The sequence below is a fragment of the Triplophysa dalaica genome, chromosome 1 (assembly GCF_015846415.1).
Source record: "Triplophysa dalaica isolate WHDGS20190420 chromosome 1, ASM1584641v1, whole genome shotgun sequence".
NCBI lineage: Eukaryota > Metazoa > Chordata > Actinopteri > Cypriniformes > Nemacheilidae > Triplophysa > Triplophysa dalaica.
In genome coordinates, this window is record NC_079542.1 from 29,451,871 (window position 1) to 29,697,743 (window position 245,873).

A 245,873-nucleotide genomic window follows, 5' to 3' on the forward strand; every position below is an offset into this window, starting at 1 on the left:
TTTAACAGTTAGCCTTGCATACTTTTACAATATAAGAGAAATGTGCACCTTTCAGAAAACGTACAAATGAAAACCATTTTAGATGTTTAATTACTATTTGGAGCATTGGGATTGCCAGACGAGAGCTTGATGTAGGCCTACTTATTTTTAGGAAAATCTCAAATCCGATCAAAAAAACCCTTTTTCACTTCGTTTGCCTTGAGCCTATCTCAAAATAACACCGTGCACAATCCCGATCATTATGCACAGGTCACAAATTATTTAATGGGCCCCCAAGATGGACTGCGGACCCCACTTTGAGAACCTCTGGTCTATGCATACAGTGTTAGAAGTTTCCTGTATAATTTATAGATATATCTAATTTGCTGCAAATACATTCCACAACCACAAAAAAGCTCGAAAGCATGACGAGTCTGAATTTATTAGTAAGTTCCTTATTAAGTAACATTGATGCTAGAAATGATTTAGAAACATTAAAGTATTTAAACATGAAAACAGCGCCGTTCCAGAAAAGATTGAGGTGAGAAATATCCTAAATCCGAGGCTTTTTTTATTTAATTCCGTAACACTTTCCCGACCACAATCTGCCTAACATTTTTTTCTTTCTATTAGTCAACATCAATGTTGCGTAATATTAACCGTAATGCTAATTATATCGTAATTATCAAGCGCCTCGCTTATTCGTTTTGCACCTGCTAAGCTATTCAAACCTCATGGTACAGGATGGACTTCAAAGTGATGTCACTAAAAAAGACGCAAATTCCGCCGAGGAAAAAGATGATAAAGAGGGGGAACTTGCCATAGAACAAATTACATCCGAGCTCGCATTTATCAAGCATGTGTCTTTCGAACAATAGCAACATACAGTTTCTTCATTTCGACATTTAAATCAAGTAGAAAAGTTTACAAAGGCTGAACAGCGGAGGAGCTCAACAAGGGCTCTATTTACAGACGGAGACACAGGGGGTGAGAAGGAGGAGCGGAGGGGCAACTGAATTAATGAATTAAATAGTGCTGAGACGCGCAAAGTACGTATTTTCATCAACTATGAAAGGGATGTTTGACACCAGAGGAGAAACATTTCAGTAGAACTACTCACACAAGTTATTGTGAAGTTCCACTTAAAACAAGATAAAGTATAGAAAGGCGAGAGAGACAGAGAGAGAGAGAGAGAGAGAGAGAGAGAGAGAGATGCATTACATAATAAATTGCTAATGTTCGACTGGGACCGGCACCGACTGACACTACAGACGCACGATCTAAACATTTTTTAATTTTGGAAACTTTGTCGAATTTAGAGACGTATATAAATGTACACATTTTCAAATCGCCTTATTTTTTTATTAATGTGATAAACATGTGGAACTCGCCGGAGTTCTTGTCACTCTTCTGATTTGGATTATGTTGACAAAGTTGAAACTAACGCGGTTCTATGCGCTCTGAACACTTTCTCAGAATTTCACCCTAAATTCTTTCACATGTTTCCTAAAATTAGGAAATCGGTGTGAACTTTAATTACACAAAGTGAGAGCGGCATTCGAGAACAACGTAAAGGTAAGTGCTGGGGTAAACCTTTCAAATCTATAGTTCTTGCTTTTGTTAGGCCTGAACGTTATTTGCCGAGATTGTGTTCATCTGAGGCAAAATAATACATTTGTGTATTTGAATTTTGCCTATTTTAATAGGCCTACATACATTTATCATCAACAACATTTGCCAAAACTTAATGATGTAGCCTACATCCTAACCACTGTTTATGTGATAACAAGGACATCATTGTATAAACAGGTGCACCTTAACACTTGAAAGATGTATCAAATGTACTGTGATTACCTTACATTATATGTACTTGTAAGATATTACTGTGGAAATAAGCAAAATTATGTGAGTAATAGACAGGATGGAAAATTGAGTTGCTGAATATTTGAGGCACTGATTTTTATACATTTCCTAATAGGTATAATGTATCTTTTGATTATTACATTATTTTTATTCTTAAACATAAAACAACAGAACAACGACCGCAGATCACAAGTATATTCCAATATAAAACATAAACATACATTCATGAAAAAAAACCTCACAACCAGACAATTTAGGTTTATGTTGACCTGCTAATATTTTGCAAGATGATACACAAATTCATTCAGTGTTTGTGAAGATATAAAAACTAAAAACATACTGCTTCAATTTTGTATGTGTTTTATAGGTAGGCTAGTGGTAATCGTTTAACACTGTTGAATGTATTTGTCAGTTCTTTAACAACAGTGACAACTAATTTAACTACTGTAATAACATACAGCATACAGAATTACAAACATTGAAAATGTCTTTTATTCCCATTTATTTTCATACAGTTCATACAATTAAATAATAATTTCTATTCATTTACAACCTGTAGGAAAATAATATTTACTGATGATGAGATATGACAAAGAAGACAGCACAATCACCACTATCAAATAACCACTTTGACTGATAAAAATGATAAGCTCCCTACCACACTATTTTTCAGTGGGTTAAGGGGTTTATTAAATAAGAAATGTGGAAATGTTCAGTTACATATTTGATTGTGGATTGATTATATTGCGGTGAACTACGTCAAAAAGTCAAGTGCACATTGAGTGGTCAGTGTGAAACGTAAAGTGTTAAGACTGTTAGAATTCCGTTGGATCTAGTGAATAGTGAAGTGTAAAAGTTTGCACAATAGTAGAATACTGATGAGTGAGTTTTTATTTTGTCTGTATTTGTCTGTGTCCATCTTTCAAAAGTCCTTCCCTGCTTTCTCACTCTCTCCCAATTTTTCTCACTCTTTTTCTCTATCTCTCTCTTTCTCACTCACGCAGTGTTGTATTTTTCAATGGTGTCTTTTGTCTCTTTCATCTCATTTCCAAACAAAAGGATTTTTGTGTATACAGGATAGAGAGCGAGGAACAAAGGAAGAGATTGAGGGAGGAAAGTTACAGGAAGAGTGCAAAAAAAACAGAATGCAATTTGTAAACTCTGCCTAGACACTCAATGGAAGTTTTACCATGGAACGCTTCGTTGCTTCTTGAGTACCATCGCAAAATTCAGACTTCGTGAAATAAGACATTCTGGTACTATACGTCAACACATGGTTAAATATTCAATAAAATTCAGTCAAGTACAGTATATAAAAAGGGGTATTACTATATACAGTAAGCAATTTTGTGATTATGTGACTCTTTTGTACAAAAGATTGTATGATTTGTTTATTAGAAAATAATCAACATAAAGCAAAGCAATAATATTTTCACTAATGAGGATTAAGGACCATAGATAATTGTGAAGATGTTTCAGCATGCATCAGCATACAGTATGCAAAGGCACGCATGTGGGCGCATACTCGCCGGAGTTCAAAGGTCAGTTGTGTGTACACTCGGCTAATAACACGTGCCTTGGCAAGGAACCGCCCCCCTCCCTCTCAGTCAGCGTTAGTATTCAGAGCACACAGATCCAGACAGATACCTATTCATTCTCTCAGTGTGAGTCCAGCACAAGGGACAGAGAGAGAGAGGTCAAAGTGGGGAGAGAGTATCAGATCTCCCTGGTACTAATTCATTTAATTTCTTTATTTCAGTTGCTTCCGAATGCTTACGCTGAGAGAGATAAAAACATAATTTAGATACTCACACAAAACATAGCACGATAGAAATGTCCTGAATGAATGTGATGTGATTTCTCATATAACATCCCTGAGGCCGTAAATAGTCTTGCTTTCCTGTAGCTCAGAGGTAAGAGCATTGCGTTAACAACACAAGGTTATGGGTTCGATCCCAGGGGCTTGCAAATACCTATGTATAAATGTTTAGGATAATGCAATGTAAGTCGCTTTGGATAAAAGCGTCTGCCAAATGCATAAATATAAATATATAAATATAGTCAATAGTTTGTACTGTAAAGTCTTGTTTGATTTAAAAATGAATGGATTCATTGATTTATTTTATTCTACTGGAAATATTTTATATGTTATATTGGGGGGGATGTGCATACGTGTCTTTTGCATTCGCATTGCGTGCATTTACTTTAAAAATACGTCCATCTGAGCGGCCAAACCATCCGTTCCAGCCCCAAACGTTAGCGGCTTACCAGGAGAACGCCCGGTATGCCAGATGTCCAGTCCGCCCCTCATGTCTGTCACTGAAGTCAGTTGGGCACATGATGAATACAAAATCAATTTTCATGTCCAAATTTACTATAGGAACTATCTGTCACAATTCCAAAAATCACTATTACATAAACTATAGAATAGTTGTTCTTGAAAAAATATAAATAAGGTACAAATACAACCAAATATTATTTACATCAGTATGAATAGAGTCAAACCCAACAACAACAGCTACGTCCAATCCACCATAATATATAATAATATGAGCCAAAAAATGGACCCATAACTGTGAAGGCTGAAAAAGCACACACTAAAAAAAGCAACAACATATAAATCTGACGCTTTGATCCTTTCCAGGCCTCCCCAAAAAACATCCCTTTTTTTGTGTTTTTGGCTGGTGAATAAGTAACTTTAGTCACACTCACCAACTGAGCGTGGCATGTTAGTTGGTCACCATAGACGACTAGACTTCAAATAAGGGCAGCTGCTTCCACTGTGTGAATGAGAGGCATTTAATGTGCTGGGGCAGCTGGAGGGTCTGCATGTCGAAAAGGCTAACGGACACTGGGATTGCCTCCCAAACCCAGCCCTGTACCCCTTGCTGGCTCACATAAACCTCAAGAGGAAAAGATGCACTCACGTGTCCACGATAAGGCTCATTGTGAAAGCCACATACCCTTTTCAGCTCTTAGAGAAGTCGTTTTTGTTTAGATACTGCTGAGAATTGCTAATGCGTCCCTAATGCACCTCCATCAAGAGATGTCTTTTAGACAGAACTAGAAAAGATCGCTTTCGCTTCCCCTATGACATTTCCGATGTTCTGCTACGAAACGACCTAATTTTTACAGGATACGACAAGAAGACGCCTTTTTCACAAAAAAGTAAAGTTACTGGATCAGGTATAAGTCCTTTTTGTCAGAGCAACAAGATACAAATACTTTTGTAACTTAAACTGCACCATATTATAGCCCATCTGATACTGAGTGCTGTTATCTGAAAACCATTAATGGTGTTGTAAATTTATACCATTGAGTATGTCCATCTTGATTATTGTAAGATTTTGTTTTGTAAATTCATTGTTTTCTCTTTGCTCCAAGCTATGACCTCGTCCACGCCGCCGTCCTCCCGTAGCTCCTCCCCACAGAAGGTCTGCCACTCCCAGACGCAGACAGATGTTTTAAAGCCCCTTTTGGGGGGAGGAGGTGGATCTTCTACAGGAAACGGACCAGCAGCGTTAAGGCGTCGTCGGCGGGTGTTGTCTAAAGATGGGCGGAGCAACGTACGCATCGAACACATCAGCGGCCGAGGGACGCTTTACCTCCGCGACCTTTGGACGACCTTTCTGGACATGCAATGGCGATACAAGCTCTTCTTGTTTTCAGCCACGTTTGCTGGCACTTGGTTCATCTTTGGAGTGTTTTGGTACTTGGTGGCACTCGTGCATGGAGATTTGTTAGGTGAGCAGGAATACTGATGCAGGCTGCTTCAGAAACTTATACAGTCAATAACAAAATGTTACATATAAATATATCACGACTGTAAACCACATCTGTTTTTTTCCCTTGCCCACAAGAGTTTGATCCCCCATCCAACCATACGCCATGTGTGATGCAGGTCCAAACTCTGACAGGAGCATTCCTTTTCTCACTGGAATCACAAACTACGATTGGCTATGGCTTTCGCTGTATCACTGAAGAATGTCCATTCGCCATCATATTGCTTATTGTCCAACTCGTCATCACTATGGTGATGGAAATCTTCATCACTGGAACTTTTCTTGCCAAGGTACGCAACTTTCAACCTGATGTGATGTAGTGTGTCATTGATACAGCTGTACTTTAGGCCTTTTGCGCTCGGAGGTCACCACATTGGACAGTTATCAAAAAAGCAATATCTTACTTTTACATTGGGTTTTTGATGGCATAATTCCATCTCAACCACTACTGGGGGCATCACCCTGTACACTGTCAACTCTTCAGATGTCTGCTCAAGTGGAAAATAAAATGTGGAGTTTGTGGAGTTTGGTTTTTGGTCAAAAGCTATATGTTTTTTTTTGTGTAACGTGCAGGTAGCTCGGCCGAAGAAACGTGGTGAAACTGTGAAGTTCAGTCAGCATGCTGTGGTTGCCAATCATGAGGGGCGACCTTGTCTAATGATCCGTGTAGCTAACATGCGAAAGAGTCTGCTTCTGGGGTGCCAGGTAAATACATTCTTGTATAAATATATTTCTTTTGGGTGAATGCTATCTGAAGCCCCCTTACTGTTGAATTTATATAGCATTGTAATTGATATAATTGATTGTCTCAAAAGGTCTTTGTTTTCAAATTAGTTCCCATCATCACATGTAAGTCATCACATCTCCAATTCCTTCTCTCAGGTATCAGGTAAGCTGCTGCAGACGTCCCTGACTAAGGAGGGTGAGACTGTGCGTCTGGACCAGAGGAATGTATCATTTCAAGTTGACACGTCAAGTGACAGCCCCTTCCTTATCTTGCCCCTCACCTTCTACCATTTGATAGATGACAACAGTCCATTGCGGGCCTGGGCTGCTAAAGGTACAGGAGTTGGGACTACTAGATTTTATAGAGAAAAAATGAGTTTTGTAATTTTATATTACTGATTGAATTCCAACAACTGTCTGAAACAATAAACTAACTCTAAGGGTTCCAAGATTTTGCTATACATACATAAGAATTAATTACCCAGATAAACTGCACATGTGCAAATCTGTGCAAGTACAACATTTGGTGGAAAAAACAGGCATTTAATGCAAACGTGACACAAATAAATCACAGTACACAGCATTAAACATTAGATAGCAAATAAGTAGCGATACATTGTCCACGTGATCATACTACTGTACGTTCAATGAAGAATTAGCATCAGTGTTGGTGTAAAAATATGCAAATAGGGCAGTTATTGGTGCAAATGTGGAAACAGGGTGTTACAATGTATATATTTTATTCCTGAGTCTTTTTATTCAGGAGTCAAATGCTCTGGTACCTTTTTGGAAAGGCTGAAAAGTGTGTGAGATGGGTGACTGGGGTCAGCTATGATGCTGGTGGCATTACGGATGGAGCGTGTGGTCTTTATGTCCATGACAGAGGGCAGAGAGACCCTGATGATATTCTCAGCTGTCCTCACTGTCCGTTGTAGTGTCTTGTGGTCTGATGCGCCAAAGTTCCCAAACCAGACAGTGATGCAGCTGCTCAGGATGCTCTCGATTGTCCCTCTGTAGAACGTGGTCAGGATTGGGGGATGGAGATGGGCTTTTCTCAACCTTCGTAGGAAGAAGAGATGCTTTCTTAGTGATGATGCTGGCTTACAGAGGGAGGTGTTCAGGGCAAACAGGTTCAGCTTCCCTATCAGGAGGTGAGGGATGATGGTGTTGAAGGCTGTAAGTGCTTTTTATTGTCCAGATGAGTAAGGGTCAGGCGGAGTGGGGTGGAGATGGCATGGTCGGTGGAGCATTTTGGGCGATACCCAAACTGCAGCGGGTCCAGTGAGGGGGCAACATGATATTGATGTGCCTCATGCAGCTGCTCAAAGCATTTCATGATGATAGGTGTGAATGCAATGGGGCAGTAATCATTTATGGCAGGACACAGCAGACATCTTCGGCACTGGGACAATGGTGGTGGCCTTTAAGCATGTGGCAACGATGGGATTGCTCAAAGAACATCTGTCAGTTGGTCAGAACATCCTCTGAACACCCTTCCAGTAATGTTGTCTGGTCCAGCAGCTTTCCATGGGATAACTTTGAGTAGAGCTATCCTTACATCAGCTGTGGTGAGTCACAGCACCTGGTCGCTTGGAGGGGGGTTGTTTTCCTTGGTTTCCTAGGTGATGATGTCCTATTCTTGGTGATGGCTTGGATGCCCTGTCACATGCGTTATGTGTCACCGCTCTCCATGACATGATTATGGATTTTCTGGGTGTGTGCGCAATGTGCCTCTTTGATGGATCTTGACAGTTTGGCCCTTGCTGTTCTAAGGGCCACCTTGTCCCCTGCTCTGAAGGATAGATGGAGAGCCGGCCGACTAGGGTCCAGGCTATTTGCCACACTTCCGCTTTAAGCAATAAGCTTAAGCAAAAAGCAATAAGCAAATCAGCGTACTACCATCTGGAAACATAGCCAGAATCAGAAGTTTTGTCTCAAGCCAAGATTTAGAGAAACTAGTCCATGCTTTCATCACCAGCAGGGTGGATTACTGTGTGGACTCCTTACAGGTCTTTACAGGTCTTCCCAAAAAGACCACCAGACAGCTGCAGCTCATTCAGAACGCTGCTGCCAGGATTCTGACCAGAACCAAAAAATCTGAGCTTATTCTGCTTACAGAATACATCATACGTTCACCAACAGTAGCTACTTTTAAATCCAGATTAAAAACACACTTGTTTAGCTGTGCATTCACAACCTGAGCACTGTGCTGGTTTACATCAACTGCACTCCTATTTCTAATTTATTTTATTTTTGCTCTTATTCTTTTTATATATAAATGCTCACATTTTTATCAATTTTATTGCTGTTTTATTGTTTTTTAAAATCAAAGTATTTGTGATCTTAAATCATTTGCATTTTAAAGATACGTTTTATTTCTTTCTGTCAATCATTTTATGTAAAGCACTTTGAATTGCCCTTGTGTATGAAATGTGCTATATAAATAAACTTGCCTTGCCTTGCCTTCTCACGCACCGCTTCTAATGTCGCCTTCCGGTGGCCACCGGCATCAGGCAACGTTGAGATCTGGAGATCTCCCGCAGATCAACTTGTATGTTGTTTCTTGAGTTGTTTTTATATTTTAGTAGGGTCTGGCGATGGTCCACAGTTGCTCCGATTTCCATTTGTTCTATAAAACAGGCTACAATACAATAACAACAACAACAAAAATAGCACTCTTTTGGATCCGGAGTGCATGGCCGCTTCATGCTACTGCCGCGGTGCCATCTGTACGTAAATATCTTCATTGCTGCAAACTAAAATATTGAAGCCTAACTCACAGAGCATGGCTCCAGAAACATAAACGTAATGGGTTTAATTCAGTGTTAGATTCTTGTTATTGTGGTGGTGTAGACTATGTTGGCAGATGAAAACTGTCAATAGAGAACACCTGAGAACAGGGATAGCATGGTTGGGCCCTGTGGCTCCAGCAGAGATGCTCTGAGGATAGAGATGCTTCAAGGGAGAAATGTGAAACAGCAGTGTGGGGAGAGTTGTCAAAGACACCAGAGAAGCTCTGTTTCAGTGTTAAGGTCACACCGGAGGCAAAAAGTTCAGGGAGTTCTGGCACTCTGATCACAGACTGGTGCCCTGTTTCCAGTGACATTTCACACCTGAATCAAGTCTAACTGGCTGACCAAAGGTGGCTCAATTCATGTTTCTATTTTGCTTTTTTAATCATGAGGGTAAATTGAACAATTTTTTTTGCAGTAGGCACAGTAAAACAATCCTTAAAAACCTTAACTTCTTTTGTATGGAAACACAGACAATGCAGATCAATGGGTATCGCCGTTGTTCGGTTACCAACATTCTTCAAAATATCTTCTTTTGTGTTCTGCAGAAGAGAGACAAAGGTGATTAAGGTGATTAAATGATGGCACAATTTAAAATCTCTCTAAAGTGATTTCCTTATATCACTGTCCTCAATGATAAATACGCTACTCAAAAGAACCACAACTACAGGCAAGGTAGAAAACTTAATTATGCTTTAAAATATATGAACGAAATAGTATAATTACAGGCCAAATATTTATATAGTTATGTTATAAAAATATACTGTAATTAAATGTAATTTCGAGTATATTTCTTAGAAGTACATAAAGTATACTGCAAGTATACTGTTCTGTTTGTTTAAAAGAAGTATACTAATATCACAGTTGCGGTAACCAGGGTACTGTTATTTGGTTGCTATGGGTGGCTCATATAGCATTCCTAACTGATTGCTTTCACCCTTGTTTAACCATAAAATCACAATTCAGACGTCTCAATAATATAACAGGATACATCACATAAAAAAGGCCTCATTCATGTCCAAAGTACATATGATGCCAGATAGCATGTGTGCCAGATGTATGAGGGTTGGAGATTTATTCGAAAACACAAAATATGAGCAGTAATTTTACAGTACTTTAATTTATATCAGAAAATGTTAACTAAGTATTGTCTGTTGTAGCTCATACCGGTTATCTGTTTAACTGTTGTAGGTAGAGTATGTGTTGGATAGTAATGTAGTTGTCACATTCTTGTGATAAACAGATCCATTCAAAACTAGAGTGTGAAATAGTGGACAATACATGAGTGCTAGCTCTGTTTTTTGCAGATTTAAGGGTGAAGGTCGTAGCTTTAGTGCCACATTCATAAATAACAGATATTAAAGATATCCTTAGTGGGAAAGACTTCTGAAGTTTAATTTAATTTTGGAGGTTAAAGAACAGAAGCAGATTTCACAATTTTTATGCAGTCAACAGAAAGCTTTTGTGTGACTTGTAGTAAATTTAATAAAAAATCGAATAAGAGGGTATGAGAAGCTGTGTTTACAGGAACTTGAGGATTCTATTATTGGCAGAAAAGCTTGTATTTTGTCATTCTCTTCCACTTTCCATCTCTCTGTATCTGTGCAAAGAGCTTTACCCATGCCTCAGCCCCCCCCCCTTATACATTCTCTCTTTTTGGCTACAATGCTTGTATAAAAGCATGCCAGAGCGTCTCATTAGAAGCACAAAGCAGCCCAGTTCCTGGTGCTGACACGCAGGTTTGGGATCCAGTTACGGTCCCAGTCGCTTCCCCATCCAGGGCCCAATCTATCAGCCCCTCAGATCCCCACGTTCATCTTTTGCCCTTCACTGAACATTCTCATGTCACACAGTTTTTTTTTCTTGTCAGTGCATTTCCTCCTGTATCTGTTTATTGTTTCTCTCCATCTTTGTTTCTTTTTCATCATCTTATACCAGAATGACCCAGAGTAATTGACCGTATTCAGATTATACGGTTTAGGGTTATATTTAATAGAGCCCACTTACCTTCTAATACTACCTAATCCAAATGAAACTCTCGATGACTCTCTGCATCCTTATTCTGTTTTTAACATTGACCATAAGTTATTTGGGGGTAGAAATAGCCATTCAGAATTCTTCCATGCAAGTAACCATTTCTTTTTCTTTATCCGAGCCCCATTTGCACATGAATGGGGCGTAACGAAGAAACTGGCACCGGTTTAAAAAGTGTGTATGAGAGCGTGTCCCCTGTTACAGTGTGTGTCAATACAATATGTGTGTGTGCGCAAGCTTGTGCATGAGTGCTGTGTGTACATGTGTGTACATGTGTGTAGCCCCCAGTGGACCAATGAGTATGAATCTATAGGGGGAATAAAATAGAGAAACACGGTGTGCCAGGCTGCCGAAAGTGGCATTGTGTTTGTGTAGAGGTTTGGAAGGACATATGTGGGCCTCTACGGGGCGATCACATAGAACGCGCTTTTCATGTTTGAAAAACGGGGGCGCGCCTCTCTGTTCTTTAGGTTGACTCATTCAAAAGAGCAGCGTGCAGCGTTTTTTTATGTTGCTAGGCGACAACCGAAACAGCTGTCCTGTCTGTCAAGGATTATAGCGTGAGCGCTCTAGTTGCTGTTAACGTCATATTATCAGAAAAAGGTACATGCAGAGGGGTCTTCACAGCTAATACAGTTTCGCTGTGTAGACGTACCTGGACCAGACCATATTCGTTGCCACGACTTACCATAACAATGTTCCAGCGACGTAACTTTGTGATTCCCATCTTCGTCTTGATGACGTTACATTGGGCATTGTTGGGACATGGTGATAACCTCCTGAAGACAAACCTGGAACATACTATATTCGTCGCAGCGACGTACCGAATAACGTTTCTGGGACGTAATGAGCGTGTTGTTAAAATCTTTTTTTTTCATGTGACCAGGATTTAATGCAGATATTTATTGACAGAGATAAACATTATGTTTAAGCTTAACATTATATTCTTATGTTAACACATTAGTTTAGCAGGTTGTTTGTTTTTAGAAACAACAATCAAAAACTTCTTTAGTAATAACTCAAAAACATCAGGGTGCGTTCATTTAAACTCGCCAAATTGATCAAAAATCACTCAAATATGTGTTTACTCTCACATCTCTAAGGTAAAAAGTAAAGAAAAATATTAATAAACCGCTAAAGTAATATCTGGCAGTGAGGTAAAGATAAATGACTGTGAATGTTTAAATGATGTGAGCTCACAGCTCTTTGCAGAACATACACATATCAGCGCGCACGAAATAAAAAGAAACACAGCTTCAATTGTGGCATCAAATTAAGTTCCCCCTCATGTCAACCAAAAAACAATGGGCCCTCATTGACTTGTATTAACACAAAACCATTGACACATTGTTCAAAATGTCTTCTTTTTGTGTCCCACAGAAGAAAGAGTCATTTATTTTAAATGACATGAGGGTAAACAAATTATGATGATATTTCTGGTAGAACATTCCCTATTAACATACTGCCAATCAAAACTATGGTGAAAGTAACAAACTGTTTTCCTGTGGAGTTATGAGCAATAAATACTGTAATTTATTTTTACCACACCAGTTTATAAAATGATAGTGAGCAGACTGGTAGCCCATTACAAGTCATGAGAGTATTAGTCATGTTTTATTCTTTTTTATATGACACACATATTGGTATCACAAATATAAAAGAATAATAACTTTGTAAAACCACAAACCACTTTGACTCTAAATGTATTTGGATGTTTTTATCATTGCATTACATTACAAAACATTAGATGTCATGTGTACACAAACAACATAGAACTATTTGTCAATATACAATTTTTGTTGATGACAACTTTAAAATAACTCAAGGGGGTTTTACGAAGATAAAGTCAGATCTCCTTATGTTCACAATGGTATTGTGTGTAACTGCAGCAGTTTATCACATGCAGACATGTTCCATGGGTCGCAATACTTTTTGCCACAGTTATCTATTTTTTTTATTATTTGCGATTTTTTGGCTTATGCTATATTTTATTTCTTCTTTTCCTTTTAAATAAATGACAGTTGTTTCTTATTCTACTACTAGAAGTGTCCACATATTTTTGTGGTCCATGGATCCTTGTACTTGGTGTGAATAAGAAGCAAGAAAAAACACCTAATTTTTCATTATATACACATGATTCTGAACGATAAGAGATTAATGTGTGTGTATGTTTGTGAGTTATGAAACCCCATGTTTTTTACTCCCAGAATGCACAACTGGGTCTGGGTTGGAGGAAGGACTGTTTTCACAGATGAGTCTCTCTCTCTGAATGTGGGATGTTGATGCAGGTGTGTGTGCGAGTGTGTGTGTGTCAATGGGTGAATGGCATGTTTACAAGTGATGATATTCATATTTCTTTGCATTTTGTGGACATGATCATTAAGTATACATGTTCTTTCACATATAGCTGTTTAACACACTTACATTTGTTTACATGGGTTGTTGTGTCTTGATGTCGAAATCTTTCAAGAATTTTGAGAAGCCTATATCCAAGGCAAGCAACACTGCTATCACAGGTCATATTTAGGGTACAAACCTAAAACATTAATGGTGGACTTCTACAGAGATTAAAAATGTCTTACATTTTTGAGAAATATTGGTAAAACATTCAGTCTTAAGTGATAAAGATTCCCAATAAATCTTAGTTCTGAGCTTTATAATGGTCAAGACGATTTACAAATCATAAACATAAAACTAAATTGAAACAACCATACCAAACAATACAATGTTATGAATCTTTGACTGCACAACGCAGCATACTAGCTGGCCAGGTCGATAAAAAAAAAAAAAAAAATCTTTTTAGCTCAACTTAAATCCTGCTGACTGACAAAAGTGCCACCTCATGGTGAAAACAGACACTGATCAAAAGCGTAAACATAAAGGGGTTCAGTGTTCCTTGGTGCAATCGAAACAGAATTAATGCAATGAGTTTTTGTACCTCTGCTAATGGAGTCTTTGGTAGCTTTTGTGGAAGGTTGTAAAAGCTGGCCCTGCTCATTAGAGTAGTCCTAGTAGTTTGGGGGCTGTAAGTCAAACACCACCATTAGCTCAATATTGGACTCTTCTGTGCTTAAACTGCTTTACCAGTGCAATTCCATTTCTGACATAGTCTGTTATACATTACAAACTCTGTTCTTATGTTCCTAAATATGTCATCTTTATATCTTACAGAAAAAGCTTCACATTAGTCTTTTTGTAGCACTACAAAGTTACATTTTACAAAGAAAACAAGACTCAGAGTGGCAATGAAATCCAAATACGTGGTTGCATATATACACTCAAAAAGAAGTCCGTAAAAAAGGGGACAATATGAAGGAAATTTCCGTATTCATTTTTACAGTTGTTTTACTGTATTTTTAATTTTGCACAGCATTTTATTACATTTTAGCATTAACAGAAATGTCTTTAAAATAAAGGAAACATACTGGTAACTTTTATATACATTAACCCTTATATACATTAACCCATGTTAGCTATGCAACAACTACATTTTATTAGTAACACTTCTTGTTATGGCATTGCTGTAGGCAATATGTCATAAAGCTATGGGTTTATAACCCAAAGGTTAGTTTCCAGAACTCAATTCCGATGGTTTAAATGTGTTGACCTTCAAGTCTTTGGAATGATGCTTGTAGAGCTTGCAAACATTTTGTTTATTAAAGGCCCAGTGTATAAAATTTTGTGGCATCTACCAGTGAGGTTGCAAATTGCCACCAACGGCTCACTCCTTTTCAAAGCACTACGGTGTCTCTTAATGTTTTAGCTTTCTTGGCTAAGGAGATAACATAGAAAAATATTGAGCTCTTTTAGGACTACTGTACACACAATATGTTGAATTCCTTGTAAAGTGTATGTACTGTATATAGAAATTGCTGATTCTAAGGTAATAAAAACATGATGCTTTATTATGTACGGTCTTTACACACCTCTGAGGACATAGATATGTATTGTATTTCTGTCAATAGATCCTCAAAAAATCACACATCAGACCTTTAACTGTGACTCCAAAATTGACTAAATAAAGTCTGCTGTACTCAATAATTGTCTCTCACTGTTCTCTGTTTCTGTTTGTTTTTTGTTCTAAGGTGGTGGGTGGACGGACCCAGAGCTGGCTGACTTTGAGCTGTTAGTAATTTTGAGTGCTACAGTGGAGCCCACCTCGGCCACCTGCCAGGTTCGCACCTCTTACCTGCCCGACGAGATCCTTTGGGGCTATGAGTTTCCGCCTGTCGTCTCCCTCTCCTCCTCTGGAAAGTATGTAGCTGATTTTGCATTCTTTGACAAGGTTGCCAAGACCAAGACACCGCCCCTCTTCAAACAACCCCCACCTCATAACACGCAGTCGCCCCATCACCAAGGCAGTGGAGGTGGAGACCAAGGGACAGATACAGAGAAGATGAGATTGGAGGAGAGTTACCGGGAGGAACGGGGACGGGACAGGGGCCGGGTGCGAGAACAGCTTAGCGTCCGCATTAGTAATGTGTAGAAAGAATAAAACACAGAGATGAGTGAGAGGGACTTGGGTGTGCGTGAGGTGTATGTATGGTGAAGAAAGGGTCTGATGGAGATAAACTGCCTGTGTACTTGTTTGATTCAGCGTTAGCCAACTTTCTTTTTTTTAAATACCACTGAGTTTACCTGTTTTGCCAGGCAGCGTGCCAGCAGAGTTGGCTAGGGCTGAAAGACACTGATATCCAAGAATGATAAAATGTGGGGGCCAGAAAAGAGAAAGAGGCAATGTTCTGTATAGCAAACAGCTATCACTGGGTCTAAAACTGTATCCTGTTTGAAGCACACCGCAGACAACACTGGCAATAGTAAAATTTTAGCATACAATGGGTAACATGGAGAGATGCTCGACCATTTTTAACTGTTCAAGCCATTATTTTTCTTAAATTTAAGAAGCTTTCAAAAAATAGGCTGCAGAAATTTCCTCTTGATGTTGTGGTCATGTGACCACATTGTAGTAAACTACTGCTTGAAAAATCATGCAAACGGTTTGACATATTATATTGACAATAGTAGGCAGAACACGAAATCTAATAAATTGGGTAAATTGGTTAGTATTTCATTCCAAACATATAACCAGAGGGATTACTGTATTGATCTAAACTACTAAACTATTAGACCACGTGTAATCAAATGATGATTCACTATATTTTGGCTGCTTTACACATGACATTACTGATTTGACACACACAATACAAACAACCATTCATAAGATGGTCTATTGGAAATGTTTGTTTCACCGCCTTGTGGCCAAGAAAAGCAGTGCCACAGACACCAGAGAAGAACATAACATTCTGATGGAGAAGAGCTGACTTTATAAACACATGGACAATAGTGTATTTTTACAGAAGGATTCAGGATTACAGGGGACCCAGGGGTCACATGAACGACTGAAAATCATAATGTTTAAACCACTGTACTGCAGTCAACAATAGAGCAGAAGTACAAAAACTGAAGTAAATAACTTGTTCATGTCTTATGAAGAGACTCCATTGAAATCCATCTTCGTGGTTTTTATCTATATTCTAACAGTGCCAGTATAGAACTATTTTGGGTGAAAGTCTAGTTCTTCCCATAGTTTATCTTTCGTCACTGGCATAAACATAAATTTTTGTTAACAATACTAAAAGCACTTTACCAACAACGATGGTTTATTTTTATATTTTGTTTGGGTCCAGATTAACTGTGTATGCTCTGTTTTTTATAAAGACATTTCAAATGAAGAGTTAAAGAATGTATTTTGAATTATTGTTATTAATATATTCGATGTGCCTGCCATGTCACTTATAATAATATAATAATAATAATAATCATGTATTACTGTTGTTCAAATTGTACACTGGGTTTTTAAACAAAAAAATTCTGGTTGTGCCACATTTTTGTGGTATGAACAGGAATGACACCTCAGATTGCTTAACTTCATGAGCAGAAGTACATTATACTTATGTTATACTTTTTATAGAATCAAATGTATAATATTTGACAGATGTATGATTAAAGTGTTGAAATAGTCCTATAGACATCAAACGAATGGAGCAAATGGCATAGCAATGTCCTGACAACAACCCACAACACTAGCATCCTAACTATTATTATTAATATTATTATTATTATTATTACAGAGGAGACACATGATTTTCTCATGTGCAATGATTCATGAAGCATGTGGTTCTGAAACATTTTCACGTGAAACCCAAGTGAAAAAAAATTACAATTCATGTGGGTATTTTTAAGGGAAAATCCGATGGTAAGTCTTTGAAATCTTTCCTGCTCTGAATGTGTCACATGGTAATAAAGAGCTCCTCCTAGCCGATTTCAAAAATGTACTTATAATAATCTGATTATACACTATTCAGTGGTGTTCCTTCAGTTGATGAATAATTTTTCATAATTTTTGTACAAAAAAGCAACATGATTTCCACATTTGCAGAAACAGCGATCGTATGAGTAACGTGGTGATATTAACATATAGTGATGTGTTCTCCACAGGTGAAATTGTGTTTTTTTATGGACAGTTATAGGCTGCTTTTGTCTGTTGTTCAAAAATTGACTTTGTTACATTTTGTTTGTCTGAAACTGTGGCTGTAAGGAAACATCTGTGTTTAGTCAGGGTTCACTTTCGACAACTGGACTTTTGTCACTTTAACTGCTAATGATCTACAATGACTGTTTTTAATAAATTAGTTTTGAAGAAGTTACATGAATACTTTATCAATGTGTTCAATAACGAGTTAAATTAAACAAATTATAATAGTGAGGTAAGTCTACAAACCATCATTAAAGTAAAAGCACTTCATGCAAATTTGATGCGAATTGATGGTTCTTCTGAAGTCACTTGATTTACAGTATATACTGTAAGACATAAATATAACTAAATATTTTTGGCATATTTGAACATTCAAACTCTCTCAAACACAATGTCTTTGGAGAAGTGAAACATTCAAGCATGACTATTCAGGAGTTCACCCCTATTCAGTGTATACCTTTCAATGTCCTCTTAATATACTGTATGTTTAATATAATTTGTATTATTATTTATGGGATGTAAGCTGAAGGGCTTTATGATACGTGACAATATTACGTATATGTTATGGTATGTATTTAAAGCTAATGAGTTTATAAAATGGATGAAGGGGTGTGATTAAAATGAGGGTGACAACCCGCACTCATTCATTTAATAATGAGCTTATGTGTTTAAACTTGATTAGAAAGATATCCACAAAGACAAAAATTATGTAATATTTATGAATATTGTTTTCTAATATGACTATTTATATTTGTCATTTCATTATTTTTATCTCACATTATCTCACATCAAGACAGTATTACTGATATAAATCACGAACATGAGATCCAAGAAAATAGACCCTTTTTTGACACTGGCACATCAGTTCTTGCATAATAAAAGTTTCCATGTAAAATAACTTGATACTAAAGTGCCATTGACACCAAACGGAAACCTCATTTCATTCGCTTCATTTAAGCCTAACGTGCATATGTACAGGAAACCTAACATTCATATGTAGATTTCAGATCTCAGTCTGTGAACGGAAACAGCCTCATACTCTCATACTGTGAAATACAATTATTACAGGACGTCTTACAGGTAACAATTCTTGCATTTATAAGTTTTATAGACATGTCAGAGTATGGATAACTTTAATCAGTGGAATGATACAAGTGTGATTTCGCGGTTAGTGGTCAAGAGGCCTATAAGGGGTGCACTTCCTGTACAAAAACTCACAGCTCAATGACAAGTGTTTGTGTGTAGCTAACTACAAGTAGAAATTAACTGGCAGCTACTTTTAAAACAGTGCAGGCATTTCCTCTTGTTAAGGCAAACCACTAATGAAATATTACAAATTATTTAACAAAACTAAACTGTTCATTCTGGCTGGTAGATTGCCTAGTTCTTTTTCATCAGAATTATCCATTTATGTCCACTAATACTAACTTGAAATTATGCTTTTAAGCCTATAGCTAGGTTATAATCATATTTCACACTGCAAAAACATATCTTGGTTATGCGGTAACCCTTGAAATTCATAATCACTGTGAATTAGAAACCCTGTGTTAACATTGTTTTTCGCATATTACTTGTTCTTGACTTTCACATTGACGAGAAAAATGCTGCCATGCACAACCTCCTTGGCAGTTTTAGAGCTTCTTAAATGTCTTTTCTCCTTTTATATTTTTACAGCTTTTGAATTTTTTCAAAGTTTGCCTTCTTTTTGTTCAATTACTGAGACAACTGATTACTCAATGTGCAGGGTTTCTGTATAAAGCTTATTATCTAAAGTGTGCTGTTTAGTTTGTTATAGTACTTGTCTGTTTCTAAACATAAAATCATAACACGCTGTACATGTTTGGTACCACAATACGGGGGTTAACCCCTGCAAATGATGCTTCTACTCTCATAAAAATAAATGTGTTTAAAAGGTTCTTCACTATGGAATAAATTTCCTGCCAAAAGTATTGTAGTCATATATGAGCATAAATAAAAAAATAAAAACCACGAACCAGAACTTTAAACACATGTAAAATTATATTGCACAAAATGAACACATTCAGACAAAGTTGTACAAATCGCATGCTAAATGTTTTCCTTGGTCGTTTTACTAATTTTTTGTGTTCTCTGTTAATTTTCAGTTTGTTTTTTCTTTCTTCTTCTATGCATACACTGTAAAAATTGCCTGTGAAATTAACGGTAAAATCCTGTTGTTTTCACACAAAAAACCTGTTATCAGAAAGTGTCCGTAAAAAATACAGAAAAACACTGTAAAATTGTCTGTAAAATTAACAGCAAAAATTCCATTGTTTTTACGGAAAAACCCTGTAAAAAATGCTGTGAAATTAACAGTGAAATTCTGTAGTTTTCACAGAGAAAACTGTTGTCAAAAAACGTCCATAAAAATATGGCTAACACTGTCAAATTCTCTGGGAAATGAACGTCTCAGGTTACGACTGTAACCATTGTTCCCTGAGATAGGGAACGAGACACTGCGTCATGGAATGACTCTTTGGGGAACGCCATTAGCGTGACTTGTCTGAATCGGGTGTGAAACTAACTTTCGCTTTATAGTCGCATGATGATGACGTCACTGATGACGTCATGACCACCGTGACTATCGGAAGGCATAAAAAGGAAACGGAAGCAGTGCAAACCAGCTTCTGTAAAAAATGAAGCAAATGCTCCAGTCATAAGGAGTATGGCAAAGAGACGCAGTGTCTCGTTCCCTATCTCAGGGAACAATGGTTAAAGTCGTAACCTGAGACGTTCCCTTTCGAGGGAACTCAACACTGCGTCATGGAATGACTCTTTGGGGAACGAAATACCCTCTACGCCATACGAGTTGTGGCTGTCTAAGTGTGAAGGTGTTATGCACATCCTAAGACATAAGTACCTGAGAACCAGGTAAGGAAGAAAGATCAAGATTGTAATATCTTATGAATGTGTGCGGGGAAGACCAGCCCGCTGCATCACAAACATCCTGCATAGACGCACCTGACAGAAGGGCCTGCGAAGAGGCCATACTCCTTGTTGAATGTGCCTTGATTCTCAGAGGTGAAGGTAGTCCACGCACCTCATAAGCCAAGGAAATGGCCTCCACAATCCATCTACTAATGGTGTGCTTACAGGCCGGCTGACCTCTACTATGAGGTCCAAAACAAACCAACAGTTGGTCCGATTTCCTCCATATGGAAGATCTTCTAACATACTCTCCCAGTGCCCTGACTGGGCATAACAAGTGTAGTCTCTGATCCTCTGCTGACTCATGAGGTGAAGCATGAAAGGCTTGTAAAACTAATGTTCTGGCCACATTGCTTGGCACCTTAGGTACATACCCTGGTCTAGGGTGCAGAATTGCTTTTATATTACCTGGAGAGAACTCCAGACATGGTGGAGAGACTGATAGAGCCTGAAGGTCGCCTACCCTCCTCAGAGAGGTAATAGCGAGTAAAAAGGCTAATTTGAGGGACAAATACTTGTCTGAGCTACACTCAATAGGTTCATAAGGAGCTTGGGAAGCCCCTTCCAAAACCACAGCGAGGTCCCATGCTGGAACTCTAGCCTGAGGAGGCGGTCTGATCCTCAAGGTACCACGCAAAAACCGGGAAACCAAGGGGTGTCTCCCCAAGGTGCTCCCAGGCAGAGGGGAGTGAAAGGCTGCAATAGCTGCCACATAAACTTTCACCGTAGAAGGTGCAAGACCTGCCGAAAACCGCTCTTGCAGAAACTCCAGTACTGAAGCCACTGGGCAGTTAACTGGATCTAAATGTCTGTTATTACACCACAAGGTGAATAACCTCCACTTTAGAGCATAAAGTTTTCTGGTGGATGGAGCTCTAGAATTAAGAATGGTTTCAACAACCTCAGTTGACAGACCTTGATTCAACAAGCCACTCCCTTCAGCGGCCAGGCCCACAACTTCCATAGTTCTGGGCTGGGATGGCATATCGTGCCCCTGGCTTGGGTCAGGAGGTCCTGCCTGAGGGGAATCTCCCATGGCTGGCCTTCTAAGAGCATTAGAAGGTCCGAGAACCAGACTCGTGTAGGCCAATAAGGGGCTATTAACAAGAGTCTGATCCCTTCCTGTCGAACTCTCTCTAGGACCTGCGGGAGCAAAGCGATTGGGGGAAAAGCATACAGACGCCGCCTCGGCCATGTCTGTACCAGGGCGTCCAGTCCCAATGGGGCTGGAAGAAATATTGAAAACCACAGGGGGCAATGAGATGTCTCCTGAGATGCAAAGAGGTCGATTTCGGCCTGACCAAATCTTTCCCAAATCTGTTTCACCACTTCGGGGTGAAGTCTCCATGCTCCTGGCCTCAGTCCTTGTCTCGACAACATGTCTGCTCCCACATTTTGAACTCCAGGAATGTAAGTCGCCCTGATAGATAGAAACTTCTCCTGGGACCATATGAGAACCTGGTGCGCCAGCTTGCAGAGAGGGCGCGACCTCAGGCCCCCTTGATGATTGATATAAGAGACCACGGCTGTATTGTCTGTTCTTATTAGAACATGATGGTCCCTCAGGACTGGGAGGAAGTACTTTAAAGCTCTTATGACAGCTAACATCTCCAGGCAATTTATGTGCCAATGGAGATGCTGCTCTGTCCATAGCCCACTGGCTGAGCGACCTTCTACTATTGCCCCCCAGCCTGTGAGGGATGCATCCGTCGTCACTGTCATCCTGTGACATTGAGCTCCCAATTTTCGACCTTGATTTAGAAACTGTGTCTTTTTCCATATAGCCAGGGAACGAAGGCATCTGCGCGTAACCCTGATTATACGAAACGGGTTGCCCCTCGGGGAAAACCCTTTGTTCTTTAGCCACCATTGTAAAGGTCTCATATGCAGAAGGCCAAAAGGAATCACGTTGGACGCTGCTGCCATTAGACCTAATATTTTCTGAAAATGCTTGACAGTGTATGCCTGACCCATCTTGATTCTGGATATTGTTGTCAGGATGGACTCGACACGTGCAGGAGACAACTGTGCCTGCATCATGACTGAGTTCCACACTACCCCAAGAAATGTAATGCTCTGCTGAGGAGTTAGATTGCTCTTCTTGGCATTGAGCCTCAGTCCCAAAAGCTTCATATGGTCGAGGACGACATCTCGATGTCGAACCGCCATTTCTTGAGACTGAGCTAGCACTAACCAGTCGTCTATGTAGTTTAATATGCGAATCCCCTGTGATCACAATTTCGTGAAAGTGCGAGGGGAAAGAGCAAGGCCGAATGGAAGAACTCGATATTGGTAGGCTCTGCCTCCGAAAGCAAATCTGAGAAACTTCCGGTGTTGAGGAAGGATGGATATGTGGAAATATGCATCCTTCAGGTCTATTGTGGTGAACCAGTCGCCTTTTCTGATTCCAGCCACAATAACAGGAATCGTAAGCATCTTGAACTTGTACCTCCTCAGAGATTTGTTGAGATATCTCAGATCCAGAATAGGCCTGAGCCCTCCATCCTTTTTCGGAACTATAAAGTACCGACTGTAAAAACCTGTCTGACTCTCGTGAGGGGAAACATATTCTATGGCCCCCTTCATCAAGAGAGATTGTACTTCCTGTTCTAACACCCGAGCCCGATCGGAACTCACTTCGGTGCAAAACACCCCTTTGAACTTTGGAGGGCTGACAGCAAACTGAATTCTGTACGCCTTCTCTATGGTGCGGAGAAGCCATGGAGTCAGATTCGGCAACTTTCTCCACTCGTGGAGGAAGTGCACTAAGGGAGTCAGCGTGATGACATCGGCTTCGGGTGAATGCGGATCGATGCCTTGAAGTAATTGACCTGCAGGGGATAGTGGAACTATTAGCATGTTTACAGGGTCTACCATGGGTAGATTCTGTTGACCCCGTCCTAGGGAAACTGACGTGCCCCGAAGCGCACTGGGCGGCGGGGTTAACGTAGTGGCCTCCTGAGGCACTCTTGGGGGAACCGGACGTGTCCACCCCCCCAGAATGGGTGCTATTTGAAGCGCTGAGGTACCGTCAGGACCTCTTGGCAGCAGCCTTCCGATTGGAGATAACAACTGTCCTCAAATCTGGCTTGATTTGCCTTGAGAACTTCTGGGATTGCGGTCTCGACCCCCAAGCTCTCTGAGGGGGAGTACGAGTAGCAACACTCTGTTTTTGCTGCTGCCTATGTAGAGCACTAGTAGTAGATGGCTGGGGCTGCCTTTGAGCTGCAGGACCCTGAGGGAAAGAACGGCGAGGTAAAAAATTTTGGAAAGCTGTTGCTTGACGCTTTGCCTCCTGAAAACGATCGACCGCAGTGTCGACCGCATTCCCAAAGAGACCTTGGTCAGACAATGGTGCATCAAGCAGCACAGACTTGTCCTTCTCCTTAATACCAGACAAATTTAACCATAAATGCCTCTCTGTAGCTACCAGGGCCCCCATGGAGCGCCCAATAGCTTGGGCTGTCTCCTTGGTAGCTCGGAGAGTAAGATCTGCTGCTGTCTTCAGTTCATTAAGCAGGTCTATATCAATAACCTCGCTCTCTTTTATGTCCCCCAGCAGGTCGGCCTGGTATGCCTGTAAAAGACCCATAGTGTGCAGACATGAGCCAGCCCGACCTGCCGCCATATATGCCTTACCCACCAAATTTGACGTAATCCGGCATGGCTTGGTGGGCAATGTCGGAGGTTTCAATGATGATGCCGCTTCAGGTGAAAGGTAGGTGGCCAAAGACTCTTCCACCTTGGGCATCATGCCATAGCCTTTCTCTCTAGCTCCTATAACTGAGGAGAAACTAGTGGCAGTGGTGGAAATTCTGGAAGAAAATGGCTTTTTCCATGATTTAGAAACCTCAGTATGAAAATCTGGAAAGAATGGCAACCCCCGACGTTGAGGTTGTACCCGTTTTTTTAAGTATCTTTCATCTAATTTACTTATAGGTGTAAGTTGTTGTTGATCTTGGGGCCAATCAACACTAAGCTTGACTACTGCCCGTGTAACAACCTCTAATAGCTCCTCATATCCCTGGGAAAGTGGAGTTTCATGATCTTCAGTTTCTACTGCTTGCACACTAACACTCTCTAACTCCTCAGAGCTAGAGCAGTGCATAGAGCTTCCAGATGGGGCGGGAGAAGCCGCCATGCGGGCTCCCAAACCCTTTCCGGAAGCAATGGGATTTGAGGGATGAGAAAGGACCGAAGTCGTCTCACCCTCCAAAATATCCATCTGCGAACCCCATGACTGCAGACCCATCATCATGCGACTATAAAGCGAAAGTTAGTTTCACACGCGATTCAGACAAGTCACGCTAATGGCGTTCCCCAAAGAGTCATTCCATGACGCAGTGTTGAGTTCCCTCGAAAGGGAACAGTGAAATTCCAAAGTTTTCACAAGGAGTTTTTTTTCAACTCACAAAAACTTTTATCACCTTCACTTACAGACACCACTGTCACTTTATTTCTGTTGCACGTTGTGAGGGACCGAGAGGCCAAAAACAAGGAACACAAGCTTTGCGCAAAAGAAAACGGGTCTTTATTTGAACCCAAGAATAACACTCATAAATTTCTTACAACAAAAATAAAATAATCAAACAGTAACGGAGATCAAAACAGTTAGACAAAAACCAACCAAACAAACTAAAAAACTGACCTCCCCCAAATGAACAAAGCAACAGCTTTTAAAGGAAAGGAGGGGCCCATTACAAATTAGGAGGGGAACAATTTAACTTTACACATCACATATAAGCTTACATACATCAAAATCAAAATGAAACAAAGACATATTATAAATAAAGATAAGGAAAGCCAAATATAATCAAAATATCATTAATATACAACTAACTAAATCAACTAATAAATACATTGACATTCCTTCCTCCCCCGGCCAATTCCAGCAAAAGTATGTCCGGACCCAATAATACGGAATCAATGAGGCTTAGGTTCGGTTCCCGCCCGGACTCTAATCCTCATTGCACCAAGATGCGGCTGCAGCGGACCATGTCTGAAGTTCATCACGGTAAACTTAACTCAAAAATAGAAACAAATATAAGTGACATATACACAGTAACTAATTTGTGTGCACTCCAAATCAGTAACTATGCATATAAATTTGTGTTGTAAATGTAATCAAACCCGACAATAAAGAATGAATGAATATGATACGTTTCCTGTGGTTACTGTGAGCTATCATAATGAAACAAATGAAAATGAATAAACGTTTAAATAAAGCTTACTCTTAAATGTATGTCCTTCATGTAAATGCATGTGTGTGTGTGTTATTGATACATCCACATTACCGCTCTTGTGAGGCCACGATTCGGGCCGTCACATTTCCCCCCACTTCAGGAATCTCGCCAGTAGAGCGGGATAGATAGTCAGCAGTAACGTTGACTTTACCAGAAACGTGTTGTATCTTGAATCTGAAGGGCTGCATGGCGAGATACCATCTTGTAATCCTTCCATTAGAATCCTTCATTTTCTCCAACCACTGCAATGCTTTGTGATCAGTCTCTAGAGTAAACTCACGGCCTAGTAGATAGTATCGTAGGGAATCCAACGCCCACTTTATGGCCAAACACTCTTTTTCCACCGTTGAATAACGTACTTCTCTCGGAAACAGTTTACGACTAATGTAGGCCACTGGCTGTCGACTTTCTGGTGGTCCTTGCAATAGAACGGCTCCTACTCCCCTCTCAGAGGCATCAGTCTGTACAACGAAAGGACGACTAAAATCAGGATTGTGTAGCACAGCACTAGTTGTCAAAGCTCCCTGGATGTCCCCGAAAGCTTTCAATCTCTCCTCAGTCCACTGCAATTGGTTCGGGCAACGTGCCCCCACCATGTCCGTTAACGGAGCAGCCCTGCTGGAAAAGTTAGGGACAAAGCGATGGTAAAATCCAGCAACCCCCAAAAATGATCGCAGGTCCTTACGTGTCTGGGGTAATGCACTCTTCTCTAAAGCTTGAACTTTCTTCACCTGCGGTCGCACAACACCCTGGCCAATGACGTAACCCAGGTATTCAGTCTCTTGTTTAGCTACAGCACACTTGGTGGGGTTGACAGTTAGGCCGGCATTCTGAAGACGCCGCACGACTTCTGTGAGATGTGACACATGTTCCTCCCAGGTGTTACTGTAAATGATAATATCGTCAAGGTATGCAGCAGCAAAAGGTAAGCCACGTAATACTTGGTCAATTAACCTCTGAAACGTCGCCACGGCCCCATGAAGGCCAAAAGGTAACACCTTAAAATGGAAAAGGCCCCTTGGGGTTCTGAATGCAGTCAAAGGCTGCGAGGATGGAGTCAGTGGAATTTGCCAATAGCCTTTAGAATGGTCCATTGTTGTGAGATATTTGGATTGGCCCAAACGATCAATTAGGTCACTTATGCGAGGGGTAGGGTAGGAATCAAACTGTGATACCGAGTTGAGATATCGGAAATCTATACAGAACCTTATACTCCCATCTTTTTTTGGCACAAGGACTATGGGGTGACACCACTCACTATTCGAAGGCTCAATAATACCCAAGCGGAGCATAAGGTCTACTTCTTCCTGCAAGGTCACCTGCAATCTTTCAGGTATCCTATAGCTCTGGCGTTTTACGACAGCATCAGGTTTCAGTATTACACCATGCTCAATCAAGTTGGTAAACCCGGGATATTCAGAAAATACCTTCGAAGTGAAGAGAACTTGTACTTGAGACCGCTGAGAAGCTGTCAGATGATCTAGCCCGATGTCCCCAGGAACTGGCTGTGGCAGATACTGCTCATCAGATTCTTCCTCTCCAACACAGCGAATCATCAGTGACTTTGACTTCTCAGGACGAGGAACCCACTCTTTCAACAGGTTGACGTGCAAAACCCGACTAGATCGATCTTGACCCGGCATACTGATTTCATAAGTCGTAGGACCCAGGCGTTTCTTGATTTCGTAAGGACCCTGCCACTTTGCAAGTAGTTTACTCTCTCGACTGGGCAACATGACAAGTACCTTTGTACCAACCTCCAGATCCCTTTCTCGAGCCAGAGGGTCATACCAAGTCTTCTGCTTTTCCCTGGCTTCTGCCAAATGATTCTGAGCCAAACTGGTCATCTTCTGCAAACGTTCCCTCATCTGTGAAACATAGGAAACCACACCGGTGAGCTCTTTTTCAGGACTCCCTTCCCACAGCTCCCGGAGCAGAGCCAATGGGCCTCTGACATCACGGCCATACAACAGCTCGAAAGGAGAAAACCCTGTGGAAGCCTGAGGGACTTCCCGATAAGCGAATAGAAGATAGGGCAACCATTGATCCCAGTCTTGACCAGTCTCACTGACAAACTTCCTTAACATCTGCTTCAAAGTCTGGTTAAATCGCTCAGTCAACCCATCCGTTTGGGGATGATAAGGAGTAGTACGCAGACTCTTAATTCCTAAGAGCTGGTAAACCTGCTTCAACAAGGTAGACATGAAATTAGTGCCCTGATCGGTTAGAATTTCTGCAGGAAATCCGACCCTGGAAAATAACTGGACCAAAGAAGTAGCTACAGGTTTCGCCTTCACAGATCTTAATGGGAATACCTCTGGGTATCTGGTGGAGTAGTCCGTTATCACCAGCATGAAACGGTTCCCTGAGCGACTCCTCTCCACAGGTCCAACGACATCCATCCCAAGCCTCTCGAATGGAGTGCCAATAATAGGGAGTGGTTGTAGTGGTGCTTTTGACGGACGTCTGAGGGAAACCTTCTGACAAACAGGACAGCTTTTACAGAATTGGGCCACATCTACTTTCAAACCGGGCCAGAAAAACCACTTCTTGATTCTTGCAGCAGTCTTGTTTTTCCCCAGGTGGCCAGCCCAAGGAATCGAGTGACTCAGATGTAACACCATATCTCGAACACACTGTGGAACCACAAGTTGTTTCTGGACTCCAATCTCCCGATAGAGTATCCCCTTCATTACTACATATCTGGCCGTAGTGTCATCTAGAGGCTTCTCTCTTACCTCTGCAGTTCTAGCAAAGCACTCTGTGAGACTATCATCTTCCTGCTGCATCTGAATGATATTGGTGGGCATCTGGAAGTTCACAGGTAAGTCACATGCTAAATCTTCACTCTCCGAATGAGCGGCATATTTTACCTTTTCTTGTCTTTTTTCTCTTCTAGTCTTTCTCGTCTTCGACACCCCGGATTCAATATCTGCATTGAAGAAAGGTAAAGTACTTAGTGGGTGTTCAATCCCCTCCAACTGGTTCGCCTTTGCTCTGGTCACCACCACGTTACACTGTGAAGCCGGTTGCAACAACTCCAGCAGCACTGGTATATCTCGACCCAGAATCACAGGAAAAGACAAGTTATCAGCAACCCCCACTTTCATCAGGTAAGTCTGTTCCTCTATCTTGACATACACATTGGCGGTTGGTAACAATCTCTCATCTCCATGTACACAGAAAATAGGCAATTTGTTGACTGTACTGATCAAAGAGGGTGATATGAACTTTCTTCTTACCAGAGTCTGATCACTACCGGTGTCAATCAAAGCAGTCAATTTCTCACCATTTATCTCCACATTTGTAGTTCTCAAAGAGCTTGGGGATTTGATTACATTCCTCCTTGGCACAAAACATAGCTGTGTAAGCTGAGCTGAGATCTTCGGACAATTTGGTTTAGTGTGCCCTTCTTGTCCACACAGATAACATATGGGAGGTCGTTTAGGAGCAAAATTCAATTTGGATGAAGTAGGATTCCTCATATAGGGCTTACCAGACCCCTCCACCTTCCTTTGCTGAAAGTGAGGCATGTCGAGAGAACGACGGTCATTGACTGGTTTCCAAGCCCACGGCTTACTCTTTCCTCTGGCCGCAACAAACACATCCGCCAAAGACGCTGCTTCAGCTGCGGTTCTAGGGTCTCTCTCGCGAATCCACACCTGGAGTTCAGGGGACAACATTCTAAGATATTGCTCCAAAATGATGATTTCACTCACCTCTTCCACTTGTTTACTCTTAGGCTGGATCCACTTTCCAAAGAGTTCTTTGAGCCGGTTATAAAGCTCTATGGGACTCTCTGATGGATCTACTGATAAGGAACGGAACTTTTGTCGATAAGTTTCAGCATTGACATCATATTTCCTTAATATAGCGTCTTTCACTTTATCATAGTCAGTAGACTCGTTCACATCCATATGGACATAAGCTGCTCTTGCTTTACCAGTCAGCAAAGGGATTAAATGCCAAACCCAGTCACTTTTAGACCTACAAGCAACTGCAATCCTTTCAAAAGTAACAAGGAAGTGTTCTACTTCATCAGTATCACTCAGTTTCTCCAATCGAGGTATCTGAGATAATGGTGGGCCCATATTGTTCCCAGCCTGATTAAAACTCTGCTGATGAACTGAAACCCCTAAGTTTCCATCAGAATCTATATGATCCACATCAGGCCTTTCCAAAGACTCCTGGTCAACATCAGGCAAGGGAAGGTTGGAAGAGGTACGTGCTTGGACCTCTATTTGCAAAAGGCCAAACTGGTGCTGGAGAGCCTTAAACCGTCGCTCCTGATCCATCTGCTCCTGCTGCCTTGCAGTCTCCCGGCCCTCTATCCGGGCCATATGGGCTCGAAGCAGATTTGCCAACCCAGTCACCGAAACGTCTCGGTCTCCCATTACCTCGCCTCCTTCAGCTCCTTCTACCATGTCCTGGTCCTCCTCACCTCTCTCTTCTTCGTGCTGCAAGGGAGGAGCCTTAGGCCCACCTTTCTTTAAGGTACGACTCATATCCTCTAGGGGAAAAAAAACAGCCTCGAGGGCCAGAAAAGAACAAAACACAGCTTTGTGTCCTTGTCTGCCTGAAAGATCCCACCGCTGCCACCATATGTGAGGGACCGAGAGGCCAAAAACAAGGAACACAAGCTTTGCGCAAAAGAAAACGGGTCTTTATTTGAACCCAAGAAAAACACTCATAAATTTCTTACAACAAAAATAAAATAATCAAACAGTAACGGAGATCAAAACAGTTAGACAAAAACCAACCAAACAAACTAAAAAACTGACCTCCCCCAAATGAACAAAGCAACAGCTTTTAAAGGAAAGGAGGGGCCCATTACAAATTAGGAGGGGAACAATTTAACTTTACACATCACATATAAGCTTACATACATCAAAATCAAAATGAAACAAAGACATATTATAAATAAAGATAAGGAAAGCCAAATATAATCAAAATATCATTAATATACAACTAACTAAATCAACTAATAAATACATTGACATTCCTTCCTCCCCCGGCCAATTCCAGCAAAAGTATGTCCGGACCCAATAATACGGAATCAATGAGGCTTAGGTTCGGTTCCCGCCCGGACTCTAATCCTCATTGCACCAAGATGCGGCTGCAGCGGACCATGTCTGAAGTTCATCACGGTAAACTTAACTCAAAAATAGAAACAAATATAAGTGACATATACACAGTAACTAATTTGTGTGCACTCCAAATCAGTAACTATGCATATAAATTTGTGTTGTAAATGTAATCAAACCCGACAATAAAGAATGAATGAATATGATACGTTTCCTGTGGTTACTGTGAGCTATCATAATGAAACAAATGAAAATGAATAAACGTTTAAATAAAGCTTACTCTTAAATGTATGTCCTTCATGTAAATGCATGTGTGTGTGTGTTATTGATACATCCACATTACCGCTCTTGTGAGGCCACGATTCGGGCCGTCACACACGTCTACAAAAGTTCTAATTGAAAATGAACACAAGTTTACATGTTGATGGTTTGTTGAGTCACCATTATGGTGATGAGGGTTTGCTTTAGTTGTGGTCTTGAACATTTGCTTTCCATGTGAAGAAGTCTTTCCCAGTATTGACCTCTATGAGTTGAAACACACTGACTCAGGTGGGTGGAAAGCTCAGATAAAGCCAACGCATTCAATTATTTGTGTTGGTGAGTAAGTACATGTTCAAGAGTTTAGGTAATGCTTTAAAGTTACTTGTTGTCCTCATTTATGATATTGAATGAAATTAATTAATATACTGAATGTCTTTAACAGCACATCTAACACATGATAAATGTTCTAGCAGATATATAGAATATAACAGTTTGTCTCAACAATGGTAACAACAGAAAAAACCTCTAAAGATAAACGCAATGCATTCTGGGTATCATCAAAGCACAAAACTCATCAATGACTCCCAGCATGCATTGCGGCTGTAAGCTTTTCATTTGTTAGTCACCACTGTTGAGATTCATACTCTGATTCTTGATGTGTGAGTCAAAGACAAAATGCACGTTTTTTAACTGTTCAAATACTTTTAAAATTGACAATTGCAGGAAATGTGAATTTTAAAGTAGATTCATTGAGGCGTTTGTAACAATAAGTAATTAAAGAACATCCCAGATAAAGAGTAAATACCTAATCACACTTTCATTTGATGTGATTTGCTACAAAACTATGTTTTATATAAAACACTGTTATAGCAGCACAAAGAAAACTGTAAACCTATTTATGACGACTGAAAGAGGCCAACTAAAGCAAACCCTGATCACAAAAACGCTGACTTTAAATAAACCAATAAAGCATGAAGTCATGGCTGTTATGCTGCAGTCCCTGTGAAGCAGAAGTGATGATCGTCTTCAGTATTCTGACGTATTTACAAGATGAATAGTGGGTGTGGCTCATGTTTTCTACTGTGAATTGATTGGATGAATAAAAACAGGATGTTCCCGTAATTTTACGGTAGTTTGCTGGTAACCACAGCTGCCGGTATTTTTCCGTAAAAACTACGGAATTTGTATTTTCTCTTTTCTTTTCTAATATTAAATGTTTTGTGGGTCACCACTAAGCTGAAGAGTTGAGTCTGTGTTCAACTCACGGTCAGGCAAAGATATTCTGAAGTCATGCTGCATGTTGCTTTGTTTAAAAGTGACTTTAATAATGAATTACAAATAAAGTAAATGTAATGTTATCACTTTTATGCATTTGGACCAAGTTTTCATTTTCTATAAAGAAATGTTGTTAATATAAAAAGCTCAAATGTATTAAGTTCATTCACAGCTTGAAGTTTGTGCCCTGAAGTTTTAAACTGCAAGACTGTTTACGCTCTTTTCCTGTATTTTTTACGGAATTTTACTGGTAACCACAGCTGCCGGTATTTTTCCGTAAAAATTACGGAACATTTTTTACAGTGTAAGTAATTTTTTCCCTCACTTGTTTTTCCAAGTTCTGAGCTTGCTTTTCCAAACGCTGCAGTTCAAGTTTCATGGTAATTACTAATTAGTGTGGGCTTTAGCGTCACCGTTGGTCCACTAGTTTTAGATTGACAGCTCATCATCTAGCCAATCTGTTGAAGAGGGTGTTGAAGTCACACCAAACGTGACTCGCGGCATACTCTTGAAGATCAATAACCGTCTGCAGCCAATCCTGGACAATCACAGGTCATTTCATAATTATACCGTACCTGAGTGTCAGATACACTTCTTGTATCTGTTATGAGTATTCTCTGCCAGGTCTATTAAGTCATTTGTTGTCCTATTCGACCATATAGTCCTTTAAGTTAACATATGTGTTAGCTGGGTTTAGACAGCCGTGCTATAGTTAACAGTGAGTCTATTAAGTTTTTTTAAGATTATTTGCTTTGTATTTAGAACGATAGACTGAATTGGTGTGAATGTGTGATGTTGCTTGCTCATGAGAGTGATTATGCCATGCGTATCTTAAAGGGATAGTTCACCCAAAAATATTTTTTTGTTATCATTTACTAATCTTCGAGTTGATTCAAATCTGTGTACAGTTCTTTGTTCTGATGAACACGGAGAAAGTTATTCTGAAGAATGCTTATAATCAAACAGTAATTGGACCCCATTGACTACCATAGTAGGATAAATGACTTTGTAAACAGGTTCAGATAATGGAGGGGAAGAAAGGAGTTGGGGTCGGCGTGGCTGGGAAAACTTGCAAGATTCTTCTTTATTATCAACGTACTTCCGGGTATTCACTTCCGGGTTTCAATATACAAATTTCTACACAATCTTTCTGGATCGTAGATTCCTTCTGGTCAGGCTGTTGGACGCAACGTCTCTCGGCTTCGGCACTCGCACACAGGTTTTCCCAGCCGTTCTCTCTCTCCCGCCTCTGGATCTGTGGATCCCTTTTATAGCGTCTCCTCGCCAATTACTAGAACGAGAAGCAGGTGTTTTCACTAAACCGTTGATCTGCCTACTCACCGTCTTTCTCTCGACACTCTCTCTTCCCGCAGACCGTGCTGAACCACGCCCACCTCTCCACATACCCCCACCGCCCGACTCAGGGCGGGGCCCCATCCGGCCTGCAGCTTCCCCCCCCCCTCCTGGAGAGGAAGTCAGCCACAGCCATCTGCGTCCCCGGCCTGTGGATCACCTGAAATTTGAAAGGTTGTAATGCGAGATACCAACGAGTGATCCGCGCGTTGGTATCCTTCATGCGGTGGAGCCACTGGAGAGGCGCGTGGTCCGAACAGAGCGTACACTCCCGCCCCAGGAGATAATAGCGAAGGGTGAGGACCGCCCACCTGATCGCCAGGCATTCTTTCTCAATGATGCTGTACTTCATCTCCCTCTGTGAGAGCTTGCGACTGATGTACAGCACCTGGCGGTCCTCTCCCCCAATCTCCTGGGACAATACTGCCCCCACGCCCCTGTCCGATGCATCGGTCTGCAAGAGAAAAGGAAGAGTAAAGTCCGGAGAGTGCAATAACGGTCCGCCACACAGAGGAGCTTTCACTTGGATAAACCCCTGCTGGCACTGCTCCGTCCATTGGACGGTATCTGGTGCCCCCTTTTTAGTGAGGTCAGTCAGCGGGCTGGTGAGGTCCGAATAATTGGGTACAAACCGCCTGTAATATCCCGCCAGCCCCAGGAACTGCCTCACCTCCTTGTTGGTCTTGGGTCTCGGTGCGGTCGCAATCGCAGCCGTCTTATTAATTTGGGGACGCACCTCCCCGTGACCCAAGTGGAAACCCAGATACCTTACCTCTACCCGCCCAACTGCACACTTCTTCGGGTTGGCCGTTAGACCCGCACCTCTCAGCGAAGCGAGGACCGCTCTCAGGTGTTGCATATGCCGCTCCAAGTCGTTACTATATATAATGATATCGTCTAGATACGCGGCGGCATATGCTGCATGTGGTCGGAGTAGGCGGTCCATAAGGCGCTGAAAGGTCGCCGGGGCTCCGAACAACCCGAACGGAAGTGTGACAAATTGATGTAAACCGAACGGCGTGGTAAAAGCTGTCTTTTCTTTGGATAAGGGAGATAGAGGGATCTGCCAATATCCTTTAGTTAGATCCAATGTCGAATAAAAACAAGCCGTACCTAGTCGGTCAAGTAATTCGTCAATTCGTGGCATTGGATAAGCATCGAACTTCGATACAGCATTCACCTTTCTATAGTCCACACAGAACCGGACGGAGCCGTCGGTTTTAGGTACTAAGACTATCGGGCTCGCCCAATCACTGTTGGACTCTTCTATTACGCCCATGTCCAGCATCGCTTCTAATTCCCTCTGAACCACCATTTTTTTGTGTTCAGGTAGTCTATATGGGCGACTTCGCACTATCGCACCTGGTTTGGTCTCAATGTGGTGCTCTATGAGATTTGTGCGACCGGGTAGGGGCGAAAACACATCCGCAAATTCTGCTTGTAGTCTTACAACATCCGTGACCTGGGAGGACGAGAGATGATCTCCCCCTGGAGCGAGAGCGAGGGATTTCACTTTGGTGTTCACCTCCGGCCCGAGATCATCTTCTCTGCTCACTGTCGTCGCCAGCATCACGGTGTTCGCCTCACTCCATTTTTTTAGGAGGTTGAGGTGATAAATTTGATGTGCTCCGCTCCTATCCGATCGAACTACCTCATAATTGAGATCCCCTATTCGTCGTGTGACCTCAAAGGGTCCTTGCCACTTGGCAAGCAATTTGGAGCTGGACGTTGGCAGCAATACAAGTACCTTCTCTCCCGGTGCAAATTTACGCAGTCTGGCGCCCCTGTTATACTGTCGGCTTTGTCTGTCCTGGACCTGTAACAAATTCTCCATTGAGAGCCATCCCAGTGTATCGAGTTTTGTTCGCAGGTCCAGGACATACTGAATTTGATTTTTACTCGCGGAAGGCCCGTCCTCCCAAGCCTCTCTTAGGACGTCCAAAACCCCGCGGGGCTAACGACCGTAGAGAAGCTCAAATGGGGAAAACCCTGTTTTCAACAGGGGTTCCAGCCACTTATCCCAATTCTTGGCATCTTCGTGAACGAATTTCCGGATCATGGTTTTTAATGTGCGATTAAAGCGTTCGAACAGTCCGTCTGTTTGTGGGTGATAGACGCTGGTCCGAATCGTTTTAATCCCCAATAATCCGTACAGTTCGCGGAGTGTCCGTGACATAAACGCCGTGCCTTGATCGGTGAGAACCTCTTTTGGGATTCCCACCCGGGAGATTAATCGAAACAGCGCGTCCGCAACACTGGTTGCTGAGATATTGCGTAACGCCACTGCTTCAGGGTATTGTGTTGCATAATCGACAGTGACTAATGCAAAGCGATGCCCTCGTGCGGATCGTTCTAGCGGCCCGATCAGGTCCATGCCAATTCGTTCGAAGGGGACCTGTATAAGTGGAAGCGGGCATAACGGTGCCCGGGGGGTGGCCGGTGGGTTTACCAACTGGCATTCAGGACAAGACGCGCACCACCTGCGCACGTTCTCATGAATGCCCGGCCAGAAAAATCGGGTCGTTAGACGATTGACAGTTGCAGCCTGACCTAGGTGCCCTGCCATTGGATTACAGTGAGCCGCCTGGAAAAGCATTTCCCGACGGCTCTTTGGTACGACCAACTGGGTTGTATCCTGCTTTGAGTGAGTGTCCTGGGTCACTCGATACAACCGGTCTTTTAATATAGCAAAATAGGGGTAGGATATCGGTTGTCCAGGGTGGAGAGGTTGTCCGTCGATGGAACGGACCTGATCAAATGCATTTGTGAGCGACTCATCCTGAGACTGCTCCAGAGGAAAATCATCACCCTGGGAGAGATTTAATTTCTCCACAGCGCTATTTCCCTCTGAGCCAGTCCTCAGTGGTCCCGGCTCAACCTCTCCCAACTGAGCGACCGCCCCTCCCCCTTGCTTTTGGTTGCGCCCAGAAACATCCGCGCATAACTGCCCCAGTAATACTGAAAATAATGGCTGTAACACATCTCAATAAAATCGAAGGAAGGAGTTGGGAACCGGCAAACATTTAAACATTTAACAAAGTAATATAACAGCCGGCGGCCCCTCACGGACGACCGCCGGCGAACATAACATGAACATAAATATAAATACAAACATAACATAAGTTCGGGCCCGGTCCTCTCTCCTCGACGGTCCGGTCGCTCGTTCCTTTTATATGCTCCCATCTCCTACGTGATTCGAGGCCGGTGTGCGCACAGCTGGCGCTAATTCACAATTACTCACCGGACTCGAACCACGGTCTCGCCCCGCCTACTCTACCACATACCCCCATCACCCCTCACAGGCCGGGGGTACCCCCGCGACTGTGCAAGCTCCCTCCCCCTCCTTCGGGGGGGGTGGGGTGGGGGGTATGCAGCGACGAGATGAGACAACGGAGACGGGAGCCCTCGGAGCGACCGGAAAGAGAGAGGGGAGAGAGGAAAAAAAAAATTATAGTCCGGTTCCCTGACATGCTGCCGCTTGTTCCTCAACCAGCCGGAGTACTCTTTCGCGGTGCCTTGCGGTGGCCCTGGGGCTTCGGTGGACGGCTCGACCGTCCGCCCCCTGGCGGCCGGCGGTGGCTCCTCCTTAATCTGGGAGTCGGGGCGGGTTCCCCGTCCCCTGCTCCGCCCCCTTGGGCGGACGGACGCAGGCTCCGGCCTCTGGCGGGCGGTGGCCGCACTCGGCGCTTCCTCCCCCTGCTCCTCCCCCTCGGGTGACGGACGCAGGCTCCGGCCTCTGGCAGACGGCGGCAACTCCCCTGCTCCCGCTTGGACGAAAGCCACCCCACCTCGACCCAGGGGCGCGGCAGCAAAGGTCGCCGTTCCACCGAAGGTTTGACGGTGGCCGCACTGTGCACTTCCGTTTCCCAGAGCCACCGCTTCGGGCAGCCACTGGCGGACGCCCTTCGTCCGCGCTGCCCGAACTCTCCGGCATCGCGAGGCCACTCGGCGGCGAGGACTCTCCGACAGCATGTCTCTCCTTCCTCCCGGGTTTCGGCACCACTGTAACACATCTCAATAAAATCGAAGGAAGGAGTCGGGAACCGGCAAACATTTAAACATTTAATAAAGTAATATAACAGCCGGCGGCCCCTCACGGACGACCGCCGGCGAACATAACATGAACATAAATATAAATACAAACATAACATAAGTTCGGGCCCGGTCCTCTCTCCTCGACGGTCCGGTCGCTCGTTCCTTTTATATGCTCCCATCTCCTAGGTGATTCGAGGCCGGTGTGCGCACAGCTGGCGCAAATTCACAATTACTCACCGGACTCGAACCACGGTCTCGCCCCGCCTACTCTACTACAATGGCCAATTTGTTCCCAAAATTAGCGGATGTCGGAGGTGCTCGTTAACAGCCACCTCTACACTATGTTTTTGCCCCTTAAATTTGATGGTCAAGGGCACCAAAGGATAGTTCACCACATCCCCGTGGACACACCTGACCTTAACCATACGGCCCGTATCCCTTGCCACAAATTGAGTCAGGCTTCGATGTATTGAGGTTTGGTTACACCCTGAATCCACCAAAGCCTGATATGTACCCCCCCTAATACTCACAGGTATCTGGTACAGCCCGTCTTGACCGAGGGCAGCCTGTGGGTTGTCCGGTACCCGGATCATCATGCCGACCTCCATCATGGGACATCGGTCGACAAAATGTCCGGGGTCCCCACAACGCCAGCAGGCCGGCCCAGAGGTTCCCACCGCCCTAGCGGCAGGAGGCAGACCCCCGAATTGGCGAGGAGAGGCTGTCGGGGGGAAAGAGCTGTTGGGGCCCTGGCCCTGCAGGTTCCCGGCACCTTCGAAGGGCTTGGCAGCTCCGTGTGGCCCCATCTCTGGAGTCATCCGGGTACGCGGGGCTGGCCGGGGAAAGAAATTCCCCCTTGACCTGGGAAAGGGAACAGGTCTGGGAGAAGGGGAGGGGGTTATAGGAAGAGAGAGAGAGAAGAAGAGGATGGGGTTACGCCGACCCCGGGGCAAGCCACCAACTGATCCTCCGCCAGCTGGATGGCCTGTGCCAGCGACGACGGTCGGTGACACTGGACCCACTGGGTGGTCTTCCTAGGGAGCCGTCCCACGAATTGCTCCAGTGTCACCTTATCGACGATCTGGTCGTTGGTGCTGGCGTCGGCCATCAGCCATTTGCGGCAGGCATCCCGGAGCTGGTGGGCGAAGGCGAAAGGTTGACCGCGATCCCCGAGATCCACAGACCGGAACCGCTGCCGGTGTTGTTCAGGACTGAGCCCCACTCGCTCCAGGATCGCCTTCTTGAGGTCCGCATATTGAAGGAGAATTGGCCACTGGCAGCTGCTGGGCGGCCATCTGGGCCTCGCCTGTCAGGAGAGGAATCAAACGGGCTGCCCAAGCGTCCTGCTGCCACCCAGACAGCTCCGCGGACCTCTCAAAGAGCTCCAGGAAGGCTTCCGGGTCGTCCTGGGGGCCCATCTTGTGCAGCGGGATGGTGGGGGATGCGGTCGACGATTCACGTCCACTTGTCTCCTGGTCCACCCAGCTCCGGAATGACTTGCGGTCCTCCCGTTGGGTCTGCAGGAGAGCCTGGAACCGTCTCTCCTGATCTTCTCTTAGACCCAACAGGGCCTCGTGGTGTTGTTGGTGGAGACCAGCGAGTGATGTGATAACCTCCGCAAACGGCGATCCTGGCGGACTCTGCATGCTGGCGGCTGCTGCTCCTTTCTCCCGGGTTTCGGCACCAATGTAAACAGGTTCAGATAATGGAAGGGAAGAAAGGAGTCGGGGTCGGCGTGGCTGGGAAAACTTGCAAGATTCTTCTTTATTATCAACGCACTTCCGGGTATTCACTTCCGGGTTTCAATATACAAATTTCTACACAATCTTTCTGGATCGTAGATTCCTTCTGGTCAGCCTGTTGGACGCAACGTCTCTCGGCTTCAGCACTCGCACACAGGTTTTCCCAGCCGTTCTCTCTCTCCCGCCTCTGGATCTGTGGATCCCTTTTATAGCGTCTCCTCGCCAATTACTAGAACGAGAAGCAGGTGTTTTCACTAAACCGTTGATCTGCCTACTCACCGTCTTTCTCGCGACACTCTCTCTTCCTGCAGACCGTGCTGAACCACGCCCACCTCTCCACAGACTTTAAGTATTTTTTGTTCTGTTGAACACACAAAAAGATATTTTGAAGAATGAAGGACAGCCAAAACTTCTGGGGCACTTTTGACTTCCATTGTATTTTTTCCTACCATGTTAGTCAATAGGGTCCAAAAACGTTTTTGTTAAAAGCAAGAGTCTGGATGGGTCCGCAGTCACTCTAAGTTCCGTAGCACAACCCCAGCGGGAAAGTTGGTAACTCCGCTTGAAACAACCCCGGAGGGAGAATCTAATCGAACCGCTTCAACAACCCGGAGGGAGAATCTGATAGGTCCACTTGAACAACACCGGAGGGAGAATCTGATAGGAACGCTTGAGCACCCCCGGAGGGAGAATCCGATAAATCCACTTGAACAACCTCAGAGAGAGAACTTGATAAATCCACTTTAACAGCACCGGGGAAAGAATCTGATAAGTCCACTTGAAACGACCTCACCAGGAAGAGATGAATCAGATTCTTTTCCCGGGGTTGTTCAAGAGGATTTATCAAGTTCTCCCTCCGGGGTTGTTCAAGCGGATCTATCAGATTCTCCCTCTGGGGTTGTTCAAGCGGACCTATCAGATATCAGCAGGCTACCCAGCTCAGCACCACCGTCCAGGAAGTAGGGGCTATCAACGCTCAGATAACGGAGTTTGCGACCCGACTCGATGACCTGCAAATGGTCCCGACTACCGCTACAACCGACTGCCACGAACCTGAGCCTCGTGCTAATAACCCCCCCGGTATATGACGGGGATCCTAATTCTTGCCAGGGCTTTTTATCCCAGTGTGCCTTGGTCTTCACTCTCCAGCCCCTATATTGGACTATATGGTTGAATCGAACAATAAAGTACTCAGTGGACCTGGCAGAGAATACTCATAACAGACATAAGAAGTATATCTGACACTCTGTAATGATATACCGTAATTATGTTCAGTTACCTGTGATGCCGCAAGTCGCATTTGGAGTGACGTCAACTTCCTGTAGCTCAGTGGTAAGGGCATTTTGTTAACAACGCAAGGTTGTGGGTTTGATCCCAGGGGATTGCAAATACCTATGTAAAATGTATAGGATAAAGCAATGTAAGTCGCTTTGGATAAAAGCTTCTGCCAAATGCCTAAATGTAAATGTAAACTAATTATTTGACTGATTGGCATGAGGAGTAGCTGTCAATCTAGAACTAGTGGGCCAATGGTGATTTAGAATGTGTTTAAAGTTCTGACTTTTTGATTTACGTTTATTATTTTTATAAATATGCCCGCAATACTTTTGGTGGGAGATTTATCCCATACTGTACTTCACAGTGATTCCATAGAAGAACCATTTTGGTTGCACAAAAAATCATTCAGTCAAACGCTCTTTAAAGAACCTCTACATTTTCTTGATAGGTAAATTGACCTAAGAAAAGAAGTCTTGTTTTTAGTAAAAAAAAATATGAAATTTCAGTGAATTTGTGCTTAAAACAAGCAAAAAGATCTGCCAATGGGGTAAGAAAAATAATCTTGAATTGAGTGACTAAGAAAAAGATAAACCTTAATTCAAGATTATTTTTCTTACAGAGGTTTTTCATGTTTTAAGCAAACATTCACTGAAATTTCATATTTTTTAATAAAAACAAGAATTATTTTCTTCTTATTTTGCTCAGAAAATGCAACTTGATTCAAAAATTTGTAGACATTTTTACTGGAAAACAAGAAAACAAGACCTTTTGATACACCTTTATTTTTCAGAGTGTAAATTACAAGGGTGGAAGGTTCTGTGCTGGGTTAAAATGGATTTATGTAACCTAAAGGTATGAGGTGACATTTTCAAGTATTCAGGGTTAAGTCACTCTGAAAAAATAAATATATAATCTCCTTAATGTGAGCACAGAGTTCATACAGTAGTGCAAATGTTATTCCAATTGACTAAACTATCAAGTAAATTTTATTAAATTCTTGTAGAATCATCAGTGCTATACTTTCCTACTGTTTTCTGTCTAGCAATGTGAAAAAGAAAGTTTACTCTGTATTTTTCCTTTAACCCCCACATGCATATTTTGCCGGTGAACAACAGGAAATCTGGTGTCAGGTTGTTGATCTTCAAAGTGGAACTGAGAGTTATGGGGCTCATTGTAGTGTTCCTTTTCTGGTTCAGCTTTGCTGAAGGTGTGTTGTATTAATATATTATATATTTTCTTGCAAACGTCTCTAAATAAACAGATCTGTTCTTTTACAGGCTAATTTAAATGTTCTTCTTACAAGTAAAATTTATACTTAACTCTCCCGAATGTATTTCTACATGGCTTTTACTTGATTTTGTAAAAATAAATAATTTCTTGAAGTATAAAGTAAAACAACAGGTAGTTTCCTGGACAGTCATTCTTAAAACAAAAAACTTAAAAAAACACAATCACACTGATATATGTTAAGGATAATCCACAGCTATCCGTGCATTAAAGGATTTGAATGCACGATGTGGAGGCCAAGAACCATCCGATGCAAAGCCGAGTTAAAGCTGTTATTGATGTTTACAGTGTAATTTTTGGTCAGACAAGGGTATGTCAGTGCAAATTGTTTTCGATCAAGACACCTCTAACATTTAAATTATTCTGGGACTAGTCCCTGTCCAGGAAACCGCGCTAAATATCTTTTAATGGAAATAGACACAGGTGTTGGATGTTGACATTTGCTTATATTATGTGTCAAATGTGGCATCCTTTGAAAATGTACATTTAAATAATACTACATGCACCATTACTAAATTTAACAGATTAGGACATGTTCTGTGAAGAGACATCATTTTATTATTTTTATTTCTGCAGATATTAGTGTTGACTCACTGGAGGACAAATATGGATTGAAAGGAAGCTCTATAGATTTCAACATTATTGACACAAATCAGTCAATGGTTAAATGGCGACGAACTGACATTTCAACCAGCCAATTAATTGCCGATAGTACAAAGGGCGTTGCTCCATTTTATAAGAAGAAAGTGGAGATGAACTCAGATTCAAAGTCATTGAAAATTAAAAACCTTCAGAAAAATGACAGTGGGACGTATACGGCCTTAACAGAGTGGGAGGACAAAACTCTGGCTGAAGTTAGGTTAACAGTAGAAAGTAAGTTAATAACTTTTTTCCTATTATTTACTGATAACAGACGACTGTGGGGGAACCACAAAAACAAAACAAAAATATTTGATTTTTACAAAATACGTCTATGAAGCTTTGGCATTTCATTGCTGCTGTGGTTCTTAATCAGCAGTTACGAAAATATATTTAGAATTGTGGGTAAATCTTTGTAGTATATTTGTCTATTTATTTGATCAAACACCACGATAAATCAACTTTATTAAATGTGACATGTTTTAATGTTACTTCTACTGCCTGCAGAAAGTAAATATATGAACACTGAGCAGTGTTACTTTATCATCACTGATTTTGCCTTTACCAAAGATTTAGTCGCTAACTCACCCATTTTTGAACTCTTCCCAGATGCAGTCTCTAAACCTACAATCCTGAATCATGACTTTAATTCTTCCACTGGAGGGTGTCAGAGCTCAGTAAACTGTTCAGCTGATGGAAGTTGGGCCACTTACGACTGTGACCAAAGTATTTGTACACAAACACATGTCTCTCTAACCTCTATTAACATCACTGTTACTACACTAGACAGCAGAGATGTTCAATGTCTGGCCAACAATCATGTGAGCACCAACAAATCCACAATTACAATTATGTGTAAGCATCAATTTCATTTGAAAGTTGTTAGTCTTTTTAACAAAGTTTACTGTTTCCTTCCTAAATTCCGCTGAATAATTTTTTTTTTTTTTTTTTCACAGGCCAGGAGAAACAAACAGATTTTCACTCACCTCCAAGATATGTGTTTTGGATCGTCATCACCCTTTGTGTTTGTGTTGGGTTGAGCTTGTTTTTGGTTTTGATGATAGTGTTAATCAAAAAGCTAAAATCTTCTAAAGTTTTCCCACAGGTAGAATTGGCAAATCTATGAATAAAAAATTGATAAATACAATTCCATAGACTTGTTTTTATAGGTCATTTATGGCATAATTTTCATGGCAACGTTTTTAACCCCACTCTTTCTTTTGGTTCAGTCTTGTTTTACCGGGGTAGATGGTCCAGCAGATGAACAAGATCCTAAAACTATCTACAGCACAGTTCAGAAACCCAACTCCTTCCAGACTCCCCCAGGAAACAACGCTGACAACAGTATAGAAGCTACCATATATGACACCCCATCAAAACATGTATGACGCATCTAAGAAAGATTCAGGGAATATTAAAAAATATTTGCAGACTCATAACTTTACACAGTAATTAACATTATAATTTAAATAAGACCTTCGTTTACCTATTATTATAAGTTGAGATGAAGAAATATTGTTTCACTTTCTTGGTTTGTGTGTTTTTAGCCAAAGGCTCATCACGTTAACAGTGTGGAAGTAAATCAGGAGCAACAACGCCCTCAAGAGGACAGAACTGTAAAAGTAAGAGCTACAGTCCACCAAGCGGCAGGACCAGATTCAGAGCAAATCAACACAATTTACTGCAAATTGGGAGAAATATGATTTTTTTAATTATGTCTTCTTTTCCTGCTGTGTATTTTACTTTCTGGGTTTATTTTAATTTACATTTACAGCTGTTGGGCCTATATTGCTTAATAAACAATCTGGTTGACAAGGAAAAAGCAGTTATTCCAAGTGATGATAAAACATTTTTTTAATCGATTAAAATCAGATGAAATTAATTATAAAGATACATATGATTCATTTTCTAAGCTCTGTCTGGATTGAAGAAAAATTGTAATGCAACAGTGATAGTAGATGAGTATTGTGATCAAGGGCGTAGATTTGGTTTGAACATTGGGGGGGTTGAACATCCCAGATAGCACACGAACATCACGGAGACGTCTATTTGATGTGTGTGTTTACATCTGGAAGACGTATTTTTTAGAGTGTTTGCTCATCTGCAATATGTCTATAGGACGTTTCCTGTTAGAAGATGTCTTTAAGATGTAATGATTTAGAATCATCCCAGGTTCGATCCCATGCTCTCCCATTCAAACACCACTCGCGTTGTTTTGGTAAAAGTGCGACTGATTGGTTGGGCTTTACCAATCGGTTCAATGGAGGGGGGAGTATTTTTTGTCTGATTTGTTATGACACACTCATATTTGATTAGGAACAAAATTATTGTCACAAAATAAAGTAATTCTACATATTTTTCATTTGATCTACTGTGATTTTCATGTTGAAATATTGGAGGGGTTGTAACTGATGGATTTAAATATTGGGGGGGGTTACCTCCCCCCGATTCCCCCCATAAACTACGCCCCTGATTGTGATTAATTGTACAACTATTGTTCAGAATTTTTTCAGTTAAGTTAAATAAATGTTTATTTAATTTTAATTTCAGTTGAGGCCACAATACTGAATGAGAACACTCGAGTACCCAAGTTATTTTTCCGTCACGTCGACACGAAAAATCAAAACATGTTATGAAGCGCTGTCAAGAGCATCCCAAGCCAACAGATGGTGATATAACCCTAGCCATAAAGCCGTGTTGGCCAATCAGAATATAGTGGGGCATATTCCAGCATCATACACCAAAACTCTGGTTTGCCATCTACACGACAACACTGAACTGGAGTTTCTAAAAATCTTCATCCTGACAGGTGAAGTCCTTTTTTAAAAGGTTCGGTTCGATCATTTTTGCCTGACATCATCTTCTTCCAATCAGGTTTCATATGATATTATCTTTTTATAAGGCCGTCCCTCTGCATTCGCTACCGTTATATATTCGGCCTACCATATTAGGATTTAATCAGATCGAGCGCCTCTCAAAAACAGGCGCCTCTTTATCTTGACACTTTTCCGGGGCTTACGGACGATACCTGATTTAACCTTGCTTTTTTTTTTAAATGAGCTCATTAGATGAGCAACACAGAGTCATTGGCTGCATGAGATAGTTTAAACTTCTCTAGACAAATGTATGTGGTGTACATGCAGTTACAGTCTTAGTGAGATGTGTTCAAACTTATACTTGAGGCCCATAGCCAGTATTGGGTAAGTTACTCTGAAAAGGTAATTAATTACTAGTAACTCATTACATATTCAACACCCAGCAAGCAAAAATGTGTTCCTTAGACCACTCCAGTCCACATGCATTACCACAGGGAATGTTTTTGATGTCTCCCTAAACAATATATGAACAAGTTAATGAGTAAAATCAGGTTAAGTTAAGGAATCAATTATCACGTAATCATCTCAGTAATGATGAACAGCTGCTGTTAACAAACACAATCACTAAAGAAAACATGAGCAATAAGAAGTCACCATAATAGTGTGTAGGGTTTCCTTTAGTTGTGCTTTACCCTTGATTTACTACCGGAAGTTTTCTGAAGCACAAATATAGGTACCGAGAAAAGAAGTAATCTTGTTTCTTGTTGTTGGCAAAATTTGCACAACTTTGAGTGCTGGTGAGTTAATTATGTGTCCTTAGATTAAATATCTGGTTTAACAGCTTAGATGGAAGCAACAGAAATCTAAAAGTACTAAGTTTTTTCAAAGTTTAAACTTCCAGACATCAAGAATCAGCTTATGAATAATGCTCATCTCAATAATGGTGACAATGTTGAGTTGCATCTTTTCTTCATGCAGCAATGCATGCTGGGAGTCATGGAGGAGTTCTGTTCTAGGCTGTTACCCACAATGCATAGACGCATAAGGGTTATTCTATAATTAGGGGTACATTTCAGGTCAACAAAAAAGTGAAGAAATCAGTGTGCTTTTCTACAAAATAATCTAGTTGTTTCCATAATATACCCCCATATTGTTCTAAATTCATTAGTTGCCAAGCTTAGCTCAAATTACTTTTTAAATATTTAAATGAAAATAAATATTTGATTAATTGTTTTGTCAACTGTGTTACAGACAAAAGTGGTGTCATAGAAGAAATAAATCAAGGACTACACATATGATAAAACATTTTTTTGAAAGTTATTGAGTCTATTCACCAGGGGGTTTGAGGTTGTGTGTCTAACTGATTTAAAAAATATGAATTTTAAACTGAATAACGAATATTCTTTTGTATACTATCATCAATGGATATTTTTTCAACATAATTCTCCATTACACTGAATTTAGAGTTATTCAACGTCTTTATGTAATACTGTTCACTCTAGAGATGTCCTTTTTATCATTTTTATAAAATTTTAGCCTTCAATTAAAGATTTATGACACAAAAATCACACGTAACACAATTGACAGATAAAGTAACACAGTTGACAGAAGTAACACGGTTGACAGGATGCATTAGGAGAAAAAGAGAAACCTTTCTTTAAAATAAAACCTTTTTCATATTTTACCATGTCATTCCTGTGTTATAACAATAGTTAATGTATGTTTTAATCAACAATACTCTTATAGGCATAATACTTATTATAGGCATAAACTATGACAAGAAACCCAGCCAACATTGTCAACCGTGTTAATCCCTGTCAACTGTGTTACACTTGATGGGTAACACAGTTGACAAGTAACACAGTTGACATTTCTTCCATTTTAGGGCCTTGTGCAAACTGCAGACCTTGAACATGTCCCCACATTACCTTAATCAACTAGTGTTTTTATACATTTTATCTACATTTTTGTAAATATAATACCTAAAGTAAGTACACAAGACCATGTTGATAACACAGTTGATGAGCAATTCATCTACTCTATGTGTAGACAATAATAATGATAAAAAATTGAAGAGGAGGAGTAGAAATTTACCACACTTTATTTAAAATTCCTGCCACTGAAGGTCGTGACATCACATGATGTTGGACATGTGACCTTGGAACAAACCATTGCTGATTTATAGGGGTTTTGTCAATGGGTAACACAGTTGACAAAGATTTCTCGGACACACACAAAGTTAATAATTTAATAGATATAAACAAGTGAATTAGTTTTTAAAATACATTTGCCTTGTTTTAATGATTATTTTTAACAAATAATGATGAAAATAATATACAAAAACATGTATTGTAGTGTCAATTTGAAAGGCAAAACTTGACTTTTAGCAAATTGGACAGCACAAAAACTGTTATTTCCAGTACAGCATATGCATTTTCTCCTAATTAACTCTCGGAACTGGTTGACTTTTATGCATGAAATAAAGAGGAATGTTCCCAAATATAAAAGTGATCATTGCTTGAAGTGAATATTCAGTAAAAATTACAAATACAACCAATGGACTTGAAATGTACCCCTAATTATAGAATGACCCATAAAGCTTTCTTTTGTTGAGGGACACCACTGTTGAGTTTCATGAGCTGATTCTAGATGTCTAAATTGTTCAGGTGATATTTCTACTATTGTAATCGTAAAAAATATTTTCCTTCACAAAATTGTTAACCTTCCTGAGTCATCCAAAACTAAACAAATCAGCATTTAACTATCAAGTCCTCTATTGGAATTACCACCTGAAAGAGAAACAATCCATTTCACCTTTTGTCAAGGTGTTTTGAGTGTGCTTCAGAAACACACTATCACAACTATCAACAAATTTTCCATAATGTATCAAGGGTGAGACCTCCACTAAAGGAAACACTAAACACTATTATGGTGAATTCTTATTATTTCTGGTTTATTTCACTGATTGTGGTTATTATTTCATCATTAATGAGATAATGAAGTGACAGTTGATGCATTAACTCAACCCGATTTAACTCATTAACTTGTCCATGCGTTATTTAGAGAGACATCCAAAACATTCAGGGTGGGAATGCACATGGACTGGAGTGGTCTATGGAACACACTTTTTGCTAGCTGGGTAGTGTAATTAGATTACTGTCCAAATTACTCTGTCCAAAAAGTATTTAGTTACTCATTACTAATTACTTTCTATATCCTACATTAACCTTGATTAGTTAAGTGATTCAAGGATAGACATTCCATTCCATTCTATTTTCTAGCGCTTATTTGAACTACCTCGGGTCACGGGGAGCCTGCGCCTATCTCAGGAGTCATCGGGCATCAAGGCAGGACAACACAGATTTTAAAGTAAGACTTTGAATTTTGATGTCAATTACACTATTGAACACGCATATATTTCATAAAGTATTTAGTTTAATTACATCAAAAGTAACTGTAAATAAATTACAGAAAACATATGAGTAATCCCTTACTTTACTTTTTCAAGGGAAAAGTAATTAAATTACAGTAACTAATTACTTAGTAACTAGTTACACCCAACACTGCCCATAGCCCATATTATTTCAGAAGAATTACATAAAACCTATAACTAACTAAATGTATGATATTATAACTAGAAATCTTAAATGTTTTCTTTTATATAAGAAAACTCAGTAATGTAATTAGAAAAAACACATGTCAAGCAGCTTGTATCAGTTTTTAACTGTGGCAAAACTTTTCTAAAACTTTAAAAAGAAAACATTTTTAAATGTAGATGTATGTCATCTTGTCTTTATCACAACAAGCTTAGTATACTTAAAAAGGTTAATAGTTCAAACAATATCAATTGACCACATACAGTGTTGTGTTTTCTTTCGTACCTTCGTACCTCGCACCAACTACGGTTAACAGAAGTGTGTGTGCTACAGAAATGTATATGAATGTGTGATGCTGAGCAGGTATGGTACTGCTTGGTGCCTACTGGTACTCACCGTCTTATACCACGCTCTTCCTCCACCGGCTCCATCCCAATCAGTCAGCCCCCTGGTGTCGCCAGCCCTTCCTCCACTATGGCTCCTTCCTATGGCGACTATACCATGGGCCGCCTTTCTGGCTGCTCTCTCGACCTCCCTCAAGGTTCCTCCGTCTGGACTGTTTTTACTGGTATTGTTTGTGTTTTGCGTTGTGGTTTTCCATTGTTTTGTAGTGATTTTCTCTTGTGAATTTATTAAAGTTCCTGATTTGACTCTACTCCTTCATCGTGCGCTTTCTTTACGCTATACGCGTGGTGAGCTATGATTTTTTAAATTCAAAATGGTTGTTGTTGTGTTTGCTATGGATGTAGTATCACCGCATAGGGGTTACCATTTTTAAAAGATATACATTGTACTGAAGAGTATAATATTTATTAAATTATTTATTATTTATTTAAAAAAGACTTATTATAACTAAACATAATTACCTGGAATGATACTTTCAGAAGACATTTCATTGATAATAATGTAATGTTGTATTTGATTGTTCTTTTTTTTTAAGGTTGAACATTGTTTATGATTTAAACAAAATAGTATGTTCATTATATTCTTTTGTGCAAGTTACATTAATTTGAATAAAAAATAAATTCAATTAAAGAGTGTATTAAAGATGCTGCTTAAAGAGATGCATCTTTAATGTAGATTTGAACTGACAAAAGTTTAGGCCATACTGGCACGTTAATGAATGCTCAGTGCCCCCGGTCCTGTATGTTATATCATACAACACAACACACATCACCATTTCATTAAATGGTCATTTGGCAGCCCATATTGTGTCCTTCCATTTCAACCACAGCCAGTGGCTGCTTCTCTCAGCAACAGAGGGGAGTTCTTTGACTACTGTCCATTGGACCTGTCCTCTGATCCCCATTTCCTTTAGCAGCCTTGTAGTGGAATTGCACACTTTAGTGATCGGAATTTAGATTGATTTGAGTCATTCGTTCTTTTTCAGTTTGCTCACCAAAATGAATCGTTCTGACTCGTTCACGGATTCATTCAGCGACCATTTTGTTATATATTACATACATACGCCAGGAGGTGGCGATAATTTGTGTCAATGTAGGACAAGTGATTGTTATAACGTGTTTGTGTAATTGTAATGTATATTATGCCACAGTATATCATATTCTGTTGTTGTTGCCAACGAGAGTATCTCACAGTAACTCACGTGCTGTATTGTGCGATTGACATGCTTTCTCTAATTCATTCGGACAGCAGCTTCCCAAAACCAACACCTTTTTGTGCTCCAGTTTGACAGAATTTGTATTTAGTTTCATTATTATTAAAGTGATGATTGAGCCATTAGTAATTAACATCTAGTGTTAATAAACACCATTACTGCAGAAAAGTTCAACAAAATATACAAAAATAAATTACCCAGAGAAACACAACAACTAAAACCTGAAATACAACCTGAAATACAACCCATCTAACAAAAAAATTTGTAACAGTATTTTTACTTTTTTTATAAAAAAAAGTAAAATTCCACAAAATGTCATATATTTGCACCAAATTTACACTTTTACATGTAACTGAAAAAAACGATGTTTTCTTTTAAAAGTAATTGTCATGAAATCTGAAAGTATACTTTTATCCTGTAGTGGCGATCTTTCTCTGATGAAGTGAGTTTGACGGATTGAGCAGAACATGTTTTATTCTTCATGCAACCATTTCACAGTAGAAAACATGAGCCACACCCAATATTCTTCCTCATTCAATATTTAGTTTCTGATGACAATCACCACTTCTGCTTCACAGGGATTTGCTGCACTTACAAATCAACTTACAAATTAACATGCTGCATAACATGAATGACTTGATGTTTCAAATCTCACCATAAATGTGATCAGTGTTTACTTACATGTTGATCATGAATCTGAGCATGTTCATTTGGCTGGAAAGAGAAGGTAACCCAAAATAAAGTGTGATAGGACGTCTATTACAGATGTTTGTCAATTACAGTTGTGTTCAAAATTATTCAACCCCCAATGCTGTAAATGGTTTTAGGGAATTTAGTGTACATTTGTAATTGTATTCAGAATGAAATCCTACAAGGACTTCTTAAAGAACCATATGCAACTAAAATGACATCAATTAGTTTTGTAATACAGTAGTAAATGTTTCTTTTGTGAATTCTTCATTGACATAATTATTCAACCCCTTAAAGACTACCACTCTGAAGAACAGAGGTTCAATGAAGTGTTTTCAATCAGGTATTGAAAACACCTGTGGATATCAGGGAGCAGCAATAAAGCCTAATAAGCACCAATTAGGCAGCTTTAAAATGACTTGTGATACTCAGCTCCTTCTAGACATTTACTGGTGTGGTTACAAACATGGTGAGGTCAAGAGAATGGTCCAGGAAGACAAGAGAACAGGTGATTACTCTTCACAGGGAGGGCAATGGCTATAAGAAGATTGCAAAGATGTTACACATACCAAGAGACACCATAGGAAGCATCATTCGCAAATTCAAGGCAAAGGGCACTGTTGAAACGCTACCTGGTCGTGGCAGAAAGAAGATGCTGACTTCGACTGCTGTGCGCTACCTGAAGCGCAGAGTGGAGAAAAGTCCCCGTGTGACTGCTGAGGAACTGAGAAAAGATTTGTCAGATGTGGGTACTGAAGTTTCTGCTCAGACAATATGGCGCACCCTGCGTAATGAAGGCCTCCATGCCAGAACTCCCAGGCGCACCCCCTTGCTGTCCCCAAAGAATAAGAAGAGTCGACTGCAGTATGCCAAAAGTCATGTGGACAAACCACAGAAGTTTTGGGATAGTGTTCTGTGGACTGATGAAACAAAATTAGAACTGTTTGGGCCCATGAATCAACGCTATGTTTGGAGGAGGAAGAACAAGGCCTATGAAGAAAAGAACACCTTGCTTACAGTGAAGCATGGCGGGGGTCAATCATGCTTTGGGGCTGTTTTGCTTCTGCAGGTACTGGGAAGCTTCAGCGTGTGCAAGGTACCATGAACTCGCTTCAGTACCAGGAGATATTGGATGACAATGTGATGCAGTCCGTCACAAACCTGAGGCTTGGAAGATGTTGGACCTTTCAACAGGACAATGATCCCAAGCATACCTCCAAGTCCACTAGAGCATGGTTGCAGATTAAAGGCTGGAACATTTTGAAGTGGGCATCCCAGTCACCAGACTTAAATCCGATTGAGAACCTCTGGTGGGACTTAAAGAAAGCAGTTGCAGTGCGCAAGCCTAAGAATGTGACTGAACTGGAGGCTTTTGTCCATGATGAATGGGCGAAGATACCCGTAGATCGCTGCAAGACACTTGTGTCTAGCTATGCTTCACGTTTAAAAGCTGTTATAACTGTAAAAGGATGTTGTACTAAGTACTAAGATTGAATGTCACTTGGGGGTTGAATAAAACCGATAATGATGTGAGCTCAGAAAAGACATTTGTGGTTATTTCATTATAAATGTTATGTTATATTTGTCTGACCTACACGTGCCTCTTTGATTTAATTGTAAGCAGGATGACTGAATGATCATAATCAATGTCAAACCGACCAAAATAATCAATTTCAGTGGGGGTTGAATAATTTTGAACACAACTGTAGTATAATGCTATAATATTATTTGTTTTTTGTTGTATCTTTGTCAATGAGCTTTGGTCGAAAGCAGTTTTCTCTAAATAACTTTACATTACATTATGTACAATGTACATTAAAATGCAAGACATGGTTATTGACACAGAAATTAATAATCAATGAATGAATCTCAACAGTGGTGACCATTAAATGAAAAGCTTCATGCTGCAATGCATGTTGGGAGTCATGGATGAGTTGTGGACTATGATGGTACCCAGAAGTCATTGCATTTATCTAAATAGTTTGTTAGATGTCCCCATTGCTGAGATAAACAGGCTGATTCTTGATGTCTGCGTCTCTCTGTCTTTTTTTAATGAGTATGATCTGTGCAAATGATCCTCACAATATCATTCAACATCTCAAGCCAGTTACCAAATTAATGAACACTTTCTCTCAGTTTTAAAAATGATGAAGAAAGCTTAAAGTGAACACTGATCACCATAATCTAAATTTGTGATTATTGTCAATAAAAGATTTTGTTAACGTACTACAGGAATAAAGTAAAAGTGGTGTTGTAATAAGTGAAGGTTGTGATGGTGTTAGTAAAGTTCTTTGATGGCAAGTTTTTACATAAACAACTGGTTGGCAGAAAACTTCAGAATTTCAATGTTAATCTCACAGACAGCTTGTACAGTGCACATTCCTTCAGTTCACAGTGTACAAACTGGAGGGCATGTGTGCGCTTGCATGCCCATCCACCATGACAACGCTGTTCTAATCATTGGTTAAAGATCAATGTGCAAGTAAGTGCAAAAAGGAGATGTCCAAGATTAATTTCAACACAAGGTTTAATGTGCTGCTGCTTGTAATTTGAATTAATGATCAAATGACTGCAATGTCACTGTGAGGGAAATGCAAGGAAAGAAAGAAATAAGGGCCATACAGATTTAGTTCTGATTTTGTTCCATATTGTTCTCTCAGAGGGAACTATCCTTTTTTAAAGTTAAAAATTGTAAAGCTGTGGTTTCTGAACTTGTATTTTGATAGTTTAGCAATTTGGCAACATGTTGTTCCAGATAAAACACTGAGTTTAAGAAAGATCATTTCTATGTAAGGACAAAATAAGAAACAAGTTTGCTTTAACTTTACTTTAAATACTTGAGTAGATTTAATATAAAAAGAACTTTTGATACTTAAGGAAAATATTTATGTGTTACTGTTATACTTTAACCGAAGTCATATTCTAAAAGGTTAATTTCACTTCTACCAAAGTAATTTTCCGGGAGGATATTTGTACTTTTACTCAACTGTTGCTTATGCTTTATACAGCACTGCATACTGGTAACTTTTGTTAGCCGGGAACATTCTTAAAACATAAACAATGGACACTTTTCAAATGCATGAAAAACCTCTAAGGAACCTTCTCATAACAAACTTTTGTTAGCTGGGTGGCTGCTTTTGCTTGTTTTCAGAATTAATCTACAGGGATTTCAGGAATGTTTACCGGAAGTTAAATTTGGGCCATCAAATTACCTATCATAGTTACAGTGCATCATTTAATACTTTTTCAATCATTCTAATTAAAAATGCTAACAATAAATTACTTTAAAACAGTGAACTAACAGTGAATAACATTAAAACAGTGAACTGTACTGTGGTGTTATCTCTTCATCACTTGGTTGAAGTAACAAACTCTGAGCATTTTCTCATGCACGTAGGCACGCACACACGCACATCCACAAACATTAATGTTACAGTAATTTAAAAGTAATTTATGTGTTTGTAATAATAAAACTGAAAGATAATTAATTGGAGATTACAACAATGTGTTTTCAGAGTTTTGTGAGGAACCCTGAGTGGGATTATGTAACAGAGCCTGTTCTTTAGAATCCTCTGACTAAAATATTTCCATCAGATCTAAAAGCTGTCTATGTCAGTTTCACTTCCTTACTGCGTTGCAATGTCATGACTCAAGCACAAACTAACATAGTTTATTTTATATTTTATATATTTTGATATACCATCACAGAAGATGATTCTTAATCCATTACATATGTGATGCATAAACTAGAAACGTCAAGTCATGACTTGAAAACTGTACATGTAAGGTTTCACAGTTTCTCTCTGTCACAAAACATGTGGTAAAATGCATGGGTGGTTAAAACAGAAACAGGCTTCATTACATGCAAACCAAATACATCGTCATTTCACAACAATTTTAGCACATGACCATGAAGACTTGAGCCTGAAAAATGAATTCTGATCTTGAAAAAAGTATTTCACTCTTGCAGGAACAAGGCTTTTGACAGACCTGCAGAGTGTCTTCCTTTTTCAAAAAGGAAGGGGTCTACATTAACTTCCTCAATTATGTTTTTTACTGGAATCACATCCCTGACAGGGTGACAGTAGGTGTTTACTCTTCCAGAAACTGCCTGTGATGTGGTTTTTATCATAAAAGTGATATTGAAAATTAATATAAATGATTCTTTAAATAGTAGTAAATTGCAACCTTAATAACAAGAAAACATTCAAATAATGTTAAGAATTGTTGATTTGAATTAATGTAGAAACACTTTGATATTTCAACAAATCAACATTATTGTGATCAGTGTTTGCTTTAGTAATGACTGATGGAGTTTAATGTTAAGTTGTCTTTGCCTGTTGTAACAGTGTGCTTATATGCATTTGTTGTGGCAATGCATTATTGGGAAAGATTATTGGGATCTGGCTAAGGGCTTCTGAGAATTTGCTCACTGTCAAAATCTTGGCCCCTTAAGACCAATTTATGGTTCTGCGTCAGACCTATGTAGCCTACGCCATAGCCTGATGGGCATTTCTCCAAAAATGTAACGACACGTCAACTCAGTGCGAGCACCGTGATTGGTCTGTTTAAACTCCTCCCTCAGGTCCAAAAACACTGCGATATAGTTATATTTACTCAAACACATTTCTGAATAAATTATCTAAGAAATTATTTGTGCTTCTGTATTTAACATATCAAATCTGCAACAAAAAAGACTGTTCACTTGCCGCTAATACGGCTTATGCTTCTCAAACGAGCTGCTTCTGCTCTTGTCTTGGTTACACAAGCAACACGCGTACGGACACTGACGCCTAGTGGTCATTGCTTGTCGACTCGGACACCAACGTAGAAGCATAAATGAAAACCGACACAATTTGGAAATTTCAACAAATCAACATTATTGGAATCATTGTTGACTTTAGTTTAGCCTCTTGACTCTTGAACTTTAATACTAAGTTTTTAAGATTTCATGCAATAAGAGATCACAACATGGATTACAGGTTATCTGAATTAATATGAAGACTTTCACCATTGTTGAGGTTTGGATGATGAGTGTTGATGTCTAAGTTTGTCAAACTCATTTTCTGTTCATTGTGTCACAGCATCTTTGAACTGTAACATCCAAATAATTTGTGAAAGTTAAATTTCAACATTACTTCACTTAACATCTATCAAAAAAAGTAACCTGCTCCAGCTAAACTTTAATATAACATTTCTTTATTATTGCAAATGTTTTTCTCATTGAAAGACTTTCGCAAGAATTTAAAGAGTTAATACAAGAGCCAAACAATAGCAAACACTGACCACGGGAATGGTGGTTTGTTAAAAGTTATAAAAGTGATATTGATTCAATGCCATTAACATTGACAAATCCAAAATTTTAACAACGATGACTTGGTTTCACCTGTTATCTTGCTGGGAATGTACTCAACTCAACTCAACTCAACTCAACTTTATTTATATAGCGCTTTTTACAATTTTCATTGTTACAAAGCAGCTGTACATGAGACACACTGAATACAAGTAAAACAACTAAAGGCATATACCTGTAAAAACAAGAAGAAGGTGAAAACAACAAAAGACAGACATACAAATGCTCCACACACACAATATGCATACATACTTACACACATTGACATAGACGCACACACGCAAACACACTCGCACACATGCACAGTGAAAGCACACATTTGGGATAAAGGAGAGAGAACCACAGGTCAAATATTAAACGGACTATAAATCTTATATGCAATATTATTTATGTTTAACTTCTAAATTCTAAAGCAGCCCCCCGGCCAGGCAAATAGGGAAGCGGTGTACATACTACTTGTACGCTGCAGTGATAAAACACAGACCCTGGTGGGAGGTGGAGACAGAATTAGTGCTGAGAAAGCACCTAAACCTCAAACAACCTTGATGGTGTGCATTTTAAAGGTCGCGTCAGCATAGATTTGGTTTTGTTTTATTTATGTTACAGACTGTTTTGTGTATCAAACAACTGAGAAAAAAAAGATATTTACAGACTGAGCCAACAGAGCAAGTGTGAGGAAGTCGTTTTTTCATCACATTGTTTCGCTGTATCTGCTGTCTCAGATGCCTCACTCATTTGTTTTTAGCTTTTGAACATGAACGCCGTTCAAAAGACCTACTACATTTTCGGAGTTCTTTTGTTTTTACTTCAGCAGGGTAAGTACTTTAACATATAACTTTGTCTTAAATAATAAAATGTAACTTTGTTCTGTTAAATAGTAGCACATGTACTTTAATGTTACAAAATAATCTAATGTCACTGAAAAGAAATATGTCTAAATGTTTTGTTGGATTTAAAATTGAAGTTAAGTAATAAGTAATTTATTTTATTTTTTCATTCATTTTCATCATGCATGGTATGTGTATCAACTTCGTCAATGCAAAAAGCAAGCTCAGCTCAGGAAACCTCAAACCTTATCTTCAGAGAACGCGGCCAGTTCTAATAGAATGTCATTCATTTTCTGTTGCATGACAAGTAACCAAAATTCTCTTATTTTAAAAAGAATGTTACCCTAACAGTTTAATTTCTCACTTGGGGATCATAATTTATTCACACATATTAATTGTGAATTTTACTACAAAAAAAAATAAGACAGTAAAACACGTTTCAAAAAGGAAATAGTGGAAGTGGTGCTATTAATATTTACATTAACTTAATTTACAAATTAAGGAAAACTTTTATGATTATTTGGAGGAGATAACCAAGTCATCCCTGCAAGCAAGCATGTACTGGCACTTTACGGGCTGACTTAGGGAGAGAGAATTTGCTCACTGGCAAAATGTTGGCACCTTAAGGCCAATTTATGGTTCTGCGTCAGACCTATGTAGCCTACGCAGAGCCGCATACCCTACGCCATAGCCTGATGCGCCTTTCTTCTTGTCGATGCAGACAACAACGTAGAAGCATAAATGAAAACCGACACGTAGCCTACGGCGTAGAGGCTAGCACTGGTCCTGCACAGGAGCCCTCACGAAGCCCCCACTGTTGATTTGTTGAAATGTTAATCACATTTGCACCCACTATTAATGTGGGGGAAAAAATCAACAAATCACCATTATTGGTATCGGTGTTGGCTTTAGTTCAGCCCTTAACTCTTGACTTTTAATATTACGTTTTTAATATTTTAATGCAATAAGAGCTTATTGCCACGCTAGTCAAATACTTTTGATTGTGTAGTGGCACTGCAGTGTGAGTTAAAAGCAGTGTCAGTGCTGTTGTATTCTTAAATATTAACTTAATGTATTTTAAAAGCTTCAATAATAAATCAATTATACATGAAGAATCAGTGTTTGAATCTCAATAATGCTAACAATCAATAAAAGAAAGCTTCATGCTGCAATCCATGCTGGGTAACATCATGGTACAAAACTCCCAGCATGCATTGCAGTTGATTGGTTTATCTAAATTAGTGTTATGATTGTCACCATTATTGAGGTTTGTGTGATGAGTGTTGATGTCTCAGTGTGTCAATATTAATTTCTATTAACTCAGTTGTAGTGATATTACTAACTTCAAAATATTTCACCCACTCAAAAAGTTTAATCTCCACTTTAAATAAAACTAATGTTTGGCTTTCTCAATATAAAGTGTTTTTATTTAAAATCATTAAGAAATTCAATTATGAGAATCAAGAGCTCATCTAAAGAAAACATTGATCAGACAGTAATGGTGGATTGTTGAAATTTAAACATTTTAAACATTAAAGGGCTCATATGGTGCGGATACGTGTTTTTCTGTGTCTTTGGTGTGTTATAAGTTGCCCATGCATGTATTAGACACGTACAATTAAAGTGTCAGAACAAAATAAAAAAAATCAATCTAAAAGTGAATGCTTCACCAGACCTGCCTGAAACGCCTCGCGTAACCACACCCCCACAAATCTACTTCAGTTCGTGGTATGAGTTGACTGAGACCGCCAAAATGTTTATGCAAGTAAGGTGGGTGTCAGTACAATTGCTTTGGAACCTGTTATATTCCTTGCGCTTTTATTTATACATTTTTTTTATCTGTGTCACTTGACACTTTTAATAGCAGGTGCAAAAGTGATCAACATTTCAACGAATCAACAGTGGGGGATGTGAGGGCTGCCCATGCAGGACCAGCGCTAAGGGGCCAATGTTTTACCAATGATCAAGTTCTCTGGGGCCGTGCGCTGACAGCCTGCTGTGGGCCTGTAAAGTCCCAGCTCAAGCTTGCTTGCAGGGATGTTTACAAGTAGAAGTAAAGTGAAGTTAAGCCAGGATGAACATGGACAACATTAAAGAAATAGAAACAGAATAGTTGTTTATAGTTGTATTTAGACCAAGATTATAGAAAATTTGACAGTTAGGGCTTTGGTCAGGTGAATGCGGAAAAGGTATATTTTCAGTTGTGAAGGTTGTAATAGATTCCGCAGCTCGAGTGGATGCTCATTTCACTACAGAGGAACAGAATACATAGATGTTTTTTGTGAATTCTATTGTGTCTTGTGGAAGCTATTAGTCCAGGTGCTATCTGAAATCCAATTATTTGACAGTATTGATGAATGGAGGTATATGGCAGATTTTCTTTTCTTTTCACATCATTTCTAGTGAAAAGGGGTTCTAATCTTGTAGTAGAAAAATTATTCTTAGAAGAACATTTGAGTCAATGGTTCTGTGGGGAACTAAAAAGTTTCTTCACTTTGCAGAATCGTTTAGCATCTTTTTCTTATAGATCGTGTATCTCATTTTAATCTTGAGTGCCTATACAGTAGTATTGCATACGCCGTATCTTCAAAGATTATTAAGTTTGATTAAATTTGTAAAAGAGAGATATAGCTGTATGATTATTTCTGATTATTGTATTTCAAATCCAAATGCATGTTATATCCACCGTTTATATGACAGTCTTGACTGAAATACCTTGAACAAACAAACACACCTAAACTTCAATATGGCAAGAGAAATGAGCTGCTGCATGGAATTTTTTTTATGGTAAGCTTGCCTGGCTCGTTGCTGGCTCGAGGCCGGGCTGTTTCACCTTTGCCTTGTTGTGCTTTTGACCAATAAAAAGAATAGCATCCCTGTGATGACACAGGGATCCAGAATTAGAAATCATTTTGGGAGTGGTTTCCAGAACAGGGTTTAAGACTAGTCCCAGACTAACTCAAACGTTAGAGATGTCTTGATTGAAAACAGCTTGCACTGACATTTCTTAAAAAAATATATTAGTGCGATTGTTTTGTCTCAAGATGCAGACCCGTAATGTGTTTGTGAAGTATGTTTTATCCCTGTACTGGAAACCGGCCCTTGAGCTTTAGCTGCATCAGCTCAACTTCCTGAGTTAGTTCAAATAAAATGTTGCTCAACTTATCAGATGGGTAGTTTTTTTTATTTACAAAAAAAGTGCCATTGGCAACTTTTTCTTGTCAAAAAAGAAGAAAAAAGTAAACATAGCTAAAGAGTTTTGATGAGATTTTGAAGCTTTCTGACTCCCACTCAAAAACAGCAACGTAACTGACATTTAAAGCGCAGAATGTCAGTTATGTTGCTATCTATAAGGGAGTCAGAAAGCTCCGGAGTCTCAAACAATCTTAATTTAATTTAATTTGAATGGATGTCCTATGATTGCCGAATAACTTGAGGGTAATTCATAACAGAAGTTTCCCTTTAAACTGTAATTAATTAAAATTAATAGAGTCCGTTTGATTTATTTAACTCCATGTTTTTGTAACAAACACCATTGAGTTGACTCAACACCCACATGTCCATGAGTGAGAGCAACAACCTGACTTAACTTAGTCTAGTTCGGTCACCACAAACAGTTTTCTCTAAAAGGGTTGTGCGGAAACGTGTTGCAGTTACATAACACTTTCTATGAAATTTATTTCCATTTTTGGGAAAATAAATAGGCAAAATAAGGTAAATATTGTGTCTAGTTTAAATGTTAACTTTAGGTAGGAACCTGGGCCCATATTTATCAAGCTTCTTAAACTTCCATTTTAGTTTTAAGACATTTACTTCAACTTCAAAACTTCAGTATAAAGGAACTTACAAAATTTCTTAAAGCTAAGAATCTCTCTTCCTCTCCCAATTATTTAAGACGGCTCGAGAGGTCTCTCAAGTGCTAATGAGTTGCCACTGGGGGCTTGAGATTGCGCTGAGGAGACAGAGCCATGTGGTGGACAGAGGGGTTGGCCAATGGAACTGTAGATTCCGCATACACACATACATTTGGTACTTCCCTGCATAGACATAGATGCGGGTGGGACAGGAAGTTGATTGTGTGATGATATTTAAGATGATGATATTTTAAAATATAGAAGACACTTACTCTGCAATCAGCTTCAAAACAGGTTTGGAACATCGCTTTTGGTTCTTGTTCTGCGATAGGTTCGCTACCATATACTTTCTTTGTAGTTAGTTCTTGTGTTGCAGAGAGCATTATCTACTGTACATGCAGCTCTTTTTAATGAAACTAAACAACAAAGATCCAGGTATATTCCAACACATTGGAGGGTGTCAAAACACAGCAAAAAAAGAAGAAAAAAATCAAAGAGAAGAAAAAAGTGAACTAAACAAACAGTGCTATATACTTATATACATAATAATAAATTGACTAAATGATGAACAGATTAACATAATAATCATGGGAACAGGGCATGTTTTTATTCTTCTCTTATGTGTAGAAACCTACTAACATTTTGTAGATTCGGCAAGGCATGTGTAAACTTAGGACAGCTGTATGGGTATGGAGTGTTCTCAAGGCATACCAGATTTACAAACAACTGCTAAAGCAGTATGAATCTCTGATTGATTTTTTTCAGAATGCAAATGCTCAATATACTGTATAGACAATCAATTCTATTAAGCTGTACCTACCACAGATTAATTTATTGTATTACTTTATATACAGTAACATGTCTTGATATCTCTATGCATGCTAGTGAATGTAGTGTTAATATATTTACTGCTAGGCTGTTTTCACACAAAAAACTGTTATTAGAAAACGTCCGTAAAAATACGGAAAAACACTGTCAAATTCTCTGGGAAATGAAGATTGAAATTCCATAGTTTACCCAAGGAGGTTTTTTTCAACTCCACAAACACTATTATCACCTTCACTTACAGACACCACTGTCACTTTATTTCTGTTGCGCGTCTACAAAAGTTCTAATTGAAAATGAACACAAGTTTACATGTTGATGGTTTTGTTGAGTCACCATTATGGTGATGAGTGTTTGCTTTAGTTGGGATCTTGACCCTTTGCTTATTCTGTTAGATCTTTCTGTAGTTTTAATATTTATGAGTGAAATAGACACCAAAACTGGTTACTGCAATAATTTTCTTAGTGTGGAGTGTTATTACATGTTTTAGAGTTTGTTTCCAAGATGAATAGTGGGTGTGGCTCATGTTTTCCACTATGAATTGATTGGATGAATAAAAACACGATGTTCCTATAATTTTACGGTAGTTTGCTGGCAACCACAGCTGCTGGTATTTTTCCGTAAAAATTACGGAACCTTTTTTACAGTGATAGTGCATACAATATGAAAGGGTTTAATTTTTCCAGAGATTTGGTTTATTTCAGTCACCCTCATGTTTTTACGAATATACTTATTGCAGTTTTCCATGCAATTATAATGATATAGGGGCTGTATTTTTAAAGCTCACAAAAGGATTAAAAAACATCAGTAAAGTTCCTACAACCAATACTGTAGTTATACATTTTCATCAATGTTTTGACTTAATGTAAGCTAGTGTTCTTAATTGTGTTCATGTGTTTACCTAAGATGTAATACAAAAGTATAATTATATCAAAATGTATAAAAGATATGTGACCCTGGATGACAAAACCAGTCTTAAGTAGCTCGGGAATTTTTTTGTATAACACAATAATACATCGTTAAAATGATCGATCTTCCTTTCATGGGGAAAATCATTAGGATATTAAGTAAAGATCATGTTCCATGAAGATATTTTGTAGATGTCCTACTTTAAATATATAAAAACTTTATTTTTGTGAGTGGGTAGCCTGCTGCAGCTTCCCTGATTAACATCTTCAAAGGCAATTTTCTCAATATTTAGATTTTTCTGCACTCTCAGATTCCCGAGTTTTAAACGGTTGTATCTCAGACAGATAATGTCCTATTCTAACAACTCATACATCAATAGAAAGCTCAATCCAGGGACACATATAGGAATCCATAAAAAATATTATGACATTTAGAAGGAAATTAAAAATGAACATGTAAAACCATTAGTAAAGAAAGCATTCCTTGTTTAGTTATGATATATTTATTTAATATAAACTATTTATTCTTTTTTGTAGAGACATGTGCTGAAAAAAAGCCAGAGATTTTACATAAAGCTGTTGGGAGTTCCCTGCATCTATTTACGGATTATCCAAAAGACAGTCTTACTCAAATTGAATGGAAATTCTGTCAGAAAACCTTTGCTGAGTATTATCAATCCAAGTTCACCCTATTTACAGATATAAACTACTCATTTTATGGAAGGTTACACACTAATGAGAGTGATATAAGTGTTACAGTTAAAAACCTTCAGTTAAATGATTCTGGAAAATTCTCAATTGTTCAAGAAGGAGATGGAATTCAATTTGAAACGAAAGAAATTCAGCTACATGTGCATGGTAAGAGTAATACTTTTAATGGCATTACAACAATAATCAGCAAATACTAACTCCATGCACATACATTCAGAAGTTAAAAAGAAATAAAACAAGGCTATATTATAAAAATAATGTTTACATGATATGTCAATACATAGCGGCTTCATTTGTTTTCTGTTGGATTTTCTTCTAACAGATCCTATCAGCGCTGTAAAGATTCAGAACAATGTAAATTGGCTGCAGTCAAAAAACATGTGTACGTTTCATCTTCATTGTGTGACGTTTGGGCATGTGAATGCCTCCTTTAACTGGAGTGGGTATCAGGTGGGAAATGGACCACACTTGTCTTTCAATCTCACGGCAGAAGCGAGAGCCACATTAAACTGCACAGCCAGCAACCGTATCAGTGTCAAATATACTACTACAACTGTGATGTGCAAAAAGGAAAATGGATCAAATGTGACATCAGGTGGGTTTGCTGCACAGGAACAGGATTCACAAAACATTTTTAGGAAAACATTCTTCTCAGTCTTTGGGAAAAATTAAGAGGTTTCCAAATTCTCGAACCAAAAGCTATTGTTAATATACTTTTAAGATTAAGCCTCACAGTTGTCATTAATCTAAAGGGTAAGATGTTTAATACATGAATTCATTTTTTTCCACATGTGACGTATAATTGACGTGTAAGCCAGAATCGTAATTTTTATATTGACATAATAGTGATGAGGTCTAGCCCTCTTACTTTAGTTTTTCATTATTAAAAACAGTGTGCCTTTTACATTTATTCTGGGACAAAGCGACTCGAAACAAAGAGGGTCACAAATATTATACTGTAGTAACACACAAAGAGTATTATGATAAATATAATACACATCACACGCTAATTTATAGACATGAATTTGAGGCACAGATAAATAGTTTAGAATGAATATAGTTACCACACACAAGCAGGTGAGTGTAATCATTAACAGCATATGTCATTTATACTTACAAATAATATTTGAAAATATCTGAGAACTTCTGAAGACATTTTTAAGAATCGCATTTAGGAACATTCTTAAGAATTTCCTATAATTTATCTTAAGAACAATCTTGTCTTGAGAACAGTTTTGTGAATCCCGCACCATGTTTGTTATTGCATATAGAGATCTTCTAATTTATACAATGTGTTAGCTTTAGTCAATCAGTATTATTAATTAGCCATAGTACTGGTAATTATTAGCTTTAATTAATTAAAACAAATGTTGTGACAGTGTTTAGAGGATGGGATATTGGTAATTATAATTAGCTGTAATTAAACATTGCAGGTATTCCTCAGGACTTGTTGCTCATTGCAGTAGGGGCTGGAATTGCTGGCATTGCTATGATTATTGCAATTATAGGAGCTTTCTACAAGTGGAGAAATCCGAAAGGTGTGTTGGGTAAAGTGTCAATGTTCTGTTGCCAAAAAATAATGTGCAACATTTTATTCTTTCTGACCTATATCATAAAAAAATATAATTTGGACTGATGTATTACACGGAATTACCATAAAATTTCACTCACCTTCATGTCATTCCATGATCTATTTTTGGTTAAAAGATGTCTTACTGATTGTTCTTTTCCATGTCATTATGAAACTTTAAATAGAATCCAAAAGCATTATTAAAGTTGTCCAAACATTCCAAGCCATCCTAAAGTGATAGTTCATCCAAAAATGAAGCAAAAAAAAAGATATTTTTAAATGTAGGTAACCAAATATTGACTTCTCAGTGGTTTTATGTACACACAAAAGAAGTCAATGGCCTCTATTGTTTGGTTACATTTAGTCATTTATAAGACGTTTTTATCCTAAACGACGTACAATTAAGGTAAACAATAGAGGCAATTAGACCAACAATAGGACAACAATGCAATAAAGTGCAATAAAACTGGTCTCAGTTAGCCTACCAAAGTATAGGATGCTAAATTTTTTTTTTTAAGGATAAATGAAGTAGAAAAAGAAAAAGTCTGTATTAATTGGTTCATTAGTTCGTTTTGACGGAAGAGATGTTTTTAAGCAGATTCTAAAAAAATGCTACAGAATTTGTCAGGTGTCAATAGGCAGATGTCACAGAACAGTAAGGCAAGGCAGAGATGGACAGATGAAGGAGGTCTGGGAGAAGGGAGTGGAGCAGACGAGGATTAGTAACTGGAGCAGTGCGAGAAGGGAGACACCAAACTGGACATGACTAAGGGAGGAGCCAAGGCAGAGAACTGACAAGACTTCTGGGTGGAGAACAAGGTTAAGGAGTAGGGACGAGCGAGCCCGGTGGAGCATCAGGGATGACGGACTATTGGCTCAGAGCCAAGGCGGTTCCAAAGGGCTGATGGGGCGAGATGGAGTCAAGGGCCTGGAGGACCGAGGCACAGCTAGGAGGTCCGCAAAGCATAGCCGAGCTGGTGTAGAAGAAGCCTGAGGTGGAGCCAAAGAGCTGGTGTGTCTGTGCAGATGGGGCGGAGCCGAGGAGCTGCAAGCCAACCTCAAAGGCGGTGGATCCCATGGAGACCCAGATAGCAAATTTTTGCGGCCCAAATCTGGCCCACACCTTACTCCCCATACTTTAATCATCTGGCCCACATATGACGTGGAATGATGGCACTTGTGCGGTCCGCTCCTGTTTGCCAGATTTGGGCCACAGGCATGCCAAAGCTATTCCACATGTCAAACATCAAAACAAATAAAGCAGAACTGAACCAAATATAAACAACAGTTTATTTCAATTCTGGCCCAGATTTATCCCAATACCATCACCTTTCTGTGCTCCAGTTTGACAGAATTTGTATTGAGTTTCAATATTATTATAGTGATGATTGAGTTATTAGTGATGAACATCTGCTGTTAACAAACAGCATCACTGCAGAAAAGTTCAACAATAACTAAAAAAAAAGTATTTACCCAGAGAAACACAACAACTACAACCTAAAATACAACCTGAAATACAACCCAGCTAACAAAAATTTGTTATAAGAACGTTCCTTAGAGGTTTTTCACATGTTTGAATACGTAAAAAAAATTCAAGTGTTTTAAGAATGTTACCATCATGGTGATCAATGTTTCCTTGGGTTGGGATCTTGACCCCTGAGCAAAGGTATGTTTGAACTGCTGAAACTGTGTCCTTATAAAGTTCACTTGTCATGGCAGAGCAAATATGAACATTACTAAATGGTATTGGTGAAACCTCTGTGATGGTATAGTTTGATTCAGTACTCATTTAGGTTGAGTGCAATGCTAAAGATCCTGATAGGACATTGTAAAATCAGGAAATTTGACTGTTTTTACATATCTAGAAAGATTTGTGAGAAATTGATGTATTTTTATCAAACAACATTTTAGGATCACACAGATATCAAGAATCAATGTATGAATCTCAGCAATGGTGAGAAACAACCACCTAACTCAGATAAGCGGATCAACCGCAATGCATGCTGGGAATTATTCATTCGTTTTGTGCTACGATGTTACCCAGCATGCATCACAGCCTGAAGTTTTCTTTTGTTTATTCTCACCATTGTTGAGATTCATAAACTGATTCTTCATGTCTGTGTGTCTAAATTCTGAGTAATTTTTTTCTTCAAAAAAGCTTTGGAGACTGAAAAATGTAATAAAACTCCCAGATATTTTAATGTAATTTCAAGATCATCAGGACAGTAATTTAATCAAATGTGAACATTGTAGATATCTCACTGACCACCAACACCATTGATCAGAGCATCATTTCAATTTCTTTGACAAATGTACTTTACAAGTACATCTATGTTCAAGAGAAAATGTCAAGGGTCACGAGCCCAGCTCAAGGAAACACTGATCACCATGATGGTGACTTTTGTCAGCTGGAAATGATCTTAAAACATTAAAAACTGACATTTTGAATATTTTAAAAGGAACGTTCTTATAACAAACTTTTGTTAGCTGGGTTGTATTTCAGGTTGTAGTTGTTGTATTCCTCTGAGCAAATATTTTTTTATTTTAAAAAGCAGATGTTCATCACTAATAACTCAATCATCCCTATAATAATATTGAAACTCAATACAAATTCCGTCAAACAGGAGCACAGAAAGGTGATGGTATTTGGATAAATCTGGACCAGAATTGAAATGAACTGTTGTTTATATTTGGTTCAGTTCTTCTTTATTTGTTTTGATGTTTGACATGTGGCATAGCTTTGGCATGCCTGTGGCCCAAATCTGGCAAACAGGAGCGGACCGCACAAGTGCCATCATTCCACGCCATATGTGGGCCAGATGAGTAAAGTATGGGGAGTAAGGTGTGGGCCAGATTTGGGCCGCAAAAAATTGCTATCTGGGGAAGGCTGATCAGGGATCCTGGCCACAGCCGGTAGGAGCACAAAAACATATTTTGGGTATATTGTGGGAGATAGGAGGAGAGCTGGTCAAATACTCAAGAGTTTTGGCAATGCAGGTGAGGAGAGATACCGGTGTTTAGCTTTTTATCAGTGCAGGATTAAGTGTTGGTTTTTAACATACCAATGTAACCAGGTGGTAAATAACCTTAAAGTTTTCTGTGAGACTGAACCTGTTGTTAGTGGGTCAGATGTGACAGAAGAGACCACGAAGAGGACTGTTTCTATTAGAGGCGCTTTTTCTGGTGACGTGTTGCTCCAAGGATTCCACGGTCAAATCCTGGGACTATAGGCTTTACAACACCGTGTCTGAGGTACTGAAGTGGATCGAGAGAGTTAGATAAACTTTCTCCCATTGACATTTATCCCGAAATGAGTTATTTTTGAGTCATTGTAACTTGATCTATTCGTGTTAAGATGTCAGATCCTGTTGAAGAACCTGTAGGGGGGGGGGATGTCCCTCTTGGAGCAGTGGGAAACGATGTTATTGAGCAAGTGAGGGATTAAATTCAAGAGTCAAGTGATTGGCGTGATCAGACCTTGGCCAACAGGGCTGTCAGTGCCGGCAACATAAATCGTTCCTACATTTAGGTTCTATGGTCCGTCCTCCCAAGCTTCACTTAGGACCCCACAGGGCTGACGTCCATAAAGTAGCTCGAAGGGCGAAAACCCTGTGGAGGCTTGGGGGACCACTCGTACCGCAAATAACAGAGGTTCCAGCCACCGGTCCCAATTTTGGGCGTCTTCGTGTGCAAACTTACGGATCATTGCTTTCAATGTGCGATTAAAGTGTTCGACCAGCCCGTCTGTCTGTGGTTGGTAGCCCTGGTACGAACCGATTTAATGCCCAATAATCCATACACACTGTAAAAAATGCCTGTGAAATTAACGGTAAAATCTTGTTGTTTTCACACAAAAAACCTGTTATCAGAAAGTGGCCGTAAAAAATACAGAAAAAAACACTGTAAAATTGTCTGTAAAATTAACAGCAAAAATTCCATTGTTTTTACGGAAAAACCCTGTAAATTAACAGTGAAATTCTGTAGTTTTCACAGAGAAAACAGTTGTCAAAAAACGTCATAAAATACAGATAACATTGTCAAATTCTCTGGGAAATTAACAGTGAAATTCCAAAGTTTTCACAAGGAGTTTTTTTCAACTCCACAAACACTTTTATCACCTTCACTTACAGACACCACTGTCACTTTATTTCTGTTGCACGTCTACAAAAGTTCTAATTGAAAATGAACACAAGTTTACATGTTGATGGTTTTGTTGAGTCACCATTATGGTAAAGAGTGTTTGCTTTAGTTGTGGTCTTGACCGTTTGCGTTCCATGTGAAGAAGTCTTTCCCCAGTATTGACATCTATGAGTTGGAACACACTGACTCAGATGGCTGGAAAGCTCAGATAAAGCTAACACATTATGTTATTTGTGTTAGTGAGTGAGTACATGTTCCATAGTTTAGTTAGTGCTTTATAGTTAATTTTAGTCCTCATTTATGATATTGAATGAAATTAATTAATATACTGAATATCCTTAACAGCACATCTAACGCATGATAAATGTCCTAGCAGATATCTAGAATATAACAGTTTGTCTCAACAATGGTGACAACAGAAAAAAACCTCTAAAGATAAACGCAATGCATTCTGGGTATCATCAAAGCACAAAACTCATCAATGACTCCCATCATGCATTGCGGCTGTAAGCTTTTCATTTGTTAGTCACCACTGTTGAGATTCATACTCTGGTTCTTGATGTCTGAGTCAAAGACAAATTGCAAGCTTTCAATGGTTCAAAAACTTTTTAGATTGATTGTTGCATGAAATGTGAATTTTAAAAGCAGATTCAATGAGGCATTTGTAACAAAAAATACAATAAGTAATTTAACAGTGTACCAGATAAAGAGTAAATACCTTAGTAAATACCTAATCACACTTAGATTTGCTACAAAACTATGTTTTATATAAAACAATGTCATAGCAGCCCAAAGATAACTGTAAACTTATTTATGACAGCTGAAAGACGCCAACTAAAGCAAACACTGATCACAAAAACGGTGACTTTAAATAAACCAATAAAGCATCAAGTCATGGCTGTTATGCTGCAGTCCCTGTGAAGCAGAAGTGATGATCGTCTTCAGTATTCTGGCTTGTTTCCCAAATGAATAGTGGCTGTGGCTTATGTTTTCTACTTTGAATTGATTTGATGAATAAAAACAGGATGTTCCCGTAATTTTACGGTAGTTTGCTTGCAACCACAGCTGCCGGTATTTTTCCGTAAAAACTACGGAATTTGTATTTTCTCTTTTCTTTTCTGATATTAAATGTTTTGTGGGTCACCACTAAGCTGAAGAGTGAGTCTGTGTTCAACTCACGGTCAGGCAAAGATATTCTGATGTCATGCTTGCATGTTGCTTTGTTTAAAAGTGACTTTAATAATGAATTACAAAGAAATAAATTAAGTAAATGTAATGTTATCACTTTTATGCATTTGGACCAAGTTTTCATTTTCTATAAAGAAATGTTGTTAATATAAAATACTCAAATGTATTAAGTTCATTCACAGTTTGAAGTTTGTGCCCTGAAGTTTTAAACTGCAAAGCTGTTTACGTTATTTTCCTGTATTTTTTACGGAATTTTACTGGCAACCACAACTGCCGGTATTTTTCCGTAAAAATTACGGAACATTTTTTACAGTGCAGTTCACGGAGGGTCTGTGACATGAACGCCGTGCCTTGATCTGTGAGAACCTCCTTCGGGATTCCCACGTGTGAGATGATTCGAAACAGGGCGTCTGCTACACTCTTGGCGGAAATGCGGAGGGCCATTGCTTCGGGGTATCATGTCATATAGTCTTCTACGAACAATGCGAAACGATGCCCTCGTGCCGACCTTTCTAATGGCCCGATCAGGTCCATACCAATTCTCTCGAAGGGGACCCGAACCAAAGGAAGAGGGCACAGTGGTGCTTTTGGAGTGGATGGTGGGTTTACCAACTGACATTCAGGACAAGACGTGCACCATCTGCGCACGTTCTCATGAATGCCCGGCCAAAAAAACGGGCCATTAGGCGGTTTGACATTGCCGTATGCCCTAAGAGACCGGCCATTGGATTACTGTGAGCCATCTGGAAAACCAATTCCAGACGGCTCTTTGGGACAACTAACTGGGTCGTATCTTTCTTTGTTTGAGTGTGTTGGGTCACTCGATACAACCGGTCTTTTAAAATGGTAAAATACGAATAGATAGGTAGGGTGGAGAAGCTGTCCGTTGATGGCACAAACCTGGTCAAACGCGTGTTTGAGCGAGTCATCGTGGGAGTGTTCCAGGGCAAAATCATCGCACCGAGAGAGACGTTGAGACTCTATGCTGCACTCCGATCCTCTGAGTCAGCCGCCTGTGGTCCCGGCTCAGCTTCTCCAGAATGCAAACTCCCCCTTTCCATCGCCATTGATTCCCCCAAGAAACATCAGCACACAATTTCCCTAATAACACAGAAAACATTGGCCAATTCACCCCAAGATTAGTGGATGTTTGAGATGCGGGTTAACCGCCAACTCCACTCTATGCTTTTGACCCCTTAATTGTATGAACAACGTCACCGTACCAACCTCCATCACTGGACAGCGGTCGATAGTGTGACCCAGCTCCCCACACTGCCAACAGGTCGGCCTAGGCTTTCCGCCGCCCTTGCGCTAGGAACAGGAGGGCCTGCAGTCGCCCCTGCATATGGGCTGAAGCGGCCGGATCCCTGGAAGAAAGGTCGTCCGGCTCTGGCTGTCTCCCTAGCCCTTGGGGCGGTTCTGGGCACGAAGGACGACTGGGACCTGGGAAGGGGAACAAGTCGAGAAATAGAAGAAAAAGAAGGGGTGAGAGCGAGAGATGGGCGGGGTAAGCCGACCCCGGGGCACGCCATCATCTGGTCTTCAGCCAACCGGATGGCTTCCGTCAACAACGCCGCCGGTGACACTGGACCCACTGGGCGGTCTTCAGCGGAAGTCGGGCCACTAGCTGCTCCAGTGTCACCCGGTCGATGATCTTCTGGGCATCGCCTCCGTCTGCTCGGGGAAGAAGGATAGCTTTCTTGAGGTCTGCGTACATCAGGAGGTTCGGGACTGGCAACTATATGGCTGCCGGGTGTGCCTCCCCCGTCAACAGGGGGATCAGCCGTGCCGAACAAACGTCCAGTGACCAGCCCGAAATCTCCGCAGACCTCTCAAACAGCTCCAAAAAATCCTTCCGGTCGTCCTGAGGACCCATCTTATGCAGCGGCACGCCTATCGCTGGGGAGCCGGCCGTTGTTCCGAAACGACTGGCGGTCTTCCTGCTGAGCCTGGACGAGGGTTTTGCGACCAATGTAGAAGGGTTCGTAAGTGGGAGGAAGAAAGGAGGTGGTCGGCTCAACTGGGAGACAAGAATCAAATATTTTCGTAAGAATCGTAAGACGTTGCGCCACAGCGCTTAAACATCTTTCAATACTCAAATTAAATGTCTCTCAACTTCTCCGGATCTCCGTCCGTAAGAATCCCCTTTTCCAGAACTCCGTCTGTTAAAATCCGTGCTCTGGCTTTTCAGTCAGGAAAGTACCGGTTCCAGCGTTGCGGAGACGTGAGAGAACAACTTCTGGTGAACACATAAATTATTTTCATGCACCCCGGTCTGCTTGCCATGCGGTGAGTGTCAGCACAAATTTGGTATCCCAGATGCTAGCCGCATTGTTTGAAAAGGCGTTACAGGGCACCATGAGTGCTGAAATCCATGATTGAATGAGTCATCGAGGACGCTGACTTATTGCAGGGGAGAATGTAACCGGTTGGTAAATAGCCTTTAAGTTTTCTTGCATGACCTGTAATTTACAAGAGTTGGCAACAGGGGGCAGTGTGTAGGTGAAATGCATATGCGTCACACGTGCGTGTGAGATGTCCAGAGTGCAGTGTGAGAGTTATGCGCACTCGTATGGGAATTTGCGAGAATTTTTAGAGCATCCTGCGACAGAATGTACAAGGATATATGTAGGCTGACTATGAACACTGCGACTGAGGTCTTTAAAAGGCAGAGGCGGACAATCCTGGGGCCAAAGAGTAAAAGTCCTGCCATATTTTTGTTTCACCCATGAACTCAGCAGCTGATTTCACCAGCGGAGGAACCAAAACATTCCTTTCAAGTCAAAAGCAAGTCTCAAGTCAAATCTCAAGTCCTCAAAGAGTTAATGTTAATGAGATAATTAAGTGAGTAATTTAATGATGATTGAGTGATGAACACCTGCTGTTAACAATCAACATCACTGAAGAAAAGAGAAACACAAGAACTACAACTGACTTCAGCCACAGCCTTGGATGACATCATCTGAAAAAAAAAAATCACCATAATTGTGATCAGTGTTTGCTTTAGTTGTGCTCTTGAGTCGTTCAGTAATAGGTTGTGGGTCTTTTTCTGTCTCTTCTCTCAACCAAATGCTGGTATGTCGTGAGCGCACTGGTGTTCTCATAGACTCCCCACTTATGGTTATAAAGCACTTTAGGTGTACAGGAATACACAACCGAGCGTTATATAAATGGCTTACTTATTCAAAGATACTTGCTTCTTAAATAATTACAATATTTTTTTCCATGGCAAACATTTGTTCAATATTGTATCAAATCTTGAAGGAACAGAATAGTTTGTATTTCTGGTTTAAATCTCTCTAGGTTTATGATCTGCATTTGGATATAAAAACCTCCTAAATCAATGGCACAATAAAGCTTCAATATTGAGATCAGTCTTTTACACATGAACATTTATCATATGAACCTCAACAGTGGTGACAATTATAAGTCATACTGCATTGCATGATGGGAGTTTTTCATGCATTGCAGCTTGAAGCATTTTGTTGAGCGTCACCATTGTTGAGCTTCATATGCTGGTTCTTGATGTCTGTCTAGAAGTTTTAATTTAGCATGTGTTTTTTTTGCTATTGAACTTTCTCAATGATACTTTTAGATAAACAGTTTGTTTAAACATTGAGTGTACTGGGTTCATTATGCTAAACATTAACATGATTATGATCTAAAAGAAATATCTCGCCTGTAAACATTTCAGTGTTAGCTCAACTTATCAAATAAAATAAGTGAAGAATTACACACTTCACAGAACTGATCTCTCTGCTTTATAACAGTACATGAACTGATACAGTGCAAAATCTAACTATAGGGTCAAGAGTCCAACAAAAACAAACACTGATCTCCATGATGGTGACATCATTTAACCAATAAAACGTCAACATCTCAATTACAGCAGGTGTTCATCACTAATGCTCAATCATCTTTTAATTACTCACTTAATCATCTCATTAACATTAACTCTTTCAGGACTTGAGACTTGCTTGTGACTTGAAAGGAATGTTTTGGTTTCATCCGCTGATGAAATCAGCTGCTGAGTTCATGGGTGAAACAAAAAGATGGCAGGACTTTTACTCTTTGGCCCAGGATTGTCCGCCTCTGTTAAAAGGTTGTAACTGCCCTGATGTGGTGATTGATTGAGGAGGTCATCATTATTATCCCCACTGCCGTATTTTTGACGTTTGATTTTTGACATTTAAAAAATTTACTATTGTACAGCCGGGCCTGTCGTATTTTTTAAATTGTATAAGACAGGTTGTGTTTTTCATTGATTGGTAAAACCACACTTTGTGGTTCAAGAAACTGTTTTTTGTATTGTTTTTTGTTCCAGAGCTGTGTGTTCTAAATACACGTTTCTGAACTATCCATTCACATACAACGATATAATTGACTAATCCACAAAAGCAAACTGAACCTGTTAAATGTGTTCCGAGTGGTAAATCTAAATCCCTGGTCACACCAACATGGTAACCGACGTTCTTCATAATATCCTCTTTTGTGTTCTGCGGAGGAAAGAAGGTTATACATGTTTGATATGGCATAAGGGTGAGGAAATGATGACATAATTTTCATTTTTGGGTGAGCTATCAAGCAATTAAAAAGCCATATAAGTATGGAACAATAGGAGGTTAATAGTGGCATACATTTGGGATGCTGTTCTTTTTGGATGGTTTAAGGTCTTTTGTCACATGTATTTGTTATTCTTTTGGGAATAGGGGAGAGTGAGGCTGGAATTACAGTGTATGAAGATATAAAGCCTGATTCTGTTATGAAGGTGAAACACTTGCATGTCATCCCATACATGAACATATCCAAACGTATCTTGAAATAAATACTCTACATATTTAACATAAAGATAAAATGATTTTTGCTAACTATATCTTGTTATATTACAGAAGCGGTCAGAGAGTATGAATAATGGAATGACTATTTATGAAACAGTGGATGACATGAAAGTCACTCCAAAGCTGGTGGGTATTCACACACATAACATTATAGCACTCTAATAATGTTGATATTGATATAATTAATCACATAATATGCAAATGAATTAATCAAATGAAATATTTGTATCAATATTACTGTAAGTGGTTTTAGAAATCTTATGAAAGATGTAAATGTCATGCAATGCAGGAGCCATTGAACATTAGGCCCTTACAGGCCGATTCCGCATGTTAGTGAAAAGTGAAGTGAAGAGTATACATAGGCCAAAGCCCTTTATAGCAACTTTTCAGTTTGACTCAAGGCAGCTGATGTCACATTTCTATTTAACACATCTTGGAAATATCTTAGAATATAGTACATTCTACTTTTGATTGACTGTTAAATAAGAGATTTACCTTTTACATGGTGTTGAGCTAGTTGGGTAATAAGCAAACCAGCATCACATTTCTGAAACAGTGTGTCAAGCAGTGTTGGGTAAGTTACTCTGAAAAAGTAATTCATTACTAGTTACTCATTACATATTCAATAGTGTAATTAGATTACTGTCCAAATTACTCTGTCCAAAAAGTATTTAGTTACTCATTACTAATTACTTTCTATATCCTACATCAACCTTGATTAGTTAAGTGATTCAAGGATAGACATGCAACAGCTTATTTAATTCATTCAAATACATAATATTATTAACTGACCAAAGTATTACAAATGTGAGAATTATACATTAAAGCACAGATTTTAAAGTAAGACTTTGAATTTCGATGTCAATTACACTATTGCACACGCATATATTTCACAAAGTATTTAGTTTAATTACATCAAAAGTTTAATTACAGAAAACATGTGAGCAATCCCTTACTTTACTTTTTCAAGGGAAATGTAATTAAATTACAGTAACTAATTACTTAGTAACTACTTACACCCAACACTGGTGTCAAGTTTACAGGATCCCCTTGTAGAATGCATTTACTAACAGTAAGTACCTTTGTATTATCATATGTTCTTTTTGTGCTGGCCACAGAGAGATTTATTTTACTTTGGATGTTTCATTGAACCTGCAGCTCATACAAAATACATAACATTTAATTCCTTAGGAAAGAACAAAGGATATCAAAAAACTGTAAATGATTTTTTGCTTTTAATTTGTGTTAAGAGAAAAATATAAGAAAGCACAAAGGTAAAGTTGCAATCGTAATTAAGCTGAAAGGTGTTTCTTGGAATTTTATCTGATGTCACCCACCTGCTTCCCTTTCAGCCTCCAGAATCTTCCTACAGCCTACAGACTCTTTATGACAAAATCAACTTTGAACGTCACCCGGCAGTCACACCCACCACTTCCTCTCCCTACCAAGTTGTGCTGTGAGTTACACAGTCACAGACTATTTATGCTTCATTTTAAATTCACATCTCTGGATCTGTTTCATTACTATATGTTCATACGTATTATTGCCTTAAGATGATTGCTTTAAAATTCTGACTGAACCCTTGCATTATACTATCTTAATATGTGCTCAAGCATATTATATGTGCTCGGTTGTGGCGCTGAACTTTGTAACAGTGAATATTGTAATGCACCAAAAAGATGCACAGGCCCAAGAGCACTTCAGCTATGACTGCCATGACTGAATATTCTAACTGTTTAATTCTGGAAGACATTTAATCCAATTAATTTGTATCCATATGTCAACAGTGAAGAAACTTTACAATATGACTTTTTGGCATTAAAACATGTTCAGTATTGAATCTTGGTGTAAAGAATGTTGAGTGACATACTCTTTGATCTCTCCTTTCTTCTTTAAAATTACGATTAGCATCATTTTACTCACCAATTATGGTAAATGGCAAGTAAAAAAACAACAAAAAAACATGATAAACAAATTGGTAACTGTAATACTTTAAAGTAACACCAGAAAGCAAAGTAATCAGATTACTGATACAATATTTTAAAACTAAATAAATCACATCTTTTGAAATAATGCAAAATCGTTTTGGCCAAAGATGGTACTGTAGGTGCCAAACCTCCTCCAATCGATAAAGCATAGGGTTTTTTTTAACACGGTTGTGCAGCATTGAGCATTAAAACCAGTATTAAGTGAATCAATGATATTCATTGATTATAACTGTACTTTTGTTAAGTCCCCTGCAAACAAAGGCAAGTCCAAAAGACGTCTTTCCATGTCGTTGATAACGTTGCATAGATGTCCCCTGGGGAGCCAGAACCCAGATAGCAAATTTTTGCCGCCCAAATCTGGCCCACACCTTACTCCCCATACTTTACTCATCTGGCCCACATATGGCGTGGAATGATGGCACTTGTGCGGTCCGCTCCTGTTTGCCAGATTTGGGCCACAGGCATGCCAAAGCTATGCCACATGTCAAACATCAAAACAAATAAAGCAGAACTGAACCAAATATAAACAACAGTTCATTTCAATTCTGGCCCAGATTTATCCCAAAACCAACACCTTTCTGTGCTCCTGTTCGACAGAATTTGTATTGAGTTTATTATTATTATAGTGATGATTGAGTTATTAGTGATGAACATCTGCTGTTAACAAACAGCATCACTGCAGAAAAGTTCAACAATAACTACAAAAAAAGTATTTACCCAGAGAAACACAACAACTACAACCTAAAATACAACCTGAAATACAACCCAGCTAACAAAAATTTGTTATAAGAACGTTCCTTAGAGGTTTTTCACATGTTTGAATACGTAAAAAAATTCAAGCGTTTTAAGAATGTTACCATCATGGTGATCAGTGTTTCCTTGGGTTGGGATCTTGACCCCTGAGCGAAGGTATGTTTGAATTGCTGAAACTGTGTCCTTAGAAAGAACACTTGTCATGGCAGAGCAAATATGAACATTACTAAATGGTAATGGCGAAACCTCTGTGATGTTATAGCTTGATTCAGTACTCATTTAGGTTGAGTGCAATGCTAAAGATCCTGATAGGACATTGTAAAATCAGGAAATTTGACTGTTTTTACATATCTAGAAAGATTTGTGAAAAATTGATGTTTTTTTATCAAACAACATTTTAGGATCACACAGATATCAAGAATCAATGTATGAATCTCAGCAATGGTGAGAAACAACCACCTAACTCAGATAAGCGGATCAACCGCAATGCATGCTGGGAATTATTCATTCGTTTTGTACTACGATGTTACCCAGCATACATCACAGCCTGAAGTTTTCTTTTGTTTATTCTCACCATTGTTGAGATTCATAAACTGATTCTTCATGTCTGTGTGTCTAAATTCTGAGTAATTTTATTTTTTCAAAAAAGCTTTTGAGACTGAAAATGTAGTAAAACTCCCAGATGTTTTAATGTAATTTCAAGATCAGCAGGACAATAATTTAATCAAATGTAAACATGGTAGATATCTCACTGACCACCAACCAACCAACACCATTAATCAGAGCATCATTTCAATGTCTTTGACAAATGTACTTTATAAGTACATCTATGTTCAAGAGTAAATGTCAAGGGTCACGAGCCCAGCTCAAGGAAACACTGATCACCATGATGGTGACTTTTGTCAGCTGGAAATGATCTTAAAACATTAAAAACTGACATTTTGAATATTTTAAAAGGAACGTTCTTATAATAAACTTTTGTTAGCTGGGTTGTATTTCAGGTTGTATTTTAGGTTGTAGTTGTTGTGTTTCTCTGGGTGAATACTTTTTTTGTAGTTATTGTTGAACTTTTCTGCAGTGATGCTGTTTGTTAACAGCAGATGTTCATCACTAATAACTCAATCATCACTATAATAATATTGAAACTCATTACAAATTCTGTCAAACAGGAGCACAGAAAGGTGATGGTATTGGGATAAATCTGGGCCAGAATTGAAATGAACTGTTGTTTATATTTGGTTCAGTTCTTCTTTATTTGTTTTGATGTTTGACATGTGGCATAGCTTTGGCATGCCTGTGGCCCAAATCTGGCAAACAGGAGCGGACCGCACAAGTGCCATCATTCCACGCCGTATGTGGGCCAGATAAGTAAAGTATGGGGAGTAAGGTGTGGGCCAGATTTGGGCGGCAAAAATTTGCTATCTGGGAAACCTGTATGGGAGAGTTTTATTTTTGGTCAACCCTCCCATTTTACCCATGTTAAGCTTTGTATAATGTCCCGCCTCTTTATAAGTTGGGAGTTTTAATGTGCTGTGAAGCCTATTTCTATGATGTAGGACTCATTCTTTTGGATGTACACTCATCAACAAATGCTCATATTTTGTAGTTTTTTGGTGTCCTAAAAGAACTGGTCAGGAATATCTAGCAGGTTCTAGAGTTTGCGAATTGCAACCAACGGACTCACTCCACACTTTTGAAACACTACAGCAGCTGACACACTAATTTCATGCAAGGGACCTGCTGTGTATGTAGATAAAAATAGCCCATTCTAAAGTAATAAAAACATGATGTTTCATTATGTAATGCCTTTTTTTGTACAATTTTAAAGGTTTTTAAATTCCTTGTTTTATTGTTGTTATTACTTTAGATGATTATTTTAATTATTTTTATGTAAAGCACTTTGAATTACTACTGTGTATGAAATGTTCTATATAAATAAACTTGCCGTGCCTTGCACACCTATGAAGACATATTAGTTATATTGCATTTCTCTCAATAGATCCTCCAAAAAATTACGCACTGCCCAGACAGCAACCAAACCAGAAAGTTGTTGTGGCTCAATTATGGCACACATCTTACTCCCCATACCACCTCATCTGGCCCACATACCGCGTGGAATGATGGCCCTTGGGCGGTCCTCTCCTATTTCCCAGATTTTGCCCTCAGGCATGCCAAAGCTATGCCACATGTCAAAAGACAGAATTTGTTTTGTTTCATTATTATTATAGTGATGCTTGAATCATTAGTGATGAAATTAATTTACCAAAAGAAACACAACAACTTCAACCTTAAATACAACTCAGCTAACAAAAGTTTGTTATATGAATGTTCCTTAGAGGTTTTTCATGCGCGTTTTAAGAATCTTACCATCATGGTGATCAGTGTTTCCTTGAGTTAACCCTAGTATATTTCTTTGTTTGATCTGCGACATTTAAAAGTGCACTTGACATGGCAGAGCAAATGTGACCCTATCCAAATAATATTGGTAGGGAACCATTGTATTATTATTTTTTTGTAATTTAACCCGATGCTATCAATTGTAGTGATTGCCATGCTATTGTTCCTGAAAAAACATTATAGGTTCAGGGAATTTGTTTGTTTTCTTTATCTCGAAAGATTAATGATTTATGGGTGTTTCTCTACACAGAATTGTGACTCACACAGACATGATGAATCGGCAAATAATGTTTCGGCATAAGAATATGTGTGTCATATCAGTGCATATCGTGTTTTGAACATGTAGCCTATATCTAGTTCTTTATTCCAAGGGTTGTTTATTTAATTAAGATTATGGTAGTAGCGTACCAGAATATGCTAATCTGATTGTCATGTTAAAGAAAAACAAGTTATAGAACAACAGAGTTTTGTAAAATGGCTATTAAAAGATGGGTTTACTAAAAGAGTTGCTTAACTTACATGCTTAATTGATTCAAATATGGTCCTGCCCCTTCAACAAAAGATATAAAAGTATATTTATGCCACTTTTCTTAATGGTTGCTATCACAGCAAAGTCCCTGGTTTAAAAATGTACACACTGGTGTATATATGAGACCATACCTACAGGTGTACACTGAAGCAAAGTCTTTCTGGTGTGAAATGTCAATTTATTCATGCAGTTAAATAATCAATTGAGCTCACATTACAAGTGATGATTGATCATTAATGATGAACACCTGCTGTTAACAAACACAATCACTGAAGAAAACATGAAAAAGAGAAGTAGATTTTGAGGTCACCATTATGGAGAACAATGACTCCTTTAGTCCTTGCCTTTGCTTGTAGATATTTGTTTATTTTAATTCTTTCAGTGTTGTCTTATTAATACTTATAGGTTAAAGTTATACATGGGTCAAAATATGTGTGTGGTTGAGTGTGCAATAAAAACAGAACTTATGTGTTAGTTTCAGTTTAACACTATTCCTGTAAAATGCTGTCTGTAACACTACAGCGGTAAAAATATCACTTAAATCACTCTGGAGAAAAAACCATTGATACATCTAGACACCAACACTCTTCATTCAAACCTCAATGATGGTGACAAGCTACAGAATTATTAAGATGAACAGATCAACTGCAACGCTTTCTGGGAGTCATAGAGGAGTTTCTAGCATCATGTTACCCAGAATACATTGCTACCTAAAGTTAATCTGTTGTTGATTGTCACCATCATCGAGATGCATTCATAGATTCTTGAAGTCTGTGTGTTTAAATTAATAAAACATATTGTCCCTTTAAAAATAATTGGGTACCGCTATGCAGGGTCAGAAAAACTTAAGATCATCAAAATCTTTAAAAGTATAATGTTTTGGTTCTGTATCATTCACCAAAATAATCGCTTGGCCTCTTTGAACTTTGCTTTCAGTGAAATAAAGACACAAATAAATGTTGTCCTTATGCTGTCCCAATTGCTTCCATTGCCTACCCCACCTGGAAGTCGCTTTGGATAAAAGTGTCTGCTAAATGACTAAATGTAAAATGTAAATGTGATGTTTTCTTCAGTGATTGTGTTTGTTAACAGCGGGTGTTTATCATTAATGATCAATCATCACTTGTAATGTGAACTCAATTGATTAATTAACGGCATTAATAAATTAACATTTGACACCAGAAAGACTCTGCTTCAGTGTAAATTTGTACACCCGTAGGTATTTAACACCAGGGAGTTTGCTGTGTATTTTACATTTTACATTCTTACATTTTTACATATTTGGCAGACGCTTTTATCCAAAGCGACCTACATTGCTTTATCCTATACATTTTACATAGGTATTTGCAATGCCCTGGGATCGAACCCACAACCTGCGTTGTTAACGCAATGCTCTTACCACTGAGCTACAGGAAAGCTGTGTATCAGTGTGAATGGGAGCAGTATGACAAAAAGAATTGCAGAAAGAATTGCAGATCCAGCTTTTAACATTTAAATAAACTTTGATAGACATGAAGAGGACCGTCAGCGCAGGTAGCTTTCAACTTTCCTAAGGAAGACAAATAGTTAATTTAAACAATATCAGATGTGGTAGCAAAAGTAACGTAACAGTTATTGTAAAATATTATTTTCTTACCTTTAGAAGCATATAGTAAACCAAAAACCACAGCTGTACATATGATCCCTAAGAAAACCATTGAAGCACAACTGCACGAACTGCAGGCTTTTAACTTGGTTTCTTCTAAAAAAAAGAAAACAATAAAAAGACTTGTAGTGGGTAAAATGTAACAGAAGGTAAAAATTGTGTATCTTCATTTAAGAAAGCATAATAAAGACTTCGGATTATAATTCGGAATTGTTAATTACTTATAAAACACACCTATACATCCCACTTTTATCTGTTGTGTCTCATTCTGTTGACCACTGGAGGCAGTGCATTTGAAGGTTGCATATTTGTTGACACTAAATGACGTCCAAAGAAAAGACTCTGTTAGGTTTGTGTTTCCTGAACTGTAGGATCCACTAAACCCATCCCAAAGTGTCCAAGACAACTGGACATTTTCATCAGATAGATCACACCTAAGAAAGATGTGACATTGGCCATCCTTGAAGAAATTAAACACTTGATGGATATTCGGCTTCTTGAGTCGTTCTGGAAACAAAACATGCACTATATCAATGATTAGATTTTTCAACTGGAACTAATCCTGTTGGTTTGCTTTAATTTAACAATCACAGGAACAACAGCTCAAAATATGTTTAATTTCAAAATACTCATATAAAAGCCAGGCTAAAGATAGTTTCTAGAGATTTACATTTAAAGGCCTTGTCACCCACAGCCCCTCCCAGTCAACATATCACCATGAGTTTACAGAATACTCACGATGAGGTCAAAATGTAACCTCACAGCAAACTCACTATGTGCTCAAACTGTGATCTTACTCTGGTACTGTGATCTTAGAGGTTTAGATGTGACTGGTTTGTCATTGGAAGTCACAATTATGATGATGAGTGTTTGCTTTAGTTGAGCTCTTGACTCTACAGTGCCAGACTTCTATTAGTCTGGCTGCTGTAGTGTGTACTGTGTTCACTCTGGTAGAGCACATTTGTTATATCGAGTTATCCCAAAGGAGTCTTGGGCAGGGGCGTCGCAACCGTGGGGGATGTGGGTGTTTACACCCACACTTTTCCCGGTGAAAGGGTTAAACACCCGCACTTTTTTTGCAGTTTTTCAGCAGTTTTGTAAAAACGCCTTACAGCAGTCGCTCCAGCGTTTCTCTTGCCGCTCTGTGTGTGCGCTCGATGCGGCTGCTTCCTCTCCTCTCCCGGCTTTGAGTGTGACCGGATGGTGATTGGCTGTTCTGCCTTAAGTCCCGCCTCTCTTGGTGTGTTAGATTTATCGGTTAGCTCGTGCTGAGGAGGCGGGAACGGTAATGGTTATTTACGTCTTCCTTTTCAGCGACTTTGAATGAGTGTTTATGCTTTCGAGGTTTTTAAATAACCTTGATAGGTGTTTGGGGAGATGTTCTGTTTATGTTTTGTTGATATGTCGAGTGTTTTCTGAATTATATTTAGTTTTTAGACTAATGCTAATTGCAAATTGGGATATTGTTCAGAAATAGCTAAATTCGGTTATTTATGTGGCATGCAATGTATAAAGTAACTGTGATGAAGAAGGCAGGGAATAGACGAGGAGGAGGGACAAATTGTCCTTGTTAAGCAGTGTATTTATGGGTTTATTGATTTTGATATTTTGAACATTGCTTTTTTTGTTTAGCTGAATACTTTTGTGGATACTTACCTATTATGTTTGATTGTACCTGTTGAAGAACTATGAAAAGTGTATATATCTCCCCTTTTCAAGGTGCAAGTAAGCAAACTTTAGCGGTCACAATCACAGTCCTGTCAGACCCATGTCACTATCAAGTTTACCTCTGTCTTTCCCCCCTGGGATTATTAAAGTATTTCTGATTCATTAGCCAGTCTACTGTTGTGTATTTTCACAACAGAGTTTTGACTTATTTTCTGTGTGTTCCGAATGTGTTTTTATACTTTACTAGTATCACACATTTAAATGGGAAGCTTTTTATATCTTGTATGTTATACCTTTTGTACCTTTCTGTCATTACGTTCAACGTTTTCATTGTTAACAAACAAAACGCATCTATCCCCCGCACTTTTGAAAAGCTTGCTACACCCCTGGTCTTGGGTGATATGCAAAAATTGGTCAATATTGATGAGAACCCTGTCAGTTTGTGTGATAGTTGAGAGTGAGATTCTGCTGGTTTGAGATGCCAAGATATTTCAAATGTCTTTAATATGAATCATGTACATAAATATTGCAACAAATGATTTACACACAAATACATCAAGAATCAGCATATTAAACTCAACAATGGTGACAATCAGCAGAATGAAAACTTCACGCTGTAATGCATGCTGGGTAACATCATAGTTCAAAACTCATTCATGACTCCCAGCATGCATTGCAGCGTGAAGCTTTTCATTTTATACGTACCATTGATGAGGTTCATACACCAAGTCTTAATTATAAAATGTTGTAATATGTGGAATTCATTTATAGATCTTTATAATATATGTTTGTCTCTAAACAGCTGAATCTAACTCTCACAAACTGACATCAATTTTCTCATCAATATTTACCAGTTTTTATGTTATCATCCAAGACTCCTTTGGTATAACTCAATGTAACAAATGTGCTCTATCATAGTGAACACACAGTTACAGCAGCCAAACAAAGAGAAGTCTAATATTGTAGAGTCAAGAGCTCAACTAAAGCAAATACTCATCAACATAATGGTGACTTCAAATGACAAACCAGTCACATCTAAACCTATAACATCACAGTTTGAGCACACAGTGAGTTTGCTGTGAGGTTACATTTTGATCTCATCGTGAGTATTCTGTAAACTTATGGTGACATCATCGTATTGCCTGGGCTAGACATACATATATTAAATCCTCACCTTGGACTTTTAGATGAATTTTGCTTTCTTTCCGAATTTCTGAGATTGTCACCTTCACGTTGTATGTCATACTGTCGTCCATGCTCAGATTTTTGATCGTCAAATCTCCTGTTTTGTTGTTGAGCTCAAGTCGTCCCTTGTATCTCCAAAACCTTTCTGTCCGTGTCGCCCCATTATTCAGACTGGCAATATAAGTTGTGTTTTGATAGATGAACCACTGAACTCTGGTAAGTATCGAAGACTGGTCTTCACCAGATTTTAAAACAACCGACTTGCCGACATAACCAGTTGTATGTTCATCCCCAGGCCACGCTACAAAAAATACAAATGTGTACAGTTACTAACCTTGTTTACTAACTGTGCGCAAGTAGCATGTAAAATGAAAATAACTGTCACTTCACAGAAAAGGGAAATAATATACTTCAAATGAAGTAGAATACTTATTCTCTTTTGAGAAATTAATGAAAGGTCTTTCATTCTGGGTTTTACATTTACAATCTTATAAATTACAATCATACTATTCAAGACATTTTATTTCCACAATACAAAGTGGCAACCAACTCAACCTGAAAATTCACATTGAGTAAAATGTGTAATATAAGAAACGCTGCCTATTTCAATTGAAAGTAAAACCAGCAAACCTACCTTGTTGAATGCAAATAGTATAGATTACCAGAGCTATTCCTCTTAGGGTCATTGCTTCCCGGGTTTTCAAAATAAATCAACAAGTAGATTGATTTTAAAGTCAGCCAAATTCTAAACACATCATTCTACAATACTTAAATAAAAGAAACAAGAAGTGTTGGCAAGCCACATGTTTCCACATAAATCTTGTGACAAACGTACTGTTCCGGGAGGAAATGACACAATATGCAACAACACTTTAGGAGATACTAAACAAAAATGCTGAATTTATGGGCAGTGTGGGTTTTAAACATACATGTAGAATAAACACGTTCAGTCATGCAAATGTTTAAATTAGCTATTTTTAAACTTCTGGCATATCTTTGCTTCTACAGTCATGATACATAATGGCGACTTGCAAAAAAAGGTGTTAAACCTTGACTTCCCCTGCATTTCACACACTTGAGCAGTCACAATGCAAGTGAAGGTAATTCCCGTCTCATATCTGAAACTTTAAAGTCCCTTTTGAAATTAAAATTGAAGTTTATTTTGCCTTTTTGAATAAATATGTTGGTCTTGAGGATATCAATAGTGTGATCCAAAACATTCACATTTAGAAGATATTAACATTCAAACGTACAGGCTCTGAATTCCACAAAAATCAAACAACGGTCTTATGATATTATTCTGTGCACTTCAGCTTTTGATCAAAGTTTTCTGACCAATGAAAAGCTCTCTAAAATCCAGTCTGCCCCTGCTACTGGCTATTATAAAAGGGCAGGAGCAGGTCAAAATGTCCGACAATGATCTCCAATACAGACAGACAGAACTATAAAACAATTACAATAATTACTACAATTTGTATTTCATATTATTGAAGGCACATAATCAGAATAGTCCATGGTCTGTTAAAAGTGTCTAGGATAGACAACCACTTGAAGAGCTCATTTGCAAAACCAGATAACTCCTTTACACAACCCAATTGTTTAAATTGTATTAATTGTAACGCACAACATATGAAAACGCAGGTATATTTTTTCAAATCAACTCTTCACATTAATTCCAAAGTGCTCTATTTACACAACAGCTTACATTCACATAATATGTGCACAGGGTGCATGTTACCATAGGGACAGGTTTTAATGTAAATGTGACCTGACGCCAATCGACCACAAAAAGGAGCGACTTGCCACCCTGGATACTTGCCAGGGATAAAAATAGAGATTCTTATAACTTAAAGCACACAAGTTCACTTCAGGAGGCGGCAAGAGACGTGAGCGTAGAAATATATATACTTTTATTTAAAAGAAAGAAAATACTAGGATGGGAGAGTACCACCGTAAGCAGCCTGAGACAACAAACCCCTCCAAATAGGCCAAACAAAACAGAACAGGAGCTTAGGCCCGACTGCGGGGTCTAGGGACACACATTAGGCCACGCCACACCTCACACTGGTTACACCGGGGTACGCGCGCTCACACGCGCACACACACCACAACATTCGTAGGGAACACCACCACACAAAACTCCGGCCGCCTTCGGCACTCAGCTCCTGTGAAGAAAATAGATAGGGACAGGTTTGGCACAACCTTCAAGGGCTCAGGCATTCTGCGGATACGGGGCACTACAGTGAAATATGGCAAATAGGCGCTCTACTTGCCCACAACAATGCAACATCACAAAATACAAAGACAGCAAGTATCAAGAAAACAATATAATAGAATCAAATTAAATATGCCGCTACAGCAACACCACCAGGACTACAGCAATTAACCAAACGAAAGCAAAAACATGAAAACAGTAATGCCAACCAGGCTAAGTAAAAATAAGAAAAAAAGAATAAAATAGAAACAGCAAACACAACAAGCAAAACAAATTAAACTAAAGAAAATTAACAATAATATAGGGTAAAGCAACAGCGCATGGATAACTCTCATGTAGCTCCAAACTGTGAAAACTACTCTTTGGTAGAGGCACGGCCAATCTGTCGGTAATGCAATAAATAGTTAGATCGATTAAACCAAATTACAATCCTGATAAAACGTTCCCACTACATACCATGAAGAATCTCCCCACCCCCGACAAGCAACAACAGATGAATGTCTGAGCGGTTGCGGCTCGTTTAACAATCTGTATGCGGAGTTCATTTAGGCGGTCAGAAAGGGCAAGATCATCACCATCATCAAATCTACATATAATGTGTTAGTGACTCATTCCAGTGGCTAACGGGGACGAGGTTTAACCCACGTACCGTTCACATCCGATCTCGCAACTCCGCGGATCAGGTAATCATGCAGATGTGCGAAGGACAACTCGTTCAGTGTGTACACACACAGCCAACCCCCAAAATATTCGTAACGGACACCCAAGCTCGACTCCAGCTCACTCAAGCTTTCGCCTGTATACATAAAGCCTGTCTTGTGTAACGCCTAGCACAATCTTACATCACACCACCACAGCCAGTACATTTACCAGCAGAGGGGCGGCGCCCACCAAATGTCAGTCACAAGGTTTCTCTTAAAGGCCTGTTTAGGGCTGGTTATACTCGACGCAGTCGCTAGTACGCCTGGGTGCGCGCGCCAAATATGACGTCATCGCGGTGTTCGCGGACTTCGCTTTTTTAATGAGCGCGAGCAAAATGACGTAATCGCGGTGTTCGCGGAGTTCGCTTTTAAAGGCCTGTTTATAGTCGAGCCTGGCTCCGCTTCGCGAGCCTCCGCTGTCCGCGCGCGCAACTCCCCAAACGGACGAGGCGTTTATACCTGACGCGTTCGCCGTTAAGATATTCTTTGAAACGACAGGGGGCGCACAAACGAAATCGTCCTGTAAATCCACAGGAAGTAGAAGAAAAGTAGGAATTTTACCGGAATTATGTCAGATAATCAAGGAAATTTAGGATGTTTAGGATAAATTTAGGACTATTAAAAAAAGGGCGAAAAAGGAGATGGAATGTTCGCCCACTGCATGCCACAAAACGTGGAGATGTTCACTCTTTCATTTCTGTGCATAATGCAGACACATTTATACATATTGTTGGTTAGGGACTGCTAAATGTACATTGCCATAGATTAACCTATTGGATGTCTTTATGTTTTATAAAATGAGAAGATATAAGAACAGTTCAAAAGAGCAATGTTTATAAATATTGTTTTATTCTGATTACAATATAAAACAGACACACTGATGATTAAAGATGTCTGTACAGGCATACAGGTTCAGCCAAAATCTCTTCAAAGCTTTCATGTTGACTGCGGCGCCGCGCGAACTGTTCGCTCGAGTCACAAAAAATATCTTGCACGCCGCCACGCGAAATGAGTTTGCGCGGACACAAAGCAAACTTCCGCTAACTCCGGAGGTTCGCGTTGGACGACCCAGGTGTTGTAACCGAAGCAAAAGAAAGGGCGGGACTAGTTGAATCAAAACCCCTTTAACATAGAATATATACAGTTGAAAGAAAAAGTATATGAACCCTTTGGGGATCTTCATGTAAGTCACAACAATAGAGAAACACAGTCTGCTTAAACTAATACTGCACAAACATTATACGTTTTCATGTTTTTATTGAACACAACATGTAAACATTCATAGGGCAGGGTGGAAAAAGTATGTGAACCTTTGGGTTTAATAACTGGTTGACCCTCCTTTGGCAGCAATAACCTCAACCAAACGTTTCCTATAGTTGCAGATCAGACCTGCACAATGGTCAGGAGAAATTTTGGACCATTACTCTTTACAAAAGTGTTTCAGTTCAGCAATATTCTTGGGATGTCTGGTGTGAATCGCTCTCTTGAGGTCATGCCACGGCATCTCAATCGGGTTGAGGTCAGGACTCTGACTGGGCCACTCCAGAAGGCGTATTTTCTTCTGTTGAAGCCATTCTGTTGTTGATTTACTTCTATGCTTTGGGTCGTTGTCCTGTTGCATCGTCCATCCTCTGTTAAGCTTCAGTTGGCGGACAGATGGTCTTAAGTTTTCCTGCAAAATGTCTTGATAAACTTTGGAATTCATTTTTCCATCGATGACAGTAATCCGTCCAGGGCCTGAGGCAGCAAAGCAGCCCCAAACCATGATGCCCCCTCCACCATATTTCACAGTTGGGATGAGGTTTTGATGTTGGTGTGCTGTGCCTTTTGTTCTCCACACATAGCGTTGTGTGTTCTTTCCAAACAACTCAATTTTGGTGTCATCTGTCCACAGAATGTTTTGCCAGTAGTTCTGTGGAACATCCAGGTGCTCTTTTGCAAACTTCAAACGTGCTACAATGTTTTTTTTGGACAGCAGTGGCTTCCTCCGTGGTGTCCTCCCGTGAAGTCCATTCTTGTTTAATGTTTTCCTTATTGTAGATTTGTCAACAAAAATGTTAGCATGTGGCAGAGATTTCTGTAAGTGTTTAGCTGACACTCTAGGATTCTTCTTCACCTCATTGAGCATTCTGCGCTGTACTCTTGCAGTCATCTTTACAGGACGACCACGCCTAGGGAGTGTAGCAACAGTGCTGAACTTTCTCCATTTGTAGACAATCTGTCTTACCGTGGACACATGGACATCAAGGCTTTTAGATATACTTTTGTAGCCCTTTCCAACTTTATGTAAGTCAACAATTCTTGATCGTAGGTCTTCTGAGAGCTCTTTTGTGCGAGGCATGGTTCACATCAGACAACGCTTCTTCAGAACAGCAAACTCAAAACTGGTGTGTGTTTTTTATTGGAAAGGCCAGCTTTAATCAACACATCCAATCTCATCACATTGATTGGACCCCAGGTTGGCGGACTCCTGGCTCCAATTAGCTCTTGGAGAAGTCATTAGCCTAGGGTTTCACATACTTTTTCCACCCTGCATTTTATGACCAATTTATGAAGAAATCCAAGTAAGCCCAAAGGGTTCACATACTGTTTCTTTCAACTGTATATACACCCCCATATCAACTGATAGGACACCTGATCCACCAATCGGCACCATGAAAGACGTATCACCCCTACCACATAAAGACTACACATTTATCAGCAAAGTTTTATTTATTTTTAAACACGCGGTTTCATGGTAACAACAACATTATGTGTTATATTATATGCAGTCCTGTACTAAAACCAAACGCAACACTCACACTTGTATAAATAGCTTAGAGCCCTTATACATTATGCGTCTTTTGCATGCAGAAGTTTGTTATTTTAAATTTAGACGCACTGCAAGCGCTCAAATAGAGAGCAAATACGACTGTCACGGTCACAGTGCGCATGTGTTGCGGCACCCTCTTTATTCCTAGCACATCATTGCTGAAAATCGATCTTTGCTGGAATCTTCACGACGAGCGCAACTCATGGTTGCTTAGAAACGGCAGACGCCACAACAGCGCAACGTCCCGACCGCTTAAAAAAAAAACAGAGAAAGCGGCAGGCTCGTTTTAACGTTTTAAGATGTTAAATGTGTATTCTGACATATTTATGGATGTCTTTGGGCTAAGCCACGGAACTACAGTCTACCTAGAACCGCCACTGGGTGACACCCCTCAGTTTTTAATCTTTAATTACTTTATATCTAACATTACATATTATTCTGAATAAATTTTTGGAAAAATTTGACATGAAATCTGACAGACTTTAACTCAGCTTATAGGGCCATGAATCATGAATGGTACAGTGGGTACAGAAAGTTTTCAGACCCCCTTAATTTTTCACTCTTTGTTATATTGCAGCCATTTGCTAAAATCATTTAAGTTCATTTTTTTCCTAATTAATGTACACACAGCACCCCATATTGACAGAAAAACACAGAATTGTTGACATTTTTGCAGATTTATTAAAAAAGAAAAACTGAAATATCACATTGTCCTAAGTATTCAGACCCTTTGCTGTGACACTCATTTCAGTCAGAACCTTTCAAGTCAAGAAAAACCCAAGTCAAAATTGAAGACAAGTAATCTTTTATTTGGCAGATTTGCTCAATTTACGTTTGGTGGTATGGCTCTGTTCTATATTCCCCATCCTTGTCATGAGCTCTATGAAAAGTAAGATGGGGAAGCAGCAGCAGCATCTGGGGTGACTCTCCCGGTTTAGCTGGGAGAGCAGCTCAACCCCCCCAAAACAAAACCAATCCTCTTTGGCCCTTCTTACTAAATCGGAGAGCCAGCAGAGGAACAAAATAAGCGGTCTCTGAAACTAGATTTACTGCATTTCTCATGTTACTGTCTTCCCAGACAATTGCTTGATCCTCGACTTTATTCATATGGATAATAGCATCTGCCGAATGAATAGATCTGAGGGGAGTTGACTGATTTGCAAGAGCATGAGAAGCGTAGCAATAATTATAAAATTGGTATAAAATACTTTAGTAAACAGGCCCGATGTAGCTGAAGCTGTATTTTTTTTTTGGCCACAAATTAAAGAGCTGCACTCATAGCTTTTTGAGCCTGGAGGTTGGCACGAGTATCAGGTCGAAGATACCGTGCGTAAGAGGCTGAGGACCATCGTCCCATGGCCTTCAAAGTGGAAACAGTGGTGGAAGAAGCCGCTGCTGTTGCGGCACCGATGCGCGGCGAATGTGCAGTATAGCGGTCTGGAGGAAGCTCGCAATATTGGCAAAGCAGACGAAGATGGGTGGCGAACCAGCGCCTGGAAGCAGCCTTTCCTTCCTCTGTGGCAAATAATAATGAAATAAGGTGAAGTGGTGAGCATAGATTGATAAATCTAGAACTGTTTGGTCATGTGATGGATTGAAAGAATCTCTTAGAGTAGTAAACTCGCCACCTCTAAGAAAACCATAGAATGCCGTGAGCAAAACGGTTTCTAGCATAATAAAAATAAGGCCCAAAGCACCCTCCTCTTAGCAGTGATTGTATACGACGGCGTTTTAGTGCCACGTTAAAAAAAAAGATTTCGAGAATAAAGTTGAAATGTGGCACAAAAGGAACTGAAGTGAAGCCAAGCAGAGTCGTACATTTTTAATGTGGATTTAGCTAGACCTTTACGCATATAGCGAGCTGCAGAGTGCAGATAGGATTGAAGGGTCATGTGTAATCTAGTACGGTTTGGCTGAAAGAGGGGCAGACCAGGCTGGATGGAGCTGCTTCCGGGCATAGAAGATGGAATTTCTGAAATTCAAATCGAGACAAAGAATCAGCAATTTGATTTTTTAAGCCTGGAATGTGAGCTACCCGAAATTTGAAGTTACCGATGACTGATGACTAAGTGAGGCGCCTGACGAACCTTTTTATGAATGGCACTGAGGATCGACCCTTGTTAATTATATGAACCGTTGACTCATTGTCACAAAAGAAAAGGATTTGTTTCCTAGCTCAGTGTTTTCCCCATAAAATACAGGCTATTATGATAGGACATAGTTCCCACAGAGCGGTTGACAATATTTAATCTGGTGCAAGTTGCAGCTCATTTGGCAACGTGCTAGCAAACCATTGACCATTAAAGACCCCCCGAAACCATCGGAAGGCGCAGCATCTGTGTACAATTTAAGGGCTGTGGAAGATTCAAGGTCGTCATTATAGAAAAAGGAGATGCCGTTCCAATTGTTGATGAGCAAAGACCAGAAACTGAGATTTGATCTGCAGCCTGCATCGACGGTAACTATGTCCTTAAGATCCTTGACAGACTTTGAGAGGTCAAGAATCCTTGCTATGAAGGACCTGCCCTGGGGAATAATTTGAATGTCAAAATTGAGGTGGCCTAACAACGAAAGCAAATCTCTTTTTGAAAGAGACATTGACATGCGAACATTTCTCATGACTTCTCTTATGCGATTTAATTTTTCGATGGGAAGAGCGGCTTGGATGAGATTGGAATCCAAAGTGATGCCAAGAAACTGGATGACTTTAAAGGGAACCTACAGTTTTTTCATCAGAGAGGGGAATCCCTAGGTCGTAGAATGTGTGTTTAAGTGCTGAGATACAGCGATCTGGCTTGGAGTGTGGTTGTGGATAATCTACTAGCAAGAAATCGTCTAAAACATGAAGTATGAATGTAAATTTGCAGTTGTTGAGAAGAATCCAACACAACGCTTCTGGCAGTAAATTAAATATTTTTGGACGGCTGTGACAGCCGAAGGTAAGCCTAACCAAAAAAAACAATTTATTTCTCCATTTAACACCAAATAAATGCCACTGTGATGGCTGTAAAGGCATGATTTTAAAGGCGTCTGAGATATCCGCCTTTAATGGATTTAATTGCGTCGTCAACAGAGGCATAACACAGCGGAAAAGGAGCGGAAGGAATAAGACTGTTAATACTTGGAGTATTGTCATTGTGAGGGATGGAGAGATCAATAATTAATTGCTTTTTTCCAGAATATTTCTTTCTAAGGGTTGTGAAGGTGGGTTGTATCAAACGGCCCGATCATAAAACCTTTCTTAACCTCCTTCTCTAACAATAAATCTACTACTTCGGGTTCTTTAGGAGCAGAAAGCAAGTTATTGCAGACAAAAGAGGACTTGGGTAACAGACATAATCCTGCAAAAAAAAAACATGGACAAGACCAGTTAATAAATAATTGACGAAACAGCGATTAGGATGATTTCTCAATGCTCTTCCCAGCTTGGGGACGTTGATTGGAGTTGAAGGTTTTCTTTCTTTTTCTCCTTTCCCCAGAAAGCGAGTTTGTCTGGGGCAAACTGATTTTGGATGACCATCCCCGCAATAACTACAAGCATGAATATATTTACAACTATAGAATTTGCAAACATTTTCATTAAAATTGTAGCACAATGTTGTTGCAAATGCATCACCTTAGAATCGCCAGGCTGGGAACTTTGGCCAGGTGGTTGCAGGGACACAGTTTTTGGGCACAGATTGGATGTGTGAGAGTGAGAGCTACAAATCGAGCAGGAAAGAGCTTGGTGACCAGTGAAATGTCTGCTGATAAGGGCCAAATCGACTATGGACCAGTCCAGTCTTTGATTGAATCGCTGAATGTACATGGCAGATTTAGCGGAGAAGGATTTATGATACTCATAGAAGAGAGTTCCACCATAGGTCAGAGCAAGGTCGGATATAATGGCAAAATATGTGTCCAACTCTGCCCTACGAGCAGGATAAACTTCGCATATGACATCTCTGTATGCTCCGATCACCACGTTAAATTCAGCTAGAGTTAGTGTCTTTGAAAGTCGGGTGTCGCTTTCTTTAAGCGTAACTGATACATCGCCGCAATCTACAACACGTCTGTCACATGATTCTGAGCCCAGTAATATTTTAATAAGGTTGACATCGTTATCTGCTAGGATTTGGCTTCTCAGCTGATGAGAGATTACAGCAGCTGGCGAAAACGGGACGGCCGTTGGAATGACGTCATCATCCTACTCAGGCAATCTAGCCGATGTGAATTGCGATGTTGACGGACCGTGGAAACGGGAATCTGCCAGATCGCGGGTTTTCAAACCTGATTCTAGAGCCTGAATTCTGGAGTTCATGTCGGAGAGCGAAGACTGGATACTGGACAATGCTGACAACACTGGGTCGTTGCTTTGGTTTGTCGAGGGGATTTTTCGGGCTAAACAGGCGGGACCAGCTGCCCGTTTAGGTGTAATGTAAGCCTCAGCTGGAGTGGGTGCGGGTTCGGAATTTTGTCGGAATGATTTGTGGCCAATCATTAATGCTGGGAAGACTGGAGGATTTTCTTGCCAAGCGAGAGCTCCGACGCACTGGAACAGTGCTCTCCTCCTGGGTGGTATCCTCTGCATGGATGGGATGCTGTTGCCGGGATTCTTCAATGGATTCAAAGTGCCACGGATCTTTGTCATTTGCGGCTAAAAACATTATGAAGAATCGGGTGAGTAAAATCCAAAATATGAATAATCTCTACTAATCGCTTGGTAAAGCAGCAAGCATTAGAAGCAGTGAGGCAGGCTTGACTGAACCGATATTTAAATAGGGCGCCCAATTGAGAGAACGTATCAGATCAGCTGATGGGCTGGGTTTGGGTTGTGATCAGCTGATGACAGCGGTTATGTTATGTTATGTTATGTTATGTTATGTTATGTGTCAAGTGTTAGTTGGTCCTAGTTCTTGTTCCATGTTTTTTTATGTTAAAAAAATATCTAACCAAGGAGTTATTGCAACTGAAATATTATTAACATAACAACACAGATAGATTTTTAAGTTAAAAGTATACCAACATTAAGTTAAACTAATTGTTGACACGAAGTCGGCACAACTCATCAAAATAGAGTTTGACACTTAAAATGAATTCATGACACTTTTAAATACAAATATTTGCCTTTTTTTACTTTCACCCAGGCCCGGTTCCTGCCAGGTGCAAAAGGGTGGGCTAGCAGATATCCTGGGTGGGCATTTACCACACACAGTATATAGCCCCCTAAAAAATGAAGAGAACATTTAACCTTAGAACTAGGGTGCACCACTTAACAAACCAAATGTGGGACAGGAAATCTGTTTGTGTACTATAAACTGCTTCCTGTAGCTCAGTGGTTAGAGCAAGGTTGTTGGTTCGATCCCAGGGGATTGCACATACCCAAGTATAAATGTAAAGGTCAATGCAATGTAAGTTGCTTTGGATAAAAGCATCTGCCAAAATGCATAAATATAAATGTAAACTGTAATATAACAACGGACTGAAAATATTTGAATATAAGTTCTTACGGAATTAAAACTTTTTTTATATATGCTGTGTGGTACAACGCAAAGCGGGATGGGTGGTCAGCCTATTCAGAACATTACTTTGACTAATTATGTTTGTTTCCCACACAAAGCTGTCGTATGAGTCACTCAGGGTACCATGGAAGCAGACAGAGAACAATGTAAGATTACAACAATTGTGACTTCTCCATTTTATTTCTGGAGAGCCTTTTATAGTTACTTTGTTCATGCAAAAATTTGTTTTCTGTAAGGCTTATTTGTAACACAGGACAAACGAGAAAAAATACATGGAAATAAAAACAAGCAAAAATGTGTATGTCTGCCCAGGACCTGACATGTCGCTCTTATCCACATCAAATACTTTCTTTTATAAATATGAACTTTGACATGGATTTTTACGTATGCACACTCTAAGATAAAGTCTGTGTGTACCCACATTTCATAAAAAAAGCCCAATGTGTTTTACTAATAGATCGTGCCTGGACTGCCATTAACTTCCGGTTGTTTGTTTATCGGTCTTGCTAGTGTCTTATACATTTTATAAAACATAAATAGTTATATTATGTTTATATTCATTTTATATCATATTTATAAATATTGTACAATAATTTTATTAAGTAAACGATTTGTTTCATTTTGTTGTGTTAACTAAACCCTTTGTTGAATAGGTCCTCTAGTTTTGTCGCATTTGGATATTTAATAACATTAAAGACTATTTTGGGGGGATTGGGGCTGGCCTAGGGTGCATGCAGTCTTCTTTCTTTTTTGTCCTGGGCTGATCACATGCCTGATGAAACACATGTTAATGCTCAGTAGTAAACACATATGGTTTTTTAATGTATTTACATTGTACTAAAATGCGTTCATTTTCAATGGGCATATATGCGGCTGAAACAGGTAGCCTAGTGCATCCCAAATATTTAAACATTTACTTTTTAATATAACATTATAGTCATTATGGCCTTTAGAAAAATGTGTTTTTGAGGAGGTGGGGTAGTGCACAATAGGCCCCTGTGGCGCAGCGTAAGCTTTTGTCCTTAAGGGCATTATTTTCCTTACATTACTTTTACACTTTTACTTGAGTCAAAAGCTTGAGTTGGTACTTCAACTTCTACAGAAGTATTTGTAAACCCGCGTATCTACACTTCTACTTGAGTAGTGAATGTGAATACTTTTGACACCTTTTTGGGACCTCTGTGGGTGCATTTCTCAGCAGAACAATGGTCCGGAAGTTAGGGGCAGTCCGCGAACGCGTGCATGCAAAGTAACGCTAGTACTGCTAAAAGGTTGACAGAAAGGTCCACTAGGTTGCAACATTTTGCAGATTTAACACATACAATTGAGTTTATGTCAATGGAGTGCTCCGAAAGGCTTGAGAACTCAACTGTTCACAAGAAAAAGTATACCTAATCCTTACTAAAGGTAAACTGTTTATCCATTGAAAAAAAGAGCTCTTGGTCTCCCTGTCAGTACATCACATCATGAACCAGAAGTTATTTAAAGTTGAATTGATTTATTTAAAAATTGCTGCAACATTTTAGTTTTAAAATGATCAATTGCCAAAAGGTTTTCCACGCAATAACCAAAAATCTACAAATCTGTTAACAAACCATTTTTAGGGAAAACCGTTAAAAGATTAGCTTAGCTGTCATACAAAAGGATAAAAAGAAACGTTACAAAAACTACAAGACTGCTTTGCCTACATGCATGCATCAGGCCTAATAATAAAAAAACAGTTTTGAAAACCTCAAAGCAACCTACACAATTCCAGGTTCCTTCGTATAAAATGAGAAGTATTTATGTACAAAATGTAAAGTGAAAAACTACAATGACCCAAAGCTGTCACAAGCAGAGGAACTAGTTAAGCACATGGGACTTTCCAGTTCAACTACCCTTAAATCTGAGGTTGACTTAAAACCGTCCAGCTACGCGTGTGCATAGTAACAGCTAGAATGAAGGCAGAAATATAACAGTTTGGCACACAGTTTTGCATTTTCTGTAAGGTTAGATTTGATTGGTCATGTGCGACAGACTTACACTACATAACAAACCAAACACAACTGGAATAAAAAGTCACTTTTCCCACCTTTTGAAAAGGGGACAGTTTGTTTGGTGGTATACACAACCACTCTTCAACAGAAAGGTAAGTGATTGATGTAAAGGCCTCTTGATTTATGAGAATAAAGACAAGTACTGCAAACAAGATACATACAAAGTCTTAAAATTACATTCCCAACAGATACAAAGCTCTATGCCGAGTAGATTTACAAACATACATGCCATTGTGACCTGGACCCCCAGTTGTACACAGTAATAAAACAGTAAAGCACTTGAGTGTTCTACATTAGCTACAACCTTTATCGCTACATTTACAGTGTTTGTATCACATTTGAGTGACAAATAAGGGGTTTGAAAGGTGTTTCTATTGTTTGTAGTGTTATAGGCAGCCATGTTATGGCACCTAGAATTTCTTATAAATCGCTGGTATTGTGCAGTAACCCCTCAGCACCAATGGGAACTGATATGTGACATCATATACGATAAACATAATTCACAGCAGAAATGCATATGTGTTAGTCAGTCCAGAGACAGTTTAAAGGCAGTTCAGAGTTTTAAAAAATACAAAGTAATTTAAAAGATGTAAAAGTGATATTTAAAAGTAAAAGTGGTTCTCTCCCTCAGTCCAGCAATCTTTTTTTGTGCTGCCCTTAGTATGGATCGGCCTCAGTCGCCCATTAGTGTTAGTCCTCTTGCTTTCATTTTCTTCTCAAACAGAGGTTTCAGACTGAAGCCGCATGACAAACTTGTGGCTCTTGGGATCAATGAACTCCTCTCCCAGGTTGAGGAAGGGGAGGGGTGTCACAGTGACAACCAGAGCAAAATCGAGACGACGAAGGGAGAACACCTGCCCCTGACGCAATGCGGATGTCACGGGCTCCTCGCTTACCAAAGTCCACTGGCGCCCTCTACCATTTTCTCTCTGATACTGCATTGTAGGGCCAGGGCTGAGGTAACGCTCAAGAAAAGCCTGATGAAAAGATGAAGAGAATCAAGTAATCAATTCAAATAAAGAAGAAAAAAAGTGTATTTTTTACAAAACAATGTTCAGAATGGAATGTTACTATTTTGCATAACGCAAAGTGTAAGTAATGTACTAATTGGTTTGTGAACAGGTATGCAGTATGCAATGAACATTTAAAACTGTAAGCCATCTGTATCTAGTTATTTTGCTAACCCAATTTTAGATATAAAAATGTCTTGATTAATTAGCCTGGCAGAAGATAGTTTCAATCTTGAACAGTATACATGAATAGCATTTTTTTTTTTCGATTGCAAACACATCCAAAGGGGGTTCTGATGCCCATTTATTTACCTTCGGTGTCATGTTGTGGGTTATGCAGAACTGCAGATGAGCAATGATGCTCTCCATGCTGTGGTAAGGCTGCTGTCGTGTGGTTCGCAGGTATTTTTGCATGGCTCGTGCCATGGGGGCAAAGATGGCTTGGGCTGCCTCCCGAGGGTCCATCACCTCACGGGGATGCTTGGGCGATGATGCGACCTCATCTTCCTGAAGCCTTTTGATATGCGTGAACGCCTCCTCTACTGCCACCACCAATCTGAAAGGACAAACGCCTTATGTTAGCAAATGTTCTTTGCAATGGCAAGCTCAAATAGTTATATCATAAGTTCTGGACCCTGACCTGGCCTTGCGCTTTCGGATCCTGCGCTCCATTTCCGCCTCCTCGTAATAGTATTCATTATGAGAGTTGTCTCTTCTGCGGGCGGCAGCTGCGATCATAGCACGAGACTGACCAGTCGAGTTATTGGTACTATTCTCTGTAGAAGAAAATAAACATTAATATTCATTAAATAGCGATTTTAAAACAGATTTTGGGGAAAAAACTAAAAAGCAAGCATGAAAAATTAATGCAAGAAAGGAGTTCTGCACCTTCTCCAAGGGAGTACACCTTAAATCCAGACATCTTTTTAGAGAGGATGGACTTGGGTAGATTAAGTAAAGCAGGGTTGTAAACAGTGAAATCAGTGTAGTAGTGATCAAGAACCCACACTGCTGCTCGCTGGATGCTGAGAATAAAAAAAACAGAACACAAATTCAGAGTTAACATATTATAATGTTGTGACATTATTTACAGCTTTACCTAACGTTGAAGAATCTATAAAACTTCATTGAAATGTTTTTTAATACATGTATAAATCAATTAGATATTAATACAAATCATTGTTTATGATTTAATTATTGTATTGTATATATAAACTTTCGACACTTTTCCATGTTTAAAGCACATCTTTCTTAAAGCTACTTTCTTCCTTTATTTGTTGTGACACAATTCCTTTAAAATCAGTTAGTGTTTTTGGGCCCATCCTTTGTTGTTTGATGAACATTATTAACAGATCTCTTTATTATACTGCTGCCCCTTGCAATATACTGAAACAAACATGTGTTTTGTTTCCCAACTGTTTGTTCATGAAACTAAATACCTTTACAGGGTTTCTTTTTAATGTGGGAATTTTGACGTTATCTTGTGTTTATACGAGTAAGAAAGAGAACGTTTAATAGTCTCTGGTCATGCATGTCTCAGGAATGACTCAACAACTCGCGCGACCTGAAGGATTTTAGTGATTATTCTTCATGAAAGCTGCATTGATCCACGTTTGGCTTCTATCAATAGTGACTTACAAAAGTACATTTAAATACTATTTATTTGTGTTTTGGAGAAAAAGTCCTTGACAGCAGCGTATTTTTGGAAAGTTGCGTTTAATACACAGATATCACGCTTTTAAGGAGAATTAGTTACTAAATATGAATTTGTTGTTTGTGTCAAACTATGTGCATTCTGGCCATTAACAATGCACTGTCATCACATGTCATCATATCACACATCAAATGAAAAGCAACGCTCCACTAACTGAGCTACAGAGCTGTTAAGTATGGCAAAATTTGTCATTTTCACAAACATACTCACCTAAGATGGCCCACATTGTAGAAGCGGCTGGCTCCGTCAGTTGTACGCACCACTTTGAGGCAGAAAGCCGGCCTTAGGTGCCTCACTTCCAAGAGCACCAGAGCCAAATACTGGATAAACAACAGTGCATCCACCAACGAGACTGCGTAACCCACAATGCCCCTGTAATCCCGTTCTCTCGGCTCCAGTACCCTCACACCATAGAACAGCCAATAGGAGGCCACGAAGAGGAACACCAAAGCCATAAGGAGGCAGCGGAAAACAAAGAATCGCGGTAGCGTGGCACGGGAAGGCCGGAAAAACAGAGCCCAGGAAGAGATGAGTAGGACGAGTAGTTTAAAAGCGAGAGAGACATAAAGTCCTTCGCATGGGGTCCCACAGGGGTCCAGAGAGTCACGCCACAGCAGCTGAGGCAGCAGGAGGAAGGCGAGAGGCGTCAGAAGGGCAAATAAACCCAAAATGCCACTCAGGATGGGACCAGCAAAACGGCGACATTCCAATGGTGAAGAGTCCTCAAGCTCTTTGGATGCCCGAGTGAGGTCCTCATTGGAGACACTGTGCTCAGATGTACCAGTAACAACGGTGGTAGTCTCACCCCAGTTGTCATCCTGAGGAGAAACGAAAGGATAGCGAGTATAAGTGCAACTGCAAGAGGGGAAATAACAACATGATGTTCAAAAATATTTTAAATAGTCAAAAAATTTATGCTGCAAAATGTGTGTTTTGGTGGAAACCCAGTTGGCAGTTTCTGACATCAAAGGTAATGATTGCATCCAAGCATCCAAATGTATTTCTCTTGGTCATCATCCCAAACCCATTTTTGGTTAACAATGCTGCAAATTTGTTCAGCTTTTCACACACATATCTAAAAGTACCAACCCTGTCATCTCCACGGGTAGACTCTGCATCTAGCAGTGGTTCTCCGGGTGCATGGATAGTAACCGATTTGTCTCCTCTGCTACTGCCGTCTCTGCTCTTAGAGCGATGCCGGTCTCTCCTGTCCCTAAACAACAACAGTTAATGAGAGGTCAGGTTACATAATGCAGAGGCAATCTATACAAATTATACATAACAAAGGCATCATATTCAATAAAAAAACACAATAATAAAATATTAAAGGAGACAATTTTAACCCAAGCTTTTGTTATATAAGCGGGAATCAAATTCATGCGAACGTCATGTAAGTGTCAGAACTGAAAACGCCCTTGTTACATCTGTTATTGACAACAGGCCAAGCTTATGCCTGGAATGCACCCATCTATAGGTTGAACACCACCTCCACAGAAAAATATCAACAACTACTTCTCCAGCCCCGCCCACCGGTTCGCGCATGACAGAACCACTGGCGCTGAACCAGATAGAGAGAGCAAACAATTAACAAACAAAGATAGCAAAATATTGTGCCACCCCTGGTTGTGGACGAATACAGTCGCTGCATAACCTTCCTTCGGAATGTGTGGTTAAAGTTTATTTTTAAAGACGTTCCAGCTCATGTGGGAAAAACATGGGGCGTTTGTTCATGCATTTCTCTAAAGGATTCCTTCGTGAACAAGGCAGATGTCGACACTGAATTTGTGGAGAGTTTAAAATGAGTAAAATTATGTGCGAGAAACATTTTTGTACTATATGTCACTATTGCTTTGTTAGAGATCGCTTGTTGTGCCCTGAGCACTATCTGCACAAGATTAGTATTACCTGGGGACCTCTAGTCATTCGTATTAATTGCAGAGGTTATCTGTGATCTTAAGCTTGTGCGAATCGGCATCTCTGTGATTTGGTGGGCTCATATATAATTTTTCAATGTTTTATACACCGTTTGTGAATAATGGAGGCTGCTTTAAAGTGTTTTGGTATTATTTCAGGCTGCTGGGTGATATCCATAAGTTACCGGGAGTCCCCTGTTTGTTTATTTCTCATGGAAACGCTCGTAACATTTGAGACCTGCGATCGCGGTGATCTTTTGTCCGGTTCGGGATCACTGGTCTAAAATGCTGACAGGTACGGTCATTATCCTCATTAAACCCAATACAACTATAGGCTATACAAACTATACGCAAAGCCTTGCAATCACATCCGGGAAATAAGTCAGTAAATTTGATTAAAATCATCTTGTGCGAATGCGTCACAAGAAATACTAATGTGCGGAGGTCATTTATAAATCACAGAAGGTCTCCAGATAAAACTAATGCATGTGAATGGTGCTAATGTGTAACCTAACGTTACGTTTCGAACCAAATTCACAGAAGCCTCCAACTACATAAACTGCAATCGAATAAAAAGCGACGGCGTTTACTTTAAAGTGTCTTAAATGTGGCACTCCCATTAAAACCGAGCGTTTGCAGAGCTGGTCTATTACTTATTGATTTTGATCATTTTAGATGTAAAAAACATCCGAACATCATAAGTAGACCTCATATAAGAGTATAAAATAATAAACAAGCACAGTTCTCACACCTTTAAAGGAACAGTTAGAAGTTAACACTTTAGAATTAAATTGGAATTGTCATTTCTTCAGTATTTTGGCCTGCACAAGTTTTTCAAGTGCACACACCTATGGAGCAGCAGACAATCACATGGCTTTAATTTTGAGCAACAGGAAAAGGTGAAAAATATGGATTTTGGTCTAGTTTGAGATTTTATAAAAAAATAATACATTGCCCTCCTCTTGCAATCCTTATGCTCCAAGTAGTATTTAAACATAAAAAAAATTATCTTTATTGGTCAATGTTTTCTGAGAGGTGGACCTTCCTTCGGAAGCAAAGCGACTGCGGGTCTGACAATTTGGTTTCGGCTTTAAAACATGCAGGATTGAGAATATAAACTGTGGGACTGATATTAAACGAGTTATTAAGAGAGATAGTGCAGGACCTGATTGATGCGAGTTATAAGAGTTATTACGAGCTTTCATAAAAAAGAAAGTTCAAAAAGCAGATAGATGCAATAAAAAAGTAATCCGCACAGCTCCTGATGACATATTAATGTATTATGAAGCGAATTGATCAGTCTTTGAATTAATAATTAAATATCATCTGTAAACTACAGTTTCTAAGACTGAAGCTTTGGACCAATATAAATCGCACCCAAGTGCCGAACTCACTTGGAAGGGCAGAGCTCTAGAAGTGGAAATTCAAAAGCATGGCAACGGTCTCTCATAACATAGGCAATTCAATCACACGGCTGATCTGAATAATAAATAACAATTTGATTTTTCTCTTTATCCGAGATGACACTTTGCGTTCGTCCCTTTTAGCAATGCTTTTCACGGGCGCAAACATGACGTTTAAAACATGTGATTGTGGTTGGCCAAAGGAACAAATAAAGAGGACGCCATTATATTGATTCTGGTTGGATCAAAAAAAAGACGATGCAGTGTCTGGTTGGCCCTAGGACGAAAAAAGATTACGTTGTTAACCGTAATCTTGATTATTGTTGGCCAAACTAATGCAGGTCCTAGACCAAAGATGTTTCAGACACTCTAGAGTAGACGCCTAAGATCCGGATTTACACGATTCACATTTTGCCGTGCAGGCCCGCCCTCAAACGCACCAACGGATACGTATTCCAATAATTTCTGGATCTTCCTCCATGTAATGGATTTAATGGGGAGCAACCTGATTTAAGGTCCAACAACTTTGGATTAGTTTCTACAGAAGAAATAAAGACATGGACGTCGTGGATGACATGAGGGTGAGTAAAAAATCATAACATTTTAGTTCTAAAGTGAACTGTTCCTTTAAATCCTCAAAAGCTGAATAATGATGAAGTTTAACACTTTGATGTGATCTGATAGTAATGCCAGTATAATTCTACGTTTGATAGTAGACAGTGAAGGACAGCCTTATTTTGTAGTACAACTTTTATGAAATATGGCACCAGCACACAGAATTAAAACCTTAAAAGGTTTAGCCAATCGCTTTTTTTCGGTAAAACCCTAACTGCAGTCAGGCATGAAGTGTTAAGCGTCTGATTACACAATTACAGAGGCTAGATTACACAACTGATGACCATAAAGCACACTCAGAATGAAGCATATTTTTTGGCCACTAATACAAGTCTTCATATCATGAGATGATAAAATTGTCTTTATGTTACATAAATCCAAACACACTAGAGAAACTGTAAAGAAACTGTAACCATGTTAATGCAATCAAACAAATGTACTGAGATCAAAGAACATTTTTGGTTTAAGACCACATGTGTATGTGTACCTGTGCTTGCGAGAACTGCGGGAATGGGAAGACTTGTAAGAATAGCCAGAGTATTGTGACTCGTTGTCCATATCTGGGGCTATAGGGCGGGGTTTGTGGACCCCAGCTCCACCCCTGGAGCGTTCTGTGGTTGCGCCCAGCTGAGTTTTGCGCTCTGAGATGGATTTAGATGACAGGGTCAACGGCAGCTTCAGCAGTTCAACCTTACTCCTGAGAGAATCTATCTTGGAGGCTGAATGACCGGAGAGTATTGATCTGCAGGAAAAACAAAAGCCAACAATACAACCGTTGCTTGATTATTACAAGAAACTCAACAAAGGCATCGCAAGATGTCTGAAATGTGTAAAGATGGTGAATGGCGTGATTTTCCCCCCAAACAAGTTAAGAGCAAACCCGGGTCTCTCATCTCAAAGCAACCAAAGTCATAACACGCTTAACCCACTGCACCACGATCAGATACTGGTGGATGGCGTTCACGAACTAGTGTTGCGTCCACCAAACGGCTTTTAGTATTTTACATCCATTCATTGCATATGAACATACATAAAGATTTGAGGTATTAAAAACACTGGACGTAACTGACATCTATACACAGAATTATTAATGGAAAAATCAAAGACAGGAAATAAAGAAAACACAACAAATAACTAATAAATATGGCACAGATTACTTGGTCCATTTTAAATTTGAAAATATTATTTGAAGCTCTCGATGCTTTGCTATGGTTTCATTTATACAACATATTACAGTATTAACAGAGTTGACCAATGAAATCGCAAGATACATGAGCCATGGAGGCAGGGACACGTGGTTTCATTTTACTGGTTTGGGAAAAAAATCACTCCGGTAAATGAGGAAAATTGGGTTGGTTGTGAATTCCCACTTCGTTTTTATGAAACATGCACTTGCAAATTTATGTCTATGGGCCAATGTATAAATGTTTATATAAAAACAAAAGCTCTTGAAGTGTGTACCAAGCATCAGCAGAAACTCAACATCTCAAATTGGGTCACAGATAACTTGATAGGGACATCTCTGCTTTTATGAACAAGGCTTATTGTGTTAATATATAAAATATGAAATAAATGTCTTATTATTTTAACCTTTAAAAATCATGTTTTAGAGACAGATGAGCTCATTTTACTAAAAAGCTTTTTGTTGCAAAGCTCCGGCAAGTGCCCTACACTAGCTTTCATATCCTTCTCAATCTCCATAAAACACTCATTACTCAAGAACACACACACATTCTCAAGCCACCGCCTGTCATCTCCAAGGCAACGGAGCTTGGCTGTTACTATGGGAATGAATACAGGGGTATGTATAAAGGGTCAATGGGGAGGTGGGTTCTTCGTTTCCAAGACTAAACCTAACCTTTACACATCAAACCACCCATGAAAGCTGATATTAACTTATGGATAATTTAAGAAGAAAAAATATGCTACTCTGGAATTATGGCTCGAATGCAACACTATTTTGTTTTTGCTCATTCCTGAATAACTGCTCAATTTGATTATCCCAATGAAGCACCACCAGTCTATTTTTGCCCAAAGCTCTCTCAGACTCCTGTCTCAATAAGAATCATGTGAGAAGCAGAGAGACAGACAGTGTTTAAGGACAAACAAACACACGCTGTCTCAGTGTGTGTGTGGGCTGTCGGGAGTTGTTTACAGAGCTGATAAGACCATCAGTGACACCATTTGTCCAGGAAAGATTTGGAACACGTGTCACCCATCAGTCTGAGGATGGACGCTAGATGTTCCTGCTGTCACATTCCTTCAATTCAAACTCAATACAATACTTGTGAGGAATAGTATTTTTGTTTAGATTCTCTATCGAAATCACTTCAAGAATTATAAATGTAACCAAAGCAAATGTGAATTATTTAATCTCTTATGGTTTTAAAATGTAGAATTATTCATCATCATTTAAAGATGATTACAAGTATTTCCAGCTGTGGAAATTTATGAGGAAACTGCTCATAACCCCTTCAAGTGCAGGTGTGATATACTTTCAACAATAAAGAATAACAAACATACATTTTGGCTATTGTTATATCCGATTTCCTTGTCTGCTATTTCAAAGTAAGCATCGCCATTCATATAAACTTAGGAAAAGTTTAGCATTTTTTTTTCTCTTTAAAACTACATAATGCGTCAGATGTTAAGCTGGGTGTTGAATCCAGGCGTGGCATCTGTGATTTATGACTCCTGTCCCAGGTGTGTATTCTGTCTAGGAATATACAGTTACCCTTTATTTAATTGTCATCTGACCTATTTAATCAACAACACAGTTGAGTAAACACACATGCACAGTCTCTCAGACAATAAATGACATTGCACGCAATGTAAAAATTAAAAGATTATTCGGTTTGAAAATAAATTTAATTTTAAAAGTTGAATTTTTTTTTTTTAAATGTGCGTCCATTTAGTATTTCCAACCCACACTCGGGTTACGGTCTCCTAGGAGACGGCACTGGGGACATCTGAGCTCACCCAGCTAGGCCTCGAGCCTCGGACTGGCAGCGTCAATAACCCACGGCTGACACGCGCAACACTTCCGCCACCTCCCCTACGACAGATCCAGGCTTTTGGGCCTCATTACGACGACACCAAATGTTACCGTAACAGTTACAAAGTAACCCCAAATGCATCGTATACACAAGATAAAACATGCTTAAGTCAACGTGTACGTGTTGCACGTTTAAGAATTAATGTACTTACTGATCAAGAAAAAGTTGCTTTAATAGACCAAGAACTAAACACGGCGTTTGCATTAATGCAACAAGGGAGAGCGAGAGTTCCCACAAGTTTGTGATGCGGTTAACAAAACAAAATACAAACCACATTAAAAGGTAGACATTATGGATCAAAACTAGGACCAATTTTGTTTATCGATTTTATTAGTAAACCCCGATAAACGTTTAGAAAGTTACACATATACAATGCTTTTAGGTGTGGAATGAAGGAATTGCCATACCATTTTCACATTATCTACCTGCACCTCTGGCGTTGTCCAATAATCATCCATTATTAAACAGCTGCTGTCACGACGAATGACTATTAAACCGCATTTATTAACTCGACTGTAACGAACTCACCGGATTCAATTTCACTACAAAACTGAAAATGTAAAAGTCGCGCGGACACTGTTAGCTCCACATTAAAACGATGACTCGAACGATTCCTTGAAATGAACAGTGTCGAATCGATTCACTAAAATGAATCTGACTTCCTAAGGTGAATATATCACTGAACAGAGACATAGTCAAACACTAAAAACGAAACACGTTTGAAGCATCCACACATATCTATGGCAATTAAAAAAGAAGAGATTAAAAACCGTCTGGGACGACGAGGCGTACCTTTTCTTTCAACGGGTGTTTTGAGGGTGGACACAAAGGAGAGTTCGGGGGAAGCTCTGAAACAAACCAGCTTCATCAAACCTGCATCAGCTGCTCGGTTTACGGTTTTAAAAGTCAAGCAAATCCTAGAGGATAATTTCCCAAAAGACACATTGCATGTCCATAACTCACTCTCGCGTACTTTTAATTTGTAATTCGACTCCAGACCCCAGCGATTATATCATTTACAAACACATCCGAATTGGATATTGAGGAAAAACCTACGCAAATTACGTTTTTGATACTTTCTGCATCTCCACGATGCCCTTCACATCTGCATCCCATTCAGAACAATAATCCATTCGGTGCAATAAAGGTTAAAGAATCCCTCGTTTCATTATAAACTTACAGTATGCAGACGAGCAAAATCCTTCTCCTCTTGTTTTGAGCGCTCCGGATGGATGAATATGTTTTCTGTCCTGCGGGCTCTAATTCTCGTGTTTTTTTTTCTTCACAGAAACTCGCATATTTCCGTTTCCATTCAAACCTGAGCCGATACACGCCCCGAATGGCCGCTCGAGTCGACCCGACCTCCCCCACGTTCCTGCTCCGCCTCTCCTGAATCTCACAATAGTATCCAGCAGCAGGCCCGCAGGATACATCTCCAATCTCACCCCCCCGACAACCCCTTACACCACTAGAGTCAGGAAATTGACTGAATGTCAATGCATTACGACGTAAAACATCAATTGAAGTAAACATAATTTTCAATTTTGCACAAGAGAAAGCCACCAAAAGTACACTTCAAAGCACACACATTTTTGAAACATCTTTAATTTCACAAAACTTTTAACATGCGTTTTTGTTTTCCTTCTGTGCATCTAACAACCTTGTCATTTTAAAAAGAGGGAGAGAAAATAATTTACACATCTTTTGTCGTTCGTCTTATCTACAAAAATAAAAATCCAAGAAACGACTAGAGCTTTACAGAAAATAAACAAACAGGCTGCGAACGCTATATTACATGAGTGAATGTACATACAGTAGTTTGCACGAGTGAACGGTTTCATTGTGCAGCATACTTTTACAAAAGTAACACAGTATGAATTAACATGGAACGTGAATACTCAAAGAAATAAAAAGCATGAAAACAGTTGGGAAGGGGGTATAAAATGTCTATTCCTCCACCTGAGTTACAGAATAGTTAGCCACACAAGCAACCATCCTAGAATTCAATCAATGCTAGAAGCTCTCTCCAGTCACAACCCCCCCCCCCCCCCCCCCCCCCGATAAAACCAAGAAACAATAAAAACAAAACTTTAGCAGGTTAGGTTTACATGTTAAATAATTACAAATGTTTGTTTCCAAACGTAGTTTAAAGTTCCCGATCCCTTCATTTGTTCCAAGCACCCATTGAGCTACTACTGAACAATGGAAAATAGTCAGTGCGTGGAAAAAAAATCACAGTAGTACACAGGAAACAATGTGTCAGCTTGCAGGTCATATTTTAGATTTCATAAATATGTGATGATAACAAGAGTCAAGTCCTGTTCCAGTCATGGGTTGGGCTGTGTGATAACAGTTACCCTCCTGAAAAAATGTGTGTAGTAAAATACAAATATTTCACTTTTTTATTTCTTCCATAGCACAAAGCCTTCATCTTTTCAGTTTTTTCCTTCTTTCGCATTGTTACTCTATGAATTACAGGCGACATCCTTGTTTGCGCCATATCATTTACAAAGGGGTCTCGGTGCAAAAGAACAATGAATGTCAAAGCATCTATCCACACACAATGACCAATGGCCAGTGTTGCTATTTTGATGAAAAATGAAAGGGCTCGTAATGAGCCAAATCTGGTGCTTGTTTTGAATTTGAGTTTTTTGTCTAAACAGAAGAGAAATCGATTCAGCAGGTAAAGTGCTGTGGGTTCCTTCAATGTCTTCACACTCCTGTCTTCAGCCTTGCTTTATATTATGTCCCACCTTCATTTCACTTTCTGTTCCTCAACCATCCATTTGCAACCACTTCAATTCCATTTTCTTGCTTCAGTGCATTCACAGAATCCTCACTTTCCTTTAGTCTTGACCCTCTCTTTCTTAATGCAGGCCAGAGGTCATCTGTCTTAAGTCTTGAATTTCTGATAAATACAAACGACACACAATTCAACCTGGTTGTGCATCAAGGTGCAAGGCATGCTGGGAAGGGGACTACAGGATGGAGTGCAGGGCACACGAGTCTGTGTCTGTGCATGTAAGATGAAGATCCTCAAATGATCCAACGATAAAACATCAGAACCCAGTAGACTGGATTTCAGGCTGAGCCGATTCTACTGAGATGCCTTCTTTACCTGAATTTATGAACAAATGAATTACAAGCAAATCATATATGCTGAAATACAACACATGGATACGCCCAGTAAGAAGTTTGCATTTCTATTGCTGTTACATTGTGCGGGGTATTCATATCCCCTGGTTAAAATGCTGCTAAGCTTTTATGTGCAGCACTTTTATGTTCACCAAGGACAGACAAATTACTTGTGTGATGCAAAGTAGCAAAGATACTGTTTTAGAGACACAAATGACCTCACCATTGCCGGCTCCATGGTCTAGTGATGATTTTCTGACTGCTGCGGGAGACATGTGGACAAGGTCACCTGACGCGTTATCATCCGAAACTGGCCTGCTTAATTTCTTCAGGAGTTTGTAATGGTCTGCTTCAATGTTCTACAAATCAAAAGCACCAAATCAGGAAAAATATGAGTATTTTTGTAATTGCTTTATTGTGTGAACATGTTTTAGTGCCTTTTACCCTAAGATGGTTTAATTTTCTCATGAGCTCTTCAATCGTGTGGAAGATCTCATCCACGTTCTTGATCATGTGGCGCTGGGTGCTAACTTGTGATTGGCTAAGCACTTCTCCGTGACCAAGGTTGTCAGGCAGTGATTGGTCTGTTGGAGAGAGGCAAGGAGTATCTTGCTCTTTTTCTTCCAAAAAGGATGTTGAGGACAAGTTCTGAATCTCAAGGTTCTCAGATACGTCTTTGATCTCATCTGTGCTGCTTTCATCTGTGAGAGCACCGGCTTGCTCTTTGGGCATTACCAGATAAAACATGTTCCCTGGAATGAGAAATTCAGATACGTAATCCCATAAATCGCAGCATTAACACACAGTATTAGCATGCCTGTATTCTGTTCATTTAATTTTTTGTGATTTTGGCTTGACTGTACTTAAAATCAATAACACCTCGGAGTCTGATGAACTAGTGTGGAGACAGTTTAGCATATGCAGATTATATTTTGGTAATTACATTTTTTTATATTTTTTAATAATTACACTGGCCGTATCATTATTTGTATTTTTGTATTTTAATTATGAACCTGTACTATGTTATATAAATGTAAATAAGACATTCTTGAATTCATTGTTTATATTTTGGAATTCCTCACTTCTTAAAAGACTATTTTCATATTTTTTAAATAATTATTTACACATGCAAATTATTTCATGTCTTAAAAGTACAGTCACACTGTTCATGGTCACACGTTACATTTTTTTATTTCAGCACAGTCTCTTTTACATAAGAACATGCAAACAGAAAAAGAAAGGGTGACGGTATTCATATCATTCAGGGCCGGTTTTCAAAATGGTGTAATATAATCCGGGACGAGATTTAGTTTCAGTCAAAGGAGACCGAAATCAAAACTACGAAGTTTGAGACGAGTCGCAATTGGTTGCAGAAAACAGGCCCAGAATGCATGTCCCAGAGTAATATATAATACTGTATATAAGCCCCACCTCTTTCTTCAGAGGATTGGTTGGAGGTGACATCATCAGAGATTTCATCAGGTATAGAAGAGCCCACACCCACAACTGTTAATGACAGAATGGAAAAAGATGTGTGTCGAAGTGAAAGTAGGTTTTGTGCAATAAGACAGTGAGCAGAAATTATTTTGCAAACAAATGCACGTAGAGTATTTGTATTCGTGCATGTATTTATCAGCAAATAAATTAAGCCATAAGAACATGTCGGATGTGTCCATGTATGAGAGAGGATTGTTTGCACGTGTAATGTAAAAAAGTAAAGCGAAGAAAAATGAGAAGTGAGTTAAAAATCACACAAGCTTAATCACAGCAAGTTCTGAGCACATGCAAAGACACCGAAAGAGGGGAAAAGATCAAATATCCATTTCTTTATAAAATTCAAGTTAAATTTAAAGCACAATTTAGAAAATGTAATTTCTGTCATTAATATTGAGCTAAATCGATTGAGATTGTCGATACTGATACGATCACCAATATATCATTCATCTCAACTGATCAACATTCAAAATGTGAAGTTTAATGTTCTCCTTTTGTGTAACATCCTTAAACAAATTTACCTTTTCTTACAACCTGAACAGTAGGTACCACCACCTCTAAAGGGGGGGCATCTACATGGTCCTCCAGACATTTGCTAGGGCTCTCCTTAAGGTCCGGGTCAGAAACATCTAGCCTTAGCATATCTGCAAAAGGACTTTCATTTGTGGCCGTTTCATTAGTGGGTGTGTCATCTGAATCCTGACTCCACCCATCCTCAAGATCCCTGAAGATGAGCTGTCGCAGGGTTTTCACTAAAGAAAATGAGGAATGAAGGAAAACCAAGTAAGAGCCATTAACCGAGAAACCCAGACGATTGCATTTGATCAAGTTTCTCTTTCTGCTGCTTCTGTTGCCAGACTCTGACTCTTAATTAAGAAAAAAAATGTTGACGTTGTCATGAGCCTAACACATTTAGGTTATTATCAAAAGCACAAAACATTTATCTGGTGGGCAAGACTATGTGAGATCATCAACAATCCCTTACCATCTTGAAGAGCAGCTTCTGCAACACCAGCTTTTGTGTTGAGGTAACTCTCCCCATCCTCATGATGACATGCCACAGACTTGTCGATTGGTGTGACAGAACATTCATCATCGCTAACCGAGTCCGGTGCCAGAGACACAGACCCCTCGGATAGTGAAAAGTCTAACAGGAGTTAAAGAAAAAGTTATTTTTGGTAAACATTAAAACAACGTAATAACATTCAAAACACGTTTATCTTATAATTTAACAAACACCTAACAGAAAAAAGTATATTCCATTCTACTGAAGAAATTTGTTTGAGTTGGTACACGCTAGGCTGACATCTTTTCATTATGTTCCTTTCCCAGTCCATGTTACAAGTGTTACAGAATGTTTTGATTTAAATTCTTCATTATTTAGAATGACACAGATGAATCATGATCAGTACCACTTATTCATGAAGCAAACTGTGTTTATTTTGATTTCAGATGACACCCTAGTTTTTAAACGGACATATCAAATTTGCTCTTACCTAATGGATTGGCAGACGAAGGCACATCTGAGGTCCTAAAACGGAGTAGAAAGGAGATATATGTTATTCGATGGAGTGTTTGACTGGTATGAATCGATCATAGCATGTCCCGGTTAAGTGCTGACTTACAGTGCTGGAGATGGCTGTTTGGTCGTGTTTGCTCCTTGAGTGGCTGAAGCGATTGTCTTTTCAAGCAAGTTTTTCCAGCTGTGACACAAAGTAATACACAGGAAATTCTGACATTATCAAATAATTACTTTTATTCCACAATAGTCTGCCTTACAAAGGCTGTTTTATTATGCGGCACATGCTACCACTTAAATAATAGAACCTGTTTGACTTACATGTTTTTCTCGGAAGATGTACCGGCCACCAGCTCGTAGATCTGGCTCTCTGACGTGCTAATTACATACAGAGCCTTATTGTCTGTGGACATCAAAAAGTTAAAAAACTATGTGCAACTTTGTCCGAAACTAATGCATCTATTTCTAATGGATAGTTCACAAAAAGAATACAATTCGGTACTGCAGAAAAAGTCATACAGGTTTGAAATGACATGAGGACCAGTAAATGACAAAATATTTATTATTTGTGGGTGAACTTATCCACAAATAAGTCAGAAGCCAGTAAATATGTCATACAATCTCCATATTTTGTGTGTGTGTTTCTGGAACCAGCATTTATTATAAAAAGCCATAGTGGCAACAAACAAGTGAAAGAAATTTCAGCGTGTCGTGCTAAATTTACACATTAATGTTTGAACACATTTAAATCTGGATCAGTTGTAGGTGACAAAAAGTTAAAGCTACAATATGAAACTTCGAACAAAAAAACCTAAAGACCATTAACAAGCCCTCAGCAATACAAAGAGGATCATATGACTGCATTTTAAACTGATCACACGAAATTACTTATTGACGTGTGACTTCCTAAATCTCACCTGTCGCGACTGGTCGGACAAGGGAGGAGTCAAGACGGACGACAGGGCAGAATGGAGTTTTGGGGTCTGTAGCACCGACCCCACCCACCGATCGGGATGGACAGCGCAGGATGAGCCGGTCGTCTGGACCCCTCTGAAGCAGCACCAAGAGATCTGACAGTAACAATGCCTGGATCTCTGTGACATTAATACACACACAAAAAAACGGAAAATAATAGTTTTTTAGCAGACGTCGATAGGAGGTTTTCAAAAATCATGTTTTTTTATTTTGCATTCCAATTAATATAAATTAAACTGTAGTTGGTTTGTTTTGAATTAAGCCATTATAACAAAAAAAACAGCTTACTAAGACAATAAAACTCAATAAAAACATAATAAGAAACGTGATTTTTGAATTAAGAGTTAATTCAATTCAAAATTGAGTTATCTCATTTTGGAATCAAACTCTTCTTATATTCATCAATGCTTGGCTCTTTTTCTGTTTATACTGATATGTATATATAGATAATTATATACTTTTACTTTATTTTAATCATAATCTGGATTTGTGCAGAATGTTTTTACCTAATTTAAAACATTTTCCAGTGAATTTTTTCTGTGCTTTGGCAATGTAATTTTTTTTATCATGTCAATAAAGCTTTTTTGAATCTTGAATCTATAGTTATTAGGGCTTGTAGTACGTGCATGCATATACTACAGGGATGTCTAATGATTAATAGCGATTAATCGCATCCAGTAATAGCCATCCCAGTTCCCTGATCTGAACCCTATAGAAAATAAGTGGGATGAACTGAAGATAAGAGAGCACCAACATTAGAAGGATTTTAAGAGATTCTGTAAGAAGGAATGGACTCTGATGACTTGCCATATATTCTCAAACTTCGTCAGACATAAAAGAAAAGACTCAGAGCTATTTTTCATGCCAATGGAGGTTGCAGAAAGTTTTGAAAAAAAGAATGCCAATAATTGTGACCGAGGTGTATAATGTGATTCTTTTCAAAAAAAGGATTTTAATTATATGTTGTAATTTTGTAGATTTGTTTGTATAAAAGATCAAAAGGAGAAACTATTTTTACAGCCTTCTTTGTTCATGTTTACCAAGAGTGCCAATAATAGTGGAGGGCACTTTATGTATTCTGTTGCATTGTCTGTAGTAATAAAGTCTTTTAATTATATAAAAAATGGTCATAGATAATTTAAACATTGCATGCATTTTTTTATGCCATAATATGTTAACGTGTTTTTTACCAATTGTTTTGTCTTTGCTGACTTTCCATGTGAGGGGACCCTCATGGATCATTCTCTTAGTGGTGAGGTCCAGATTCTACAGAAGGTTAAGGTAAAGAGAAAAGGGAAAACATGAAAAGGGTGGGAGACATTGAAGAGAGGCAATACGAACAATGTGACCATCTTTAATAAAAAAGACATACAATTTTAAGTATGCGTGATTGACGCAGACAAAGTATATACCTTAAATTGTGCTGCAACAGGATTAGCCTGTCTTTCCAGGGGCGTGAGATCAAGCCTGCGCTGGTATTGGCTGAGACGGTTCTTGTGGTCGGTCTCCCTGACGACCTCGTTGACGGCCTGTAGTATCCCACGGCAGCACGCCTGGGCTCTCTGCAACAGTTGCAGGTCCGGAGAACTCTCTGCAGATACAGATTATTAAAACAATCTTTCAGTACATCTATAACAATTCAAGAATGGAAGTTCTATGGGTTTGAATTGACACCTGGAAGAGAAAACTTTGAAATCTAAGCGGGCATTGTGCTATAAAAGATGCCATGAGATTCTATAAACAGCTTTTACTGAAACCAAGCTGCCAAAACTTTTCATGTCAGATTCTGTTTTAGTATTAAGGATATTGCGAAATATCAGCTTTAACAAAAAACTTAAAAATAAAAGAGAAAACACAAAACAATCAAATTAATTCAAGATTAATTTTACAGATAGCACTTATTAAATCTTGATAGATACAGAATCGTGCAGTGTCTTTACATTGCCTATCTTGTGATCCTAACACCTGGAGTGTGGATGAACGTTTCTTTTTAGCAAAGTTTGTGTGAGATGTGTCATTAAGTCAGTCACTGGTGATTTGTTTTTAAACACAACACAGTTAGACACATAGAGACTGTCAATTTAACTGAATCTGATACTCTTGTCGTTTGACATACTAAATTCACCATTAATGTAGTGATTATTTATACATTTACCAAAATGACCCTTATTGTTTTCAAAGTAACAAAAAAAACACTTTAATATGCAAAACTGTGGGCATTTACATACACCTATCACTACATTGACTTTAAAAAAGTCAAAACAAAGATTATTGCCTATTGAATATTGCTTCTACATTATAATGTTTTCGGATGTAAAAATCCGGCTAATACTTCAAAATGACTTCAGAAAACATTTAAAAAGCAGCTTAATTTGAATTGATGATAACAATAATACTAATGTCATAGGTATGTAGGTAGTGTGTGTATGATTTTAGTTATGTGTGCACTTACCCTCTGTGTGCTTGATAATGTTATCCAGCAGTAGTGGATATTTAGTCAATCTCTGCATTTCAGAAACCAGGAGATCTTTCAGCTGTAACCTACGGCAGTGTGGACTGGCCTCGCATTCCTATAACCGTAAGATATTTATGTGTGTATAAGTGATTTTTTGAACACTTTTAATATCGCTATGCATTTCAGAACACTACTGTAGAAATCTACCTCTAAATATCAATTGTTGTATGAATGTTTAAGGTGGCTCTAACCAGCATGGCGCCTATAGATTCCCAATTCTATTGTACTTGAATATCTGTTAAACAAGGTATCATCAATACAATTAAATGAATTACCTGTATTAGGTGGGCGAACCGGGGGTCTTTGCGCTGTTTGTTTTTGATCAATTCCAGCGCTTGACTCTGTTGACTGCACAGAAGAGACACCTGCTCCTGAAACTGGTCCCCTGCCTCCCCTTCAAACTAGCACACAAATAAAGACAATAAAACAGCAAAATCTCAGACCTCACATTTCTCATCTAATTATAAAAGCAATCACATCTGAGCAAGGACAAACAAATGCTGGTTCTCAATTTTACAAAAGAAACTTACTCTGGCCAGCATGAGGTCACCGATGCCCTGAACGATGACAGATGCCCTGCGATTCTTCATGGACTCGCATAAGCTTGCTAAGAGGGAGAAATTACACAGTAAAGGTAAGTTTATACTCGTACGTGTACGTTTTTATTTATACTTCTACGTTGTTGTCTGCATCGACAGGCAATGACCACTAGGCGTCAGGGTCCACGTGCTTGTTGCTTGTGTAACCAAGACAAGAGTTGAAGAAGAAGAAGCTCGTTTGAGAAGCATTAGCAGTAATAGCGGCAAGTAAAGAGTCCCTTTTGTTGCAGATTTGAGATGTTTAATTCAGAAGCACAAATATTTTATTTAGATAATTCCTTCGGAAATGCGTTCGAGTAAACATGGCTATCGCAGAGTAATTTAACCTGAGGGAGGGGTTCAAACAGACCAATCCCAGCACTTGCGATCCACGTGGAGTTGACGTGTTTTTACATTTTTGGAGAGGTGAGCCTCAGGCTATGGCATATGGAATGCGGCTCTGCGTATGCTACGGCGTAGGTCCGATGTTCGAGTATAAACAGAACTAAAGTCAACGTGTCTGAAATGATGAATTCTTAAATTTGTCCCACACTCACCGTGTAGTTCATAGACCTGATGCAGGTTCAGGAAGATGCAGGAGAGCTCTTCTTGACTGAGAACACTCTGCATCTTCTGGAAGAACACCTGATCTAAAACCCTAAGAGTCCGCAGATGAGACACCTCTGTGGTGAACAGCTCTGTGACACAGAAAAGAAAACAATTCAAATAAATGGTTAGGGGAAATTTCATGCAAATGTCAACCTAAAGTTTATATAGATGGTTTATGTAACAATGTGAGAGCTCTTTTCAAAGTTTTGAATACATTTTGTTGTTGGTGTTTTAAGGCATGGTTGTCAATCATCAGGTAAGTAAATTGTTACCTCCATAATGGAATTGTCACATCTATAAGAGTCCAGCTTGTTCCCTAGGAATCAAACCCTATGATACCCTTTAATCTTTGCTGCTAATACAAAGCTCAACCCGTTCAGCTTCACTTACACTTTTCATGGTGATGTTGAGTGTGCTGTAAAAGGCACATATGCACTGATAGGATATTTTGTGTGTATAGCCGTAAACAAGAGCACAACAGTTTTGTACCGTAGATGACAGCTTGTCTGTCTATTTCACGTGAAGTTAGAGATGCCAGCACGTGTGCCTCCACTGTCTCCTGCCAGTTATGAGAGTCGATCACTTCCTCTTCCAGAGCAGGGGCATCGGGTAGCAGAGCCACAGGAGAGTCCACGCTCCTACAGACACAGATGTTTGACAACAAGGGTGAGAAATGGAATCAGAACATGTTGTGGCCAAGCAAATGCTGCATTAAGTCACCTGCGGCGGGAGCGAGGGGTGTAAGGTGGTGTTGGATTCTCCAGGGATCTGAAGAAGAAGGTGTGTTGGGTGATGTATCATTCATGTTATTATCGGTATAATTTTAAATAAAATGATTAAATATAAGTACTGTAAGGATGTAAATAAACTTTAAATTTGCATTTCCTAAGAATTTTTTATATTTGTGATGAAGAAACAATGTAGAAAATATTCTGTGATTGTCCCCAAATTTCAACTGCATTTTTCTTCTGGCATTTATCATTTAAACATGTTTAAACAGGTATGTAAGAATCACGACATTTAGCTATAATGGCAAGCCCAAGTTTATACTGTACTTGTTCCTGTTGTGCGCACAATCTACAAATCTTTCAATGTGTATGTGTCTGCGTGTTTTGTACCGAGCTGAGCTGCTGGACACTGAAGACGAGGCGCTGTGATGTAACAGCCTCAGACTCGGCCCTTCCCTCTCCTCGCAGTCCTCCATATCCACATCACTCCTGGAACGTGGAACAGTTTCTGACCCTGTTCCACCTCCTCGTCGCCGCCCCTCCCCCTGAGCTTTTAATGACTCACTACGAGCCAAACGCACCGATGTGGTTAAACTGAGAATAGAAAAACACATATAAATGTATGCTTATTTATGTGCGGGTTATAGACTGACTCAACCTGTAAATTAAAAAAGTGCTTAAAGGGATACATTCACCCCAAACTGAAAATTATATCATTTACTCATCTTCGAGTTCTTTGTTCTGATGAACACAGAAAAAGATATTTGGAAGAATGCTTATAACCAGACAGATCTTTCCCCCATTCAAATAAATACAATGGTTGTTAAAAGTGCCCCAGAACTGTTTGCTGTCCTAGATTCTTCAAAATGTCTTCTTGTGTGGTCAACAGAACCAAAAAAATATAAATACATTTTTCCTACAATGGGGGTCAATGGGGGCAAGATCTGTTTGGTTAAAAGTATTCTTCCAAATATCTTTCTCTGTGTTCATCAAAACAAAGATTTGGAACAACTCGAGGTGAGTAAATGATAACAGAATTTTCAGTTTTGGGTGAAGTATCCCTTTCATGTTTAGAAAGACAAAAAGAAATGCCAACCAGTTATACAACCGACACGAAAATGCGAGAATGTTTTGCCCATGCTACATTTAAATGCTGTTGTCCAAGCAATGTCGTCATAGTATTTATTAAAGCGAAAAAGCAAAAAAATCCAAACTAGCATCACTGCCGACTTGGTCTTGAAAACAGTGTGGCAAAGTAGAAAAAGTGGAATAAAACTTTTGTCTGACTACCACAATGAAATGTCAAAAAGTTTCTGCATGCAGACATTTTCACAACATGAAAAAAAAACTTCTTATGCATTTTGGCTGTTTGTTTGCAAACGTTATGGGGGCTGAAACTATTAGGCTGAAACTATTAGTCGACATTGTCGACAATAAAAAATTGTCAACAAATATTCTTGTTGTCGAGTAGTCGTTTGATTACGTGACTTAATTTAAGGGCCTGCAATATCACAATTTGACCGCTACGGCACTGTAGCGCTAGAGTGCAATGCAGCCTTCCCGAATGCTATCGCAGTAGAAGAAGACACACAGCGAGAATTATGGCGGAGTACAAACGAATGTGAACAAGTAAAGTGTGGGAAAGCTTTACCAAATTGAAAACAAAAAATGCGGTTGTGTGCAAGGCGGAACTTGCCTTTCACGGCAGCACAACCTGCATACTGGAGCATTTAAAAAGGAAACATCCTGGAGCAGGAGAGATGTGACGGTTCTTCATCTAGAGCTAACTAACTAACTAAGCGGTAAATATTTTTATGAGAGAATGCAATAATTATAGTAATGATAATAACAAAAATCATATAATTACAGTAATGTTATTACTTGTTTTGCAAAGTATAAAGCTTTGGAGCTTAGGAGTCAAGCCTGTTTTGATTATTATAAAACTATTAGGTATTACATGAGAGGAAAATGATTATAAGAGAGGGACGTTAAGCGATAGGAGTCTTATTTTTTTATATTTTCTTCTGTTACTTGCTAATTTTCATTTACTCTTTCACCGCCATTGACGAGTTATCTCATCATTTAAAATAAACGGTTCCCAGCCAAAGACGAGTTATTACGGCAATCAGTGTTTGAAATGTTATACAGCAGGTGGCGCTGTTACACACCTTTGGAAAAGTACAGAATCCCAGAACCTAGAACGTATATTTATTATCGGTTTTTAATGATTGTTCTGAGTGTAATCTGGGCAGAATCTTTAACAAAAAAACTTTAATTTTCTCAGCTGTTTAATCAAAGTGATGCATTTTTTAAGAAACCTACCTACATCTACGGAGTGATAAAAAAAGAATAAATTAAGATGGAAGAATACTGTTTCCTTTGTTTAAAAGCAGAGACTGTTCTTTCATTGGACATATTCTTTGTCCATATATTCTTTACAGAATATATGAGCCTTTAAGATTATGTGAAAATGTTCAAAAACGCTGGCGTAGGCTGGCAACTTTTTTTAAAAAGGCTGGCGGGGATAGAGTTAAACTGAACTGTTTTCATATAAATGCTGCTTAATGCTTCTGTCAAGAGATTTGTTTACATTCCAAAAAAAATGTGGTCTGTAATGTACTTAATGTGTTATTTATTTATTTTTATTTGTATTTAAAAGTTTGTAGAGAATATTTGTGTGAATCGAGTTGGACAGAATCAGCAAACTTAAAGAGAGTAACCAGTTGGTTTAAGTTCATTAAAACAAATTTAAAAGCTGAATTGATTTTATTCATTATGTAATTTATGTATAATTCAATGTTTTGACTAGTTGCAAAAGCTGAATAATCATTAAAAATGACCGATTACAGGGCTCTAGAGTGCGACTAATTTGGTCGCACATGCGACCTTATTTTTCAATGGTGCGACTTAAAATTATCAGAGGTCGCACCGGTGCGATCAGCCATTCGGGGGAAAAAAGTATCCGCAACTCTGAAAGTCTTCCTGTGATTCAATAACAGACACACGTTAGACCCATATCGTGGTCTAAACCAATCATTGATAGTGAGGGGCGGACCCCCCTCTGATTGGCTGTGGTCCAGATATTCCTGCACGTGAGTGTACCAGAGGTCTCGTTAACTGAAAATTCTCTGTCATTGACGGATTTTTCACCCGTGACGGAAAAATCTGATGGCCGTCCGTTCTTTTTGTCGGATTACAATGAGGGCAATTTGTAAATCCCCATTTCCCTTCAGCGTGATATGCTCGAAAAGCAACCTGCGTGTTTTCACCTGTTATTGTTACTGACTTGACATACGCGTCGGATGTCGCGCTGGGACGCGGGAAAGACAGTTCACCTATCCAAGTAAACCACATAACATGAAGAATGAAGGAGTATTAATGCACATTTCCCGCCAGTCCTGTGTAAACTATGTCACGAAAAGTTTTTTATACAATGTTTTCGTGAGTTGACGGAGCTCCCAGTCTGCAGCACCAGGAGTTATCACCGCTCCGCTCCTCACGCGAGCCGGACCGCGATCGCAAAACATACAAGAGATGATCAAAAGTCTAGATAAACACAAGATAAACAACGTAAAACTTGCTTCACTGCTTATTATTTGTTGTCCGTAATGTTTGCTAATTTCCTTGTGTAGTGAGAATGTCAGAGCTCTCGTTCTTTAAATGTGCGATGCACCATTTTCATTACTTTCGTTTTATTCAAACGGTTTTGTACAGTATTTTTATAGACTTCAACACTAGGATTTTTTTAAATAAATTGTTAATAGAGTAAGTCTCTCACCACTGGAAAGTGACTTTTTCTTGTGATACGGGACTGTTGTGCTTTTAATTTCATCATTGACCTTTAAACACGATTTACTCCAAATTCCGTTCCTAAAAATCACAGCGCTTCAGTCGACATCAGCCATAACTTTTGTTAAATACACAAGATATGAGCAAAATAAAAAGTGATTTGGAAAGGGCTTGAATATGGTATCAAAAACTGTAACGGCTTTATTGGGCATTCGGTTGTATCACAATACAACAAGTTCCGGGACGCCAGTACAGCGTGATGACGTCACGAACATACAAATTAGCACCTAGCACCACCTTGAACCATAGTGATGGGTAATGACAGATTATGACGGAGTTTTTACGAGCATGTTAGTCAAAATGACGGACAAAAAAAAACACTAGCGCAACCTCTGGTGTGTACGTTTGAAAATGCGTGTGCTGCAGTGAGACAGAGAGGTGAGGAGACTAATGCTGTTAGTTAAACAGAGTGAATGTAGAAGGGGATGATAAGAGAAGATGAAAATAACAATTCACAACTTTTTCGTAAATTATGTTAATTTAAGGCCTGATCCGTCCAAAAATCATAAGCAATGCTCCGACACAGAGCCTTCAAGCATTGGTCCATTTATCTTTAGATCTTTTAAGTTTAAATTTCACTTCACTGAAGCACTTTAAGCACCAACACTTTTTCAGTAAATTACCTTTCTTGTAAATTTGTGCTTCAAATAAAGAACTTAATGTTGAACAGTGCTCCCCCGTGACCCGAGGTAGTTCGGATAAGCGGCAGAAAATGGATGGATGGATGTTGAACAGTTTGTAAGATAAACATTTACAAGTAAATTTTGCCCATATGGACATTAAACAAAAGTGAACTGGTCAAAGCAGGTAAATGTTAAATGCGATGCGGTCTAAAATTTGGGTGCACCTAACTTTTGTGCTGGTGCACCCAAGAAAAAAAGTAAGGCGCACCAGTGCAACCAGTGCAAAAAGTTAGTCTAGAGCCCTGGATTAGTCATTGAAATAATAGATGATTAGTCTAATAATCGGTCTAATAACCGCTAGATTAATCGACTATCAAAGTAATCGTTTGTTGTAGCCCTACTGAAAATGCAAACTTCATAAAAAGGGTGTCTAAGTTCAAGTTTGTGAAAGAGACATTGTTATTGTGTTTGGTCTAGTAAACGAAAATACTTGTTCAGTTTATTGGCTTGCACAAGTATACACAAAACAACAAAAGCGGCATGAACTCTGCGTTTGCGTTTTAACTGCAAATATTCTGAATATTATAAGAGTTGCAAACAAAGATATGGTGGAAGCTTATAAGCAATTAGTTGCTATTACTCAAAAAACAACATTTGTACAGGAAAATGCCACACGGCAACCAATAAAAGTAAAAGTAGCAGAACATACAGTGACATAACACTGTGGATGGCAACCCTTGGCTTACTACTGTTGACAGAGTTTGGTTCTCTGTGAAAGCTAATTGTGGAGCCCTGACCTAAAATATATACTTCTAGGTTCAAATTGATTCAATGCATTTGAACCTTAAAGCTTCTCCATGTCATAGTAAAAAGCACATACCTTTCCATGCTGTCCTCCCCAAAGCTGCTGGAAGATAACGTCTGCCCGTCACTTTCTCCGTCTTCAACAGTGTCTGAATGACTCTCGAACTGCTGGATGATGTTTTGAACGTTGCCTGGACGAACTACAAGAGATGGAATTTGTAAACCAAACTTTCCAAAGCTAACATAATACACACTGATTTAAGAGCCCATAAAATTACTTTACATACACATTGGATATGTCTTTGCTGTCTCCTCGAAACTCAAAGACATTGACAAATAACTACTACAATATAATTATGGATTTCATAGGCCACACACTTAATTAAAAAGGTGGAAATGACAGGGATGTGTACCTTCGGAGGGGGACAACGGAACATGGAATGCTGAAGAAATAATATGAACAAAAGTATGAGATAAAAACAATATTTCAGATAAAATAAACAATATTTTGAACTAAAATGTCAAAAAGAAATATGATAAATATGGATGTTTTTTTTAAAAAAGAGATAAAACAACATTTGGCCCAACAGTGAGGTCTAAAAACAACTGTGTATTTACTCGACTGAGATGTATTCCTGGGCTTCCCTATGTACTTCAATATAGGATTCCTTTTCTTATCTTCTCCATCCTTCTCCCTTTTTGCGCTGCTCAGCTGTGAGGAGGTAGAAAATGAGATTGTGTCAAAGAAACAGAAAAACACCACTGTCACTGTAGACTGGAAAATATTCCAGAATATACCGAACACATATACAGTATGAGCACACATAATGTACCTCACTTAATATAATTATCACACATCAGTAATAATGTGCATCACCTCAAAAGTACTGATCTCGATTTAAAGTGCTATATTTTTGCAAAGAAAATCTTCAAAGTATAGAAAATAACTTTTAATACTTGGCAAAAAGTTCAAATTCATTGAATCTCTTCAAGTGAACAGAATAAGAACTACAATCTTCATTCAATAAATACAGTAAAGGCTATACAAATGTAATGACATCCATACAACATAAGTGAAAGAATCACTTTTTAATGTATTATTGCAGATGATTATCAGGTGCACTTAGTATTACAATTGCATTTATTATGACCTTGAAGGGACCTAACCAGACAAACAATATGATCTTTTCTGACCTTTTTAGTTTTGGGAAAGAATGGAAGCCACTTCTCCTTCTCCGAGATCAAGCCGGGAAACACTTTAGAGTCTCTAAGCTTAATACCCGAGTGTCTTAGATACAAGTGAACAGCAGATGCTAGCGGAGAACTGAGAGAGAGAGGGAGTTTGAGAAAGTAACTCAACTAATTAGGGTTAGAGTTCAAATTAAAAATAAATAAACCATATAAATATTCTTATATAACGCAATACAGTATGTTGTTAAAGGGACAGTTCGCCCAAAAATGAAAATTCTATCATTTACATAACCTGTATGAATTTATTTTGTTCTGCTGAACACAGAGGAAGACATTTGGAATAATGTCAGTAACCAAATGATGACAGATTTTTTGGGTGAACTGTCCCTTAATAAAGACAAAGCTCACTACCTTCTCTCTTCTTCATGTTTTGACCTGTGAAGATATAAAACAAATTAACAATACACACACATGTAAAGTTAGTCACAATGTCAAAAACAGCATTTATGCATCTTACGCTTAATTGTTGTCAAATGTTGTGAGGGTCCTGTAACATGTCTTTAAGGGACACCTCATGCTGTGTGTACAGATGTCATGTGACGTATTGCACTGCAACAGTCTAGGTCATGTGAGCAGGTCCACACGCTGGGGTGTGTCCCTCAAGACCGGACCTTTGTAACTCTTTATAGACCATTTTTGTATTGTATTTCCTTATTAACTGAACTGTTGCAAGTTGCTCACAGATTAGACACTATTGTTAAGGTGTGAGCGCGTTTATAATCGTTGCTGTTTGTAAATGAACTATTTACGATGACAATATTTACAAGTCGATGCAGTAATGTAGTAATAATATCTGAGTAATGATGTTATCCGAGGGATTTCTGAGTAAAACAAGACATTCAACAAGAAAAAAATGCAGGACGGGACATTATTTCATCATTAGAGAAAAACTTATATGAGAACAGGGGAGGAAGGGGTTAAAAAAATTAAATGGCTAGATATCAGCCAAAATCAAATGAAATGAAAATAGGAAAGCAAGTTATTACATTAAAAAAAACATGGACATAAACTGTTCAAAACAAGACCAGGAATGTGTAATATAATGACTCGTGTTTGTATTTCATGCTGACTTTATCCATAAAAAAATACAAATGCAGTTTTTTTTAATAAACTGTTGATTAAAGAAACTTCAAAACTTACAAGATTTCCCACAGCCCAACAACCTGTTTCTCCACCACCTGTCTCTCTTTCACAGGGTCTCCATCTAACTGCTGCAGGTCAGTCTCTCCAAACAGAGATCCCAAACCCATCATCTGCTTATTCCTGCAAAACACGTGTTACATATCTTTTTAATTTACAACACATACCTCCAAACAAAAATTAAGCCAGGATAAGGAGACTTGATAAAAAGTTTGTAAGGCTAGTAAATCAAGAGAACATTCATATATTTAATTCAAAACCATTACTGTACAATGGTCATTTTCCAGTGAGAGGAATCACCATCTCAATCTAACAGCCAGTGCAATAAAATGATATTTATTTACACATTAAGAACTGTCTCTGTAACGTTGTTGAGTATACATTTTACCCTATAGATGGCACTAATGGGTGCTACAACAAAAATGAAAGTAAAATGTCCTGTTGCGCTCAAGTTAGATGTGCGGGCAATTGTGGATCAGACGCTGACAATATTGCATTATTTTACTGTACTCTTCACTTTTATAGTTAAATTTTATTCATGTTTTACCCTGAATGATTTTTCAACATATTACCAGTAGTGTCTGATTTAAACTGATGGATAGATAAAATATATATTTAAAATAATGCTTTTTGATAGCCAACAGTATAATGCCTACAAGCAATGACTTTTTCCTAAATATAATATTGCTTCCAAAATTGAAATTTGGAAAATTTGTAGCCATATTAGAGGGGGTAAAAATTACATTAGAAGTATTCCAGCATCATAGTTTTATTGTTACACAAGAGATCAGTATATCTGTTAGTATATCTGTTAATTTGAGCAATCCTTGATGCATTTTACGCCAAAGGTGAAGACAGGGCATTTTTGTGTCATTTTTACAAAACTTGCATACATGTAACTCCAGAACCTTAATGTCCTTTTAGATTATTGGATTTGTCCAGCTTGACTTTTAGGCGCTACATTTTTAAAGCCCTATAAGGCTCAGTCTTCGAGATAAGGGGATCGAAAAATGGTTTCATGAGAAAACTGTTCAAATGCATACATTTTCTGTCATCAAAAAACAAATGTGGGTCATTATTCAAATGTCTGGTACGTCATTTCTTTTAAAGAGGAATGTCTGAAGAACAAATAATGTTGAAACTAGAAATGTATCTTTTTCTATCAAAACAACTGCACTAAACATAACCATTACAGCGTCCTTTTGGCACGGAGTTACTGTTAACAATAATTGGGTTGAGTTACATTAACTCGCTCTGAATAGTTTATTTTTATATTATATATTTTGAGATATAGGGAATTTGTATTAATTGTTGTTAATTATGTCCCCAGCACAGACGATGCAAGGAATTGCTCCGTTTATAATACTTTAAAATGAACCACGTTTTTGAGAGCCTAAACATGCTTTGAAAACTCATGAAACTTTGAATACATGTCAAAGGTGGTGAACATTTACATCTGATGAGGGTATCAGAATAAAGTGTGGTAAAATGGGCCTATAGTGCCACCTACTACATTTTAATAAAGCAGTATTAGTGCTGTCTGGGCCAGTGGTGGTTGGCAACACACAAATATAACATAGAATGTGATACACATCACTCATTAGTATGTCCTGGCCACTTAAATAATATGGAAAATTGTATATTTCAAGATTGAGGTGATATTGATGAATATAACCCATAGCAGTGGATAATGTTAGATCTAGTATTCCTGGTTGTGCTTCACATTTTGAAAGCGGGGAAAGTTCAAAAAATTACACAGGCAAATCTTGGTTTATCAAATACACTTTTGAAAAGAGACCTACCACACTGCCCTAACAGGCTTGAAACTTTGATATATTCTCATAGTTGTTTGAAATATGCTATGAATATGATACTGTATATTCAAATTAATATCAGCCTTAAAATATCACTTTCTGAACGCTTCCATCTGTATTTCTTACCTTAATGATTCCAACAACATCGTGTCTCGTATCTGTACTGGTATTTTTGTTATGTGAACTCTGTTATCCATTTTTAAAAGTTATGACTTAGTTATCGTTTATCGTTATAGTGTGAACTCCAATTAAAGCTTGGTACATATATCTCCCAGTTTACTATTACAACAATTGAAAAGCTGTTTTTCATTTACATTTATGCCTTTGGCAGACACTTTTATCCTAAGCGACTTACATTGATTGCATTATATTATTCATTTGTTTCTAACTATATGCAATCCCCTGGGATCAAACACATGACCTTGGCATTGCTAGTGCCATGCTCTAACCACTGACCCCCAGGAAAGCATCTAATCACCAAAGCTCTACTACCCCAGCTTGTCAGGACTGGTTTGTTTTGTCGGATAAAATGGTGGTCAGCCAAGCGGGCACATAACTTCGGCGTTATGATTGGTCAGATCGCCTGTCAATCAAACTGCTTCTGAAGGTTCAAATTTTAGACCTGCCTGCAACTCCTCGTGTAATCACACCCCCAGGCATGTATGTCACTTTGTGGTTTGATTGTGGAGACTGCCCAAATGTATATGCAAGTAAGGTGGGCGGTCTTGTAAATCTCATAGTACCGTCGCCGGTAGAATGGAGTAACCGTTTAAAAGCTCAAATGAAAGAATATGAATTAAAATGGACAAGATGAAGTACCTGTAGTCTTGAAGCTGGTCTTGAATATCTGAGAACACCTGCTGTTGTAGTTCAGAAAGAGGCCCTCGAATGTCCTCCTGTGCATGAAGACGACTCTCTGGACAAAAACGTTTTTTTTTTATAAAACTTCATAACCTCACTTCTGGTCATGAGATTGTACAGTAAACATTATATGTAGATTGTACAGGGCTTTCAACACTATATGAAACCTTGGTTTTTGCTTATTGACGCCCCCAGTCATGAACTTTACATGGTGGCACATTGTGTAAAGAAATTGTAGATGAAATAAAGTATTCTGTTTACCCGCTGTTTAGAATGACACAGGGTTAACTTCATAAAAGCCCAATTTTGAACAACACAGTGCACACTTTAAAACATTGCAGAATCTCACCTATATCTGTAAGGAACTCCTCTCTCACTTTGATCTTCAGAGGCTGAAGAAAATTAAATGATGTCTGTTAGTTCAATGACATTCTCAGAGAGGTGGATCACAAATCTAGATCTTTAATAAAACACTTTAATTTTGATCCAGTAAAACAGAAGCTGTTTTAACAAATAAACAGATTAGCAACATTTTAAGACATCCAGAAAAGAAGTCTGCAAATTTTTTGGATTTGTATCTGTGGGATCTGGCATAAACATTAAACATGATTATGGATAGGAGATACTCACAGCATCATGGTCCAGGAAATGGGAGCAAATCTGAGGAGCGATGGAGCGGGCGTCTTTTGGGCTCGAACCCAGATATGCCTCCACAGACAAGTAAAACAGCTAGCAGGATCACAAACATAGAAACATGTTTATTTCCCCATTTATGCAACCACAGTAACATAAAGGGATATTTCCCAGGCAAAACAAAATCCCCCCATGTTTTACTCACCCTCAAGGCATCCTGAGTGAAAATGACTTTCTTCTTAGAGAATAATGCAAATAGACATCAACGATAATAGTGCTGTCAATATGGATATTTCTCTCTTAAACAAACACATTGATTCGCTTCAGAAGACCTTTGTTAAGACCACAGAGCCGTGTCGAACAGTTCTTTGATATATGGATGCACTTGCTGGAGCTTCAAAAAGTAGATGCCTGTTCACTCCCATTCTCGCGCTTGGACGTAAAATGATACGTGGTATTACAACTTTGACTGCATTATCCTTCAAGAAGAAAGTCATATTCAGTCAAGATGCACTGAAGGCGAGTGTAAAAAAGGGGTCATTTTGTTTTGCTTCAGAAATATCCCACTAAGTTTCACTTCAACTATAAGCACATTTTAAATAATAAGAGAGAAATTTCTGATCATTTCAAGTGTGTTTTAAATACAAATGGCTACATCGATGTCATTTCAGACTAGTTCAAAAATAAACCTGTGTGTATTTTCTTTTATTACTAGAAATCAGCATTACAATAAATAAAGACAGGTTTAGCCAGCGGGAAACTGCACAAATGAAAGAACAAATCTGCAGGTTCAGTCTCGCTTTCACTTCCCAGAAGCGGCTTTGGAGTCCGGTTATGATTTGAACCCAATAATGACAGTTGTAGCTGGTTTGACACAGAAATATAAATCCACTTAAGCTTTATTGTGACACATCAAGTCACTGTATCCACTTTTTCATGTTAAACTATATATAATCTCACACAAAATCTTTTTAAAATACACAGAGATAACAAAAAATGGTTAAAAAGCTACTAGCATTTACCAGTGGGTTGGGATCCAGAAGTTGATTAAAAACATATCTCATAAATACAGTCATGTGTGCCGGACGACTTTTCAGCAGCTCTATGTCCTGGAAAGGTCCATCAATCTTTTAAAGAAGGAGAGAAATAAAGATATATTTCAGTTTAGACACTAACCTAAATGTTAGTTCCCAGTATTCCCTTCTAAACACAGGTACTGCTCTACCTCATTTATCAGGTACTCATCATCATCCTCCTCTTCTTCCTCTGGTCCAATGATCTGGGTCTTTCCTCCCTGTAATTTAGAAGACAATTGCAATCTGGACTCCATTTATTGATAAAGCAAGTCATGAAAGAAATGTCCATCTCACCGTGTCAGTGGTGTTTGTGTTGGACTGGCTTTGGTGCAGGGGATGCCGGAGAAAGGTGGAAGGGGAGGAGAAGGGACTCTCACTTGCCTAATCAGAGGAAGGGCAACAATTGGGCACATGCGCTTGTTTTATTAACCTAAGACTTGCAACAAGCTCTACTCCAGCTACACAAACTCATCACATTTATAAACAGGAAAGAAAATGGGTTAAACGTGTGGCCTTTTAAACATTTTAGAGTTACCTCAACATCTCCTTCACTGGAGTCCATTGATAAACGGCCTGTTCAGGAAACAGTTTGCGCAACAATGAGCGCAACCAAATCAATAAAATGATGGTTAATTAATGGTAATGAATCACTTTTATCAGAGCATTAAAATGAGCTTTGTCAAGGCCAGACCTTAATGTTTATTATTAAACTAGTAGTAATCACCCACTGACCTTCACCAGCCATAAGATAACTGGCAATAACCTCTGATCGCGTTCCATCCTGAAACAAAGACCGTAATTTATAAGAGACGCTACAAACAGGAAATTCTGAATGCAAAAGTATGCACTGAAATGTAAGAAATATGATACCACATCTCGCTGAATCTTCACTCTGACTTGATTCGCTCTTCGTTTGGCACTTCCTATTCGCTCCTCTAGGGAAGGGGAGGGGTAACGAGACTGCTCCTCCAACAGGTTCTGCAAAAGTCATGTGTGGAATTGGCCCCATTTCAATCTTTATTGAGAAACTTCCTTATCATTTGTCTACATAAGCCACAAGAAACAGAGCCGTTTTTCTGACTCAGAACACAGAATAGTTAAGCTGATACCTGTAGTTCTGCCTCCTCTTGCTCCAACATCTTTCTGAGGATTTCTGTAGCATGTTTTTGCACCTCAGGATCCTATAAACGAAATACAATAATAATTTAAAATGACAATCGTGTTGGAAGATTTTGAAGATGTTTGCAGTTCAACACATTGGAATATTTGGACCTGCTCCATCTTAAAACAATGGTGGATAGGCCTACCTGTAATGGTTTGGGTCCTGTGATTCTTTGGGTTGGGGTGCTGCTTCCTGTAGGTGTCGTTGGGGGGAGTGGGGAAGACACAGCTTCACCTACCAATGCGGTCTTGTGATTGGGCAATAGGTCAGTAGAAAGGGGTTGAAGGGGGACAGACGTAGCAGAAGGTGGGGAGCCCTGCAGAGTCAACGCCACATACGTCCCAGCTATCATGAAAAGAGAAGATTTATCTATTAGATGAATTGATCCACGCAACTTAACAAGAAGGTGTCTAACTACGATACTCACATTTGATAATTTTTACTACTTCCTGATGAGACATGGATGAAACCAACGAGCCATTGACCTGAGAGGCAAAAACATAATAAGGAAGAGATGGTTACACTTCTGGAAGAAAGTAAATTTTTTTGTTTAAACAAAAGTTTTTTCCTCAATCATTCAATCATTACCAAACTACTAAACTGGTTTCCCAATCTGTTCAATAAATCCTGTTGGCATTCAAACATGAATTGTAAATTATAATCGGAAAACATGACCTTCGTAGAGTAAACTGAATCAGTTGAAACATACAACCAAACCTTTAAAGTGGAAATGTCAATACCTTTATAATTCTGTCCCCTTCCTGGACCCCAGCCTTGACTGCTGCTCCACCTTTAAAGTAAGGACGAAAAAAATGTGATAATAGTAATAAAGGCTAGTATATATCTATATATCCACAGACGATGCTCAAATTTGTTGGTACCCTTACAGCTCATTGAAATAATGCTTCATTCCTGTGATGAAATTAAAAGCTATTGTATCATGTATACTTGCTTTCCTTTGGTGCGTCATAGAATAAAGCAAAGAAGATGTGGAAAGAGATGAATTATTGCTTATTCCACAAAGATATTCTAAAATGGCCTGGACACGATGTTGGTAGCCCTTAGAAATGACAATACATAATTGGATTATAGTGATATTTCAAACTTATTAGTTTCTTTAATTAGTATCACACATGTATCCAATCTTGTATAATCAGTCATTCAGCCTATTTAAACGGAGAAAAGTGGTCACTGGTATCATTGTGGGCGTCACACTCAACATGGACCAAAGAAAGCAAAGGATGTGTCTGAGGAGCTCAGCAAGAAAATAAAAGACAAGAAGGGTAAAGGTAAAGGCTACAATACCATCTCCAAGCAGCTCGATGTTCCTGTGAGAACAGTTGCAAATATTATTAAGAAGTTTAAGGTCCATAGAATTGTAGCCAACCCTCTTTGGGCGCGGCCGCAAGAGGAAAATTGTCCCCAAGATTGAAAAGAAGGATAGTATGAATGGTAGAAAAAGAACCAAGGATAACTGCCAAAGAGATACAAGCTGAACTCCAAGGTGAAGGTACGTCAGTTTCTGATTACACCATCCGTCACTCTTTGATCAGAAGTGGGCTCCATGGAAAAACTCAGAAGAACTCCACTTTTGAAAGAAAAACATAAAAAGCCAGACTAGAATTTGCTTAAATTCATATTGACAAGCCACAATCCTTCTGGGAGAATGTCCTTTGGACAGATGAGACAAAACTGGAGCTTATGGGCAAGCCACATCAGCTCTATGTTCACTGACAAAAAAATCAAGCTTTCAAAGAAGTGAACACCATACCTACAGTGAAACATTGAGGAGGCTAGGTTATCTTCTGGGGCTGCTTTGTTGCATCTGGTACAGGGTGCCTTGAATCTGTGCAGTGCAGTGCACAAGGAAATCTCAAGACTGTCAAGGCATCTGCAGCGAAACGTACTGCGCTGTGTCAGAAAGCTCTGTCTCAGTCGCAGGTCAGGGTCCTCCAACAGGATAATGACCCAAAACACACAGCTAAAATCACCCAAGAATGGTTAAGAACAAAACATTGGACTATTCTGAAGTGGCCTTCTATGAGTCATGATCTGAATCCTATCAAACATCTATGGAAAGAGCTGAAACTTGCAGTCAGGAAGAGGCAGCCATCAAGCCTGAGACAGCTTGAATAGTTTGCTCAAGAAGAGTGGGCCAAATTACCTGTTAACAGGTACAGAAGTCTCCTTGAGAGCTACATAAAACGTTTGCTTGCAGTGATTCCCTCTAAAGGTTGTGCAACAAATATTAGGTTAGGGGTTCCATCATTTTTGCCCATGACATAACAGCACTGTACGTGACGCCATGGCTAAAGTTTGTGGACAACATGCAATGTAGTCGCTGCAAAGAGTCCAAACTAGGAAGAGAGGAGTGGATTTATTTAATTTTTTGTGGAAACCCATCAGAAACCATAAGTAAAAACCTGCTTGTTTGTGCAAATCACTTCAAACCGGAGTGCTTTTTCAACCTGGGACAGTACAAACAGGATTAGCTTCAAAAGTGTTCCTCAAGAGGGATCGAGAACGACTGAATGAGACTAAACTGCCGATGTGAGTAATATTTATCAACAATCTAAATTGACATAAATGTACCGTATATATTAGCATATGATAGCAAAGGGAGTCAAGTCAGTCACAGGCTAAATAGGACATTCAAACCCAGTGTTAAACTTACTGTATATAAGTGCAGATGGACACTTGGAGTTTAGCTGTATAAATGTTAATTGGTCAATGACGTGACATGTATTTTTTGTGTCCAAATTCATTATTTTCCTAAAAAGAATTTGAATAAATACATGTCATATATCAAATGGATCTACAATATGTCCTTTATAAGAAACCCTTTTCATTTTATTGAAATTCAATAGATTTTTTGAGTTTTGGTGTTTGAAAGACCAAAAATGTCAGGTGGTGCGACCGTCCGAACATACAAACAGAGAACAAAACTGAGAAATAAATGTTAATTTTCTCAATAAAATTCTTGATAAAATATTTTGGCATGATTTTATGTTAAATTTCTTATATATGAGGGGAAAAATACTCAGTGCTAAATACATTAAATGTATATTATTTTAAATTAATATATGGTCGCACCACCTGACATTTTCTGGGTGGTAAAATCAGAAATCTTGTTTAATAATGAATTAATGCTCCCTAAAATGCTGTAAAACCAATATAAATCAACACAATACATTTTTTGGACATAAAAATAAATTTTCAAACTGTTTTGCTTAAAATATTTTTTTTTTCTTCTTGAAAATCTTATTTGTCATTGACCCTAATACATTATGTGATTATGATTTGAGACGTTTAAGATGAAACTAACTGCAGAGGAATTCAGGAAACATAATTTAGCTAAACGGTTGCCATGGCAGTACTACGCGTGTGTTGTGTTGACAAGGCGGACGGAGGGGGGTGGGGTGCACTGTAACTCATTATCATTCAAAGAGACATGCACCAAAACGTGTTGCTGTGAGCAGAGCTGATTTTGACAGGCAAGAACGGTTTTGTTTACACAGCCATTGAGTGTTTTTAAGCAAAATATGTTCCGGACATTTCATGAAGACCCTTATAAATCATACCAACTTTTTGAAAGTGGAGGAGACCTTTAAATATGGAATAAACAATAGTGGATGCCAATTACTTCAAGTTATTTCAAAGAAAATTGTGTGTACAAACAAATTTGAGCACATCTGTACATGTATATGTGTTAAGATAGAATTAGTTTTCCTGTACTATCAGAATTTGTGTTGAAATATAAAAAAATATCACAAAATTTCCTACTTGGTAAATAGAATTTAAATCGTAATGAATTACTTAATTCTTTAAAGTTAATTTGTGAGTGCCGTTACCTGGTCGAACATTCTGCACTAGTTTGATCCTCTCCCCACACACAGTGAAGCCAAACCCCAGATTGTCCCGTTGAACAACCACACATCTTTGGACTAGACCTGTCCCTGGCATTAAGGCATATTATTCTGTAATACAATTCCATAATAAGACACATAATAAATTATATATATTTGTTTTACCTGTGTTCTCCGTGGAAAAATCTGACAGTGCCTCTCTCTGCTGGCCAAGGGAGGACCGGCGTTCGGAATCCCCCAAAGTCAAACTGCTCAACCTTAACAAGAAATGAAAAATGATGTCAAAACAAATGGGAGAAGAAAAGTTAGAACACAGAAACGGAGTGATATACGAGTTAGAAAAAAAAGAAGTATAGTGGGCAATGGACAGAGAAATACAAGTAAAATACAATATCAAAATCGAGTTGGCGACTCATGGGAGAACGCCATCAAGAACGCAAAAGATGTTCAGGGGGTTTCCTGCATTAATCTTCAAAATGCAAATATACAAAATATCGATTTATATCATCTCTGAAGTGACTAACAGACCCCTAGCAAACGTAGCGAGAAATTGACATGGAGCATTTCTTGATTGATCTCTATTCTGCTAACACATTTAAATCAACATATATGCTATAGCTTAAATATTTTTGGGACACAGTTCGGATACCTTTAGTATAGGAGTTACATATTCTATGAAACTATACAGCCCGGCTCAAGGAACAAAATGGTAATTTGGATTTAAATAAACAAAATGAATGGCCTGTGTCAAAGACAACTTCTTACAACTGTGAGCCAAAAATTGTAAGTGACATCAGTATTTTGAAGTAGCCTATACAGTGTTTCCCAAAGGATTTTGACAGACTTGTGGCGCTGGTTACGTCACAAACTAATAGCATATTTGTGAAGTCATCACGTCGTGTTACTGTTAGGACTTAACTGTTCTTCTTCTACTCTCTTATCTGTCACAATATAATGTATTCAACAACGGGATGCCACCAGCATTTACTTTAACCGCTGCTAAAATTCTGATTTATAAATGCAACATCATCGGACAAAATCACAGTACAGTATATCTACATTTAAGAACGGCTATATGTGACCCTGGATCACAAAACCAGTCTTAAGTTGCACGGGAACATTTTTAGTATACATTGTATGGGTCAAATTTATCGATTTTTCTTTTATGCCAAAATCATTCGAATATTAAGTAAAGTTCATGTTCCATGAAGATATTTTGTAAATTTCCTACCGTAAATACATAAAAACGTTATTTTTGTGAGTGGATGGCCTGCTACAATGCCCCTGATTAACAAGGCGATTTTCACAATATTTTGGATTTTTTGCTCCCTCAGATTCCAGAGTTTTAAACTGTTGAATCAATATCGAGATATTGTCTTATCCTAACAACCCATACATCCTTAGAAAGCTTAATAATTCAGCTTTCAGATGATGTAAATTGATGTAAATTTTGTAAAATTGACCCATAAGACTGTTTTTTTTGTCCAGGGTCACATATGCCGTTTGCCATTTATCGACAATGTGTTGCTGTATTTACGAAACCTCCTTTGATGTTTAATGCAAGTAACAGTTGAATACGAGAGGCCGAGGGCTCGGTCACACACATGGAGCTCATCGTCATCGCTTACGGACCAAGCAAACGCTCCACTCACATCACGCTCTCCGGTAAACCAAACCCTGCTCACGATCTGTTCCACGCTTGCACACCTAATGTAGGCCTAATGCCATACAGCAATGAATCGCAAAGGGGAGCATGGAGGAAACTGAAGGTCTTGCAGTGACGGAAAGACTCAGACTTTAAACATGTAACCAAAATCGTATATGTTCATGTACCAACTCCTTTATTATTTTGGATTTGCAACTATGTAAATAAATCGTAAAGCTACATTCAAAAACATCAAAATAGACCCGCCCTGAACTCTTAAAACTCTTAACATGATGTAGCCTACAAAAATATGCCGCCAGTTGTGCAGCCTGGCCGTCAAGTGTTTCATCGCATGCGTGATACCAATAATGTAGGGAAACGTGACATTTTCTACTACGTAATTACGCACATTGTGTAATTAATGGGACAATTTTGATTTAATGTGGACATTTTTCAGAGGTCTAACTTTCCTGAAAGACCTGAAAGAATGTCCTGGAGAGGACCTGGTTAATTTGGTATAACTCTCCAGTCATCTATACAAGATCTTGGCCCAAAATGTATGTATTTTGGACAAAGCTAAAGGCAGTCTAACAAAACATTCAAGGTGCATATGTACCATTATCTTATTTACATTTAGTCATTTAGCAGACTTTTTTATCCAAAGCGATTTACAAGCTGGGCAAACAATGGAAGCAATTGTCTTATATTAGACATTCTTTAACCTTGACAATGGTCAAGTGGGTATGGTTATAAAAACATGGCAACTATTTGAAAATTAACCAGACTGGCCAATACATTTTAGTTAATCAGCAATTATACAATAACAGACAAAAAAACATAATGAAAACTCACCAAGCAGCAAAAGGACTAAGAGGAAGCATGAAAAAGAGAAGCAAGGAATAAATATGAGAAAGATAGAAAACCAAAGACAAAGAATGAAAATCGACGAAAACATTTAAGATGGGGACAGACATCATAGAAACATCTATAGTGAAAATCTTTAGTGACTGAAGCTATTACAATACATTTTTATACAACAGTTCTTTCTGGTTCTCGAACCATGAGATATTTTCCCCACGGAAACCGTTTCACCTTTTGCATCAGTCTGCCACTAAACTAAGTAGGACTGGGTCCGACCTTCGCAGTAGCCTCTACGCCATAGACAACGCGCCTGTTTTCGTTTAAACTTGGTATAATGGTAGTTGAAAATGGGGAAATAGTTTCTTCTGCCACGAATTTGAGCCCAGCATGACAGTTAAACAAACCTCCGCTACTAATTCCAAACGTCACAAACTCAACTGACTCAACTGTAATTGACAGAAAAAATATGCTTTGTTTTCTTAACAGGCACAGGTTTTAGTAAAGAGCTGTGGCTATTTTCTCTACATGCTTTTGCATAGTGCTCGACTGCTTTTGTTAGCAGAGGTGGTGATCATATCACACTGTCAATCCTCCTTCCTCAACTGACTGAACCCTCAGAAACAGTTAAAACTACATAAACACATCATGTTTTATGCTCACTTAGCACATATGTAGGAGACAGATGATCCGTTTTTTAAGAGGTTTGCCTGTGAATGTATTTAAAATTAAGTAATGTGAACTTGCAATTGCTATACTGTAGTAATTAATGGCAGAAGTTCCCCTATAACATCCAGTTTGCATTGATGTTTTCAGTTTTGTTTTATCGCAACGAGTAGTCACACCTGGAAAGGTGAGTTTGTTCCTTAAAGGCTGGCCTTCTGTCGTATGATGACACAAACAGGTAATGTAGACAGAGGAAAAACAAGTGAACGGAACGAGAGATAAAGACATTGAGACAAAGCACACTGAAAACAGTTCACAGCCGTGCATTACAAACAGATGCGCACAGATAAAACACACACAAATGAACACATGTTTGGATATGGTCATAAAAAAGTGGAATGAAACATGATCCTATGATAGACAGACAGAATTGAAAATAATGGCTCCTTTGTCTGCAAATGTGCCATAATTCCTCAAGCAACCACAAACACTGCTTTTATAGTGGATAGATTAAAATGGAAATAAGGAAACTAAAAAGCACATTTCTCGTACAGAAAATCTGTGTTGTTACACAAGATCTGACTGAGTGTACTTTTGAGTGTGCAAAAAGTAGAAGTCGACCGATTGATCGGATTTTGCGGATGTTTTAATTAATCGGCATCGGCCGATTGTCCCGCAAAAAACTTTTTGGAAATCTATTGTTAGCGATCCTTCAACTACATAGCTTAGGCATCATGTATGCACCGGTACCAAAACCTGGTGATGAGCCCAGCGGCTAAATTATCATAGTTGTTTGCATTGTATAGCTAGATAAACTCTGACATTATCAATACTGTTTCTGCACCGGATAATTTCTCTCCCTCTGAGGCAGGGTCTTAGACGGAGCAACTCGCACAATGCAGCCATGCCTTGATAAAAGACGAAACTTCTGGCTAAAACGTGCACGTTAACTTTCCTGCTTAAAAGTGTCTGTGGGTCAGACTCTGTTTATACCTGGTATTAAGATGTGTTTTGTCGATCTTTCAAATGGACGAAAAGAAGTGCACACAATTAACATGTGAACGCAATCGTGGCAGATAAACATACAGAGAGACGCAGGTTTTTTCTGCTCTGACAGTTGCAAGACACACTGAACACTGTAAGTGTGTGATACAAATCTGATAATAGCACTAATAGCACTAATAGCAGTGTCTGCCATTAAACATAAACATCAAGTGCACTGATTTGAAGAGATAAATATTGAATTTAAGCAAAATTCTGTATCACTTCTTAATACTTAATTAGATTTTTTTGAGTTGAAGATGGAAAAAAGAAAACTGGCCAAACATATCGGCCATCTGCTGGCCTGATTTATAAATATCGGCATCGGCCAGAGAAAAACACTTATCGGTCGACCTCTAGCCAAAAGTATACATTCTATCACTTAATTCACTGTAAACAAATGAAAGTTGTCACTGGAACAATAGAATGACGTATTTATACACTCCTAAAAACAGAACTATGAAATTTGTTGATGGGCACTTTAACATTAATACAATTAATATCCACTGTAACAGAAAATAAACTCACCTGTCCAGAGTAGAGGTTGGATGTCGAAGACTCATGACTGCATACCGTCAGAGGTTTGTCCAATTGACTTTGTAGTAGTGTCAGTTTGAGATCATGTCAGTAACGGAAGGTCAGTTGTATCTTTTTGGACTCCTTTAGTTGGGTTTTATCATTTCACCACTGCAGTGGTCAAAGTCTCATTCGGTGGAACAAACTGGTCATCCTCATCATTGTCCCGTTTGATCAACAAACATGTAATGTCAGTTAAGTTCTATAAGTCTTCTCAGTTGCTTGTATTGTGGTAGTGTCAACTAAACGTTCTCTTGCAGTAAACCTCTCTGGATTACCCCTGGTACTGTTTACTGAACAACGATTAGGGAGAATTTAATAATCTTTCTTCACTTCAGACCAAAACATCTAACCAGCCTGCAGTGGTGTCAACATACTGGCTTCAACTGCAAATGTTACCACAATAATTCTTGAACAGAAAATTATGATGGATGTTCAACGCTTTTCTTTCTTACATGACCACTACAGTGTGGCAATTAGATTATGCGTGAATGAGTCACAGTTGGTCATACAGTTCATCTCGTCATTGATAAAGTCTGCTTGCGCTGGAGTGAAATTATAAAAAATCAAACCATAGGCTGAACAGAAGCATGCATACAAGCAGGCACAAGAATTAACAGTGTTAGATTAAATAAAGTGCAATAACACCCCCAAAACCACATCAATTTGCAGCGACAGTGGTGACTGTCAGATAATGCAGCTACTTACACGAGCTATCCACAGCCATATCCACAACTAAACACCTGCAATAATGTATCCATAGACAAATCCATTGATTTCAGCAACAATCAACAATGACACACTGCCGGCCGAAAATAAACATTAGAAACGCGATGTTTCCTGTGAACGAGAGGCCGCAGGGCGCACATCACCACCGCCGCCGCGTACGGACGGGCGCCGCACGCTAGCTTGATTCCGACGGCTTCGTGCTTTCACCTTCACGAGCGTATTGAACAATGACGGAGCGCCGAAAAATCACAAGATCCTGACGCTCCTATGACGCGATCAAACTCCAACGGGATGCCTTTGTTTTGGGACGCAATAACAAGTGTTTTTTGCGGTTTCACGCACTAATTCGGTGGCTAGCGAGATTCATTTGATCCTTGAATAGGTCCACAACGGCTTGAATCCCGGCCTGTCCCGTCTTTTAGATGCGTATTTTTGGATATGCACTTCCAAAGTTGATGTTTATTACTTATTGCTTCCAAAAGCTAGGTAATCTGCTGGTCTTTGACTGGTAGTGATATTCCAAGCTGATGTTCAAGCTTTCGCCATTCTGGAATAAAACCATCATCCTTGGTTTAATGTTTGGGAACTAGGAAGGCAAACAGACTCTCGATCGCCCTCTATCGGTTGGATTCTGAGACATTCTCCCTTTGGTGCCATCTGTCCAGTAGTTGAAGAAAAAAGGCGTGAATGTCTGTATTATTCTATTGGCCATTAAACATATATGTTTGTATAATAAAAGTGTACGTGAACGCGTGTTCTTGTGCAAGCATCGATTTCATTTACCAAAAATCAAGTTCCCTGACCGGGAATCGAACCCGGGCCGCGGCGGTGAGAGCGCCGAATCCTAACCACTAGACCACCAGGGACTTGCATAATGAGAGCGATTCTAAACTCCATAAACTATTCTACATTGATTACACACGAAACTAATTGGCCAATAGTATTTGGGGAAAATGCATTTGGGGAAAATGCATCCTAATAAGAGTCGCCAACTTTGTGACTTTGAAATACTGGACAAAATTTGATTTGTGCAGCAGTGCTAATCATCATATGCATGACGTCATCGCATCGTATTTGTGTTTAATCTCGACACGGTTAGGCCTACATACAGTATTTTGATGTTTAACACAACTAAATGCGCAATAAAGCCGTTCTAATTTTCATATTTTCTGTTTCTATTTTCAGAAACAGAAATTTTGCACTTTTGTGACCAGAACATAATCAATCAAACGTTAACCACAGATCACTTACTATAAACTTAAGGCAGCTTCGCAGATCGATAAGGCGGATCGATAATGAAATATAGATAGTTTCGATGCTGAGGTTGTATCGAAATGGATCGATCCTAACATAAAAACGTCGATACTAATATGTTTCACAACATATTTTATTTATTAACTTATGTAGCGAATAATTGTATAATGAAGAATAGCAATTTATTTCCCATACACCTAGTTTTGCACACGTTGCTCCTCCCTGCTCTGCTATCACGTGATATGTCCGCTATCACGTGACTGAGCAGTGCCAAGCGCAAGCACGCAGACGCAGCTGCATACAGCAAAAAGAGGAGCATCGTGTGGAGATTTTTCACCTCGGTGAATAAAAACACTGCAAAATGCGTTGTATGGCAGTTGGCCTTTCGTGGTAAAAAGCCAAAGATTAAAAGTACTTTTTTATTTAAACAATTTATTTACTCTGTTTCTCAAACCATTGTGTGCACTTTGTTTATAAATTCACTTAAAAAAGTGTAATGAAAGGGAAACATGTTAATTTGTTATATTATTTTGTCTAAACCTAACACTGAACAAAAACGGAAAAGCAGTTTTAAAAGCTTTGTTCTTCAGTTATCATTTTTTGCACTTTGAGGTTTTTTTAAGCTTGAGAAGTAGTACTAGGATATGGAGAAATAGTTTTGTTCTAAATCGGTTTTCTGTTCTGTTAATCTGTTATTGTTACTATTTTCCAGTAATAATTTGGTGCAAAGTTCATGCTTGCAAATTCTATTACAGGAATAATAAACTTAATAAATATATTTATTTGGTTTAAATTATGTCCCGTGTTTTAACATCTACATGATTAATTAGCCTATAGGCACACTAAGAGCACAAGTCTTGAAAATGTATTCAGATTTAGCAAATCAATGATGCATCCATCTGATAAATCATGACATTTCATCCACAGGAAAGTAAGTGTAAATTCAAGTGAATGATTCTATAAGTATTATCAGTATCTACAATACTGGCCCTGCATCCACTTGGTATCGGAACGATACCAAATTTTACAGTATCGCCCATCACTATAAAATAACACATCAAAAAAGCCAATTAACAATGTCAAGCATCAAGGTCCCAACTAATGCAAATACTGATCACAATACTGGTTTGAGGAAATACAATTTTTTCAACATGAATTGTGGGTGCAAAAGTTATTTTGATTCAAGCCATTAACAATTTTAAACATTGATTTAATGGTTGCTTGCTATCAGGGTATTAGAGTTTAGTATGTTGTATTGGCATTTTAAAGAGTTTTTGTGACGTCTGTTTTGGGTGTTGTGCAGAGAGTTACTTCTCGTGTTTACTTGATTCAGTCATGTTCACTTAACATGTTAATTTCATGTTGAGTTTACATGTTTCATTCATGTTCTATCTACTCGTTAGTTTCATGTTGAGTTTACTTGATTCCTTCATGTACTTTCTTCATGTTAATTTCATGTTAAGAAAACATGACTCAAACATGTGGAACCACTGTCAATGATTGAATCATGTTAAACCAAAGAGCTTCTTTTTTTAGTGCAAGTTTGAGCTAGAAACCTATTAAATGAACCGTGTTAAATGAAAGTGATTTGTTCAAGTAAAGTAAACATGATCAAAAATCTTTGTTTTGAATCCCACTCAGCAAAGGCTAGCTGTTCAGGCCATGCTAGCTCACGTAATCAGAAGAGCGCTATTGCCAAGTGTGCTGGCACACAGAAGGAATTTTCTTCAAAATGGAAGCTGTACAGACATTCAACACAATGACATACAAATATAATAAGATTTACAGTCTAAAAGTTTCTAAAATATGCATATATAAAATAAAAGACTATTGTACAGAAAATGTGTTTGTATTAACCTTACCATTATTGCTAAATAAAATGATTAAAAAATGTATTTACCATTATTGTAAAGCAATGTGAAAGGTGTTATACCAAAGTATCTATTTTTGGCAAACCATGTAGACAGTGAGGACAAATTGTTGGAGAAGGATAATACCTTATTTGGACGTAAATGGGCGTGGAGGATTGAAGAGGGTCCCGTTAAGGAAGAGAACATCTGTAGAGCGTCAGAAGAAAGAAGCACGTTTCGTCTTTTGTTGAAAACAAAAACCAGAATAAAGTGAAATTCTGTATAAGGTATGTCTGCATCGGATGTTTTCCTATTTCGAGTGGGGTCGCAGGCTACTGATCTGCATATTATCTGTATATGTAATATAATTAAAGAGGAGTTATTTTCAAAGACACTTTAGCCTGTGGAATATGCGCCTCATACCGTTAGTTGTTTTGTAACAAAATCTCTATTTACAGCGTTGATACATTATATGTACTTAAGTCTGGTTATGCGTTTTAAGATCAAAAATCGCCTCATACAATCCACAACGCGACCGAAACTTAATTCTGAACCACCAAACCCTGAAACCAAATCACCACACCCTCACCGCATCCGTTAGCAAAGCTAACTCACTTAAAGGCAAACGAAGATGTCCACTAGCATTACGCTTTCAAACCCGTCCAGAGAGATCTTCTTCACGACTTCATCTTTCGTTTTGATATTTTTGTGTGGAAAAAGTGATCAGGCGTTTGTGTCATATATTTGTTTTGAGTTAAATCTCCAGAAGTTTAACTTGTGGCATAAATTGTTATGCATGTTAAACACAGAGCCACCAAGATGATTTTCTTTACATTGTGAAACACAATAGGGGTGTCACAATACCAGAACACCTAGAACACAAATGGAGATTGCATACTGGTTTGATAAACGTCTGTCAATTCCTCTGGATTTTGTTTTTTCTTCTGCAAAATATTTCCCTTTAGATTGCACAAAATAAAGTCATACAAGTTTGGAATATTTTTATATCTTGTGTTGTTTGCCTAAGTATGTCATTTTTGCAATAAGCAGTGAGAGCATTTCTGTTTGGTAGAGCAGCCTGCATGTACACTTTAATGCTGGTAAATGCAATACTAAGGGCAGTATTCAAATAATGTATTTAAGAAAAAGAAGAACCGACCATCAAACTGCCTTGCAAGGAGTTGAAAAGTTCAAGCTCCACACCGAAGATTCTCCTTCCGCCATGAACCCTGTTCACAAATAAGTGCTTACGTACTTTCTTAGAGCCTGGTGTTTTCAAAATCAGCGACTGGAGAATGTCAAATCTGTTAGCCAATGGTGTGCTTCCCATATAATTTAGCTTTTCGGTTTAGCTTTGTCAATTTATACGGTTCGTCAGACTCTTCTTTGTTTTCACAATCTTTTTTCTTGGCAGATTCACCTGAATCTCAAGAACAACGATCATATAACATCGCATCATGCCGCTGGTGGTCTTGCAGCCTTCCCGTCTCATGTGGACACGTCTGGCGGCTTTAGTGTTCACCTGCGTGGCGTTTAGTGTGGCCTCTCACGGAGGCAACCTACCTGACGGCATGGGCGACTGGTGTGTGTTCTGCTGGGCTTTCAGCTTTGCTGGCACCCTCCTCGTGTTGCTTGTTGAGCTTTTGGGTCTACAGTCTCGTGCACCTGTGTCCTGGACCAATTTCCCTATTACCTTTGCTTGCTATGCTGCACTCTTTTGCCTGTCTGCCTCCATCATCTTCCCCCTCTACTTCGTCAAAGGCAGTCTGAATAAAGAGATGCGGGACCACAGAATCGCCTCGACTGTGTTTTCTTGTCTAGCCACCTTGGCTTACAATGTGGAGGTGAGCCTGGTACGGGCACGACCAGGTGAGGTGGCTGGGTACATGGCAACAGTACCAGGCCTGCTGAAAGTGTGTGAAACCTTCGTGGCCAGTGTAATATTTGTGTTTATTAGTGACCCTGTTTCATATAACAGTCACCCTGCTCTGAAGTGGTGCATGGCTGTGTACTGCATTTGTTTCGTGATATCAGCTGCCATTGTGGTATTATGTGTTGGGGAATGCACAGGGTGCCTCCCTTTTCCGTTTGCACGTTTTCTTTCTGCCTATGCTCTATTGGCTGTTGCCATGTATCTAACTGCCACTATTATCTGGCCAGTGTTTAAGTTTGATAACAGTCATTCTGGAATATCTAGCCGACCAGACTCTTGCCGTAGCACATTTGGGCTGTGCTACTGGGATAAATGGGTCGCCGTGGCTGTTCTCACGGCTCTCAACTTCCTGATCTACCTGGCGGATCTGACATATTCTGCCCGACTTGTGTTTGTCACTGCATGAGAGACAGATATCTGAAGAACAACCGTTGTCATCTTTTTACTGAGATTGACGTATTTAAAGCCAAAGATTCATGGACTGTACTGAATTGACTTCAGGTTCATAAGCCTTTCTCTCAAGTGTCAAGAAAACAAGAGGAGGAAAATAATTAGTAAATAAGATTAATAAGTATTCATTTAATGTGATTTTTAGATATGAGATATTATTGATATTAACTTACTGTGTCATTTCTCATCATGAAGCCTTATGACAAAGTACTTGTGTTAAACTACTGTACATTTCTTTCTGTATTAAGTAACTTGAAGTTTCAAATTTGTAAAACGCTTTACTGTTGACGAATGACCTCATAGTAAAAAAAAAGAATAGAAAATATTTCAAAAGGTTTTTCATCCAAAAACCGGTAAGATTTTCTTTTATGTTAGCATTGCACACAAAGAACACAAATAAAGATGTATATGCTGTTACATCCATTTAACAATTGTCACATTCTCTTGCTGCTGATATTTACAATTTACATGAAGTTGAAGTGAATTGAACAGTTTTGTTTTAAATTTGAAGGGGTGATGATAATAATAAAACATGACATACATCACATAGGCTCCCAACATCAGAAGAAAAATTATTCAAGTTTATGTATTGGGAATGTTGAGTTGTGGGTTTTTAATACATTTTTATTTTTGCCTAAAGATCAGGCCATGTCAACTGTGTTGTACCAAGCAAATCCCACAAACTCAAAAACAAATAGTAAGCTGCTATTTTATAAGTTTAAGTTTGGTCTGGTTTAATAATTCAGAAGTGACACCATTGTAAGAATGACTTTACTTTCATAGTTTGCCAACAGACACACACACACGCTGCAAATTGTTTCTTTTCCATTTAAAAATAGTGTAAAGCATTCTTTTGGATTATTTTCTTCTGCTTATTATTAAGTAGTATTAGTGAGGCAAACACATGTGTACAACTGTTTATAGTCTACCCTTACTTGGATCTATACATACACACAAAAAAAAACATTAAGCCTCCATAAAACATGGTTCCTGTACTTTTACTATATTAAAACCATGGTTGATACTGGTGAATTAAAAAAAAAGTACACAGGTGTATCCTTGAATATTCTATAACATTCTAAGGGGGGGGAGCTAAGAAAGGAAAAAGGATGCCCAAAGAAGAAATGTTTAATAGTCAGGTTTTGTCCAACAGTTCTAGTTGATTATTTGGCCAGAAATGAAGACGTTAAAGTACTATTTCAATTGTTAGTTTAAAACCTTAACATGTGAGAAGGCAAAGGGCTTTAATGCTGTGTCCAAATACCTCCACTTGCGGTCTTTGCACTTGACTACATTCATAATGTATTTCCTGTTTTTGGCCTAAGTGTTCTTGTGGGTGTGAAGATCCCAAGTGAGCATGTAGTACTTCTAACCCGATGGGACACACTTAGCAAGTGGGAAAATGTATGTGCAAGTGGGGGCAGCTGTGTTCTTGATGTTGTTCTCGTTCTTTTAAGAACGCACCACAGAACACATAGACACAATGACACAGCTGATCTAACTTTGATTTCTGATTTTCGGATATGTCAAATATATCATTTATTTTGTTATTTTTTTAATAATTCAGATTTTATTTATAAACGTCACTCTTTTGGAGTCCCTCTTTTACAATCGTATTAAGATATTGATTATACATGAATGTTTAATCATTATAAGATGGACAAAAACTTGTAAATTTGTAAACTGCAAATCACAATGACAGTAAATAATTATTGGTTTTTGCATTTTGTGTATTAAGGGGACAGCACCAAGATACAGCATGTGTCACGCCCGTTGCTGGCGCTTCGGCAGTCCACCTTATTGTTAACCCTTCATGTGTACATGGACTTTATGTTACTCTGTGGACCTTAATAAAGCTCCTTATACTGCATTTGTATCAGCTCCCTGTTTTCTTGCCTGCAACATGTAACAGAACAATCCACCCCTGTAAACTGTACACACGAGCAATATATACACAGAAGCAGCCACAAACAGGAAATGGGACACAGGTTAAACCAGCGGACAATCACAAGACACAAGTCATTGTGGGAAATAGAGCCTTTAATAAAACACAGGCAGAAACACTGAGCAACATGGCGCCCTCCAGTGGAGAGCAGAGGCGCCAGCAACAGGGTTTGACAATATGCAGTAATAAATACTGCCATGACTCTTATCCAGCTGTTTTTAGATGAACATGCTGATATGCGTTCTTTCTCGGACATCACTAAACACTTATGTTAAGGTAATGCAAACAGGTTTCAATGGCTAGGGACGCACTTTGGAGGTTTTGGTCTTTGAGTATTTCCTGGCTCATGGACTGTCGAGTGCCTGCAAATGTATTCTCCCTTAGTCAACAGTTTGTCTTCGTGTCCACAGCATCACAGCTGAAATCAAGGAAATTGTGAGAAAGGGTAAAGTCATAAGTTACCCCAGGAGAGATCAGCTTGAATGTATTGGTCAAGGCTCTGCCCGTTTGGCAAACCATGATGCCTTCACCAAAGCATTTGGTGCTATGGATGGGTGCCACATTCGCATAAAACGCAGGCCAAATTTTCTGACCATATGTAATGATAAAGGGCGTTTAAGAAATATTTTCATTGGTTATCCTGGATCTGTGCATATGACACCCACCTCAGGAGTATATTCTTTTAGCTGATGGGGGCTACCCCTGTCTGGAAACACCTGTTGCAATAATCACACAATACAAGAAGCCACAAGGGAGAGTACAATGAATATTTAACCATCATCATAATAAGGAACGTGCCCTTGGATTCAGGATAACAAGGTGATAATTCCCTCTGTTTAAAGCTCTGGAAGTGAAGATCTTCCGTTCAGAGAGTTTTTGCTAGGGTCTTGCGAGATGTTGCGGAAAGCTTTCCAGTGTATGTAACACTAGTTCTTTTTAAGGTTATATCTATTTATTCTATGTTTGGCTAACATGTCGTTTGTTTTTCCTTTTTTAGGTACAGATGTTTAGATACAATACAAATAAAGCACTTGTGGTGAGGAAGGCGGGACGAGAGCCGTGAGGCGGGGCCGGTGGTGTGAGTGATAGTTGGAATCAGCTGTGCGCACACCGGTCCCGCATATCTCACGGAGGAAATCAGGAGCATAAGAGGACGAGCAACTGCTGACTAAAGAGGACCGGGCCGGACACATGTGTTAAGTTTATATTTATGTTCTTGTGGCCGGCAGTCGACCGTGAGGTGGCTGCCGGTCCATTACTTCCATGTTATTGTTTATTTATTTTTATTAAAGTTTGTTAAATGTTCGTCGGTTCCCGCCTCCTTCCTTCCTTTTATTGAACCGTGTTACAGCACTATAAAAATAAATCTGACTTGACTTGACTATATGATTAGTTATTACATATAATTTAGCAGTAAAATAGTGTTAACAATTTTATTGGTATAACTGAACAGAGTGATATACTTTGTTAAACAGCGTTTTGTCACATAATAAGAAAAAACACATTAATTAACGTTATGTGTTTGCACTTGCTAAGTGTGTCCCATCTGGTTTGTTAGACTACATGCTCACTTGGGATCTTCATGCCCACTTGAACAACTGGACCAATAACATGAATTACGTCATGGAAGTCAAGTGGTCAATAGTGGTGGGGGATAATGTAAAATTAAAAACCAAATAAATGCAGGGCCAGTTTTGCCGATACCAATACTTTTAGAAGCATTCACTTTCGTGTGGATGAAATGTCATGATTTATCAGATGAATGCATCATTCCTTTCCAAAATCTGAATACATTTTCATGACCACTAAAATATTTTGTAATTTGTGCTCTTCATGTGCCTATAGGCTAATTAATGATGTCATGTTAAAACACGGGACATAATTTAAACCAAATATATTTATTTTGTTATTTATTCCTATAATAGAATTTGCAAGCATTAACTTTGCACCAAATTATTACCGGGAAATAGTGACAATAACAGATTAACAGAACAGAAAACCGATATACAACAAAACAATTTCTCCATATCCTAGTACTACTTCTCTAGCTTTAAAAAAAGTCTACAAAATTACTACTGAAGAACAAAGTTTTTAAAACTGCTTTTCTGTTTTTGTTCAGTGTTATGTTTAGACACAATCATATAACAAATTACATTTCCCTTTCATTACATTTTTAAGTGAATTTATAACCAAAGTGCACACAATTGTTTGAGAAATTATGTAAATAAAGTGTTTAAATAATAAAGTACTTTTAATCTTTGGCTTTTCACCCCCAAAGGCCCACTGCCATACAACGCAGTTTGCAGTCTTTTCATTATTTTCGCTGGCTGCAGCTGCGTCTGCGTGCTTGCGCTTGGCGCTGCTGAGTCACGTGACAGCGGACTACAAAACACGCCAGGGAGGAGGAACGTGTGCAAAACTAGGTGTATGGTAAATAAATAGTTCTTCTTTATTATACAATTATTAGCTACATTAGTAAATAAATGAAATCGGTAGCAAAGACACATTAGTATCGATGTTTTTATGTTAGGATCGATCCTTTTCGATGCAACCTCAGCATCGGAAGTATCGATATTTCAGTATCGATCCGCCCACCCCTAGTGGTCAAATGTAAAGACCGCAAGTGGGGGTATTTGCCTTGGACGCAGCCAAAAGTCGTCGTGAAACGGAAATAAAAGATCATATTTTTATATATATCGGGACTTGATTTAGTCTATTAAGAACTGATTAGATTATTGAAAGATGGGCATTGCCGTTGCCAACAAAATGGAGGCAGATTTGAATGCAAGCTTGCAATAAGTCATTCATTGGAGCCCAGTCTTCGCGCCATTGCTTGTGACCGCAAGGTAAGAGAGGCAGTTTCGAGCGGGGAGGTGGTTAACGTCTTGATAAAAAATTACATATGCAAATTAATAAAAAAATAATTATGTGCATGGATAAATAATTTATAATAAATACTGCACCACTGTATAAAACAATTAGAATTGTCTTTTTTTTCATGTCGACTTTAAGGATAATCATCACTGAAAGAAACGTCCACCAAAGCGTCACAAGATTACACTGCAAGTTACATTACACTGACATCTAGTGGTAGATCTGGTAAAGTATAACTTGGCATGAATCATCAGTTAAAGATGTTAAACCAAATTCTAGTTTGGTGTGGTGTGGATGTTTTTTTAGCTATTTGTATTTAACTTCCATGATGTATGGAAAATGAACAACTGGGCAAAATTATTTACCTTATGATGCGAATACTCAAATACAAAACTCTTATTTTAATTTCATGTTCTTAATATTCTTTTATACTTGTATATGTTTATGCTACCATGTATCGGATATTTTAACGCAACAAATATTCTTTTTTAATTATTAACTGTCTTGGCAGCGTGGTGCAAACGTATTCTTTCCTGATTATCACACCCATCTTACAGCCTAAACTAAAGTAAAATGGCTTATAAAGTATAAGTTATTTTAGTTTAGTTTCTCTGCAAGCTGGTAGGTTAGATTATGGAATGTACATAAAACAGTAATACAACACTAAATGTGTGACATAAACCCTAAGACAAGACATTAAATGTAATATTTGTGTTTATTATCCTATAGTGTTTTCAATGCGTTTCTAACCGCATTCATAACAAGAAATAGACATTGAAGTCTGACATAGGTAAAAAAAAAGGTTTATCCTATTGGTCTCCAACAATTGTAATTTTAAATTATATTCAAGAAGACAAAATAACCAATATACTGCCATTTTTAATCAAAATGTATTCGGGTCAAAATCAGGGATTGTTTTTTCTTGTGGCTCCCATGGAACATTCTGTAAACAAGAGGATGTGAATGATCTTAGGTAGGAGGAGCAGAAATATGTTCAGATGACTTGTATTTCTAGTAATTCTGGTAAAACTCATCAGTAGTAGGAAGTGATTCATTGTAAGGGTGTAACACACTAGCTCTTTGCTAATAGACATTACTAAGAGGAGCATACTTTATGTTAAAGCATCTGACGTGAGCCATGCTTGATACGGTTGTAGTAAAATACTTATTATTAGTTATTTTATACAAATAAATTGTATTATATTACAGTGCCTTCCTACGAGAGAAAACAAGAATATGGGAGGTAAGAAAGTAAACGAAAAGCTATTGTATTCTTGACAGTTGATTTTTGTTTTTATGCTCTTAAGACTATGGGGCAGTTTCCCGGACAGCACAGTTTAATTTGAGACTGAAATGGATATTTGAGCTGTCTTAACTGAAAACAGCTTGCATTGACATATCTTAAAATATATCAGTAAAATTGTTCTCTCTTTAGATGCACATCAGTAATGTTTTTTTTGTTAGGCATGTTTGTAAAATCTACTTAAATGTTCTAATTTAACTAAGGCATAGTCCTGGATAAGGCTATTTCGTGTCCGGGAAACTGCACCTTTATGTAGATTATAATACTATAAACCATTTTATTTTTTAAAAGAAAAGTCCTTAAATAACAATATTCTTCTAATAGCCAATGAGTCTCAACCAAACAAAAGGATTGTACTTCTTGGGAAAACAGGAGATGGAAAAAGCAGTGCTGGGAATACCATTCTTAAGAAACAAGTATTTGTGAGTAAAGCTTCACCTGAATCTGTGACAGCTGAATGTGTGAGCGGTGATAGGAAAGTCTATGGAAAAAAGATCACAGTTATTGACACACCAGGGATCATGGACACAGGTCTCGATGAGGAGTTGATCAAATCAGAGATCATCAGATCTGTAATCGAATGTGCCCCCGGACCTGATGTCTTTACCATTGTTCTGAAGGTCGGAAGGTACACTGCTCATGAAATGCAGATTGTGGATAAAATCGTGGAATATTGTGGAGAAGATACTTTTAAACACTCAGTAGTTTTATTCACTCATGGTGAACAACTCGAGGGTCAGACCATTGAGGAATTTGTGAAGCTAAGTCCAAAACTACAGGGGCTGGTGGATAAATGTGGAGGGCACAGTCATGTCATTGACAGTAAATACTGGACGAAACGTCATGTGGGATACAAGAGCAACAGGGTCCAGGTGAAAAATCTTATAAAAGCCATAGAGCAGAAGCTGAAAGACAATGAGAACAGCTGCTACACTAATGAGCTCCTACAAATGGTGGAGGAAGATATTCAAGAGGAGATGAAGAATATCAACGAGGGAAAAATGGCTCCTGAAGAAAAACGAGAAGTAGCAAAGAAGATCGTTCACAAAAAACTTTTGGTTAGACTTGCAGGAGTGACAACAGGGACATTAACTGGTGCTTTCCTGGGTGTTGGTGTGGCAGTGGCGTCCGTCGTGGCTTTACTTAAAGTGGCAAGCATTGCGGGAGCAGCAGCGGCTGCTGGAGCCACAGGACTAGCAGCAGGAACAGCAGGTTCAGGAATTGCTGCTGGTGTCACAGGACTAGCAGCAGGAACAGCAGGTTCAGGAATTGCTGCTGGTGTCACAGGACTAGCAGCAGGAACAGCAGGTTCAGGAATTGCTGCTGGTGTCACAGGAGCTGGCGTTGGAGCAGCAGGTTCAGGAATTGGAGCAGGTATTGTAGGGGTTGGTGCTGGAGCGGCAGGATCGGGTGTTGCTGTAGGTGTCATTTTCGGAGCGGCAGCGTTTGCGGGAGCGATAGGAGGAGGAGTCACTGGATACAAAGCAGCGGAAGATGTTGATTCAGTTTCAGATGCAATAAGGAATGCAGCCAAGCTTAACTATGAGAATGCAAAAGCTGTGGTCAAAAAGGCAGAAAAACACCAACACAAACTTTTTAAAAAGAAGTAGAACTAAATAAAACCTGATATACAAATTAAGTTGTAAAGTAAATTAAATGTATATGTAATGTGAATAGAACTTATCAATCATTTCTGTAAACGGAACTCTACTCTACACCTCATAGTGGAATTTGTTCTCAATGTTTTCTTATTATATGTTCATGTAGTCACACTAAAGTTAAATGTTTTTCACCTTTGCTGTTTTTGTCGAATTATTTTCAAAAGAATCTACATTAATCTTTCATCCTACGTTTTTTTTAAGTGTACCTCATCAAACATTAATATTACATATACATTTATGCATATGGCAAACGCTTTTATCCAAAGTGACTTACGTTGCACTATCCTATAAGCTACAATTGTTTCTATGTATGTGCAATCGAGCCCATGATCTTGGCGTTTTTAACGCCATGCTCTTACCACTGAGCTACAGGAAAGCGTGTTCCGTATGTGCTATGTTCCATGAAATAAATAGTCGCAAAAACAGTTGGATTCTGACATGTGGATAAAGGTTCTGCCGCTAGAGGACACTTCAAAACATTCAAAGATCATGTTTATGGATGGAGTAATGTATACATTTTTTACTACTGTTACATTCGATGACTTAAATCCACATTATATTTCATTCTAATTAAAGTGCCACAAGTACTAACTTGATGTTAAGTCACAGATTCTTGAAATAAGGCAAACATTTTTTTTTTAAATGTGTTAAAGCATAACTGGTTAGTTGCTGTTTGGGGTTTCTATACCGTTTTCATGAATAATTTTCATATTATAAATGTAATTATTTTATGTAATTGTTAGTCAATGGTTGACGTATTTGTGAAAGTATCAGGAATTATTTAAGAAATGAATTGAATAAGTAATCAAATTAATCAATTTGACAATTTTATTAATAAAAGTGGCTGTAAATTGACATTAAAAGCATTTGAAATAAATAAGATAAAAACATTTATTAATAGTCGCATCATGACATTCAAAGCTGGGGATATCACGATACTTCCCCCCAAATATTTATCCATTTAAAATCCAATCACTGGATTCGGAACAAAAATTTACTGTGGGTTATATTGGTTTGGGAAAATGAGTAATTAAATATTAATTTTCTCAAAAGTAGTCTAGAATACAACCTTTTCTCATTGATTTTCAGCATACAGTATTTAAATACAGGATCCATTTACTGCACTCAAGGCCCATTTATACCACCACAATACACTACAGAAAAGTTTCTCCCCATACCCACAACATCATAAACCACTTTAAACTGGTGTAAATAAAACCTATACAAAAACAAGAAGTCTGGAAATGACATCGCCCCAATTAATGGATGGCACCTGATATCCCATTTAACCTCTAGGTGATCTAAAACAATTTCCATATGGACCTTGCTTTGTGACCCCGATCATTATAATGATGAAATGTAAGAAAATATCCCAACCTGAAGAAAAACTAAATAAAAAAATCATACATTTTTTGTAAATGTTGATTTACTTACGTATTAATATCCCCTCTCTCTCGCTCTCTTTCTCTCTCTCTCGCTCTCTCTCTCTCTCTTTCTTCTCTCTCTCTCTCTCTCTCTCTCTCTCTCTGTACATTCCTACACGTCTGATAAGGCATCACTGTGTGTAAATCAGGTCGCTGATTCAGAATTTGGCTGTGTTGGAGTGCGCATAAGAGTTATTTGAGATATATCATTGACAGCTATTTCGAAACTACTTAAAGAATGAATGATAAAATACAAGAAAGACAAGGACTGGAAATGGAAACTCCACCTCTTAAGGCGAGTCTTTAGAGAAAGTCAGAGCAATTGATAACACCCTTTGACATGAGGAAGGACAGAAGACACAGCAGCTCTTTCGAATAACGCACAACCTTCAATGAAAAGACAGCGACAATTACATTTACGCCACCAGGAAGGAAGGAATCACCTGCGGAGGAACTAAAGCAACTGTAAGAAATTAAAGAGAACATTCCTAGGTTGAAAGCGGGAGCTTGAAAATCTCAGAAGGTAGGAATTGTCACCTTTAGTATACATTCCAGTCATATGAGAGTGTATGGTTTAAAGTAGACTGTGATGTGACATTTATGCTTAATTATTAACAGTTATTATACGTTTGACTATTGAACATGGAGGGTAATAAGGATGTAAATCCTGTCTGTGGGTATTTCATTGTAATTTGATAAAGACAAAATAAAATAGAGAAGACCGTTTAAGTCTCTCATGACTGTGTCATTATAATTTCCTCACAAATATAATAAAACCTATTAAAAGCTACCTTTTGTATTCATTCCAGGTTATCCTTACTAGTCAAATAAAACTCATACACTTGCTAAATCACTTTTTCACACTAAAATCACTAAATCACTAAATTTTATGTCAGCAGCTTTATGTGAGGATTATCTTAAAATAGTATTTTGTACTCAAGTCTAGTTTATTTTTATAGTAATTTTACAAATCATAAATAACAAAATAGCCCTAAAAAGTGATGTATGTAAGAATTTATGTTTAACTTATGTTCATGTTATCTCCTCAAGTGCTGTATGTCCGTGCACACACTTGAATATTATCATCTGTGTAAAGCATGCTAAAACATGTTGCTGTCTCTTCCAAGCCTGTGTCATACAACAGTCTGCTGAAAAAAAGCACGTCAAGTTGACTCAAATGGTAGATTAGATGGGAAGAAAACAATATTTAATAGACTATAGTTACATTTGTTGAATTTAAGCTTGGCTGTCTGCGGTTTTCAAACACTGAATGAAATGTCCGACTGCTTTGATAGTACAAATAATCTCTGTTTGAATTCAAAGTCTGGGGACATGTTTGCAGGTGTGATGATGAATGTATTACTCTGTTGTGTTGTCACCCAGGGCATGTTTGCATTTGTTGGTGGGTGTGAACCGGTTTTTGTGTGTGTCTGAGGCATTTGTGTCAGCTTATGTCAGCCTTGCCCTAGACAAAGGCTTAATGCAGTCCAAACACTGACCATGTTGGAATGTCAATCCAAACATGTTGATGTAAATCTCATTACGGTCCAGCCATTTACAGTTTCTTATCCTATATTAGTAATTGTTTGTTTGGATAAGAGAAGCATTGTGAAAGATTTCCTAGTAAATTCTGTTTGCGCAGCTCATGTCTGATCTCGCCATGGAGGAGTTCTAGGAGGAAAAGCTTGCTACAGTTGAAAAATGTCTTATTGCACTTAATCTGCCTTTCTTTCACAAGATGCCCCCGGGCCACGCTTTACCATATAACATATAGCAGTAACTACAGAATGCCTTGTGGCACTGATCAGGCTACACAATATTTTGTAACAGGAAAAATGATCATTTTAAAACAAACACAAGAAAAAATATGACTAATGCAGCAGCTAATTAAACAGTCAACTTTCTTTAGCTGACTGTGTATAAAGCATAACCATTCATCAATATATTTTTGGTGTTGCAAAGAAATGACATCCATTCTGGTTTTGAACGAATCAAGGGTGTGTAAATGTTGACACAACATTGGTTTTTAGATTAGTAATTTGTTATAATCATCATCCTGTCTCTGACCTCAAGTCCTGGCTATCTATACATCATCACTGAATGATGAGTAATTTCACAACTGAAACATCCGGTGACAAATAGTTAAATCAAGAGATAAAGGAGTTTTCTCTTTCTAGTTTATATACTTCTCATTTTAATATGTATAGACCATCTTTTTGAGCAAACAGTCGACATTAATTATCACAACACACATCTACAATGTATGTATGACACAAAAAAAACTTGATGGAAAAACTTGAATGAAAAAGAACTAGATCATCAGCATCTAGCAGACTCTGACCTCTTTTGTACTTTTTATGAGACCACAAGTTTGTGATGACTGGAATGTATTAGATTTTCTTTTCTTATTTTTTATTGTGTACCTAAAATGCATTTGTAGTGCATAGGAAAATCCAAAAGACATCATGGTTCTCAAACAGATATTGGAACAACGATGTCAGAGGTGGTCTGTTTCCTCTTCTTCATAACCTCTGTCCCTTGTCTGCATCTTCGACATTGTCCCTGCAGCCTTCCCACATTTTTGGCATCGATAGACCCATGGTTTGGATTGCGATCTTTGTAATTCCTTGGGTACGTTGGCCAGATGCTGTGTTTTTGCGTAGACACACATTTCCTGTTTTATCCCCATTAAGAAAAGCTGAAAAAGTTGCATCCCCCAAAAAATACAATTTCAAAGTGTTTACATGAAATTAACACACAAACCAGAACAACAGGGGCTGTATTAAATTGTACATTCGTTATTAACACAAAACTATGCAGCATCACAGTTGTCCGGGTCGCATACAAGGCAGCGCCACGTAAAGTGTGCTAAACCCTAAGCTGCTGCTTTTCATGTTCTCTGATATGTTCAATTCTTTGACTTTTGTTTCCTTTACATATACAGTATATGGAGGCCTATACATATATGTTTTTTCAGGCCATGTACAAGTATCTTATGAGTTTAATTTGGTTGACATGATAGAAGGTCTGGTTGACAAGGTAGTATGATGAGAGTATGACTTCCAATATAACTTAAGTGAAACAAATATTCTGTCATTGTCCATGAGTCATTTTTTGCCATGCTAATGCGTTTACTAATGCACAATTATTGCTCTGTGGGAATAATTGCTGCTGGGGGCTATAGGGTAGTGTTTGAGATGTTCTATGTCTTTCACTTTCATCTTTCTGACAATGTGTTTTCTATTTCCTTTTTTTCAGATGGCCTACAACCACACTGCCCTCTATGTTTCCTCTCCTCTTCTATCCTTTAACATGTCAAATCCACTTTTCTCCAATACCACCAATGGAACAGGCAGAGTTATCGACTCAATTATGAGCAACAGTGGTGGAGCCGTCACTGGCGCTGCGATCCTTGGCCTTGTGTTTCTCCTTGGTGTCCCTGGAAACATCTTCATCATCTGGAGTATCCTGGCTCGAGCTCGTCGGCGTTCCATCACCACACTCCTTATCCTAAACCTAGCCTTTGCCGATGGATTCCTCATGCTTCTGACGCCTTTTTTCCTTGTTTACTTAATTAAACGCAGCTGGATTTTTGGCCTTGCACTGTGTAAAATTCTGTTCTACCTCTGTTGTGCCAACATGTATGCTTCAGTATTTTTGATAATGCTAATGAGTCTGCACAGGCTGGTTGCTATAGTGTGGCCAAAGCGTGTTGGTGCTTTAAGCAACCGCAGGACAGTCCTTAGGTTGCTAATTGTATTGTGGATTCTTGCTCTGGGACTCTCTGTGCCCACTTTGTTTTTCAGGATTATAAGTGTTTCAGACAGTCAGAAAGTGTGCTATTGTAAACACCAGAAAACACAATATGTGAGTTTAAAGACAATCTAATCATTGAAAATAACAACAACCGTCACAACAACCATAACATTTAAGTGTAATATGCATCAATAATGTAGCGCATGCAATTTACAACATCCTACATAATATGTCTTATGTATTTAATGATCTGTGTCATTTATTTCAGGCGGTGTTGCAGTACTGTATGGAAACTATGCTCAGCTTCTTGCTGCCCTACGGGGTGATCATAAGTAGTTATGTGTGTATCCTGCGAAGAATTCGCAAGACCAGGTTTCGTAGACGCATCCGCAGTGAGAAACTCATCCTGGTGATTGTTGTCTCCTTCGGCCTTTTCTGGCTACCTTACCACGTCATAAATATGGTGCAGGTGTGTGTGTCATCATCTACTAAGAAATAAAATGAATATAACAAGCAGGGCTTAAAGAGCATAAGGGCCCTTTACACTACGGGTTATGCCACACTATGATTGACCACAAAGCTGAGAAAATATGAACAAGTTTTCTTGAATTTCAGACATGAATGTATATTTTAACCTATTCAACAAAATATCGCTGTTATCCCATTCAAGGGAATAATGTTTTGTTTACGCAGGTCACTGCTTCTTTATATCCAGAAGATTCGCTGACAAAAGTGAGGTAAACAAACACACTCTTAGACACATACATCAAAATAAATAAAATACTTGTATTAACTGAAAATAAAAACTGGACCAACTGGTCAAAAATAAAACAAATCCTTTCATTGTTTAGACAACATAATGTGTATGCCCTTCCTGAGGTGTGGTTTTGGATTGGTCTCCTAAATTTTCACCAGAGATGTGTTTATTCGGACTTATTACTTGGACATATTTAACTGTGACTATGTGAGCATGTTGTTCTTGTGTTATTAAGAAAGTGATTTTGCTTCATCCTCTGACAGACTGGATAATATTTGGACATCGTTCCGGGCCCTCACATCTACTGTGGCGTTTGTCAGTAGCTGCATAAACCCTGTTCTTTACACCTTTGCTGGAAAGTCATATATTCGACGTGAAGGTCTCGCCTTCATGGCACGGCTGTTTGAAGCCACGGGGCTGGAGTCAACATTGAAGATCCGGCGGAGCAATCAGAACAGTCGAGAAAGAGAGAAAGAGACCGATGAAAAAGAGAATTTGAAAGACAAGGACAAGGATTCCAATATCAGTGCTAATGCCAACTTGAGTATCAAAACTGTCCCACTTCAAAATGGGAAGTGAGAACACAGCATGACCTTGCTGTGGACTATTGGTGGGAACATTTTACGTACATTGACAGTGTTAATCCGGCTTCTGCTTTGAGTTCTTTCAGTGTGTTATATACATTTGTAAAAGTTACTAAATAAGTTAGAAGGAACAATGCTGTAACGTTGTTTACAAGGACAACTTGTTCTTTTGTGAAAGATGGCTCAAGATAGTACATCTTTGAGTTTTAGAAACAGCATAAATTATTGTAAAGTTAGGAGACTAATGCCAGACAAGGGTAGAACGACCATTTATTGATTATTAAATTTATTGACTAATCGACTAAATCAGGAAAATGTTTTAATAATCACAACAGGGTATGAGAAATTCACAAGAACAAGAACACATTATGAACTAATCTAAGGATATCTGAGGGTAAATAGAAGACATGGAATATATTTTTTGAATTATTCAGAATGATCTTATTCTAAACCATGACTCACATCTCTGCCCAGAAGAGGGGGAGAGGGGGCCACACAACAGAAGAAAGAGAAGAAAATTAACCTTCCTTTTTAGACTTTCGAAAGAGGACATCTGCCATAAACTAAACAATGGTTTGTAAAATTTCAGAACTTGTGATTGAAAAAGTATACAATTTGATCATGATGACTGGCTTTTCAGAATAATTGACCCTGATGGTTTACAATCACAGAAAAAGACTGCACGCTGTAAAAATCCAAATCTTAGGTGCGAGGACGCGCCTTCCAGGAGGGGGGAGATCTGTCATGGTTTCCATCGATCCTTCACACTCCCGCTACCGCACCTGTGTCTCATCTGCAATCCCCGCACCTGGCAGTCATCAGCCCCATCACAAGGACACTATATATATCTACTCTACATGTGTGATGTTTCCTTGTCTCGTCTTAAATGTAGGCCTAATGATAATTGTTATTAGTACTGGTGTATCCTACCTCCGTGTGTGTCTATTAAAAGTATATTGGACTTTACTTCTTCCTTCTTCAGTCATCCCTGCAATACTGTTACACTATTTTTTGGACCAGAAAATAGGTTTCTTGGAACTGCTATATGGGGTGAAAGAACTTAATATTTACTTAAAACTTATTGGAATCAAAACAAACACATCTTAAGTAATGATATTTAAAATGTAAGAGATTTGAACAGTGTATTGTTTTGAATTCGCTAAATTAGTCTAAAATATGAAAATTTTCACAAGACATTTATTAAAATCTTAATTTACAGCATGCATGAGCATGACGTGTAATCCAAAATATGAAATGTAAATGTATCCAGGAGCACTTAAACATTATTAGTAATAGTGTGAATATGTCATCCGTATATACATGTTTCAGTACAGTTTCAGCATGCTGGACACCGTTTTGATATCCTTATTAAAAACAGCATACAAAGCTTATTAGTAAATTGTGTAATTACTAATGTAACAGCGTAAAAATTATGTACGGATTGTTGTTCAATAAAAGTTGATCTAAAAGTAAATGAATCAAGGATGTTCACTTATCAGTTTCTTTTTCATAAGGCCAGTTATGAGAACACTGGCAAATTATTTGAACAGTGCTTATATCAGTCATGTCAACACCGCCAGAGTCATTTAAATTTATTTGAACTAACACTGACTATGATAATATCTATATGGAATGTGTAGTGATTGATAAATACAGGGATGCACATAAGTGCTGGGCAGGTGCGCTCTCGCACACAAAATAAAAAATGCGCTCTGTAAATAAGTTTAGACCGCTCATTTGCGTACTGACATGGTTGAAAGCTTTTAATGCACAAGTGAAATCACTGTTTTTGAAGGCCTGAATGTATTACTGGATAAGATTAACGTTAGAGCTGAATGCTGCTAAAACTTATGTGTTTTTTTCCGGGTGTTAAACGGACCCTGGGTCTAAATGATGACAAACCGCAGTATTTGTCGTATCTCCGCACCGTATTTCCATGTGCGCTCGCAAATGCTCACAAACTTACTTCTCAGCAACCTGTCAAAAAATCTAAAAGGTTTTGGTTTTAGGTTTCAAAATTGGTGTTGAATATTAATATCAACTAATGTAAGAAGTAATACATATTTTAGTTTAATTTAGAATATTTTTTTAATAGATAAATTTAATTTGTCATACTATGTACAGTGTGACCACCAAGCCGAATCTCCAGGTGCTCTCTTGAGAACCTGACAGAAAACTTATGTGCGCCCCTGGATACCAATGTCACTGTCACCTAGGGGGTTGTTGGTTTATCTCAAAGTGGAAATACGTATAATTTAACGGCATTAAAGTACGTAACAGTACTTTATAGTACTGATCAGTAGGCATCGTGACCTTATCGACTCTAAGAAATGTTATCGTCTGGCTGTAAAAATCAAGCACATCTACTTCACAGAAATTTCAAGCAATTGGTGGAATCGGTCACCATTTAAGGGATAAAGACAGTTAAACACAGAGACCTACTGTGAATCCAGGTGTTGGCATGTCTCCTGAACTGATCTTAAGCGCATAAATATCCCTGTTACGAAAAAAAGGTGGGACGACAGCTGTGAGGGACCGACGCGAGGCCGCTGACGCGAGTGATAATGAGTGTTAAAAAGTTGTTAAATGTTCGCGGGTTCCAGCCTCCTTCTTCCCATTCCTTGAACTTGTTACATTGGTGCCGAAATCCGGAAAGAAGGAGGGACATGCTGCTGGAGAGCCCTAGCTGCCGAGGGTGATCGCGGTGCTGAAGAGGTCGGGCAGTGCGGAAGAGTGAAGACCGAGAGTGGCTGCACAAGGCTGTGGTGCTGGAGCAAGTATGCATCGGTTGGGACGTAGAGCTCACTGCCGTGCTCCTGGGTCGAGGTGGGGTGGCGGCCGTCCTGGAGGGAGTGGAGGAGTCATCGCCGTTGGCCATGGGCCTGAGCCTGCAGTCGTCCACCATGAAGGGGAGGAGCAGGAAACGGGGGAGGAGCCATCGCGGATGAAAATTAGCCATCGGCCAAATTCGGTACCATGCATGGAATAGAAACATTTATGTTAAAATATACATGGTCTCTTTTCAAATAAATGTAAATATTAAAAATAGTCATTCAAAATCAGTTTTCACTTTATTTTGATATGTCGGAGTTTGATAAATTCATCAGTTCAATAATTCAGGCTATATAGGCTATAATTTTTTTCAGATTTTAAACCATTTGACGTATTTTGACAGCGTTCTTGAAATAAAAGCTTTCACTAATGTTTTAAATTAAAACATTTGTAACAAATGAGGGGGGGGCACGGTGGCTTAGTGGTTAGCACGTTCGCCTCACACCTCCAAGGTTGGGGGTTCGATTCCCGCTTCCGACTTGTGTGTGTGGAGTTTGCATGTTCTCCCCGTGCCTCGGGGGTTTCCTCCGGGTACTCCGGTTTCCTCGCCTGGTCCAAAGACATGCATGGTAGGTTGATTGGCATCTCTGGAAAAAATTGTCCGTAGGGTGTGAGTGCGTGAGTGAATGAGTGAGTGTGTGTGCCCTGCGATGGGTTGGCACTCCATCCAGGGTGTATCCTGCCTTGATGCCCGATGACTCCTGAGATAGGCGCAGGCTCCCCGTGACCCGAGGTAGTTCGGATAAGCGGTAGAAAATGGATGGATGGATGGGTAACAAATGAGCGTGGCGGGGGTGTTCCAGAAAGCTGGTTATGTGACATACCCGGGTAAGGTTAAAAGGTTAGTTAACTGATAACCTAATTTTTCGGTTCCAAAAACAGACACAGACTTCGGGGTATGTAAGTGTGAGCAGTGTTCTGAGTTGTCCACAAGAAGTCGATATGACACTGTTGTGTTACGCCAGATTCAAGTATTATTAGCACTGTTTTTGAGCCTCTTGATGTACCGTAGTGTTGATAGGCATGTAGTGCGCCATCTTTTCTTCAGTTCACCTTATCAACACTATAGGTAAGATGTGTTAATAGTACATTGGAAAGTACTTTATTAGATAAATGTAGGGAGATTCAAAGTAGGGAAGGAAGGAGAACCGGCAGACATTTAAAAAAACATTTAATCAAATAAAATTAATCAAATTTAATCATTCAGACACTGAATGAGATAAAATTTCAAATTGTTTGAATTACATGATCTAATGATGAGGTCATACACACTGAGAATGTATCACTCTTCTATTTAATCTGATCAGTGTCTGTGTTGGCCTGAAACTGTTCTTATTATCCTGTCACTCTGGTCACAATTAACAAAACAATGTAAGCACATGATTTTCTCCACAAGTGTATACAAACCATAAGGTTTCCCCTGCACTTATTATTTTCCACTCCACACCTACACTCCTGTTGATACTTCACTCATTAAGAGCTAATTCCCGTAATTACCCCACACCTGCTAACCATTTCCTCCTCGTTATGTTCCTCTTTATCTTCCCTCAGTGTCTCTGGTCAGTTGTCGGACCGTTGTGTTTATAGCCCGCTTAGACTGCTCTGGACGTAACTTTGGCTTGTCTATTGAAGTTATTTTTTGCCTAAATCTAGTCTGTTTTAGTACCTAGCCTTGTCATGATTTTCCTAGTCTGGAATTAAGACTCACCTCACCTCACCTCCCTCGTCGAGCGTTGCCCCCCGGTGGCTTCCCTCGCTCTTGTCACCCTCTCTCATCTGCTCTCTTCTCCAGCTCCTGTTGGGGTCCCGGACGGCTATCACCTGGTTCCTACGGAGTCTCTCCAAGGGAGATAAAGATGCAATCCTCGCAAGAACTTCCCGCCTCTCTCACGGCGGTTGTCCCGGGACATCAGAGTGTTCCAGGTTCTGCCTACTGCCTCCATACGCCAGTGGACGGGCATACATCAATAGCTGATCAAAGACTATCAAGTATATGATGATCATAATGACCATGTTAAAATGATTGTCTAGCCTTATATTCTGGTCTTTACTTGTGATATTATATTGAAGGTCAAATATTTCTACAGTTGTCATGTTTTCTAAAAGAGACTCAAGATGCATATTTGTTATCAGGTTTTAACTGATTTCTTTAAAAAAAAAATATAGGGTGAGCACAATTATTTTAACATATTAAATCTTTATCTTATCTAACTTTAACATGCCTTTTGTCTCTGTTTTTCTGACTGTCTAACAATCATTTATTTATTTTATGAGTAAAAGAGTATTTAATTTAATTTATACCTTGACCTATTTTACTGATTTAATCCCGTAGTTTTCAGCTCCATTGGGACCTTCCACACTGGGAGTAGTTCTGGTGTACCAACACAGGTGCCGTCCTATGGACAGCTCCAGCCTGGGTGGCTTCAGGGCTCTGCACCTCTATGTGGAGCCTCCTGTCTGCCTGGGCCAGGGTGGTCACTGTGGCGGCACTTCCTGTGGTTGTGGGCGTTGACCCCCTCTGTCTAGATTGCCCCCAAAAGTGACTTTCTTTATTTCAGCTTATGTGAAGCACATTGTGTAACTTTACGTATGAAAAGTGCCATATTAATATTGTTTGATTTGTGTACACTAAATTGAGTATACCTCGGTTTTACCTCTTAACCCTTCTTTTACTCGGAATCTATTCTTAGTTATTTCTTATTGTGGCTCATTTGTTTTCACAGGATGTCAGCGATGCAGTGATGGAGGACTGCAGTAATCACATGATGATCACAGTCATCCATCCCAATGTGGCACAGGGACACCAAGATCCCTTGTACATGTCAGTCATCATTGAAGAGAATTTCTGGAAGACTGCGGAAGTGTGACAAACGTTTGCCTCCTGCTCACGGGTGTCATTAATGCAGTCAATTTAAGTTACCCACTGTAACTAAAATATTCGTTCAAAGTATTTCAGATGGTGTGTCTTGAGCTTGACATCCTTAAAATGTCAGCAAAGGTCCAGTCTCTCACATGAAACTTTTAGCTTGAATTTTCCAGTGTTATTTGTGCTTTTGTCCATCTCAACTTGTTTGGATTTAGTGTCAGATAAAACTGAGCAACACTTGAAATCACTGTCAGAAAACTAAGTTCTTTCGGTCTTGTTCTTTCTGAGAATGTCTGCAAAGGTGGTGATTGCAACTGTTGATGTATGTAATGTTTACTGTTCTGAAAGGGGACTGTGTACGCAGTGTTTTTGAATGGCATTTTTTTCCCTGCCAAGGCCAGCTATCTGATTGGTTAAAACTGAGGATCTTTTACCCTCAATGAACATCTGCCTATAAAATCCATCCAAATCAATCTTACTGTACTTAAGGTACTGTATATATATTTACATATGCAGCGTTTCAAAATTTGCTAGCAAGAAGTTCTATGGCCATGTGTTTGTGGTTATAATGTTATGTAGATATTTTAAATATATCTATGCCATTTCAAATATGAAATAAGTCTCTTTTAAACATCCCTTATAATATATATAGATTTGTTTTTGTTAAATATTGAATTATTTAATAGAATAGTAAACAGATTTACTTAATGTTAGATTTAATTTCCGCATAAATTAATACAAGCCTGCAAACAAATGAATTGTGAAGTTAAGCTCACTGAATACATTCCTGGCTAGATAGTTGGAGGAAGTGTTTCCCTCTGGCTATATGGGGGGATTCTTTCTATGCTCAACATTCTTTGTCTTATCTGCTATACCTTATTTGGTCATTCTGTGACCCCTGGACATTTGAAACCATCTAGAGGTCTTGTGGTACCTATATAAAGGCTTGTAGATTCTAAAATAAATCAGTTCAAAAGCTGAATGCCTCTGTGTCTAGTTCTTGTGCTCCCAGATCTGCAGAAGAATTCTCTCACAACATCCGACCTATTTCTGATTTGATATTAAGGGTTATCCAAAACACAGAAAGAAACTCAGTGTTTGAAAGGAACCTGAAGTTTAACACTTAATTCAATTAATAGTAACTTATACATTCATAATAAATATTTCTTAATTATATTAGTAAAGATGAGTAAGAGACACAAATAAACTTCATTAATGTTAACTTGGGTTTTGTAATAAGATGCATGGTAATCTGAGTGAAAGTTAAAATCTATAGGTGTATATTGCCAGTGCATAGTTTTCATAAAAAATAAGTGGTTCTAGTAAGTAAATATTACTTAAATAAAAGCTAGGCAAGTTTATCCACACAGAAAGTGCTTGTAATATTTACTCAGGCTATTTCAAAGTAAATGTCACTCCAAATTTTTTTCAGTGTAGGTCTGGAGATGACTTTGACTTAAAGTTGCAATAATTATTTCAATGCTGGCTGTTCTACCACTGAAAATGGCTGTAGACTTTCAAATATAAAATTGACGATCAGCTTATTGTAAGTTGCTTGAGAGAAATGTTTGCTTGCAGTTGCTGACATCTGGTAACTTGGTATGCTTACTCTCTACTTTGTTTGGTGTGGCTATGGTCTTCTGTTGACGACATCCTGCTGTCACAATTTCTTGGTACTCATCAGTCTTTGATAGATGTTTCTTCTGAAAAGATAACAGATACAGATCTAAATACTTAACATCAAATGGTTGCACTTGCAACCTACACCTGTTCTCTTAACACTACAGTGAATACATTTTCCATAGGTGTAAATATATTCAGTAATATATGCAACGTCAAACATAAGATCATATACAGTTGAAAGAAAAAGTATGTGAACCCTTTGGGCTTACTTGGATTTCTTCATAAATTGGTCATAAAATGTGTTCTGATCTTCATCTAAGTCACAACAATAGAGAAACACAGTCTGCTTAAACTATTACCGCACAAACATTATACGTTTTCATGTTTTTATTGAACACAACATGTAAACATTCATAGGGCAGGGTGGAAAAAGTATGTGAACCTTTGGGTTTAATAACTGGTTGACCCTCCTTTGGCAGCAATAACCTCAACCAAACGTTTCCTATAGTTGCAGATCAGACCTGCACAACGGTCAGAAGAAATTTTGAACCATTCCTCTTTACAAAAGTGTTTCAGTTCAGCAATATTCTTGGGATGTCTGGTGTGAATCGCTCTCTTGAGGTCATGCCACAGCATCTCAATCGGGTTGAGGTCAGGACTCTGACTGGGCCACTCCAGAAGGCGTATTTTCTTCTGTTGAAGCCATTCTGTTGTTGATTTACTTCTATGCTTTGGGTCGTTGTCCTGTTGCATCGTCCATCCTCTGTTAAGCTTCAGTTGGCGGACAGATGGTCTTAAGTTTTCCTGCAAAATGTCTTGATAAACTTTGGAATTCATTTTTCCATCGATGACAGTAATCCGTCCAGGGCCTGAGGCAGCAAAGCAGCCCCAAACCATGATGCCCCCTCCACCATATTTCACAGTTGGGATGAGATTTTGATGTTGGTGTGCTGTGCCTTTTGTTCTCCACACATAGCGTTGTGTGTTCTTTCCAAACAACTCAATTTTGGTTTCATCTGTCCACAGAATGTTTTGCCAGTACTGCTGTGGAACATCCAGGTGCTCTTTTGCAAACTTCAAACGTGCTACAATGTTTTTTTTGGACAGCAGTGGCTTCCTCCGTGGTGTCCTCCCATGAAGTCCATTCTTGTTTAATGTTTTCCTTATTGTAGATTTGTCAACAAAAATGTTAGCATGTGCCAGAGATTTCTGTAAGGGTTTAGCTGACACTCTAGGATTCTTCTTCACCTCATTTAGCATTCTGCGCTGTGCTCTTGCAGTCATCTTTACAGGACGACCACACCGAGGGAGTGTAGCAACAGTGCTGAACTTTCTCCATTTGTAGACAATCTGTCTTACCGTGGACACAGGGACATCAAGGCTTTTAGATATACTTTTGTAGCCCTTTCCAGCTTTATGTAAGTCAACAATTCTTGATTGTAGGTCTTCTGAGACCTCTTTTGTGCGAGGCATGGTTCACATCAGACAACGCTTCTTCAGAACAGTAAACTCAAAACTGGTGTGTGTTTTTTATTGGACAGGCCAGCTTTAATCAACACATCCAATCTCATCACATTGATTGGACCCCAGGTTGGCTGACTCCTGGCTCCAATTAGCTCTTGGAGAAGTCATTAGCCTAGGGTTTCACATACTTATCCACCCTGCACTATGAATGTTTACATGTTGTGTTCAATAAAAACATGAAAACGTATAATGTGTGTGCGGTATTAGTTTAAGCAGACTGTGTTTCTCTATTGTTGTGACTTAGATGAAGATCACAACACATTTTATGACCAATTTATGAAGAAATCCAAGTAAGCCCAAAGCGTTCACATACTTTTTCTTTCAACTGTATATAACTTTATATAACTTATAAAACAGTAGCAGATTCTACAATTAAAACAGTCTCCATTCATATCAGCAACTGCTTAATATAAGGCTGATACTTTGCAAAGTCTGTTTTCACAAAACTAATACAAATAGTAAAGTAATGACTCCTGATTGTGTGTACAATGTGTGCAGTTTGGAGGAAATAGTAGTCCACAGTTGAAAACATTACTACAATCAACTTCCCCCCTTAACTAAAAAATAAAGATAAAAATAAAAATAAATACAAAAACAATTCAAAGAAACAATAAAGAACAAAAAGTTGTTGACAAAATGCAACAATGCAAAAAAAAACTGGATAACAAAATATTAAGGTAACCAAAGTGTCCAGCATTGATTTTTCATCAGTACATATAATGTCATACTATTCAGTGTGCTGTTCATTGCTCTTTCCTGTTTTAGGCAACTGGCTGTTTATCAAGCGTTATCAAAAAGAGGAAGCGATTGCATCACAAAAAAGAATGGTTAAGAGACTCCAGGAAAACTCATTTACTTGCCTTCCATCAAGCCAGTGTAATATTCCTGCCGAATCTTTCTTATTAAGGTATGGCAATTTATTGTGCATCCATGTTCAGTGCAGTTTGCTTTTTGGTGGACTAAACATTAATATGATTTATGTTACGTTATATTATTTTGTTATGTTATTTTACGTTATTTTATGTTACATTATATGACATCTATTAACAGAAATATACATGTGTTAATGTACATAAATATATGTAATTTATTTGAAATAGTGCTAAAATGTCAAAAGTAGTGTACAGCCTACTTTGAGACTCATCATAAATCAGACTAGAAAATTAAGTGAAACCTTAAATTTGCCAGTATTGACCACCAAGAACTTTCTTAGGTCTACCACGGTTTGTTTTTGGTTCTTACTAAGCTTCCGAGCAAGTTTCTTAGCATCTATTTGGTTATTTTTCTTGGTCTCCCAATTCTAGGTTAGGGTCCTCATAGTTTGTGCTGGTGCCCCTAAACCTAAAAATATTACACTCTTCAACTCTAATATGTGTGAGTGAGTGTGTGTTTGTGTGTGTGTGTGTGTGTGTGTGTGTGTGCGCGTGTGTGCGCGTGTGCGTGCATGTGTGTTTATATGACACTGCTATAAAATTTCCTCCGCTATTTGGATAAAAGCATCTGCTAAATGACTAAATGTTAATGTATTACAATAAATGAGATAACCTGAATATGCCAATATGGTGTCTTTGACTGGAGAGCAGTCAAAAAAACAAGCACCACACAGTATCAATAAAAGCACATTCATTTTGCTAAAAGTTTGGAATGCAAGAAAGTCATTTTCTTTATTACTGCTGTAGAACGAAGCTTCCTCCCCACAACTGTTTGTCACTAAATCCATCTTAAATTGTGGAAAAAAAATGTGGAAGAACAATATAAAGAGTGGTTAGAGTGGTGGTAATTTCAAATAAGTTTTGTTGTAGTTCTATAAGTAGTATTGTGCTGACAGATGTAAATATTGAGTTGCTGTAAGAAGCAGTTAGTTGAGGGGCTTGGAGATCAGTGCTTGGGAAAATGAACATTAACTGAAGTATTTGTAGTCTGATCGGTTTAAGCACTCTGCAGTGTGTGATTCTTTCTCAAGATAACATTGCCACATAAAACATCCTGTACTCAATGTGCTAAAAGTGTGGTTAACACATTCATTAAGCAGGAAATAATAGAAGTGTCGGAAACACCAAGTTATACCAGCCACTATCTATACCACTAATTAACCAAGAAAAATCTCGACTGTTACACCAATGCTACAGAGTAAGACTAATAGACATGAAAGTAATGTTCCACTGCAGTACACTGGAGCACTAAAACCCATGTACAGTGTTTCACAACACAGAAGGCCGTAATCTTGGTTGCACCATTTAGTTATTTACACAGTAAAATGTCTACGGTTGCTGTCGTAAGGGAAAGGAGGGAACGATACATTGCGTGAAATGCATTGGGGACTCCCCTTCTCTAAACCTTACAGAAACCTTAAAGGAGAGGTTTTCGAATGGTTTCACTAGATGTTAAATAAGTCTCTGGTGTCTCCAGAGTGTGTTTGTTAAGTTTTAGCTAAAAAAACACCACAGATCTTTTAATATACCATGCGCTACATGCCCACTTTTGCATGTGAGGAGAAACGCGCTGTTTTGGTGTATTTGTCTCTTTAAATGCAAGAGAGCTGCTAGTCTCTGCCCCCTTTTCAGCAGAAAACGTGCTGTGTGAGCCTGTGCTTCCAGCGACAAAACAATATACTATGGTCACATAAAGCGAACGAGAAACAAGTTCTCGTCTTTGAACACCAAACACATTGTTTTCGATAAGCACGCCTGTTTCCCCCAGTGCCATTCTCGAAGCCCCTCCGGTCCCTGTTGGGAGAGAGAACCGCGTCGCGTGTTTACAAACCAATCACACAGTTTTCTGAAGTGAATATACTCAAGACAAACGCATCGCTAATTCTCTAAATCAAATTAACGTAACACAGAACAATCCTGTCGCATGTTTACAAGCCACACACATTGCTTTCTATTAGTGAACGGACAAACGTGTCACAGTGACATTTTATCTACTTTTAAGTAACTGGAGGTCCCTGGGGTTTTACTTAAAAAATACCTGTACTTACAATGTCTTTATTTGCAGCTTTGCCTCGTTCAGTGTGGATGATTTCCATTAAAAACTAAATAAATCCATCGCTCTCTTGTCTCCCGTAAGGCTGGGAACATTGTTCTGTGCAGCCAATACAACAACAGTTTGTAAGCTTTGCTACTTTTGCCATGGTGTTCGAACTTCACACATGTGAAAAAAACAATGGCTATGGCGCAATGGGTGAACACATTCAGAACAAGGGGCGGAAATAGTATAATAAAAACCGCTACTTACGTCAGTAAGAGCACAATTACTGAAGCGCTCGTTTTCTCAAAGGCTTGCAGAGATAGGCTCACATACATTTTGTGTACACTCACCTAAAGGATTATTAGGAACACCATACTAATACTGTGTAATACTAATACTTTCGCCTTCAGAACTGCCTTAATTCTACGTGGCATTGATTCAACAAGGTGCTGAAAGCATTCTTTAGAAATGTTGTCCCATATTGAAATGATAGCATCTTGCAGTTGATGAAGATTTGTGGGATGCACGAAGCTCCCGTTCCAGCACATCCCAAAGATGCTCTATTGGGTTGAGATCTGGTGACTGTGGGGGCCATTTTGGTACAGTAAACTTATGTCATGTTCAAGAATCCAATTTGAAATGATTCGAGCTTTGTGACATGGTGCATTATCCTGCTGGAAGCAGCCATCAGAGGATGGGTACATGGTGGTCATAAAGGGATGGACATGATCGGAAACAATGCTCAGGTAGGCCGTGGCATTTAAACGATGCCCAATTGGCACTAAGGGGTCCAAAGTGTGCCAAGAAAACATCCCCCACACCATCACACCACCACCATAATTGAATTAATGAGAAATTGCAAAAGGTAGTAACTCTTTTAATAATTTAGTTGGAATGGGGTCTATTAAGCATGTAGTAGATTTGGATTTTGAAATAAGTTTAATTAAATCTTCCTGTTTTATAGGTGAAAAACACTGTAGCTTTTCTTTTGGGGCAGTGGTTGATACTAATTCATCGAACACACTCGGAGGTTGGGTCTTAACTATGTTGTCACGTATGTTTCTATTTTCTCTGTAAAAAAATTCATGAATTCATTGCTACCAAGGTGCAGCGGGATAGCCAGGTCAGGTGAAGTCTGTTTGTTTGATAGTTTAGCAACTGTACTAAATAAAACCTTGGATTTGTTTTTGTTTGTTTCTATGAGGTTTCGGAGGTGCTCAGGTTTTGCTGCTTTTAGTGCCTTTTTATAGCAGTTTGAACTTCTTTCCATGCAATTTTACAGACCTCTAATTGGGTTTGTTTCAATTTGCACTCCAGTTTACTCGTTTCTCTTTTTAGGGTGCGTATGGTGCTATTGTACCATGGTGCTATGATTTTCTCAGTAATCTTTTTTGACTTCATAGGTGCCACCGCTTCTAATGTATTAGAGATAATAGTGCCCATGTTGGTGGTCATGTCATCGAGCGATTCTGTATTTATTGGTAAGGTTATTAGAGGAGTCAGATCTGGCAAGTTCTTTACAAACAATCTTTAGTAGTTGAGGTGATTGTTCTAACCTGTCGATAACGAGTTACATGACTGATTTCTACAGTGGAAGAGCGTGTTACATGTTATAAGATGGTGATTGGTGACATTGTCGCTTTGAGGTATAATATCAGATCAGTTCCGTGAGATATAGTCAAGTCTTGTGTGACAATAAGTTGACGACTGGGTCTATTGATGTTTTGTGTTACTCCAAAAGAGTTTAGTAGCTCTTTTAACGCCACTGCTAATTATCTAAGTGGATATTAAAATATCCCACAATCAGTACTTTATCAATATTGCGGCGTATTTTACACAAAACTAAACCAAACGCCGCAGCAGGCTGAAACATGAGAATTTACGATTGAAGACGCGTCACGCTGAACCATTGCACATGATGGTATGATGTCTTTATTTCTCTCCTTCACAAGCTTTAGAAAACATAGGTACTTACGGTCATTGATGTACTCATAAAAACCGTGCAAAGATACTTCATATAATGCATGTGATGGTGATGATGGTGACGATGGTGACGGTCAATAAAAAGTTTCTTCCCATGCTCACCCTGCAGCCATGCTCCATAACCTCCCAGGTGAACGCACTAATGTAGGCACCACACCCCGGTGCCACCCACAGTAATGACGTCACAATGCGTGTGCACATACACAGCAGTACAAGAAGAAATGAAGTCAAACCCAATGTGTGGCTCCTACATTCCGGCCCCAAATTATTTCAAAGTAATAATTGATCACCATTACCTTGTGGGAGACAGACCGCAGTCAAAAAATGCAAAGCGAACTGTTAGTCCTTTAAAGTACAATAATGTCAAAGTTCAGGTATATTATATCTGAAGATCTTCACTGCCCCTCTACTTCCTGCAGAAGGCAGACTTTGGTTATTGGCCTATTCGTACACTTCGCACCAGTCCATTTTTGTCCGGCACAGTATCCACAATTCTTCCTATAATCCAAGTATTGCGAGGTGCCATATCATCCACCAGCACCACGAGATCTCCTGGAACAAAGTTTCTTTTGACAGTATTCCACTTCTGGCGCTCCTGAAGTCCAGGAAGGTACTCCTTGACCCAGCGCTTCCAGAACAAGTCCGACATATACTGTACTTGTTTCCAGCGACGACGAGCATAAACGTCCTCCTTCTCGAACAACCCTGGAGGCAACAACGGCTGCGATTTAAGCAGAAGAAGATGGTTAGGGGTCAATGCCTCCAAATCTTGAGGATCTGTCGACGCTTTCGTTAATGGACGGCCATTGACAATCGCTTCAGCTTCACAAAACACTGTCACCAAACTTTCTTCGTCCAAGGTATGAGTCTTCAAAATGGAGTTTAGCACTTTACGGACTGACCTTATCAGCCTTTCCCAAGCACCTCCATGGTGTGATGCTGCTGGAGGATTAAAAACCCATTTCACACTCTTTTGTAGCAATACGTCATTTATGAGGTTGTGATTCAAATTCTCAATGGCCTTCCTCAATTCACGTTCAGCGCCCACAAAGTTAGTACCATTATCCGAACGGATTTCCAGGACTTGACCACGTCTCGCCACAAATCTTCTGAAACCATTGATGAAGGAGTCTGTGTCTAAAGATGAAAGAACTTCGAGGTGTATAGCTCTCATCGGCAAGCATGTAAAAATTAACCCATACCTCTTGACCACAGCCCTTCCACGTTTAACCTCAAACGGTCCAAAGCAGTCCAAACCAACTCGACTGAAAGGCGGTTCATCAGGAGTTATTCTGTTCTGAGGAAGGTCGGCCATTTTCTGATGTCCAGGTGAAGCAGACAATCTACGACAGATGACGCACTTAGTCAAAACTTTTCTGATGGCAGCACAAGCACCAGGAACCCAATACTTCTGACGCAAATGAGAAAGCATGTGCTTACGCCCACCATGACCTGTTTCCTGGTGTACATGACGGAGAATGAGAGTGGAGACATGTTGATCTTTAGCCAGGATAACGGGATGTTTTGCTTCAACCGGCATAGCTGCTCTACTAAGCCTTCCTCCAATTCTAATGAGATCACCATCCAGGATCGGGTTAAGCTTGTAGAGGTGACTTGTCTTTCTTACACACTCTCCTTTCTTCAAGTTGGCCAACTCTTCTGAAAACCTTATTTTCTGACAAATAAGGATAATATCTGACTCAGCTACAACCATATCCTCCACGGACAGGACACCCATTGGCACTTGAGCCCTGACTTCCTCCATTCGGACCTGTAGCTCTCTTTCCAACTGTTCAGCACTTTGGTCCAATTCTGACAGGGTTTTTCTCAGCAGCTTTCGATGTCGCACCAGAGACAAAAGCAAGGTCTTAAACTTGAGAAACCAACCGACAGCTCTTTTTAGACGGTGCCAGGAGGAAAAGTAATCAATGAGCTTCTCCAATGGACTGTCCTGCTCAACCTGAGCAGCGTTCACCATCACAACCTTGACCTCTGGGTCGTCAACAAGAGAGTTTTCCATGGTCTCAGGGTTGTCAGGCCACCTGCTCTCGTGCTCGTGAAGAAAATCAGGTCCACAGAGCCATGCACCAGTCTTTAACAATAACTGAACTTTAACACCTCTGGAGGCTAGATCCGCAGGGTTGGTTAATGTGTTCACGTTCCTCCATTGGGATACGTTAGACATTTTCAATATTTCAGACACTCTGTTTGCTATGAAGATTTTAAATCTGGACTTCTCGTTCTTTATATATTTCAAAACAGAAGTGCTGTCCGTCCAAAAGACAGACTCTTGAAGGTCCATTTGAAGCTCCTTCCTCCACAATTTGTCCATTCTGCTAGCCACCACTGCAGCAGTCAGCTCCATGCGGGGAATAGTGACAAGTTTTAGAGAAGCTACTCGTGCCTTTCCCATTACAAATGCACTGTGAGTACACCCGCTATCATCATGGACTAAAAGGTAAGTCACAGTCCCAAACCCTTCTTCACTTGCATCTGCAAAGTGGTGGAGCTGAGCAGAGACAAGACGACCACAGTCCACAGGTTTTAAACACCTACTGACCTCCCAATTTTCAAGACCATGAAGGTCTTCCAGCCAAGCCATCCATTCCCCAGCAACAGAAGAGGGCAAAGGATCATCCCATCCCAGACGTCTCCTGCAAAGATCTTGGAGGATTTTCTTGGCGGATAAAACAACAGGCGCCAAGAAACCAAGAGGGTCGTAAATTGAACTAGTCACAGACAAGATTCCTCTCCTTGTGAGTGGGTGGGTTTTAAGTATGATTTTAAATTTGAATGAGTCAGATTGGACACACCACTGTACACCCAAGGCATGCTCCACAGGCAAAGCATCGGCATTCAAATTCAGATCTTTCACCTCTTTGGCGCGCTCCTCCTGAGGAATAGTAGCGAGAACAGTGCGTCGGTTACTAGTCCATTTTGTAAGCTTAAAACCGCCTTCAGCACACAAGACACTAAGCTCTCGACATAAAGATATTGCTTCCTCCTCAGAGCCGACAGACACCAAACAATCATCAACGTAGAAATGGTGCAGAACAGTGTTAACTGCCATGGGACTGAAGCACTTTTGATTGTCTTCAGCACACTTCCTCAGGGCGAAACAGGCACAACTAGGAGAGGAAGTAGCGCCGAACAGATGTGCCACCATTCTGTACTCCATTAGCTCTCGACTGCAATCTCCATCAGGCCACCATAGAAATCTCAACAAATCAGTATCTTCAGCCGGCACCCTGACCTGATGATACATGGCCTCAATATCTGCCATGAGCACCACGGGCTCCTTGCGGAATCTTGTGAGGACTCCCTCTAACAGATTTGTGAGATCTGGTCCTTGAAGAAGCTGTGAGTTCAAAGACGTCCCCTGCAACGAGGCCCCCCAATTAAAAAACTTCCCGCAGTTTTTTCTTTTTATGATGATACACTCCATGATGGGGTATATACCACACCCTTCCATCACACCGGGCCAGCTGCTCCGATGGAATTCTTTCTGCATAGCCATTAGACAGCATCCTGGACATAAATGTGATGTAATCGGAACGAAAAGATGGATCTTTATTCAAACGTCTTTTAAGACTCAATGCACGCTGTTCTACAGCGGTCTTATTATTTGGCATTTTGAGGTATCTTTGTCTTACCGGCAAACCAATACTGTAATGACCATCAATGAGCTTGGCTGATTCGGAGACTAACTCAATGAAGCGTTCATCCTCCCTTGACAGCCCAGGTTGTTCATCCTGCAGAGTTTCAGGGAAGTCCACCTTCAGCTGCTTCTCCCAAAGCTCATCAAGCCTCGCCACCGAGATCCGATTGACTGTGATGTCTGGCTGCACAAACTTTTGATCGCTAATCTGGCAATCTCCACGGAGCGGGCCATTCACCGTCCAACCTAGGATGGTCTTAATTGCATAAGGGCCCCCATTCACTGCACGAACCACCTGCCATGCTTCCAGAGCTCGAGGGACGTTAGTGCCGATCAAAAGGTCAACATCAGCATCAATCTCTGGTATTTCTATGTGTCTCAGGTGCGGCCATCTTTGGAGGTCCTTTGATCGTGGAATGTTACCTCGATGAACAGGCATGCTCCGTTGAGTAAAAATCTCTGGCAAGCCACAAAAGTTATTCGAATCCAGCCCAGCGACTTCCAAGTCTGACAACTTGTAACAGTCCACCACTTTCTCTTGTCCCATAGTTCTAAGGAGGATTCCCAGCTTCTTCCCTTTTAGATTGAGACGGGTCATGAGTCGCTCTGTACAAAACGAGGCAGTACTCCCAGGATCCAAAAACGCATACGTGACCAGGGTCTCTTGTCCCCTTTTTGATTTCACCTGAACAGGCAGAATAGAGAGCGTACAGTCCTGCTTACCGGCCCCAGTCAAGCCACTGGACTGAACAGACACCACAGCATCTTCTCTGGCCATTTCCCAACCACCATTATTAGCCTGAGTCAAACTATTCTGTTTTGCTTTGGGGTGGATATGCAACAACGTGGGGTGTCTACAATTGCACACGCTACATATCAGACATTTTCTGCAATCTTTACCCATGTGCCCAATGCACAGACATCCAAAGCACATACGATTTTCCTTCAAAAAAGACATTTTTTCAGCTTGTGTCCTTTTATGCAGAAGGCGGCAGACATCTAACGAATGCCCAGCCCCACAAAACAAACAAACTTTCTCCAGTGAGTCTTTCACCCGTTTGTTTCCAGACTCCACTTTCTTCTCAGCAGGTGCAACAGTAGTGGTAAAACTACTGCCTCTAGCCTTTGAATTAGTTTGAGACTTGACCATGTTTAGTTCTTTTCTTCCTGTCGCAGCTGTATCTTATATACTTTCCAAAAAGAGGGTCACTTGCTATCTTAACTTGCCTCTCAACAAATTCCACAATGTCCGAAAATGTAGCTCTACGACCGAACTTCTCCAATGATCCCGCAGCTTATAAGGCAGTTTTTTCACAATAATTTGCATATTTGTAGGCACGTTCAGGTCAGTTATGGCAACTCCCATAGAGTTGCAACATTCCTGTAATAGTAAACTGTAGGCCCGTAAGGCCTTGTAATCTTCAGATTTAACCATCGGCCATAAAAGCACCTTATCCATGTAGGCAGAGGCTACTTTGAATGGATCACCAAAATGCTCCTGAAGCAGTGACCTTGCCTTAGTGTATCCATGAGATGGTGGCAGATGTTGACAGCTTCGGATCAAATCCCTGGGCTGACCTCTCGTATACTGCTCGAGGTAATACAAACAATCCTTCTGACTTGATGTTCTCCCTTCAATGTCGTGTTCAAATCCTCTTATGAAGGTTTGATATTGCAGTGGATCGCCGTCTTGTAGGTCTCGCTTAGGTAAGAGAAAAAGTGACTGTTGTTCAACCAATAAAGAAGTAATTTGATTTTGCCTTTCCAAAACTGTGAGAAAACGGTAGGTGAGAAACATCTTCTGGCAAAGTGGACGGACCGGCCCTGGTCCCAGCAGCAGGCAGCTCAAGTTTGTTGTATGTCTTGGGCCTCACAGCAGCATGACCTGAGAGTAAAGCTTCCTCTACAGCCTTAGCAGCCGTGACTTGAGTGTTAAGCTCAGGCACGAATGTTGCAGCATCATGTTTTAGCTGTGTTCTTTTCCCTCTTTCCAAATAGGAGTTCATCCCATCTGATTTCACAGAAACATGAGACACACGAGATCCTTCAGAAGCCTTAAACACATTCACTTTAGCCATCGACGCTGCCAGCTCCATGTCCATATCCAGCTCCTCCTTCCTTCTCCTCAACAGTTCTTGCTGTTCCTCCAGAATATGCTTCTGACCCATCAGCCTTTGACGAGCCATAAGAGCAGCTGTCTCAGCCTCAGCCCTTATTCTGGCTGATGATGTAGTGGACATAGATTTACTCACTACTGTACTGCATCTTTTCGACCTCACTGACACATTAGAGGCACTATCATTTGGCCGAATGTCATCGTATACTGCATTTTCCATATTTTCAAATATACATGCCTCATTTTCATTAGAAACAGTAGATCCTAGACATGGGGCAACAACACCGTCTGCTGGTGCATCTAGCGTCTCCAGCAGCCATTTATTTGTCTCCTCCACAAAGGCAATTTCATGTTTTTCAACATTATCAAACCAAGCATTTTGTTTTTCTTGTTCTTCAGGTGGAATCAAAGGCACCACAACACCATGAAGATGACTTGCTTCTTTAAACAAGCTGGCTATAATTTCAAGACACGACCGTATTTTTTCAGCATTACCAGCACTTCGCATTAGGTCTTTAACTTCTTTTATTACACCTTTAATTCTTTTTACTTTTGCTTGACGTTCTTCTTGAAGCCGCTCCAATTTATACTCAAAAGCCTTGGGTGTAAGTGTTGTTCGTCTTTTCTCATCTGATCTGGTACCATTCAATTCCATTTTCATTTACAAAATAATCACAAAAATATCTGCTAATGACACTAAACACAGCTCCCCTTATGACTTATGTTTCCACATGAACAAAATACAATGCACTGTCTTTGATTCCCTCTAACTTATCCACCAATCATAAGCTAAACTCAACCCTAGTCTTCTGTGCATACTAGCGGTGGGTATTTATGTACCTCCATACCGATAGTCTCGAACCAGACAAACCGCCAGAAAAAAGGACTACGGCGGTACTCCCAAGCGCAATGCTTCACCCGCTTGATACACAAACCAAAACACTACTAAAGTCCCAAAACAAACAAAACAGTACAATCACCTTATGTGAAAGTACCGCTGAGCCTAGCAGGGAACACAATTCTTTCATTGACAAGCGATCAACAATGTTCATGGGGATAGCATAACTTTCAAAGGAAGCAACTGTGATGACTGAATAAGCATCATAACAGACAATTTATGAATGATTATACTTTACGTGAGTCAAATGCGCGTCCGCGTCTATCGCTTACACAACGATGAGAGCAATCTCAAACATCTAGTGTAGTCCCGACAATACATTGAAATCCGCGTAACGACAGAAAACTTTTTATTGACATAATATTGCGGCGTATTTTACACAAAACTAAACCAAACGCTGCAAAAGGGTGAAACACGAGAATTTACGATTGAAGACGCGTCACGCTGAACCATTGCACATGATGGTATGATGTCTTTATTTCTCTCCTTCACAAGCTTTAGAAAACATAGGTACCTACGGTCATTGATGTACTCATAAAAACCGTGCAAAGATACTTCATATAATGCATGTGATGGTGATGATGGTGACGATGGTGACGATGGTGACGGTCAATAAAAAGTTTCTTCCCATGCTCACCCTGCAGCCATGCTCCATAACCTCCCAGGTGAACGCACTAATGTAGGCACCACACCCCCGGTGCCACCCACAGTAATGACGTCACAATGCGTGTGCACATACACAGCAGTACAAGAAGAAATGAAGTCAAACCCAATGTGTGGCTCCTACAATCAACGTTAACCAATTAGGTCCGATAAAAAGTACGCAAACTCTTTCAGAAAATTAGTGTAGGGCCCAGGGCGTTTATACACACTAGCCAATGTAAGAAACAGCAATTGTGGCAAGGGGGGCGTGGTGTCGCACGGTCTGCGCGGAGAGGGCGTGTCGGGAGAATGACGGTGAGTAAGCAGTTCAACGCTATAGTGAAAACACCTGCTTCTCGTTCTAGTAATTAGCGAGGAGACGCTTTTAAGGCACGAAGGAGGAAGCAGGTGTTTTCACTATAGCGTTGATCTGCTTACTCACCGTCATTCTCCCAACACGCCATCTCCTTGCAGACCGTGCTACACCACGCCCCCCTTGCCACATACCCCGACTCAGGCCGATGCTCCATCCGGCCTGCAGCCTCCTCCCCCCCACCGGGGCCTGTGGATCACCTGAAACTTGAATGGTTGTAAAGCGGGGTACCAATGAGTGATCCGCGCGTTGGTATCCTTCATATGGAGCCATTGGAGGGGCGCGTGGTCCGAACAGAGCGTGAACTCCCGTCCCATGAGATAATAACGGAGGGTGAGGACCGCCCACCGGATCGCCAAACACTCCTTCTCGATGGTGCAGAACCTCATTTTAGTCCGTAAAAGCTTGCGACTGATGTACAGCACCGGACGATCCTCCCACTCTATCTCCTGGGACAGGACCGCGCCCACGCCCCTGTCCGACGCATCAGTCTGCAACAGAAAGGGGAGTGAAAAATCGGGAGTGTGCAATAACGGCCCGCCACATAGAGCAGCCTTCACCTGGGTAAACCCCTGCTGACACTGCTCCGTCTATTGGACGATATCTGGTGCCCCCTTTTTAGTAAGGTCAGTCAGCAGGCTGGTGAGGTCTGAATAATTGGGTACAAACCGTCTATAATATCCCGCCAGCCCCAAGAACTGCCACCCTCCTTTTTGGTCTTGGGTCTCGGGGAGGTTGCAATCGCTGCAGTCTTATCAATTTGGGGACGCACCTCTCTGTGACCCAAGTGGAAGCCCAGATACCTTACCTCTACTCGCCCAACCGCACACTTCTTCGGGTTAGCCGTCAGCCTCGCACTCCTCAGCGAACTCAGAACCGCTCTCAAGTGGTGGAAATGCCGCTGCCAGTCATTACTGTATATAATGATATCATCGAGATAGGCTGCGGCATATGTCGCATGAGGTCGGAGTATACGGTCCATGAGACGCTGAAAAGTAGCAGGGGCTCCGAATAAGCCGAACGGAAGCGTGACGAATTGGTGTAACCCGAACGGCGTAGTAAAGGCTGTTTTCTCCTTGGATAAGGGAGATAGAGGGATCTGGCAATATCCTTTCGTCAGATCCGATGTCAAATAGGGACGAGCCCTAGTCCCTAGTCGGTCAAGTAATTCGTCAATTCGAGGCATTGGATATACATCGAACTTCGACACAGCATTCACCTTGCGATAGTACACACAGAACCGGACCGAGCTGTCGGTCTTCGGCATTAAAACTATCGGGCTCGCCCAGTCACTATTGGACTCTTCTATTACCCCCATATCCAGCATAGCTTCTAATTCCTTCTGAACCACAATTTTTTTGTGTTCAGGTAACCTATATGGACGACTGCGCACTACCGCACCCGGTTTTGTCTCAGTGTGGTGCTCTATGAGATTCGTGCGGCCCGACAGGGGCGAGAAAACATCTGCAAATTCTGCCTGCAACTTCGCAACATCCATGAGCTGGGAGGACGAGAGATGATCTCCCCCTGGAGCCAGAGCGAGTGATTGCACTTTGGTGTTCGCTTCCGGTCCGAGATCATCTATTCTACTCACTGTCGTCGCCAGCATCAAGGTGTTCGCTCCACTTTTTGAGGAGATTGAGGTGATAAATCTGATGTGCCCCGCTCCTGTCAGATTGTACTACTTCATAATTGAGATCTCCTATTCATCGCTTGGCGAGTAGTTTAGAACTGGACGTTGGGAGTAATACAAGCACTTTCTCTCCCGGTGAAAATTTATGTAGCTTGGCGCCCCTGTTATAATGTCGGCTCTGTCTGTCCTGTGCCTGTAGCAAATTCTCCATAGAGAGCCGCCCCAGTGTATGGAGTTTTGTGCGCAGGTCCAGGACATACTGAATTTGTTTTTTGCTCGCGGAAGGCCCGTCCTCCCAAGCTTCTGTTAAGACGTCTAAAACCCCGGGAGGCTGGCGACCATAGAGACGCTCGAGGGGGGAAAACCCCGTGGAGGCTTGGGGGACCTCGCAGACAGCAAATAACAGGGGTTCCAACCACTTATCTCAATTTTTGGCGTCTTCGTGTACGAATTTCCGGATCATGGTCTTTAAAATACGATTAAAACGTTCGACCAGCCCGTCTGTTTGTGGGTGATAGACGCTGGTCCGAATCGTCTTAATCCCCAATAATCCGTACAGTTCGCGGAGTGTTCATGTCATAAACGCCGTGCCTTGGTCTATGAGAATCTCCATAGGGATTCCCACACGGGAGATTAATGGAAACAGAGCGACCGCAACACTGGTTGCTGAGATATTGCGCAACACCACTGCCTCAGGATATCGGGTTGCATAATCCACAATGACCAATGCAAATCGATGTCCTCGTGCAGATTGCTCTAACGGCCCGATCAGGTCCATACCAATTCGCTCGAAAGGGACCTGAATAAGGGGAAGCGGGCACAATGGTGCCCTTGGGGTAGCCGGTGGGCTTACCAGCTGGCATTCAAGACAAGACACGCACCACCTACACGTTCTCGTGAATGCCTGGTCAAAAAAACAGGTCCGGTAGGCAATTTACAGTTGCGGTTTGTCCCAGGTGTCCTGCCATTGGATTATAATGAGCCGCCTGGAAGAGTAAAATCATCGCCCTGGGAGAGATTTCTTCTCTCCACAGCGCTCCGTTCCTCTGGGGCCGTCGTCAGAGGTCCCGGCTCCACTTCTCCCATCTGCGCGACCGCCCCTCCCCATCGCACTTGGTTTCGCCCAGAAACATCAGCACATTAGTGGCCCAATAATGTCGGAAATAATGGCCAATTTGTTCCCAAAATTAGCAGATGCCAGAGGAGCTCGTTAACAGCCACCTCTACACTATGTTTTTGTCCCCTGAATTGTATGGTCAAGGGCACCAAAGGATAGTTCACCATGTCCCCGTGTACACACCTTAACCCCGCAGCTCCTATCCATTGCCCCAAATTGAATCAGGCTTTGGTGAATTGAGGTTTGGTTACACCCAGAATCCACCAACGCCTGATATATACCCCCCCTAATACCCACAGGTATTTGGTATAGCCTGTCCTGACAGAGGGCGGCCTGAGGGTCGTCGGGAACCCGGATCATCATACCGATCTCCATCATAGGACATCGGTTGATAAAATGTCCGGGGTCCCAACAACGCCAACAGGCTGGCCCAGGAGCCCCCGCGGCAGGAAGCAGACCCCCGAATTGGCGAGGAGAGGCTGAAGAAGGGGGAGAGGCATGTGAAGCATTCCTCGTCCGGTTGGGGTTTCCCTCCGGGGACCTTATAGTTCCGTATGGCCCCGCCTCTGGTGGGAACCGGGTTCGCGGCGCCGGACGCGGGTAGAAGTTCCCCCGAGACCTAGGAAAGGGCACAGGTTTGAGAGAGGGAGAGGAGACAATAGGGGGAGAGAGAGAAAGAGATGATGGGGTCGTGCCGACCCCGGGGCACGCCACCAACTGGTCCTCCGCCAGCTGGATGGCCTGGACCAATGTCGTCGGGCGGTGACACTGGACCCATTGGGCGGTTTTCTTGGGCAACCGCTGCCATCCGGATAGTTCCGCGGACCTCTCGAATAAATCCAAGAAGGCTTCTGGCTCGTCCTGGGCTCCCATTTTATGCAGCGGTACCGTCGGGGATGCATCCGATGGGGAGGAGCCTCTCCCCTGGCTCAACCAGCTCCGGAATGACTCGCGGTCCTCCTGTTGAGTCTGGATGAGAGCCTGGAAAGTCTCTCCTGATCTTCCCGCAGATTCAACAGGGCCTGATGATGTTCATGGTGGGACCAGCAAGTGAGGAGATAACCTCCGCAAACGGCGATCCTGGCGGGGACTGCATGGTGGCGGCTCCTTCCTTTCTTCCTGGGTTTTGGCAACAGTGTGTAGCAAAGTTCGTAAGGAAGAAAGAAAGGAGACGGGGTCGGCTTGGCTGGGAAAAACGTAAGACTTTATTTAAATAATACTTCCGGGTTTCAAATACCCGCTCTCTCAGTCCGTTTTACAACTCTCTGGTTGTCGAATCTTTCTCCTTTGGGATTTCCTGGACGCACCGTCTCTGTGGCTCCCGTACAGCTTGTTTTCCCAGCCGGTTTCTCTCTCGTCTCGCTTCCTCCTTCGTGCCTTAAAAGCGTCTCCTCGCCAATTACTAGAACGAGAAGCAGGCAAAATAATCTCCTGCAGCTAGTTTTAAATCAATAACGAACTGAAAGTTGAACAATCGACACAAAATGGATGTAATAGGAAACAGAACAGATTTAATCATACCTGGATGGATTAAAGAGAGTACAGTATTAATAGATGTTTCGTCTGTGACTTTTCACCTAAACAGATTAAGAGCATTTATTTTATCTGTTAGTCACAACATTCTGTTGACGCACACACTAGTGATGCACGGATGACGGTTAAATTCGCGGGCGCTGCGGATGATCCACGGGTCAGGTGGGTCGGGTAATTAAAAAATACAATCAGATTAATTGCGGGTGGGTCGAGGGTGGATGATATCATACACAATATTAACAACATTTCTCTAAAAATATGAATGTGTTTTAAATGCATTTTTCATCAGGCGCTAATTTGCTGTAATTTTAAAGAAATCCGCGAGTGGCGTTGGTGGAGGACGGTCTATTTCTGCAGCCCAATCGCACCCAATTGCGTATAAATAACACGCGCTCTGCATTACCGTATAATACGGACACCAAATTGCCATTTTGCATGCATAAATACGCCTTTTTTTGCGTGCATATGATACGCCAATTAGCGTGTTTGCATATTAAACAGCAATTTGTCTCATTACCCTGTCCCCAAACCCTAAACCTAATGTTAGCGTCTGTGCATATTATAACCTCTACCCTAACCCAAACCCTAAACCTAACCTTATTATTTTAATTATTTCAGTGTTTCCTCTTCATGTACGTTTTAAAATGGCTGCTCTCCACCCAGGTACAAGCAAACATTGGCGTATCATATGCACGCAAAATCGCAATTTGGCATACGTATTAGACAATAATGCAACAGCGTGTTATTTATATGCAATTGGGTGCGATCAGGTTGATTTCTTAAAGCAGAGAAATGTAAAAAGGGAAAAAAAGGTAGAAAAGAAAAAAAAACGTGAGGCACTGTATGTATATGAAAGCCATCTAATATGGTACATCATGTGTGTGCTAAATCAAAATATTAGATTTAAGTATTTATATAAGACAGTGCTAGAAAATTTACTGAGTAATTTAAATGACGATTGAGTCCGGGTCGGGTGCGGATATCTATATCAGAGAAAATAATACGTGCGGGCGGGTGGATAATTTATTGACAATTTAGCTTATCCCCGCATCTCTAGCACACACACATACTCAAACCGCTGTACTCGGTAATAAAACCTTTAATACAATCCATCCATTCACAAAACACTTTCTAATACATCCATAACACTGTGAACAACAATATTACTACATGCCGTTTGCTCAATCAAACTTTTATAAACTTTTACAGATATGTGATGAGAAAGCACCGCTAATTGCTTACCTCTCCTCAGCACGCTGAAAGCGATCTGAGGACGCAGCGAGAGTTTACCCGAAATGACGTCATCAAGGAATGCAGATACAAAACTCTTCCCCAAAACAAGAAAAAAAATAAAAAACAAAACTAAATTACAATGTTTTTTTGTGGACAAATTATTACAAAGTAAAAGAGTAAAAATTGAAAAGAAGGATTATTAGTGAAATACATTAATATAAGTATATACAAGTATATACTCATTAACATCCATCACAATAGCTTATTGACTGTAAATAAAAATGCACAGGAAATTACAAAATTCCACTCAGGTCCATTTGATCTCCAGTACATCCCTATGAATTATGCAGCCTCTTCACATAAAGGATCCTCTTTAAAAGCACACATGACATACATGTAAGTCACTGATATGGTCTCTATGTGATCAAAAAGAGTGCATTGAATAACTGTTAATGAATGAATGAATGAATGAGAAACACCACTTGCACTTTAAAAGGGGAAGGAGATCGAAAGAAACTCTGGGTTTACAAAAGAAATCTTGCTCCCGACCAGGTTAGGTTCACAGAGTAAGTTACTATGGTTACTGACTCTGAGGATAAGTAACTGTTAATCTTCAGGTTCCTTTCGAACACTAAGTTTCTTTCTGTGTTTTGGATAACCCTTAATATCAAATCAGAGGCATCCATCTTTTTAACTCATTTATTTCAGGTTAGACACATCCTTATAAAGTGCACAATAAGACACCTGTTATACCAAATAAGGTTTAGAAAACAGAGCATGTCAGACAAAGAATGTTTAGCTGGAATAAATCCTCTTCCTTCACATTTAGGAAGCTGTTCACTCAGCGACCAGCTTTCCACTCTGTGAGCAGTAAAACCACACATAGGCTACACTTATTCATTAATTTATGTGGGTTTATTAATCTATGGGGAAAATAATATCTAACAGTAACCTCTCTTTTAGAAATGGGCTTGAGTTAGACCGCTTTCTCAGGTTTGACATACCTTGCATTATGAAATAGAAAACCCAGAGTTTACCTCATTTCAGGGTTAATATACCTTTCTGAAACGGGCCCCAGAACTCACTTAGCAATACCAAAGGCAAGCTACAGACGAGACAAGACTTTAACATCAGGAGACATCAGAACAAACAAGCACAGGACAGCAAACACAAGGGCAATAAATACGGGAACAAACGAGGGGTGGTACCAATGGGCAGGTGTGGGGAATGAAACACTAACGGAAAGACAGACCGGGAAACGAAGAGGCGGGGCTAAGACTCACGGCAGGACAGCACATGGCACAAGGCAAACAAAACAAAGTCTGTGCTTCCACAAATAACACAATAAGCACAAAGACAAACTACTGTCATGACCCTGTCTAGAAAAACAGCCGTCAGTTAACTTACTAGACAATATGTAAAAATATAAACTATTAGTATATGTATTGTCTTATATATTGTCTTTTATTATTGTGTAAGTGCTGCATGACATTAGAAATCTTGCCCCTTGAGGTAGCAATAATGTTAGAATACACAATACCTGACACAGTATTATCCACACAAAACAGCCAAAATAGTCCCACACAACTGACATGCTGTTTCCACTGTGTCACGTACTGCCGAGCCTGAGGCCATTGTTCAAAAGGTCAATTTACAAATTCATTATTTAAATGTAGACACATGCTGCATGTGGTTCAACGAGCTCTTCAGAGTTATGATGACAGAATGCTCATGTGAAACAGTTCAGAGAAATCAACATACATATTTTACAGATGCAAATATGTTAGAAACGATGCATCGCGATGCAAATGGCAGCTTGTATCCGATGCACAACTTTTTAAATCGATGCATCGCAACATTTTATGCCGATGCACGGATGAAAATCAGTGAGTCTTCCTCTCCCTATTACATTCATGAGGCACATCTAAAACAATGCCACTGATTACTCCTGGGTGTCATGACTCATGCTAGTTTCACGGTCTGCAAGTTATATTCCAGACATGACCTACAGTAGGTCCTCATTGTTACATGTCCCAAAACATTTTTTTGTCTTTTGCAAACATTGGCAGGCATTCTGTCCATTGTGGCCGTAAAAATGATATGTACATTTATCAAGTTACCACCTAACTTGACTAAACACTTAGATAAGTACTCTGATTACATTTTGCAAAATACTTTTAACAGTGTTAACAGTTTGTTCTCCGTAATTCTAAAGGTTTTACCAAAAACATTAAATTGTAAAAACAGTGGTGTCATGTGCATGCATATTGCCAGTCTAGTTGTGAGTAGTTATCCATCAAAACGCAATGGTGGACTACAGGACTTTGTTTGTTCTGCTCATTATACTTATTGCATCTATCTTGTTTGTTATTTATTTTTAGGGAAAATCTTATGTTCTTGAGATTCTTCTTAAAAAAATCACTTTATTTCCACAGAAAATACAAGAAGCGACACCAACTTGCTAAACTTCCATCGATAACATGGCCACTCTTGTTACCATGAAGACCACAGTCTCATCCACACCGCCCCCTAATTCCACTGTGCTGACACCTGTTTCCACACAGCCCTTGTCCCTGTCCCATCAGATCGGGATTGCTATCCTGGTTCTCGCCTTTGTCTTTGGTTTTCCTGGCAACCTGTTTGTAGTGTGGTCCATTTTGTGCAAAGTAAAGCACCGTTCTGTCACCTGTTTGTTGATTTTCAATCTGGCGGTGGCTGATGCTTTAGTACTCTTGAGCGCTCCACTGTTTCTCAGGTACCTGGCTGGAGGGAGGGGATGGGAGTTTGGATCTGCCCTGTGCAAGACTGTCCATTATCTGTGCTGTGTCAACATGTATGCATCTATTTACCTCATATCTCTGATGAGCCTGGACCGCTGGCTGGCTGTCAACAAGCCGTTTCTGTCTCAGAGGATGAGGACCAAGAACAGACTCTTGCTGATCATGTTGGGCATCTGGGTGATGGCTTTTCTAATGGCTTTGCCCATGCCATTCTATCGGTGCGTATTATCCTTTTTTACAATCCATGCAAATACACAAATCACACTTTAAATTGAGCAATTTAGCAAATTGGGTATAAAACGTGTCTAAATGAGAACAATAGAGTAATTTCCCTACGCTGCCATGTTGAAATCTAAAACGAGGCAGAGGTGGGAAGAAAACCTGAAGGAAATATAGACTAAAATGGTTTGGACTACCATTGGGTGTCTGTGACATTAATAAATAAATGATGCGTTTAAAAACAATGTTAAATGTTGCGCGTTTGAAACCCATTAATGGCTGTTTAAACATTCATATGTGATGGTATGGCTTAAGTGGTCGAGAAAAACAGCTAGTGTGAAATACATCCTATGCTTATATTGTGACATTTAAGATTATAAATCGTTTTTTTTTCTTTTGTGATTCATTTTTATTAGACATATTATATGTTATACGTGTATGTAAAACAGTTTACAACAAGCCCAAGATCCGCCCATAAATGTAAGATTAACAGACAAACATGGAAAGATAATGAGAAAGTCTGTGTAATTAGACTTTTTAGAAAATTGAAAGACAGATAGGTATATAAGTAAACCAACCTAGAGTATCTGGTCCATCTTGGTGTCAGCATGTCCGTCAGAGTTTTAGTGAGGTCAATCCAAGATTGTATTGTCTTTCTTATAGCAGTTTTTTTTTCCATTGCTGCACTCCAGCAGAGCAATGTCCAGTGGATAAGATGTCCATGTACACATCACTGGGATAGATAGCTCCAGCCATAATTTCAGAATAACCTATTTAGCCGCATTGAGAGCCGCGGACAGAATCCTGTTTTGATTGACAGATAATGACATTGAAAAATCATCCAGCAAGAGAAATATAGCACTGGGTCCTTTTGAATCTCATTTTTTAGCAAGTCAGACAATACTTTCTGTACCTAAGACCAAAACATCTCAATCTGAGGACAATACCAGAACATATGCATGTACTGTATGTACCTTGGGTAGAACTATTACATAAGTGGCTCTTGTTTTCTTTTCATTTCGTAGAGTAGACAGGGAGTAGCATATGCCTTGTAAAGTAGCTTATAATGAATAATTTGATGAGTCAGGTTTTTAAAGGAAGTAAAACAATTCTCCCAAACAGTGTCCTAATCGATCACCTTATCAAGTTCTATTCCAAGAAGCCCTCAATCGGAATATTAGAGTACTGTCGTTCCATTAGTGACTCACAAATATACTCACAATTTCCCTAGAAGCCATACTAGAGTCTATCCATTTTACCTTAGGATGAGGAGACAGTTCAATCGACCAAAGTACTCCATAGGGTTTCAATGAAGATCTTAATCTTAAGGACAGGAAAAAAGAAACACACCGCAAGAGAGAACTCATCTTTTTAGGATCTGAAAGGACTTAATCCTATAATCGTTGTACATATCCTTTAAGGCGAAATGCTACATTAAGCCTACAACGAGTAGATTCTGATTTTGCGGCTGAACAAAGGGGCATCATATAGATTTTCCCCAAATTACTTTTATAACCGGATAATTTGCCGAATGTATTGAATTTTTAGGCATTCATTAACCGAATCTTTAATATTTTACACATACAGTTAGATATCCTCGGCATAAACTGAACTGAAATTTGACATAGGACATTGTCTATTAACTTGGGCCAAAGGCTCTAATGATAAGTTAAAGAGCAAGGGTGAGAAGGGGCAATCTTGCCGCGTACTCTTACCAAGATGAAAAGAACCCAGTAAGTACTCTGCCTGAACAATCGTAATAGATGGTTTTAACAGCTTGTTGGAAAAACAGGCCAAACTTGAAATGCTCCATAACGGACCATAAAAAATCCACTCAAATTTCCCTCAAAAAGCCTATCCTGTCTTAGGGCTAGAACTTTCGCCATCAGTTTTGAGTCCGTGGTCAGGAGGCTGATTGGTCTATAACTAGAAGCCAAAAGTCAAAGTTCGCTATATGTTGTCTATTCTACCCATTTACATACCTATAGAGAATTGAAATTTCGCTACTCTCAGATCCATGGTGCATACAAATAACACTAAACTGAAAAAAAAATACAGATAACTACAGAACATACATATATGTCAAATACAACAACAAGCAGGGATATTAAAATAAAATAAAAAAGATAGGTAATGCCAGAGTGCAAACCATAAAAAATACAACAGTACAGATGTGAGGTAAGAACATTCCAAAGGATCCTTCTTCAGCAGTGCTATCAAGGTCGTAGCTTGGTCCCTGTGTAAAGCTCCTTTGTCTAAATCAAAGTTCAGGGAAAAAACGCAGACAAATATGGAGAGTTCTAATGAGAAATAGTTAAATTACGGAAGTCGAGTAAGGGAGCGGGGGGGCACGGTGGCTTAGTGGTTAGCACGTTCGCCTCACACCTCCAGGGTTGGGGGTTCGATTCCCGCTTCCGACTTGTGTGTGTGGAGTTTGCATGTTCTCCCCGTGCCTCGGGGGTTTCCTCCGGGTACTCCGGTTTCCTCCCCTGGTCCAAAGACATGCATGGTAGGTTGATTGGCATCTCTGGAAAAATTGTCCGTAGGGTGTGAGTGCGTGAGTGAATGAGTGAGTGTGTGTGCCCTGCGATGGGTTGGCACTCCATCCAGGGTGTATCCTGCCTTGATGCCCGATGACTCCTGAGATAGGCGCAGGCTCCCCGTGACCCGAGGTAGTTCGGATAAGCGTTAGAAAATGGATGGATGGATGGAGTCAGGGAACAAAAGAACTACACCGCCATTATCATCAGCGGGTCACGGGACCTCAGATCATAAATAGTTTTAATAACTCCAGGTTGGTTGTTCAACCATTGCATCTGTCCTTGCGGCATTCTTCCCACCTCGGCCTCGCCGCTTTCGATTTCAACATGGCGGCGGTGTGAAATCAATCTATATAATTACCTTCAAAAGTATTAAATGTTGTGCGCCAAATAAAATGGCGTGAACCAACACATATGAATGCTGATTAAATGTAAAACTGGAGTGGTTTCGTATTTTTTTCCAGGGCTGTATGACAATGCCATTTCCCAAACAAAATTTGCTCTTAAATATTTGATAAAAATCTGTTACTCTACGTATTTTAGTGTGGCTCCAGAAGTGTAGCAATTGATTTTGATATTATTTATGATACATCATATTTCTCTGTTCTCATGTGCCTTTTTCTCTTTCATCACCACCAGTTCCCTCATACAAATTCGTCCCAGTGTGCCAATATATGTATGTGTGCCATTCCACTGGAAAAGTGTGGGGCATGAAATCTTTCAGTACTTGTCTGAGACTCTGTTAGGTTTCCTTCTACCCTTCACATTCATCCTGACCTGCTATATATCAGTGATATGTAGGCTACGTAGTGCCATGTTCCAGCGTAAAGGAAGAGGAAGCATCTTGATCTTGCTTATCATTGGTGCTTTTACCGTATTCTGGCTGCCATATCACCTCGTCAATATCCTACAGGTGTGCATACATTTTTTTTCCATATATCCATAGGCCCAAACTGTAGCTCATGGTGCTGGAAAGATATAATTTTAAGGGAATACATTAAAGGTTTACCTTGAATGCAATGCATGTTGCTCTGGATGAAAGTGTATGTTAGTTGCATAGATATAAATTCATGTTATATTGAACATTTTCTGATGTCTTACCTAATTGCATATCACATGACTTAAAACCTAACACTTTCTGGTTTACATTGTTCATATTGCCCGATCTTAGTGGTGCAATAGATCACAAAACTCACAGTTTGGATCATATTATGGATGATTTTGTGTCACGGATTGGATCCTTTTTCGGATCAGCTAATGTAAATGCTCATCATAGTTTTATTAATATAATGTTAGCATTAAAGAAAATGAAGTAGTGAAAATGCCCTGAAGATATCAACAGATTTACCAGGGAATCTTGTTTCTAAACAATTTATCTTCTAGGCCATGTCATAGAGCAGTGGTTCCCAAAAGGGGTATGCGTATCCCCAGGGGTACTGTAGGGGTACGTGAGAGAAACTGAAATTTAGGAATAAATAATGAAAATCAATAAGTCAATAAATTATGATAATAGTATTGTTATATGTATATTAGTTATTTTTTGAGACCAGGACCCGGAATGAGGAGCAGTGTCTGGGTGAGAAATAATGCAAGTTAGGAGAGGTTGCGGTTAAATGTTAAAAAAATGTTTCCTGAACTGAAAAACTGATTTACCTTTATCTGTTATGCATAGTACTTAAGAGATTTAAATAGTTGCGTAAAGCTACATACAGAAATGTTCATAAGAAAAAATCATAAAAAGGGGTACTTAAGCAAAAAAGTTTGAGAACCACTGTCATAGAGTATGCATGCTTTATTGTAAAATTACATTATGTACAACAAATAAAGTCAGAGTAAACAGTTGACAAATGGATATCTAGAGACCCAGATAGCAAACTTTTGCGGCCCAAATCTGGCCCACACCTTACTCCCCATACTTTACTCATCTGGCCCACATACGGCGTGGAATGATGGCACTTGTGCGGTCCGCTCCGGTTTGCCAGATTTGGGCCACAGGCATGCCAAAGCTATGCCACATGTCAAACATCAAAACAAATAAAGCAGAGCTGAACCAGATTTATCCCAAAACCAACACCTTTTGGTGCTACAGTTTGACAGAATTTGTATTGAGTTTCATTATTTTTATAGTGATGATTGAGACATTAGTGATGAATATTTCATCATAGTTTAAGCTAATGGATTACATCAGTGGCCTGATGTTTAAATGCTGCGTACACATAAAATGGGCATAGAAATATCCATGCACTATTTTTCAGCCACATATAAGGATTAATAAAAAAAATGATTTTATATAGTATATAAGTGTGCATCGTACGGATGCTTAAGACCATGCGTATGCATTCTTTTAGAGGTATGAAGTAATAAATTAAACCGAGTTCTGTTTTTGCTTTTATGCACATTTGATCTAATATTCCACTATATAAAAATATTTAAAAATAAGGGGAAATGTGCACAGGATCTGGGGTATTCTTCCTTTGGTGCGTATGTACACTTAACAGATGAAATCTACAGAGAGTTTTATAAATGAGGCCCCAGGTCTTCTCTGGGTTTGTTCAACCCATTTCATGCAAAAGTATTCTTAAAATTAACTCATTATCAGGTTTTTCTCAAAAAACATCCATTTATTTTTGCATATAGACAATTTTGTAAAATTCTTTTGTATAAAGAATTGTCTTCTTTAAATCATCTCTTACTGCTTTTTTTCCATCGTTTGTATGTTTCTTATAGGTGATTGGTATGACCCAGGGCTCCTCTTCTCTTGTAAATGCTGCAAAATTCGCCCGTCCAAACGTGACCGCGTTTGCATTTCTCAGCAGCAGCATCAATCCCGTTCTTTATGTTTTTGCTGGCAGTTCTCACATCCGTCAGGCTGGTCTTGGCTTTATGGCTAAACTGTTCGAGGCCACCAACTCTGAGTCCACCCGCAGCACAAGATCTAGTCGTGGCTCTAATGCAGAGAGTTTAGTTTTCAACAAGTTGTCCGTTAAATTTAGTCGTAAAGGGGATGATGCAAGAGCTGAAACCCCTGGTAAAGAAGTGCATAGCGTTGATGAAATTAAAACTCTGACCCCAATGCCATAAAAGTTTTTTTTTTTTTTTTTTTTTACTCTGAGATTCACTTAAATTTCATGTATGCTAATGAAAAGTTGACCATTGCATAAAAAGTAAATCCATTTCATTTTTGCAGAAATATTGAAGAAATAGCTTGAACGACTGTTAAAAATAAATATTAAATACCCTGTTAATTTTGTTTCACCCCTTTTGCAAAGTTTGTTGTTTAGAAGTGTTTATAATCTTAAAAACTATACAATGTTTTTTCTAAAAGGCTATTTCTATTTAATTATAACGGATAAAAGAGAGTTTCTTATGCACTGTGACTTTATTTCATTCAGTATACTGTATCTTGCCGTTCTTTCTTTCTTTTTTTATCTTTTTCTTTTTTTACAATTTATTATGATGTGTTAAAGCAGCCTTGTTTGTGTATGATCTATGTAATCAGTGTTAAAGTATACTAATTAAAGAGCCAGTAACTTGGATTTCCTAAAATTATCTTTATTGCAAGTAGCTTTCCTTCATATTGTATCTCAAAATAAAGAGTCGACTCTGAATAGCGATTCCTTATATATTTTTATCTCAGGCTGTAATTTTCAGACGAAACAAATGAACACATTTGCATAATCCCGCCTACCCACAAAAACTTCTCATAGTTTCTGTGTTTACATCCTGTCGAGAAGATGCTGTGTTCTGTGCAGCAAAATCAATCATGTATTGTTGTTTTTACCTCGAAATCGAATAATGAAAAAAAACTGAGAATAAATTGCACGACAGTTTAAACCTTTTGTTTTTTAGCCGTCATTTTACTCACGGCTGTTTCTCCAACCTAGGCGAGTTCGGTGTGAGATTTGCTAAATGCTTGTCGATGAAAGATGAGTCAGCACAACCTTGTTTGGACAAATAAACATCTCTGAATCACAACCTGTAAGTGTGATTAATAAGACATGTGTATTGAATGTTGAAAATCACAAATTTTGTGTGTTATGGTGTACACTTACTGCAGCTTTACTGTTTTACTGAAATAGTTCTTCTGATAATCAGATGTGATCCCACTATTGTCTAAAAATTTGTAAATTAATGTGTCTATCGTTTTTATTACTTGCATTCATGATAAAGGATGTGCATAGATGTAGTTTATAAGCTGTAATTTTTCATCAGTCAGTCATGTTAACACTTGCACCATCATTGTTTACTGTTAAGCTGTGGGTCAAGTTTGCATACAAAAGTGTAAAAATGTGTAGTTTCATGTAGACTGTCTTATCTTTTTTATTACTTTCATGAATGATGGTTTATTTTGTTTATAAGGTGTAATGTTTCACACCCATGTTGATTAATCATTAATTCAGAGTTTAAACCTGTGTTGAGGGAGAAAGTTGATAACAAGCTTCATGAAACTAATTAACCCAAATTAACCCAGTTTGGATGCGTATGGTTTCAATAACCCGGAATTTAACCTGGAGTTTGTAAATCTTGCTTTATGCAACAGGCCTCTAGAGAGCAACCTAACTTGTAATTGAAAATATAGAAAAGTAACACACAAGTAGATCACTAATCCCTTAATGTCAGTGTCACTCAGATGAGACCTTACGTTCTATGGAAGACCACAGGAGCATCATGTACATGGGAAGACTGTGACTGGGAGAATGACATTTTGGAAATGACACAGAAAGAATAAGGGCCTTATTTTCACGATCTAACCACATGGACTAAAGCGCAGGGTGCAACTGGACTCAGGGTGTGTCCAAATCCTCTTTTTCTAGTTCAACGACAATGAGTAATGGATTTTTTGGGACGTAACATGCAGTAAATAAATCAGAGTCACATCTCTCATTTTTAGCTTTATGTCCACAATAATCATCTTTTACATTGTACTCCATTTATTTTTATATTTGGCATGTTTGTGTGCTGCTGCGCTTCCCTCTGTGTAATAAATAAAGTTAAAGTAAGTGGTGGACCCGCCCTGAGGCTCATTCTCTACTAAGGCGCTCTTTAATTAACAAAAAAATGGCAATATTGCCATTTTCACTTCCTCAAAATAGCAATGCACCTGAAAACACATCTTGTTTAGACTAACACGGCCATTGCAGCACAAATGAGCGCAAATGCATTTGCCATTTAAACAACTGGAAAACGAGAACTGCGTCGGGCTGAAACTAAGAAAACTTGCTTTGCGCCGGTTGTATGATAGGGAATCTGGGCCAGAAAATCTCTAGTTTTCTTCAGCGACATGGAAACAAAAATCTTCCACACTGTAAAAAATGTTCCGTAATTTTTACGGAAAAATACCGGCAGCTGTGGTTACCAGTAAAATTCCGTAAAAAATACAGGAAAAGAATGTAAACAGCTTTGCAGTTTAAAACTTCAGGGCACAAACTTCAAACTGTGAATGAACTAATACATTTGAGTATTTTATATTAACAACATTTCTTTATAGAAAATGAAAACTTGGTCCAAATGCATATAAGTGATAACATTACATTTAATTTCTTTGTAATTCATTATTAAAGTCACTTTTAAACAAAGCAACATGCAGCTTGACATCAGAATATCTTTGCCTGACCGTGAGTTGAACACAGACTCCACTCTTCAGCTTAGTGGTGACCCACAAAACATTTAATATCAGAAAAGAAAAGAGAAAATACAAATTCCGTAGTTTTTACGGAAAAATACCGGCAGCTGTGGTTACCAGCAAACTACCGTAAAATTACGGGAACATCCTGTTTTTATTCATCCAATCAATTCACAGTAGAAAACATGAGCCACACCCACTATTCATCTTGTAAATACGTCAGAATACTGAAGACGATCATCACTTCTGCTTCACAGGGACTGCAGCATAACAGCCATGACTTGATGCTTTATTGGCGTATCCAAAGTCACCGTTTTTGTGATCAGGGTTTGCTTTAGTTGGTCTCTTTCAGCCGTCATAAATAAGTTTACAGTTATCTTTGGGCTGCTATGACATTGTTTTATATAAAACATAGTCTTGTAGCAAATCACATCAAATGAAAGTGTGATTAGGTATTTACTCTTTATCTGGGATGTTGTTTAATTACTTATTGTATTTTTTGTTACAAACGCCTCAATGAATTTAGTTTTAAAATTCATGTTTCATGCAACAATATATCTAAAAAGTAATTGAACTGTTAAAAAGCTTGCATTTTGTCTTTGACTCAGACATCAAGAATCAGTGTATGAATCTCAACAGTGGTGACTAACAAATGAAAAGCTTACAGCCGCAATGCATGCTGGGAGTCATTGATGAGTTTTGTGCTTTGATGATACCCAGAATGCATTGCGTTTATCTTAAGTGTTTTTTTCTGTTGTCACCATTGTTGAGACAAACTGTTATATTCTTGATTTCGGCAAGAAATTTTTCTCATGTATCCCGTCAAAGATATTCAGTATATTATTATATCCCATAAAATATCATAGATGTGGACAACAAATAACATTAAAGCACTACTTAAACTCTCAAACATGTACTTCCTCTCTAATTTATAGAAGTCAATGCGTTAGCTTTTTCTGAACTTTTTACCCTGCTGTTTCGGTGTATGTTTCCCCACACAGGTATCAAAGCTGGGCAAAGATTTCTTCCCATGGAAAGCAAATGGTCAAGACCACAACCAAAGCAAACACTCATCACCATAATGGTGATTCAACAAAACCATCGACACGTAAACTTGTGTTCATTTTCAATTAGAACTTTTGTAGACATGCAACAGAAATAAAGTGACAGTGGTGTCTGTAAGTGAAGGTGATAATAGTGTTTGTGGAGTTGAAAAAAAACTCCTTGTGAAAACTTTGGAATTTCACTGTTCATTTCCCAGAGAGTTTGACAATGTTTTCCGTATTTTCTCTGTGAAAACTACAGAATTTCGGCATTTACAGACAATTTTACAGTGTTTCTCCGTATTTTTTCATTGTTACAAAGCAGTTGTACATTAGACATATTGACTACAAGTAAAACAACTAAAGTCATATACCTGTAAAAACAAGAAAAAGGTGAAAACACAAAAGACAAACATACAAATGCTCCACACACACAATATGCATACATACTTAAACACATCGACATAGACGCACACACGCACAGTAAAAGCACACATTTAAGATAAAGGAGAGAGAACCATAGGTCAAATATTAGACAGACTAAACATTCCAATATGCAATATTAATTATGTAAAACTTCTGAAGTCTAAAGCAGCCCCCCCGGCCATCCATACTCTTTGGAATATTTACTCTTTGCATCAGAATGTGTTGGATGGCAGGAGAAGTACCATCTAGAAAAGCTGCAATATCAAATTACTTTTTCTATATTAATGGCCTATGTTATGTAACTTTAGTTTTATAAGTACATATTAGTACGTTTCATGTCCTTGCCTTCATTTCTTTTGTTTAGTAGTTTATTCATTGACCTATTTCCTTTTTTGCATTTCCCTTGCGCATATGTTACCTTAGTTTCTATGGTTATCCTGATTGGTCTCCCGGGGTGTGTCTCATCAGCTTGTTATGCATGTGAGTATGTATTGTATTGTCGATTTGTTTCAGATGTACCTTTAACTTTGTTCCCTGTAACAGCTGTTGATGCTTCTACGTTTGGTCACTAATGTTTAATACTTAGTCCCTATCCACACAACACAGGTATTTTCAAAAACCGCAGCTTTTTCTATGTGGTTTAGCAGTTCCTCCACACGCAAACACAGTACCTAGTCACTGAAACCAAACTTTTTTGAAAACTCCTGCCAGGTTGAAGAATTTTTAGAAACTCCGATTTCAGTCTTGTCGTGTAGATGGTGAAACCGGAGATTTGACGTATAATGTGCCGCTATCTCCTTTGTTTGATGTCAGACCTGTTAGTTTGCCATTCTTTTGACAGTGAAACTTTCTTTATAGAGTGTTTTTTCGTTTTCGTTTTTTTTTAAACAAAGAAGGGAAAACTCTGTTTATAAAAATACCTGTGTACGTGGCCTTAGTCCGAGGCCTTAATCAGGTTTAATCAGGTGGCCTTAATCAGGTGGCCTTAGTACGAGGCCTTAGTCAGGTTTCTGCTTATTTTGTACTGTTTTGTACTCACCTGTACACATAAAATCCTATTTTGTACTCCCCTTTAATGGACTCCTTTTTTACACATTATTTAAAACTTAAGGGAAAGTCATGTGGTCTGTCCTCAGCATCATCCACCTCACAGTATAAATGTTCTTTACATTATCTGTGATGCTCCAGCAAAATCTTACTGCGGTATAGTTGTTTACATATTAGCACAATAGCTTAGTATAGGTGCGTAAAGATTAACATTTTCAAATTATATTCAAGTAGGAGAGCATATAAAGATTTTGTCAACACGCTAAACAGCACCGTTAGTTACCCAGATAGCAAATTTTTGCGGCCCAAATCTGGCCCACACCTTACTCCCCATACTTTACTCATCTGGCCCACATATGACGTGAAATGATGGCACTTGTGCGGTCCGCTCCTGTTTGCCAGATTTGGGCCACAGGCATGCCAAAGCTATGCCACATGTCAAACATCAAAACAAATAAAGCAGATCTGACCCAAATATAAACAAAAGTTCATTTCAATTCTGAGCCAGATTTATCCCAATACCATCACCTTTCTGTGCTCCAGTTTGACAGAATTTGTATTGAGTTTCAATATTATTATAGTGATGATTGAGTTATTAGTGATGAACATCTGCTGTTAACAAACAGCATCACTGCAGAAAAATTCAACAATAACTGCAAAAAAATTATTTACCCAGAGAAACACAACAACTACAACCTAAAATACAACCTGAAATACAACCCAGCTAACAAAAATTTGTTATAATAACGTTCCTTAGAGGTTTTTCACATGTTTGAATACGGAAAAAAAATTCAAGTGTTTTAAGAATGTTAGAATCATGGTGATCACTGTTTCCTTGGGTTGCTATGCATGCTACGCAATGCATGCTGGGAATTATTCATTTGTTTTGTGCTACGATGTTACCCAGCATGCATCACAGCCTGAAGTTTTCTTTTGTTTATTCTCACCATTGTTGAGATTCATAAACTGATTTTTCATGTCTGTGTGTCTAAATTCTGAGTATTTTTTTTTTCAAAAAAGCTTTGGAGACTGAAAAATGTAATAAAACTACCAGATGTTTTAATGTAATTTCAAGATCAGCAGGACAGTAATTTAATTTAAATGTAAACATGGTAGATATCTTACTGACCACCAACCAACACCATTGATCAGAGCATCATTTCAATTTCTTTGACAAATGTACTTTATAAGTACATCTATGTTCAAGAGAAAATGTCAAGGGTCACAATCCCAGCTCAAGGAAACACTGATCACCATGATGGTGACTTTTGTCAGCTGGAAATGATCTGATCTTGAATATTTTAAAAGGAACGTTCTTATAACAAACTTTTGTTAGCTGGGTTGTATTTCAGGTTGTAGTTGTTGTATTCCTCTGAGCAAATATTTTTTTATTTTAAAAAGCAGATGTTCATCACTAATAACTCAATCATCCCTATAATAATATTGAAACTCAATACAAATTCTGTCAAACAGGAGCACAGAAAGGTGATGGTATTTGGATAAATCTGGACCAGAATTGAAATAAACTGTTGTTTATATTTGGTTCAGTTCTTCTTTATTTGTTTTGATGTTTGACATGTGGCATAGCTTTGGCATGCCTGTGGCCCAAATCTGGCAAACAGGAGCGGACCGCACAAGTGCCATCATTCCACGCCATATGTGGGCCAGATGAGTAAAGTATGGGGAGTAAGGTGTGGGCCAGATTTGGGCCGCAAAAAATTGCTATCTGGGGAAGAAGGGAGGCGAGAATAGCATGCTGACCCACCTAGAAAGGTGGAAGGTGCTTTCGCAGGCGTATGCCCTACCGGCTGCCAGTCTTACCTGTTGCCATGTAAGACTCGAGGTGACACTGGTTCTATGTGGAGGCCGTAAAACCACACGAAATGTTGGGTTTAGCCCAACCTGCAGCTCTACAGATGTCTGCCAGCGAGGCGCCCTGAGCCAGTGCCCACGAGGAGGCTATATATCCGAAGAGCAATTGCAAGAGGTTGTGTAAGATGTGGGGTGGTATTGTTAGTGGAAGACATTATAGAGGGAGATACGGTGGCCGCTAGGTGTCACTGCGCTGGAACAGAAGAAAACACATGCAAACACAAAAAAACACAAGCAAATTCAGGAAGCTACTTCATTAGTTTGGCGACACGTGCCCTGCAAATACTCAAACACAAACAAACACAGAAACGCTCTGCAAATATTCGCAACACAAACAAAAACAGAAACGCGCTGCAAATACTCGCAACACAAACAAACACAGAAACGCGCTGCAAATACTCGCAACACAAACAAACAAAGAAACGCTCTGCAAATACTCGCAACACAAACAAACACAGAAACGCGTTGGAAATACTCGCAACACAAACAAACACAGAAACGCGCTGCAAATACTCCCAACACAAACAAACACAGAAACACACTGCAAGCTGCACAGACGACAACGGAAGTGTTTCCGGGGACCGCAAAAACTGATGCACCTGATTGGGACGCGCTTCATTTTGACTGTTCAAATTCGTTAGTGGAGTTGTCAGCCACATTGAAGGTAATTGCTTTATAACTTTATTTTAACTTTCTTAACGTATAGCCTGTCGATTTGAGTTTAACCAAAACTATGAGACGTAGTAGCTACTTTACTTACTTAAACGAGTGTCACTATAAAAAAGTTTAAAGGTTTAAAAAAATGATTAAAAACTTGTCAACTTATTCTAGTCGACATAGTCAATGTGGCTGACAACTCCACTAACAAATTTGAACAGTCAATTTTTGGGGTCCCCCGGAAATACTTCCGTTGTCGTCCGTGCAGCTTGCCGCGCGTTTCTGTGTTTTTTGGTGTTGCGAGAATTTGCAGCGCGTTTCTGTGTTTGTTTGTGTTGCGAGTATTTGCAGCGTGTTTCTGTGTTTGTTTGTGTTGCGAGTATTTGCAGCGCGTTTCTGTGTTTGTTTGTGTTGCGAGTATTTGCAGCGCGTTTCTGTGTTTGTTTGTGTTGCGAGTATTGCAGCGTGTTTCTGTGTTTGTTTGTGTTGCGAGTATTTGCAGCGCGTTTCTGTGTTTGTTTGTGTTGCGAGTATTTGCAGGGCACGTGTCTCCAAACTAATGAAGATGCTTTCTGAATTTGCTTGTGTTTGCATGTTGTTAATTCTGTTGCAGCGCAGTGACACCTAGCGACCAACGTAGGGAGAGGTATCAATAGAAGATTTAGAATCCCTGACGAAAGCAGAGCCACCCTTGTGAACCAGGTCATCAACCGTGGACTTACAATGGAAGAGGCTGGTCGAAGAGTACAGTCTAATGTAAACAGATACACAGTTTCATCAATTGATCAAAGATTTTGTAGGGAAAATATGCACTAATTTTTTTAGTTTTACTGTATTACAGCGTTTTGATGCACAACCATATTGTTAAGGTAAGTGCAAAACTGAAAAACACAGTGTACCATATATATATGTATGAATACATAATCTAAATAACAATCAAAAACGTGGTATATGTAACATATCGTAAATATTTGTATGTGACTGCACATCTACCTCATGGTGGTTGCAGAGGAGCAGTGTTTAGCACCCAGCAACACATGTAATTTGCAAGGAATATGCAACATGATCATAGCCAACAATTCCCTCAGGCTAAGAGACATCCAATCCACAATCATAAATGACAATGACGTCTTTGCAAATATAAATTCTGTCAGCATTTCTATTATAGACAGATCTTTGAAAAGACACCGGCTGACTATAAAACAACTCTACAAGGTGCCATTTGAGAGGAATAGTGAAAGAGTGAAGGAGCTGTGGTGCCAGTATGTCCAGGTAACCCATCTTTACAGTAAAGATGTGTGCTTTCATTCTTGAATTTTACTTACCCATAGGGAACGAGAACATTTACTAAACTAAAATAAGCTATATAAGCTAAATAAAATTGCAGTAATTTAATGTGTTACTTCATAGAGAATAATGGAGCTAGAAGGAAGGGTAACAACCCACATTCTTGTTTTTGTGGACAAGGCTGGGTTTAATCTCACCAAAAGCAGAAGACGTGGCCGCAATCTCATTAATCAATGAGCCACAATTGGCACATCAGATCAGCGTTGGGCCAATATTACAATTTATGCTGCCATTTCAGAAAATGGTGTAACCATAAACATTTCACACATTGGGCCCTATAACACCCAACTTCTCCTGGCCTTCCCAAACACACTTAACAGAGAACTAACAAGAGCGATTGGAATTCCACCAAGAATCATTGCTCTTCACCATTTGCAATAGCTTCCTGTTAAACACAGAGTAGACTACAAGATTCTACTTCTCACTTTTAAAGCAGAATCTTTTTCCCCTCGTTGTTCCTTCTGTTTGTTTAGCCAGTATGGGGTCAAGGTCATTCAGTTATGCTGCTCCTAATCTTTGGAATTCGCTTCCACAATCTATCAGAGAAAGTGACAGTCACGTCTTTGAAGTTATTTGTTTAGATTAGCTTTTTTCTAATAAATTTTAAATTGTGGTATACTTTTGTTTTTGTTGTATTGTTCACCATGTTTTAATTTATATTATTTTACTGTACGGTGTCCTTGAGTGCCCTGAAAGGTGCCTTAAATGAAATGTATTATTATTATTATAACTGAAGGCACAAAAGCCTTCGATAGTGTTCACTGTTGCACCGGCGGGGAATCATTCTGCAGCAGAAATTACTCCTCAACTCAGCAAGCGTGTTATGAAGAGGGTGAGAGGTGTTGTCCTTGATGATCAAAAGTTTGGACATAATTCTTGTAACAGTGTTGGCTAACTATCGAAGCATATTGGTTGCAATATTCAATTTAGAAATATGCAACATGGCAATGCAATATCTAAAATTACATACATTTATGATTTTAAATAACACATGAGGTACAAAATAAAAATCATCATTCAATTCAATAATAAACATTTGTCAGTTCCTAGTTGAAATATGTAATTTGAAAATATTTTTTTATGCTTTTTAAGTTTTTAAATTAAAATGAAATTTCCTGAATTGATTATACATAGCTTTAGATAAACTGCAGCAAAATGATCATTCAAATGTTATTTTTCCTAAATGCATTAACACTAACATGTTGAACATTTGGGATTGCATTTTCATTTACATACGCTACATACGTTGAGTGTTGCAAAATTCAATGTGGATTTACATTTCTGACAATGCCCCATCCCCCGTACATCGTCATTGCGTAATTGCAAAGCGGTACAAACAAGTTGATGCAACTCTCTCTCTCAACGTCTCTCAATGCTTCTAAACACAGATGACCACCACAACTACAGATATTTCAATGCAGTTTTGATGCTGAACCTATGGTTTTTGGACACTTTGAATCATAGAACTATGCTGTGTAACAATGAAACTTGCTAAATGCTTGGGAAACCCATCCCAGGTTCAGTTTAATTTATCAGTTGTTGATGTATGACCTAAAGTGGAACAGGCCAGACTGCATTTCTGTCTAGTTGAGGAGTGTTAAGAGAAGCACTGGCATGATAAGCATAACCTGCTGGGAGAGTAAGCATGTTTCTAAACACGTTTGGTGAGTGGTTCAGTTCCTCTCTATATTTCGTGAAACCCTCTTCTAACAGCACTACTAGGCTTAATGGTAAGGTTTTTATATTATTATTACATTTTTTTATGTTTTTTAATGTTTTTTGTTTATATAGTTTAGAGGGACAGACGATAATTCAATGTAAGGCAGGCTGTGCTACATGTGGTACATTATGGCTTGACAAAAGTGACATATCTGCCAAGATATGGTTACCCATACTCATTCTTCTGTGGCTGACAGTATGTAGTGGTGACATTCTTGTTGGTCTAATTTTAAATCCTCCAGCAATAATACCTTATGATATTTGCTCTGACATTTGAACAAATTTTTAATTGTTATTATGCACACATACAAAGGATTATATAGGTTTGGAAACTAAGCACTTTGATAAGAAGCACAATTAATAGTAGATATTTCAATCTTGACATGATGACACCTCAGTGTTAGGAGAAACAGCAAATACTACACTACATATGAGTTTAAATAAGACCTGATTCTGATTTCTAAATGTTTAATCATTGAAATTTTCTTGCTTTTCCATGTGCATAATCTGTTTATTTTATGTGAAGATTTATGCACATAGCCAATTATATCTTTTCATATAGTGCATCAATTTGTTAAGTTTGTTTTCAAAGTGTTTATCTTAACTGAAACATTGTCAGCTGATGTTTTAATGTTCCACCTGAATCCATGAATCCATCTCATGCTTATACCCAAATACCCAATGACGAACCCTCAGGGTCCTCTAGGCCCTCTTTGATGACCTAAACTATCGTAAAAAAATATATAAAAAAACTTTAAAATACTATTTTCAATAAAAAAGGAAGACTTTGTTATCAAGGAACTTCATCATCAAATTGTAAGTTATTTATGATTTATAAGGCCGCTGTGCCTCAATTCATTCTGGTTGTTGATGTGCACATTTGTTTATGTTGCTTGGTCAGTCTTAAATTTAACATGCATATTTGTGATTATCCTGCATAACAGTGACATTTTATCAGCTAAATGGTAAATCTACTATGGTCGGTTCTATACGTTACCAGTTTAATATTAAGATTTATTATAATCATAGTTTATTTGCAGGTGAGTCTGCTAGTGTAGCACTGGTTTTCTTAAGACTTGGAGGCAGTGTCTGGCATGTGGTCCATAATTTCGATGACGAGCACATACACGCGACACACCGATCATAATGCATATGTGGAATAATGATTTGTATTTGTTGCATGTTATTTTGGTGTTAACTGTCTTGCTGTGTTCGGCTTGTTGCATTTCAAGTTTAATGGTGTAATGATGTATTCTCACTTCTATAGAAAAGTACAGTAAGGAAAAATACCTTAATGTACTGTGGTAAGTGTGTGTGTTGGTGGAGAGGGGATGTTGTGTGTGCGCAGAGGGCCACGATATGAACACCTGGTAGGGCGTCTTTTTGCACACTGGTGCGTCAAAAGCGTGCTATTTGACAGCAAACGCACGTCGTTGACGTGTGATTTTCCATATAAACCCACGTTCTCGACGTGCGCTTTGGAGCCACGGAAAAAGCATGCTTTGAGCATTTTCGACGCCCGTTTTTGGCCAGATAAACGCACGTTATGAACATGTAATCAGGTCAACAAAACATGCAGTGGAAATGTGTGTTTCAAGTGTCCAAACAGGCGAAAAGAACGTGCTCTCTTCATTTCGAAAGCGTGTACTCATTGTTTTGCGCTTCTGTGTGTCATGTTTTGTCCGCTAGGTGGCGTATGGACTTGTTGAATCCAACCAAAACAATATGGAATTATATTATATTAACTGATTTTAATGATGTGAGTTATTATACTGAACGGAAAGTGGATCATGATTGTTCAGTTACTACAAGCATAATTTAGCTCCATAAAAAAAGACAGAGCCTGCCTTGCGTATGAAACAAAACTTTTCTTTAAAATGGCCGTAGGGGAAGCCAGTGGAAAAATATCTTTAATCAAACCTAAAAGTTTCTAAGGTAGTTGTGAGGAACATATGTATATGCCACATTTATGTGACCTCTTGTATTCAGCCTCTTTGTTGTTGTGCTTCGGCTCATTATAATATAATATTATAATGCAATGCAGTGGTTAAAACCATTTAACACAACACTCTAATATAAGCTAGAACGCGAGTCGCTTGTTACACATATGGTCCTCACAAGCAGGCGAGTATAGGACAAAAACAAAAAGCAAACGTTTTCGACACGTGTTTCCCGACAACTCAAAGCGCACCTCGATGACGTGCGTTTGCTGTCAAATCACATGCTTTTGATGCCCCAGTGTGCATTAAGACGCCCTTCCAGGCGTTAATGGATACTTTGGCTTTCCATACAACGACTCAAACATCCCGGTGCGCTATACTGCTGAATACTGTCACATTCTCCAGTCACCTCACCAGCATCTGTCACAAGCGCACTAAATTTCCCACAATCCCTCTTGGCAGTTTACCTGTGATCAATTGCCAGTCATGCCGCCTGCCATCCCACTGTCAAAAATAAACATAAAATTACAGTGAAACACAAGTATTTTGGGGGGGACAACTGGCAGGTATGGTTACCTGAAAATTTCCGGAAAAATATGTAAAAAAAAGTGTAAACATTTTACAGTTACAGTTTAAAACTGAAAATTACTGAAAATAATTGTATTTTTCAAAATATTTTTTTACAATGCTTAGCTGTATGTTTAACTCTTACGTGTGTGAAAATAACATAAAGATATATAGCCTAGATGATATACACTTTACTTAAAAAATATCATTTTAAGAGTCAAACAAAATCGCATCAGTACATCCTGCACAAGAGACTCCTCTGTTAGTCCATGAGAGACTTTCAGCTCTGCATTGTTTGCGGAACTGTGCTTAAAGTGTCTGACCAATTAACGGCACTTGGCTAAAACAATGTAAAATACGCGATTACTCTTTGTATAACGTGCACCACAAGGAATATGCTCGAATGGTAAACTCCTTGCAGCAGCAATCATAGTGGGAGGACTGTCCGTTACTATAGTTGTGACTTTGTCCGTTGAACCAAGTGACTCATTTTTTTAGCTTTTTCAGTGTCATACAGTTTATGTATTCTCATAAAAATAGTTCCCCTCGAAGGTAACAGGTATGATGGATCGCCTGCGGCAATCTGAATGATGTCTTGAAACTCACGGTCCTGAACTATGCTGATGGGTCATTAGTCTGTGGCGATCCATTTAGTGATGGAATTAGTTAACTTTGATGTTGTTGTTTTGTTCACAGGCATTCCTCTGCTGCATTTTTCCAGTGTCCTTTGACAAGCATGGCTTGTTGACGCTGTCTCAGCACTAGCATCTTTGCTAACATCTGCAAGAATATGTTTGGCCCAAAGATGATACTCCAAACTTGTTGTGCTTCGTTGAAAAGACAGTTCATCACTACAACAATGGAACACAACTTGGTTTTATCCAAACTTCCATCTGGAAGCTTTTTATAACGAAACTTGACATAAAGCAGACCAAGCGCAATGTGTCAACATATTAAGCAGTGTATCAGTGTTTGCTGTTACGTTAACCATATCACACAATGGTATAAAACAATCCGTGCATATTAAGGAGTTAAATTGTTTTGTTAAAGCGTATGCGTTAACACGTTAACGTTGACAACTCTAAATAATATTAATATTAACATAAACATATTTCTATGTTGTGTCTCACACAGGATAGTGATTCATTTTTTGACCTCTCTGGCGCTGAAGTTTCATTCGGTCTACCAGTGGAGGTAAGATTTTGATCAGCAGCATATGAAAATTAAAAATGCACACTTTAAAACCATTAATGATTTCCTTTTCTAAACAGAGTGTTCAGAGAAGTTCAGCCAACCCATTTTTACCAACAGCACAGGTAAAACATTCTTTCTTATTTATTTATACAGCACACACAATACAACAGTGGTTGCCCAATGTGCTTTACAATAATAATACATAACAAACAATCACATACAAAAAAAACTGTAAAAACAAACAAGACATCATAAAAGCTATCTGACAGACCCCTGGATAAGTTTAATAAGTGGCCTCTTAGCAGCTAGGGCCTTAAACATAGGCAAGAACTTCGCAGATCTAACCAGAGGAGTGAGATTATTCCAAAGTTTGGGACCGGTTCGGGAGAAAGCTCATCCTTTCCTTTATAGTTTGTAGTTTTTGGTTTTCCGATCTCAAGGATCTGGATGGAATATACGCCGACAGCATGAAAGAGAGATGAGAAGGTGCCAGGTTCTGTAATGCTCTAAAAGCTTTCCTGTAGTTCAGTGGTAAGAGCAGTGCGTTAACAATGCAAGGTTGTGGATTCGATCCCAGGGCATTGCAAATACCTATGTAAAATGTATAGGGTAAAGAATGTAAGTCGCTTTGGATTAAAGTGTCTGCCGAATGCATAAATGTAAACGTAAAAGCAAGAATCTTGTAATTGATTTTGGATAAGCATTTTCTAGCTGACATAATCATTCTGGCTGCAGTGTTTATAAGTAAGCTTTGTTGTCAATTCCACCATGAAGTGAAACACTGATCACCAAAATGGTGACCAAACATTTTTAATAAAAAAATGATTTTAATTCTCAATAAGAGCTTCTGTAGAGGTCTGATAAGTGAAATGGTAATGCTGTCTGTGGAGTTGTTTATTCCTCTTCTGCTGAGATCTAGAGATATCTAATGTGTTATTATCTTCACTTAATTTAATCTAAGGCTGCGGCTGAAGTCAGTTGTAGTTCTTGTGTTACTCCTTCTATCAGTGGTTCTGCTCATTATCATCAGGTGTTCATCCCCAATGCTCAATCAATCATCACTTTATTAATCATGCTATTATCTCATTAACTTTAACACTCGTTAGAGTGGGACCGAATGTTATCTGAGCAGAGTTCATTTTACTCTGGGGATTTTGCTGTGCATGTAACCTCAGTTATTACACGGCTTGTTGCAATGCTTGATTTTGATTGAACAGTCACGACATTGCAGGTTCGTTATTCACAGAAAACAACCTCTAAAAGTAACGGTTTGTGCAGGGAACACTCAAGAAACGCAGATAATCCAATACAGTTTAATATCATCCAAGAATACACATGAAACCACACAACACCGTATGCACCTACAATACCAGACAAATAATTGAACTAAGGAGAGGACTTAAATAAGACAGATAAAGAGTGGTAGACAGGTGATGGAAATTAACAATTGATGTCCAGGTGATGAGAATTAATAAAAGATGTCTAGATGATGGGGATCAACTGAGACGGGTGCAAAGGGTTATGGGAAGTGTAGTCCGGTGGTAAATGAGGCCAGACAGTGGACCGTGACAGAACACCCCTTCTCCAAAAGTCGCCTGTTCCAAATTGCCTGTTCGCGACATTTGAACATCGTTTCTTACCTAAAAAATGAAAGTAACCGGCTTTTCATTGTGTACGGTCTGCATTCTGTAAAAAGTTGCATTTTTTTCATTTCAATTTGCAAAAATTCGCATTTCATGACCAGTTTTTTTTTCCGTGTGGCAACTAGCCGTGTAATATGCCGGATGATGTACAAGCAGCCGGAATAAGAGCCGTATGATACACTGATTATTTCTGCGATAACAACCGTCTGCCTGTACATTTTCCCATACTTCTGTCTGACCCACTATTGTCATAGATTTAAACAACAGCAATTTATAAGAATAAAATAGTATATACTGAATCCATACATTTAAATGAACAAAAACCGCAACATGCAGCGTATGCAAATACCTGTTATTACACGTGGAATGCGGAGAAACGCTGTGTGGATTACGTGGATGCGCCATCTAGTGGCTGTGTGTGGAAGTCTATTGACGTCACAGTATTCTTTACTTTTTATGTTCAATTGTTGTTTGATTAATTATTTCTGATTACAATAATATTATTACTAATATAAAATACTCAAGGGTATCAATCTTATTGGACATTAGCTTAAATTATTTGCACAAAACATCAACCTATTTTACAAAGTATTGTTTAGGTGATTGATAAACTTTTAAACATTTGAACTGATATTTCCAAAACTGGCTGTCAGAATTGGGTTATAATAATAGGTTGTTTTTATTGTTGATAAGTGAAAAAGATTTATTTTTGGCAAACAGTTTCCTGTTTTTAATCATGAAACATTTAATTAGTAACATTAAAGACTATTTTTGGTGGGGGGTTGGGAGAGGGTACGTGCAGTCTTCCTTTTTTTTGTCCTGGGCTGATCACATGCCTGTTTGTTGCTGTGTAGATATAGATGCTGTGTGCTACAGTTATAAACGTTGTTGCCGGACATTGATCCTGTTTTATATATCCTAAATTAGTATATATAAACTACACTAGTGCAGATTTTTTGTTATCAACCCTTTATAGGGCACTCAATTAAATATTTGGAAATTCAAAAAGACTTCTAAGCTTTTGTTACTTAAAGGAAAAAAACTACTTTTTTGCTAATCAAGGTCAATGATGTTACCACATATGGTTCCTCGTCGGTCTATGGTCATTTGTCCCAAGATATATATTTAAAACATAAGACAGATATATAACATTTTAATAATTGCAAACATATATAAACTTCATAGAATATTTATTTAGGATTTTTTTATTTAATTACGGAATATCTAGGAACACAAACTCAAACCAGTAACAGTGAAGTGCAGATCTAAGGAAAACAAAGAAGATTGACATAAAAATTGTAAATATATAATAAGACGTAAAAATAGCACCAAATACTGTTGCTGCACACTTATGTAGTAGTTATAACGCTCACAGTAAAAATAAACAAAAATATATGCAATTTAAGCATAATAAATACTGTTGTAAGTTTAAGTTTCCAACTGTATAATGTTATACAAACCTGTGGCAACATTCAATGCACAACTAAATACTATTGTCCCATATTATAATACATTATTGGTAAAACAATTACCCCTGAGTATGGCTTACTAGACCTAGACGCATCGGGTGTATGTCTAATAGTTTTGTCACTTACCTGAACAGGGCATGATCAAATATGGTCACACCATTGTTCATGCAACAATGTTCACAAATTTCTAGAAATAGACATTTCTACGATAACAACATCTGTCTTAACATTAAACATAACTATTCAACCACATGATGTGTGAGTTTCAGTAATTTATCATTGTTTGTTGCTATTTACGTATTTGTGGGAGTCGGAACGCAGATCCGTGTTTTACAATTTCTGGAAGTACGGTGAAGTTTGAAACGCCCCCGGAAACTCCAGATTTATCAAATACAATGGCTTCACTATTTATGACATAGACTGATATCTGTTGATTGGCTGGGAGAAATCCATGTGCTTACCACGGCTCAAAGATAGCCATGAAATCGCCGTTGTGATTGGTCGATTAAGTTACCAAATATGTTTTCCCCCCAAAAAAGAGTACAATATTTACGATTTTATGCATGTGCTATATTAACAGGTATATACTGCACAAAGCTAAACTGTAGGCTCCTGAAAATCAATTTGTATGTGCATTGCTTGATTTTTTCTTAACTTAGTCCTGTCACTGGACATCCTGTTGCCAACAGTTCCTGCAGTGTGAACACAGCTTAATTGTCTGTTTTACTTTAGTTTGAACTGTTTCCCATATTAGTCATGCTGCAGGAGTTTTTGTCACTAATCACACCGTGACGAAGATTCATTCTGTCACACTACTTCACAGCAGCACAAAAAGTGCAAATATGCAAGTCATGTACATCACGGCTTGTGGGGTAATTGTATGATTATCATTGCAATCCTAGTTTTCACCCACTCTCTTAAATGCCTTATTTTTTGTTATTTCTCTTGATTAGAATGGGCCTACCATCAGCCAATGGAATCCTTTCTATTCAACCCCACAGGTATCAGTGAGAACCTAAATATGATGAATAAAGATTTTGTTACACCGGGTGCAAACTGTATATTTTTTATGTCACACTGTATGGATCATTCAACCTATTGGCCATGTCACATTGCGGGATATCTGTTGGTAAAAGACAGAAAAATTGGAGTTTGAAAAAAAATGATTACAATAGGCATTAATCATCTGTTGCCAGACATAAAGACTACAGATTTCAGCCTAGGACATTTAAAAATTATCTACGATTCCAAAAATGTTGTGAGACTGTGGCTAAAATCTAACAGTGTGCACCCAGCTTAAATAAAATGAGTGTGTCTAATATTAATGTTTCATTCATTAATGCAAAATGAATCATAATGGTAATGCCAACTATATTCTATATATGCTCACTATATAAAAAAATATATTATTTCATGTTTTGTTCATTTTATTTGTTCTGCAGGACTGCAGCGTGAAAATGGTTGATGAGGAGGACAACATAATTCAATATAAATTCTTACAAAATATAAATAATTTAAACATAGGACAGAGCGACTCTGTTAATAAGACAAAAACAGAGTCACCACCATTTTTCGATTTTAAATTGGATAATACTCTCTATCCAGCCTCGGACTGGGTTGTGCCTCCCCCACCGGATTTTTGTCAGGACACCGATTCACAAACATTTAACAACCACATGCTTCATGTTTGTCAAACCCCACAATCATTTGAAATTGGGGATAAAACAGCAGCCATTTGTCAACCTTTGAACACTGATCTGCATAGTTCCCCGGCCAATCAGAACACAGAATCAGAATCTCCATCATTATCCAACCAGAGGGATAATCATGTGGAATTGATTTTCTCCAGGCAGGCCAAAGCTAGAACCTTTCCAATACTACAATACAATCCTACAAATGTTTTTCAAAAAAACATGAACACAGAGAGATTCTTTGAGACTTCATCAACAGATAATTTATTTCATTGCTTACCTCCCACCTCACCTCACGTTTCCAAAACCAAGGAAACAAATAGTGATCTTTTTAACACATTCCCTTCCATCACTGAAGAAGAGACCTCATCATCTACACTATTAAATCCACCTTTAATGGAGGCCAATATTAACGGGTTTAATTATCTATCTGATCTACCAGCCAGTACTCAGAATGGTGTAAAGTTTAACCCCCACGAGATGCCACACACCAGCCCATTTGACATTTCTCAAATGGGTTCACAAAATGGAATCCGAGAATTATCTGCTGTTGCAGCACCTATCACCAGCTTCACACCCATTGGGAACCTGGTGCGTTTTATTTTTGAAGACTTCTGTAATGAATGTAGCGGGTTATTTTCTTGTGGCACAGTAAAAAATGTCATATTTTATTCTTATAGAACTACAGAAGACGTCCTCCTGTAACTCGCAGTAAAACACCTAAGAACGCTTTCAGTAACATTAACACATCCTTGCTGCAGGTACTTTTTTACTTTTGTGGTGACATTTGTTCCTACATATTTTTCTTATTTAGCATTTTGATAATTTATGGAGTAAATATTTCTACTTATAATTTTCAGACACCATCACCTTCCAGACTTATCTCTCGTGGTGCAGCTAGCGTCCAGGTCAGTCTAATACAGTACATCATCAGTGATAGATATCTTTTTCTTTTCTTTTCTTTTTTGTCTTTATCTTTTTTCTCCATTAACCATAATAATATCATTCTAAGATGAATAGTGTCAATACATGTGATCCTGTTTTCATGTCTTAAATGTTCTGGATGTTGTTGCATCAAATGGTTAAGAGATTCCCACTTTTGTTACAGCAAACTATCTGAATTTATTTGGCAGTGATTTCTGTTAGTTTCTTTCTGGTTGTGAAATGTTTTGTTGAGTAAAGGAATCTCACTTAAGCCTTTCATTGTGTTAACCTTAGTGATAGTTAGTTTAATTCATTTCAGCTTTACCCCGGACAACAGCAGTGAAACACATAGGTTAAATTTCCCTTAAAGGCCCCCACAGCACAGCTTGGCCAAGCACCTGCTAGAGCAGTGGTTCTCAAACTTTTTTGTTGTAAGGCCCCCTTTGTGTAGAATGCATTGCTTTGGGGCCCCTCATAAAAACACTGATGATCTTAAACGTAGAAATTTGATTAATACAAAAACTATGTGTTTGCAATTTTTTTATGTTTGATTACATAAAATCTATGATGAACGTAAATCTTTCATAAAATGCCCCAAAATCTGTGTCCCCCATATCCATCTTCGGGCCCCCAAGGGGGCAACGGGCCCCAGTTTGAAAATCACTGAGCTAGAGGATTTAACAAAAAATAAAAAAATAAGGTAGACGAAAAAGAGATAGTAATGTATTGATACTATTAATTGACTGGTTGTGAAATAAAGAGAAGGATATGGTGACATACTGTAGTTTTGCATATTCTCTCAAACGCCTGCCTTAATATTTTATAAATTTAAAGGGATTTGTAACTCTAGCGTTGATTTTGCACCATTGTTGAAACACAGTGTCGGTTGCATTATTCTTACATATCTGTTGATTCACTATAAGTTTGTATTGTTTAAATAATGTAAATACTGTATGTGCTTATTGCTAACAAAACACAGACATATGACTTCACCGCGTGCGGTTCATGACCATCATCTTTTTGCACTGCGACCGCTCCATCTATAAGTTTCAAACAATCTTCAAATCCAGCATCATAACTGTTAATATAACATTCAACACCAAAATGCAGTGAAGAAAATACTGCTGAACATACGTACAATGAACAAAGCAACCAGCTCTGGCGCTGCATGAACATCCATATGTAAAGAATTGGGAGTGAGAATGTGTTGTTTTTATAGGATAGAATTTTAATTGTGCTGTTTGCAAGGCAAGAATATTAAAAAAATATACTCAATGGATAGTTAAGAGATGAGGACAAACACCGTTAATATACTTTTGTCATGTTGTGTAACATTGATCCACACAATAAAGGGCTGTTTTCGGTACAATAGTGACTATAATGTTACTATGTCACTGGTTCATCCTGGTAAACTGTAACAATAATTTAACGTAAAAAACGTAGTTGTTTAATCTTAATCGGTATGAAACATCTTATTTCGTTTTTTTGTGATTATTACACATAATATCCAAGCCACTGAAAAAGACTGACACATGATTGTGCTGAAATGTATATGCTTTGTTATCAGTCGACTGTTAACTGTTATCTTATTGTTATGATTTAACAGAACATGACATCAACAGCAGTGCTTGATCCCCTGGTTTATGAGGACATTCTTCTCACTGGTCAGGTGAGCATCTTTGTGGGTCATTTTAAACCCAGGCATATTATTGTAGGAGACATTGCACATTCACACTAAATCACATGATCTTTAGGAATATTGCGTAGAAGACTGGCCAGAGGACAATCCAGAATTTTTCACTGAACGGAAACCAGTAAGTGAAGTGAAACAAAGTACAACAAAATAGTACACAAACTGCCATTTCAGTGATTTATGTAATGTTGCTTTGTTATCAGACTGGAAAGTTAAAGCTTAGAAGAGATTCAATACGGGTGAGTCAGTGATCTAATATATATTATAGTGTTGTACCAATATTTGTCTTTCAATGTGTGCTGTAAAGTTAAAATAAAAATGACATTAAAATTTAAATTTAAATGTGGCCATTTCAGTGACCAGTGTTTACAAAAACTACTTAATACTCCTTTGGCCAAAAACAAGTACCAATATATGTCCTTATAAACCAAATTTACATAAATAATATAAAAAATATATAGCAGATAATATTAATGTCCTATGCTTTAGGTTTCTGACATCAATGGGATTGATGGAACAGCTGATACAAAGGTAGAAATCAAATGTTGCCTATTTTTATCTTGTCTTGTTAATGCTTATTAATTATCATCTTAATTCTTTTTTTAATAGAAACAAAAAAAGAAAATCAAAGTCAAATTTGTTCCGAAAAAAGGATTTGTTTTTGGATTTGACAAGGTAGGCATTTATACTACTTAGTTTTACTTAAATTAAGTTTTGGTAATTGTGTTTCATGTTTTAAATGACTTAGATAGCAAGTTTATTCATATGTGTTTGCCATACACAGAACACTGAAATTTGCTTTAATGACTGTTCAGATGATAATGTAAATTGTTATCTTAATTTTTGTGAATACAGTCATGCCATTTCTATTTATCATATGTTTTGTGTAATTGAGAAGAAATGACAGGCTTGCAAAAAGCTAACAAGATACAAATGTACTTTAAATATATAAGCTAACAATAAATACCTTAACTTTGTGCAGAAAATGTTTATAATTACAATTTTGTTAAAGTAGACGAAGATGTTACAAAGATGTTTCAAAATAGAAATAAACTTCAGAAAGAGAACAGAATTTTTTTTTATTAAAAACGTAAAAATTTCAAAGTCAAGTTTCTTTGGGCCTTCTACAGCAAATTTAAATTCATGATTATTGTTCTGTCAATAATTGGATGTAACTATGAAACCATCTATAGTAAACCTAAGATAATCAATTCAATAAAAAAAATATGCTGTGATGTCTAAAAGGCGGGGTGTCCAATTTCCGAATTACGCTGACGTGAGCGAAAGATGGGGGTAGGGGTAGGTCTGGACAACACAGTCAGGGTTGGACAGGGTTTAAAAAATGTTACGTAATATAACATACAACATAACATGACTGTGACTGTAAATTTAGAGTGATGTGTCATATTTCAACTCTGTTTTACAGGAGAATAACAATGCTGAACTAAAAGGAGCTTGTGGATATACAGTTCATCAAAACTTAATGAAGGTTTGTTTGAATTTCCCAATTGTGAATTGCTCATCTTTTTTACGCATTTTAAGGATCGGTCCACACACAGTTTCTGCCAATTTCATATTAATCTTGAGTATCTCTACAGTAGTATTGCATATGTTGAATCTTGGAAGAATATTTAGTTTTATCAAATTTATAAAAGAGAGATACAGCTTTACGATTATTTACTATTTAGAAAAAGACGAGCTACTGACAGGCAGGGGATAGGGAACTACAGCACGAGCACACAATACATCATCACATTAATTTATCCACTTTATCCACATACACGCTGATTGCCAGCAAAACACAGACATATGACTTAGTTTGACTTACCGCATACAGACAGATAAACATCTGTGTCATTTTTAACAGTGTGGTAACCAGCAAACTATTTTGAACGCAAACCTCAGTTTAAAAGAATGAAAACGACTGTTGTCACTGCTGCTGTCATGACTGAGTAGAGCATAGCCTGTGAACAATAGTGACTTTAATAAACGTGATTATTCGGGTATCTGGCATACTTAAATGCATTATGTGTTTTAAAAAGCTGGTTGTCCAGTGCGTCTTTCTTTCAGCAGCAGGTGACATAACCACTTGTTAACAGTAAAATATGTGATCCTACGCTGATGATGACAGCTTTGCCAATCAAAAATATGTGATCATACAGCACAACTTCCCTTACTGTCTGATGTGATGTACATGTCATAGTATTTGTTCAAGTAATGTGGTCAAAACAGATTCAATGTCAAGTTAATGCATTTAAAAAGTTTGCATTTCTGCAAAGTAACTGTTCAGAAATCATTTAGTAGAAAAACAAACTAAAAACGTTTGACTGTGTCAAATTGTATGTCAAAAATGGATATGAAATTGCTGCCTTAATTAGAGCTCAGAAGCTTAATAAGGCCCAGAAGATACATATTTTGACATGTTCTTTGTTCATATGATCATTGCTTTGTTCAAGTAAACCAAATTCAATCATAGCTCGATGTTAGTCATCCAGCATTTCCAAACACGTGCAATGTGATTTGTTTACTTAGGATCATTTCGGTTGATCTTGGTTTGAGCAAAAATGATCATTGGCTAACTTGTCATAAATCATAAGTATTTGTATAATTGAATTAATGGTCCTACAGTTGTAAAATAAGGCATCCTAAATTCAATGACGCAATATTTTTTGCTTATTTAAAGAGTGCATTACTATGAAAAATGTCCCTCTGGGCAGGTCCACAACACGTGTTCACTTTATTTATTACATAGAGGGAAGCGTAGCAGCACACAAACATGCCAAATATAAAAATAAATGGAGTACAATGTAAAGATGATTATTGTGGACATAGAGATAAAAATCCGGCTTGTCCTGCACTTTAAAAAATGTTCCGTAAATTTTAGAGAAAAATAACGGCGGTTGCCAGTACAATTCCGTAAAAAATACAGGAAAAGAACGTAAACAGTCTTGCAGTTTAAAACTTCAGGGCACAAACTTCAAGCTGTGTATGAACGTAATACACTTGAGTCTTTTATATTAAAAGCATTTCTTTATATAAAATGAAACTTAGACCTAATTCATAAAAGTGAAAATATTACATTCACTTATTTTATTTCTTTGTAATTCATTATTAAAAACATCAAAGTCACTTTTAAACAAAGCAACATGCAGCATGACATCGGCATCTCATTGCCTGACCTTGAGTTAAACACAGACTCCACTCTTCAGCATAGTGGTGACCCACAAAACATTTAATATTAGAATAGAGAAAATACAAATTCCGTAGTTTTTACGGAAAAATAACACCAGCTGTGGTTGCCAGCAAACTACCGAAAATTACGGAAACATCCTGTTTTTATTCATCCAATTAATTCACAGTGGAAAACATGAGCCACACCCACTATTCATCTTGTAAATACGTCAGAATACTAAAGACGATCATCACTTCTGCTTCACAGGGACTGCAGCATAACAGCCATGATTTGATGCTTTATTGTCGTTTAAAGTCAACGTTATTGTGATCAGTGTCTTCTTTAGTTGGGCTCTTTCATCCTTCATTTGTTCATTTCCAAACACTGCTATGACAGTGTTTTATATGAAATATAGTTTTGTAACAAATAACATCAAAAGAAAAATGTGATCAGATTCTTTAACAAGCTTTTTCTCTGATGTTTTTTTAATTTCTCATTGGGTTTTTGTTACAAGAGTTTGAGTGACTTTACATTTAAGATTCACATTTCATGCAACAACAAATATAAAGAGTTTTTGAACCCTTGAAAGTTGACATTGGGTTTTTGACTCAGAGATAAAGAATAAGTGTATGAATCTCAACAGTGGTTACCAACAAATGAAAAGCTTACAGCCGCAATGCATGCTGGGAGTCATGGATGAGTTTTGTGCTTTGATGACACCCAGAATGCATTGCGTTTATCTTAAGAGGTTTGGGTTGTAACAATGGTGTCACCATTGTTCAGACAAACTGTTTTATTCTCGATGCCTGCTAGAACACATGCTACCAAGACCTTCTGTATATTATTTGATTCTATACAATATCATAAATAAAGACAACAAACGACTTTAAATCACTTAAACTCTATAACATGTAATAATGATTCAAAGAAGATATTGAGATAACTTTTCTGAGCTTTTTTTATCGCAATGCTCTTACCATTGAGCTACAGGAAAACTGTATTAAATATTAATATTAAAACTAGGGAAAGACCTACCACAGGAAGCAAAGGGTCAACATCCCAACTAAAGCAAAAATTCATCTTTTTTGAGTCAACAAAACCATCATTATGTTAACCTGTGTTCATTCTCAATTAAAACTTATGTAGATGTGTAACAGAAATAAAGTGACAGTGGTGTCTGTAAGTGAAGGTGATAATAGTGTTTGTGGAGTTGAAAAAAAACTCCTTTTGAAAACTATGGAATTTCACTGTTCATTTCACAGATAATTTTACAGTGTTTTCCCGTATTTTTGATTACAAGTTTTTTGTGCGAAAACAACAGAATTTCACTGTTAATTTCACAGGCATTTTTTACAGTGTGTAGATGCCTTTCCTCTCTAGAGAAGCATCCAGTCTTTGCTCTTGCAAAGTCTGCCGTGTAAATAGCGAATGGTAGATGAGAATCTGATTGATTTACTGCATGTTTGGCCCAAAAGACAACCCTTACTCATTAAGAGAATCGAGAATACCCGTTTAGACCATGCGCCGGGGCGCGCCGACCGCTTCCCCGTGGTTAAACTAGCAAAAGTTAATTCAGACACGCTCTGAATTCACCTGCGCTGTGTGCTTTAGACCATGTGCCTAGATCGTTACAATGAGCCCTCGTTTTCGTGTGTGTAAAATTATATTCTATTTTTTAGACATCTAATCAGGACAAGGAATTTCATAAAGAAGCAGATCTCTTCACAACTTTCAAATCCAATGAAAGGCATCAAGAGATCCAAGACTGTCGACCAGTAAGTTTTATTTGTATTTAGTAATGTTTCCATGTCTATGTTTTAAATATCCTGAGAAACCCTAAATATTATTGTGAGAGAAAATATGAATAACACTATGGCAGGGATCTCCTATCCTGTTCCTGTGAGCTACCATCCTGCAAACTGCAGCACCTACCCTGCTTCAACACACCTGTCTGTAATTATCAAGCAACCATGAACATCTGTAGTAGATGGTCCAGGTGTGTTTGATTGGGGTTGGAGCTGGAATCTTCAGGACAGTAGCTCACTAGGAGCAGTGTTGTGGAGATCCCTGCACTATGGGCTACAGTGCTGTAAATACCCATCCCTCATCCTTTGACTCATCTAAACTCAAGTCAAGATGTCAGTCATAGAATTAAATCTTATGGCTAAAAGAGTAGATCACCATTTGCTAATCATATCATCGTTGTAATTGAATTAGGTTTCAAAGCAGATCAGAAAGAAGAAGAGTTTTCACATAATGCCAGCTACTGACACAATGGTGAGTAAAGCATGTTAGAAAGAGAATGTGTTATATGTGATGTGTATATATTTATTCCTTATTGCTTTGAAACTCACTGTTAAGGTTTGAGATAAATCTCTTGCCTTAAAAAATAAAGGGACTAGATACTATACCTGCATGGCCCCAGTTGAGAGCCTCCGTGTACTCTGTTGATTTGTTTTCTGGTGTGTGTGCTCTTATTTGTTTCTAACAGGCAGCCAGTGAGGAGAAAGAATTTCATAAAGTAGCAGATTCCTTTACTTCCATAGATTACAATGAAAAGCACCATGAGATGCAAGACTGCCGACCAGTAAGTACTGTTTTATAATCTGGTCTCAGTGCATGTATGGTTTTTATCTGTATGTTTTAAATTCCGTGATTTACCCCTCAAATGTTTATTAATAGGGTGCACAATATGCGTATTTTCAGGAAGAATTCGCTAGGATGTTGGTAGTTGAAAAGTGCAAAGTGTAACCAAATAATGTTGCACTGCCACATGAAACTCAGAATGTGTTCTTTGGTGTGTAATTTATATTTGAGTGAACTAATTTGAAGCAGATCACAAGTTTTATGAGGTAAATCATCTTTTGTGCCAGTGTTCCAGAACACATACCTGTAAAAAGGTTTGGTGGTTACTATATAGATCATGAACTCCACCCTCTCCATGAAAACAAACAGGATGTGTTAGAATTAATATAGAAATATTTTTTGCCAAAGATGGTTTCTGTCATTTTAGTTCTGTCATAACTCTTACCATGCAGATTTATTATTAATTATTAAGTTTCTGATATCTGTTTGGTTATACTAAGTTACTTATAAGGTTTTATACAAAGGGGCTATGACAACATGATTTGTGTGTTTGTTGGGAGCCTGCAGGGAATATGGAATGGACCTTGATACTGCGACTTCAGATTACAATCATTACTTTGGCTTCAAATTATGTCATTGGCGATGTATGTCAGCTGCCATTTCTGGGATATGTTTTCTATAGTTGAAGCAAATCTTTTTTTAGATTATATTTTTTGTGCACATGTGTCTGTTTGGTTAAGCTTCAAAGCTTAGGAAATAGAAGCAGGAACATTGAGCTATACCCACAAAAGTGGGTATAGTGTTGAGAAGCTGTCCTTCAATCACTTATGTTTTTACATATATATTCATCATCATCATCATTCTTCCAGTCTTTGTAAAGTTGATGTATATAAACTGTTTTTATATAAATTGTCATAAGTCGCAGGCACGATTAAGTGTTAATTTTTCAACAATGATCTGGTTCTTTATAGCTGCAAGACAAAATAATTATTCTGACTCAATATTATCTCTAAAACAAGGATTTTGGTTTTTTTTATTTACTTCACTTTTTGGTTTTGATTTTTTGCTTAGAAATCAACGAAATTTAAAGTTCTCCGCTTGCAAAGTCAATCTAAGGTAATGCTTCATGCAAAAATTTATATTATTCAATATTGAATTATCAAACACAGCATTTGCAGACTTCACTGGTACTTTTCTTTTGTAGAGTACTGAAGATGCAGAGGTCAAGCTGCAACCAAACATAAACAGTGATGCATCAGTGGTAAATAAATCACATACATTTTCCTGTATTTTAGAACATTTTCAGATTTCGACTTGTATTTCTGCATGTGCCTTTTGTAGATAAAGAAGACATCGATTCCTATAGTACCAGCACTGACCCTGAAAAATCTGAAGGTATTTATTTGCTTGTGTACCATATTATCTAAATGTTGGCAGTCATTTCTTATCAAACATTTTTGTTCATGCCTGGAATATGTGGAGCAGACAGGATATCAAAGTGTTTCTTGAGGAATCTGTGAAAGCAGATCTGTTTAATTCCGGAAAATGTAATTTAGCAGTAGGCTAGTTGTGGGAATTTTGTCATTGTAATTAACAAGAAAAATAAGATTTTAGCATAGAAACCACTCACATATAGTGTAAATGTCAACATGCTAAATAATTGACAACAACATGTCAACTAACTCTCATTCAAGTATCGGTAGACTGTTACGTTAAAGGGATAGTTCACCTAAATGAAAATTCTGTCATCATTTACTCACCCTCATGTTTTTCCAAACCTGAAATTCATATAGATTTGGTCAAACTTGAGTAAATGAGGACAGAATTTTCATTTTTGAGTGAATTATCCCTTTAAGGTTTAAAGTTCCCCCAAAATGAAAATTGTGTCATCATTGAATCAAGTTTTTCCAAATCAATATGAATTTCATTGTTCAGCAAATGCTATTTCATTGTGCTCAAAGAAGGCACTTACTCACCATCAAGTTCCAAACCTAAATACATTTGTTCTGCTGAACACAGAAGTTATTTGGAAGAATGTTTGTAACCAAACAGTTCTGAAAAGGTAATCAGTGCATTCTTCAAATTATTTTATTCTGTGTTGAGAAGAACAAACAAAAAATGTATGCTGGTTTGTAACAACAAGTGGGTAAGTTAACAATGAACCAAGAACCTAATTTATTCAAGTGTTTGTTGATTTTCCCCAGGAAAATAAACCACAGAAATCCAAGCAAATGGGAAAGCATCTCAAAGGGTCCAAGGTAATTGTCCATTTTTACCAGTTTATACTAAAAAAAAGCTTAGTTGCTTATGAACCAAAGTAAAAATGTGCGTTCCTGCTCTTCTTAGAATAAAGAAACCAAAGACTTTCCTGAAGACCTTGACCATCCATGTACCACCTCTGAAGACTATTTTCTGTCTTATGCTGCTAAGGTATGACAATTTGACAGTTTGACAACTATCAAAATTCAGTAGAGCCTTGTGCTCTTGACCCAAAAAGCTTAACCCAGTGTTTGGGTACCAAAATAACTCAATATTTTAAGGTTGAGTGTTGGATTACTGAAATAAGTTTTTTTAATACATAGCCTAGGCTGAACAATGGGTCCTGCATGGGAATGACAGGGTCATTCCCATGAATAAAAAGGTCTCCTGGATTTCATGCATATTGGACATGGGGCTATAATTCAGATCCAATCATTTGGACCCCTCTCCCATAATGTTTCAGATTTCTCCTTTAACATAACACCTGATTCAAGTCATCAGCTGGTTGTTGTGTTAATTACGGAGACATCTCCAGCATTCTGGTAGAAGGCTGATCAATTGAGTCAGGTGTTTTATATAAGGATTTATCTAAAACATTCTGGGAGGGGGGTCCTGATGACTGGATTTTGGAACCACTGCTATAGTTGACCAAACTGTTTAACATGAGAAACACTTTCAGTCCCAGCTTTAACGTTTATGTGGGATTAACGTGGTGACAACATGGGCTGAAATATCGGTTGTAGGCTGGTTTGTCCATGGGCTGGCAATCCTAAACACTGACTGTGTGAACATATCCCTTAAACATTACAAAAGGGGAATGCCGGTCTTTTGTAGAATTTAGTACTTTGATTTTGAAATGTCAGTAGTATGGTGGGTGAACAGTTAAGCTACAAGCTGTTGTTGATGATTTTCCCCAGGACAATAAACCAAAGAAATCCAAACAAATGGCCAAGTATCTCAAAAAGTCCAAGGTACTTCTGTATTCGTAACGGTTTATTCTCTAAAATAGCTTGATCCTTTATGACTTCAAGTGAACACTTTTGTACCTGCTCTTCTCAGAATAAAGAAACCAAGGACTTTCCTGAAGACCTTGACTTTCCATGTGTCACATCTGAAGACTATTTTCCGTCTGATGCTGCAAAGGTATAATAAATATTTCCAGTACAGCAGGGGTTGACATGATCAAAATTCACTAAAGCCTTGTCTAATCTTTAAACTGGAAAAGGCTGAAACAACATATACTTTTGAAAGGGCCATATTATGCACTTGTAAAAAGTCTTGATTTAGTTTTTGGGCTGTTCTAAAATAATTGGTTTATGCTTAATTATATAAAAAAACATTATTTTCCAACATATTTAACATTATTACAGCACCACTCTACGCAGGCATTCAGTAATGTTTTGTTAGTTGCCATTAAAAAAACTTTTAACAAACACCAGAAAAAAAATGATTTTGACACTGTGGCAGTACCCTTTCAAAAGGTTTCTCTCAACAAGTAGTGTTTACCTTTTGTTGCAACAAGTAATTTCATATTGGCACCTATTTTATTATTGCTCCTGTATAACATTTCGCTTATTGTTCCCTGGACTCTCTGTAAGTAGCTTTGGATAAATCCGTCTACTGAATGACTAAATGTAAACATATCTGTACCTAATGATACATATTAGGACCTTTTTGAAAGGGTACTGTCCCTGACAAAAAGGTACATGTTTTGTTTTGTCTTCTCAATTCATGATGGTACATCTGATCGAACCACCCATTTTAATCTTAATCTCTTTCACCCCTTTTTCTTCTTTTAATCTTTTTTATCTCCCGTGGAAAGGCTGAATGGATGTCTTCTCAGATGGACATAAGAAGAGCAAAAGGTCAGGAGGAAAAGGAGAGCCTTGAAAAAGTGGAAGAAGATGAGGTCAGTAATGCAGCTAATGTTGCTATCTGCTTATTTTTTCAGTGGCAAGTATTCAGTATATTAGGAATTTGTGACCCTGCTTATGAAATTCAGGCTAAAGTCTCCAAATCTAACTGTGACATGAGCAACAATGTTTGACCCTTAATTTCACTATGATTTCAATCTTTGATATTGCCCTACTCTTTTTTTAAGATATCAAGAAAATGGTTTCATAGACAAGGCTTAGCCTAAACCAAGACTTTGCCTTAGTTAATTTAGGCTATTTAAGTCACTTTTATTGAAATGCCTTGAAAAAACATTACTGAAGTGCATCTTAAGACAAAACAATGGGACTGACATATTTTAAGATATGTCTCGGCAAGCTTTTTTTTCAAATAACTATTTTCACATGCAGGGACACATTTGCTCTTGTAAGATTCAAAACTTGTTGAATTTATGAAATCCATCTTCAGCACGCTATTGTTAATGTGTGTAATCAATCGTTTATTGACAGGACACTGACAGCCTCGCAGAGTGGTGGAATACAGTGGAGTGTATGTTGATTTCGGATAATTCACATATTTCATTTGTTATTTCATATTATAGTTTTCTTATTTCATATTATAGTTTAACATCTATTCCTCCTTTCAGTTTGGGATGAATTGCCGCCTGATGAGAAAATCAGCCTGAAAGAGGATGAGAACATGTAAGAATTATTTCCAGCTGTTCTTGCGTTAAAAGTTATCCTGCTAAGTTGATTGTGTGTCTTTGAAGCCTAAACACCAAATCAACATCAGCATGTTAAATCTACACTTCTAAAACACTTATAAAAGGGACACAAATTTAAAAGCAGTGACCTGTAGTGAAAGACTTAGGAATTATCATGCAGAGCATGTCACACACAACAGGTCTTAGGTGGTCTAGTGTTGGTCTTGGAGGTTCTGGTTTTGGCTTCATTTCTTTTGCATTTACAAAGAAGCAGATACAAAAATGATAATAACGATTTCTCATTTTTTCTTCTGTAAGATCATTTAAAGTGATTGCAGATAAGGTCCATCGTGGCCTCCGCGTGTACTTAAATCTCTTCATGGAGCGAGCTGAACTTCTCTACCAGCATGTCCTGATTTTATATGCCATTGGTGATGACCTCAGTAAATTCCATCATCGGGCAAAAATAATGAACATCACTGGAGGAACCACCACAGCTGTGGGAGGGGCCGCAGCTATCACAGGCCTGGCTTTAGCACCAGTCACTTTTGGTGCTTCACTCTTAATCTCGGCTATTGGACTAGGTGTGGCAACAGCAGGTGGCATCACAGCGGCTTCAGCGACTATTTCGGATAATTTCAACAACATGCATGTATGCAGCTTTTTAATCAGAAATATTTGAGATGTTTTATGGTAACTTTAATATAAACATTTATTATTCAAAACATTTTACAAACATAATTTTGTTTTACCACATCTTCATGCAGGACCGTAAGAAGATTGAAATAATCGTTCAGGACTATGAGGCCCAGTTGATTGAAATGCAGCACTGTTTGCAATTTATAACTGAAGGTCTAAGACGCCTACATAGACATCCGTTACTACGACGAAACAACTACTATCTCGGTGACTGGGAATTACGTCGAGCTCTGCAAACTATAACATTTGCAACTGACCCTGTAGAGCGAGCTGAAGAAATAATGAACAATACACTGGCCAGGTTGAACAGCCTTCATAAAGGAATGGACAGGTACTTTACAAAAGACTCAAAAGACGTGAAGAAAGGATGTAAAAAGGAGGTGACTGCTGAAGTTAGATACTTGGCTAATCGTCTGCACGAAGCCTTAGTGGAGCTCAACTCCATCAGAGAAAAGCTACTTGATGAAATTGGGAACCTTTGAAAAATGGACATAACTAGAATAGACCAGTTAAATAAGCAATCTTATCCATAATGCTATGGAGAATGAAGAATAATGTATTTTAAAAATAGGCTACTGTAAATGCCTAAAAGTAAAAAAATGTCTTATCTGACAAAACAGGTATGGCAACTGCAACAGATATATTTTTAACAATTTTAACATTATCTATAATGCTATCCATCCATCCATTTTCTACCGCTTTATCCGAACTACATCGGGTCACGGGGATCCTGTGCCTATCTCAGGAGTCATCGGGCATCAAGGCAGGATACACCCTGGATGGAGTGCCAACCCATCGCAGGGCACACACACTCACTCATTCACTCACGCACTCACCTATAATGCTATATTGGTTCAAATTACTCATACTTATGATGATTATTGCTTTTCTCTTAAGGAAAAATAGTTGCTGCTGCCTTTAAACAAATATATCATAAAACAGCCATGTTAAAATCTGTAACAACGTCATTTCTTTTACCTTGCCTGTGAAAACCCGGCTAGAATTTTTTTGTGATTTACTGTTTAAAAATCATTCTACATGATTTAAAGTACATTCTTTGAAAATTTGACTCTGATGTCTTTAATAAGTCAAAAATTGATTGTGACTGGGTCACAAACTTGTCATTGTTGTAAGTGTTCCACAATTGTAGAAAAAAGTCCTCTATTCTGTCAAATCTTACAAAACAATACTATATGGTGGTACAAATGTTTTCATATTGAATAAAAAAAGACTTGTACAGCCTTTATGCAACATTCATGTTAAATGCTCTTTCATTTACATTTACATTTAGGCAGATGCTTTTATCCAAAGCTACTAATATTGCATTATACTATACATTGGTTTCTGAGTATGAGCATTCCATGGGCTCGAACCCATGGCATTAGCGTTGCCAGCTCCAAACTCTAACCACTGAGCTTACATTACAATAATTATTAATGTAATCAAATAATTAATAATGTTCATAACTTTCACAATACATCATTTTGATCTCACAATTTAGAAACGTATCACTGTTACACACTTTGCAAACATGGGTACTTTATCCCCTGCTTAAAACTTTAAGAAATGTTTTTAGAGTGCAGACCTTTATATATTTATTTTAAATAAGTGAAAATTCAAAATGGTTTCTGATGACGACACTTGCGAAAAGGCCATTAAATCCAGGATATCCTTCAAGCAATGATATAAAGTTCGAGCCACTAAAGGCTAGAATACACTTCAAGACTTTTAAAATCTGAACATATTAAAAAAATAACTAGACATCATACACTTGAAGACTTCGAACGTTTATATAGAAAACAATACATGATCAAATCTGCAGACTTTGTGCATACTTTCTTCAACAACTCCAAACTGAAAATCTGGGCAAAAGTCAAGCAGGTCTTTTAGTATATTCCAGCAATGAGTTGGGCAAAAAACTCTCCAGAAAACAATAGGGATTGATGCATCGCTAAATGCTGCTATTCAAGATGCAATAAATAAGTAAATAAATAATCAGTCTGTCCTTCAGAAAATTAGCTTTGTGTATTTGATATTGAATTTCCCTCTCTCTGCTCTGAAAGGAGTCGCTATGGTGACAATGGAACATTCATTAAAGGTGAACTGTGTAAGTAACAGAGACCACTATTGGCGTAGTTGGAAATTGCAACCTAAAGCTCCGCCACCATCCTCTCCCTTCTATTAGAGTAGCTACGGTTGCCGTCACAGGACAAAAGGGTTCAATAAATGATAGCGGCCACTATCGGTGGTGTTGATAATTGCAATCTACATCTCACAGGCGAACAACACACTGAAGTTACGGACACAGGACAGAGATGTCGTCGTCTGAAACAGCAGAGAGTAACCTTTGCAAATCAAGTGACGAGGTTTATTTACAAAGAAAAACAAATTAATTAAATTGACTTAATTCATTATTTACTCTAATCGTTATAGTGAAAATTATTGTTACTTGTATAACATTGTGTCAGTGATGTATTCGCTTATTTTGCATAGCATTTTTTGGCACGGTAACTTGGTTCGTAACATACAGCCTATTTAAACCGCTTGCTAATGCTAAAGTAAGGCATCACCCCAATTGATCAATTGTATCTTCTCAAATCTTCGTTGACACTGTATTACTGATAAACTATGCAACGTGGAAGTTTGGATTTTATCCTATCAATTATTAAATTACACATTTGTATGCACAGAGGCTAAGCAGTATTATAATATAATTTACACCCGATGTATGCAAATTATGATTGTAAAAATGATTTCTAACTTGATTTGCACACGGCCATGCAAAAAGGAATTATAGTACAATAACAAAGTGCTAAAAACAAGAAAAACTCACTTGATGCTCATGCTCATCTATTAGCTAAAGCTATCAAACAAACACTTCACTTATATAGCGGAAATTAGACAAACTTACCGGTCCAGCAGAAAGCTTGCAACTTCGGCGTCGCTTAGCAAACCCTTTTCCTGCTTCAGTGCCCTCCATTTGGGAAAAGCCATGCCGATGTTTATTCGGGTTTTCTGCCGTTTTTTGTCTCGACTTCGCATTGCTGCGTCGTATTTTCTCTTTTTTGAACGAACAGATTGACGCTCTAACGGCTCTTGTGCGGAGTATGTGTGGTCCGCCATTAGCGCAAATTTTGCTTCTTACTGCATTAAAGAACCGTTTATATTTCTACTAAAAAACACGACAAGTAAATGCTGTTATTGTTCTTCCTCTTCTTCTGCTAATCCTTCTATGTAGTCGCTTTGAAGCTGCTCCAAAAAACAGCCGAAGAAGAAGAACATATTCTCGCGCATCCTTCGTTTTACGAAACGCGCTCAGTTTGTCCGTGTAGTGCTACTATAGAAACATGGCTGTGCACATTAATAAATTACATGTAAGGGTGTGCCCGCGGTGTATATACATAAAATGGCTCATTGTAAGGTAATATAAACATTTCGTTTCATTTTGTAAGGTATTTCTTCACCACTCACAACATAGTTTTTTATTATATATTACATTTAGGTGAATAAATCCTTCAAAATCCTACACATTGTACCTTTAACATAATTGTGACCCTGGATCACAAAACCAGTAGTAAAAGACAAAAATACATTGTATGGGTCCAAGTTATTGATTATTTTTTAATAATCAAAATCATTCGTATATTAAGTCAAGATCGTGTTCCATGAAGATAATTTGTAAATGCCCTACCTTAAATACATAAATCTTAGATTCCTGAGATTTTAACAGCTGTATCTCAGCCAGATATTGTCCTAACAACAATACATCAATAGAAAGCTTATTTATTCCGCTTTCATTTTATGTAAAAATCTCAATTTCGATAAATGTACCCATAATACTGGTTTTGTTGTCCAGGTACACAATTGTGGAGAATGCATGATTTTGTGTATTTTGATTCGTGTGAGTCTGCCTGGTTCAAATCCTTTTGATGTGTTCGAAAACAGATTTAAAATTGAAAGCTGTTTCTTAGATGCGACACTAGATGGCAGTCTTACCTAAATGTACCTAGACAGAAACTGGACAACAAAACGTGACATGACGTGCGGTTATATGCAGGTTAACAGAAAAGACGTTGAAAACTAAGTATAGTGTGAGACAGACATAATCTTTCAGATGCCAGTCAGTCCGCTGGCATTTGCTATCATGTCACCCAATTGCTTTTCTTGAATAAATGTATTACTTAAATAATATAATATATATTTATTGAATTGGCTTCTTGAGCCGTAAACAGAGCTGGATGCTTCTTACTTTCAAGATGCAATAAATAAATACAAATTCTTCGCTTTTGTTGAAGCGGACCCAGGTGTATTGGTTATCGTTTATTCTGCATTTTCTCTTTTTCTTTTGAAGAGTGGCCATGACGTCTTGATGACATCACTGCGGACATAAAGGCGGATGCGCATGCTTTTTGTGTTATGATGATTACGCCATGTTGGCAGTGATTGACAGGTGCTTTTCGTTCTCTGTTCCAGACACATGTATAAATGTCTGACCTTAAATTGCACTCTTTTATTAATGTATATATTAAAGGGGTCAAATGAAACGGCTAAAAAGAATATTATCGTTTGTTTTCGATGTAATGCAATGTGTATGCACGAGTTAAGGTTAAATAACGCTGTATTTTCCACATACCGTGCATGTTTGTATCTCCTCTCTGCCCCGCCTGTCTGAAACGAGCAGAATTTTAAAAAGCTCATCCTTCTGAAAAGCGAGGTGTGCTATGATTGGCCAGTTAACCAGTGCATCTTTTGTTCCGACAGTTTAACGAGACGCATACATGCAGGGCAACTTAAAGAACACCAAAGACACAGTTATCGCACCATATAAGCCGTATAATTAATAGGACACAGCACACAACTACAAACATGTCACCTTTTTCAACAAACTGAGTTCAAAAGCTGCTTAATCAAATATGCTTCATTTTAAGTACACATGACTTTGTACCTAATTAAGTTTTAGATTTTTTAAAGTTCAAATGACATGTAAAGCTATTCGATTCAATTAAAGCAATTAAGCAAACTTTTGAAACTATAGTTTTAAGGTTTTTTAAAGTGTTTAACTTTTTACATTGTATGGTAATATTAAATGCGAGACATAATAACAAAAGCTACATTTAGATTTTGATCTTGTGAGAGTCTGTGAAAAGCCTTTTACCCCAAACAAAACTATCTACAAAGGATTTCAGCAACAATCACTGTTAAACATGAAGTCCACTCCAGTGACTCAAAAAGTAGATAAAATACATTGTGTAGTGTGTAGAGGAACACCATGCAAGGGGAGAGTTTAAGACGGACAAAAACATCCATCATCCGTTCATTTAACAAACAAAGACACAAGAAGCCATGGGTACAAGCCTTTTTTATTATTCTAAAGAACGACATAATTCTGAAAAAGCACACTGGCCTTGACTCCTCACAACGCTGACCAGGAAATTAGCTCTTAACCTGTATATAGCTAGCATTACCAGTACAGTGGTGCTCTGGATTTAAAAATAGATCATTCTGAAACGTTCATGGTTGTCTTGTTATCTATATCTTAGAACTAATAGGTGTGCCTTGTTTAAAAGCAGTGGACTGTATTTAACATTGGCTTCTCATCAGTAAAGTCTGAGATTTCTATTTTAAAAACACATAGTTGTAACAGTTTATTCTTAGGAAAGGAAAAAGATGAAACCATATGCATATTAAATTTAAAGAAATACTACAGTCCTAGTTAAAATAATAATATTATTCAATTACTAACAATATAAGGAAAGAAAATCTTAACTAATTAAAGTTCAAAATCTCAAACTGAAAAATGTTAAAGAATACTGAACCCACAATATAAAGTGTTAACGGGTTATTTACCTGGCCATTGTGACAGCCAACAACAGAATCGAATCTCACAAATGTGTTTTTTTGCCTCTCCAAATCCATTAAGGCATTTGGCAGAAGCTTTTAAGCGACTTTGCATTATATACGTGCACTATACGTGTTTGCAATGTAATGTATAGTATGTGTAATCCCTGGGATAGATCCCATGACCTTGGCGTTGCTAGCGCCATGCTCTAATCACTGAGCTACAGGAAAGCCTTCCAAATTTCTCCAAAACTCTCCAAATCCAGCATGGAAACCAGTCAACAAGCATTTTTCATGCATTTTAGAAGGAACATCTTTTAAAAATTCCTAAATTCTATCTGCGCCTCCATCGGAGATATAAAAAGGTTGACCTGTTTTGAATGATAAACTCAACTCTAACTCTGTATAACTAAAGATTTTCAGCCGATTTACAATCAGTAATTTCATCTCGATTGTGAAATAAATACAGTAATGTGGACGTAGATCCATCAGGACTAATTCTTTTGTATACCATTATAGCCATAGTTTTCATTAACTTGCAATGCAAAATAAATTCTGGGAAACATTTTCTAAATAAATACAGTATTTTGCCCCAAAATACATTCAGCGTGAATATTTGTATACAATTGATTTAAAAAAAATACAGAAATGTCTAGGTCATATTCCCCCCCAAAGAGAAAAGAAACTGAAATTTGCATAAACAATTCAGAGCTTAAACAAAGATTATTTGCATTGGACATTTTAATAACAATTAAGCACACTTAATTCCCTGTTTATACATTTAAATCCCCATTTTTTTATGTGCACAAAAATTACTCTCCATACAGCAACATTTACAAGGTACATTTAAATATACACATAATGATAGTACTTGTTGTTTCAAAGCTGATTTATTTTAGAGTTCTCCAAAAATCATGAAATATGGGGTAAAATATGAAAGACATTTCAACATGAGATTTACCCAATTCTTGTAACTGAAACAGAACTTAAAGCATAATAGAAGTTTCGTATCTTACCATAAGATGTCTAAAAAAAGAAAGAATTTTCCATGGAGAACAAAAAAAAAACTTGACCTTTTATTAACGCCCAAAAAAGCAAGGTCATTATCTAATTTTTTAATATTACACATGGCTTTCATAGATGACTTGGGTTTTGGGTGTAGCATCACCCCCTTGTTCTGAATCTACCTTTTCCGTCTCATCAGACTCCACCTCCAAAGAAGGTGGAGCCAATAAGGGAGAAGTGGCCATTTCAGAAAGAGGGGGAGCTTCCTCATTGCAACATCCTGCTGCAGTTAATGGTGGATGAACTGAAACCTGTATGGCTATGTGTTGAGGCTGCTCATGAAGTGACGCGTCATCCGAATCCGCAGCAGCTGAGTCGCTCCTTTCCCTCTCTCTAGCTCGCTCTCGTTGTTGCAAAATGGTGAAAACGTCACCTGAGATTCCAGCTGGCACCACGCTGACACCATCACCTTCATGACCCTCAGGTGCCTGTCGTACGAAGGTGTGTCTCATTTCCTCAACCCCAACCACCTCAAGAATCTCCTCCATGAATGTGCGACAGTTCATGATTAGTGGTGGAAGCGGAATGCTACGCGCCAGCTCCTCAATATAACGTGCAAACTCCATGGTCTTGAATTGTGTGACCTTGGCCAGTTCCAGTGTTTTTGCCGAAGTTATAATAGGAATACGCTTTGCGATCTCAAAAGCCTTCTGAAGCTTTTCCGCACCTTCCGTACGGAAAAACTCATTGATGGCCTTCTCTGTTTTCTTGAGATGGCTGCTCATCATGCAAAGTCGAGTTATGTTTAAAATCATTATGATTGTAAACGTCACCAGACACACCACCATGTAGTAGACACCCATATCGCCGTTGGATAAGACAACCCGGAGTGTCACTGTGCAGTTAGCTGTGCCATACTCATTGGATGCCAAACAAGTGTATTTACCTCGGTCTGCAAAAGTGATGTCGGTGATGTTCAGCATGCCATTGTCCAGAATCCACAATTTACCATCTGCAGAAAAAAAAGTTTTTAATTTGATAATCAAACAATGAGGTATTGACAATCTTATCACATGCTAATCTAGTGATTTGATCAATTAAAAAAACAGATTTCAAGCTGCTAGTGTTTGATATGGTATACTCCTCAATGGACTCCATTGTTTATTTTAAGCGGAATTATTTAACGGAGTAAAACAACCCAAAGACTTTCATTCTATTCACTGCACAAACCCTGGGTAAATTTTAAACCCAGCCAGTGTAAACTAATCATTGATCCTCAAATGGTTTGCACCGGGGTCAAAGCACTAACGTACATGAAGTACAATCCGTCTGTGTAAACACTTGTGAGAATTAACAGCAAGGCTGTGAATCAATAAAACTCTCCATTTTGGCACCACAAAACCACAGCAATGTATTATGCATGTAAAGCAAACATATTTCTGCTTTACCCATTGGAAAGCTAACAGGCAGCAGTTATTCAAAACAATTTAAAGTCACCAGAAGGGGTGATAAAAATCTAGTCTTATCATTTTTGTGAATGTTTCGAAGCATACAATAATTTATCAGGAATTACAGTAATTGCACGTAATGCATGTGAAGTGGCAAATTATTTTGATTTTACTCATTGCTTTGTGCAGCCCTTTGTGCACCCGTTTAAAGTTTTGCCCTAAAAATTACAATGGTTACAAACTCTCTCCATTTTCTGTGTTATTTATTGGAAAAAAGAACATCGAGAATAATTTAAAGATTAATTTATTCTGCTTTATTTGTAAATTAAAAAAACATTAAATAATATAAATTATTTTGACCACAATAACAGAGAAGTGAAAATCTGATTTTGTGACAGCCCTACTCCCTACTAATTACTCTTTTTTTGTGTTGTAAATATTTTCAGACTGATTTGTCAGAACACACCTCATATATTCTATTCATGTTCAAAGAAAAAACTAAATAAACAGTATCTTTCGATATCTCTAAACTATGTTTACACCTCACTACATTGTTGTAGTTGTCTAATTATTGATCCATGCAACACGCGCCTTTCACATGCCATACCATGTACAGGTACATCTCAGAAAATTTGAATATCATGAAAAAGGTCAATACTTTTTGTCACTCATTTCAGAAAGTGAAACCCATATATATAGATTCATTACACATAAAATTAAATATTTCAAGACTTTATTTCATGAAATTTTGGTGATCGTGGCTTACAGATAAGGTAAACCCCAAATTCACTGTCTCAGAAAATTAGACGTTAGTGTTTTCTGAAGTCCACAGTGACATGCAGCCACCTACCAGAAAATTTTAGAGCACTTCATGTGTTCCTTCTGCTGACAAGCTTTACGGAGATCCTGATTTCATTGTCTATCAGGACTTGGCACCTGCCCACACTGCCAAATGTACCAAAAGCTGGTTCAATGTCCATGGTGGTGCTATGCTTGATTGGCCAGCAAACCTGCCTGACCTGAGCCCCATAGAGAAGCTATATAAAATATTGACATTTTTTGTGATTTTTTTTCTTTAGATGTACCTGTATATCACATTTTTTTTAAATGTGTCCTTAGTTTCTATTCTGGGGTGACTGTTTTATTAAATGCTGGTTCATGCAATTCATTTAGATAATGTTTTAAAAACAAATACAGGTCTTAGTACTGTCAACTTACCACTGTCCTGCGTGTCAAGCAGATGTCCGTGCGAGTTGAACCACTGGACATTTGGAAAAGGGTCACCAGTAATATTACATTCAATTAAAGCACAGCTCCCCTCCCGGGCTATGATCTGGCTCATTTTGTTAAAAACCATAGGAACTGTGCCACCACTATCTGACATGGTCCAGTTCTTGGCGCCGTCTTCATCCACTGCCGAGACATTTAAAGTCTCCGTGCCATAGAAACTGATCGCGGACACTAAATAAATGATGAAGTATCTGTTGACTCTGTTCATTTTCTCTGCCATTCTGTATCAACCTAGATGAGATCTAATTTCTCACTGGTCCTCATGTTACATTAACAGGTTATCTGCAAGCGTCCCAGCAAGAGGATGACGGGCCACTGATGTGAAAGATTCTTTCTGCAGACGCATCACTGAAAACATGAAGGAAAAGACATTTAATCAAAACAGGCATGGTTTCCCAAGATAAGGCCTTGTTACTCAAGTTTAGCTAAAGCTTGGACTCCTTCACCTCCTGTGATCTTGTCAAACAAGAATAACAAGACTTGTAAACATACACAGTGATTGGAATAAGGACAAAAACACTCCTACATGCTTTTAAAAAGAGCACTCCAACTATATTTAAAGTAACTAAAATAACCTAAAATCAATTATAACGTGCAATATTTGTCATTATTGGGTTTTAACATGTAACGATATTCACCCAATTTACAACCCCAAATACAGAGTATTACTAAATTTACAGTTTCTGGCGTATATAAAGAACAATAAACAAGAATGGACCAATGATTATGAAGGTTATAGGATTAAAGATAAGTCTATTGCTAACATGCATGTATAAGATAACGTCTATTAGCTTATGTGTGTAAACATAGCCACATACGTATAACGTTAAGGTTATTACCTACTACTATAAATAATCAACTGAAATAAGATATAACGTTTGTGTTAAGTGATATTTACACCGCTGTAATCTTTTAAATGTTTTGCTAAAACTGAAATCTGTCAAAACAGCTCGAGCTACCTGCGGCTAACTAACGTTAACGTCATATGACGAGCCAATATCCGATCAGGAAGACAGACAAAGCGCATTTTCCCGTATTAAAATCCATTGTTTAACAATAAGACAGATACATTAACATCTTATCTTTGCACATAACATTACATTTATACAATCACCCTGTAAAGGATCGTGTGAATAGTCGCTCAACACGCTGCTAGCCGAATAACGTTAGCTCAAAACAGCCAGGCTTCCTTTTGTTAAATCAACAGACAGCTTTACAGAAACATATATTTAGACGTTAAATCGCATACACTTACATCATGGTGCTCTCCGCAGTTAACGTTGCCCATTTTTTCTTGTCCTGACATGGCAAGTGTTAAAGCTTATGCTTAAAGGGTTTCCGTTCTATAGCGAACGATCGTCTCGACCCAACAGGCTCTCGAAAAATTTACTCGACACCTCATACAATGTTAGATAACCGGTGAACGTTTATGACGGAGAATGCAGAGCAAAGTGATGTGTTATTTTTGGCCTTTAACTCCTCCTCCTATATTTTTCACATAGTCTACCAATTCCACCCTCCCCTTTCGCTTTTTGACTAACTGACCCAGTTTTTGCTGCCGGGTGGTGATATGAAATACGCTCCCTTCTCATCCAGTTTGTATAACGTATTTTTGTTAACTTACAAAAGCAAGAAGTCTCATTTTAGTACTGTATCGGGATATATAAAGGAATTGAAGTATGCATAGGTTCACCAAAGGAGCGCGTCCTTGCCAGGATTTGGATGCGCCTTCAAGGAGTCGCATTTGTCGACCGCTTACGTCATCGAGGTTTATTATTTAAGGTTTTATTTTAAAGGCAGCAATTCTATTTTAAGGTAAGAATGACAACAATTAACTACATTGATTGATTATGCGTCTTAAGCGATGTTAAATGTTAATTTTATAATGCGACTCCAAATCCTGGCGAGGACGCGTCCTGGAGAAATGGCTGATATGGTCCCCCTTAGTATGCTATACTTGTGTAGTATGCTCCAGAACGGTCAGAAACCTGGGAGTGGTAATCGATGATCAACTAAACTTCCCGGATCATGTTGCTAGCACCACTCCGTACTGTAGTTTCATCTTCTACAACATTAGGAAAATTAGATCTTTACGGTCAGAGTATGCTACGCAAGTCCTAGTCCAGACTGGACTATTGCAATGCACTACTGGATGGACTCCCATCTTGCACAACCAAACCTTTACAGATGATCCAGAATACAGCAGCAAGAGCAGTCTTCAATTAACCGAAGAGACTACACGTCACTCCTCTCCATTAAGTCACATTGGCTCCATATTCGCATGAAATTCAAAGCTCTGCTCTTGGCCTACAAGACCACCACTGGTTCAGCACCCGCATATCTTCACCCTCTAATTCAGATTTATATACCCGCCAGAACCCTATGCTCTGCAAACAAATTACGTCTTGTAATGCCATCCAAAAAGGGAAAAATCCCTCTCATGTACCTTCTCTGGATATGATCCACAGTTGTGGAATGAGCTTTCCTGTAGCTCAGTGGTAAGTGCATTGCGTTAACAACGCAAGGTTGTGGGTTCGATCTAAGGGGATTGCACATATCTATGTAAAATAAATAGGATAATGCTATGTAAGTTGCTTTGGATAAAAGCGTCTGCCAAATGCATAAATGCAAATGATCTCCATGCTAGATCAGCAGATTCTGTAGCCATCTTTAAGAATCGGCTGTAAACACATCTCTTCACTCAACACCTGACCAATTAGTTCTGATTTATATTTCTTGTCTACTCTTTCTGTCCTTATATATAAAAACTAAGCTTTGTTTACTCTGGTAGTCAATATGACCCCTGTTTTACTGCACTTATGCTTTTTGTTGTTCAAATTCCTTCTATTGTTTACCTCATTTTGAAGTCGCTTTGGATAGGTGTCTGCTAAATGTAAATGTGAAAGAATACTATAGAAGTACTAAAAATACGTTGCCCTGGTGCCATGTCAAAAACATAATGGTGATCTAGTTTTATATAAATAAAGTGGCATAACTAGCGGTGTAGCTTAGTTTTTTGTAGTGAGTACTCTGATTTTCCCTCCCAGCCTACTCACCTGTCCCAGATCGACAACCCATGAGCACCACCACACACTCATGAATGCATAGAGTATCCATCTATAGGTAAGAAAATTCTGAAAGATTTATTGCAAGCAAGATTTCAATAGCCAATGGCAGCTGCGGGAACTTGCTGGTTTTGTTAATCCTTGTCTAGCTCAGCCAGTTAAGAGTTAAATTTAGCCTTAGATGGTATACTGCATGTATACAATCCCTAAATCACAAGTTTTATAAGCTGTCAATTTAAAATACACATTTGTGATCCATGTGAAAACCCAGCTATAAAGTCATTTATTTTGTGATATAGCCTTCTATTTCTACATAAGCCCACCCTGCTAAAAAATAGAACCCATTGCATACATTCTAGTGGTTTCCATTAAAATACCATTATGTACAATTTTTTCTATTGCAAATAAAAAATGTATTTGGCATTAATGGGTGTGCTATTGATTCCCATCTGCATCTATTGTGTTTCAGCAGGGAAACCAGCAAGAATATGAAACTATAATCTTTAGATTTAGTTTGATTTTGACTGACTAAGGCCATGGCAAAGACTTTATCACATAGAAATAAATGGTTAAAATTAGACTCTGATGCCCCTCACTATTAACTTAATAGCGTAGTTTTGACACACTGGTTCACACAATGAGTAGTTGCGGCTATTATTGACATTGAGTTTACTGTAATAATCAACAATGAACATTTGTGCAGTTTTATCAAGCACCCGTTGCACTTATAAATGAGTAGGAGTTACTCTACTTTCAAAAGGCTGGCCAGGAGTTCTCATCTCTTATCGTCTAAAACAATACATATGGTAGTATACGTTTTCTCTCACTTTCTCCCTCCTTTATTGATTCACCACACAAAATGTTTGTGAAGTTGGCTAGTTAGATACAATTTAATATGCCAACAATGTTAATGTTACATTTTACAAATATGATTATTTTATTAAAGAATGCGCAGTGGTTTTAAAGTGGGGATTAGTTATCAGCAGAAAGTATAATACAACGTGAACAAACAAACGCGATTAAAACACCGCGTACGGCGTAGCTCTAATTTTCAGTAACACCGGCTGTAGCTTTAGGGGAAGGCTTACAAATACAAGAAATAATGAAGTTTAAATGCTTGCCTTCAATGATCTCCTTTGTTTCATATCTCCCGTTTGCACCAATGGTAAAAAAGTAAGTGCGTCGCACTTTTCTGACACACACGATGGTGTTACGTATCCTCGCGCTTTCTTAAGCGGGTAACGTTATACGGAAATTCTTGATCTTTTCTACTGGGCATATAGCGTAACCTCCGTATCACGTAGACTACTCCACTGGACATAACCCTGAAAAGCTCACCCTGTTGACACACATAAAGGCAACCTAATCTTATCTAATCTTAAAATCACAGGTAAATATCACAGTTTTGCATAGATGTAGATGGTAGCCTATATGAATAAATTATACATTTAGCACCATTACATAAATCAAAGTAGCATGCTTTTAACATTTAACTTCAACGATATGATAGTCACATTACTATTTTATATATATATGGCAATTTGCATAAATCCTGTATGAATAGTCTGAGATCAAAATTGACTGGTAATGCATTCAGTGAACTGTCTATAGGCGTGTGCATTTGATTCATACGTAAGAAAACCGCTCTTTGGT

The 245,873-nt window shown here is 38.7% G+C and overlaps 12 protein-coding genes and 1 non-coding gene across 33 annotated transcripts; 8 read left to right on the plus strand and 5 right to left on the minus strand.

The window, feature by feature from the left end:
• Positions 1 to 980: 980 nt before the first annotated feature.
• On the plus strand, positions 981 to 17,883 carry kcnj10a (potassium inwardly rectifying channel subfamily J member 10a). Of its 2 annotated transcripts, XM_056758139.1 has the most exons (7): positions 981 to 1,028; positions 1,496 to 1,554; positions 5,227 to 5,586; positions 5,703 to 5,914; positions 6,198 to 6,329; positions 6,507 to 6,684; positions 15,262 to 17,883. In XM_056758139.1, the coding sequence occupies exons 3-7, from the start codon at positions 5,229 to 5,231 to the stop codon at positions 15,660 to 15,662; spliced, it is 1,281 nt and encodes a 426-aa protein (XP_056614117.1). In that variant the 5' UTR covers positions 981 to 1,028; positions 1,496 to 1,554; positions 5,227 to 5,228; the 3' UTR covers positions 15,663 to 17,883. The 2 variants fall into 2 exon arrangements, with proteins under 2 accessions (XP_056614117.1, XP_056614110.1); XM_056758132.1 differs by lacking the exon at positions 981 to 1,028 and having other exon boundaries at positions 1,063 to 1,554.
• Positions 17,884 to 18,665: 782 nt separating this feature from the next.
• Positions 18,666 to 45,398, plus strand: si:ch1073-220m6.1 (SLAM family member 5). Of its 2 annotated transcripts, XM_056732305.1 has the most exons (8): positions 18,707 to 18,791; positions 41,719 to 41,780; positions 42,044 to 42,135; positions 42,792 to 43,088; positions 43,464 to 43,709; positions 43,811 to 43,959; positions 44,084 to 44,236; positions 44,402 to 45,398. In XM_056732305.1, the coding sequence occupies exons 3-8, from the start codon at positions 42,090 to 42,092 to the stop codon at positions 44,555 to 44,557; spliced, it is 1,047 nt and encodes a 348-aa protein (XP_056588283.1). In that variant the 5' UTR covers positions 18,707 to 18,791; positions 41,719 to 41,780; positions 42,044 to 42,089; the 3' UTR covers positions 44,558 to 45,398. The 2 variants fall into 2 exon arrangements, with proteins under 2 accessions (XP_056588203.1, XP_056588283.1); XM_056732225.1 differs by lacking the exon at positions 41,719 to 41,780 and having other exon boundaries at positions 18,666 to 18,791.
• On the plus strand, positions 32,724 to 157,170 carry LOC130408433 (GTPase IMAP family member 7-like). 4 transcript variants are annotated; one of them, XM_056732147.1, is made up of 4 exons: positions 152,945 to 153,354; positions 153,521 to 153,607; positions 154,592 to 154,625; positions 155,010 to 157,170. In XM_056732147.1, exons 3-4 carry the CDS (start codon positions 154,619 to 154,621, stop codon positions 156,293 to 156,295), a joined length of 1,293 nt encoding a protein of 430 aa, XP_056588125.1. In that variant the 5' UTR covers positions 152,945 to 153,354; positions 153,521 to 153,607; positions 154,592 to 154,618; the 3' UTR covers positions 156,296 to 157,170. The 4 variants fall into 4 exon arrangements, with proteins under 4 accessions (XP_056588117.1, XP_056587981.1, XP_056588125.1 ...); XM_056732139.1 differs by lacking the exons at positions 152,945 to 153,354; positions 153,521 to 153,607 and adding an exon at positions 32,724 to 32,822 and having other exon boundaries at positions 154,363 to 154,625; XM_056732003.1 differs by lacking the exons at positions 152,945 to 153,354; positions 153,521 to 153,607 and adding an exon at positions 152,898 to 152,938.
• si:cabz01074944.1 (uncharacterized) lies at positions 57,424 to 78,124 on the plus strand. 2 transcript variants are annotated; one of them, XM_056732432.1, is made up of 7 exons: positions 57,424 to 57,742; positions 63,879 to 64,199; positions 64,375 to 64,647; positions 65,486 to 65,590; positions 75,660 to 75,718; positions 75,840 to 75,914; positions 77,141 to 78,124. In XM_056732432.1, the coding sequence occupies exons 1-7, from the start codon at positions 57,682 to 57,684 to the stop codon at positions 77,246 to 77,248; spliced, it is 1,002 nt and encodes a 333-aa protein (XP_056588410.1). In that variant the 5' UTR covers positions 57,424 to 57,681; the 3' UTR covers positions 77,249 to 78,124. The 2 variants fall into 2 exon arrangements, with proteins under 2 accessions (XP_056588410.1, XP_056588482.1); XM_056732504.1 differs by lacking the exon at positions 65,486 to 65,590.
• si:cabz01074946.1 (T-lymphocyte surface antigen Ly-9) lies at positions 80,653 to 87,308 on the minus strand. Its single transcript, XM_056732751.1, has 5 exons — positions 86,588 to 87,308; positions 85,943 to 86,254; positions 83,335 to 83,607; positions 83,092 to 83,196; positions 80,653 to 83,004 (listed from the first exon to the last, which is right to left on the minus strand). The coding sequence occupies exons 1-5, from the start codon at positions 86,637 to 86,639 to the stop codon at positions 82,940 to 82,942; spliced, it is 807 nt and encodes a 268-aa protein (XP_056588729.1). The 5' UTR covers positions 86,640 to 87,308; the 3' UTR covers positions 80,653 to 82,939.
• On the minus strand, positions 99,373 to 110,269 carry vangl2 (VANGL planar cell polarity protein 2). 4 transcript variants are annotated; one of them, XM_056731882.1, is made up of 8 exons: positions 110,110 to 110,269; positions 106,361 to 106,615; positions 103,032 to 103,155; positions 102,153 to 102,760; positions 101,117 to 101,253; positions 100,869 to 101,004; positions 100,541 to 100,784; positions 99,373 to 100,195 (listed from the first exon to the last, which is right to left on the minus strand). In XM_056731882.1, the coding sequence occupies exons 2-8, from the start codon at positions 106,429 to 106,431 to the stop codon at positions 99,935 to 99,937; spliced, it is 1,581 nt and encodes a 526-aa protein (XP_056587860.1). In that variant the 5' UTR covers positions 106,432 to 106,615; positions 110,110 to 110,269; the 3' UTR covers positions 99,373 to 99,934. The 4 variants fall into 4 exon arrangements, with proteins under 4 accessions (XP_056587860.1, XP_056587795.1, XP_056587656.1 ...); XM_056731817.1 differs by lacking the exon at positions 110,110 to 110,269 and adding an exon at positions 109,722 to 109,882; XM_056731678.1 differs by lacking the exon at positions 110,110 to 110,269 and adding an exon at positions 109,355 to 109,666.
• On the minus strand, positions 111,318 to 143,710 carry arhgef11 (Rho guanine nucleotide exchange factor (GEF) 11). Of its 7 annotated transcripts, none has more exons than XM_056731160.1 (42): positions 142,300 to 143,709; positions 140,059 to 140,073; positions 137,727 to 137,818; positions 137,547 to 137,645; positions 134,436 to 134,485; positions 134,123 to 134,180; positions 133,841 to 134,040; positions 133,643 to 133,714; positions 133,404 to 133,511; positions 133,266 to 133,314; positions 133,069 to 133,106; positions 132,828 to 132,914; positions 132,683 to 132,751; positions 132,480 to 132,584; positions 131,455 to 131,553; positions 131,174 to 131,216; positions 130,783 to 130,879; positions 128,150 to 128,272; positions 127,361 to 127,384; positions 126,953 to 127,082; positions 126,377 to 126,470; positions 126,172 to 126,201; positions 125,835 to 125,958; positions 120,873 to 121,076; positions 120,475 to 120,522; positions 120,244 to 120,392; positions 119,703 to 119,843; positions 119,098 to 119,174; positions 118,843 to 118,968; positions 118,505 to 118,622; positions 117,465 to 117,643; positions 117,243 to 117,318; positions 115,995 to 116,171; positions 115,399 to 115,480; positions 115,184 to 115,261; positions 115,055 to 115,089; positions 114,544 to 114,705; positions 114,080 to 114,310; positions 113,496 to 113,570; positions 112,509 to 112,816; positions 112,288 to 112,423; positions 111,318 to 112,047 (listed from the first exon to the last, which is right to left on the minus strand). In XM_056731160.1, exons 1-42 carry the CDS (start codon positions 142,332 to 142,334, stop codon positions 111,989 to 111,991), a joined length of 4,302 nt encoding a protein of 1,433 aa, XP_056587138.1. In that variant the 5' UTR covers positions 142,335 to 143,709; the 3' UTR covers positions 111,318 to 111,988. The 7 variants fall into 7 exon arrangements, with proteins under 7 accessions (XP_056587138.1, XP_056587053.1, XP_056587380.1 ...); XM_056731075.1 differs by having other exon boundaries at positions 137,547 to 137,651; XM_056731402.1 differs by lacking the exon at positions 126,172 to 126,201 and having other exon boundaries at positions 137,547 to 137,651; positions 142,300 to 143,710.
• Positions 143,871 to 143,942, minus strand: trnae-cuc (transfer RNA glutamic acid (anticodon CUC)). Its single transcript has one exon. It is a non-coding gene; the product is annotated as a tRNA-Glu (tRNA).
• Positions 146,360 to 148,986, plus strand: myadma (myeloid associated differentiation marker a). The gene is made up of 2 exons (XM_056732628.1): positions 146,360 to 146,467; positions 147,595 to 148,986. Exon 2 carries the CDS (start codon positions 147,638 to 147,640, stop codon positions 148,517 to 148,519), a length of 882 nt encoding a protein of 293 aa, XP_056588606.1. The 5' UTR covers positions 146,360 to 146,467; positions 147,595 to 147,637; the 3' UTR covers positions 148,520 to 148,986.
• An 862-nt stretch (positions 157,171 to 158,032) lies between the features above and the next one.
• On the plus strand, positions 158,033 to 163,833 carry ltb4r2a (leukotriene B4 receptor 2a). 2 transcript variants are annotated; one of them, XR_008906943.1, is made up of 6 exons: positions 158,033 to 158,293; positions 161,029 to 161,637; positions 161,795 to 161,995; positions 162,220 to 162,263; positions 162,547 to 163,440; positions 163,539 to 163,833. XR_008906943.1 is itself a non-coding variant. In XM_056750020.1 (5 exons), the coding sequence occupies exons 2-5, from the start codon at positions 161,029 to 161,031 to the stop codon at positions 162,860 to 162,862; spliced, it is 1,170 nt and encodes a 389-aa protein (XP_056605998.1). In that variant the 5' UTR covers positions 158,033 to 158,293; the 3' UTR covers positions 162,863 to 163,833. The 2 variants fall into 2 exon arrangements, 1 of the variants encoding a protein (XP_056605998.1); XM_056750020.1 differs by having other exon boundaries at positions 162,547 to 163,833.
• Positions 163,834 to 172,482: 8,649 nt separating this feature from the next.
• ltb4r (leukotriene B4 receptor) lies at positions 172,483 to 198,956 on the plus strand. The gene is made up of 4 exons (XM_056756877.1): positions 172,483 to 172,619; positions 192,304 to 192,866; positions 196,047 to 196,320; positions 198,135 to 198,956. Exons 2-4 carry the CDS (start codon positions 192,349 to 192,351, stop codon positions 198,486 to 198,488), a joined length of 1,146 nt encoding a protein of 381 aa, XP_056612855.1. The 5' UTR covers positions 172,483 to 172,619; positions 192,304 to 192,348; the 3' UTR covers positions 198,489 to 198,956.
• A 9,898-nt stretch (positions 198,957 to 208,854) lies between these two features.
• Positions 208,855 to 232,795, plus strand: si:cabz01007807.1 (uncharacterized). Of its 5 annotated transcripts, XM_056749500.1 has the most exons (29): positions 208,855 to 209,152; positions 212,345 to 212,650; positions 212,783 to 212,842; positions 212,920 to 212,964; positions 216,908 to 216,955; positions 217,397 to 218,236; positions 218,326 to 218,406; positions 218,506 to 218,553; positions 220,176 to 220,238; positions 220,324 to 220,383; positions 220,466 to 220,501; positions 220,752 to 220,793; positions 220,872 to 220,937; positions 221,689 to 221,751; positions 225,114 to 225,209; positions 225,652 to 225,711; positions 225,926 to 226,021; positions 227,092 to 227,136; positions 227,225 to 227,281; positions 227,362 to 227,415; positions 228,225 to 228,278; positions 228,367 to 228,450; positions 229,197 to 229,250; positions 229,339 to 229,422; positions 230,102 to 230,188; positions 230,682 to 230,721; positions 230,819 to 230,873; positions 231,194 to 231,527; positions 231,643 to 232,795. In XM_056749500.1, the coding sequence occupies exons 2-29, from the start codon at positions 212,648 to 212,650 to the stop codon at positions 232,054 to 232,056; spliced, it is 3,069 nt and encodes a 1,022-aa protein (XP_056605478.1). In that variant the 5' UTR covers positions 208,855 to 209,152; positions 212,345 to 212,647; the 3' UTR covers positions 232,057 to 232,795. The 5 variants fall into 5 exon arrangements, with proteins under 5 accessions (XP_056605478.1, XP_056605460.1, XP_056605486.1 ...); XM_056749482.1 differs by having other exon boundaries at positions 212,345 to 212,842; XM_056749508.1 differs by lacking the exon at positions 212,345 to 212,650.
• A 4,120-nt stretch (positions 232,796 to 236,915) lies between these two features.
• On the minus strand, positions 236,916 to 244,556 carry mfap3l (microfibril associated protein 3 like). The gene is made up of 3 exons (XM_056758202.1): positions 242,411 to 244,556; positions 241,084 to 241,503; positions 236,916 to 239,429 (listed from the first exon to the last, which is right to left on the minus strand). Exons 2-3 carry the CDS (start codon positions 241,373 to 241,375, stop codon positions 238,534 to 238,536), a joined length of 1,188 nt encoding a protein of 395 aa, XP_056614180.1. The 5' UTR covers positions 241,376 to 241,503; positions 242,411 to 244,556; the 3' UTR covers positions 236,916 to 238,533.
• Positions 244,557 to 245,873: the final 1,317 nt, after the last annotated feature.

What these genes read in the sequence shown, in the direction of transcription:
- si:cabz01007807.1 (XM_056749482.1), top strand. Translation starts at nt 212,765, where the DNA reads ATGTTGTGTCTCACACAGGATAGTGATTCATTTTTTGACCTCTCTGGC. An exon ending in ACATTCTTCTCACTGGTCAG is followed by an intron (nt 220,239 to 220,323) that starts GTGAGCATCTTT and finishes CATGATCTTTAG; the next exon opens with GAATATTGCGTAGAAGACTG. An exon ending in TTGTTTTTGGATTTGACAAG is followed by an intron (nt 220,938 to 221,688) that starts GTAGGCATTTAT and finishes TCTGTTTTACAG; the next exon opens with GAGAATAACAATGCTGAACT.
- myadma (XM_056732628.1), top strand. Translation starts at nt 147,638, where the DNA reads ATGCCGCTGGTGGTCTTGCAGCCTTCCCGTCTCATGTGGACACGTCTG.
- kcnj10a (XM_056758139.1), top strand. Translation starts at nt 5,229, where the DNA reads ATGACCTCGTCCACGCCGCCGTCCTCCCGTAGCTCCTCCCCACAGAAG. An exon ending in CGTGCATGGAGATTTGTTAG is followed by an intron (nt 5,587 to 5,702) that starts GTGAGCAGGAAT and finishes CTTGCCCACAAG; the next exon opens with AGTTTGATCCCCCATCCAAC. An exon ending in GTCTGCTTCTGGGGTGCCAG is followed by an intron (nt 6,330 to 6,506) that starts GTAAATACATTC and finishes TCCTTCTCTCAG; the next exon opens with GTATCAGGTAAGCTGCTGCA.
- LOC130408433 (XM_056732003.1), top strand. An exon ending in AGAAAACAAGAATATGGGAG is followed by an intron (nt 154,626 to 155,009) that starts GTAAGAAAGTAA and finishes TTCTTCTAATAG; the next exon opens with CCAATGAGTCTCAACCAAAC.
- arhgef11 (XM_056731075.1), bottom strand. Translation starts at nt 142,334, where the DNA reads ATGAGTCTTCGACATCCAACCTCTACTCTGGACAG. An exon ending in AGTGCAGAATGTTCGACCAG is followed by an intron (nt 134,486 to 137,546) that starts GTAACGGCACTC and finishes CTTACTTTAAAG; the next exon opens with GTGGAGCAGCAGTCAAGGCT. An exon ending in AAGGGGACAGAATTATAAAG is followed by an intron (nt 134,181 to 134,435) that starts GTATTGACATTT and finishes TTTGCCTCTCAG; the next exon opens with GTCAATGGCTCGTTGGTTTC.
- vangl2 (XM_056731678.1), bottom strand. Translation starts at nt 109,383, where the DNA reads ATGATTATTGGACAACGCCAGAGGTGCAG. An exon ending in CGCAGTTCTCGCAAGCACAG is followed by an intron (nt 103,156 to 106,360) that starts GTACACATACAC and finishes GTTGTTGTTTAG; the next exon opens with GGACAGGAGAGACCGGCATC. An exon ending in GGTGTACTCCCTTGGAGAAG is followed by an intron (nt 101,005 to 101,116) that starts GTGCAGAACTCC and finishes TTTCTTCTACAG; the next exon opens with AGAATAGTACCAATAACTCG.
- si:ch1073-220m6.1 (XM_056732225.1), top strand. Translation starts at nt 42,090, where the DNA reads ATGGGGCTCATTGTAGTGTTCCTTTTCTGGTTCAGCTTTGCTGAAG. An exon ending in AGTTAGGTTAACAGTAGAAA is followed by an intron (nt 43,089 to 43,463) that starts GTAAGTTAATAA and finishes AACTCTTCCCAG; the next exon opens with ATGCAGTCTCTAAACCTACA. An exon ending in ATGACACCCCATCAAAACAT is followed by an intron (nt 44,237 to 44,401) that starts GTATGACGCATC and finishes GTGTGTTTTTAG; the next exon opens with CCAAAGGCTCATCACGTTAA.
- mfap3l (XM_056758202.1), bottom strand. Translation starts at nt 241,375, where the DNA reads ATGGCAGAGAAAATGAACAGAGTCAACAGATACTTCATCATTTATTTA. An exon ending in GCTTGACACGCAGGACAGTG is followed by an intron (nt 239,430 to 241,083) that starts GTAAGTTGACAG and finishes TTTTTTCTGCAG; the next exon opens with ATGGTAAATTGTGGATTCTG.
- ltb4r (XM_056756877.1), top strand. Translation starts at nt 192,349, where the DNA reads ATGGCCACTCTTGTTACCATGAAGACCACAGTCTCATCCACACCGCCC. An exon ending in TTGCCCATGCCATTCTATCG is followed by an intron (nt 192,867 to 196,046) that starts GTGCGTATTATC and finishes CATCACCACCAG; the next exon opens with TTCCCTCATACAAATTCGTC. An exon ending in ACCTCGTCAATATCCTACAG is followed by an intron (nt 196,321 to 198,134) that starts GTGTGCATACAT and finishes TGTTTCTTATAG; the next exon opens with GTGATTGGTATGACCCAGGG.
- ltb4r2a (XM_056750020.1), top strand. Translation starts at nt 161,029, where the DNA reads ATGGCCTACAACCACACTGCCCTCTATGTTTCCTCTCCTCTTCTATCC. An exon ending in AACACCAGAAAACACAATAT is followed by an intron (nt 161,638 to 161,794) that starts GTGAGTTTAAAG and finishes CATTTATTTCAG; the next exon opens with GCGGTGTTGCAGTACTGTAT. An exon ending in ACGTCATAAATATGGTGCAG is followed by an intron (nt 161,996 to 162,219) that starts GTGTGTGTGTCA and finishes TTGTTTACGCAG; the next exon opens with GTCACTGCTTCTTTATATCC.
- si:cabz01074944.1 (XM_056732432.1), top strand. Translation starts at nt 57,682, where the DNA reads ATGAACGCCGTTCAAAAGACCTACTACATTTTCGGAGTTCTTTTGTTT. An exon ending in CAAGTGGAGAAATCCGAAAG is followed by an intron (nt 65,591 to 75,659) that starts GTGTGTTGGGTA and finishes TTTTGGGAATAG; the next exon opens with GGGAGAGTGAGGCTGGAATT. An exon ending in AGCCTGATTCTGTTATGAAG is followed by an intron (nt 75,719 to 75,839) that starts GTGAAACACTTG and finishes GTTATATTACAG; the next exon opens with AAGCGGTCAGAGAGTATGAA.
- si:cabz01074946.1 (XM_056732751.1), bottom strand. Translation starts at nt 86,639, where the DNA reads ATGACCCTAAGAGGAATAGCTCTGGTAATCTATACTATTTGCATTCAA. An exon ending in AATTCATCTAAAAGTCCAAG is followed by an intron (nt 83,608 to 85,942) that starts GTGAGGATTTAA and finishes TTTTGTTTCCAG; the next exon opens with AACGACTCAAGAAGCCGAAT. An exon ending in TTTACTATATGCTTCTAAAG is followed by an intron (nt 83,005 to 83,091) that starts GTAAGAAAATAA and finishes TGTCTTCCTTAG; the next exon opens with GAAAGTTGAAAGCTACCTGC.